The sequence below is a fragment of the Epinephelus fuscoguttatus genome, linkage group LG7, assembly GCF_011397635.1.
Source record: "Epinephelus fuscoguttatus linkage group LG7, E.fuscoguttatus.final_Chr_v1".
In the NCBI taxonomy this organism is placed as follows: Eukaryota; Metazoa; Chordata; class Actinopteri; order Perciformes; family Serranidae; genus Epinephelus; species Epinephelus fuscoguttatus.
The window spans coordinates 16,049,601-16,337,958 of record NC_064758.1 but is presented as its reverse complement, the minus strand read 5'-3'; the positions used below and the strand labels follow the sequence as shown (position 1 = coordinate 16,337,958).

Genomic DNA, 288,358 nt, shown 5'->3' with positions numbered 1-288,358 from the left:
GCCAATTAACAATTGTTCAGGATGTTTAAAATGATCCAAGTAGTAACTTCTTTTCATGTGACACCTCGCTGGTCTCATGTTGGTGCAGGTACACCCACCGACAGTTTGTCCTCTTCGGGCGCAACAACTGTGGATCAGTTCACATTATTGCATTTGTTTACTTAGTTTGTCTCAGCCCAGTTACACAAATATAAGCCAGCTGGGGTTGTTTTCAATGTGAAAATATTTTTGCAACAGCCTGTTTGCTCCCATTCAGTGGGTGTGAAAAACCAATACATCGATCTGTGAGATCTAACAGAGCAGTGATGTATGGAAACACTTCAGTGTTCCCAGCAGCAACTTATGCATGAAGCACATTTTACACTGGTAGGGCAAACATCGGAAACTTTCAAAGTTCTCGGAGAAGTTGAAGGTGTTGCACACACAACTGCATTAATCTGCAGGTACATCAACACTTTACACTTCATTCTAGTTTTTGTCTGAAATTCATGGTTATCATGATCATCATCATCTTAAATCATCGGCTTTCAGATGATGTGAAACATCCAGCTCCTGATCCTTGAATTTACTTGTTTTCTGGTGTTGTTCCTTATAGTTGGTTTGGCTTTCTTTCTCATTCCTAACAAACAGCACTGCAGACTTTGCCTCAGACAGAATTTGCTGAATCTTTACAGTTTGCTTAACAGCTTGCTATTATGGCATATTTGATGGATAAAGCTCCAGGCTGAGCATGATGTAATTAAGAGTTTAAAGTGTTTCATTTCCACTGGATACAACAGTAGGCACAGACAAGGTCAGGATGCTCTGACATGACATTGGTTTGTTGATGTACACTGACCAACAGAGGGCTTTAACAGCATTAGTGGCTGTGTTTAAATGGTCACATCACATTAAATAATGTTATGGTGTTGCTTTTGTGTGAATGACAGAAGCTGCTGCCTTTACTGGAACATTTTCCACAAGGATATTTTCGTGTAAATTTCCAGGATATAAGCATGAAAGAGCTTAAAGACTGGCATTTTATTTCAGTGGTTTCAGATATTTTTGTGTTGGATATTTGTGTTGAATACACTGATGGATGTGTGTATTTTTATGCATGATAGCAGCATGGTTATGGATGGCAATGTCTGTTGGTTGGACGGTTAAGCAGGATTTATACTTCTTCTTCGAATCGACACTGTACCCTACACCCTAGTCTGACGTGCACCTAACCAGAAATGTAACTACACATCACGGCAAGGCAGATCTCCTGTCTATTTTTATTTTAAAGCCTTTATTTACTTTTATTTCACAGATTAGAAACAATAAATTATGAAGACAATAAAGTTCCCCCAAAACTGCATTTTAAGTCTTGTGTGTGATTTATCCTGGCTTCATATGAGTAGAGGAAATTGTCGCTTGTCGCTGGGCTTATTTATACCATGTAAAATGCCACAAGCTTGTGCTAATAATGCTTTGTTAATGTTGCTTTTGTCCCAGACTTCATACGACTAAAGGAAAAGTCCACTAGCTGCTAGGCCAATTTATAACATGTAAAATGCCATAGGCTTGTGCTTAAAACATTAGCATGTTGTCTTTGTGTGAAAAATGTGTCCAGCAAAAGACAAATGCTTTGTCTGTGAATGCTGCAAGTCACAGTGAAGCCAATTTGTGTACTTGTGTTTGAAATTGTCTCTATCAAACCATGTTTAATGTGTGTTTTGAATCAACTGCACTTTACAGCACTTCACAGAAACCCTGCTGCCAACTAGTGTTTTGGACGTGTAACTGCAGAGTGACACAGACATGCAGCACACAAGTATAAATGCTCGCTATACGGCTTGGCCATATATGTAGGCTACGGTGTAGGCTCTGCATAGAGCTGACGCATAAGTATAAATCCTGCATTAGTCCACCATTTTGATCCAAATGGAGATGTGTCAACACCTTTTAAATTGACTGCCATGAAATTTTGTACATTCATGATCCCCAGAGGATGAATCCTACTGACTTTGGTGATCTACTAACTTTTCTTCTAGCATCACCAAGAGGTTGACATTTTTGGTTTTAAGTCAAATATCTCAACAGCTATTGGATGCACTGCCATGGAATCTGGTACAAATATTCATGTTCTCCACAGGATGAACTATAATCACACTGGTGATCCTGAGGTCAACATTTTTATTTGTCCAGTACTTTGGTTTATGACCAAATACCTTGAAAGTGCAGGTAAAGTAAAATTAGAGATTTCTTTCTAAACACATCCCATTTGGTAGAAAGTACTTGCTAAATAGGTGGTGTTTTTGGGTGGGTCAGAAATGGCTTAATGACACACTGGGGCCATCCTTAACATAACTCCTCCCCTACTAATAAAACTATGTATGCACCAACATTAGAGCAAACAGTGTCAGTGTCATTACTTAACTCATTCTTCAGCTCGGGTGGTGTTTACATTACTGTGCTGCTGGGTTAGCTGCTACCGAGAGTCTGTCGCTTCATAGTGGCGGTCACGCCCCCAGCATCTCAAAGCAGAGAATACCTCATTGGAAATTTTTTTAATCATTCAAATCTGGCTGGGTGGTTTCTGTGGTGTGACAAACTCAGAATATATTTATTTTTGCTTTACCCAGACTCTACAATTGATCCCATCAACCTCAGCTATGCTCATGGTGGTTGTCGTGTTAAAGAAGAGTGGAAACATGTCAGAAAAAGTATTTTGTTATCCTTGACATTATAAAGTGTATCTGTGACAGTGGCACTTTTCTGATTGGATTGAATAAACTAAACCACAACTAAATTTGTCAGGTTCAAACTGCATTGTTCTCGCTTGGTTTAATGAATTAAAGTGATGACAGTCTAAAGTTGAAATAAACCACTTCACATTCACACAACACGGGCTCAGTCTATCCAGCGTTAATCCTTTTGCATTTTTTCTCTCTCTTTCTGTCTGTGTCTCTCTCTCTCTCTGTCACATTCTCAATTTAATTTCTCAGCTTGAATCGCTGCGCTGGCATGACTGTTAACCAGACGAAACACTGCCAAAGTGGTTAACGAAATGTAGAATTTCTGCCAGCCTTCCTTTCTCTCCCTCTCCCGTCTTTCCTCCTCTCCCTCCTGTTTACCCCCTGCCAGCTAGCCCCCCCCTTCCTCCTCACCCCCCGTCGTCCCGTCTTGAAGACAGTGTTGCGTTGCGGCTCTGTGCTCCTAAAGAGCTGAAACTGTCGGCCGGGGAAGCGGTGAAATGGAAAAATTTAATCGCATTAAGAGAAAAACCTTCTCTTTTCATTTGTAAATTCCTGGGACACGCTTTTTTTCCACCCTATTTTTTTCCCCTTTTACACCTACCTCTCTCTCCCTCTGTCCTTACCCCGACACGGCTGCTGAGCTCAGAAAACATCCGCCTAGGCCTCAACACACCCGCACCCACACGCACACACACATACAGTACATGTAAGAACACACACACTCAAACACTCAACTCCTCACTTTACTTCAGACTAGGATTTGACAAACTAGGATGGAGGCCTGTTGGATGGGCGCACACACACACACACACACACACACACACACACATTGTAATTCCTTTCCTTTTCCCCCCATAAACGAGACAGAGATCAAAGACCATTTCTCTGACTCCTCCTCTGTTACCTCCCTCCATCTTGCTTTCCCTCCCCCAAATCAGTCAATGTGCCTCAACGGTTTTTCCTCCCTCCTCTTCCTCCTTCCTTCCTCTTTTTCTTCCACTTCTACTTCTTTTCTCCTTCGTGTCTTCCTGTAATCGCTCTCTGTCCTCTCTTGAAATCTTTCCCTCGTTTTCTTTTTTCCTCTTCTTTTTGAAGGGCCATGTTCCGGTTTCATGTCGTGTCCACATCCGCCTCCATTGTCATTCGGCTCCACAGCAGCCCTACCTCCGTGACAGGGACACACACACACACACACACACTCACTCCCCACCTCTCTGCAGTTATTGACCTCTTTCCCCTAAACACACACACAGAAATACACACACTGCTTCCATGGGGACGAGCCACCTGAAGAGTTGAGGATTAACGGACCAGTTCAAACAGTGTCAAGAGCTTTTTCTCTCTAACTCCCCTGTAGAAACCCCCTAAACACACACACACACACACACACACACACACACACACACGATACACAATTCACAAAGTGCATCTTAGGAGTTCACTTCCAAAATGAGACATAACAGAAGTGACTTGTGCTGTTATAAAATTATCTCCAGCAGAAAATTAAACTCATCTGGGATTAAGAGTTTAAGAAATTTGCCTTCGAACTATCACCTTTAAGGCTACAATCAGTAATGTTAATCTTCTACTTGCAATTATGATTTGCAGCTTTAATTCTGGTTAGATTAAAAAGCAAAGCTTCCCCTTCCCCTTCAAACCAACCTTGAATTATTAATTCAAGGTCTGTATTTGAAAACACTGGATTTTACCAGATGCATCCTTAAAGCTGAATAAATTCAGCAGTTGTCTCATTCTGAAGCAAAACATGTTGCCACTGAACTGTTGTTGGTACAAGTTGTGATTTTTTTTCTTGCTAGTTTGAGATGACAATACACAAGCTGCAGTTTCCCCCCTCCGGTTTCTCTCTTTTCTCGTTTTTTTTTTTTTTTTTTTGTACGTCAGCTCTAAACTCTGCGGCTGGTGTCCCCGCTGAACTCGATGGTATCTATTGTGTGTAAAAAAGACCAGTTAGCTTCACATTCCTACTGGATACTGTCACACTAAAAAGCACAATAGAGGTGCTTTCACACTGCAAATCTTTTAGTTCAGAGCCGCAACGTCAGCCAAACTGTAATACCACTCACTCTGGTGTGTGCGTGTATGTGTGTGTGTGTGTGTGTGTGTGTGTGTGCCTGCTCTTTCATTTGCTCTCTCTGTCCCCCTCTCTCTCTTTCTCTGGCCATCAGAGGGAGCTCTCATGCAGCCAGATCACTCCGTACGACTCCACCTAAGTGTTATTTCTGTCACCATCAACTTGGCGGTGAAATAAATCAAACCATGTGTGTCTGTATTGTCAGTTCTGCATGATGTATGTACTGTATGTACTGGCTAAAAATGCTCAAGAGTGACATTAATTGACTGTAAAGCAGATTTTTATAGACTGATCTGACATCTGCATCTCCTCTACCATGTGGAGCCTGTGCCTTATTTTACACACTGTAGGAAGGGAAGTGTTGAGCCAATATTCAACACTGGCAGAGCCAAGAACTGAGGTCAAGCCCTGCAATCACCTCCCACAACCACGACAATTGAGGTACCTGCACATCATTGGACGAATGCAGACTGTTTGCACTTAGAATCTCGTCCGTGTGAAAGTTAGATACTGTAATGAACACGTGAAAATCACAGTCAAATCATTCAAAATGACAACATAAGACATGGTGCTTGGTGAACTGTAAGTGATCCAGTATACTGTACCATTCCTTTAAAAGCTGTTTGGATACTGTACGCCAGCATCTGTTGTCACAATCTACAACTACCCAGAAGAACTTTGATGAGACCATAGTGGAGGTTCAACAATCTCTCCATATTTCATAAATGCCTAACTGGCTTAAATGTTCAGGTTCCATGTGATAGCCATCGACTGTGATATGTGGTATGATGGGTTTATGATCTACAATGGTGATACAATGAATCAAGGCAAGATGCAAACCAGAATAATTGACAGCTGATAAATAAATGGACTGCACATGTGTAGCGCGTTTAGTCTGCCAACCATTCAAAGTGTTTTTTTCACTACGTTACATTCACACACACGATCACACACTGGTGGCCTAGTTTACCATACACGTTGCCACCTGCTCCTCAGTAATCATTCACACACACTCACACACCAATTGAACAGCCATCGGGAGCTATTTGGGATTCCGTATCTTGCCCAAGGATACTTCGGCATGCGGACATGCGGACTGGAGGAGCCAGGGGTGGAATCACTGATCTTCCGATTTGTGGACGACATGCTCTACCTCTGAGTCACAGCCACAGCCAGGTGGATGTAGTTTCAAAAGGCCAACATGGGAATGTGTCCACTGGTAAATAATATGTACAAAATACAATTTATGGTGCTGGGCTTTCAACAATCTAGGATGTGTTGGGAAGTAAACAGTATGACATTACCTCCATCCCTTGAATCTTCTTGCCTGTATCCAGCTTTTCTGAGTCTGAATGTCACATAAAGAAGCAAGGTGATCTCATCAGCACATCATATTGTGCCACTTGGGTAGAGGCCCTGGGCATTACCAAAATGATGCCAGGGCAAAGTTTTGGTCAGCAGTAACAAGGAGTCAGAGGTTACGTTTTGGCAACAATTCTACTTGGTTATGGAAAAGATTGGGGATGATGCTAAAACAACATACACAAAACTACTCAGTTATATTTAGGAAAATTGTGGTTGATGTGAGTCACACGAGGCGACTCATATAAGGGGATGGCAGTAGGATGTAGGTGCAAAACTCCTTGGTCATTGTTAGGAAAATATTGGGAATGTTGCCAAAAAACATCTGGCTTTTTGAGTGCTACAACACAGCGACTGATTTGTTGGTCTCAAACACTGCTCTCCTGGGTCAAAGCCCAGTGTCTGCTGGACACATTCACCTCCACTTCGGCCCATCCTAAACAGGCATTCACGCTCTTTAAACTACGTCAATTGCTCTGAGCATCTAATAATGACCCAGATGGGTTTACATTGGAGTTAATGACAAGCCTGGTGCGTCTCACATAGATGCTGAACGGTGACCCCACCAACCACTGCCCACATTGCGTATTTTGATGCTCTTAGAGTGGGACCAGACTCCATAAACAGTCTTGGCAAGCAGGCTGCAGCTCAGCAACTAACTGAGGCATCTGTGCAGCCTATATGTTACTATTAAACAGTAATAATCAGGATGTGATCCCAAACACTGCTATGTCATCATCTGGCAATACATGAATTGATTTAATAGTACAAAAACCTGCAAATCCTTCCTTCTAACTGTTCCATGAATCCTAGCTCCTTATCTACCGCCTCCCCTCTTATCTGTATCCTGCCTCCTTATCTGCTTCCTGTCTCCTATCTGTCCCCAGTGTATCCTATTTCTTTCCGTATACGTCTGCTTTTGAGATCACCATCATCATCACCATCATCATCCCCCTGCTGATCAGCTTCCAAGGTAACATGTCCTCAGAGAAAAGCAGATGACCTGAGGGTTTGAATACATATAATCTGACTGGCGTGTCAGTGTGTATGTGTGTCTTTGATGGTCCCAGTGTGTTTAACCTGAAGGTATTGTTGGTCACCTTTGTGTAATCCCTGTGCTCTGAGTGCCGTCTGCTCTATCTCAAAGAGGGCAGAAGACCTCCTCACGCCAACATGACACAGGTAAAACATGCTGTATGACTAAAATCATCTCTACGTTCAACACACACAACACAATTGAAGCAATATTAAGAGGGATAAACATGCAATAGACAGAGTCAGATGGACCTAAATGGATGGACCTTCAAGTGGAGCTGCTCAGTGGGCAAGAGATCAGAATGTGGTTTGACCAGGCAGCTTCCATATTGTGTGAATATGTAGCAGGCTGCATTTACACTCATCCACCCTCATTATTTTCCACAGAAACAGACATAGCTACAAATGAACCAGATGCACAGAGATAAGCAAAGAGTTAATGCAATATATCTGGAGAGCCGTGCAACAAATACAAAAACACTGATGCATATGGAGGGACGCATTGTATACAACAACTAGAGAACTGGAAATCATGCAAGCACACGGGCGCAACACAAATGCTGGAAACAAGATACACAGTATCCATGTATATCCTGCTGCTCAGCATGTGGTGGATGCTTTTATCCAGAATTCCCTGTGGTGCAATGCATGTATTTTTAGTGCAAGAAACCTCAGTGGGAATAAAATAAAAGGTTGGGAAATGTAAGCACCATGAGCATTAAGCTAGATGCAGACACTGTGAGGAATGCACTGAACTCAAACATAAATAGGCATTGAACGGTTGACACGCACACAGAACATATGACGGATGCTAATATTTAAAAGACTGTACATGCAACAATCATGAATCATTGTCACATTCATTCATATGTATGTTGATATAAACAAATGAGTGCGTCATAAAGAGGATCCCCAGCCTTTATATTGCATATTAAATTTTATTAACTACATTTCATGAATGTGCTGCAAAACGGAATAGTCCTAAATTTAATAAACATAAAATGCTGCAGGCAGCACCAAGAGAATCAGAGACAGAGACAGTTAACAGGGTAAAAATCTAAAGAAAAGACCAGCAGCGAGACGAGGGTGGGGGAAAAAAAAAGAGGAATTTATAGAAAAAGCATGAGAGCACAGGTGCGATTCTTTGACCAGGTTATTAGCTATTGTGTGCAGTGACAGCTCTAATGGAAAAAATGACAGGTAAGTTAGAAAGAAGGAGATGGAATGCGAAAAGTATGGAGCCTAAATAAAGGACCGGGATGGAAATATAAGAGGCAAAATGAAAAAAGACAAAAACAATGAAGGGAAAGATGATGTAGTGAGGAATAGAATATAGGCAGAAATGAGGCCGGTAGATGGAGAATATAAATATGTGATTTGTTGCACAAAAGCCAGACATGCTGGAGATGCATTTTTCTATATTTTGTGTACGTTTACCAGTCTACAACACAAATATAGCCCGTGTAAAATATGAACGATCAGCTCAGTCCTCCATTAGCACTGCAGCATGCATTATCCTGAGCCACAGTCAGCGACGTGCATGACAGGAGCAAATAACAACTTAATTATCGCGCCTGTTTGGCCTGACTTTACAAATAGCAAAGAACAACACACATACAGCCATTCTGTACTGTGGATCACGATGAAAGACACGTGAAGTAAAACACAGCCCTCATTCTCCAAATTCTAATCCTGTGCTCCAGTTGCCTTTTATATGCCAATTATATGGCAAAAACATGTGGGGTAGTTTTACAACAAAATCCCTCTCTTTTCTTTTCCTGTAAGACATTGAAATTTTTTTGATAGCTTATCATGAACTTGGGGGGTGTGTACATAAATGTATCCAATCAAATGTGATTGGATGACTCGCTAACACACCCATTATATACATTTATATAACTGGTTGGTTGTAGAGTCTATGGCATGTACGCTACTTTCTACCAACAATCCCACAATGCAATGGTTTGCATTTAAAAGATATAAACATAATCTTAGTGCGACTGCCGGTGGTGACAAAAAATGTCAATGGATAATAAGGTTTGAAATATCAATACTCAGTCTAAACTACGAGTAGGAGTGTACGAGTGTGTATTTAATAGTAAGTAGTGAATGACTCAGCACATTTTGCTCGCCAGCTCCATATTGTGCCGTATTTGTTGAGTCACACCTGCCTCGAGCTATCCAATCAAATTTTAATGATTTCATTTAAATCCATCCTCTGACTAATACTCTCTCACAAATTCCATTTCAATCAGAAATCATATTACAGATGCTAAATGGTGTTTCTCTTTGACAACATTGTCTAACTCTACATAATAAAGCCCCAGACTGTATATAAACAACGTGTCTAGCCACTGTGATGTCACCCATTGGTTTGTGGACCCCTGTTTTGAAACACTGAGTTCGGCATTTTGGTAATGTTGAATTTATCTACGGAGACCAAAACTGTTTTTGTACCAGGCTGTAAACATGTTTATTTCAGCTGTATAGTTCGGCATTTTAACATGGGGGTCTGTAGGGATGGACTCACTCTTGGAGCCAGCCTCAAGTGGCCATATGAGGAACTGCAGTTTTAAGCACTTGGCGTTGGCTTCATTTTTCAGCCCTGGACATTGCCGCTTGAATAGTGCATATAAAATACAAAAGCCTAACGTTACCACATGATGGAGAGGTCAAAGGTTCACATGAATAAAATCAAATCAAGTTTATTTATATAGCACATTTAAAAACAACTGTAGTTGACACCTTAAAAGAATGACACACAAATATATAGCAATATAACACAAAAATATAACAAAATAACACTGGTTAGATCAATTACATCTGTAAAAAGATTATAAAATACTAAAATATTCAAACTACTGAAGCAACCGAAGGCCATTTAAGCCATGTACATCTTTAGATTTGTCTTAAAAGTGTCAGTGGAGGGGGAGGATTTGATTGAGAGTGGAAGGCTATTCCAAAGCTTTGGAGCAGCTACTACAAAGGCATGATCTCCCTTACCTACTAGCTTCAATTGTGAGACAGTTAAAAGACATTCTTCTGAAGACTTGAAGCATGCTGGATAAAATCCAAACCATCTCTACAGTTTCATATAGCTACAACTTTTCAATGAGAATAACGTTCCACACATTCAGACTAACTTTTCATTTGAAGCATCCACCACCACTCTCAGATATTATCCTCACGCAGCGTTGCTCTACTGTGGCCGAAATTAGTTGGTGAGTCAGTTATTTCCTCTGTCCACCAGAGTCTTGAGTGAAATATCTTAAAATCTACTGCACAGACTGCCATGAAATGTGATACAGACATTGATGTTACTTCAAGAATTCATCCTGCCTTTGTAATCACCAACAGGTCAAAGTCACCACTCATTTAAATCCTCACGGGGGTGCTAGTGTGGCTCTAGTCTTTTAGTCTTGTGCAAACCAGAGTACCTTCTGAAGGCACATACAGGGTGAATACAAATGTGTTAGGCAACAAAGTGAAAGACAATAATGCAGTAGGACAGGGAACTAGGGAGGAAAAAGAAGATGTTAGTGATTCAGCAAAGAGCGAAAGTAAAGAGTAAAAGAGCAGAGGGAGGAAAGAGTAAAGAGAAAGAGGGAGCAGTGGTTTATTGCTGTGTCACTCCAACCCAGACAGTGCTTGTGTTTCTTTTCTTTTTTTGGCTGCTGAATCTCTGAAAGAAAAGTTCAATATAAAACAACAGAGAGTCAAGTGTGGAAGAAAAGAGATTAGGGATAGAGGGATTTGGGAGGCAGGAAAGGAGCTGGAGGGGGAGGAGAACGAAGAAGAGGAGGAGGGAAGTTAAAGGAAGTCTGAAATTAAAAAAATGCTGGTAATTGAAAAATAACGGAGGTGACAGAGTGGAGGAGAGTGACTGAGAGGTAGAGGAAGATGAGAAAAGACAAAAGATGAAGAAGAGGAGGGTAGGGAGTGAGGGGGAGGAGGAAGAGGAGGACAGGTGTGATCTTACAGCTTGGGTGTTTGTTTAGCCAAGAGCGGTAGCGGTAAAGCAGAGGATTATGGGATTACGGCCAGTGTCGGTGGTCATGTGAGTTGCTGTGGTGGACACTGACCCCGCTTACCTTCTCTTAGTAAGGAAGCTTAGCCTGGCTGTGAAGGTGAGGTCACACACACACACACACCTGCCCACCCATCATTCAATCTCCTGGTCAGACTCTCAACTCCTCCTCTACCTCTCTTTTCTTTATACATCTTTTCTGTCTTTTCCTTCCTCATTTCCTTCCTCTCTTCATCTCCTGACACTTTTATCTCTCTTGTTTAATTCTCTTGTCTATTTCTGTCTCTTTATCTCCCTCTCTCTCTTTCTCTATCTCTGTCTTCCAGATGTCAGGCTTCTTTTTGCTGCATGTTATACATGCACAGCTTATCCATGCCCTCACAAATCCAGCAGGATTCCTTGTTTTTTCTATCTGGAAGAGTAACGAATAAGAAAGAAAAAAGAGAAATCAAGTATTGCAGTGTCAGGAGCAGTAACCTGGAAGATGTCCAGACTGTGAGGAGTAAATACAGGAGCAACCTGGGCCTTGGTAAGTTTGTCTCGACTTGATATGGTGGTAGACATTAGAGCATGTATCTCATTTTAGTATTCTCTTTGGTCAGTTTAATTCAATTTGCATCATGATCAAATATTGAAATAAAGTAATAAAGTCACTGGTTTACAAAGAAACAAATATATTCAAATTTGTGGGGATATTCAGCAAAGTAAAGGGGATAAAATGGCAAATTAAAACGCATTAATAGATTCACAATTGAAAAAGATATTGGACTATACATGGCAACACAACACCACAGATCTTTTCAAATAAATCAGATGCAGTCCTTTTGTTTTATTCATGACATCTGGTCATGGACGAGCCTCATAATCAAACTGAATTATTGTTTTGTTTCACGTCATTATTCCATTTGAATCACTGAATACAAATCTGAGATGTACGCAGCCATTCAGAGGTCTGGATCCAACCTCATCAGGGAAGTCAAAATATTTTTTGTTGTTAGTTTTCTGCCTTTTGGGGGAAGTGGCACAAACTTTTATGCTGTTAAAAGTTTTATGTTGCTGTTTAATTAGTGGGAGGAAGAAAATATTCTGTCTGTCAAAAAGAAAAACAGAAGAAGTTTTCTGAGTTGAAGTTTTGTAGCCAAACTGAATGGAAATCTTTAAATACTAAATACTAAAACTGGTATCTGGATGAGCTGTTATGCCTTCAGAACAAAAGTTAAGTAAACAGAACAGTTTCTGTAGTTTTTTTTGCTCAGTACAAAATGATAACCATTGACTGTTAGCTCACAATTCAGTGCTCTAAGTTTTAGGGGCAGTGCACATTAGTCAACACTGACATGTAACAACACCAATGTAAATGTGCCAGGGTGAGCTCACCAGCTGATTCGTCCCAACAGTCGTTCCATAGTTCCAACAATCTGCATGGCTGTACATTAAACTATGGTTAAGAAAATAAAGCTGTCTGTCACTTTTAAAGAATTCCCCATAAATGCAAAGTCAAGATATTTGTTTTATGTTTCTTAAACAACAGGCCTAATATACATCACGAGGTTGACTTGCTACACAAACTTATTCTTTGTTAGGGATGTCCCGATCAATTTTTTCCCCGATCCCAGTTCGAGTCATTTAATGTCGAGTAAAAGCTCTGCAGTGCTTTCAAGAAAAAACCCTGCATCCAAGCTGTTCCTTAATGTTTAGTAATTTATTTATTTCAAAATAAGCAAAAAGTTCTGAAATAAATTCTCCTTTTATTCTTTTTGGCCTCGTTGCTGTCTCTAGGGAATGTGTCTGTCCCTTTAAGAGCGTAGCCCATTCTCGATTGTTTGTTGCTTCATTGCAGCCTTTGCCCGTGTTACCTGAATGAACGGCATTTCATTCAGTGTCCGTTTTCATCATCTGTACATCTTTTGCGCAGATTAGGCTACATTAATATAAAACTTCTAGGTGCTTTTCGTTCCTGGAGCTTTTGTTGCACTTTGCAGTGGAGAGTGTGGTCGTCATCGGCTCTGCATCACTGTCTGTCTCTCTTCCCCTTGCACTGAAACACTGTGTGCCATGAACACACAAGACTCTTACACTGAGCTGAAATGAAACAAGTGCTCTTACTTTTGGTAAAAACATTAATAAAAAGTCTCATACTGTGTTTTTGCTGGCGGGTATGGAGTGTTGTGTTTCGCTGCGGACGGGGCTCGGCTCCTGCTCTTAAACACACATGGGAGCTCAGCTAAGTGAAGGAGAACAGGAGAGTGGAGAGTTGAAAATGGCTGCTCTCTGTGTAGATACACAAAGAGTAGAAACACCTATGTGACAGCTGACATTAACCAAAGGATTGGATCCTTTACATACTGTAGCTTTATATACCCAATCACGATCAGTTAAAAAATGTCTTGGTCAGCCCAAGTACTGATCTTTGAGATCGGATCCGGACAACTCTACTCTTAGTGTTGTTGTATTTATCATTATTATATACTTGTCTGAAATGCACCAAAAAAATAGCTGCTGTTAAAAAATAGCATAAAATATAATTGGGGTTTTTTTTTTGTCATATATTTAATGTCACTATGTCAGATGTTCATACTGTATATGGTGTGACCAAAGTTTCAAACAATGAAGTTGACCTAGCCTGCGAGGAAAACCATCAGGCTTCAGACCGTCCTGAATACTCTCTCTTTATAATGGCTTTATTAAACACTGCTTTATATGGTCATCTGCTGCAGGCATCCTACTGCAAGTGTTTCCTATACATACACTGCTACATGTAGCTACACGCTAATGTCAGGGCAACATGTAATCTTGGTTGCAGATGTTAATTTTTTCCCTGATATTAGATCAGATTCCTGTTGGAACAGATTTTGGTTTAGAAGATTTTATTTATTTTTATTTATTTATTTAGCATATTACTCACAGTAGAAGGTGCTGCTATGCTCTGGTACAGTCATTTCCCAGCTGCAAGTAAACTGCTACATGTAGCTACATGCTAATGTCAGGGACACACATAATCTTGGTTGAAAATGGTGTACCCCATTAAAATAATTTCCCTGGCTGCAATTGTGCAGAGAGGCCAACAGCTCAGATGTGAAAGACCTGAACATTTTGACCAATCAGAGCAGAGTGACCTTTTTTGGAAGGGGAACCTAAAGAGAGAGGCGCTAAAACAGTCTCAGACAGAGAGTGAATGCAGGTATACTCAGTATGAGCAAAAATATTGAATTGATTGATTTAACCATGTAAATATGTTAGAAACCCAAAATAAAACATGAAAATGAGATATAACAGGTCCCCTCTAAAGGAGAAAAGTTATCATAGAATAGTGAATGTCATTGTGATTTATATTTAACATAAAAATTGAGTTTGTTGAAATTATTTTTGAAGAATTAAAACTAACTAACTGCACAACTTCAATGTGCCAGTACTGCTGAACATTTTGAAACCTTTGAACATATTATATCATTATATCAAAGATGTACACAACTATGCCAACACATCTGATTGAACACATTTTGTTGTAGCTATGACAAAACTGATATTAGAGGTGTAAATGAATGGGTGTACAGCATACTGTATGTCGGCTAATATGCACTTGGAGGCCTTGAGCTGATCCCAGCTGGCATTGTGTGTAATTTTATCTCTGGGGGCAACAAAGATTTGCAGCAAACTTTATGGAAATCTAAATTTTACTGTTTGTGGTACCACGCCAAACAAAACAGCTGGTTGAGGACAAATTATGACCTGACAGTGTCGGACTGACATCTCTATCCTTGAACTCTTCAGTGTAAAAATGTATTTTCAGTGAGCGAAACTGGCAACAGCTACTGTTTGAATCCTTCAAGATGTTTTAATAACCCGCCATAGATTTTTCTGAGCAAACAGAAGCAACTTTCACCAACAACTAACTAACATGAAAATACACTATGTATACTCTACAAATACTGCTTTGTCAAATCAACAACTTTGTCAGAAAATAGACAATATCTTGAGACTGTGAGAACATCTCGTCTAAAGTTAAACGTACTATAACTCTTAAAGCGATGTACTGTATGTGGAGTTGCTGTAGCATGGCTGCACTGGTTCTTTTCTGGGCATTAGATTGGAGTGACGCATGTATCGTCCTAATCTTAGCTGATTTCACGTCCTGATTGGATCCTACCGCTGTTTCCTCTCGCTTCATTGAACAGCAGCACAAACAGCACGAACAGTGCAGCCAGAGAACAGGGGAAAGTAGACCAGTATTTTACCCCCAATAAGGAAAACACACCCCTTCCCTTAAACACTCCGTATTTTAAATACAACATGACAGTGTTTCCCTAGTTTTTACTGAGAAGTTTTGAAAAAACAAACAGACAAAAGAACAGCAAAATCTTTTGATATACAGCATGAGAGTTTCACTAAATACCCGACAGAAGAAGAAAACCTGTCTGCCTGCAGTGTGGCCAGCGTCTGGTCGTTAGTGTCAAAAATAGAAAGCAGCAGCCAGTGTGGCTGTGAGCTCACAGCTTCTGTTTGCCAAGTTTTTAAACAAGATATCCAGGTCTAAATTTAACATAGTGAGCAGGGTCTTATCGTGTTAACAGATAACTTTCTTCTCAAAATCTGATTTTTATCTTTATATTTTTAAGTGTGATGATGGCACAATCAAATCAGGGTGCCAGCAGGATCAAATGACAGATTTCCTTGCCTTGTATTATTGGCACAGTGTGGCGGCTTTCACGGGAGAGGAGCAGACAAATGAACTGTGAGATAAAAACATTAGAAAATGAAATACCGTAACTAAAAATTTAAAATGCTGAATCCATATGCTCATTAATTTCTTCTTGGCTGAAGGACAAACCTAATAATGACATGAAAATTTGATTCGTTTAATAATTAAGTGTGTTATTATACCAATCAACTAAAAGTGATTTTTTTTTTTTTACACTTTTTCTTTGTAGTGTATGATTAAATGAACTGAGTTTTAAAATGAAACCCTTTGAAACAATGTATAATATATAAACTGACACCCTCCATAATGTATAACCGTTAAAGTTGAGGGTATTTACTTTGAGCTGCGGAGGCGGTGGGCTCAGGATCAGCCTCGGCCCAGACAGAAGAGTAAACACAGACCAGAGGCTTTGTCTGAACAGATTAGTGGCAGCTAGCACGTTTACCATTCACCGCTACCACTGATTGAGGGATTACATACAGTATGATGGGATTGCAGCTATTGGAATAAAACAGGAAGCAGTTTGAGACCAGATAACTGGCACATGATGATTGTAGAAACTTACAATCCTAACACTGAGCCTTAAAATCTCTCCTTAAAAACAATGGCAGATAGAGAAATACCTCATAAAGCATTATTAAATCAGGTTACTTCATATTCTGCAGATTTTGAATAAATAAAACAATAGAAAATAAATTCTTCTCTCATATTTTCCTTTTTTAATGCACATAGTTTCCATGATGGATTTAGAAACGCTGGGATACAAGCAGGACACAGTGTATTCTGTGAACTCTGACCTCCTTAGTATTAGTGGCTTATAATGTTGGTGATCTGGGAGCTTATTCAACTGTTCGTCGGAAGTCTGTGCAGATAAGAACATAAGTTAAATGCTTAAACAGGACTGAGGTGGCAATCTGGTGGATTACTCAAACCTTCAATTTACAACTGTGAACTTTTAAAAAAGGGTTTTATCAAAAATAAAACTTGAAATGTTGATGTTGAAAAGGTTATTTTCTTCTTTGAGTGTGTTTAACAGTCCCGTTAAGGTTGTTAAATGCTGACATTTAATGTAACGTGTGTTTAAATACCTCAAATTGAATGTCCATGCTCATTGACACAGGTATTTTCACTTTAGTCTGATTAGACCTTTTCTCAGGACTGCGTGGGCGTGTACAAGCACTTGACAAATCCCTCACACTCTGCTGGGACACCTTTACATTTCTTATTAGTCCATGGAGTTTGACATGACATAATTCCCACTATAGCACCACCTGTCCAATCAGCCAGGCTAACAGAAAACACCTGAGAGTGTTCACAGCCTTAACGGGGGAATGGCGTGCTGATATATTCTCTTCTTTTCCATTCTTTAAAGCTTGTGTGTTTATTTGCATGTCGCATATTTAATGTCACAAGAATGCCTTGGCATTTTGAGTTGCATTTTGTCTCCACCAAACATTTGTCACATAGTGTTAAATTTCCCTTTTTAATGGCTTGTTAGAGAGCATGCAGCTATCTGCGGTATGTAGAAAGGTTTCCACTGCTAACAAGCAATTGCCGGACCTTTTTCAACAAAATGTGACAAGAACCTGGTGAAGAAAAATAAGTTGGAGAACATGAAAATGCTACAGCCCTTTGTTAACACCAGAGTAATGGGACACAATGTGATACAGTGGTGTTCAGCATGACTGTAATCAAACCATAAACATAAACTGTATAGAAGATGAAATGTATGAAACAGGGAAAAAGCTGAATAAATGAGTGGAGAGAAATAACAAGCTGCTTCCAAACAGGGTACTAAGATCACTGTATAGTTTGATGTATATGAAACAATGTAAATTATATGCTATGGCCTTTGTAGTCACGTGGTTTCAACCCAATCAAACACCTACGGGACATTTAGAGGCTGAGTGTGACTGGGAGTCCCCAATGGAAGTGAGACATAAGCGAGACGTGAACGATGCGTAATGCTTGATGCATTTGTGAGGGTTGCGAGTGTCTATCAAAGTAACTTCACACCATCAGATATGTCCCTTTGCTGAGTTTTCAATACCCTGCCCCCATAGTTTGGAAGATTACAAGATACAAACATTTCTTCGTCACGATTCCATGTCAGCTCATGTTTGTGCATCCGTCTAACTATGGTGCAATTATCCTATCTTTCAGTCTACACTGGCTCCATCTTCCATGAATGTCTTAAGCCATAGAGACGTGTGTCTCACGCAGTCAGTGTGGATTGATAGATTTTAAAAAATGAATGCAGATCTGTTCCACGAGACACGCAAGTGAAGGATGTCGAAAACACTTTGAAAAATGCTCTTAGTGTGGATTGTCTGCAGGGTTGGAAATTAACATTTTTGTCTCCCAGCCACTGTGGCTGGTGGATTCTGAAATTTACCAGCCACTCAGTAGATTACCATTGTTTTTTTGGCTGGTTGGTGAAGAAAATCTAGCAGCCACCAGCATATTTTACCTGTATTTGGCAAGTGGCTGATGCTAATTTCCAATCCTGATTGGCTGTTACACAGCGCTCTTCGCCACCATCATCAGAGCACCAAATAAGGGAATTTCGTTAAGAGGAATAGTGTGAGTTTTGGAGAATCTAAAGCAGAGGTTTTGAAACTGTAAGGCCTCCCTAGTGAGATACAGGAGAGCTGTAGGGGGGATGCAGAGGGAAAGACATCGTGCAGTGATACTGTATGAAGTGAGAGGTACAGGTGCATTACAATGTTCTGAAAACAACAGGACGTCAGTTAGTATAAAAGTCAAACTGCACATTTTTAAATTCAGTGTGACTAAGATTTCCCAAGGATATCACTATCCCTTAGTCCATTGTGACTGAAAATGCATACATTAATTTAGAAATCAGAGCAAAAATATGCACCTAACAACAGAACTTGTTCATCTATGGGAACACTGCAAATAGGAAGTGCTAATTGCAAATTTCTGCATATTTTCAATGGTGCCAAGTTGACAAACTGTCAAATAATACAGGTTAAAACAAATTTGTAATAGACGCGACCATTTACGGCCTAGGTGAAAAACTGTGGCACCATAGGGTAGGGTACGAGGCTCAAGATGTGCCCCACCATGTACCTCATTGAATCCATGACAACAGTTCAGTATACTTCCTGTTTACATCCCCAGCCCACAACATTTGGATACTGTAGTCTTAAAACCCTGTTGTCTCAGTTCTGTCACGCATCTGTAGATTTGTCTCTGTATGTGTGAAACATGTACAGTGGGATTAGTTGCACATGCTGCACAGAGTCAGACGATTTTACAGCAAATAGTTTTTGGGAGATCTGTCTGTTAGTTAAATTTATATCTCTGCTGTTATTTTTCACACTTTGTCTTGATTATACCGCCTACGCTAAGCTGTCACTCAGCCGCACACCATTTAAAAAGAGCAACATTTAGTACTGCTTCCCGTTCTCATTATCTCATATCTTGTGCTGCCTGTTGAACGAGAGCAAGGTCTCTCAGTGTAACTGTGGAACAACACTGTACACGTCTCTCAGTTTGACATGTTTCACTTATCAGGCCCATTACTGACAACTACCTGTCTGTTACATGGAAGAGCTTCCTCATGTGCCTGCTGAACAGAACATTATTCACATAATACATCTTCTACTGCTGTATCTTTTATTTGACAGCATAGTATCAAGCCAAATCATGAGACAGGCAACAAAACTTCCCACCTGGAAACAAAAATTGTTTATCTGTCAAAAGTTTTTCCACTGAGCGATTTCTTCAGATTTAAGAAAAGGCTACAGGAGATGATGCTTTCGACCTCTTTTCTCCAAAAATGTCATGTCAAAAAGACACCTGGACGTCCAGTTTATTATTTGTCAGCACACTGCAGCCACTCTGCACTGGTTTTGTGCTCCTATCACTGCATTTGTATGTTCTCCATCAGCTCCTGACTTAAAGTTGTATGATCCACAGTGGGATAAACAATCTAAAAGCTTCATGAGCACACACTGGGAGGAAGCAGCTACCGTGCTCATCTTCAAAGTATTTGTCTGTCAATTTTCCTGCCTCTGCTGATGTGTGTGTTAAATTATTGATGTATTAACACGTAGGCAGTATTTTATTTTAAAATTGCAGGTGGTCTAACAAATTGTTGTTTTGTTTAAACTCCAGAAATACATATTTCATAAGTTTATTGCATGTTTTGCATGTAATATAATATGTGACTGTAGCTGTCAGGTAAATCAATAGAATTACAAATGTAGTGGATCTGAAACGATGAAGTCTTACAAAACAGGAACATTTCATTTTAAGTGGCAGGATATACTGGAGTAAAGTATTTTTGCTACTTGACATGTGCAGCTGATGTATATTAGCACTTCATTCATTATCATCTTTATTAGCTGAGTGAGTCACACGGTGTCATCAGTCTCCTGGCAATGAATGTAAATTATAATGTGACTCACGGGATTAATTGTAAGGAAACAGTGTCATAATGTGACAGTGTGTTAACTAACACTGAGTTCTCTAAGCAGCTCAAGCCAGTGCCTCACAGTGACACTGAGGTGTTTCATAATGTGAGACACAAGACAAATGCTATAAAAAGAGCACCAAGATACAAAGGTCCATAATGTATCTGCAGAGAGGAATGACATTATATGAACATTTTTATCCACTCCTTTAGAACAAAAAAATGTCCCTCAACTAATGCATTCTACTACTGACATTATTAATTCCTCAAGGATCATAAGTGAGGGAGAAACTGGCACTGCAACACATTTTGGGATTACATGCTTAATTTTTAATGCTTCATTTTTATTCCTGTGGCCTTTCTATGTGTGAATCAGTGCAAACTAGTGCTAAATATATATATATTTCGAGTGTGCACAAATATGCATGGTATGGGATGGGAATCATGTGAGGTTTGCTGGAAGACATGTGTACCTCATTTATGGTGTTGGCTACTTATGAAAACAGGTTGACTGGAAGGAGATTCATTTGGCATGAAACAAAAAATATTTCTGGGTCTTTTTTAATTATAAAAAGAACAATATTCAATTGCTAAAAGAATCTATGTTTGCTTAGAAACAACAAGCTATCAACATGTGGATTAAACAAAAACATTTAGGATGATAAAATATAACTATGGTGTGAAAAATTATGCTGTTTATAATTTATTTAAGAAGCACAGTTCATAATGCGCCCAATTGAGATCTGGTATTTTACAACTCACTGTTGAAACTGGATGTTATGTCAGACTGGAAGAAGAAGAAGAAAAGCAGATTTGTTCAGTATAACATCTCAATGGCACACATTAGATAATCATTTTGTTTTCTAATCTTAATTTTACTGAGAACCAGTCATCTTCAAGCATTTAAAGTTCCTGCACACCCACACAGGTGTTTTCAATCAGTCTGGCTGATCAGACTTCTTGTCAGGTGAAAGTTGGGTGGAGCTATGTTACAAATTAGGTGGAAAAAATGAAGGGTAACAACTATTTCCCGCAGATGCGAAACCAGAAAATGACACAATTTTACAACTTGACATAATGTGCTATTTCAGATTTCTCACACACTTAAACACAGGTGATAATGCACTTGGGTACATGTGCACTGTCAGTTTATGTTTCCCAACAACATCTCTGGTGGGCACTGAGGTGTTTAATCTTAGGTTTCTCCTCAACAGGCAGACTTTTGAATTTGTGATGCAGAAGATAATGCACATCGTTCATGGTGACACATTTCCCACACTTAAGGCACTTGACATTGTGAATTTGGTGCATTTCCCCGCATAGCAGTCTCTCAAGCCAAACGCCATAAAAACTCAATTTTAAAACTTTTCTATCAGCCACTCACTTTAAATTGTAGAATGATGAGGATACTGAGGATGTTTTTATGTTGTGCATTAACTACAAACTTATAATCATTCCACATTAATTAGTAAAACCACACATTTCATTATCTGAAAGTATATAGGAAGATATATTTATAGATCAGCTGTTTTTCTTGTGGTTATGTTCTATAATCACATGTAGGACAGGCCAGATGATTGAAATGATTTTTCATCATTGACACTTAAAAAGCTTTAGTCTCTTACAATTTCAGTAGGTGCATGTTTTTACACTGTGTTTTATGTGAATGGAGATTTGCTATTTATACTTTGAACAATAAAACCTGTTTGAGGTTAAGAAGACATTTACATGTTTTTTCAGTTGGACAATGAATTTGTATCTTGACTTAATAAACTCAAATATAGGTAATGTACCAGTGGCTCAGCATTTCATAATTAGGATTTTTTTCTTCTGTTACACTTTTCTGTTTTATCACTCCTAGTTGGGGTCACAAACTTATTCCCCATGACCTTGCTATGACTCTGGTTTTGGGCAACATGGAAAACTGTCAGGTAGTCACTGGTGTCACAGCAGATTAGTGTAAGAAAAAGCGAGGTGGGGAATGTAGATGAGTTCCTTTAGGAAGTTTTCGTTCTTTGGCAATGTATTGCATGGAACTGTGTATTTGCCTTAGGTGTAAAGACAGCATTATCCCTCTTTTGCATTTTAAAGCCTGGACCTCATCGACAGTCTATTGTATCCAACAAAACTAAGTGTATAAAATTATAACTGCACCATTTTCTTCATGAGAAATCTATAATCTGTCACAGATTTTATTACACCCACTTAAAATGAAGGTGATGATGGATGGTAGAAAGATAAGAACAGTTTGAGGGAGGATTATAAGCCTTTAAAATAAGACACAGAAGAGACAAAATAAAGGGCAGCTCAGAAAAGAGTAGAACGAATCATGAAATTCTTTTAGATAAGAGTACAGTAAAAAAAATGTTTGACAAAATCCTGAAGATTGCGGCAGTCTTTCAACACACAGTGTCTGACTTACTCAGGATAAATTGTATTTTTTGTGATTTTTATGTGCTGACCAGTTAATGTTAGTTTTGTTAAATGTATCAGCAACAAATGATGCAGGGCAATGATTCTGCTGACCTTCACTGCTTGCTGCTCTTTATGTGAACATGACTATATATCACACAACAGACTGAAGAAGGTTTGACTTCTCTGTGTTCTACAGGGACATGATTGGCTGCGAGGGCCTGAACGGGTGACAGCCTGAGCGGTGGCCGCTCCAATGGCGTGGACCGAGCCACGGTCGCGTCCAGACCCAAAGCCAGAGCCCAAAGTGACATCAAATAATTTCAGGACTCACACTTTTTCTTCAACCTTTCATCAAGTCCAACCTCTAGTTTTCTTGCCCCTCCTTCTCCTGCTCACTGCCTTCGCTGACCTGGGTCTTGCCGGTCCACCCCAGCCAGCTCGCCCCCCTCTCCTGTCTGGACAGCCTTTTATCATCTTCTGGGGCATCCCTGACTCTTCCTGCTCTGGTCGGCCAGATCTGAGATCTTTTGGGATGGAACCAGAGGGTCGTGTGGCCGTCTTTTATGAGGACACGCTGGGGAAATACCCTTATTTTATAGACAAAGACACACCAGTCAATGGGGGGCTACCACAGCACACACGGCTGGATGACCATCTCCGGAAGACACAGCAGGACTTGGAGGCAGCTTTACCTGCTCCGAGGTACCTCGGACTGGGGGTGCTGCGCTGGGCCGAGTGGGTCCCCCAGTGGTCAAGGAACCGAGAAAAGCAAGCAATGTATCCAGGGGCATCGAGAAAACTGATGAAGACTTTCTTTCCTAACTGGACCCCGGAGGAGGTGGAGAAGTGGTCACAGGTAAGAGGGAGAAAACAAGTTTGCAGGAAATAAAAAGAAGGAAGATAAGTGAACATGAAAAGGAGAGAGGGATAAGAAAGAGGTTGAGGGATCACGGGTGGAAGTGGAGAGGAAACTTTCAAAGATGTTGGCAGATGGTGGCGAGTACAAGATGCCGATGGGGGAAAAAAAGCACTTCCAAAAGTGTTTGTTCTTTAGTCAAGAGAAAGTCTTTGATGCAAAAATCCGGTGGGGCTTGGTCACTAATAACACCACTATGGTACCATTTGCTTCTGGTCATTACACTAAAGTGTCCTCATAATGTTGGCAATGATATTTCATTATGATGTTAAGATGTGAGCACCTTTTAAAGAGGTACCAAAAGAAGAAATGTGAGGAGGGAAAATGGAAAAGTGTGGCAGGCCCATGAGGGCACCGCAGCAGTCAGTGAGAAACAGAAGGACTCCAACTCGGTGGAGTGGGCGGATTAAAAAGTCTGGTCCCAGCCAAGGACGGAATCAAAGTCAAGTTGTTTGTTGTAACTTTGACGCCATGTTTCTGGTGAGTACAAGGCCCACATTGTCAGGGTGAGTCGTCACATTAGTGAAACATCTGTCCTTTGTGTTTCTCCCTCACAGCTGTGGTGCCCTCATGTGCCTGCCATACTTCCCCACTTTCCTTCCGCCCATTTCTTCTGATATCAGGCAAATTCCCTCCAGTAAATTCAGTCCATTTGGAAAGGTTTCATAAACATAAAGTTTTGTTAACAGGGGAAGTGACAGTGACAATCTGCATAATACTATGCAAACAAAGCTACTGGTTGATGTGAATAAAGCTGAACTAGAAAGCCAGTTAGAAGACAGCCAAAGAAGACAAAGGCTGTTGATTTCTGCTTGGACTGAACCGTTTTGTGATGAGTTAGGGGTCACCAGCCTGTTCTTATTCCAAACTTGTCAAATACCACCACTTTGTCAGTGATTTCAATGTCAGACACTGATGGAGAAAGACGCTTTTAGCAACGGTTTGTTACGCCATCGAGCAGTGTCGGTTTGAAAAGCCAGTGGTAACAACATAATATAAGGAGCTGGAAAGTCTGTATAGAGTGGGCGGGTCCAACAAACCCTGGACTTTCACCCAGGAGAGTAAAAGTGTTAGGTTCCCATGTGAATGCTGAGCCAAACTATGATGGGTTTTTTTCTACACCTAACCATGTGCTTTTGTTGACTAAACTTAACAACATACGTTTGTTGTGCAAGCAAATAAATGGAAATGTATGCATGGACTGTATGCATCTAACCAGCAGAAACTGTAAATTTCTTGTGAAAACCGAAGTGTATTTTGAGAGGACACAATGCACGTAACAAGCATGAATTGACATGCCATCTCAGAACATCAACAACAGAGACAGGAGGGTAGCTAGCGCTTCATATTTAGACTTGAAAGTCCACTGACAAAGCAGCCATATTTTGAGTTTTAAAGCCAATTTAATATATCATCCCAACAGTGGAATTACAACTTCCTGGTCTGTCCTGTGATGTCATAGGGCCCAAAAAGACTTTTTCCCATGGATTTACATTGTGAAAGAGACATCTGCAAATCGAAAGATACTTTTTTTTTTAGGTACATCAGCTTCCCAGTGCGACCACTTAAATGGCCCTTATTCAAATTATTGTGCCCTAGAAGTTGTAAAAAGTCACTGATATCCTCTTTGAGCCCATGGATGCAGACGATCTTGGTAATTTTATACCTGGAGGTCAATCCAATACTGCCATAAAGCTGTCCTGCTCACTGATTTCCAACATTGTCCAGAGCTATTAAAATGATATATACCTCACAGCAGAAACTGTGAGACAAAATCCTCAACAAACACACGACAAATTTGATGATCTGGTCATTTCCTATTCACAAAAATCTTGGAAAAGTTTTTAGATCCCAAAAGAGAAAATGTCTGGAGGGGACTAAAACAGAATCTGTTATCTTTTATCACAGGTGGACTTCGAGGCAGCAGCACAGTCAGTAATGATGGAGACTCTACGGGAGGTCAAAAGGTTAAGGCCCAAAGCATTATGGGGCGTCTCCCCTTTTCCCAGCTGCTACAATGGCAGTCCTGCCCAAACCATGTTAGCCAATTACACCGGCCAGTGCCCTGCTACGGAGCTGGCCCTTAACGACGAGCTTCTGTGGCTATGGAAACGATGCACCGCCCTCTACCCTCTCCTCACCCTGGAGAAGCGGCAGGTGGGTAACACTGTTGTGCTGTTCATTTGTGTAACTTTTCTAATTTTTGTTTTGGGTTAAGACAGTCTATATTGCTGGAAAATTATATCTCAGAGAGAAAAAATTATTTTTAAAGCCTACGTCCTCTTACAAGCTTAAACTTGGCTGGATACAAACAGGAACAAAAAAGTGTGGAGGAGAGTTAGACATCAAGTCACAAAAAGTTGTGAAACCTACTGTCTAACTGAAGCTTGTTCCCTGAGCAGTTAACAACATCTACTCATCTGCAAACAACTCCCGGTGTGACAATGCACACCGAGTGAAATGAAAAATGCCATGTCTGGTTCATCAGGGAGGGTTCATAAAAAGTTACAAAACTTCTTCTTGTCAAAACCAGAGTACACAAACCTCTCTTTGAGCTCAGAGATGCACATCACTGTAAACCAAACTGAGTATTATTACAATGCCAATAACGAATAGCGTGCACAACCTGTCTTCTGTTTTACAGAGTGGGGCCCCTGGAGCCAGGCTTTATTTGTCCAGTCAAATCAGAGAAGCACTGCGAGTATCATCTCTGACTGGGACTGCGTTTGATCTTCCTGTATTCCCACTGGTCAAGAGTTTCTACGCCTCAACTAACACTTTCCTGTCACAGGTGAGATATCAGTGATATAGCAGAACAAATGGAGATGAAACAGAGGCAGGTTCATGTTGTATCATAGCTCTCATTATTCCTGTTTGTTTGGAAAAGAGAATAATGAGAAAGACAAAAAGTCTTTTTGGTTCACACTTTCATCACCAGGTGTTGGATTTAGGGTGAAATAAACAGAGGCCTGATATGACAAATGTAATGGTGTTTACACTGTATCAAACGAGTACAAAGAGACCAGCTGGAAAAGAGCATGCTGTGCTGTGACTTTTATAGCTGCTTTGTATAATTTATTTTTTGCAGGCAGACCTGGTCAGCACCATAGGAGAGAGTGCTGCCATGGGAACAGCCGGAGTTGTCATCTGGGAGAGAAGTGAGACTAAGACGGAGGTACACGACTATACATTCACATACAATGCACACACCAACGAATAATAACTGCATGTTTATATAAGTGATCATTAAATTGTTTGTTTTCTTAGATTTCAGTTTATTAACACATAGTTTAACCACTTTACTTTTTATTATCTCTCTGATGAAATGTCCACAGATTGCTTTGTGTTGGCAAACATCTTCTTTTTCAACATAAAAAGTGCTTCATGACATGTCTTAAGAAAAGTTTATTTACTGAGTCTCTGTCTATTTCCCAGAGAGAGTGTCAGGACTTGGCAGAGTTCGTCCGTAAGGTCTTGGGACCCTACTCCGTGAACGTAACCGCGGCGACTCGACTCTGCTCAGCCTCTCTGTGCCAGGGAAAGGGTCGATGCGTCCGTCAAAACCCAGACAGCTCTGCCTATCTTCACCTCCCAACCCCATCTGAAGTGGTGGAGAAGGTGACAGAAAAGGTGAGCAAATGTAATTTCAAATGGATTTCAAGATTCATTTGTGCTGGATTTATAAATCCTTGTTTATGTACTGTTTCACAGACATCATTAATCCTGTGCACAAGTATAAGCCCGATGCCCCCTCCTACAGTAAGCCATAAATAGATGTTGACAGACTGTTGCTGAGACATCAACGATATCCTAAGACTTTTATGACAGAAGAAACTTTTTAAGTTTCAGTCAATTAGCTACACAAAGCTACGTGAAGTTACTACACAACTGCTCAGTAATAAATCCCAAATTCTTTAAGAATATAGTGCTCAGTTTACGTTGAAATTGTTTGTTTGTGGTACTTTTAATATTTACTCTCATCTCTTTGGTAGAAATTTGGTGGACGTAATAAACAACTGAGTGTGTATCACTGTGTTGTAGCGTTAACGTTCCTACATTATTTGAGGAGCCAACTGTGCGGCAACCACTGTGAAATCACGCTTGTACAAAGGTTTACAAACACACATGATGGTGAGATATAAGATGCTAATGCAATGTGCTGAAAAGAAGAAATCTCCATAAGAAAAGCCCTGTTCGCCTCTTCGACTTTTCCCCTTTTCTGCAACTGAAGAGTTGATTTACAAAAGCCTGTGCTCGCATGGTGAAAGACGTGTGTAAAAAGAGACACCAGTTCTCAACTTATGTTCTTTCTGTGTGGAGAGTTGGAAACAGAACTACCCGTTTTGAGTCACGACTGATAAAGTTAACCAAGACAACAGCAGGGAGTCCAGTTGCCTGAGGATCTTCTGTGTTCAGACAGTGAAAGAACAGAGAGTTAAACAGTAGCGCAGACACATTAGAAAAAGATCCGCTGGAACATTGTGTTCTCTGCAAACACTCATCACTTTTTTGAAATCTGCGCCTGGGTAATATTCAGTTGTCATAAAAGATACAACACGATAAAGAATGAATGCTGCTGAAAGTACAGAACACTATGAGAAGTTTATTTCCTTTTGATTTGAGGCACGCTGTTTAATCTTCAGCTTTCAGACTGATATTCCCAACGAAAATTACAGCAGTTACATTTGCTATTGTTAACATTATTTTCTATCTGACGTCTCAGGCCGAGGCAGCAAAAGCTACAGATCAGCCGGACACAAGCACTAAACCAGCTGAACCAGACCCAGCTGAGATGTGGAAGAAGGACTTCCAGTGCCAGTGGTACAAGACCGCAGATGGGGACGTCTCAGACCAGCAGTCCCCCAAAGACGGAGTCTCTGTTGGGGTTACCGTAAAAGAAAATACTGGAGATGTAATGGAGACTACAATCGCATCTACCATAGCTTCTACAACAACAACAGGTGCCTCTGTGACTGAGCTAAGTGAGACCAGTTCACCTAGTACTGGAAGTCGGACGCCTTTACTGGAAGTGACTGCAGACAGTGGGACAAATCCACTGAGTGCCCCAGACCTGACTGTTCTGTTGCTGCTGCTGGCTGGATGTCTATGCCTCGAACCTTAAAATGTGAACAAACCAGCCTTCACCTGGAAGGTCTGGGCTGTAACTGCAATATGAGCCCTTCTCAAGTGCCCTTGAGCAAGACACTGAATCCCTGCTAGCAGCAGGTGTGCTGCTTTGTAGAGTATCATTTAAAAAAGAAAACAGTGTTTAGAGCTGGAACTCCAAACCTATCACTGAATGTGCCAAGAGACAGTAGTGATACGAACACTTGTCACTTTTTCCAATTTCCACCAGCTGTGTTTAAACCTTTAAAGAGAAAGGAGATGTGACACACAAGATAGACTTACTGTCATGTCGAATAAACCAGACAGTCACGATACGGTGAACACAGAAACATGAAAGCAGTCTGTAAAACCTGCACTCAGGTTTTATTCTATTTGCACATTTTGTTTATGCATTTACCTGTCAGTCCTTTGTTATATGGAAATTAATTCATACTTTTAAGGCCTAATGTACCCATTAAATTCCAGATATGTTGAGCTAAAGGGTCGGTTCACACAAAAAAGAAAACAAAACAAACATAAAACTATTTTTTCAGAAGTAAGTAGAGCCAATGAAAACTGTTGACAGTGAGGTTTGTAGATTATCCAAAGTAATGGGAAAATCTTTTTTTGTTAAGATATGTTGTAATTCTTCAAGTCTCTGAGAAAAAAAAATCCATTCACCTTTATTGTATTGGGGTGGCAGCAGAAATGTTGAAGGCAAATATATTTAAACCAAAAAACCGGGAAAATACCAGAGCAATAAGGAAGACCTTAAGTTTATACGTAATTTGTGTGAACCAGCCTTTTAATCTGCTGAAAAGGGATAGTTCGGAATTTTTTTTTTCCAAGTGGGGTTTTATGACACACTTATCCACAATCAGTGTATTACCCAAACTAAATGGCGGTCAACACGCCCCCAGTTTGGAGAAGCAGGAAGGAGTATCGCTACAGAAGCTAAATTGCTATGGACGGGGGCACCAGCTAATCGCACTTTTGCCACCTAAAAACATTAATATCAGTTTAGGTGTGCACTATTTTGTATATTTTTACAGATTCACAGCCCTTACCAACAGGGAACTGAAGCTGTTGTATTCATCTTTGTCTTCAACACTACCAGACTCCTTTGACAAAAAAATTTACCTTGAAGAACACAGTCGTTGCTGGTCTACCGCTGCCTCAATCAGTTATTTAGTGTAACTGTGTGACCCTTGGTGTTTTAAAGAGTTAGTACAGATTCACCGAAGTCACACAATAACACAAACTCACTGACTGAGGCGGCGGTAGGTCGACCAGCAACTCCTGCATTCTGCGAGGTAAAATTACTGTTTTTGTGGGCTTTGAAGGAAGCACATATAAGAGCTTCAGTTCCTCGACAGAGAGGGCTGTCTGAGGGCAAGGTAAAGCTGTTAAAATGTTCTAAATATAATATACACTTAAACTGATGTTGATATTTGTTTAAGTGGTTAGAATATGTTTTGCTGCTGCTTCTGTCCACAACAGTAAATTGCTTATCTAACTTTGCAGTACACTGTCTGCTTCTCCAAACCTGGGGCATGCCAACCACCAGGAAAAGAATACACTGACTCTAGATAAGTACCTCATACAACCACATTTAAAATGAATTAGACCGATCCATTTCAAGAGCTTTTAGTTTTTACTGATTAGTTTTTCAGTTGTTAGTTTGAGTCATATTTAAATGCAATTTCAGACAAACGGAATATATGTCAACTTTGGCCTTCAAATGTTGCATATTGTCCGAAACATCCAGGCTTTACACTGTGGCTCATAACACAAATACTGTCTTCTAAAGGCCTATCGCCTGAACTGCATCCTCTGCCTGAGCTCTGTCAAAACCATGCAATATTCAACACAGTCCTTTTTGAAATGTCACAGTAGGAAAAGGCGTAAATAATAAAGTGAATGATGGTTGAATTCCATTTAGCTGCTTCAGTTCCTGGGTCCCGGTGTTGTGAATGCTGGCTCATTGTCACACTGTCATGGCTTATTGGGACACTTGAATAAAACGGAGCCATTGTTAATGTTATTAGTAACACCTGTGCTCTTCCTACTGCAACAAGTCAAAATATCTGCTGTGAAAAATAACAACTGGTCTCACCAGCATTCAATTAAACCTCCTTCAACTATTATTGTGTTTACAATGCCTGTCATTAATGCAGTATCTGTTAATTCAAAGGACATACCTTCACATAAGAAAACAGCTCTTCAGTCCATAATAAGACACCTGAATATATATGCATATATTTTTGTAGATCGGTGTGGTTTATGTCTTCTCCTTCCCCACCCTTCAGTGCTCCTTGAGGCAGTACAATGTGAAAAAAAGACTGAAAGGTTTGTTTGCAGCTCATGTAAATTTATTTGTTATTTTTCATTAAAATATACACTCAAGACGAAGGGTATCTAAATCATTTTAGTTACAGAAAGAGATCATATCTACACAGGTGCACTGATTGTACAACAGAAAATCAACAATCATACAATTATGTTATGAAGAATGACATTTGCTCCCATATCTCCCATCTCAAGGGTCCTTTCTCACCTCGAAAATCTACTAAGACTCCCAAATGTCCACTCTCTGGACATTTATCTTCATCTGCAAAAGAGCATTTACATCTTTACAACCACGGACATGTCAATTTCAGTATAATCATGGTAACCAGGATCAATATATTCTTTAGAGTAAGCTTGTAAAGATGCTCCCCTTCCCCTTTGATATTTTCCCCGACAATTTTCACAAACTTTTGCCAACGAGGTTGAGGAAAGAGATGAGGAGACAAAGAGTAGAATTTACACAGAACATGATCAGAGCTTTTTGTGAAGCCAATAACATGATCTTTTCCCACAGAGGGTGAAAACGCATTAACAGGTGCATGTAGACAGTTCAGACAACAATACAGAGCCTAGATTAAAATGTGTACCTAATTTTCTCGCAGTATTGCTATTTTGTAGATGAATTATCCCCAAATACATCAGTAATAGGTGCATGTACGAGTAATAGTATGAAAATCTAGTACGCGTACAATGATCTACTACAAGGCTACTCACCAGTGCAATGACAGACATACCACAGTCTCCTCATTAGATCAAGTATAATGCTCCATGTGAGCACATGGCATTAGGTTGGTAAAGCAACAGCCAAGAGACCTTGCAGTCTCCAGTGGCTTTTATCATCGAGTAAATTAATAAATACTCACTTCAATTAAATGTGATACGAGTCCATGTTAGTTCACATGCGAAGGCTGTATCCCGACTCAAGCGATGTTATCCAGATTTAATCCTCCTTTGTTGAAACAAAGCGTCCAATCTTTTCAGTGTTGAGGAAAACAAAAGCAAAGACATGCTGCACAGAAATGCAACTGTTGTTTCTTTGTGACTGTTCAGTACAATCAGAAGCAAACCAGAACTGATTTTAATTTCATTTACAGGATTTTTACCCTCAACACTCACATATGAATGTAATCAATGCAAAATAAATACAGAGTTTTGTTTCAAATGAAGGTTTCCACCATTTGACAAGAGTAAAATTTACAGTTATATCCAAATCTAAAACTAATTCATATACAATTGAAAACTGCCCTCTATTTAATGGATTCAAATGTGTTTTGAAACTGACCTTTTCTAATACATATACTGTATAATTTCTTTAAAGTGCCAGAATCAAAACTAAAACAGCACGATTCAGTTAGTGACACTGAACCATTTCTTTGCTACTTTCATGCCTGAAAATTGAAGGACTTTCAATAACTTTAAATTTCATGAAAAATCTTTAAGTTGGCTAAATTCATTAGCATTGGTTTTCAAATATTTCAAGCCACTGCTTGGGCTACATGAGATATTTTTACATGTTCCCAAACATCCTAGATTGCATTGACACAGAGATGGAAAGTGAGGTTTTAGACCTAATGACACATGGCTGGTAGCTTTAAAAGCACAGTGTGTAGTTCTGGAGAAAGATAGTTGATTGTTAAGTCTCCTTACCAAGTTGTCAAAAAGCAACACTTTTGGTTGGTGGTTTGTTCCAACCACCAAATCAAGACTGGCGGTATTTGAAGACCGTGTAGTAAGACTCGACAGTCAAGAATCTTTCTCAATAATTACTAACTGAACCTTGAAATTAGAGAAGCAGACAATTGGTTTAAAGGTTGCCAGTCTGAGTGAATCTGAGTAGAGGAAGTAAAACTCTTTCATTATCTTCAACAACTACCTTTGAGCAACATTTGAGCTTAAAATCCAGATGCTCCAATGGAGCTGTTCAGTGGCCACCAGTGGAAAAAACCTTGCTGCACTAGTCAGTTCCCAGTGGCACAGAGTAGCAGTGTAGTTGAAAAACCAAGCATGCTGAGAGAACTGAATAAATAAACATTTAAAATAAAGACAAACGGACATACAGACATGATGCTTCCCTCCCCTCGTTTCGCCTGCAGTGAAAGATTCTGATCTTTGTTGCATAAGATTAAAAAATAGACTTTCTGTTCCTGTGCAAGAGTCACTGTCGTCTGAGCAGTTCATACTGGCCTCTCCATGAGCAGGGAGAGAGACAGAGAGAGAAACATCGCCCCCATGTGAGCAGGAAAGGTTAGTGCAATCTGAACAAAGCGGGCTGGACGGAAATGACACGCAGTTTCTCCTCAGACTGGGAAAAGGCGCCATCTACCCACACATCTTCAAGGATCCTTCTGTACTGTGTATGTCTGTGTGTGTACACATGTTTGTGTATACAGGGCACTTGGCCAAGTGTCTCCAAGATGGGTTACTTTGTGAGATTTTGTTTCACGACAACTTCATTAGAGGAAGTGAGAGTGCTTCAACAAAAAAACAAAAACAAAGAGAGAGCGAGAAAGAAAGCTCAGCCCCAAGAGCAAATCAAGCCCAATTCAGCTGAAATCTCACAACACAAACATGGTCATCTTCAAATGATGAACAAGCGGAGGGACTATGAGCGGCAATCATCCAGCATGCCTAGTAGCAATGGTTCCAGGAATCCAGAGGTGCACCTAATCTTCGCTGCAGTGTGTGTGTGCTACCTGCAGAAAGGTGGGTTTACTTGCAGACAGCCTCGTTCAGGATGTGCTTGATGTTGGGTCTCTGCAGCCGGGGTATGTATTCCTACCAGACAGGTGGGGTTACTTGCAGATTGCCTCCAGAGCGTCCAGGGTGCGTTTGATGTCACGGATCTGTGCAGCCAGGGTGTGTATGGGCTGCATGGAACGGTCCAACTCCTCACAGCGAGCCATCAGTGTGTACATGCCCTACGGGTGCAAAAATCAAAAGCAGGCAGTAAAAAGCTGATGCTTTGATATACAGCTCATCCAAATCAGATGTGGATAAATAATGGGAACATGATGAGAATAAAACCCAAAATGATAGGGTTGGTTATTCTTCTACAAAGCTGGACCCTCACATTGCTCTATAGGTTTTGCAATACTCTACATTCTTTTAGAAATACTACCAACAACCCCAGAGAGCAGCTTTTTTTTGTCAAAGGAGCACACACACGCATGCACATAAATTGTTACCTTTATACTCATGTCCACAGATTCTCCCAGGCTGTCAACAGAGTCTCTGTAAGTCTGGATGTAGCCCACACTCAGAGCAGTCATCTGGGTGAACAGACATATAGACAAATGTCAATTACCCAAACAGATATACAGTATGTGAGAGTGAGAGACATGACATGACATGACATGACAGCATAAAAGAAAACTAGAATTACCACCTTGCCGTTGTATGGCTTCATGCACGAGTCAAGTTTCTCTTATAGTTTACATCCATGTCTGTGAAAAGAGGGATGCTTCACACACATCTTTAACCCGACAGTACAGAAGATCTGTACAATCAGCACAATTTCAAGGTGGTCATCCAACATTGGAGTCACCAATTCAGTATCTGACCAGAGTTTTAATGCTGAGTCATAGCCAGATGACTGTTTCTACAGAACATTATGATTCACAATGAAGCTGAACTTTGACCTTTTGGATATCAAATACCATCACATCATCATTACAGCCTATCAGACATCTTCTTTGTCATATATAAGCAATATCCCAAGGACTTCCTGAGATACTGTGTTCACAATAATAAGATGGATGCAAGGTCCTTGACCTTTGACATTCGACCACCAATTTCCTATCAGTTCATCCTTGAGTCCAAGTGGATGTTTGTGCCAAATGTTAACTGCATTCATGAGAATGGGATGGATGGGATAGATTGATGGACATACAGATGGATGGACGGATGGACAGAAAAAACGTAATGCCTCCGGCCATGACTATCACCAGCACAGAGGCATAATGATGAGGCTTAAGTTTGAGCTTCAGACTCACATTCTGGATGGTTCCATTAAGACTCCGCATCATCATCTCTACACTGTGCGCCACTTCCTGGGTGTGTCTCTGAAGATCCAATAGGACAGCAGGATCAATGGGAGGGATGTCTGCTGGTCTCCGTGACAACCCACGGCTTCGGTAGATGGGACCCGAACAGTCAGCTGACAAGAAATCATCATGAATTTGGATGAATAATATACACAAGTAGGTCTGCAACTTAAGTTTATTTTCCACTGATTGTTTGGTTAGTAAAATAGTAAAATAATGAAAAATGCCTATCACAGGTTTCTCTTGAAGAGCCTGGTTTTGTTCAAAGACCCAAATCTGTCATGATTTAAACAGATAAAATCATCAAATCCTCACATTTGAGAAGCTGGAACCAGCTACTGCTTACATTTTATTGCTTGATTAATGACAAATGATTAACTCATTGTCAGATTGTTGAGTTCTTTTCTGTTGATTGACTAATAAATAATGATCATGATGACTCATTTAAGCATGAACACATGCAAACCATGAACAGGCACAACATGTGTGTAGGCACAAACTAAAATTATCTCCTCGCAGAAGTTTTGCTTAAGGAGAAAAACAGACAAAACGGCACACACACACACAAGTAACTGAAGAATTAGCCTATTCCCATTTAAAGAAACAGCTGCTCTCACAAAAAGACTGCCAGCACCAATCTAAACTAATTATGGCACTTAATTAAAAGAAGACTTATGCCTTGAATTGTTAAATCTTGGAGTACACAAAAGACAGAATAGAAGAAGAAGCAGGTTTCCATCCCTGAAAATGACTCCTGTCAAGCTGCAGCAGGACCTCAGTTATAAATCCCTGCAGTCTAAACAAAGTCTGAGTCATCCATCCTAATTGAATCAGCAGGTAGAGGGAATGAGCTGCCACAGAGGGCATATTGACTGTGTTCCTGTGTTTAAATTGAGTGGCCAGTTTAGCCGATGCTTGAATCCAGAGGGGTTTTTCTCTGAGTGAAGGGCGGAGGTTCAGTGTCTCTCTCCTGGAAAATCTGACAAGACAGATGACTGCTAATGGAAAGGCCGGACTAGGTCAACCTGCTGAACTTACAGAGATGATTTAATTTCTGAAATTGCAGTATATGTGTGACCTTTTCCAAAACTGTCTCTGTTTCTATTTCTGTGGGGCTGAGTCTCTGCTGCTCGCTAAAACACAGACTGGGACTAATTTAATCCACCAGGGATATGTAGGAAGATGGAGTAAGCCAGGGCAAAGTGAGTGTTCGTCACAATTTAATTATTCATCTAAAAAAATCTCAGAGAGGGAGAACTCTAAAAATGATAAGCCTGGTTGTGACTAAATGAATAAAACTGAGATTTTCTTGTTTGAGAGAAGGTTTCTCTAACCAAGAGTTGAGCTTTTAACGTCCTTCAAATCGTACCACAGTACACAGGACAACCAGCTGATTAAAAAGTTATCATTATAATGCAGCATTGTACAAACAGTGGTTCTTAACCCAGCCTTTGCCGAACTAGCCTCAAAACTAAAACCTGTTGAACAAGAGAAAGACTCAGAGACAGTCCGAGTACAACGATAAGCTGTGAGATAGCACCAGGGTCTGATAGCTATCAACAAAGTTGCAACATTCTGATGCTGTTTGTTTGTTGTGTCCCTCATGTGGAGCAGATGTCTGAGCAGACAGGGGAAGGTTGTTTTCATACCATGTATGTTCTATAACCACCAGGGTGGGAAATTAGCTCCAGCTTCCAGCCAAATGCTGCTAAAATATTAAAGTGGCTGCTAGATTTGCTTTACTCAGCAGCCAAAAAACAATGGCAGTCTATTAAGGGGATGGTAGATTTTGGAATCCAACAGCCACAGTGGCAGGTGGACAATTTCCAATACTTTCCAACCCTGATACTCACTGTGTGCTATTGTTAAAATTATTGGTTGTATAACATTAGCACTGTCATTAAAAAACCCATTTCACAACTGTGATCATTTTTCATTCAGTCTAACCAACAGACTTCTCTCTAAGGAAGAAACCTTAGATTTTGACTGCAATGAATATGAGTTTAATACCTGTATAGTTTTTGTTACGTCAAAAGAGAGGTGATGCAAAAAGTACTGCAAATACCCACAGTCGTCACATTAAAATCTACTGTATGATCAAAAACATACGTTGTGAAATAAAACAAAAATGTAACTGATAACTACAAAATAAGACACATCAGTTTTAAATCACTAAATCTGGTACAATTCACCCAGACTAGCTTAACTGAACAAAGCTGCTGCATTGTGAACACTGCAGGGTGGTGGATGACTCATGTAAGCAGACATAACAATTCATTTGCTTAAGATAGTGCATTGATTCTCCATTACTTCTTATGGTTTAGACATGACCAAAGTTATGCATAAATGATGAGTAGCGGCTGACTGGGACTGTTTTCCTCTGCAGGGGGAAAACTGGCTGTAGATCTGTCTGCAAGTCAGACAGCCTGCACTGCAGTTTCAGCACCGCTGCCTGTGAAAATGCTATTAACCCACTGATATGCCATTTCTGACACCTCCCTCTGCAGAGGAAAATACAAACAGTTCATCTGGTGGAGCCTCCTGACCCTCAATATAACGCAGTTAGAAAGCAAGCTACATTTATACACTAAACACATCCTCTACATCTGCACATATACTGCACGCACATGTTCCTTCAGCACTAGTCAAAACCAACACAACAAAAAACATGTCATGTCAACATAGATAAACACATACGTATATACAGCACATGAAATTTATGCACACTTTCTCTGACGTAAACAAAACTAAAAAAAACTACCTCTTTGTGTGCACACATACCTAGAGTTCACTTCAAATTATTAAGTTGAACTTCTCCTAATTGGGTTATGAATTACAATAATAGAAGACCAACAAAATCACTTTATTTGTTTAAATAAAATTTCTTGAAAATTAGTACTGTACTGTACTTACAGTCACTGCAGTCCAGACTGGGCTTGGAGCTCATCTTGATTTTCTGCTCCAGATTCTTGGTAATGAAGTTAGTCAGGTCACCCTCATGGCTAACCGTTCCCTCTAGCTCCAGAGCCGAGGAAATTGTGGCCCGTCGGCCCTCTGACTGACCACCTCTGCCCCCACCCCGGGCCCCTGAGCCACCTGTGGAGAATACACCAACATAAGCTGAACAAAGCTGTAAAACATTTATGATTGAAGCCTCACTCAGTATAATTACAATTTTCACTATTTTCTCTGTTAACATGTTGCTTTACGTGCTCTTATCAAAGGAAAAGAAGACAGAGATAAGGAATGAGTGAAACTGCAGCAAACAAAATCGAACAACTATTTACCTCCACACGCTTGGCTTATTTCATCCAGGCTCTTGCTGTCCTGCATTCCTCGCACGTTGCGAACCCAGACCTGGGCCATGACGTGGGGAGGGCAGGGGATGTCATCTGAGGGAAGAAGAGGAGGTGGGGGAGAGGAAGAGGACGAGGTGCTTGGACCAGGGGCTGAGGAGGAGTAGTGTCGTGAGGACTAAAAAGGAGGTGGGGTGAGGAGGTGAACAGAGAATGGAGTCGAAGAGGAAGTGAAGAAGAGAAGTTACATTATGGCTTATGAAATGACGCTGCCACATCCTTATGAAACTAGACCAAGAGGTACACATTTTTGCTGTTGCTCATAACCCCTCTCTTCTCTTTGATGAACTGCTTCCTGTCTCACCTTCGAGTTTAGCCATCTGGCAAATTTATGAAAAATTTACTGTTGAATGTAGTTGGTCAGTGTGTTGTAGTTTACTTGAAGCGCACTAAAGTCTCAATATTGAGTCTATTCAAAAGCAAGCAATCTACAATTAGGGCCTGCCCCCTGACAGTTAACCAAATGTTAGTTGACCAGGAACATCATTAGTCGGCAAGATTTCATTGGTCGCTTAGTCACAGATAGGGTTGGGTTGGTTCTCGGTAATACCAATTCGGTTCAGTACTCCGTCTTGGACCGGGGTTTTTTTTCGAGATCGACCGGACCGCATACTCCAGGCGGACCTCAGCAGAGTCCGCCCAGTAAAAGCGGACGTCCGCAAGCCCTGTGCGCGCAAAGCACGACCGTGTGGACTCCGCTCCGCGCACCAAAAGACTGCTCGGCATTTATTTTTCACATCGCGGGGATTTTTCACGGACATTTTTACACGGAATCCGCTCCGCTTATCGTACGCCCAAGTCTGTGGGCACCTGTGTCTGCCTCTTCGCCAAGCGCACAGTGAGCAGGAGAGAGAGGGGGGTGGGGGTGGGGCGGGGACTGAGCTAGGGGGTGCAAGAGCGCATGTGCCGAGGCCTCTACCATAGCCTGGAGTTTGTTAAAATAGTGACGGGGAGTCGATAATGGCGGATAATTTAGTCTCAAAGAAATCAAAGAATGCGCCACTATGGCAACACTTTGGCTTTGAGCCAGACGAAGGAGGCAACCCTTGTTTGCACTGAGTAAACTGCAAAATGTATTTGTAAGGAATAAAAGAAACAACTTGTTACTGCCACTCTGTTGTCCTAAGGTCGTTTTTTATTTTAAATGAGTCAACTGTGCCCCCAAGTGGCAAAAATCCGGTATTACCGACTTGATGCGTTTTTTTTGTTTGTTTGGTTTTTTTTTACAAAAACCGGACTGTTTTTTTTTTTTTTTTTTCCTCATACCTACCCAACCCTAGTCACAGAAAGAAAACAACAACAACAACAACAAACAAACGTGAAACCCTATTAGGTGTCTTGAAAGGACAGACACAGGAAGTGGCCATGCTCGGCAGTCAGACAGGAGCCACATTAATTTCCAGGGCTGGTACCTGCGGTTATTCCACAGGCTAGTTAATAACGTGTCGAGCAGGAAACCCAAAGTGTGGGGTCATTTTGAGAAGGTGAAGGACAAACCCAAGGTGATATGTAAACTCATCCTCATCGGTCGACTACAAACATGACGCATCATCTGAAACATGGAAGTAGCTGCATGCCCATTAGCCACTTAGCACAATCATTACTGCTTCACCAACAGTGTAACAGGCGGCTCCCTCAGTGTGTGACGTGCACTTGTAGATAAAATATAGGCCTATATTAATGAAGGTTCATTAGTACGGTTTTGTATTTCTCTGTAATGTGGCACAGTGTTAACAATGTTACTGATACTATTTTTTCGCACACCTTCAGCTCAAACCATTGTGTTGCCCCACCTAAAATATATAATTAAATAATTAAATAAATATGGTAAACATGTGGGCAACTAGTCGACTAATGACCCTAAATGACGACTACTGGTCGACTAGGAAAATTCTTAGTCAGGGACAGTCCTATCTACAACATTTACTTGCACTGACCTCAGTTCAGATTGTGCTCATTATATCCTTTGACTGTTATTCTCTTTTAGTCCCACCATGCCCTCCACTCTCTCTGAATCTTTCTCACATAACCCAATAAAGATGAATATAATCCCACAGTCCACTCACCTCCACCTCTTTTCTCCCTCCTGCACGCTGATGAATCCACTTCTTTTCATTTTTCTCATCATCCTCCTCATCCTGTTTCTCCTTCTCTCCATCTTCCTCCTCATCTCTGCTGTCAGTGTCTCCATCTACAGTTTCTGTCTCCGTCTGATGTGTGTCTGTGGTGTCAGGGCCTCCTCGCTGAGACAACTCTTTGGAGTGTGCTTGCTGTGATGAGTCCCGTAGCAGTGCTGCACCAGGAGGCTCAACAGTGTTAGAGGCCTCATGAATGTCTGTGTCTTTGGAGCCTGAATCTGAGTCTTCAGAGTCTCCTGTGCATGTGGCAGCAGGGAGGGAGGGGTCTGTCACATTAGAGGTGTGTAACGGTAAACTGGATGTTCTTCCATTATTGTATGTCTCTGTGTCCAAGCGGCCTTCGCCATCGTAAACTCTGTTTTCCACATCTACGTGGTTCTCTGTGTATCCAGGGTCACTGTCCTCTGATGACTCCACTTGACAGGGCACTCTGCTCCCCCCACATTTCACCGAGACTGGAATGTGAGGGCCGTTCTCTGAAGAGATGGGGGTCACAACCCCGTTAGCTGTTTCTGGCACTTCTGTGCCAATCACAGGGGAGAGACTCATCCCTCCACCTGCTGGTGGAGAAAAAAAGAATATTATAGGTTTTTAAATCTGTATTTGAGCCATAATTCAGAGACTGTCAAAAGGGTTTTACCATGTACCACAGCTTACTAGGGCTGGGTATCATTATAGCTGACCTGTGTCAATAGTGAGTTTTGCAACCAAAACAATGCTTGTGTCATAACTTTATTTGGGGACTACAGACATATTTTAACCGCTTTTCCTTACTGGATAGGTGTTAAAATAAAGGACTTCGCCCAAGTTAAATATAGTCTGATCAGGAAATATCTGAGTGTTTTTATTCAATGGTACAGACACATTTCTGTTGGTACTCATTTGTTTATGGGCTTAATACCCAGCCATGGCAGTGGGCAATATGGGTTAAATCTTCTATTATGGTACACATCATTTTGTGCAAATGGTAAAGTAGATTTTCTGGAATTTACGGAGAACAATAACAAGATAGAAATGTCTGCTAAGTTAATTACGCATATGTAAAATCGAAGTAAATAATCACATTGAAGTTCTCCAAACTCAAGTTTGCGATAGGGCAGTCCTGCTCGCTGATTTGTAACATTGTCAGCAATTGTCTATTAATGCAATCTCAGAAAGGGAGAACTGCCATGGTAACCTCTATGGCACAACATCTGACTACTGACAAATATATATTACCTCACAGTATATATCATATTGGTAGTTTGTCTCTGAAATGAAGTGGGGGAAGTGTTGGTGTAAACAATAAAATGCAGCCTATATTCTGAGGAGGGTCTGTGGTGCTGACTGATCTACACAGATGTACAACATTTCAATGCCGCAGTTTGATATTTGATATTTCACTGGTTCATCCTCAGCATCCAGCTCTGAACGTCACATCTTAACCCTGGGTCTGTTGACATGAAGTCTGTAACTAAAGCTTACAATTCAAAATAAATAAAACGTTTCTGTATAGTATGATTTTCATCGTCCCCAGGCTTATAACAGCAGGTGTTGTATGGGACAGCTGTGCCACTTATGGGTTATTTTCAGTTAGGAGTGAAATGACGTAATGTAAGATTGATTAGCTTAGCATTAGCTTACACACCAAACTAACTTAGTGCTAACACTAGCTTGCATTGCCTCCTTCAGTCTTCACGCAAACAACGCCCGAGTTGAGTTGACGTCCGTGGACAAAGACTACGATGCATAACAGACACACACAGGAACAAAGAAATGAAGAAGACATTAGTAACTGCCGGTCAGCGTTGAGGAAGTTCATACACTGCTGTCATTAGCCGCCTAGCTACCTTACTGTTAACGTTAATGTTGCTGAACGGCGTTAGCGCAGTACGGCTAACGTTAGCTGTCCAGGCCTTTAAATCACTATGTTTCCGTATCTCGCTCGTTGTTGTCTCACACCGTCGCATGACAAAGGGTAATTAATTGTACGAAATGATACCTATCTATCGGAAAGGTCATACAACGGTGCAACAGAGCTTAATTTATTAAAGAAAACACTCACCAGTTCAGTTCCTGTTCAGAAAAATGTAAGCAACAACCGTGTCCGGTGTGAAAATCCTTCCCCACAAGCATCAACACAACAGTTCCGCCTCGCAAAATATAAGCGTTCATACTAAATAGGCTTCTTTAAAATGTTAATGATATTAACACAACAATATATCACTGAGTAACAGATTTATTTCAATAAGTATATCAAATTTTACCCTAACCTACAGGTCATTGTAGTCAGGGACCGCTCTTTACTTGTCAGAGGAGGGTGGGGCTGGGGTGTGACCCACCCTGAGTGACTGACAGAAAATGCATGACCCTCCCTCCACCATGAATTCGTTATTAGACTTTTAAAGTTGTCTTTTAAAATCAGTGGTGAAATAATACAAAAGAGAAACAATGAAGTTTGTGCATCCCTCCCCTAAGCCAAAATAAAAAACAGAAGTCCCTCCCCAGTGCTTAAACAATTATTTGACATGCCTCCTCCTTTCTGCACCACCCCCTCATAAACAACAAACAGTCCCTTAATTCGTATTTAAAACAGACCTAAATGTTTCCAGAGCAGTGTTGCTTCGTGCTGAGCAACATTTAACTCCTGAACCACATATTATAGCTGTGTGAGCTGTGTTGTTTTTCTCTATCCATCCACACCATCACGGTTCATCCTGCATGTCTCTCTGTTCTCCCACAGATGGAGACAAACACCACAGCCCCTCAGGCAATAACTTACCCAAGCATACAAGTTGCATATTGGTGATTTCATAATGAAAAATGAAAAGGAGAAGAGCTTTCTGATGGTCTGACCTCCTGGTCAGGGCAGTTAACAAGTGGCACATGAATTTCCTCAAACTAAATGTGAAATACTGAATGCCTGTCAACCTTAAGGATATCATGTGTCTGTAAGGATGCTGTCTAGGATATGTGTCATGCTGGACAATGTCTCCATGCTGTGCTGGTCAAACACAGAAGTATATTCAGTGACAGACTCATTCCTCTGAGGAGCACCACAGAGCGCCACAGGAAGTCATTCCTGCATGTGGCCGTCAAACCTAACAACTCCCTCAGCGTGTCAGACACTCTGAGTCAACAGACTGGCACTTGGACTTAAGTCACCCGTCAGCAGTTATAATTCCTAATTTCTTTATTATATTTCAATTGTGCAATAAAGACTTAAAGAAACAATAATTATTTAATTGGTGAAATAATTCACCTGTAGCAAAATGCTGTCCATTTATTTAACTGTTCAATATTCTTCCCACTCTTGAAAGTATATTTAACATATGTTGCATGTGTTGTATATTTACACATTTCATCTTATTTGTACTTATGTGTATAATTGGGGCAAATGTCACACAGTTGTGTCAATTCTAGTTAGCTGCAAAACGGCTGCTCTTGTTTTGCCTCATAAACCATTGATAGATTTGAGAAATGTGTTTGAAATTATTTAAATTGATGGTGAAAAGACTGGAGAGGAGGTTTAAATAATGAGAAGGTTGGTTGGTTTCGCCTGTTTGCCTCGAGAGCGGAAGCAGCGTCTGTGGCTTTTTTAAACCTTTGACTGTGGCCAGAAATGACAAACACTGCTGCAGAGGAGCAGAGAGGATTCAAAACCACACTGTCACCACATCTGAAGATTCTGTAAAATTTCTAATCCACTCCATCCACCCAGGCCAGCTGCTCCGTCTCTCTCGGTGTGGATTTGGCAGTTTCACCCCATTTGTTTCTTCTTTGTGCCAAACATCAAAGCATTAGACGTTTACCTAAAGATAATTAAACCTCTGAAATAAGCCTATGGTTTCCAGGGTTTCCCAATAGAACACCCAATAACCACTATGACCTTCACCAGATATTTTTTCTTTTGTGAGGAGATTACTGTCAGCTTTCCTAACAGAGAAAATAGCTGCCACAAGAAAGGCAACATTTAGGGAAAATGGTAGATACAAAGCAAATTGAAAGCACGTGCCTTCAAACAGATGTGGTTTTCTGCAATAAAAGCTGGAGACTGCATGTTGCACATTGGCAACTGAAATGACAGTGAGGGCCCATAAATCATAATCCTATAAATTGTAATTATTAATTGCATCCCAGTTCAGAGACAGGTCAGACCTGGGATGAAACTGCCCCTCCCCAGATAATCCAGTTTATCCTCACTGAGAACAAAACTCATCAACTAGCAAATCCAGGAGGGCGCCCTCAAAAGGCAGACATGGGTATAAAACAGAGAGAAGGGGCACACACTCTGAAGTCCAACGCAGTCTTTTTGTTTCAAATGCTACAGATCAACATTTCAGCAGATTTTTTTTCCTCCAACAAAAAGGCATGTATCAGTGGTAAACTCAATTCAAGGAGTAGTGTGTAAGATTTGCAGGGATTTAGGGGCATCTATCGGTGAGGATTGCAGTTTGCAACCGGCTGAAGCCTCTCCCAGTTAGGATTCCTTCAGTTTACATCATTTAGAAGATTTTAACTGGGAGCTTAATTATCCACAGAGGTCTCTTCCCCTCCAACACAAATAGACTGGGTGATTAAAACTGGTAAAAACACTGAATAAAACAGTTTCACATTAAAAATCAGTGTTTCTCCTCTGCTGTTTGGCTCATCATCGCAGACCGACTGTTAGCCTGGCACCTGCTCATGTGTACTCGCCTTTTTTCTCACATAACATATTGTGTGCTCACCTTTTTCTGATCCAGATGTTTAGGAGGTTTTTACCATGAGCTGAATTATCTTCTCCAAAAAAGAAAAAGGACAATGTAATTTAAACGTGCAAAAACACAGAATAAAAGAGTTTCACATTACAAATTAGTGTTTCTCAAACACTGTTTGACTTGTCTGAGACAGGCCACTAGCCTAGCTGCTAATGTGTGCTCAACTTTTTTCTCTGATAACTTAAGATCCAGAAACAAACAGACACAGTGATTTAAACCAGTAGAAACACTGATCAAGGCAGTTTGACATGAAACAATCCGGGTTTTTTGACACTGCTTGTCATGGAGAGGCTGCTAACCATAGTGGCCAATGCAAAAAAGCAAATGGTCCTATCTAGAGCCAGCGTTTAGTTTGTCCGCCCTGGGCTACTGTAGAAAAATGGCTGTGCATCATGGTGATCCCTGTAGACCAGGACCCACTCCCTATGTAGATACAAACGGCCCATTCTAAAGTCACAAAAACACTATGATACTTATCTTTGGGTGATTATATACTAAAGAAAACATACTTAATATTATTATATTCCATCTCGGCCGGTATATCCCCCTAACTCCAACACACTGGACCTTTAATTTAAAATGGCACTCTGTTTTATAAGAATATATTTGGCATAAGAAGGTTGCCACAGATGTTTTACAAAACCAAGATAATCTTCAGCATCTGTATATTTTGGATATTCTCATTATATTATTGTTACATCCTGGGGAAAAATGCCAGGCTTTAAAAGGAAATGTGAATGACTTTTTCAAAGGCTGTCGTGGCTGGTGTAGAAGAAAATGTATTCATCAAGAATGCTCAACCGGAAGATCTAGCGGTTACAAGTCAGAAGAAAGGACAGCATCAAAGAGAGACGTCTGTGGAAATGTGTGCATATTCAGCAGCCATGTCGTTAAATGTCCGGTGGAATTAGTTTGATATTCAGAGAAAACCGTCAGAGGCACTTAGCTGTAAAATTAAATCTTAAGCCTGAGCAGACAGTTTCATCCAGCATGAGAACTTCACTGAAAGGGATACCGCGGTGAAGTGCACAAACCTCTTATTACACCTAAAAGGCACTTTTATGGGCAATATGGTGAAAAGAAGAATTTCTGGCAGACTGAGCACTGGGAAAAAAGTTAAATGGGTGTATGAGTCACTACTGTGTGGCAAATGCCACAAGCATCTCCTCCTGACTGCTTGTTTCCCTCACTGAAGTGCTGTTTGGTGCATATTCCAAACATGCTGTATGTTTTTATTGAGTCCTTTTGTGGGAATGGAAAATGCCAATGAACATAAATCCTTTCTGAGTCACCACTCTTGTAAAAATCTAGCTGCTGTGACAACTTGTCATCGTGATGATAGTAAATGTCCTTTATTTTGGTAGTCACCTGGAGCTGATCAGCAACTCCAGGTGCTGCTCCAGGTGGTTTGGCAAAGTGAATCTATCATTTTGTAACAGGGATACATGTCTGAGACAACTGTTGAAATTGTGGTTGTGGATCGCTGTGAAATTGTCATTGACAATGCCAGGCCTCTCTGGGATTTATCCCAGATCTGCTGCAGATTGTGTCATTGTCTCATCATCTTCATGAGGTGCAAGATTGGTGTAAAAAAGTTTAACTAGCTTTGTTGTTTAATTGTTCCCAGCTACACTGATCCCAAAACCCACCACAGCTCTCCAGATTTCTACCATACGGTACACGACTGCAGGATTTGTAATAAAGTAGATAGGATTTATTCTGTTTAAGGATATATATTGCAATCAAACACTTTCTGCCCAGTTCTACCTTAATTGTTATAAAAACGACAGAGATGCTATTTTTTTTTTTGTCAAATTAGTCACTAAAATCATTTATGAGTACCCTGCTGATATTTCACTCCCATGCTCCATGATAACTCTGCTTTTGTCAAGTAATACAGCCACTCTCACAGCTTTGTGAGGCCTTACTTTGGCACAGCAGTGCTTTGAGCCAAATGGTAATAGCAACATGATCACATGCTTACATTGACAAGTAAATACGTTGTTTAGTAAGTGATGTTTACCATGTTCACCATCTTAGCTTAGTGTGTTAGCATGCTAACATTTGCTTAGTAGCATTAAACACAAAGTACAGCTGAGGCTGATGGGAGTGTCATTATAGTCTTCCAGGTATTAAGTGAAAAGCCAAAGTGAAGGACACGAACAATTTGACCTGGTGATGGTGATGGATGAAAAGTTAAAGGTCCAGTCTGTAGGATGTGGGGGCCTCTATTGGCAAAAACAGTACAGAATATTCATAACTATGTTTTCAATAGTTTAGAATCACCTGGAAATAAGAACTGTTGTGTTTTCGCTAGCTTAGAATGAGCTATTTGAGTGTAGTAGTAGTGGCCAAACAGTGGAATTATATCTGTCTATATCTGTCTGATGCCATGTGGCCAAAATGGATTTTTTCCCATAGACCTACATGGCAAAAAAAAGTCTGGATATCAGTGGATGCATTTTTTTTGAGTGTCACAGCCCCCACAAAGTGAATCAGAATTTTATCCTTTTGGTCCAATAACAGTCTAGAAGAGCTGCAAGATGAAATCATTTTATCTCAATTCAAGTTAACGGAGCGCTAAACTGGAAGAGGTCAGCTTGGTCGATGGAAGTCTATTGTGCACCTGATCTATGAGTCACACAGTGCAGAGAGAGTCCTGATACCAGGCAGGCTAATTTTATATGTGGCAGTTGTACTGTTTTGTCTTCATGTGCCACTAAGCAACTTTCAATGCTGTGTCCACTTTGCTTTACACATGAATTATCTACATACAGAGCAGTTCCTCTTTCATGGAGTCCGCCATGTTGTTTCTACTGCAGCCCAGAATGGACAAATGAAACACTGGCTGTAGATGAGGCCCTTCTTGTTTTCACATTTTCGCGTTGGCCACCATAGTTCTCCGACATGCTTGGCACACAGGGGAATTTTCAGCTCTTAGATGCCTCTAGATCCTACACATTAGACCTTAAGGTATAACCAGTGCTGTTAGGATTCATCCTCTGGAGACCATGAATGTCTGTACCAAATGTCACAGCAATCCATCCAGTATTTGTTGAGACATTTCAGTCCGGACCAAAGTGGTGAACTAACCGACCAAGAAAACATGAATCACCTTTGAAGGTTGATACTGTATGTGGTCAGAGTGGTGAAGAGAAACCAAAACTACCCTGTGCTCTCGGAGGATTTTGATATCTGTGTTCTCATTACTAACTTATGAGGTACAGACATTTCGAAACTATACTTAATTTCTCAGTTTCTCTCTGGATTTTCAAGGACATCAACATTTTTCTGTTGAAAAGTGTGTGTATGATGAGAATGTGAAAGATAAATAACTAATCTGTGGACAAGTTATCACTGCTCACATGCCAAAACAAAAACAGTATTTTCTAGAAATTCCCCTCCACACTGGTCATTAAGGTCTCAACAGGTAAAAAGGCAATAATTATTTAAAAAGTGGGTGTATTTATTGAAATGGAGTCTTGTTTGCACAGCTATGTTACCCTTTGGCTATTATTAGTATAATGAGAAAGTCTATACGAGATAATTTTGGTATCACATTAGACAGTAGAGGCTTGTAGGATACACAGGAGAAGGAATGTCTCTTTCCTAACAAAATGCAGCACAGCAATGCACTGATTTATTTTTAATGCATGGTTTTATGTTTTGCTGCGATATCCTGTTTCTCTAACTGGAACACCATCAGTCCAATTATTTCCTGAAGGAGACTCTTGTCCATGATTATGCTTACATAGTCGAGCTCAGCAGTAAAATCAATGTAAAGCCACAGCTGCACACAGCTGGCCAGAGCCTGTTGAGTTTCAAAAGTAGCGTGCACACATAACATTATAAATAAACAGCAGAAAACAACAAAGTCCTGCTGACCCCGTCGTTACCACATAGTTTTGGAAACACTAATGCAAGTGAAGTGAAGGCTGCTGGGTATCCGGCTCGATTGGAACGCAGCTTTCACTGGCAGATTGCTCAGCAGAACACACCAGTTGTTGGACATGAAATGAGACAGTGCTGCATGTGGTCGGTTTGGCAGGGATGGATGGTGGTTTGGTATTGAATGGTATGTTACTGATTTGGAGTGAGGACAGTGATGGACAGTGTGCCTGAGAAATAACGAGGCTGGAATGGAATGAATCCCTGTAAAATATCTGCGTGCATAAAATAGATGTTGAGTATGTGAGCTGGTCTACTTCACTGAAAGACATGTATTTAAAAAATGTGGCCTTTTCATAAACAGAGAGAAGCAGCCTTGGGGCCTGAATGTGGTTTAGGAAAGGGTTTACTTTATCTGGGGTTGTGTCAAGGTTGAATGAATCTTCACTTCACAAATGTTACATTGTTTAAAAGCACAAAGCCTCCTGACCCTGCCTTTGTGAGGCATTTGATCCGGACATCACTGCACCATCAGCTGCTGAGTTTGTAAAACACAACAGTACAAAAAAGGAAAGAAAAATGTTTGTATCATTGTGAATTTGGTTCAGTATCTGATAGTAAGCTCCAAAGAGTTACCTTTCAGATGAGAAGAGGATCGTGGTCAAGTGATGTCTGTTAATGGTGTTTCAATCTTGATGAAAACACATTTTTAAGCTAATCCGATGCGGTTTAAAGGGTTTTATAAGCTAAAAAGTAGGAGAACTAACAATACATAAAAATGATAATGATAGGTGTTCACTTACTAACATCAGTAGCCTATAAATAATGGACTGTATAAGATAGATGGACGACATGACAGCTCACCAACCTAAACCCCGCCCCCTCCATGTTAGTAAATGAGACATGGGCCAAACTAAAAACTCAAAATGCATGTCAAATAAATTTTTCTAAAGATAGTTTCTGTCATGTTATGTAGTTCTTAGCACGCCAATGCATGTTTAAGTGTCCTTTTTTCATAAGTTAGGGTTATCAACCAATCACTGTGCTCATCATCAATGCTGCTGCTCATGATTGGAACAACAGGAACTCGATACTGCAGACTCTGGCTCCAAATTACTTCACTACAGCAGGATCTCAACAGCATTATTCTGGATATTTTGGTTTCATTTTTTTTTACAGTGGGAGGAATTGGAGATGCATTGTCCATCTTTGTTATTGGGATAAACAGAAAAAAGGGGGTTTCTTTAAGATAATTATCGTTCTGTTTTGGCTCAAATCAATCATGACTTACTCAAATGGTTTTCTTTACATATGACCCTCTGTGGCTGTATCTCAGTTATCAAAATGATCAGTCTCCCTTGTATAAATTTTCTATATTCAATGCTCCCTGTGTCTCCGCCCTGTACCTTTTTAAGGTATTAGTTTTCTACTTTAACACATCCCAAGTCACTGGGTGGGCTCTCTCTGCCCAATTTTAAATTCTGTTTCTGGTCTTTCCAGTTGAGACTATTGATGATTTGGCTTGACCCCTCCTCACGTGTTCCATGGCTTCCTCATGAAAAGGCTTTATGCCATGAGCATTTTTTAGTTACTATTATATAGGCTATTGTGTGAACAGAAAGATTACGTTGTTTTTTTTTTGTTTTTTTTTTTTACTTTGACGTGGCACTGCAGTGCAGTTCTGAAGACCTTCACTTTCAGATGAACCTAAAATTGGAGGAAAACCTTAGCATTTCTGTGCTCTAGACTGTTGCCATTTGATGTATTCTACATCCTACATCTGGAGACATGCAGTATCTTCCATGGACCAAACTTCCCACGTCTTGTGTCCTTGCAAGCATTACAGGTCGATGTGGTTTTGTCTGTTTTTTCAAGCAAAGCAAACCTGGAGCACTTTGTGTTCACAATAAACACATTAAGTGAACTGCACTGCAGACTTTAAGGGAACCCAACTCAATTCTCTCGGAGTGTTCGCATATGTGCAAAACATGTTGAGTCACTGCTCTGGAGTCTGTTTAGAGGGCTGAAAAGGACCAAGTGTGAAAACACCCTTATACTTCATGCTGCCTTAAAAACCTATGTAGTACCTTGGGACTCTCCCATAGTTTCCCGTTCCCTTGTGAAATGTATGTATGTGGCTCAGTCGTTTGGATTTGAATCTTCAATGTATGATAAATTACTGAAACATAACCTTAACCTCCTATCTATCACATCAGTTTGGGACAGAGATCCTAACAACCTTGGATTTGACCTGGACTGACCTAGGATATGGAATAATGTTGTTTCCTCTTCCAAGAATCTTGAGCATCAGTTGAGTCACTCAGACTGAATTTTATTGACAGTGATCTATGTGACAAGTGCTGCTGCTCTAAACTTGGTAGCTTTAATGTTATGTTTATGAGAAAAAGTCAATAAACATACTTGGGGAAAAAAAAAGTGAAGCCACCACCCTCCTCCAGGCACGACCCCCTCTCCCCAGAGAGACAGCAACAGACCAGGCACCAGGATCATCTTCTTGCACTGGCAGCAAAACGCTCACACACAGGCTTCATGGCTCTCTGGTCTCCTCCACAGTGGCACTAGTCGTGCGTAAAAGCACAGTGCGCCTTTATCGACAAATGCTGTAAGAGGTAGGGAGCGCCCAGTACAACCCCAAATTAATAATTTTATTTCTATATCATGATTTTAGCAAATTTGTTGTTTTCACTCAGTTGCACTAAGCTGACGAGAAAGCGTTTAATGAATACACCTTAATTAATTCACATGATGATATCCACATCAAGAAGAACCAACAGCTGGCCGAGTAAACCGATTCTCAGTAAGGTTGCTGATTGAGAAAAACTGTCAACGCGAAGACAGAGAACACACATTAAAAATAAAATACAATAAAATAAATAAAAGCAAACACAATTTTTATTGTCACAAACTAACAGATGGTATTGTTTCTGCAGTGGAGGACTGGTTGATATGGATGTAATGACAACTCTGAGGTCAGACGTGTTGTTAGGACGGACCTGATGGTTCCATGGTTGCTATGTTGACTCTAAGTGCATCTTTTCACGCATTTCATCATTTCAATCAGAACAAACTTTCTGTCGGAGAGACAAGCAGCAACTCAACTGTCACTCAACGTTTTTTTCTGGAAAACACACCACAAACTGAGAACTTTTGCTCCTGGGCCTCATCTTAAGACCTGCTGTCACAGACAAACAGACTGATTTAAGGTAGACGTGAGATTCTGACACTTATTAACTAAGGATAGACCGATACATCGGCCGGCCGATATATCGGGCCGATATTTGAGTTTTTTACTTGTATCGGCATCGGCCGATACACACGTGGGTTCGCGGATTTATTTTTCCCTGGCACTTTTTTTCATTTGAAAGTATGTGGTTAAGTTGAACAAAGCTGTTGAATCCTACTGTGTACAGTAGTTGTTGTTTTATTTATGCTTCAGCTTAAATATTTGTTTATTTTATAAAGACATTACTGGAAGATTTAAGAGCACTGAACTCTTTTTTTTATTTGAATGTATAATAATAATAATAATAATATTCTACCTGTTCTACCTCAACTTTCCATCTTTTTTTAGTATTTTTTACTGTTCAATAAATGTTTCTTATTTTAAACTTGAGACCTGTAATATTTGTTATCATTGTGTCATTTTTTTGATGTAAATTGAGGGAGCAAAAGCAGTATCGGCCCCAAATATCGGCTCAAGAAAATCGGCAGTCCATAATCGGTCATCGGCTAAGGGTGATGGAAAAAAATCGGTATCGGCATCGGCCCTAAAAAATCCATATCGGTCTATCCCTATTATTAACACCCATGTTGTTTTCGGTGTGTTTACCGTTGAGACTTTACAACAAATGTCCCAACGTAGGCCAAATATTACCAATACTGGCAATATTTTGCCAACATCAGTACTATTTTAGTGTAAATTAATCAAATTGGACTGATGTTTGACTGTTACTAAGTTTGAGGTTTAGGTTTACCAACTGTTTGTTTTATCTGTCCAACAAATAGCCTAACATAAGTGCTAATAAAAATACAGCCTAGCTTATACATTATTTAACTTCTTGGTGATATAGGCCAACAGTGATGCAAACAGTGATACAAGCATTGAAGCCTTATTATTTGATAATGCTCATAATTCAACCATTTTCTCAATATTTAGGATATTGTTCAATTATGAGTATTTGACACAAATCCTCATTTAAATAGGTTATTATGTCTGTGAGAGCAACAGAGAGGTGTTAACTGCAGACAGAGATTTTTTTTCATATTGTTGAATATCTGGCAAAAATGTCACTATGTAAAAGACAGATATGTCTACTGTATGCACGGGCAGATTATGAGACAATGGGCCCCTGGGCACAGATATGCAAAAGGCCCCACCCCCTCTCCTACACAGTAGCAAGACATACAGAGTTTGTTGTGGTTTTGCCTGTTTTTGTTGTTTGCGTCTCTCTAAGATAAATCTTGTGTCTCTCTGAGGTCATTTAGTGTCACTTTGAGATAATTTTGCATCTGTTTTGGCCATTTTGTGTCCCTTTGCAGTAATATTGTGTCTCTCTGAGGTCATGTTGTGTCTCTCAGAGGTACTTTTCTCCTCAAAATCATTTTGTGACTTTTTAAGTCATTTTGTCTTATTTGAGGTCATTTTGTGTCTCTCTGAGTTATTTTTTGTCTCTTCGAGATAATTTTCAGTCTGCAGTAAGCCTAATTATGTGTCTCTTTAAAGTCATGTTGTGTTTCTCTGAGGTACATTTGTGCCGTTTCAATAATTGTGTGTCTCTGAGGTGACAGAGAGTAGCTTACTTAGTGTAAAATGCTGCATTAGGGGCTTTTTCACCCTGACCAGTGTTGGACTAAGAGTCTCATCCTACTCTCTAATGTGCTATGTGTGAGCTCAGTCCTGCGTGTTCTTTATTGAAGCAATAGGAGAAGATATTCGGTCTCAGTTAATGTAGTTTATTAAGCAGTAAAGGAATAAAATTACAGAGCTCTGGATCTCAACTTCACGTCCCTGGCGAACAACAAAGGTGTGTCAGTTCACGAAGTCTGACCTCCTGTCCTTTCCCTGACCCAGTATATTTGAGCGTAACAGAGTGTCATTGTGCACGCAAGGCGTTGTCCTCTTCTCATTGGCAGTTCCACTTCCTCCTTCACCACACCACGCCCCTGCCTCGTGTTAATCTGACTCCTCCCCGCTGGCGGTGGGGGCGTGGTTCCTGTTTTGAAAGACAAGAGAACAACACAACTCCCTACACGTGCTGTACCTTACTATCTGTACATCACTTTCTATTCTTTTTACCATATATGAAACTAATTATCTAAGCATTGCGATATGTGCTCCTCAGACTTCATGTCTCTTCCTCTCCTGTACTTCTCCGCTTCTGCAAAGCAAACACATTCAGATAGCTGAAATCATCTCAGTATTCTCATTGTTCACATATCTAAAACTTATATAGTGAAACACAACTGATAGTAAAACACATAAAATCATTCTATTCCCAACACCAGATAAACACTGTGCAAAATATTGTGAGTCTGAAGCTTAAGTACAACAGAATCTATATCTGTGCTCTACTTACTGACAGTCACTGTCAGTCAGTTGTTTTTACAAGCCATGTTAGAGTCACATTATTGAAACAGTAGAAATCAAATGTTACGTCTGCCCCCACGTGCAGGGGCGACTGTAACAACAAACTTAATAATTGATATAAATACCAAAGACAGCAATGAGCATCCAAGAGTGTAGATTTCATTAGAACAATTTAATATCCATAGAACAATTAATTCTTTTTTTTTTTCCATTTTGAGGTCAGGTGTACACTATTATGCTATTTCATTATTTCAAATGTATTAAAAAGTGGAAAACAGAGTGTAATGTGAGTGTTTCGTGGACTACATCACTGTGATAATTTTTGTTAAGTGTTGATACGTCATTAAAAAAAGTCATCAAAAGTTATAACAAATTCATAAATAAAGCATATTTCAGATGACATAAAAAAGTCACCGTGTGCACTTTTCCTGTGTGTCCCTCAATCATATTCTGACTCCTTATTAAAATGGCACTCAGCCGTCTAAACTCTGTAAACTCCTGATCCAAGATTTGTCTTTCAAATTGCTGTAAAATGGTCAACTTAGCTGTAAAGTTTCTAAAAAAATGTTGTTCTGGCAAAAATGTCACTCTGTAAAAGATAGATATGTCTACTGTATGCATGGGCAGATTATGAGACAATGGGCCCCCGGGCACAGATATGCAACAGTCCCTACACAGGAGCAAAACACACAGAGTCTGTGGTGGTTTTGCCTGTTTTTTGTTGTTTGCATCTCTCTGAGGTCATTTAGTGTCTCTTTGAGGTAATTTTGCATCTGTTTTGGCCATTTTGTGTCCCTTCAAGGTAATTTTGTGTTTCTCTGAGGTCATGTTGTGTCTCGTTGAAGTCAATTTATGTCATTTTAGTCACGTTGTGTCTCTCTGAGGTCATTAAGTGTCTCTGAAAGGTCATTTTGACTCTCTGAGTTCAGTTTGTGTCATTGTATTATTTTTTTTGTCTCTGAGGCTATTTTGTGTCTCCTAGGTAATGCTGTGTCTCTTGAGGGTCATTGTGTGTCTTGTTAAAGTCAATTTATGTCATTTTAGTCATGTTGTGTCTCTCTGAGGTAATTAAGTGTCTCTCTGAGGTCATTTTGAGTCTTTTAGGGGTCAATTATTTGTGTCTATTTTGGTTGTTTTGTGTCTGTTGTCTCTTTTGTAGTTTTTGTGTCTCTTCACAGTTCCTTAGCATCTTTTTGGTGAAGGCCAGAGGGGCCTAGACACTTGTGCCCATTAGGTCCATTCAGTCATCCATCAGTGACTATAAGTGTGCTGTCAGAAAGTTTCCAGACTCTTAGACAAACTGAGTTTAGAAATAACCTAATTATTGTGACTTAAAGAAAGGCTATAAGTTGAATTAGTTTTCAAAAGAAGATTCTGACTAAATTTTCTGAGTGTGGCATTAACATACAGTCAGAGATGTTACATTTAATTGTACTCTGTATACTCAATTTTTAGCAGTGCTGAATGTGTGCTAACGGAACAATTCAGTATGTGATGTGATGAATTTTCTAGAAGGACAAGTGGTCTCAGAGTTGGATTTGTTTTTCCCTCCAGGCTCCAATCCCGTGGAGCTCCCCCAATTAGGGTTAGAGTCCCGGTACACTTTTTTTTTTTATTTATTTTTTTTATTGCTTTTAAACATAGACAATACAAAATATAGAAACAAAACCCCCCACCCCGACCCATCAGACAGCACATGCAAGTTACAGGTTTATACAGACAAATAAAAGGTGAAAGTAGTCATAATGACAATACAATACAATAAAATAATAATAATAATAGAAAAACAGTTCTAGTTTGTTTCCAGTCTATACGTAATACATACAATGTATGTAATCATGAGTTGAGGGTAACCAGTCATCAGCAGCCCATTATACCCTGTGTCTTACAATTTGAGGGTTGCAAGGGGAGGTCATCTTCCATTCAGAAAACTGTCTGGCCATCAATAGCAGATTTTTCAGATCTGCAGGTATATAATCTAGTAAGGGTGTCCAAACTTTTAAAAATAACTCGTCCTTACCCATTACAACAGCTTGTAACCTTTCATGAGGGAGGGTATTAAAGATCTCCCTGTACCAAAGGGTGACACTAGGAGGAAGAGTTTTGATCCAGTTTTGCAGTATGCACTTTCGAGCAGCTAGAAGGAGTTTATCAAAAAGCTTATAATGTGATGTAGTGAGATGTAAGTCCCTAGAGGGAAGGCCTGGAGGAAAACTCCAGGGTCTTTCTTAATTTTTATTTATTTTTTTTATTTAAATATCCCACTGACCACCTTTGAGGTAAGTGACCAAAATCTGGAAATCAGTTTACATTCCCAAAAGTAATGGATATACGTCCCCCTTTGTAAGTTGCACTTGGTACACAGAGGAGAGATGGAGTGATCAATTTTGTTTAAAATAACTGGAGTAATATGTAGCCTGTGAAGTATCTTGTACTGAGTTTCTCTTAGCCGGTTACAGGTAGGTGTGGACCTGATCAGGCGTATAGTTTCCTGCCAATCATCCTCAATATGTTCATTGTTCAGGTCTTTTTTCCCATCTATGAGAGATGTCTGGTAAGTGGTATGTGACAGAAGAACCAAGAAGTGAATAAAATGATGCTATAAAATGTTGTCTGTTTTTGCGCTCTAGAAGAAATCTCTCAGCCCCACTGTAAGAGATGTTAGTAGAGAAAGAGGTGGTCTGTGAAGACACAAAATGTCTAATCTGTAAATACCCAAAAAATGGTGCTTGGGAATATTGAATGTCTCCTGTAACTGTTGGAAGGACAGTAAGGTATTATCTCTCAATGAATCGCCGATTACATGAATGCCCATGTAATGCAAGGAATGTGGGTGAGCTAACACCTGCAGGAAAATCAGGATTTTGGGTTATGGGAGATAGTAAAGACTTCACATTTTTTCTTCCCAGGTATTTAGATATATCATGCCATATCCTGATACTGTTATAAATGATAGGATTACGTTTTACTTCCGGATTTATCTACTTTGCCTCATATGTGATTAAGCTCCATGGGGAATAAGGGTGGCAGGCCCAGGAATCAATACAGGTCTCTTTCTTAACATATGAATGTAACCAAAGCCAGAAGTGGCGTGCATGACAAGCCCAGTTATAAAACAACATATTAGGCATAGAAAGACCACCCATGTCTGTAGGTAATTGTAATATCTTAAGCCTCTGCCTAGGTTTTCTGCCTTGCCAGATCAATTTGGAAAATGCCCTCTCTAAGTCTAGGTTGATTTTCTTGGATAGATATAAAGGGAGCATTTGCAAAAGGTATAAGAGTCGAGGGAGCACATTCATCTTAATGAGACTAATTCGACCAAACAGAGAAAGGGGTAAGTTCTGCCATCGCTCCAGGTCTCTTTTGACTGAAGTACAGATTGGGGCAAAATTTAATTTTCGCAGATCCCTTGGGTCTGAGGACACTTTTATCCCCAAATAAGTAAAGCCAGATCTCGAGCATCTAAAAGGGAAACTCTCCCGAACATCTGTAGTATTTAGGGTCCCCAGTGGCATGGCTTCAGATTTATTAAAATTTATTTTATAGCCTGATATGTTACTAAACTTATTGAAAACATCCATAATTGCAGAGATTGACAGCTGAGGGGAGGACAAAAACACAAGGATATCATCTGCGTACAAGGCAATTTTGTGTTCCTTATGTCCTGTTGTTATTCCCTTTACATCAGCATGCAGTGGAAGTTTTGGCTAACGGTTCCAATGCTAAGGCAAAGAGGAGGGGACTGAGAGGGCACCCCTGGTGGACACCCCTTGCTATTGGGAAGGGTTCAGAACGCTGCCCATTAGTTATGACAACAGCTGTAGGCGAATGATAAATGGTTTGGATCCATTTAAGGAAGTCCCCCCCGAAGCCAAATCTCCCCAAAACATCAAACAGATAGCCCCACTCAAACCTATCGAAGGACTTTTCTGCATCTAGAGAGACGGTCAGTGCCTTCTGTTTGCATTGTGAGGTAAATTGTATAATATTCAAGAGCCCTCTCACATTACTGGTTGAATAGCGTCCATAAACAAAGCCTGTCTGATCTGAATTTATAAGTGTGGGAAGCAATTTCTCCAGGCACCTGGCCAGGAGTTTTGACAGCAGTTTGCCGTCAACAGAAATCAGACTGCTCGGTCTATAGGAACCACATGTCAGGAGGTTTATCCCTCTTCAGAATAACCAAGATATTAGCAGTACTTAGTGTAGGGGGGAGGAAACCCCTATTAAAGGAGTCTAAATACATGTCTGTAAGGGGACCAACTTGTTCCTGACTGAGAGTTTTATAAAATTCAGGGCCGAAACCGTCAGGTCCTGGAGCCTTACCTCCCTTAAGAGTGCATATGGCTTGTAAGACTTCCTCTTTACTAATTGGCTTGCATAAATCTGCTTTTTGTACATCTGAAAGAGATGGTAATTTTATCTTGTTAAGAAATTTTGCTCTAGTCTTGGAAGAAGATGTGCATTCAGAGCTATAGAGGTCTTTATAAAACAATTTCATTATTTCATTAATATCAGATGAAGTGAGGCGCCTCCCTCCATTTCTGTTTATGAGAGAAGGGATTACATTGGGCTCAGTTTTATCATGAGCAAGGCGAGCTAGTAACCGGCCGGGTTTATTGCCTGATTCAAATAGTCTATGTTTAGCAAAAAAAAATCTGTGTCTCTGCTTTCCTGGTTAGGAGCTGATTTAAGGCAGAGCGAGCTGCATCTAGCTGTTTCTCCAGAGAGCTGCTGTGAGATTTCTTAAACTGAGCTTCCAAATTATCTATTGTCTTCTCTAAATCCAACTGTCTTTTAAGGGCATCTTTCCTCTGTGCTGACATATAAGATATAATAGTCCCACGTATATAGGCTTTGCCGGCTTCCCACTGTGTAGAAGGACTAATATCTGGAGTTTTATTCATAGTAGTCTCGCCACCAGACAATCAGAGATCTCCGCCTTCTGACAGTCTGGGGACACTCCTTTCTAAAGTGTGTTTAACACACTGGTGAAAACAGCCGGCAACAAAGCAACGCCTCTTGCATTTTTGAAAAGGACACGCCTTCTCGGAAATGTGCGCTCCCCCTTTTCACGTCTGCAAGGAAACAAGCACACAGAGAGCTTGAAAGTGGATGCCGAGAGATTTAACTCTGTTTTATCAAACGTGTGCTCATCCGTGAAGAAAATATTTTTTCCAGCGGATGTCTTAGTTTAAAACATGATTGAGCTAACTGGAGTAGTTTCATGTCATATCTGACAACGGGAGGCTTTTAACAGATGACGTCCTGTTATTAGCTTTGCTGCTGCTGTTAGCTGTCCCTGTCAGCTGCAGCCACTGATGCTTTCTAGACATTGTGATTTCCTAAAACTGAATAAATACCACACACAGCAACACAAAACTGCTTTACTAGCTCAATCATGTTGTAACTAAGATATCTGCTGGACAAGATATTTTTTTCATGGACCATTTAATGAGTTATCACCTATTACAGACACTGCTAACGGCTAACAGGGCTAACAGCTAACGGTTAGCCCAGCTAAACATGCACACAGAAATAGTAATGTTTGTTCAATCATTGTGTTTATAAACTTTACAAACATCAGATTAGTCTAAATGGTGATACAGTGATGAATGAAAAATGTGATATATAGGCTATATATATAGCTAAAAGCTCTGCTGGTTTTCTACCCGGAAGTATTTGTAAACAACAAGGCGATTCCCTCTATAGTCCGGCCAGACGGATGAGTCATGGCCTTGTAAAAGATTATGTTTTTTTCTTATAGTTGGCGAGAATGTGTCGCCACAAACGCGACAAACATCCACTAACTTTGACGGCGTTTTCTGTGAGTGCAGCTGAGCCATTTTGTACCGCTACACGTGTTTCTAGTGGGACCATGTTTACAAGCACAAGAGTTCAGCGAGCCACCGTTGGTTCTGCAACGTAGGGAGTTTTTTTAAACTCTGAAATTGTATCTGCCCATCGAAACACAAAATCAGGGAGAAAGTCATCAGTCTTTAGTTAAGCAAAGCGTCTAAAGACTGACTTGTGAGTCTATATTTATAGAAATGAACTGCCGCCACTCCGATGTAATATACTCAGTAAAAGAGCAGTTACTTAGTAGGGTAGGGTCAAGCCTCCAGTGCCTGCAGTCTGGCTCTCTATAAGGGGGAGAGACAGTTACACTGATAGGTGAGTGATCAGAAAGAAACTTAGTACCAATTGTACAGTTCAGTATTCTGCCCAGAACTGTCCTTGAAGACAAAGAGTAGTCTATTCTGGAAAACACCTGGTGGGGGATTGAGAAAAATGTGTAGTCTTTATGCAGGGGGTGTAGCACCCTCCAAACATCATATAAATCTAAATCTTTATAAAATTTGTCCATTTTTGCACTTTTCTTGGAGAGAGTAGATTGGGGGGGAGACATATCAATATTCGGGTCAGATGTACAATTAAAGTCACTCCTAGAAGTAAATATGGAGAAGAAAACGTTGCCAAATCTGAAATAAGCTGTGGAATAAAAGAGGCTTCATATATTGTTGGGGCATATACACCCAAAAACGACATGTCCTCCATAAAGGTAGCCAGACAGAAGTACATAACGTCCCTCCTTATCTGATATTGTTTTATCAATTGTAAAAGGCAGGGAGCAATGTAGGAGAATTGCAACCCCTCTACTTTTCGAATTATAAGAAGAGTAGAATACCTGGCCCACCCAGTTTCTCCTCAGTTTTATATGTTCCAGGTCTGAAAGGTGGGTTTCTTGGAGAAAGGCAATTTGGCATCTCTCTTTTTTAAGGAAGGACAAGATTTTCTGGCGTTTGATGACATGGTTAATGCCCTTCACATTAAGTGAAACAACCTTAAGGTCACTCATGCAAAACTAAGCCCTTCATATAATTGGAGGTATTCTCTGCAGCCTGTGTGAAACACAGAAGAGAAAAGGCAGCATCTGATCTGGTAATCAATCCAAGACTGGAGCTAAACATACACTGTAAAAACGAAAATAACACAATAAATAAGGCTGTCTGTGAAAACTCCTCCCCAAATGGTGGCTCAGAACCCTGAATGAAATAGAGCCCCGCAAACGAGAAAACAAGAACAAAGAACAACCTTATAAAGGCGTTAAGAGTCTTAGGGCAGGTGAGGCAGAGAGGTATCCTCCCACCTGTGAGAGAAAAAACTGCACCAGCTGCAGGAGTATCCACCTGCATCCCACTGCTGATGCTCGTTCTCCACAAAACTCCCGCTCCCCAGCCAAACAGCCGATGTGATTATTAAACCATAACATAGACTGTATGGTAATTAAGTATCATTGAGAGAGAAAAAAATGTAGGCATATTATCTCAGCATGTGTCTATCACAGAAAAATAAAAAAGTAAGCATGTAAACAGATTTAAAAAAAAAAAAAAAAGAGAGCAAACACTGCACTGGCAGCCGTAGCAGGTGCCGATCAGAGCCAAAATATCAGTAAACTGTGTAGATCCAGAATTTCTCCCGAGAAATGAGGTCCATCACTGACTGGTCCATGTAAGTGGCGGGGGTATCAGTCCAATTACAATACGAAAAATAATCGCCCGGTACCATCTCCTGAGGTGTTGTCCCCGTGTCAAACACAGACTGCAGACCTCTATTCCTCATCTTCCATTCAGCAAAAGTTCAGTCACTGTGTCTGCTGTGTGAACCGTGTAAAGAAGAAAGAGAGAAAAAAAACACTTAAAGTTATCCTTATTCCGCGCTCGATATTAACCGTTCTTGCTCAAAAAGTCCTCCGCTTCCCGTGGGCTTTTGAAGGAGCATTCTTCCCCATTGAAGGCGAAGCACAAGCTGACCGGATAGCGCACCATCAGGAACCGTAGTCCTCTCTGGATGAGGCGTTCACATACCCCGTTGAACTGATGCCGGGCTTCCATCACCTGGGCTGACAGGTCCTGTTGGATGTAAATCTTGTCGCCCTGGTAGGTGACCTCGCCGTTCTCTCGGACAGCGGCAAGGATCCATGGGTGCAGATCTGATGACAAGTTTGGGGGGGGGACACAATCAGTTGTGATTTTTTTAATTGCAGGCGTGCAAATCATGTCCACAGAGCGCTTGAGATTGCCAGCATATTTCACGATTTCATAGAGGCTCATCACCATCACCAAGTCATTCAAAAAGCACTACAAAGAGAAACATATGCTTACCTTTACTGTTTATTTCTCTTAAACAGCCAGTAGTACATGGAACCAGCCATCACCCTCCTTTTCACTGCTTCGCTGCTAGTTAATGCTACTTCTAGTTTCAGGGTCTCAGGCATGTTATGTCCACTCACGTTCTCATCTCTTGCCTCTCACGGATTCCCATTTCTCCTCATCATCTTCCCTTTCTCCCAGTATATAGGACTACTGTATACATTTGCTCGATTTCAATCATTTAGGCTATTTAGAATTGGGGGGACAATTTGTGTTTTTCAGAATTTGGGGTGGACATGTCCCCCCGTCCCCCCTGGGATCTGCACCCATGCAAGGATCCATTGTTTGTCACTAAAATTGTGCAACTTGATTATAACAGGTCGGTTATAATTTTTCTTCGGCGGGCCTAAGGCTCTGTGTGCCCGGTGAATTTTAATCGAGCCTCGCTTCGTCTCCAGACCCAGCGTGTCTGGAAGCCAGGTCCCAAAAAACCTGACAGCCTGATTCCCCTCTGCTCCTTCCTTTGCTTTGTGTTGTCTTCGACGCAGCTGCTTAGTTTGTCCAGAATAGAGTGCAGCATGGAAAACTTCTGCTCCATGAGAGCACCAATCTTTTCAGTAACAGTTTTGGAAACCATGTCAGCCATGCTTTCATCAAATGACATGCTGTCGCCATCATCCATGCTAGCCTTTGTGTTAGCTGCGAGCGGCTTTTTTGCTTCGGGGCGAGCTCTACGCGATGTCTCTTGTGGATTAGTATTCCCTTTAGTGCCGGACATGTTCCCCAGCAAAAGTAGCCAAAATAATTCAGGTTTAGCCCGTCAAAAATAAAATTTATCAGCTGAGGAAGCGGGAAGTCGGCAAAAGCGATCCTCTCAGTCCGAATGCATCACGTGACCTGTCAGGGTCCCGGTACACTTACCCTTTGGCAGACTGGCTGGCCAGACCTCCATCTACAGCACCCTCCAGCAACCCCAGCTGCTTTCTCCACCGCAGAGTCGGGCAGACAGTTGTGGCCAGACCTGCACCTAATGCCTCTGCCACCAACCTGCAGCCTCCACCTGCAGAATCTGGCAGACACCTTGGCAAAACCTCCAACTAGATCCTCTGACAGCAGCCTGCAGCTGCCGCCTCCACCTGTCACTTGTCGAGTGAAAACAGGGATCCTATTTTTCTGTCTTATAGTACATCTAAGAATTATGTCTAATGCGAAAACTCTCTGTGGTTTTTCTGCAGGTCCTGTTGGACTTCACAGACTTCCAGGTCAACCAGGAGCTCTTAAAGAGCTGGGAGGACAATTCCATCTACCAGAAGTTTGGACCTCTGTCAACCTCCACCTTAAGCTTCTGCCAGCAACATGCAGCTCTTGCCTGCAGATTGTGGCCGCTCCATCTCCAGCCTCCATCAGGAACCTCCAGCTGCCTGACAGCAGCCTGCAACTGCTGCCTCCACCTGTCACTTGTCAAGTATCAAGTGAAAACAGGGATTCTATTTTTCTGTGATAAAATACATCTAAGAATAGTGTGGAAACTCTCTGTGTTTTTCTGCAGGCTCTGTTGGACTTGACAGACTTCCATGTCAACCAGGAGCTCTTTAAACATATTTTGGGGGGTTGTGTTACTGTGAAATCACTCTGGGCTAATGTTGTTGACATTTCAGCTGAATTACTTGATAATTGCTTTCACTCTGCCCAGCTTTCTGTTTCTTTGGTTATAACCCAAACGTTACATTGCCATCTGTAGTGAAACAAATAATCCTCGCACCTTTCACAGCTGCAAAGAGGACAATTCTTAAAAACTGGTTGAAACCAAGCATTGTGCTGAATAGAGCCTGTGCTGTATTGTTTTATATTAGTCTTGTAGAAAAATCTACAGCCAGGGTTAATGATGCAAAAACTGAGACACACAATGAAGTTAATAGTTGAGTCTACTTAAGGCCTGTACGTGTATTTCTGTGTCGCTCCGTTTTTGGATATGTGTATTTCTAATTGGCACAACAAACCACACAACACAGACATACTCATTTGAAAGCAGACCTTTATACATATTTACAAAAAGAAAAACAAAGTCTCCGCACATGAGAGATCAGTTGAAGACATATCATTCCGTCTGCAAAGAAATCGTTCTGGAAAAATCACAAGAGACGAATATTGACACTGAGATGTAAACACAGCAAAACAGAGTGAAACACAAGAGGCCGTTGTAATGAACGAGGAGCAGCTCTGCACCAATGTGTTTGAGGAGGAAACACTAAATGTTTAAAACCATCCGCCATAAAAATGTCTCGTAGGAGTTTCGCCTCCTACTCGTGTGGTGTTTGGATCTGACACAAATATACACACATTACACACTCATATACACACTACATCCACAAGCCAGAGACCATGCAAGCTTTATTATTTTCATATTTTTCAGGCTGTTGGATTTGATGCATACTTAAATGAGAGTACCCAGCAAGCAATCATCATGACTTAAACGTATTGGCTATATTTAGCTCCAATTTAGTCTAGCTACACGTAACCCAAATCTAGACGATTTCATTTTGAAATTGATTAAATGTAATTTTCACCATTGCAGATGGCGTGCGTTATGAAATTCAATCACGTATGGAGAGTCAACAGTAATTAAAATATGTTTATCTCCATTTTTTTGGACATGGTCTCTACATAGCCGTATAATTGATGACGTCTACACCCAAATTCAGCCGTGATTTAGCCTAGACGTCAGGTCTTCATGTAGACGGCTATTAGACGTTTTTTAAACCAAAAAATGCTTGCTGGGTAGAGACAAAACAGAAACTCTTACACTGGCAGCATGCTCAAAGTGAAATCAAAGTTTGTGTCTTCTCACGAGCAAAATGGAGGGTACGAGCCTGAAAACAAGCGTCACATTTGGCTTTGTTTGCCTGAGGGTGTGCGTCCTGGCTCGCAGAACGTGTTAACATTTCTGCACAGCCTGCTTTTTTAATTTGCCAACATTTCAGTCTTGGTGCCAAGCTAAGCTAACCAGCTAATGGCGGTAGCTAAACTCAGCAAGAAAGCAACAGATTTCCCAAAATGTAGAAGTATTCCTTGAAGCTACTGTATTTTCAACTGAACTGGTTGGTAGAGTACACCATTTAGACTAATATATAACAATGATTATTTTGTTGGCATTAACTGTTAGCAGCTTCCGTGAGGATTTGTCAATTTGCTAATGGCTAATACTCATAGCGTGGGTTGTTTTGAATGACATTTTATCTTGCCTAAAGTATAAAGGTGTTAACATTTTATTACACTAAATGACAGCCGTATATCTAGAACAAAAAACGCCAGTACCATGTTCTTTAGAAAGGCCTCCATTTAGAAATTCATTGAGTTTGAGGCGCTAGCTCATGTGCAGCCGTTAGCTAGAAACTTTGATTCTCTATACTTTCATGTTTTTGGTGTATGCTTAATACTTTGAGGAAAAAGATACGACAACAAAAATACACCAATTATTATACTGTTAGCATTCAATGGCCCCCACAAGACTCACAAGCAGTAGCCTACGTTAGTGGCTACGTTTCATAAGATGTTTGCAACTGCTCACAGCGTAACTATTTTTACTTGTCGTACCCTGAACATTACATTTGACAGCAATCTGAGAACACACCAAACCCTGATTTCACTTGGAGCATACTGCCAGCTTCACATTTTTAAGAAATGGCTGTACCTGACACTTGTACACAACATTCAACAGTGACTCAAACAAACACACTCTCATATAAACTCCCTCTCTCTCTCTCTCTCTCTCTCTCTCTCTCTCTTTCTTTACTCAAACACACACATTCAGGCGTAGCTCAGTGCGGGTTCACTCTTTAATGCGGCCAAAGCCGAGGAGCCAAGCCCATGTTAATTTTCTGCGGGCTCTCTCTGCTCCGAGTCGGTTCGGTTTATTTTTCTTGCAGCATCAAAAGTGTCTCCGATCCGTTGCTGAGCTCCTGTTTGGCAGATTTACTGGCTTGGCCTCTGAACCTTTGTTTCAGCTCCTCTCGGTCTGATCCCACTCATGTCAAACACACAGACGCAAACTGTACAAGCACACACACACACAGACACACGGACACACAGACACACACACACGCACACACACACACACACACTCTCACTCACTCACTCACTCACTCACAGACACACACAAAACTAGCAGTGCAAAGGGACTGGAAACCTGCAGGACCCAGCATGGATATATTTACTCTAATAGACTGTAGGCAGACTTGCATGCTCAGCATCATCATTGCGGGATGAAATTAAATATATGAAAAGACCAGAGGCTGTTATTATTGAACTAAACCATGCATGTAAATGCATCGTCTCCCAGTAAACCATACAAAATAAATCTAAGTTTTAATTTAGTGAGTCTGTCTGGCTTCCTGCTTCTCCCACTCCATTTTTTCTGTAAACTACAGATTTTAGTTCCTGCTGCCTCAAGCCGAAGCAGTTTTTACTTTTAAATGATTGTGGGATGAGCCAGATTCTCAAAAAATATAACCATTAACTTTTTGATCCCATTGAAATGGTGCCAGGAGTTACACATATGTTAATCAATTTAAAAAAATAATTTCACAACTCAACAGGGTTCGTTGTAGGTTTGTCACAGTACCATTTCGTTTTGTGTGAAACCGCTCAGGGAACTACGTCTTTCGTCTTGCACGATATACGTCACCTACACCAGCTAGCTAGGTACCATAGCTCTGTTCCACGCACAGATATAAATTCATCTCACCTGATGTGTTTAATCCAGGGACTCCTGGTCTTTTTATTAGCTTGGTAGCAAAACACAAGCGAGACCTGTTGCTCATGTGAGTGTATTTTCATTCGAAATGCACAGGCTTTGTAGCTTCAGTGAGAGAGAAAGCTATGACATCACTAATGCGATGTGGGTTGTCTTTCAAATTAGAGTCTTACAACAATTTGCAGCTTTCTTGAGTTGCAAATCATCTTTTAATTTGACAAAATCATGGCACAATTCAAATGGGAAACAAAAGGTTTTTCGTCTCTCGTCTTATATTTTTTTCCGAAACACGATTCAATGGTGGGCCACCGGAAGGGGAGGGACTATGCCTCTTTATTTCCACAAGTAGGAGTGGGAATGTGCAGCAACAGAAGCAGATGGCAAGAATTACAAATGTTATAAAAGAAAAAAGAATACTGTGCAGACTTGCGGGCACACAAACATACTGTACAGGCATAAATACACACAAAGACAGACCAACACAAATGTGGAATGAGCGTCCAGTTTGTGAGACATTGTGGTTGAACTGATCGATTTGGGAGCTTGATGTATTCCCCCAAAAATCTGATCTCAACTTCTGACACAAGCAGTTTCACTCCAGACTACAGAAATAAATACCACTAAAAAGAAAGTTAAATAGAGGTGGAACAAAGTTGTGTTGGTTTAACATTTTAACATTAAGAACAAATCACAATTTACTGCCTTGTAAAGTCACTTAAGTCGATCAAATCCCACACGCCAGAGTCCGTTTGACGCCAGTCCTGTTTAGCACTTTCTCAAGTTCCAACTTCGTATAATAAGGGCTTCTTTATAATACATCGGGCCTGCTTCATGATTTACAGCCAGATGTCATTAGCAGCTGGAGCTACAGGACCAGCAATATATTACTTTTTTAGTTGAGCTGGAACCCACTCAAAGTCACTGATGGCCCACGTTGGGTCCTGAGCCATAGGTTGAAAACATGCATATTCTGTACAGTCTTTTGGAAGTTCAGTTCATACGTCGGTCCTCTTCGAAACGTGTTTTCTTGTCCATGTTATATCAAACACTACTGAAAAAATCTTTCTAAAAGCATCTTGATATTCTACACAGCTCAGTATGCTGAGACAACTGACCTCACCAAAGTTACAATAAAAACAGTTTCAGTATCTACGTGCTAGAAATATGATTTTGGATGCTAGCAATTAAAATATCCCTCTTTTGCCAAAAATGTCTGGTAGTAGTGGCTCTGGTTATGACACTTTAGACCCATTAAAACCATTTAAAACAGATTCAATCATGAATGTCAGGAGGAACATTTTTTGACTTAGATGAGAGGCTTCATTGTGCCTCATCTAATAGCAGCTAAACTGTTCTTTTCCCAGCAACTTACAAAGGAAAGAAAAATGTGTAGATTTGTCAGCAAACTGGAGTTGATGTGCAGATGTTACTTTTGTCCTACGTCACATTAAACATCTTTCCTAAATCTGTACACTGTCCTTGTGGGATTCCAGACAAACTAAACCAACACTAAGAATAGGATTTTTCCTGATGTTATAAAACACACCAGATCCAGCGTCTTCATCTCTGCTCACTTTTTCCCACACCTACACTAAGCTCTCTGCTGCGTGGCAGTGCCCAATATATGCGTAGGATCTCTGAACCTTGAGGGGAACATAATGGAAACATCTCCTGCAGTGTGTCTGTATGGCTGCAACGTCCTGGGAAAGCAGATCTGTAACCTCATCAAAGCAGTCGCCCTGCTTTTTTTCGGCCTTTCATCTTTATGGTCACAGTCCGTCATCTTGTGGTCAGACCCCACCTATCTGAAGAAACCAGCCAAACTCTCACTGTAGGTGAACTGTTGGTGAACATCCAGGAAAAGATGCTCAACAGTGCTATTTACTGCCAAGTAATTACCTGCTTAAAGCCCTCGCTATAACTGCTCATTAATTTCCAAACAAATACCCACATCACAGAGAATATTTGGACACTTTTCTTGTACCATCTCCTTTTTGTCTAAGTTTAGCTGTTGTTAGGCTGACAACAAACAGTTGTAAGAACTGTCTCTATTGATGTGTTCAATGATGCTCAGACATTTGAGTGAAGAGCAGCCAAATCCTTTTCGCCACATGTATGTTTGTTTGTTTGTCCTCTTGCTCCCATTTTCAGACAAGAGCCCGTTGACCAAAATCTTTCGAGCATCTGACCCCCAATTCTATGAAGGACGGCCAAGGATGGAGTGTCCTTGAAATCTGAACTCAACACATAGTAAAGTTTGGAAAATGCTGCTTGCATCAAAAAACCTTTGAAATCTTGGGCATTCTGCATGTTTGTGTCAGATGCTTTCAAAGCGTACTGACTTTAATAGAAAGCAGGGTCTGCCTGGAAGGTACAAAATCAATCTAAACACATCTGTTCTGCTTTGGAAAATAATTGGCAGTGTGTATGTCATTTATAATCAATGGGCAAAAACATGCAAAGCCACCAGTATGGTCTTTTAAGGCAGCGCTAATTTAAGAGGGGTTGGATGATTTTTTAAATGCTGAATATCTAATTTTTTTTTTCTCTTTGGAGGCTCCAGATCCTAAACATCCTCTCCCATGTCCTCTTCACAGCACAGAGTCAGTTAAACTGAGTGATCTGGACGTGCTGTTCATCCTTCATTCGACATGCTACGCAGCCTATGCTATTCTACTTTTTCTTTTTTATTCACAAGTCTTTTGTCACGATGCAACAGTCTTTGTTGTTCACATCCTTCTGTACATACTTCAGTTTGTTTTTGTGTAGCTTAGTTTGAGTTCGTCACTATAATGAAAGGATGCCTCTTTTGTTTGTAGATAAGTGCATGCACATGTCATAGTCTCTGTACATACAGTATGTGTGTGTCTCAGTGTATAAGTTAAGTGTGTGTGTGGGTGTACATGTGTGTGTCTTAGTGTGGACGTTAACATAAATGTGTGTGTGTTTGTGTGTGTGTTTAAGTCACTGAAAATACGCCCTCCTTTTCTGCGACACATTCAAGCGCTCCTCGGTGCCCTCTGCTGCAGCTTGCTCCTGCTCTTCCTCCCCACTGCTCTTCCTCCCCCTCCTCCTCCTCCTCCGCCTCCTCCTCTTCCTCCCCCATGCTTGTGCCTCTCCGCCCTCTCTTTCTCCTTGATCGGGGCCAACATGATGTCACCGTGGCGACGGTGGTTGCGTGGGGGTCGGTATCCTAGTGCCCGGCAGTGCTGGCCGATGTTTCCAGGGTGAATCAGTGCCATCACGTCCTCGTACCAGGGCTGGGTCCCTGCGCTCTGGTAAGATGAGGCGGACCAGGAAGCGAGGAGGCGATTGGCTGAGGGGCTCCAGACGGTGAGGCGGACAGTGACGGCGGTCCAGTGGTAGCCATGCTCTTCCACCTGGCAGTGGTAGACACCGCCGTGAGACAGCTCCGCTTGACGAATCAGGACGCCCCGCTCTATCACCACCAGCTGGTCACCTGTGACCACCTGGTGTGTGAGAGACAGAGAGAGCAGGAGATCAGAGGAGGTTCAAGTTTAAGTTCAAGTTCTTTATTTATCATATGCAGAAAGGTGAAAGGAAATTGGTGCTACATGCATCATTAAAGTAGAAGGCTGGTGGACAAGTATTGGACAGTGTTTATATCCACCAATATTAATGTTCTTGAACACTAAAGGACAGCATTACAGTAAAACGTGTGTGTGTGTGTGTGTGTGTGTGTGTACCTGGTTTAGTTCAGGACTGTTCTCTCCAGCCTGTTTGTACCAGGTAACAGCAGCGTGTCTGGATCGGGGAAGACACTCCAGGTAGGTGCTGTTGCCCTCAGCAACCACCATCATCCTCTGCTCCGCCTCCACCTGCAGCCCGGCTTCATGAAATTGAAGCAAAGACGTAACTGGTTAGAGAACTGGTTTTTGTTTGGTTTTAATTTTGTTTCCTTTTTTGCGGAGAACTCAGTCCCTGGTTCTGTCTTTATTAGCTGCAACCAGCAGCTCTGAGGCTCGTAGAGCTGTCGCAGTGAAGGAGTTTCCTTTGCGGTGATAAAGGGTGGCTCAACAGCGTGATATACAGTAAAACTGCAATTTTTTGTTGTTTTTGCACATTACTTCATTTATCCTGACTGGAGTGCTTTGTAAGTAAGCTTTACTGTTAGCCAATTGTTTGGTATATTGCTGCTTTTCAAATGACGAAGACGACAGTTTTTAAACAAATTAAATACTTGTTGATCGTTAAATGTAGAACACAGAGACAGTAAAAACGCAATAAGGGGCACAGCGTTTTTTCAGCTGACACACTTCAGTTGCATCTGGTTGCTCTGATATGAAATATCCATAGGAGTAAAAATGGCAGCACAAAGTGGAGTGCTTGCTCTGGATGGAGGGAAGTTTGAAGCATGTAAAGAGAGAGGACGGACCTGCTGGACTATGTGGGCTCATAATTAATTTCTCCTCCATTGTTGTTCAATTGGTCTTTGTGGTATTTGCCACGCCCCTGCTCCACTGTGAGTGGACATCTGGGTAAAAAGTGACAATGACCAGCACAGCATTTTACCCAAAGGTGAATGTTTTCCAACTGTCAGCCACCAGAAAAAGAAAAGGCCAATGTGCAGTGCTCAGTTTTGCAGCTCGAAACGCTGCTCGTCATTTGTTGCAGAGTGCACATATACAGATCTTCCATGAGAGAAGGAGAAGAACATGGATATAGCAGTAGTGGCAGTTGCTTGCCATCCCATGTGGATGGCTTGTCAAAGGCGTGGCATTGTGATATTGCGGTTATTGTAAAAGCCCTATTGGCTCCCTCTGTTTGTCCGCAAATATTTCTAACACAGTCTATAACACAGTTTTTGCCCTAGGACATTGAAATTTGGCATGGAGGTCAAGTGTTTGTGAGGTTGTTTGTGAGTAAATGCATGCATGTGCACATGTGGTCACAGCTATTATGAATTTGCACTTACCACTAATTTTATGTTTTTGCCTATTTAGAAAATACATTTACTTTACTTTATTGTCAGTGTTTTTTACTCATCTGTAGAGTTCATCTGGATCGAGGGTAGATGGGGGTCATATGTTGTGCAGATTATAAAGCTTCTTAATCACATATTCAATCATGTATTTGTTATTTGGGGTCATATAATTAAAACTGATGAAACACTAGTTTCATCTAAATGTATCTTACTGTTGCTGAGGCACTGTTAAAGCTGTTGTTACTGCGACTGCCTGCCAAACGTTACACCATTATAACTGTGTCAAGCACTGGTCTATTGCTGAGTGAACCAATACACTACAGTAAATTAGCTCCTCACCTCCCTGTCTGACACACTGAGTTAGCGGATCCTCATCTTCCCCTAAGTGACGAGCATTCCTCCTGTAGAGAGAAAAACAGGATATTAGGCCTACATTAAATGAAGAATTACAACTCACTTTAAGAGGCTGCAATGTTCGTTACACCCTGTAATATGCAAGTGTTTAACTTAACCATCAACACACTGACAATGAGGACATGGTAATAATTCAGTTTAATCCACCTGGGAGCTTCACTTTGCTCAGCAAATTTCACACCAATTGGCCTTTTATATTATTGGATTTTGTGTGTGCAAAGTGGAGATTTTAGCTGATGGTAATGATGGTAGTGCTAGAGAAAAGGTCCGGGTGTCACCAAAAACATTATAATTTGCAAGTTTCATGGAATATATCCATTTGTCATAGTCTGTAATGGGACCAAGTGTGGGTCAAGTGGAAAAAATGCTTAAAATTTAATCAGAAAGATTTGAGTTCAGATGTAATTTGAGCCACATTTCGAACTATCAACAAATGTGGTTTAGATCTGATTTGAGAAGATCAAATCCATGTGTTTGTACTTTGCTGTTCAGACTTTAGAGAACAAAATCAACTTGTGGGAGATATGCTGCATAGTCAGATCAGTACTGTTTGGAAAAACACATCTAATCCGATGTCCCTACCTGCGCACTGTGGGCATGTAGGGGCTGCAGGCGTGTCCATCCCAGGTGCAGTAGGGATCTCTGGCCAGGCAGCACTCAGCGCAGGCCTGACCGTACAGCTCACACTGGTACAGAGCCAGCTGGGACACACCCTCCTTGGAGCCCACAAACAACCACTGCTGGAGGAGGAGAGGAGGAGGAGGGGGTGAAAGATAGAAATAGAGATGGAGGAGAAAACAATGGACAAGCAGGGGGAGGGAGGAGGCAGAGGGAGGGATGGTCGAGGAAGAAGGAGGGAGGAATGGAAGTAGGAAGGGGAAAGAGGAAGTAGGAAAGAGAAGGAGAGTAATAAATGAAGAGGAGCCAAGAGAGAAAGAAGGCATTCAGTTTGCACCCGTAAAACATAGAGACGCATTGACAATCAACAGCTAAACCAGATCCATCTTCACTATGAGTCACACATCCAACTCACACTGTAACGATGTCAGTGCGTGGCCATGGGAAGAGTGTGTGTGTGTGTGTGTGTGTGTGTGTGTGTGTGTGTGTGTGTGTGTGAAAGAGAAAGAGAAACATGGTTATGCTTGCTTTTTATAATCCTGATGTGTGTATGTGTGTGCGAACCAGCTTTAGATTTCTATTTCATGAAACCCAGACTGTTTTAATAATACAAAGTGTGTGTGTGTGTGTGTGTGTGTGTGTGCGCGCGTATGTGTGGCATCTCTTCATTACTGCACCGACTGAGGTAGGGTAACCATAGAAACTGGTGATGAAGCTGTCCTTGGAGACACAAGGTGGAGAGATGAGTGATAAGTGTGATGTTGTGCATGTTTGTGTGTGTGTGTGTGTGTGTGTGTGTGTGTGTGTGTGTGTGTGTGAGTGTGTGTGTGTGTAGGGGAGTTTGGAAGTTTGAAAGTGAGTTTCTGTCTCTGTCTCTCATCTGTTACCTTTTTCTTTGAGAGTGCCATGGCTGTCACTGGTGATTTGTGCTGTGAGGAAGAGAGACAAGAAATTGAGTTTAAATTGAGACAAAAAATGAAATCATTGCGCTAGACAGACAGATAGATAGATAGATAGATAGATAGATAGACAGATAGACAGAAACAGAGACAGTTAAAAGAGAGGGTCAACACATGTTGAATCAATTTCTAAGAATAAATAAGACAGTAAGGAAAATAAATAATTTGTCTGAACATCTTTGGGTGCGGCTGCAAACCCAATATCAGTTTTCAATCATCCACATCACTTTCAATGGGTTTCACAAAGCACATACAGAAAAAAACAAGCTCAGACCTTGCTCAGACAAAGAAGTCTTAACCACATCAGTCAATACAGAGTTCTTATGAATTTGAGCCTGGAGTGGAATACACACTGAGCTGAACTGTGAATACTGTGAACTGTGGTTTTAGGAAAAATAGTCTTCATAATGACGTGCAGCTGTAGAATTTTTTGCAAAGTATGTTATAAAATGGTGTACAATAAATGTGTTGTTTCATGCCTTGGAAAACACAATATACAGTATAATTGTATCCTTTAAAAGCAAGTACATAAAGGAAATGGTTTTATCCAACATGATGAAATCTGTCATTATAGAATAGAATAGAAATTTATTGTCACTGTTTAATTGTTTTTAAAAGTGACAATAAATTTCTATTCTATTCTATAATGACAGATTTCATCATGTTGGATAAAACCATTTCCTTTATGTACTCGCTATTAAAGGAGCATACCACTGTGTTTGCCAGTTGTATCTTCTTAAATCATGCTTTACAATATTGCTGACTATCTGCAATGTCAGCCATTCATACCGTAGTGTTTCACGATGTATAAGTCATTGGTTTTTACTGATTTCCGTACTGTATGAACAGTACAGTAGGTCGACAGCTGAAACTCTTTATAGAAAGGTAATTCATCACAGTGAACACCATTTTTGTTGCACGGCAGTAGTCTTATATGCAGACTAAGGTTATCGTGATATTGCTGTTTTGATGATAGCCATTTAAAAAATGAAATATTTAGTTCATGTTATTAATTCACATATGATAATATTGTGTAAATAATCCACCACTTCCTTCCCCCTTCCCAAACATCATCTGGCTGCCTTTACACTTTCCATTAAGTGTAATCGCTCTTTTTGTACACTTTTGTACAGTTATGGTTTCAGACTCTCTCCATCTCCCAGAACTCATATTTTGAGTGCAATTCGTTTCTCAAAAAAATTGATAAAACAGACAAAGTTAAAGACATATTTGACTGATAGCATTATTTTTTTTCCTACCCAAATTTTCTATAAATATCACAATAATATTGTTATCCTGAACTCAACTGGCCATAGTAAATGAAGTGAAAATCTGATGCTGTTGAAAATTCAGTGTTGCACGACGTCTTGTCAATAATGTTACTCTAAGGTTGAAGAGTCTGATATTTGATTTTCATACCACAAGTAAATGAATGGACACAAATGGCTGCGTGAAAGGCAGCAACATACATTCAAAAATCTGAAACACAACAACTAAATCTGCAGAATAATGCTGTTGTGCCAAGTACACAGATGTAAAGTTCATAAAAAATACCGTGAAACATGCTGGTGTAGAGAGTACACTATGTTTTTCTATACCTGAAAGACCTGCAGCTGTTCCAGAGTTACCTCCTGACTCTGACCGTGTTCTCTGTGCAGATGGATGGCCTTCAGCACGAGGCCCGAGTCTGCAGAAGTTAAAAACATGTATAAATATATAGTCATTGTGAAAAAAACATCCATGTAGGGGCTAAAATGCCAAGCACACAAATCTACACTATCAAAAACTTCAAAGAGAACGTCCTCTCCATACACTCTACCTGTGCCGATGAACAGGACATCGTAGGTGCCGTCCACGGCCTCGACTCTATCCACCAGCAGTTTGCTGAATTTGTAGTGGACACCCACTCTGACCAGGAGGGGGCGCTCTCCCAGTGGCAGCACATTTTCCTAAAACAGTGTGACAAAATGCAATACATTAGATGTGATGTACAATTGATTTATTGCATTTCTGTTAAATCATATTTGTCAGTGTTGGACTGCACGGTGTCCCTCTGGTGAGGACTGTCACTTTCATTTTTTAATCTCACTTAAGTATTTGGATGGAAATCGAGGGATAGTATGCTGACCTCACTGTAAAATAGGCCACAGTCTAATTAAATTAGATTGGTGTAATTTTAAAAAATGACATATCAGCTGAACCTGCAGCAGTGGGTGAGTCCTGCTGAAGAAGATGACGTCGTCTGGATACTCTCTGGTCGAGCTGTAACTTCCATACGTGCTGCTGGGACACTGAGAGAGAGAAGGGAGGGAAAGGAAAAGGATAAATACGTCTTGAAGACATTGAGACATTTTTATTCAATACATGTTCACCTTAAAAGCAGTTGCCTGAAGGAGTTTTGGGTAACTTACAGTCCCTGGCCGTGGGTAGGGCACCTTGCCTGTAAACTCTGCCCACTTGTACTGAGGTCCCTCCTTGTGAAGAAAGTTTCCCTTGAAAGCCCGAACCACGTCCTCCATTCGATAAACGCACACTGCTGAACCATTCAGGATGTCACTGCGGATAGACAAGAAAGAAATGAGAACAGTCATTCATCACAGTCAGACTCATATAATCTTTCCATCCATTATTCCTCCAGCACGCATGAATAAAAACATGATCTGAGCTGAATGTCTTTAAAGGATTCACTTGATGAGCTGAGGTGGTCTTAAAGCAGTAAATTAAATAAGAAAGTAATGTACTGTATGTACTGTATGAATAGCTGTGAGTCATTGTGGCTTTTCAGCTTGAACGCAACAGTTGACTGAATGCGCTCCAAACCAAAGTCCAACTTAGATGAATGCGCTGCTTTTAGCACGAGTCCCCACCACAACACACCCCATCCACTGCAGTTAAGCTCATGGTTAACATTTGGCTAAGTGTACGTGAGTTACAGATTCCAGCTGAATTTGAGGGGCAGAGCTGCTTCGAACAGAACACTGTTGTGATGGATCAGGGTGGTTTCCTTCAGCTCAGACGGCTGACACATACAGGGCCCTGTGTTACACCCGGCACACAGCTGTCAATGCTAATTTCAGACTGATGGAGTGTCGATTTTTACGGCCAGCGCCCACGTTCGTAAGTAGCAAATGTTCTTCTGCCCATCTGTGCATCCATGGGTGTGCAGGTTTTCTGAGGTGTGGTTGGGCACATTGTTGGCATACTGATATTCCGAGGCAGCAGAAAGCGACAGCGCCAACGACCAACAAAAACCCCCAAACTTATTTGGCTGAGCATTTTCTTGCTCTTTAAAGGGCACATTATTCAGATAGTCAGATGTGCTACATAGGCGGGTTCACAACACGCTTGCACTCAGTTTGTTACACACACAGGGATTGTTTATAGGTTGCATGTGGGTAAAATGCTACATCATTAATGATGAAAATATTAAATGAAGCTCGGCGCAAGTTCAATCGGAAGACTTTCTGCTTTATCCATTCACAATTTTCTCTTTATCCAACTCCCCAATCAGCTGACTATGGGTGTTCCCTCTGCTGTCAAACTTGATCAGACATGATCTCCTTCAGCCATTCATGTTGCTGCTGCCAAACTTTAAACCTGTTCTCCTCTCTGCTCCTATCAGCTGCCATTTTAGGCTGAATCGTCGCACCCTCCTCCACCCCATTCACCAAGTCAGCCAAGGACAAGCTCAATAAAAGCCCACTCCTCTTAACATCCAGATCCTCAGCTCCCTCTTCATCTCATCTCATCACCACCACCAGCTTCTAGACTCCACAGTGAGGGGATCCCTAATCTACTGCGTCTTTACCAATCTCCTGGAATAGATGACGTCACGATGTCTTACTTATGCGCACATGCAAATGAATATTCTTTTCTCTCAGAGCAAGTCTCTCCTGACTGAACTACATTCTCTAAAATGTGAACATAGCAGAGAGCAGAGCAGAGCTGCAAAGCTGCTGTCTGACTTTTTTTTACGAGAGAAACTGTATGCAGTTATTCATGTGGACCAGAAAACTTCATTGAGTATTTCAAAAGCTAAAAGTTTAGCTCTGTTTTCTTTGTCAAGTCCCACAACATGCGCTACAATGACATTACTGCTCTTACTGCATTACGCTCAGCAGAAAACTGCTCGCTTCTCCAATTTGCCGAATCCACTACGTAAATAACAGTGCTCCATGTGCAGGCACATCTGGCTTATAAAGGGAATAGGAGATTAATGTTACCCTCAAAACACTCCTATGATTATGGGACAAAATCAACCCCTTTTGCCCTTGCACTTTACTTTGTGCCCAGTTTATGGACCATTTAACTAGCAAAGGTTGAGTTGGACACGCCCTAAATGCACTTGCACAGTATGTGAGTCTAATTTTTCTATGGGGGGGAAACTATTTCTTCTCCCCTTTACAGAAAGGTCAGAGGTCGCACTCCATAGGTCAGAGGTCCTGTGGCTGGTCTGGATTTAGTGTGTTGCTCAGTGGTACTTCAGAAAGGAAAAAGTCTTTCAACGTGAGCTTAAAACCCTGGTACTGTCTGTGAATTTGAATGTAAACTGAGATGCCTTTTTCTCCCAAGTTTTCTAGTATGTATTGTCTTGTAATATGGAGTAATATGAGATGGGTGGTTGATGGTGATGATGGATGCTTCATTTTTTTGTAGAAATACTTTATAACTATTAATGAGTGAGGATCCAAACAAGTGGACAGGAGAGGTTAAAGAATTTAGCAGCTAAACTGTATCAGTTCCTGACAAATTTGCAATTATTTGATCAGTTATGTCTATTTTAGATAAACTCCCTGAACAAACAAAAAATGAAGGGATGTATTAATGAGGAAAAAGCAGATAAGTTAATAAATGAACATAAATATGAACGAGGAGGAAATTAATGAATGAAAAACACAAACAAGCAAACCAACAAATGAATGAACACGAACTTCTCCAAAACATCCATGCAAACTCCCTCTATATGTACTGCGTGTGATAAATGAAGAGATGATCTAATGAAAAACAAAATGAAACATGCAAATAACAGAGGACAGCTCCACAGCCTGCACTCTCCACTTCATCACAGGGGACAAAAACCTCAGTGTGTGCAATCATGAGTGAGCCAGAGGGAGAAGTTTCCATTCAGAGGGAATGACCTTCCTGCACTCTGCAGTTCTGTGGTTGGGACCCCACCCTGGGTGATGCTTTGGATTTCTGTCCGTTCCCCGCTGAGATTCCAGACACTTTCCAAAACCCAGAAAAAGAACCAACTCCCTGCTCTGCCATGCCAAATGTCGTCATACCTCTGCAGCTACTGTGGAGCTCCGGCGTCCACTTCAGAAACCGGGTTATTCTCAGAGCATGCAGTATCGTCGTTAAGTTCAGTGGAAATTGTTGCTCACTTGCTCATTTGATTGGGCTTTTCCTCACTTTATATTTCCCTCCACTTAATTTCACCCAGCGCCTGGGTCTTGTATCCGTGCACCTGTTCTCTGTCTTTCAGAATGTCGGTGTTAATGAGAGCATCTTTTTTTTTTTGAGTATCAGACTTTTTCCGTCCGTCTGTCTGTCTTCCATCTATCGTGTAGTTTTCTGTGTTGGTGTCATGGCCCTGTCCCTGAAGGGGCAAAAAAATGCCTTTCTCCTCCTCCCTATAATGATTGTCTCTTAACATGCGAACAAATAGCCATTTTGTATTCTAACAGAAAGCATATTGTTTATGGACTCTAATCAAACCCATTTCAGGGCTGCTTCATATTTTCCATGTTTTGACATGTTTTTTAATCAAGTTTTTAGTTGCACAGTTTGTTGTTGTTCAGATTTGACCTCTGGAAGATGCATACTGTATTCTGCAATCTGCCCTAAAGTTTTTCTTTCTGTGGTCTCCTTAAAAAGACATCTCAGTGAGAAAATGATTAAAAGGAAAATGAGTGGAGAAAAAAACGGTAATTTGATGGCTGAAAAAACAGTTGAAAGCTGCAGCTTCTGTTTGATTCACTGCAGCAATTGTGCAATTGGAGAAACACCATGATGGTCACATGTCGTGTGGAAGTAACACGCACACAATTAACCTCATAGGCTGGCATGAGTGTTGCTATATTTCCATAAATCATCCTGATGAATCTCTGTTTGTGTGAGGAAAATACGACATGGCTCAAACTCGAGCCTCTCCCATCCCACACCCACACTCACATAAACACACACACAGTCTCTTCCTGTATCACAGTCAGAGCACTCATGATGATGATGATGATGATGATGATGATGATGATTTGATGGTAAAGGCTCACATGAGCTCCATTTTGTTAACATGAATGTGTTTTATTCATGAGTCAAAGTGTGAGGGAGGGCTCTGCGGCCTGTGTGTATCTGTCAGTATGTGACATCATCTCCGTGTCACACATTACATTGTGACATCATGTGACAGATTCTGTCTCAACTGCATTATTGTGTTATTGACAAGTTTTTTCTAACTGCTAACTTTTTTAGGTACTGTAATTCTTAATATAATGATAATAATAACCTCTTGAAAATAGCATGTATTTAAGTCATCATTTCATGAAGCACTAGAATTTATCCTTAGAAATGACATGTCTCTGTGGTGTATTGATGAACAGGTGTCATGTCAGTGGTGAGAAATCTTCTCCTTATGAATCATCATGAACTAAAACATCATAATCACCTCCACTGTCATCTGCAGTCTAATTAAATGCTTAGACTTTTATCTATCATGCTAAATTTCTTTTTAAACAGCGACCGTGCCTGATGCTGCCACATGGTTGCCTGATGTAGCTGCTTTGACCAAGAAGTTTGATTTTCAGCCAGCATGATTAATGTTTGACTTTATTTCCAAATAAACTCTTTTTTTTCCATCTTTGTTTTTTTAACTGAGTATTTATTTTCAGGAAATCATATTTACACCTATAAGGCTTCCAGTCCTTCTCTTATCGTCCACTCTTCTGAACTCTAGAGGTCTTTCTTTTACACTCAGAGAGAAGAAGATTTTTGCTGTCCTGCACTTTATCACAAAACAGCTGAGCCTATATATATCTGTAGGGGTTGTTAATCAATACCAATGACTCAATGCAGTTTTTTTTTTTTTACTATGAGCAATCTCAAACTCTCCACCCTGTGGAAATTCAAGACACTCCCAGTGCGTCCCACCCACCATCATACTGGTTCTTTCAACCCTCAAACAAGGATACAAAGAGTACAAAGTGCCATTTAAAGTTACTCAAGTGTATTCCCTTGTTTTTATCTTTACAGAGGTACACACCTGGAGGTGGTAAACAGGCCGTAGATGAGAGGGTTCTTCTTGTCTTTCCCCTGGAGGATAAAGATGTCTTCTAAATTGAGGGAACAAGGAAAGGAGGGAGAGATCAGGAAAAGAGGGGGGAAGGAGACAAAGAGGTAAAACATTAGTTAAGCCAGAAATCACAACAGTGTCTGAACAACTGGAGGAGTTTGATTAGTGTTGCACCTGTGTGTGTGTGGGTATCTATCACTCTGACTGTGTGACTAATAGCATTGGGCGTGCTGGCAGCATGGCTGGCTGGCTGCTTGTAATGAATCTGTAGCCATTAATAACCAGCCACAGTGGGAGAGCTAAGTGCCGAGTCCTCCACAGGAGAACAACACCTGCTGTCACACACACACTAACACCACGCCTCGGTCTTCACTCTCCATCTCAAACGCAGCAAATCACAACATCTGATACGTATTTCTCACTCCGATGGCGGCCCCTCACACAGCGCAATCAGGTGGAGTGTGGATTATCGCTCTCTCCATCTGTCTGTCTTTAAAACCTCAGACACCACTGGCATTATGGATTTTTAAATGGTCTTCTAGCTTTGAAGAAATTACAATGATTGGCTCCTTGGTGATGTTTATATTCATATATAACATGGTATATCAAACACCAAATGTCTGATCTTGACAGATTTTAAAGAGATGATAATTTTTTGCACCGCAACTTTGATTCATGACATCAAAGCTCTATGTACTGATGGCACTGGACAGTAGATCAGAATGAATCAGCTACAACACCGATAAAAATGAATTTACTATAAAAAAAAATGCATTTATTTCATTCAATGTTCATGGAATAATGTTCCAGTGAGTGTGTCCCCATTTTGTTTGTATCTTGAAATACATGTAAGTCCATCAAAATTAAACAGGTTATATTTATTTTGGTAGACTTGGATAAAAACAAACATGGTGCCTGAGATACTGTGTGAAACAAATAAAACAAACCGCTGTTCTATAAAATCCATATCCTGTTGTTTCTCTCTTTGGGGTAATCACTGTCATTTTCCCAAATTACAGTGGTAATGAAGCATGTCACAAATAGATGAAAGTATTAATGAACAGATGACAGGATACAAAAAACAAAACAAAAAAGATGGCAGGAGTCAGGAGACAAAAATTGTCTTCTAAAAGTCTCTCATTTACAGACTTTCTATCAAACACATCATGTATGTATCAGCATGTTTACAATAAAACTCCATGGGGTGTAAGTGCAAAACTAGTCCATGAATCCAGACATCCGCAAAATACTCACTGAGTGGGCAAATAGACGCCCTGTCATAATAAGTACAGATTAGTGTAGTCTGACTCAGGGCTGCCCACAGAAATGGCTTGGCGCTAGAAAAGGTCCAGTGAATGGGCCTTTCTGAATTTGCTTTACTCATGTCAAGGTATAAATGTAAACTGACTGAGAGAGACGGGGCTACACAGGCACTATCTTTCTTTTCCTCATAGGAAGTGATGGTGCTTGATGGCTCCTTCACTGACGCTAGCTACCTCTTGGCTAGAAACGTTAGCTCTAATGATAGTCTTCTGGCTGTCATCTGCCCCTTCAGCCTGTTTGGGAGCTGCCCACTGAGCTGACTGAAAAAAAGTTGGCCTTTACTTTCCAGCTGCCACTTTCTCTTCACTTTTCTTTCCTTGCATCCCAGTTTATGTGCAGGTCCTGGCATGGCAAGGAAATTCACTTAAACATTAGCTAATGTTTAGTTTAGATCAGCAAACTTCTTAGATCACGTGGCCAGACGACTTTTTTTTTTTTTTAACCTGCAAAACATACTCATACCTCCTAGTGGCTGGGCCCCAGAAGGCTTCCCCCCTTAACCCCCTTATAGGTGGCCCTGGTCTGATCACAGGATATAGACATGTAAGATTGGCACTGGTCGCCTATTTCAGACTCAGTTCACCTCCTCTTCTGCTGTCACCTGACACTAATTTACAAGGGCACGGTCACTGCATCCTGGGCTTAGTGCCACTCAAAAAGATAGTGATTTGTTTAAAAAATACAAACAACCCAGAGCATTTCTTTCCCATGTTGAATTTTGAAGGGCACAGGCAGACCTGTCTCTAGCGCTGGCAGAGCACTTAAACAAAGTGTGGTGTCAAGTCTGGCCATGTGAGACTACGGTTAGTGTGACAAACATTATAACACAACACTTCGACAAACTGTGATTAATTCTGGAGCTACGTTCTTGTGTTTTAAAACACTGATCCACAGTCTTGATATTTTCCTATTTCCAGTGTTGCTCATCGTTGTTTAATTCAGATGTCTGCTGTCACAGCAGAGACAAGACCTTGATTTTTGGTTATTTAAATCACAGTAAATCACAGTTTTTTTTTGTTTTGCACTTTTGCCTCAGATAAGAGTTGGGAATGTTTTCATCATCATATCACAACGGTGAAGAACAGAGCCCTTTGTTTTCTGTGTGGCATGCTGTGATAATCTATAAATACATGACTTGACTTGGCTCCTTGGGTAAGCTGAGACAAGTAACTTTAAAAGTCTTAGAAACTCTATAAAAAGGTTTCACCCGGAAAGTACTCAGGTTGATGTTAAGATACAAAGACTTTGTCAACCTTTGCTGCAATAAAGGTTGAAAAAGGATGTTCAAAACAGGGTCTGGATGTGCTCTGCCCTTATTCTCTTCTCCTTGTCTCCTCTCCTCATTTCCTCTCCTCTCCCACGATGAGGCAGAGATGTTGTTGTGGTGATGGAGACAGCGAAGCGTATCGCTGTTCCCACATTCCCGACGTTCCTGCTACTTCAGATGGCCTCCATGGAACTACAACCCCGCAGGAAGTCTAATCTCATCTTATCACACACACACACACACACACACACACGCTCTTGCCACACATAGTGAAAGATTCGGGAGCGCATCGCATCAAACAAAAGAAATGAAAGCCTGTATGGCCACATGCATGCACCCACACACACACCAACTGTGGGGACCAAAGCACACAGTTGAACACACGCTGATACTGTACGTATAGACACACACAGAATCAGCAGGCCCCTCGGGGCAGAGCAGAGAGGACTGTGGGTAGTCTGCAGCCTGCAGCGTACACATTGCTCACACCCGCCATCCTTTATTTAATGTATCACTCCATTATTAAGTTTTCTTTAGCGCTTCTCCTGCTTTGCTTTGGCTCATTTGTGCAGTTATCTTTCTTTACTCGTGTTCCTGTCCTCTATCGCTCCTTACCGCATTTTATTCATACTGTATATCAATTTTTTTCACCTCCTCTCCATTAAAAAAACCCCAAACATTTATAGCAAGTTTTCTTTCCTGCTCACATCTTCCCAAAAATGCCCCTCTCTCTTCAACTCCTTTCATCAATCAAAACCTTTATCATCTCTTCATTTTCTTTTTTTCCTCCTACTTGTCTTGACGTTTTTTATGGCAGTTTTGCTTTATTACTCCAGATGATATATATGCTGTTTGGTGAACCCTTTCATCCAAAGCACCTCAAACTTTTTTCAAGGAAGGGATGAGCCAGAGTCAAAAGAAGGGCATCGGAAGATTTACATCTAAACCTGCAGCGCTGAGTTTTATAGCTGCACAGCCAGCCTGGTGCAAGACATTTCTGTACAGATGAAAGACAGACTCCCTCTAACCCTGGCGGGAACATGTTGACTGAATGATTCGACTGGAGTCTGATAGAGCGAATAAACAGATAAAATCCATTTGTAGGTGCATCCAAATATGCAATCAAAATCTAATCATCCAGTCACATCCACAGAGGTGGTCGGAGCCATATTTGGTCACACTGACGACAAAGTGTTGATACAGTTTGTCTGCAGGACACATGTTTGAGTTGTGGAGTCATAAATAAACGTAGATGTGCAGAGGTTAAGAACAAGGAAGCAAGAAAAGATGTAGCAGCCAGTTTATACAGATACTTGTGGCAGTAAACTGGAACTCAAACTCTCATCAGGATTCAAGCAGGACAGATGTGTTTATCATCAAACTAAAAGAAAAGTTATTTCCCAGAAAGCCAAGTGAGTCCTGACTTGGTTATTTGCAAGTTAAAAGATTTCTAGACACGTAGGTTAAAACTGTTACATAATGTTTAGCAGATGGCCTTATGCAGAGCAACTGACATCAAGACAAAACTACTAAATCAAACCATTGTAGTGATCAGCTGAAGTGAATTTAGGACAAATAATAATGGATTCACTGGAATGGACCAAAAAGTTAGTCACAGTAGCCCTTGAGTGGACTCACATTTTTTCAGTTGTACTACTGCACCTTTTTTTTTTGCTGCATCATTATAGACAAAGCACTGCAGAATATGGCAGGCTATAAACTATTACAAACCAAGATGGAAACAAAGGGAAGCACTACACAGAATACCACGACTCATTTCAGTTTGCTGCTCCCATGCTAACTGTTAATGACGTCTGCTAAACTACTTTTGAACAAACTGCTGGCACAACCTGATCTACTGATGGGAACATCATCAGATTTTCAAATCTTAGACTAAGGGAATTTTGACCCATTAGTAGTGCTTAAAGATCACCAAAGTGATTACAATTCATCCTGAGGCGGACATGAATGCCTGTACCAAATAGCAGCAAAACATGTTGAAATATTTCAGTCTGGAATAAAGTGACCAACCAACTGATCAAGGGACTGATGCTGCCATGCATGCCGCTCACATGGCTAAAAATACTCCAAAAACCAAGAGCAAAACTGTACACCACTTGCTGGCAATGGAAAGATAATGAGGTGTTTTAAAGCCAGGTAGAAAGGAGGCCACAAAGCATGTAAAAGAAAATATACCACTATAAATATTGAAAAAGTACTGCGTAAACTTAATACAAACTTTGGTTAAGCCTTTAGGGAAAAGCTCTGAATCCCTGCCTTCTGCTTGAAAGTTAGTCAGTCTCTCTTTCTTCTCAGCACCTCAGTGTGCATTCAGCTTCACATGAAAACAAAGTTAAACTTTGGAAGACGCAGCCAGAACAACATTTTTCTTTTCCAGACTTTGAAGAAGACGTCTCGGGTTATTTACAGCTCAGCTTGGCAAAAATTCGCTCTTATCTCTCAGTGACAAGTTTAAATCGCACCTGATTTAGTGCCGTTCCACCTTGCCTCTACATCTCCCGTCAGTTTGATTTATTAAACTGTACTGACTTTAATGTCATTAATCTTTAACGGGGGAGGAAAAACACGCACACATTCATCACAAACACTGAGTGCTAGAACTATGAAGCCAATCTGCTTCTGTGTGCAAAGTTATCTGACCAGGTGAGTCAAGGTGAACCTTTGATCGTTTTTCACGTTGCAGCAGAAAGGAATGCAAAATTGAAGTCATAAAATATGTACAGTGCAGCATTTTCATCATGTTGAAGTTAGAGGAAACATCCTCTCTCTCTGTTTTATCTTTTTAACCACATCTTTCTCTTTCACTGTCAGACAGCTGGCCACCATCTTAACAGTAATCCCTTGCTCTGAGCTGCTTCCCTTTCTCTGCCTTTCTCCTGCTCAATCTCCTTCTCGCTTTTTCTCTCTGTCTCTTTATCTTTTTTATCAGGTGCTCATCCCTCGTCCCTTTCTGCTCAAATCCACCTGGACTTCCCAGGATCCCTCTGGGCGTCTCTCAATCTCTTTGTTTCTCACTTTCCCCGTTCCTCCTAGTCTCCCTCCCTCCCTCCTGCTATCTCTCCATCCCTCCATCTCCCCGTCCATCTGTCTGTCTGGCCTATTTTCTCCGGAGGATTTCTCTTGTGTCTTCTTCTCTAAACAAAAAGCGGCTGTGTTCCCCTGAGGGAAGATAGTCTTGTCTAGCCCGTAGACCTGCAGCCTCAGCCCCTATCTTCCTCCTCCTCCTCCTAATTGTCTGGCCATCACGCCCCAGGCAAACACCCCTATCCTCTTCATTTCTCTGCTCTTCCCCTCCCTGCCCAGCCACCCTGAATGCCAACATCCACCTCCTCCCTCCTCTTACTTGTCACTTTTCTGACCACACTCCCTGTCTTTGTTTCCTCCTCGCCATCTTACAGTAATTTGCCAATAACAGCCCTGCCTCCATCTTGTCTGGTTCTTTAACCCCCACAGCTATTGGCCCTATTCCTCCTGCCACTGAACCTTTTTTTCTGTGACACATTTTCCCCCTCCAGGCACTGCTGTTATCCCCACCCTGATGTCTCTTTCAGTTTCAGCATTAATGTCCAGACGGAGAAATTCATTTGGAAGATGCCTACACTTCCAAGGTGGCAATGAAGGACAATTTTCACCTGATGGTAAATGTCACGGTCTGGATACCTTTTGCCTCTGAAAATGCTTGGATTGTGTTCTTCAGAGTTACTGACCAGCAAATCTATATGAGGAATATATCAGTGTTTCATTGTGATTGCTATGATTGAACTGCTATGGGGTAGTGGTTGATGGGCTGTGGTGTGTGGGGGTTGCTAACCCAGTTAATTACTAGGGGTGTAAATCACAAGTTTCATCACAATATTATTATTGTTATTATTATTATTATTATTATTATTATTATTATTACTGATTAAATTGACTCCACTAACACACATGAAACATGGTCACCCCTTGAAGGCAATGGCAGAGGAAACACTGTATAAATCAGGTCTTTCAAATTCATGATATTCATTAGAGAATGCTCTCTACGTCCATTTAAAAAAAATTATCTGAAATTCTTCCTTTAATTCCTTTAAAAGACTGGGAATCTGGCCAACATTAAAATGGCACTTGGCTGAACTAATAATTTACATTAAATAGATTAAGGCCTTCAAATCCTCCTAATTTAGAATCCAAGCTTTACATTCAGACTCCTGTCTGTGGTTATGTTTAGGCAACAAAAGCACTTTGGTTAAGGTTGGGAAAGATCAGGATTTTGGTTAAATGTTCATTAAAAAAAGGCAATTATTAATTGTCAACATTTTGCTGATACATTTAGTTTCATGCTTTTGTGACTCGTCAGGTATGTTGATTAGCAACATTTTTTCATTAGGTTTATAGAAAAGGTAATTTGCTTGGCATGTTGTTTCCCTCAAAAACCTATACGTATACAGACATAATTTCTAAGAGACAGGGCTAGGAGAGGAGGATGATGTAAAAAGTGTTGTGCATCATGGAAAACACCTCACACCCTCTTTCCGTCCTCCTGGTCAAACAGCAGAGCACTTTCAGTGAGAGACTGATCCAGCTCTGATGTGACTAGGACCGCTAAAGGAGGTCTGTCCAGCTGCCATCTCCCTGTACAACCAGTCCCCTGTGTCAGGGAACATGGGTCGTGACAGACTTAAACTTAATACAAACGCTGGACTCACCCTGGACTCATACACCTTTCATTCTCTTTTAAACTATCTCATCCATCACTGCACTCCAAGTTTACAGTGTATGTTGCATTTGAATTTTGCAGTACTTGCACTTTGTCCACCACACATGGATATGCGTACAGTTAAAATCCTTGTGAATTGCTAAATACTGTATTGTTTTTTGCACGTTATCTGTGCTTGTCTTTATTGCTAAGCTGCAGTTAATATTACAATGTCCCACTGTGATTAATAATTTACTCTGTCTAAATGTGTAAAAATCTTCCAACCGCAGCATCTTCTAAAGAAACCCTACATTTCCTCTACATCTCCTCTTTGTTTTCTCCTCCCTCTTCTTTCCTCCACCTCACTATCTGCTCGATCCTTTGCTATTAACCCCATTCCCCCTCCTTCCCTCCCACCAGCCCTCACACCTTTTTAGCTTCACTTCACCTCACTCACCCCCTCCATATCCTTCAAGGAAAGATGCCTTTTGTCTGGGCTGTAGTATTTTCTGGTTTTGTCCTTCCTCTTCTGTCTGTCCATTGCACCATTTTTTATTCCACACTCCTTGGTTGCATCAGCACTTTTCTAATTTTCTAGACTGTAGAGAGATGTAAGAAAAAAAAGTACTGCCAACGATCAGTAAGAACCTTTCTTGCTTTCAAAACTTTGTTCATGCCCTCTCTCTCTCAGCACTAATTAGCCATCTTATTCCCCTTTAAGTAGTGGAGATGTGACTTCCCTGGTGTCACTTTCAGGCCACTGTAGCTCAAGGGGAATACGAAACTGGTGGCAGAGGGGAGGCTGTACCAGACACATGCGTAACTGGAGGCAAATTCTGCCACAATTTCCACTTTAGGAGTCTTGAATAACCTTTAAATACCAGACACATCTGAAATGATCTCTTAATTTTTCCATTTTCGTTTCCTTCCCAGGGAACAACATCTTTCTGTAGGCCAGAGCTCCTCTCTTCTTTTCCCCTCTTTTCTTCATCATCCACTTTCTTTACTTTTCCTGCCCTGAAGCCAAATGTATTTCCAGTCCTCTTCCTAATCAGCTATTCCTTCTCTTCACCTCTCTACTCCTCCTCTACCTTCTCCCTCACAGTGTTGGAGAAATAATGCTTTGATAACCTTTCTACTCTCCTCATCTGCTTTCCTCTGCCTCTATTTTCCTCTTATCCTCCTCCATTCCCTCCTCTTTCTTTCTTCTCTTGTCTGGTCAACACCTCATGCTGTAACCTCTACCCTCTTCCTCCTTGTCCTACTTCATCTTTTCTCTCTCACCATCTTCCTAAGCCTTCCTCCTCTGGCCAGCAGCTCCCCTCCTCCCTCCTCTCCCCCTCTATCTTTCTCCTCTGGTTCTCCTTCTGATAAACTGGGCTTCCATTCAAGTATTTTCACACAAGTCATGATGGATTAGAAAGGCTGAATGGAGGCGTCAAAACATGATTAATTTCCTTCAGTATCACAAAACATGTTTTCATACCCCCTTTAAACGGAAAGTGTTTTTGTTGATGAGGTAATTAAGCAGTAAATAGCAGAAATGCATTTGTCAGTTTAATCTGACAGGACGCGGCGTCCTGGTGGCTCAGTAGTACATGGTACTGCTCTGTCCTCAGCTCATATATGGACTGAGATATTATCTCTCCCTCCTCTCTCTGTTTTGACCTTTTTTAGTCTTAGAAGATACAATCAATCCAAAGAAAGATTTATTTGCAGAGTTACACAGTACGAACATGGCTTTGGATGACTGAATGTTGCCAATAAATTGTACAAAAGCCTTAAGGTGAAGTAGTTTGCATTAAGTCATTTTCTGACTTAACATACCAACTGACTTTTTGAGATCAGTATTTTTTCTATGATGAAAAACACTGTGGTTGATGTATTTGTTGTGGCATCTAAAACTAGCTTTCAGTTTATATTTACAACTTTATATACCAATTATTTAACGGTTTGCTTTGCATCCAAACATCCTGAGAGCTAAAATAACAACTGCATGTTGGTCTCTCCATCCTCCCTCCATTTCCACCGCGCCCTCTTTTCTTTCTACATTTTGTTGAATCCACCAAACTCTTTCTTTCTGGCCTTTCACAGACTTCACCTCATCATACCGAAGCGTGGTAAAGACGACAGCCCTCATTTTCTTTATCTTCCTTCCCTCCATTCTTATTTATCCTTCAAACTACAAAACACAGTTTATATTCTTCCTCTTCTTTCTCCCCACCTCTTTTTTATTCAAATGTGACACTGATTCCTCAGTGCAGTCCCAGACTGCTCCAAACAAAATACTCCTCTTTCTCTACACTTTCCTGTTTGTTCCTCTCCCTCCCTCTATTCCCTGCCAGCATCAGTGGGTGATGTAGTGACAAAGATATGGGTGCTGTCTTATGTCTGGAAAACTGAATCTCTCACACACACAGTCAAAAATAGATGACGAAAATGCCTGAAAATACCTCAGTACCATGACACTGAGTCCGGCCACAGAGGGCTGTCTGTCTCCAGCACGAAAAACCTCATAGCATGACTCTCCGCCACAACAACTACAACCACAACAACAGCAGTAAACAACAGAAAATGCTCTTCCTGTGAGACTCTGAGTACCTTCACTCTGAATGGGCAACAGGAGGAACATCTGTCCTTCATGAGAGAGAACACACTAAACGTGAACCACTTCCACTCAAATGTTTGGTTTTTAAATAATTATGGTGAGGCTTGACATAGAATTTAACACAATAAGCGACACTGACGACATGTGCAGTGCGCCTCATAAAAGTTATCCTCTACAACTCCAGACACTAAAACAACTGAACAATAAACTCTTAGCGATCCTGGTCCATGAGTCAGTCCACGTGGCAGTCACGGACCAGATGCTGTGTTCAAAACAAAGCCAAATGTGAGGGTGTCCAAGATCTGAAATGTGAGAGTCAACAACTGAAAAAATACACTTAAGGAAAGAGAGGTGAATATTACAAGTTCTACAATTAAAGTTCAAGTTCAAGTTCCCTTTTGATCAACATGGAAGCATTTTCTGATCAATAATCCCTATTGACAGTTCATCATTTGTAATTTGTCTGGCTACCTCCACATAGCAATAGCCCCCAAGCCTCATGGGTGTTCTAGTATTAAGATCTGAATATGTTAACTCCAGAAAGACTCTAGTCGACTAACAGATTTGAACCCAAAACCTTCTTCTCACTTATTGTGTGAACAGAAAACAAAATGTAAGTATAGAATGGATTTAACGGGCATGGTATTGAATGGTTTTCGCTTGTAAAAACAGTGTCACAGCACACACTGCCTTTTTGCATGTGCAAGTTGTGTGCAGCTAATATTTTCTTGTGATTTCTGTGACCCAGCACCCTCAAAATGTTCAACAAATGTTAATGATAACTTTCTCACACACACACACACACACACACACACACACACACACACATCCCCAGGTGGGATCCACTGCTCTGCTGCTATGGGGGACCCGCAGACCGTCAAGGGTTTATGGGATTTGTAGTGTTTCTGTGTGGCAGAGCATGGCATAAACACAACACTGACAGCATTCTTTACCTGATAGGTTAATCTCCTGTATAAGGGTTTGTGGTTTTGTGTGTGTCCTGCTGAAGTGTATTCACAAACAAATTTGTATGCACCCTTATCAGATTTGTAAAACATGGCCGCAGTCATGTTGGGTGGAAATGTTTATGTTTCTGACAAGTCAGATCTGCCTTGTGTACACAGACAGGCTGACGCTTAAGTGTGTAATGGCTCAAAAGCTGTGTGTGTGTGTGCATGTGCATGTGCATGCACGTGCACCCATCTAAATGTTGCTTGATCTTGCGTGTGTCTGCATAACTTTTAGTGAAAGAAAAAGAGTGTAAGTTTTACTGTACGTGTTAATGTTCTGTATATGTTCACATAAATGGTAATTCTGTCTGAGTGTATGAGTCATGAGGTTTACTCTGTTTACAAAGACAGCTAGATAAGGACTCAGTCCTGTCTCCACAATGCTTTCACCGTTTCCATGTTCTCTATCCGCATGTGTCAGATGTTTTATTTTTTTATTTCACCAAAAGGTGAAGCCAGAGTGGCACATCAGAAGCATGCTAGGCTCCTAACCCAGAGGTTGTTGGACTGAAATCATCCTCTGCTAAAGTTTTCATGGCTCTGTAGCAAACATTACATTTACTCTGTGAGTTCTTGGACAAGTAGTAAGCCTATAGTCACTGCATTGGCTAGTATTGGTGATGAAGCCAATACTATAATACCGGACCTCAGGGTCAAATGTTGTTCTATGTTGTAAATCTTGCATTTTGACAAGCCCCAGTGGCCTAATGGATAAGGCACTGGCCTCCTAAGCCAGGGATTGTGGGTTCAAGTCCCATCTGGGGTGACTAATTGCCATGTGGTTTAACTGAAGCATTGTGGGCTCATACCCCAGCGGCTCATGGATCAACACCATCTCCTGCTACAAGTACTACCAAGAAGGTATTACAGTTATTTAGTGTTGCACTTCCATAAAGTTGGAAGTTCATGTTCAAGGTAACCTCTATTCCATGTCATCATCACAAGTGTCCACACACACTTTATCTGTCAAATGTGCACACTGACCAGATGAGTGAATATGCCCACCCACCAAAAAACCCGATAAAGTATATCCAGCCATTATTGCAACCGGACAGCATCATCAGACTCTCCCTGCCTAGTAGACACGTCCTTCAGATGCATGTCCCCAGTTCATAACACAGGCTTTCTGTTAAAAATTTGTAGTCTCCAGCCCGAGCCGATATCCATATGATGTACTTTATCTCTTTATTGTTGAGTCACCACTGCCATGGTGACTTCAGGGAAAACTGGTGACTAAAGCCAATGTTTGCACTACCCCTATTCTTGCTTTATAGTGGAGCTCAGTTTTCATCAATAAAACAGGTCATCTTGTACACCGTGAAGCCCCAGTGGCCTAATGGATAAGAAACAAGCCGTCTAATATTGCGTTCACATGGAATCAAGCAGACAGTAGACAGCAGACAGAAAACACCACCTGGACAGCATGGGAAAAACAAACAAACAATTCGACAGAATGGCAGGACGGTAGAACTAGACATGCATGAAGATACTTTGAGATGGTGATACTGTATTGTTTACAAAGAATGGAATAAAATGATTTATTTTTTATGTAATTTTTCATTCCTGTTCTCGTCCACTAAAATGATCCAGTCGAGTTTACTGTCCAGTTTACTGATTCAATATGAACGCAGCGTAAGCCAGGGATTGTAGCTTTGAGTCCCACCCAAAAGATCTGAGAGCAGAGTGGCGCAGCGGAAGCGTGCTGGGCCCATAACCCAGAGGTCGATGGATCGAAACCATCCTCTGCTATGCTTTATGCTTTCAAAGACTTTAACCTCAATTTCACTGACGACAATAACCCTACTAGAAACAAAGCTGTCTTTGTAGTACAGAGCAGAACAGAGGGAAAAAAACACGAACAGCCGTTCATTCATTTTGCTGCAGAGAGAGAAAGAAATACTGCATTCAGGAGAGAATATTCTGTCTGTGCCTGCACCTTCCAGACTGCTCTAGTAATCAAAATGTCTGTAAAGTCTGAGTCCGTTAATGCTGGGTCTCCATCTAAAGAAATAGAAATCTTCAGTGGATCTTCATTTGTAAAAGTGAACCTATCTGGATGAGCAGCTGCAACACTGACAGACACAAAGCAACACCCTCAGGCAGCCAGCTGTGGTGCCACCTTGATCAGAATCTTGAAGCTCACGACACGGCAATCTGCAGTGTCATTTTAAATGGTACCAGAAGTTGGGCAAACTCACTTAATTCCCAGCACTCAGCAACTGAAGATGCCTGTGTTGGTGTGCAGTGCCTTTCAAGTTCTGCACTACACTGAAAGGCAGGTGATTGCCCTTCGTACATTAACAGCATTGCGTCCATCAACATTGAAAACCAGAGACTTGTACATCTGCAGTGACGAGTTCAGACAGAGAGCGAAGGGAGGCGAACATCTTAATTCACTCAAAATACACATGAAAGACACACACACACACACACACACACACACACACACACACATATACACACACACACACACACACACACACAGCCAACTGGAGACAAATCCTTAATAATGAATAAACCCACAGCAACTGAGTGTTGAGGCCAGTTTCCGTGGTTACCAAGGCTGAGGCACGAAGACGAACCCAAGGTGACCGACAGGGCTGTTGATCACCGTGGTAACAGTGGAGCCACGCAGACACACACATACACTCACACACAAAAACACACACACTGAAGCTGTGGTTGAGCGCTTCTAAATTTCTTTAGTCCTGTCCTTCGTCATTTCAAAATATTTGAGGAAGAAGTTCCAGCTCTTCATTTATCATGCTCATAAAGACAAACACACACACACACTGGCTGACTATCTGAACTCAATTCCTCCTTTATGAAGCATTCAGTGGCAGAGCTCCAGCTGCTGATGTGACCCAGTGGTTGAGGCCTGTCTGATGTGATTAGCTTTACTGTGCATGTAATGTGCTCGTCATTTGATGCTCGTGTGTACTCACGCAGCTGGTCAAAGTGTGTCTGTAGGCCGTCTGGTCCTGGGACTGAGCACACCATACGGGCCTTCTGGAAAGTGCTCCACTTATTGACTAAACTCCTCTGGCCTCCGATGTCATTCTACAAACACAGAAAAGAGTAATTTGATGAAAATATTTCTACTGTCTGTCTACCGTAGGTCAGCCACTACTCATCATTCTCTCTTACCATCGCAAACACAATCTACTTCAGATTCAAAAACACAAACATCAATGGTTTATTTTTATTTCTAAGAATATTCTATGTGAACCCTGAAATAACTAGTCTAATGGGGATCCAAATAAAGAATACATTATAATAGCCTATTATAAAGAAACTAAACTATACTTAGCAGTGGTTATTACCTAAGATTACTTTAGATTTACCTGCTTTAAAACATGACACAGTGACGAGTCGGCCCTAAATCGAGAGAAAGAGATCATGCCGGTGACGAAGCACGTATGATTTGTGAACAGGCATGTGCCCCGGCCAACAGTCAGCATCTTGTAATGTGCAATCCGTTAACTGCCTTTCAAACATGTGCATGAATCAGGTGTGAAGAGGACAGTTTTTCTTACCAATTGTACAAAAGCTCCCCACACATCACACAGACACAGTCTGCTGAGCACTATGCTATTACTATTGCTTCACCACCTCACTGCTATTGTCTCATTTTCCCTGTAGTGCCAGTGCTTTGCTTTGTCATCCTGGATCCCTGCTTTTTGTTCCATTTTGTACATTGTCTAATTTTGTCAATGAAGCCCCAGTGGCCTAATGGATAAGGCACTGGCCTCCTAAGCCAGGGATTGTGGGTTCGAGTCCCATCTGGGGTGATTTACACCTTTTAAAGAGTGATGCTGCAGTAGCATGCTGGGCACATGCTCTGCTAATGGAGGTTTTACTGGCGGCTGATTGTGCTTGGGGCGTTGACACACCAAGCCAATGGTCAGCCGTCGGTCAATGGTGGGGTGTCAGTAAGCCTCTGTCGCCCTGTTTATTTATGGTGTGTCCCGCACCACTGGCACTAGTTGGCCCTTGTCAGCCCTTTTCGGCTGTTTGTCTGGCAATTCAGCATGTTGAATGAGTTCTTTGAGCTCCTAAGCAGAAATGGTTTGTAATTGTTTGTGTTATTGTTCAGTACAGCACATTAAATATCATATGTTCTTCCAACATCTAGATGTGTTATCAATGTGCTAGGCGGGTAATCAGGGTCTTGAAACTGTCCTGTTGGTCCGATGGTTTCCCTTTAAATGACGAATACAGACTACTGCTGCCTGCCGGTATGGATAGTTATTATCAATCACGCAGGTGCAAAAGGTACATGCTAGTAGGCTGATGGCTGTAGGCTTTGCAGTGTGTTCAACGGGTGATGTGAGGCAATGAAACAGTTGGTAGGTTAATAATGTTAGCTCTGTCAGCACTGTTGCACCATCATTTTTTTGGATATACTGCTTGAAAATGGAATTAAACTAATAACTATTTCTATAAATAGTTGTTAATTAAAATTCTATCGATCAACTAAATGATTAATCTTTGCAAATTGTGATTACTGATTGATTTTCAAAACATTTTCCATATTTTGTATTACATATGAACACACAGATGGGCACATATAAGCAGGATAAAACATCCATGCAAACACCCGAATGCAGCCATGCATGTTAACACACATCCTCGTCAAAAGGCAAATCGTATAAACATTCGCAGTTTGTCACAGTGGAGCAGAAGTGACAGTGACAAACATAAACAGTCCCCTAGACACAGACTTCGAAAGGCGTATCTGTACGAGCTGGCAGGAACATCCAATCAAACATAGCTGCTCCTTTTTACGTAAACACTCTTCAGCAGGCGCAGACACACGGACTGACCAGCACGTACATACTCTACCTGTTCGGGCAAACACATGTTTACATAAACTACATACAGACAGTTTCTGATATGAGCACACAGACACACAAACCTGGTCTCTATCTTTCTCCAACAAACACTCAGTACCTTGCAAACCCGTGCCACTCTGGAGTAGAGCACCTTCCCAGCGGCCCCTTCTGCCTCCTGAGCGCGCTCAGTGAAGAACACATAAACCTTATCATCTTCTGGGTTATCAGTTTCAGACAGCGGCGCTACCCGCACAAACTGGGCATCTGGGGAGAGAGAAAGACAGGTACAACTGAGTTTACAAACTGCAGAAAGAGTCAACATGTATCTTGTTGTTATCAGCAGTAGACGTCGACACACTGGATTGATAAAACACCAACCGGGCGTGCAGGAGATGATTTTAGAGATGCTTTTTTAGAGCAAAAGTAATTCAGTTCAGAGTATTCAGTTTACAGAGCAAGAAGTGAAAGATGGTTGTTACATGTATTCATTTATATCAATCTAATGACTTGACAAACAGATGTCTATTGAAGGCATGACTGATACGGATTCAAATGTTAATGTTAATATATCATTATTGGATGATTTGATTGCTCTTAACTTGAAAACTTGTAACTTTGCACTTACCCTGTAGCCAGGTGGAGTCGTACTGTTCAGTTCGGATGACGTGACGGCTCCCAAGACTACGGAAGAAGGCAGAGTCCCGGCTCATGAAATCTGAGGTGATCCCAGCATACAGCTCTCCATCTACACAGAAATTAAAAGGTTAGGGTATTTTCAGGTAAGACAGAATGGATTTGAAAAACACAACCACAAACAGAAGTGATACCAGACTATTTCTAAAATAAAACAGAAAGATACAGACCAGATAGACTAAAACTATCGGCGCTTTAGAAATAGTATGGTTCCCTGGGAAGCCAACGATCTCTGTCACCGGCTCCCCAGCCTCAGAGCACTTTGCAGTGCTTCCGTCTCCTGACTGAACCCACTAGCTCCACAGAGCTCTGTTGTCTCCACCACAAAGTGCCCCAAATCTGAAAAGCTGGCCGTGGGCATATTTCCAGCTTCGGACCATTTTGTGGTGCTTTTGTCCTTGTCTGAACCCTACATTCTCACCAAGGTGTGCTCTTAAGAATGATTGATTTAAGTCAACCCTATTTCCAACATATTCTCAAAATGGGTAATGCAACCAGTTAGCATCTTTCCATTAGATATTTGCAATGACTTTCACAAGCCATGCCTATAGTTAGTGACGCTGGCTTTCTGTTATGAATTTTTAGTCTCCAACCCAAGCTGATATCACTGACTTACTTTATGACTATTGTTGTGCCCCCTTTGCCACTGCAGTGACCTCAGGGGCCATTGATGTGTTATTGAAAGCCATTGTTTGTTTTACCACTGTTATGCTTTTGCAGCGGAACTCACATTATCAAGCCCCAGTGGCCTAATGGATAAGGCACTGGCCTCCTAAGCCAGGGAACCTCTAATTTGTGCTGAACTCACTGCTACATATAATGAGCAGCTAAAATGTTATAACCACTGACAATTGTCATCATGTTACAATTCAACCTTGAGGCCTGACACACCCCAAGCACTCTCCCTATGAAACTCCCCAACTGCAGTGGCCCCCCAGTAGGACAAGCACCCCAACAGCATTGGGTAAATGAAGTGTGTAAAGCGGAATCTGCATGAATGCCAGGACACAAAGTCTTCCAGCAATACGTTGCATTGTAACAAGACCATCAATATTATTTGCTTTCTTCTGTCAGTGGTTTTACCGTTGGAGCTGAACAATGTATCTAAATAGAGATCTTCATATTTCTTCCAAGTAAAACTCAGAATACTTTTGTTGCAGGCATAGTGTAACTGATTTGCACTAATATCCAGTGACAGTGTGCTTGGCTCCGAGACTTGCCAAAACTCAATACTGGGCCTGAGCACATCCTGTGTAGACGCAGACGGAGCACAGAAGCTGCTGCTCTGCTAACATGTGTCTCCTGTGTAGACACGTTGTAAGTATGTTTCACTCCTCCTGCAATCCACCCACACTGACAACTAAAATATTTTGCGGCCTAAAATTAATGAAGACATTATATTGAGATGGAGTAGTGGAAAAAAACATCCAATCACTCAAATGAATCATTGTATTAACAAAGTCAGACGTGAGCTGATTTTTCTGCAGAGGCTGCAACAACAAAGCCGTATGTTTTGCTTAGTCCTTTGTTTGAGACAGATGTCTTTTCCTCAGGTATAAGTGAACCAGACAAATTATAGCTGTTCCTATGACAAGTTATAAGTCATAGATTATTTGAGCCGTGGTTTGAGGAAAAGACAACTTACCAACGACGGCGGAGGCTGTTTTCTGGAACGGATCATAGGGACATTTCCCTTTTCCACACTCTGTCTGGCTGTAGGAGAGAGTCTGGTGCTCTGACTAGCAAAGAAAACAGAGACACAGGTCACTCAGACAGAGTAGGAGAAATCAGCTAGACGCAAGAAAACAGGCAAGAAATAAGTTGTTTTTTGAGCCCGCTGAACTGGCCTGCCACACACACACACACACACACACACACACACAGTGAGCAGCTAATTGAGGGTAATCAGGCTAAGTGGAGGGATTTTAAAATGTGTGAAGTCCAGTCTGAAACCAGTCAGCACCACCAGCTCCTCTAAGCACCACATTTGAACCTCTCTGATCTCACACAGCCTTTCATGGGATTAGCTGTTCCCTGACACACACTCTCACACTCTTTAATACAAATGCTAAAGTGCACATACCTACACACACACACACACACACACACACACACACACACACAAAATCACACCACGTCTCTGATCCTACATTCAAACAACTTGCACAAGTTTAAACCTCACATACATAGACACACAGACACACAGACACACCTACACCCATAACTGAGGGAATATAGACCCATTAACCTACTTCTGACAAAGTGATAACCCACATGTGTCTATATCATGAGAAATTACCACCTAATCAGGGTGGAATAAAGGAGACCCACTTGGGCTCTAGAATTACATTCACATTATATTTGACATAAAAATGTCAAACTAAAAACCTACAGTGTCCGGTGGCCCTCAGAGTGCAGCCTCAATGACAAAGGGTACATTGTAGAAAGACTGCACAAGGTGGACCCTAGTAGAAATATGGGCATAGGGGCAGACACCACACGTATGATATTTAAGCTGCTGATAGGCCTGTGAATAGGGGCTGGGGCTGGGAGGCAGAACACACACACAGGACAGTGGGTGGCAGGAACAGCACTGCTTCATTGTGAAAAAGGGTCAACTCTTTTTGTTCTGTCATGTTATTTATTTATATTTTGTTTAGATATATATTATATTGTATGATCAAATATCTTAACAAACTTGACATTAGCTTGTAGGCTAGCAAACTAAGGAGCTACAGCAGATGTTCAACGACCCAGTACTCCGAAACCCCAATACTTTGAAACTTTCCACTGGACCAAAAGCCAATAGTCTGATGGCCCATTATCCTGAAAACAAAAGTCCACCTTTGTTTATTAACTTAGTTTACAGAAGGACTGTTGAAGTTAAATGTCAGCTGAATTGAAAAGTCTTTCTCTATAAGTCATACAAAGGCATATGTTATGATTTATATCTTATCTGTTAAATTGAGCAATATCTTAACGTAGTCTGCAAAATAGTAACAGCAGCAGTCACTGTACTCCAACTCCAGAGTGTGTGTTTTCTGAGCAACGGGCCTTTGGAAAAGTGGACACTGCTTACAGGATAACAGGCCATTGGTCAGTGGGCTTTTGGTCCAATAGGACATTCTCACACCATTGGGGTTTCGTAATAATGGGCCTTCAGAACAATGGGCGGCTCTCTGGATGTGATGGGGTGGAAACGGCCAGTAACACATCAGTTACATCCACTGGAAAATCCTGCTCTAATGTAATGTTTGAAGCTGCAGTGAGGGAGATAAAAGGTATGGATGTTCTGATCAAGTTGTTTTTGGCCCTGATCCCGAACAGAGTCCTTTAATATTGAGTATCTGCTGACACAGAGTCCAATCTGATACTTAAATACATTTACATAACTGCTGATTAAGTATCTGACACATTGAAATAACAGCTGTAGCCTTGTGAGCTGTAAGCCTTTAGTCTAACTTTGGAATAGGTGAAATCACTGACTTACTTTATGACTGCTGTTGTGCCACCTCTGCCACTGCTGCGGTGACCTCATGGACCATTGTTGTGCTATTGAAAGCCAGTGTTTGTACTACCACTGTTGCGCTTTTGCAGTGGAACACTCATTATCAAGCCCCAGTGGCCTAATGGATAAGGCGCTGGCCTCCTAAGCCAGGGATTGTGGGTTCGAGTCCCATCTGGGGTGGCTTTCAGCAGAGTGGCGCAGCGGAAGCGTGCTGGGCCCATAACCCAGAGGTCGATGGATCGAAACCATCCTCTGCTAATGATATTTTAGTGGCAAATTGGCATTGAAAACATTTCAGTTATACTCACTTACTGTCTAACTTTGGAATATCTTATTTTCACAAACTACTTGATCTAAACCCTCACTGTCCTGATTCAAAAATAAATTTAGGAGCTTAAATTATTAACATGATATGAATGAGAGACTAACTGGCAGAATGTGACTCCTGAAACTGATGACGCAATCAGCTGGAGAGAAAAAGTATCCCTCTGTTGTATTTATTGAAAGCACAGAAACCCTCAGCCCATATGTGGTTGTACAGCAACATGACAGAGAAGAGCTTCTTTCTGTACAAAAGATCTACTTTGGTACAGTCAGTACGCAACCAGTCATTGTGACAGAGGGACCACTTTCTAGCTGGTGAAGAGGCTACAGAAAAACATTATTTGTGTGCTTGCAGTAATACCTGTTGGAAGACGCTGGTAGCTATGAAAGCACAGCGGGGGTTGAAGGCTCCAGTGCCACAAATGTACAGGTGAGTCTGATTAAAAGGCTGCAGAACTCTCAGGAAGTTAGCACACTCCAACTGGACAGAGACACACAAACACAGAGGGACCACAATGTGAGACACAATGGAGACTGTAGAGTGTTTTTTATTACATATAAAAGGTTATCTTATATTTACTGGTTGCACTTCTATCACCTAGTAACGATATTGGAAAAGAAATAAGAAAAGGAGCCACGTTGAATTTTATTGAAGTATCATCAAAAACATAAACTGAATGTTTCTCATTAGGATCTATTGCACATGTGAAAAATGCAAGTTAAACTTTGCCCAAGAGTACACACAAAAGGCATGAAGGTCTCTGGCTACACTGAAGATAAAAGTAAGGCACGTTTGCTTGATTAGCATCACCTGTTTTACTTTTCTTCCCTGTCAAAATCTTTCCATTTTATCCTGTACACGTCATCTGAATAAATCTAGCTGACCTCCATCTTGATATCCTCGCCAGCATCGGCGCTCTCGTTTGTTTGTTGTTCCCAAATGAATCAGATTCATTCAACTTTAGTTCCGCTCTAGATTGTAATCTATCGACTTACTTATCTGCGACTGTCTTGTTTTACTGCTGCAGAACTCGTTGGACAGTTTGTGGTGGTGTAACACTGCAGCAGGCGGCAAAGAAGCCTGATATGACCTTGCCTGTGAGCCACTGATCCATATCTGTGTAAAATTCTGTGTAAATGAATTTTCTTCCCTGTGTGACTTTAAAACCAATCACCCGCATTCATGGTATTAGACTTGGTGTGGCACATGTTGCTTTGCTTATGCAATCTAGTGTGTTTGTGAGTATCTGTGTGAGTGTGTGTTGAATCACCTCTGGATCCTTCCCAGCCATGAGACATTCTTGGACACGGTCCGGACTGGCTGGCCAGTACAGCTACAGAGAGTGAGAGAGATGCAGAAAACAAAGAGGGAGAGAAAGTAGTTTTTATTACTCACCACAAATTTCCGATAAAAAGGCTTTTGGCACTGGCAGGTGCCTGACGAGGAAGTGAGGCCGGGAGAGTCAGCAAAACATGACTAATCTAGATGATAACGGGGAGAGGGGGGAAAGAGGGATATTTTATTACCTCTTGTGAGGCAGCTTAAGGGAGGAGACAATAAAAACCAAGTGGCAACACTGCTGAGTCCTAATGATGAGTCAAGCTGTCAGAGCAGCAGTGATGGTGGCAACATGACTAATTAATCTACTGTTTGACTGTGAATAGTCTTTAGCTACATGTGCACGATAATGCAACTGTTGTCATTAGTTTGGATAAAGCAATCAGTTATTTTTTATTGCCTGAATTAGCATGCCCCTGGCTACATGTGTTGTAAATGTACACCATAATCATTTTGTCATTTATAGTCAGCTGCTTAGTGTGGCACTGTTGAAGACTTCTTAGTTAGGGTGCTACTTAATCCTGGTTTAAGACGCTTGAGAGCAACTGTTATAAATCCAAGGATCCAACCTGACCCAAACAATGTAATATCTCCTCTAACTTGGTTCTATGTCATGTCAGATTTGTTTTCATTTGTTACAGGTTTCCAGTCTGCCTTACGTACATTCAGTTTTATAGGATATGACAGGGTATAAGAAGAATCAGATTTTGTGCCTATAATGTTAAAAGAACAGCACTCTGGCAAGGAGGCAAAAACATTGGCTGATTTGTTCTGGTTTGACAGTTCACCCACACAGAAGCTAACGTACAAGCCTCATGTCTTTTTCTGATCATCATCCAGCCCACAGACCAGTTCATTATACTTTACATTTATTTTCTTCATAATGTATGTAGGCTATTTGTCATGTGCACCACTGCCAAATAAGAAAAGACTTTTCCAGAAGTAAAAGTAAGAAAAACTTCTGTGATGCAGAAATGAGACAGGCAATGGAACCTGTCAAATGTATGGCTTAAGGGCAGATATGGAGACGTTAAGTCTTTTATGGTGCATGAGACAGTGTTTATCCACTTTTTTTAAACTGTCTAAATCACTATGTCTGAAAAAAAATCCACGGTTATTTAACAATCAGGTTGCATTTTCTTTGAGCCTGTTTCATTATGATAGCGTGTGGGGTTTGTAGCTGTGAACAGCAGCTCTATAGTTAGTTGTGTTGGTTGGTCCACAGAAATTTCCCCAGCGGTGGCAACAGTTTTTTGCCCTCGGAGGCAGTAATTTGGCATGGAGGTCAAGTGTGTGTGTGAGTGTGAAAGTGTTTGTGTTCATGCCAACTGGCTAAAAACGGGGCATGGCAATGGGGGAATGCATGGGTGTACATGGTCTCAGCTATTGCGAATTCACACTTGTGGATTGGTTTATCTTCAGTACAAGTAAGATAATCACCCATGAAAAGTCCTCTTAACAGAAAATGGATGACTTCACCAGTGGACTAACTTCTCATAAACTACAAAGCCTGATGGAACTAATGTAATCAACATGCGCCCTGCATGGTTGTCATATTAAACTGCATCATTTGTGTGCCTGTAAACATAATCAGTACATAATAACAAAAACATTCAGAAAATGAGGTTTATTCCACTGCTTTCATGTTGAGCCAATAGTACAAGAAAAATATGAGGTATAGATAACGAGAGAGAAGTGCGGCTTAGTGTCAAATGGCAGCTACATGACTAATCTAAATATTTCCCTGAGTCATCCCCTCAGAGACCAGAGCAGTAAAGGAGAGACTGAATTGATATGCTCAATGATCACCCTCTATTATCTCTACATTCCATACAAACTGCAGTTTACGTAAGAAATGCAGAAACTTTACTTTTGTTTTAGTCCGTATCACTTTAAAAATTATCACCCAAGTGAAAACTCTGATCTCCCAGGTGTCATCACCAAAGGTAAAAGAAAAAAGACATGGACAAAAAACTCTTCAGCTGCTGCGGGTTTTTAGGGGTTTTTTTGCACCGCAAGTCAATTTTCTCCACTCCATAAAATGTGACACCATTCAAGAGTGATTAATCACAAATGATGGTGCTTTCAGGAAACAATTTCTTCTGGATGTCCAGTAATTGTTCCCTGATGCAGTCATTCCCGCAGAGCCCGGTGCGGAGCCGAGATGATCAGATAAGATTAGAGAGCACGTTCCCCCCTTATCTCCAAATACCACACGCTGACAGGAACATGGACCACCACTAAAAGATTCTCACCAGGTAAAGACTTTGGTTAATGGAAATTTACCCGTCTGTGAAGAGCGTGCTGGTTGTCAGTTTATACAACACACAGGAATGTGGGTTTGTCCGAAGTATAGAATTCATTGGTAGAAGAAAAGGAATTATGCAAATCAAACAAATAAAAAATTGATGCTAAGAAATGATGACACATTTCTTCACTTTGGTAGAGAACAGTGCCGAAAAGGGCAGTCATGAAATGGAAACAAAAGAAGTAGTGAGACTGCATAAGGACCAAATATGCAACAGAAAGCCACAAACACACTCAAACCCTTGGTGACCCTTTGGTATAATGTGGGTTACCAGCTGCAGACTCACACAGAAGGAATGCCTTGAGGTTTTTTGGCCTGATCAAAGAAAAATGTGACTGAAGGCAACAGCATCACGTTTGGCACTCTGCCCTGAGCTGGGATGGACTGAACGAACTGGTTATGTGTCCCTCTCCCTGCGCCAAATTCAGTTTTATTGAGCCAGTAAGACTGCGTATATCAGTATGTGTTAGGTTAACAGTCATGAAGAAAAAAGAAACCAAAAAGTCTGAATAACTTGGTCTCAACCTGCACTGAGCTCTGGATGTCAGTAGCAGAGAAACTAAACAGAAGTGTAGAGAAAATGGCACCGCGAGCGATTTTAACACCACCAGGGAAAAAACTGCACTCGAGGTGGAACAGTATAAACAGACTATAAATACTGTATGTACAAATATATAACTTTACAGCCAGCACAGAGCTGAGTTATGAGTTGACTATGACTATCTATCCTTTTGTTGGCTGACTGCCTGGCTGAGTGGGTGGCTGGCCAGCTTGACTGCTGTCTGTCTGTCTGTTTCGCTGGTTGTTTGTCTGCTTGCCTACCTGTTTGGCTCCCTGATAGCCTGCATGTACGTCTGACAGATGAGGGTATTGATTTGATCCGGCAGGGCAGACTTATGAAAAGGCAGCACTGTCACTGTCCTTGCTGTGACCCTGAACTTAAGCAGACTCGTTGGCAAAGCATCAACGTGTCTGTCTGGATATCATTTAGAGTTAAAGCTGCAGCATGAATCCAGATACTGCAGCAAACCTGTAACTTATATCTGATGGTCATTGTTGATGTTTTTTGAGAGAAGCAGATTGGTTTAAACTGATTTCCACACAGATTTTATGTCCCTGTCCATCTTAAAGTTGCTATGTCTTCTGATGCAAATCTGTTTGGGCTCCTGTGAGTTTGAAAACTGTTTACACTGAGGTTGGATATGTTTTATCATTTCCACCACTGGTAACTATTGCAGGAATTACACAAGGCATTTCAGAGATGGTGAGAAACTGCTAATAGTTAAGCCTTCTGCCAACCGCTGCTCCAGGCTCATCACAGTGTGTCTTCTGCCTCACCATCGCTACTGACCACCTCATCAGAAGGAAAGCAGGCAGCAACTCCAGAAACAGACCCCCATTCACAGGCTACAGCAACCTGAAGCCAGCTAGCACAAACCTCAGCTCCAGCCCAAACTCCATGTCAGATCAACAAACTTTCTGCTGCTGACATTGGTTAGACCAGACGCTGCTGCTGGCCGCCAGCCCACTGTGACTACCGGGGCTGGGGGGATTGTGTTGGCTAAATTTGAACCGCTATGTTCTCCTGGGGAAGCAGTACACGGCAGTGTGGAGCAAGGTGGAGGGACTGTGAGGTGCTGGCTAGCTAGTTTTGTCTCATTTGTGTGTCTGATAAACAGAGAGAGAGAGAACACAGGGCAAAGACGGGCTGGGTGAATGCACTGCATGCAACTCTACCTTGAAATAAGATAAAGTAAATCAATGTATGGGAAACACTGCTCTGTGGTCATCTGGTGGGAGGAGCTTCGGACAGAAAGGGGAGAGCTGCAGAAGGATGGTGTTTTTTCAAATTCTGCCTTTTTTGACTTTTCTAGATTTCTGCCTACCCCAGCTGTAAGTATGTACACAGCCTCATTAGGATGAGTGACATGTGTCAGGGTGGGAACTTGCCCAGCTGAATCAAGACATAGCAGAGCTGTTAGAGCAGAGGAGGGGGTCTGCCTCAGGGTTTTAGGCTTCATATGATGAAGCTATATATTATTGATGCCATGTGAAAATCCTAGTCCTTAAAATTTTAATACACACTTAAAAAGAACTCGACTAAAGCACTTCATCAGAAAATGTACAAAAGCAGAAGCTTAATATATAATTTATCAATAAATTGTCTACAGGAAGTAAAATACTTCATTAACAGGCTGCACACAGGTTGCCGTGTTTCCTGATGGTTTTGAAAATATGTGTCGTTGATCTGTCTTTGCCTGTGTTTAAACTTGATTCAAATTTCAGCTGTTCCGCTCTAACAGCGAAATAGTTCTTCAGTGCCAACAAGAGCTCTGCTGCTCATCAGTGAACATGGACAGTGGAAAAGGTAGGAATGTGAGAAATGTGCAGAAAATAGAGCCTGACTGGAAGCCATTATGGTGGTATCTGTCTTTGGAAAATTTGAAAAATTAGACAACAAAGGAGCTTTACACCTCATTTAGGGTGTCCGAGTAGTTGTTAAGCCATTTAGAGTCCAAGCTATGAAACACATCAGAAAGGAAATACATGTACACAAATGCAGGATACACAAAATGGGTTTTGGTGAGTGAAACTGAATGCAAGCTTTGCATAGCGTTTGTTTGCTCACAAGAAAACTCCAATGGGCTCTGTTAAGTTTTACAGCTAACATGGGCTTGTCAGGCTTGTGAAATCTTTCCAAATATCCATTGGAGACGTTTTGTCAAATAGTGACAGCACAGCAGCTTTAACGGAGTAGCCAAATTGGATCGAGGTGGAAAGATGAAACAGGGGGAGATACTGTAATTCTATGGTTAAAGCAGTGTTTCTGTCCATGTGGGAAGTTTTTATTTTGATTTAATAAAGAAAAATGAAACAGAACACACAGGCTGAGGAGGGCAAGATGTGCATTTCTGTAATAAGAGTAAGGATCAGGGAAAGACAGGCGATCAGAGAGGATATTAGTCAGAGGGGTGTGACTTTCCTCTTCCTCATATCATAGTAATTAGTCCCATCAAAGTGCTGACACATAAGTTATCTGTATCTGCTGTCATTTGGCTGTGTGTTTATGTGTATATGATGTGTTTATCTCCAAGCATTCATCAACAATCCACTTGTCTGCTGTATGTTTGGTATGTGAGTGAGTGTGTTTGTCCCACAGCTCTAACCTTGCGTGGGTTCTGCGTTATGTCGTCCAGACTGGTAGACAGCAGGTTATCTTTCATGGCCACATACAGGCGCCTCCCATCTTCATCAGGCAGCAGGGACTGCAGGTCACCGGCCACCAGGGGCAACGTCAGCAGGCGGCCATTCTGGATCAGCTCTGAGGCAGAAGAAAGGAAAACAAGATCAAGGTTTTTAATCAGTGAGGACTGGCTTGCACCTTGTTTAATTTTGAAAATGTGCAAGGCAATCTGGAAGAAATTAACACCAAATACACCACTTGTGATTTCTTGCAAAGAGTTAGATGAGAAGATTGATTTCTCTGTCAGTTTGTGCATTAACTATGGAGCTTGAGGAGCCACGAGTTGTTGTCTTAGCTTAGCATAAAGACTTAAAGAAGGGGAAAGAGCTAGACTGGCTTTCTACAAGTTTCAAAATACACCCTCCAGCACTTTAAAGCCTACTCATGAAACATATTATCTTGTTGGTTTTAATCTGTACACAAGCGGGAATGTAAAAATGACAAGTTGTGGTTTCACTGGCAGTAACGACACCCAGTCTAGCTGCTTCCAGTCTTTAAGCTAAGTTAAAGTAAACTAATCAACTCCTGACTCCAGCTCCACAGAGGGGAGTAGAGCCAGTTTTTAAGTTCCCCCTGGAAAATTGGTGGTCGGAGTTTATGAGGCCACTTATGAAGCAAACAATTTTTTCAATAGACAATCAGATAAAGTGACATGTTGGTCAAAGACACAAACTTTCCCACACCTGCATCATCTATCAAACGCACTATTGTTTGTCTTGCAGCTTCATTTCTCTTATCACGCTGGACACTTTGTCAAACAAAAGAAACTGCAACATATCTTTGGTGAATAAACAAACACAGACACAGTGTACCTGATCTGCATCTCCAGACAGATTGTGTGATAACAAGCAATCTGGAAGCCCAGATAACAAGTGCGCAGATTAAATGTTTCTTAAATGATTACACTGATAGACCGTGTAAACTATGAGAACTATGAGAACATCGCACGTCCGTCTCTCTTGTGTTAACTTTCGTATTTCAACTGCCAAGTGTTCTTCAGAGGATTGGACTTGGCATCAGCTCACATAGCTAAAAGCATATAAACATATAGGCTTTAAAGCAACACCAGGCATGGCTTCACACATTGGCAGCTCTAAATAGCACCGAGAGGCAGAAAGCGCTTATAAAACACTGTTTGAACTTCAGAACCCAAAAAAGTTTGGCCCATAATGTTAGTAAAATGCACACAGCATACTCTTGTTTGGCAACCTGGCCGCTCTGCAACGCTTTATACCAAATGATACCAAAGGGACGAGAAGCAGAAGAGTTCATTTTCCAATCTAAGTGTATAAACCAGGCCCTAAGGAGAAATACGTGATAATAACACAGCCTGTAATTAGCATACATTATTGCCCGGTGTAGCTATAGCACACAATATTGGTTCACTCAGGGGAAGATTTATGGGAGATATTAATGATTTATCATCTTTCACTGCGGCAGAGAGCTCAGTTCTCTCTTATTAAAAGAGAGAACATGTATAGTTTTGGATCCTTCAAGTGGTGAGCATTCATGTGCTGCTTCTTCCTCTGCAGTGATGGATAACTCTCTCAAACTCAGTGTGTTTCCTCAAGCAGCTGAATCTGAACTGACACAAAGACCATTCAGAATATAATCTGGTCGATATTCCTTACAGTATCAACGCGGTTTTAACTTCCAGCATGGTCGGCCTGTACTGAGAATCAATTACTCAAACCTAGCAGCTCTACCTCACTGAATCACACAGGAGGCGCTGGATGTTGACAAACCAACTGCCAGAATAAATGGCGACATCGTATGTTTCTGCAATCCACGGGTAAGTTAAATTGTATGTTGTGTATGTAGAAAGTATGTTAAAACTTAGGGTTAGGAAAAGATCATGTTTTGGCTTAAAATACCCGGTTTTGTCACCACAACTATGAACGGAAATGTCCCGGATATCTCCTTATCACCACAAACACCACTAGCCTCAAAAAGTGGTCTGCAGTGGTTTGCCGTCTTGCCTTGGTCTCACGCCATCTACCAACCCTCCTTCAGATGAGAAACTCTGCTCATATATATGTAATCTGAACTCCGTCTCTTTAGAAGCGCTGATATGATAATATGAAACATACAAATCTAATGTATCCATGGTTTGCCGAAATTTACATTGCCAACATTTTCTTCTGGCATCTGGGCTGATGTTGAAGTATAGAGTGTACTACAAATTCACTTTTACAAGGATCAACAGCGAATGTAAACCTGCAACAGAAAGCTAACTAATGTAGTTTGTGTTTGCACAGACATGGCTGTCTCCATCAGATTTCAGTGCAATCTGATAAAGTTAAAACCTGTTTAACTTCTTCCCCACTGATGAAACAAAAAGATGTTGAAATTAGCCAGCACTATCCTGTTGTCAAAGTCGAGTTATCAAATAGTTATGAAACGCAAAGATAAAACTTCTTCCCACGGTACCTCTGCTTTGCCACATTTGCAACCCCACAAACAGAAATCTATCCATCAAAAATCTGTTTGCTGACACATCACTGTGGCTGCCTCTTATTCTATAAATTTTGCCCACACAGCCGTGCCTCTCCAAACACATAGCAATTACCCGAACTGCAGCAGTCTGAAGCAGATGTGGGATCTAAGAAAAAAGTAATGAATGACTTTGAATACCTTTAACACTCTGCTGTATCTGTTCTTTATATGCTACATATCACGTTAGTTGACATGTGGGTTTGATATAAAAAAAGAAAAAACACATGGTTTGAAAAGAGTACAGAAAAGAATAGAGTCTTATACTGTAGATGAATGAAATGTGTTGAGGAGTGAACACTGAGAGGAAGGGAAGGAGAACAGTTAAATGCAGAGCTTGACGGACGTGGTGAGAAGTGGGTCACTGCTGAGGTGCTGGAAATCGATCTGAAAGACTGAGAAAGAAATGAGAGAAGACTGCTGAGAAGGGCCATGAAATGGTGACAGACTGAATAAAAAATACAAGGACTGATGCAGGGATGGTAAGAGGCAGACTGGGGTGAGAGAAAGGGTAAACTCTCTGTCAGCATACCACATGCATACATATTACTGGTGCATACAGCATATCGGGTTCTTCAAATTAATACTGAGGTCAAGACCATTCAAACTCTGGCAGGACCAAATATCCACACTGGACTGCTAAAAAAAGCAGGCGTCTGTCCCCTTGTGAAAAAACTGTGGTAGTCTTTGTTAAGATTTAGAATAACCTATGGCCAAAAAGACGAGTCTATTAAAGTCTTAAATAGTACGAGTGTCCTGCAGGCCAAACAGTGACAGCAGCACTCTGTTAAAAGATAACTTAAAGGTCCACCATGTACGATTTAGTGGCATCTAGTGGTGCAGACTGCAACCAACTCAAAACCCCTCTGCTCACCCCTCCCTTTTCAAGCATGCAGGAGAAACTATGGTGACGTTGTAGTGATATTACTTTGGTTTGTCTGTTCTGGGCTACTGTAGGAACACGGCGGTGCAGCATGGTGGACTCCATGGAAGAGGACCTGCTCCATATGTAGACAGAAATGGCTCATTCTACACCAGGGGTCGGCAACCTTTTTGACATGGAGTGCCAGTGTGAAATTCTCTTGTCAATGAATGTGCCATAATCAACAGTAGGCTAAAACAAAGTTAAATTACGGTATGACACAAAATACAAAAACATTTCCAACACACCTGGAATTTTATTCCATACAGGCCACATGCAAGCATATTTTAAAGATTTTTTTTCTGTTATTCACAACAGGGGCTTACAAATTATGCATTGATCCCATTTCAAAACACTGCTTTCAGTAACTCATTTAAAACATATTGCACTGGGAGAGTAACAAAACAAAGACTACAGTGCATCAAAAAATCTGTAAACAGCCACATATTTAGACTACAACCAAGTGTAGGCTGAGGCAACTACAAATAGATATTTTCCTGTTATTCACAACAGGGGCTTGGGATAAAGTCAGTACAAATTAAAGCTGCTTTCAGTCGCCTACCTCCTTTAAAACATATTACACTGGGAGGAAATGTCAAAAACAGAGACTACAGTGCATCAAAAAACTGCATTATATCATAATAAAACATCCACATCAACATTTTAAGGATGTGGGCAAACAGCCACATATTTAGACTACAACCAAGTGTAGGCTGAGGCAACTACAAATAGATATTTTCCTGTTATTCACAACAGGGGCTTGGGATAAAGTCAGTACAAATTAAAGCTGCTTTCAGTAGCCTAACTCCTTTAAAACATATTACACTGGGAGGAAATGTCAGAAACAGAGACTACAGTGCATCAAAAAACTGCATTATATCATAATAAAACATCCACATCAACATTTTAAGGACGTGGGCAAACAGCCACATATTTAGACTACAACCAAGTGTAGGCTGAGGCTACTACACATAAACAGGTGCCTACCAGTCAGTGTGATCCTTGGCCCTGCTTTGCTTGGCTGAGCTCCATTATCTGGGGCTTGTAGTTCGTCACTTTAAGCTGCAAACATGCCTCAGAGTGGTCCGTCGTTAAACGACTGCGGAGGGCTGAGCACATTTTTCATGTGTGAGAATATCTGCTCACAGAGGTATGTTGAACCGAAGACTGACAACAGAGCCAGTGCAACGTTCTGTAGACAGCTGAACTTCTCTGGTACAGATGTCCAGCAGGTGAGGATGCAGGCTCCGTGATCATGCACTGCTGTGGTTTCTAACTGTTTTCGGAGTTCTGCAAACTTCTGCACCCACAGTGTTGAGCTCTTCAGCTCGATCAGCTGCATTTCCATGTCCTGTACATCCATCCAGTCCATCAGAGATACATCCAAATCATGTCCATCAAAGCTGTCGGGCTTGATCAAGAAGGAAAACATTGGTCCGTACACTCTTAAAATCCCCAAATCGCGTTGTGAACTCCGACTCAAGCTCACGCATGTATGCGGCTATTAGAGCGGTGCTGATGTTGCGCTGGGAGGACAGCTCTCTCAAGTGTCTGAAGTAGCGGAAAGTGGAGGTAGCAATATCCTTTGAGAACACTCCCAGCTTACCGACAAAAGCCGTCCATGTGTCAAACATGTCCAAAACAGTTTGTCCTGCACCTTGCAGTCTGAGGTTGAGTTCACTGAGGTGTCCCGTAATGTCCGTGAGAAACATAAGTTTCACAATCCACGTCTCCTCCAGTTCTGGGTAGTTTTGGCCTTTTTCCGCCAGAAAGGCCTTGATAGCATCCAAACAGCTGACAAATCGCTCCAAAACTTTACCGCTGCTCAGCCATCTGACTGCAGAGTGGAGAGGGAGATCTTTGTATGCGCTGTCCATCTCTTCGAGCAGGGACTGAAACTGTCGGTGTGTCAGCGCAGATCGTTTAACTATGAAGTTAACAACCTTTGCCACCGTAGCCATAACTTCACCAAGATCTGAATTTGACATTTTTGCACACAGATTTTCTTGGTGTATTATGCAGTGGAGTTTCATGATGGGGTGGCCGACTTTTTCTTCAATCAATTTGACAGCTCCCTTTTGTCTCCCAACCATGGCGGGGGCGCCATCTGTTGTCACCGCAAACACTTTGCTCATGTCAATCCCCCGATCCTCAAAATGTTCAATTGATGCCTTGGCTATGTCTTCGCCTTTTGTTGTGTCAGGCATTGGCTTTAAGCAGCAGAGTTCCTCTCTTACAGATGAATCACAGTACCTTGCCATGACTGCCAAACGCGGGATGTCGTTTACGTCCACGCTCTCATCAAGTGCAATGCTGAATACCGTAGCATCTTTTAACCCCGCTGTTTGCTGATCTCTGACATTTTCTGCCATTTCATCGACACGTCGCTGAACACTTCTAGCTGACGCAGGAATGTCCTTGATTCTTGACTTGATTGTTTCTTTGTTTGGCAAGTTTTCAAAAAGCACATCTGAGCAACTGAGAAAAGCCTCCTTAATATATTCTCCATCGGTGAACGGCTTTCCATGCGTAGCAATGCAATGAGCAATGCGATAACTGGCTTCAGTGGCGTGATTTTTAGCAGTGGCAAAGTCTTTGAGGGTGCTGGCTTGTTTCCCATACCTGGACACGCGCGTTTAATCGACTCTGCTTTATCTGCTTGGTCTTTGAAAGCCGTCTCGTGCTTCGTCTCAAAATGTCTCTTAACACTTGACGTTCGGCACACAACATTCTCAAAACATAAAGTGCACACGGCACGGTCCTTCTGAGTCACAAAACCAAACTCCTCTGTCCAAGAGGGCTGGAATGCCCTAACTTTAGCTTTTTTAGCAGGCGGCCTTGCCATCAGCAAGCTAACGTTACGGTTACCACATCTGAAGCGTGGGTCTCTGTGGTAAATGTGGGCAGGGCAGCAGGACAGCGGCTGCACCTGCAAGCTGTGTTCTGTGGGCGGGAGTTTGCGCTGTCACTCAAACTCACGCTGTCACTCATGAGCTGCTACCATGGTCCTTGAGGGGTGATTTTAAACGATAGGCCTACCGAGAGGGTCTTTGCCAGTGTGCCAATGATTATGCTGCCGCGTGCCAACCGTGGCACGAGTGCCTGAGGTTGCCGACCCCTGTTCTACACTAACAAAATCACAAAGATTCTTAGTTCCAGGTGATTATACACCAATGGAAACATAATTATGAATATTATATTACAATAATGTCAATAGATCCCCAAGATCCCCAACCACGCGGCGGCGGAGCCCCGGGGGTGGACGAGATTCACCCTGGATATCTCAAGGCTCTGGTTGTTGTAGGGCTGTCCTGGCTGACACGCCTCTGCAACATTGTGTGGACATCGGGGGCAGTGCCTCTGGAGTGGCAGACCGGGGTGGTGGTCCCCATCCAGACCAGAGGGTGTGTTCCAACTACAGGGGATCACACTCCTCAGCCTACCCGGTAAGGTCTACGCCAGGGTGCTGGAGAAGAGGGTCCGGTCGATAGTTGAACCTTGGATTGAGGAGGAGCAATGTGGTTTTCGTCCCGGATGCAGAACCGTGGACCAGTTCTTTACCCTCGCCAGGGTGCTGGAGGGGGAATGGGAGTTCGCCCAACCAGTCCACATGTGTTTTGTGGATTTGGAGAAGGCTTACGACTGTGTCCCCAGGGGCATCCTGTGGGGGGTGCTCCGGGAGTATGGGGTTGGTGGCCCTTTGCTAAGGGCCATCCAGTCCCTGTACCGAAGGAGCACGAGTCTGGTTCACGTGGCCGGCAGTAAGTCGGAACTGTTCCCGGTGAGGGTTGGACTCCGCCAGGGCTGCCCTTTGTCACCGGTTCTGTTCATAACTTTTATGGACAGAATTTCTAGGCGCAGCCGAGTGTTGGAGGGTGTCAGGTTCAGTGACGGGAGGATCCCGTCCCTGCTCTTTGCGGATGACGTGGTCCTCCTAGCTCCATCGAACAGTGACCTCCAGCTCTCGCTGGGGCGGTTCGCAGCCGAGTGTGAAGCGGCTGGGATGAGAATCAGCACCTCCAAGTCTGAGGCCATGGTCCTCAGCCGGAAAAGGGTGGATTGCCCACTCCAGGTCGGGGTGGAGGTCCTGCCTCAGGTGGAGGAGTTTAAGTATCTTGGGATCTTGTTCACGAGTGGGGGTAGGATGGAGCGGGAGATTGACAGGCGGATTGGGGCAGCGTCAGCAGTGATGCAGGCGCTTAACTGGTCCGTTGTGGTGAAGAGGGAGCTTAGCCAGAAAGCGAAGCTCTTGATTTACCGGTCAATCTACGTTCCAACCCTTACCTATGGTCACGAGCTCTGGGTAGTGACTGAAAGAACGAGATCGCGAGTGCAAGCAGCCGAAATGAGTTTCCTCCGCAGGGTGGCTGGGCTCAGCCTTAGGGATAGGGTGAGGAGCTCAGACATCCGGGAGGGACTCGGAGTAGAGCCGCTGCTCCTCCAAATCGAGAGGAGCCAGTTGAGGTTGTTCGGGCATCTGGTAAGGATGCCTCCCGGACGCCTCCCTTGGGAGATGTTTCGGGCATGTGCAACCGGGAGGAGACCTCGGGACCGCCCCAGGACACGCTGGAGGGATTACATCACCCGGCTGGCCTGGGAACACCTCGGGGTTCCTTTGGAAGAGCTAACGAAAAAGGCTGGGGAGAGGACTGTCTGGGCTTCTTTGCTGAGGCTGCTGCCCCCGCGACCCGGACCCGGATAAGCGGAGGACAACAACGACGAAGACGAAGATCCCCAAGATCCTACATACTGGACCTTGGAGGGACACTTCACCCACAAAATGACCATTTCTAAATCAGTTAGTCATGCCCTGTTACCTTGGATTCATGAAAACTTTTTCTTGCTTCCACAGAAAACAAACATAATCCAAGTCTCATTTATCCAGTTGTATGCTCAGTAGTTCCCAAACACATGGATTATTGCTAAAAACCTTAGTTTTGGAGTTTGGCTTTGAAAAGAGCACAGATAAGTTTCACTTTCGTTCAGTTTTAAGGAGTAAGGTTGTGGCAAAAATGCATGTGTTTGGAGAGTACTGAGGATACGATTGGATAAATGAGACTTGGATTATACAGCATGAGTTAATGTTAGTTTTGATATAGTTTTCCTGTTGTTAAACATGGTCCCCAATCAATCAAGCAATCAATCAATATGTTCACTGTTCTCTTTGGAGGCATGAGAGAAAAACAAAGTTTTCCTCACAAAGTCAAGGTAGCACGACATGACTAACTGATATACAAATGGTCAATTTGTGGTAGACGTATTCCTTCAAGCTTCAACACTCAGACAATGCAGATGTTGCATATGGATTTTCTCACTGAGGTAACTAAAGATGCCACCAAGAGGTAAACCCCAGGTTTCAGACATGTCTTCATAAACCTAAAGCTACAGGTGCTATGTTCATGTGTTTTGCAGCTTAAAAGTCATTTTCAGCCATTTCCTTGAGCAACAGACAAAGAGAGCATGGAAGAATCAGTCATGCTTAAATAAATGTACAGGAACTTGAATCTGATTTTTTTCAGACCCTGTCCAAATTCATCAAAATGACAGGTTTCCACAACTCTGCCCAATTAACAAGCTACATGCTGTGAGCCCCTGTGACTTTTGTCCACAGTGTCTGGCTGGTATGTAATTATGTGATCAGAACAGAGCAGAACTAAATATTGCAAGTCCTTTTCTTTTGGACCAAAGAAAACTTTGTTGACTCTGATGATTGCATTGCTGTTTTTTTTTCCGTCTGTATTTTTCACTGTGCACACAAACCACATGGTAAATATGAGAGGGTAAAATAGGAAAGGTTGGTAAAGTCAAAAAGAGGAAAAAGAGGGAGAGAGGATGGAATAAATGACACGACAAAGTGACAAGAAGATGAAAACAGTCTGATGGGTGAAGACAGTTACGAGATGAGAATAGGGGAAAAATGTCAAAACATGACACGATGACAGACAGATGAGGAGGAAGAGAAGAGGAGGGGGAGGGGGGGAATAAATCCTGATGCAAGAAATGAATGAATATTGATGGATGATGATGAGGATGAGCAGGAAGGAGAAGAATGGGGAAAGACAGGTGGGGATTAGGCAGGAAAGGTCGACGCTGGTGGAAGAGAGAGCTCCTGTAAAAATCATGTTGCGATGACAGGGCTGGGGGGATGATAGACATATGAGGGGATTGATGAGGAGGTGGAACCAAGTGAGAATGGAGGATGAAGGGGAAGAGTAGCCGAGAGCGTGAGGGAAAAATGTAGTGTAATAACAGAGTGAAAAATGATGGATAGATTTGTGGATTGAGGAGGAGGAAGAGAGGGGTGAGAGAGGCAGATGAAAAAAGAGGCAAAAGTGAGAGGAAAAATAATATGATGACAGGGTGAGTAATGATGATTGGAGGGGTGATGGGTGAGGGGAAAAAGCAAGGAAGACAGAGCAGCTGCAGGAGAAGAAAGGAGTAGAAAAAATGTCAGAGAGGAAGGTAAAAAATAAAAGGCAGTCAGTCATGGAGGCAGAGAAATATGGAGGAAGAGGAAGAAAGAAAGAGTGATGCTAGAGACAGCAATGAGGAACCACAACATGCTGACAGTCAGGAGAAAACACAAGAGATGGATGAGCAGACGGGAAACAATGGGAGAAATAAGAGAGAGGCAGGCATGACTCAATGGAAATGGAGACATAATCTGAAACAGAGAGACAGACGCAGTAGGAGAGGAGAGCTCTGCAGACTAAAGGCAGATATTAGAAACCTCTACTTTAGCTCAGCAGGAAATCTCTGCTTATTAGCCGCTGGGTACTTTGTTAATATTCAACAAACGGTCAGAGAGGTAAATTATTTCGCCTCACGCTGATCTCGGCTTTATTAATCGCAGTGGGTGCATCAGCAACACATTGAATTGAACAGAACTGTGACGTTTGTTTGCTTTGTTCAATATTTGTTTGTTTGTTCACGCAGAATCCTCACACCCCCCACCACATCTTAGCAATGAATTCTAACAGCAAAACCTTTTGATAGCCAATTGGAATGATGACGAAACTATGGTTACTAATCAAAGGCTGTAAACATTGTGCCTTTTTGTATGACCCTGAGCTGTGAAACCTACTTTCAAAAAGCACTGGGTGTTTTCAGACCGGAGGAACTTTTACACTGTTTTAAGTTTTTTTAGCTTTTTGTTGTGTCTGCACTGTAAGAACTAGGAATGATCACAGTTCTTAGATTGTTTAGAGGGACTTTTTTAGCTCCTATTTCAGAGTAGGTAACATGCATCATGTTTACATTCTTACATTATGTTTCACCACCCCATTCGTTTAGTCATCAAAGAAGATATGACTCGCCGTTTTGTAAATGGGAAAAGAATTCTGATAGCTTTAAGTTTGCGGGTTGTGACATGCACTGATGTTTTTATAGACATAGCCATTTTCTGTAAAAATAATGAATGTAGCTACCGTGATGGGCAGGCTGTCAACATGTTTATTTTTGCTATAAAGTTTTGGAGCCAGCCTTAAGTGGCCATTCAAAGGACTGCAGTTTTTGACACTTCCATCTTGGCTTCATTTTTCATTCACTGAGGCTGCTGCTTGGTTGTCAGTCACTTGATAATGTTTTCAAAGGTTCAACTATTTGAATTCCAAGCATATCCTGCACTCCACCTCTTAATTTGAAACTATAACCTCCCGACTTCATTTGAAGATAAGACGTTTCTGCTACTTTTTCCACAGGTAATCTAACCCTGGTGGAATTCATGCTTTGCTCAGCCAACTTAAGCATAAGGTACTTCATCTGAATTATAGTCTGGGTGCCACAAGAGCGCTATGACCTTGCTTAATTCAATATAAAGGCTCAGCTTAATTGAATATGAAACCAAGACTGCAGTGGAAACACCAGTGACATTCAGCATCTGTGAGCATCACGAGATCCTATTGGGTCAGACAGGCTGAAATCCAGCTCACATCCTCACTTTAGAGTGCATTAAATCAGCAATACAGCAAAGAGGGCTGGTGACACTCGGATCTGCAAGAGGGAACTGAGAGTGGCTTTGTAAACACACACATACACACACACACACACACACACACACACATACATTTGCAAAGATTCAGTGTGTAACTGAAAAGTGTAACTGTGAGTCAGCAGCACATGTTCAAGAGAAACAAATTTAGATTTAGCTCTCTCTCTCACACACACACACACACACACACACACACACACACACACACATTACACACACAATATTAAATACAACAATATTAAATACAACTTCTTTATCCTGCACACACCATCACACATGCACATGCACATGAGTTTTTGGAAATTTTTTGTCTCCCAGCTTGACCTCAGAACGATGAATGGCTCTTATTCAGTATAAAAAAAACCCACATTCTTTACCCCACCATACACACACACACACACACACACACACACACACACTCGCCCCTGACTCAGTCGAGAAACACCAGCTGCACCCACCCCACCCTTACTCTTGGGACAGTTGCCATAGAAACAGCAACCATGCCGACATAATTTGCGAGGGGGTGTTTGTGGTGTGTCGAGGGGTGTTTCTTGGCCTTGCCTCCTCACCCACTCCACACACACCCCTAATATCTCTCTCTCTCTCTCTCTCTCTCTCTCACACACACACACACACACACACACACACACACATACAGATGAATGATTTGGCCCACATCTCTCATCAACACTTTGGCTAAAACACAGAGGGCAGTTTGGAATAATGGGAGTGTTTTTCCAAGACATCAAAGCTATTTAGTTAATGGAAGGGCGTGCGCGCGCCCACACACACACACACACACACACACACACACACACACACACACACATTCAAGCATACCATGTTCAGGATATAAAAAGCCGTCATCTGTGCCACAAAGCCTGGAAATCAGTCACCACCAACATTCAACAGGATATTAACACACACACCGGCCAACTCTAAATTAAACTCTTCAGCCATTATTAACCACATACGGTCAGGAGAGGTCAACCAATTCACCTCGCGGTCTACAATAACTTGTGAATGAGTGCTTGTAAGTGGCGGTGAAAGTGGCAGTGAAATTTTCAGCATTCGTCTGTGTGGGTTTGATGATTTTATCGACCCAGAGGCAATCTTGTTCTCCAACTCTGCAGCCTTTTCAGAAACTCTGAATTACAGTAAAATTGATTTTTTTTAACAATGAGTCTCGGCTCTCAAATGCCTTCAAATCACACTGAAAACTGGAAGAACAATCTGATACCAAAATAGCAAGTTGTCATGTGGCAGAGAGAGGAGAACTTAAAGCAGAGAATATCAGAAAAATATCAGAAGTCACTCTATATTGTGGGAAAGCTGGTTTAAAAAAGTAGCGTGACTATAATTACATTCTGTGAAAAGGTTGGGTAATACATGGTTACTTCTCTGTGCAATATTTCTTCAGGACTGATTTTTGCATCCTCAAATGATCCTGTAGCTTGTATCTATCCTGTAACTTCACAAATGTCTCCTGAGTGCTCTTTATCATGAGTTTCATAGCAAAAATATTGACTTTTAACTTTTACCATTGTTTTTAGCTTAAAGTTGAGACTGTTTGGAAATGCCAATTATCATTTTTGGTGACAGATAGTGGATTTGATAGTAGTGTGGTGCTAAATTCTGGGGCTGTCATATTCTAGTCAATTGGTCGATGGGTTGGTCTATATGCTACTGTCCAACTACATTCTCATTGGCTGGACAATCGCTGATGTTACTTTAATAAGACCGTGTGTCCACCAAAAGCATTTCTTTTCCCAGCTGGAAACGGCAATTGTCATTGTTAAGCACTTGTATTTGTCCTCTGATACGGCGGGTTATGTGGTATTTGTCCCACCTTTTTCTACTATAATTGGATGGCTGGAGACAGTGACGAGCGCAGTGTTTTAGGCAGAGGTAGAATTTCAGTTGACAATGTCATAAAGGATTTTGCTTGAATGTTTTAAGCACATTTTCATTGTCTAACATCGTCAAAAGTTCAACAGACCACAGGTACGAGTTCTGGCCTTCTGTCAAAGGTGCCAGTATTGTAAGTTATAGCATATAACTTTAATCATAAAAGCCAATCAAGATAAGATAAAGATGTAGAAATGTGTATAATATAGGTAATTATAATAGCAAAAACAGCCTTTATGTTTATTGAAAGCAGCACAATTTGCTCATTCTGCACACACATACACACATGCAAACACATGCACAAACACGCGCCTGCTGAGTGCAGCCAGTCTTAGCAGCATTCAGTTGACAGCGAGGTCAACGAGGGTCGTGACCTCTGATCTGGGCCAATTGGCCTCTGACTCCTGTCACTGGGAATCAAAGGCGGAGAAGGTTAAGACGTAAAAGAACAGAGACGCTAAGACATAATCCTACTGGTGCATGCACGCACACATGCACACACACACACACACACTGAAACGTCTGTGCGTGAAAGGCTCCTTTATAGTGGTGCAAGTGTCTGCCTGTCTGTATTTGCCTCCATCAGTGTCTGTTTTTGTTTATTTACTGTTTGTGTGCTTACATGTATGTGTGGGCTAGCGGTAGGTATTTTTATCCATGGTGAACATTAGATTAAAGGCTTCTGGTCATGGGAGCTCTGATAGACCTCAATGTGATTAGAGAAAATGTGTGGCGTGTGATACAGCTAAGAACATTCCTGCACTGCTCGACACACAGACGCACACACACAGCAATGTATATGTGTTCTAGCATGCTTGTGAATGACCACACCTGTGCATGAGCAGAAAGACTGCAAAAGACTTCATACAACGTGCAGGTAAATACTCCTGGACCTAAAGCAGAAGAATGAAGCTTGTGTTGTGCTGATCCAGCTGTCTTTCAAATGTTGTTTAGACTGAAACTGTTTTTTTTAGTTAACCCATAATTAAGTGTCTTTTAGTAGTGAGTATTTTTTTTAATTTACTGCCTGTTATTCAAAGGACGCTTTTTACAGCATACTTGTCAATAAGATGTACAAAAGGGAAAAGTTACGGCAAGCTTGTCTCGGATTAAACCTAGATGAGGCAAACTGCAAGCGATTTAAATCAATGATCAGCTCTCTGTGCATCATCTTTTTTTACAACATGACATGCAGTGCAGACATTAAAGGGATTTTCAACCAGCTTCGTATAATAACATTGTGGGCAGTATGTGTAAATAGACTGTGGTAAACTTCCCTCCATCTTACCAGCAACCAGATCTCCCTGTTCATCTCCCATAACAAATCCGATGAATAATGCGAAACATATCATCAGGCAGTTTTTTGCTGGCTCTAGGTCTGTTGCTCAAACTACAGATTGTGCATCCTCATTCTCATATGTACACAAACACAGACACAGAGTATAGAAGCAGATCAAGAGAGACTCAGATCAAACTCAGATTAACCTCCAACACTAAGCAGTGCTGATTTAATATGGACCTAGAGTCTGTTACTGTGTTGCCAATTTCTCCTCTCAAATGTTTTCATAAACATATTTTAGTGAACGGTTTAACCATAATTTGAGATTGTTTGTCATATTTTCTGCTGTGTCAACATGGACAAGTTCACATCACATCGCCTGCCAGTGGGAGCTTTTATTGGTCTGGTGTGGTGCAGTGCATTCTGGTGGTCAAAAGCCACTGCCACAGCCCTTTGTCTCTGATCATGTAGTAACAAATCCAAAGTATTAGCATCTTTCTACTGCGTAAAGTAGAAAGTGTAGCCCCAGTGGCCTAATGGATAGGGCACTGGCCTCCTAACCCAGGGATTGTGGGTTCAAGTCCCATCTGGGGTGTCTTGCAGCGATGGGATGGGTGTGATGCTCTGATGACATGCTGTGTGTGCAACCCACCACCAGGAGATTTAAAAGCAGTTTGCAACTAACTCAAAAAAAATAACATCAAGAGTCAAAGATTTGGGAGACAATGAGGTTTGGGAGCTCCTTACCCTGCAAGAATGAGATTAACCCCCACATAATAGGAATGGTAATGATTGCTAATGTCATTTATATGCTGGATATAGATATGTCACAGTAGATACTGACGCTGTTGTGTTACACATCACATCCTCTTCTGCTTACTGAATGCCAGCATGCTACCTGTTTGGTTTTGTATAGTGAAAGAACTTTGTAGCAGCCCTCTAGTGCCATTGCTTTGTAAAAAGGGCTACTGTGTCTTAACAAAACTGGTCATCTTGTGTTCTATGAGGCCCCCATGGCCTACTGGATAAAGCACTCTCTAGCCCAAGCCAGTATCACTGTGAGTTACATTATCTCTTGTTGTGCCACCTCTGCCACTGCCATGGTGACCTCGGGAGCCACCGTCGTATTGTTTAAAGACAATGTTTCTGCTAAACCTATTGTTAACAGCTTCACATCAAGCCCCAGTGGCCTAATGGATAAGGCACTGGCCTCCTAAGCCAGGGATTGTGGGTTCAAGTCCCATCTGGGGTGATCTACAGCAGAGTGGCGCAGCGGAAGCGTGCTGGGCCCATAACCCAGAGGGCGATGGATCGAAACCATCCTCTGCTAACAGTCTTATACTGGGAGAATTACGCAATTACAATCTATATGAATAGTTCAGTAGCAGCTATGGGTGCCATCATGGCTACACTGAAAAGATAGATTCAGACACAATGCAGTGAACCTCAGATGGTACACCAGTTCTAACCTGCTGTCCACCAGTCTTCAGAAGAATCTCAGATGGAAAAGGCGCTGACGACAAAGAGGTATTCCTCTTGATAAATTTGTTAAACATATTTCCTAATTAAAAGTAAAGGTAACTCATGGCCTGACAACATGCTCAATTCTCTTGGCTGGCTGGTATCTGCTAAAACTATTTGTCAAGAAACCTCAAACATACAGCAGTTCTGGTCAAAAGTTTAATATCAGTGCTCAACCTACAGTATATTGGTTTTCAAGTAACCATAGCAACAGTACTAAAGAGGTAAAGCCAGAGATTCTCATAAGATGGTCACTGGCTGTGGGATGCCTCAATTATCGAATACTGAGAGTGCACTCTTTTGTACAGTGAGAGCTGCACTACTTCCATAAGTTACAGCATGCTTTCCATGCTGGCCTCACAACACATCAGTTCTGAGATGATGACCAGATATGTTCACTGCTGAACAGGTGGGATGTTTGATAATTTTATGTTCTCGCAGGCAGTGCTAGTTATTCCACAGTGTATGAGCAATAACAAGTTTTAGGGAGGAAACTTTCCCAAATGAGTGCAGGACTTGCAACACGTATCAAGTAAAATATAAAAATAGTTCTGTAAGCCTTGCAGGAGTTTGCAATGGCACAGTGAAATATGAGTGACACACACTATAAGATACAAATGAAAAAAAGGATGATGAAAGAATCAAGTCTTTCTTTCAGTCGTTATCTCACTCATGGGAGTCCAACTTTGTTATTTTCCTGGTGTTTTACAGCGAGTTCTCCTTGTTGTACATCCAGACACACCATTTTTTGCTGCATGCACACACACAAGCGACACTTTAATCTCTCCAATTATTCCCCCACAGCCTGCAGCATCGACTATGTCCAAGTGAGTGTGTTTGTGAGCTGCACATGTGTGTAGTTTTGCTTCTGTGACTGTCTTTGTCCGTCTGTTCGTATACTCTCCGAGCCCCAGGGAACTTTAGCTGTCTGGTGCAATGTTCCCAGGGGGAGGACTTTGTTGGCTGCGCCACCAGAGGGGGATAATGGGGGCGGGGGGTGAGGAAACCGGGGCACATTTCCTGTGGAAATGGGGTTATCACTTCACCAATTACTGTTGCAATTACAGCAGGAGGCCTGCAGAAGCCTGGGAACAAAGCCTATAGGCACACAGATGGGCACTCATGTGGAGACATGCACAAGCATGTGCACCCACACCCAAAAGTCATTTTTAACACACGTCTACATCGATACAGTAGTTATAAAATCTCACAAGGTGCCTTTCCATCCATTTGTTTTTCTGTGCATTTTTAATTTGAGAGGAAAAAAACGTGATAATCTCAAAATATTGCAAAAAAAGGTTTTACTCATCGGTGAGGTGGAAAAGTTGGCATATAATTAATATGGAACATGTGACTAAGTGCAATGGAAAAATATTCAGTGAATAAATAATGATACAGTCACAATGTATCATCATTGTACAGGCCACTGCAAGCTCTCTTAATCATCTCTTGAAGCTTTTAACATGCTTATGTACACAGGGTTGTTACCAGAACTCCTCCCACAGCACATAGCGGTAATATTAGTGGTTCAAAACTCTATTTCTGACTGGCGCTCTTTTAATTACCTCATTTTGTCACACCCTTTTCTGCAGTGACACCTGACAGGAGAATTAGCACCACCTGCTGCTTCTCATGATGAACCAACTTCCAATATAGGCATAAAAATAGTGGATGGAAAAACGAAAAATTCACATTTTATGTTGCCATCTTTCTTAAAATTCCATTGATATCGGGTGTTCTTGGTGGCTTAAATTCTGCCATGACTGGCCAAGTCCCAATCAATCATAGCTTGTGGTCTCTCACAACTTTAATAATGTGTAAAGTTGACCAGGCAAAAGAGATAATTTTCGAGAATCAGTAAAATCAAAAACAATGACATTGAAAGGTCTAACATGCCTTTCTTTCAATTGGGGTCTTGTGAAGTATCGTAGATGCAGAGTAAGGTGCCTAACGAAGGATAACATGACAGTGTGTCAAGCCCAATGCTCAGTTTTTAGTCCTGATGCCTCACATCATCAGATCTGACCAGCATTAGGCTGACATCTTGTAAGCTGATGCTAGCATCACTCATTACATCATTTTACATGATGTTAATCATCTCGCCACCTGTCAGATTTATCCTCTAATTGGCATCATGCCTCTGCATTGGGCACCGTTGTTCTATGGTTATGTATCTGTTCCTACAAAGTAAAAAAAAATCAACATTGTTCATCATTCACATGCACCAATTCTCTGCGTATTGCTTCTTCCTTTTTCACATGGATTCAAATTCTCACACATTCAAACATACATATGTGCCCACGCACACACACACACACACACACCCACACACACACAACCCACACCACAGAAACATTATAGCCAAACACACAGACGCACCACATCTGGACTGTGTCTCAGACAGACCAGACCCACGTGGACGGCTTGACCTCCGACCTCGGCGTGTATGATTATTCATCATCATCAGACTGCTTGGCCTGGGTCGCCGTGCTGCTGCATACACACATCAGAGTCCATTTACTGTTTGCTTTTTATCTTTTTCATCTTTATTTATCTAAGAGCGGGTTCACTGAGAACACTCATTGTTTTCTCTGCTTCACATTCACACAGTTGCGTACAGTCTCACGTGGGAGGCGCGCGGCGCAGAACAATGTTGGTGGTTAAATGGTTTGCTCAGTGCTACATGCAGACGTTTTTGATTAGCAGCTATAACAAGTCATTTTTTTTCTCATTCTAATATTTTGAATTAATTTGGGGATTTGAAAACACAATATTTATTTCTCATTCTGATGAAAAAGACCAAGAGAATAGACTGCAGATGATCTCAGTCAACGTTGCGTCTCCTGCCAGCATTCAACTGTGGTTTCCTTAAACGATGATGAAGCTGATCCACTCTGACTTTGACAAAGCAGCATGGCGTGTTTTCATCTTATCAATATGGTTATAAGCTTTTTAGGTATGAGGACTTGCAAAATCCTCCCAAAACAATAGCCTCATTTGCAACAACAAACCATCACACGCCTGAGTTAAATTATTATTTTTTCCCCTGCACGCACACTTTTAGGATTTTAGGATTTGAATAGGGTAAAAGCTGTCCCTATTCCTAAAAAAGCTTGACTTTAAAGCTTTAAAGTACATGAATAAGTACCACTTCATGCTGGTGAGGCTGAGATTTGAGGTCTACAACTCAAATTGTCTTATCCCAAGAGGACACAATCACCCTTAGTGGCCTGGACTGGCGACAGATACTCAAGAAAATCACTAGTGTGGACTCACAGATTAGTGAGTACTCTGTGTAGCAAAATCATCAGCATCTATTAAACTGCATGAGACTTAAGATGACACTTTGTTAGGGTTTCTGTATGTCCGCACCCATCAGAGTGAAAAATCACTGCAGTCTCTAAACTCTGGCTTCTATTTCTTGGCTCAGCATCAAACCATGTGAGACATTCGGTATGCTATGTGGACATTTGCTCCGGCAAATGGGCGATAACAATATCTCTACATCAGAAAAATGGGCTACCATAAAAAAGTAGCTGCCCTTTGATGGTTATTGATAGTCATGATGACTACAGTGAGTTCAGATTTATATTTACAATCCGCTTTAAGGGTCAAATTTATGACAAATCTCCACTTTAATGCCCAGCCAGATGATAAAAACCATTATCTGTTGTTGTACATCCTCCCTATTTTCTGATAAGTCCTGGTTCTATTTAAACAGGAAAAGGAAGTCTGACTTCCAACCTTTTGTGGCACTTGTCTGATGTTTCCATCACTGACAAAATAGACAGAGACCACAAGAATCTGATTCTCGATTCTTGTGGTTTCATCTTGTTTACGTAGCCATGGGAATGTCTGATAGCTAACACAGAGGGTTAAACATCTTGTGCGCTAATCTGAGGCTTGACTGGAGTCTGTAAGCTGCCATTTTCCTTTAAAGGTATAACAGGCAGGGTTGTTGGTTACAGTTTGTAAACACGCTCACCAGTGAAAGTTAAAGTAAAAGCCAACCCCAGATTCATCCTTGTTTGGGAATTTTGCCTCACCATATTTGGGTTTCTTCTGAGCTTTGTCTCTTGGATGCCTGCTGCTTATCGTCTGGCAGCTGGTTGCTACCTTTTTTTTTTAACAAAGCGCCAACCTCATCTGAGTGCTGTGGGGTTACATGCCTATCTCAAACACGGAAAATAAGAAGAACATGAGAAAAAAGAAAAAACAGGGCAGAGTCTCTGCAGAAAAATACACCATCACACACTTCAGGTGGGTACTAAGTGATGATTGAGAGGGACTACCTTTGTATAGGTCTTGACACTGATTTTAAGGAAAATCCTGCGTAGTGTCTTTAAGTTATCTTACACTCAATCGATCAAATTCTCCGCAATCATTGTAGAAATGGTGACAGCTTGATATTTCCTTTGGGAATGAACCTCTGAGTGTCTGCTACGTGTCTACGTGCCTTCATATCCTGCATCTCTCCAGCCTGCCCATAATCTACAGCTAATGAGGTAAAGTGCTGGTTAGAGCTGGTCTTAGCACTACTGATCCTGACTACTTCTGGCTTCCAGCTGGCCCACCAGTCAAGTGTGTCTTTGTGGATTATATTCTCTCATGCAGCTAAAGTGAAAGGAATGCAGTGTAGAATATATACGTCTGTACACAGTTTAAAAGACCAACAACCCATGTCATCCACATCAGGTTCACTAAAACTTTTTCCAGCCAATATCAGTAAAATGATTGATTTATTTTGCCTTAGCCCATAAACAATTTAATCCCCTGACCACTTGTGTACAGCACCTGAGTAATAGGAGTGAAAACTTTTCTCATGGCTCTTGAAAGTTGTATAGGAAAGAAATGCTGACACACAGTAAGAACCCCTGAGGAGAAGTGAGAAACTCTAGATTACTGAGAGCAGGGCCGATTGGAGCAAATTAATACTTCAGGGAAATAGAGGAAATATGAAGCTGGTGGGGTTTTTGCTTAATTACAGGCTTCAGGCTAAAGATAACCTCTTATATTAACACCAGAAACCTCTCGAGGGTAAATTTACAGTTTGTCCACTGTTGTCAGGGGCTGTTGTTGCCAAAGCAAGGGTGTAATTAGACTCCTTTCACTGTCTCTGTCCAGAGAGAGGAGAAAACCCTCAAGCTCCGAGCCCCTTAATCAGGGTTTTTTATGCCTTAATAAGAGCCTAAAGTTTGGCTGCAAGAACATTTTATTAGACCCTCCAAATATTCTGGGAAAGTCATATTACACACAAGTGGAGGCTAAAGTCTTTTAAGAATCTCAGTTACAGCTATACTTTATATTTTGCCAAATTAGTATTCCCACCACCTGCAAAATAAAGTCCTCTAGAAAAGAAAGCTGCTGCCTGACTTGACTCTTTTCTGAGGTGTGGGACGAGCAAACAGCTGCCATTTGACTTCAATAGTGACAAGCAATGGTAGCGCCACCGTTAGGGACTGCCTCCATTAAAATTAATAATGGAGAATAGCCTGATTCTGTGCCAGATAACCGTCCCAGTGAAATCCACATCTCAGCAACATCCCCAGCCCTGAGCCTGGAAAGCACTGGCCTAGATAGAAACAGATCTGAAAGAATAAATGAATAATGAAATATCTCTTGATTTTTAATATCACTCTGAAGGCTTTTGTGCTTTATTAGTACACAGAGAGACGAGAAAGGTGATGTTGGGGGAAAGTGGAGGAAGATGTACAACATACACTACGAACCTCAACACCACAAAATAAATTTATAAACATACAACAGATCATATAAAACTGGGGCCAAACATATCCTGGTACATGTCATCTGTTGAGAGTTGTAACAAAGATTATAGTTTCATCAAAGTGTAGGATTCCTGAGAAGAAGAAAATAAGCTCAGTCGGTCATAAATCCTAAATACCGTATGATTACAACTGCCAAATTACATAGATGCTTGAGAGATGATTTCTAATTACAGCCTAGAAAAATTAGAGGAAACAACCTGCCAAGTCAGAACTGCTTTCACTTTTAATCCACAAAGTGCATTTTAAGTAATTTCAGCACTACACTGCCAAAAACCTCCCGTATTTCATAGTGATGTTGTAGTTAGAGGGATACTTCACCGATTTTCAACCAGCCTTGTATCATAACAATGTGGGCAGTACGTGTAAACAAAATATAGGGAAACTTCCCTCCATCTTACCAGCACCCGGATCTGCCTGCTCATTTGCATCATCTAGCAGATTTTTGCTGGCGTATGTCACAAGTCCTTTTTCTCTTTTAATACTTTTAACAGACGACTTAAAAGCAATAAACCATCATTTATATGTTGAGGATATTTGATGTAGCCTTTTACAATTTCATTAAAAACAGCTGGTATGTATTTAGATACTATGAGTGAGTTCATATTGAATCCCCTTTCTAGTGAAGGAGATATTAAAGTTTTACCAGCATTTACTCTGAATCTGGTTTAGATGGGAGTCCAACAGTGGCCAAATCTGCTGCTGTTTTGTGTGTCTGTGGGCTCCTTTCTCTCCCAGACAACACAGCCACACTGCGTCCTTCCACTTTATTAAAAACAGACAGTTCATCTGAGTTTTGTCTGCAAGCAGCTGTTTATGGCTCCTTAAATTTCCTCAACAGTATTGTCTCTGGGGATGGCTGGGCAGCACCTGGGCTTTATCTTCATAAAGTCACACAGATAAAAATGAGTAAAGTAAGTATTTGAATATATATTCAAAACTGCAGCTTTTATTTTTAGCAACGTTTTTTTTCCCCTCTGAAATCTAAATTGAATTTTATAAACATGCACATGGGCAAACATGCATTTGGACACTGATGAACTAATCTAACGTTTAGTATAACCAAGCAATTTGCATGCTAATGGCATGAAATTGAAAAGGACTCATTTGCATTTACATTATGAGTTGGGCATTTCTCCAGAAAGATACCGGGGGACACAGCAGGATAAGTGTAAACGCCTGACTCACAACCATCACAAGTAATCAGCAGTATAGAGGTCAAAGGTCAAAGCCAAAGTCTCCACTCATGCCAAACAAACTCATATGATTCAAATGAAATACTCTCCGGTGACTGATTAACATTAAATGTCGATGGCGAACCAATTTGCTCAGCGAATGCTGTATGAATAAAACATGACTCTCTCCATGTGGGAAAATAGATTCACAGTGACTTAATAAACCATCCAAACCTCCTCTGAGGCGTTTATGGAGCCTTACTCTGTGGTTGTGATGATGAATCTTTATATTCTTATGTGACAATTATGAGTTTGAAAGCAGCTGCAGGTGGAACTGTGACAGCAGTTCAGGTTGTGTGTGTGTGTATGTGTGTGTCTCTTTATACAAGTATGTATAAGACCTTTCCATTGATACATTTTGTTCACAGACCTGCTTGTCTATTAGGGCTGCAACTTTAGTTTTCATGATTTATCTATTACTTGTTCGGTCTATAAAATGTTGCTAAAAGGTAAAAAATGTCAACCAGTGTTTCCTAAAGTCCAAGATGACGCCCTCAAATGTCTTATTTATGTCACAAACAAAAGATATTGAGTTTACTGTCAGAGGAGCAAAGAAACCTGAAAATATTCACTTTTAGGAAGCTGGAATCAATTACCTTTGACCTTTTTTTTCATTTACCCACACTGATTACTTTGTTATCAATTTAGTTGGCTATTAAAATAGTAGTTGATAACTAACTGATTACTCGTTGCAGCTCTAGAGTGTATGTGTGCAAAATGGTATATATGATCCTATAGTGTGTATGTGTGTGTCTTGAATGTTTTTGTGCATGTTCTTTAAAATGGTGTGTTCAATATAATTCGTTCAATAGTTTAACCCTTAAACAACTTAAAACTGTAACTTATTAACACACTAACTTCACTTCTGGGGTGAAACATTATTTTCAGAGGATTTATATGTATGAAATAAATGTGATTTAAAAAATATTTTGATTTGCTTTCATTTTTATTACTTCTAAACTTGCCCTGTGCCAGACAACAGCCTTGTCTCAGACAAGAGTTCACAACTTCAGTCAAGTTTTTTTAAATATATTTTCATGAAAATGTTGAAGATGTTCCCCAGACTTCTGTCAACTTTGTCAGATTTCAACAAAAACATCATTTACTTGGGCATAAAAGGAGTAAGCTATATTCAAAGGAGTCCTGTATCACTTCCTGGTTTCCAAAAAGGCAGGAATGCTAGTTAAGTACTGGTAAGCTTTCTGTTTTTTGGTAAATTCATTAAATATTATCATTATCAGGGGTAGGTGTGAATGTGAGCGTGAGTGGTTGTCTGCCTCTATGTGTCAGCCCTGCAATAGTCTGGTGACCTGTCCAGGGTGTACCCTGCCCCTCGCCCAATGTCAGCTGGGATAGGCTCCAGCCCCCCCGCGACCCTCAAGAGCATGAAGCGGTTAGAAGATGAATGAATGAATGAATTACCACTATCAGGTGTGTCTCAATTATGACAACTCCGTAGCCCGTCTAAATCAACAATAAATAAAAGTTATGGTTTAAAAAACAAGTAGAGTGATTGGCATTAAGAAAACTCTAAGTGACTTTAATAAATAAAATGGCTACTCACTACATCCACTGTGAAATTAATAATATCTAACTTTTTGTCAACTCCATAAGACGTCAGCTCCGTCAGATCTTACCTCCAACATCAATCATGTATGTATGTTGTAAGAAAAAAGTAAATCACTGGGAGGTTGGCCCGTTACGAAGTTTAATAGTTTAGACTTTGATCTTTAAAATATATTTTACCAGCCTGATTAAAGTGTAAAAATCAAAACCTCCAAAAAGGTAAGGTTTTGTCCCAATTGTTAAGAATGAGTAAAGGAAGGAAAATGTCCCTTTTCTGCCTATGTGTGTGTGGTACAGAGACGCTATCTCTAACTGCCATCTATCATTAAGAAAATCACACTACCGTCCACTGAATGGCTGGAATAATGGACTCATTACACTCAAGTGTGTGTGTGTGTGTGTGTGTGTGTGTGTGTGTGTGTGTGTGTGTGTGTGTGTGTGTGTGTCAGTCCTGCATATGTGCGACATGAAATTTGAGTGAATAACTGGGATAATTTGGTAATTAAGAGAGAGATGGGGGTTTAGGAGGTAATCAGGCATGTATTTAAGTATTTAAAGCTGTTTTTTTTCTCCAGACACATGAAGCTGTCTGGTCAGTCAGTCTGATTACACTTCGCCAAACAGGACCTCTCTTTTCCTCTCTGTCAGACTAACAGCTCTGACTGTTTAACTGGTGGGTTTGTCTGATTCTGTATCATCTCTACTGCAACCTCTGTTATGACCTAAGTTTACAATAGCTTAAAGGAAATATTCAATTTCCCATTCAGTCGTACGAAAATTACACAGACTGTATGATCTACAACGATCTACTAATTTGTATGCACTGTTTAAACAGTTTTGTAATGACATAATTATACAATTTGACAGATGTCATTTAAACTACAATTTTGCAAAGCTACTTTCAATGTAGTCATTGAGCTAGTGTTGCACTCATGGGAGACTTGCAGAGATTACACAGATTTTAAAAAGTGGCCAAAATCGACACAGCAGAGCCTCAGATATCCTGACTTTTAGTTTCTATTACGAGTCAAGCTCCAGTAACACTCAATCCTACAATACAACTCCCACAATGCAATTCAATGGCATCTTTCACCAGAACCCTCCCTGTCTTATTAATGCCTATGTTTTTCACACTCCACAGCCTCAGTTTGTTATTGTAGTCCCCTGCTTGGGTAACGTCCCCACAGAGCCACAGAGTCATTAAAGCCATTTTCCTGGGCCAGAACAAGAAAACTTATTGCCATGAATGAAATTTTTGGACTGCCTTTCTAAAGACAGAAATGTCAGTAATGTACTTGTGGTGGAAAGCAACCACAGTTAAGCTACCTTGGGGATTACAACCTCTGTATGTTTTGCAGTTTTACATTTTCCTCCTTCTCTTTGTGTTTGTCTTTATCCTTGTTGTTGTCTCTGTTACTGCCACAGCAGAATCAGGGGCCATTGTTATGTCATGAAGAGCCTCTCATATAGTCACTCTGTAGTGGAAGCCATCAAAAACTGGTGTTTTTGTATTTGTGCAGCCCCAGTGGCCTAATGGATAAGGCACTGGCCTCCTAAGCCAGGGATTGTGGGTTCGAGTCCCATCTGGGGTGATTGACAGCCAGGCTTGGATAACAAATTTGGTACTTTTAGGAGTACCCATCTACTGGTCACCAGAAAGCACTACCTGCTTCCCCCCAGGTGCCCATATTATCAAATGGGACTATTCAGACAGAATGAACTCTGCAGCAGGTGTCCAGTCTGCCCTCTCTGCACGCCAGAAGCCTATTAGGCAAGCAAACAGACAGTGGCTACGGTTACATGATGGCTTCTCATTCGGAATGAAATAAATCTGAAAGAAATCATTCGGAATTAAAGTGTTTCCAGGTAGTTTACATGGGAAATATTCATTCCAAATGAGGGTTTAATGGGAGATCAGTTTAAAAGCCTTTATTCAGGTCTGTGATTGGTTAGGGGGCGGGGCGGATGTTACGTGTTTACATTTACCGGAAGAAAACACTGTAGTCCTCGCTCTGGATAACGAGATGCTTGACGCCGCTGTTCTTAGTGCCTTTTTCGGGCGTGTTTTGCTTATATTCTTGAAGCAGCAGTACGACAACAACCTTGTTCTGCTAATTCTTTGTCTGCTGAGCAGGAGAAGGGAGGTAGAAGACCGTGCTGTGGCGAATGGAAACCGGTGAGTGCAACGAGTCCGACTGCTCTATCTCAGCCCATTGCTATGCAGCTCGTTGCTAGGCGCACTATATACGTCTGGTATAACTGGTGCAGCATAATCAAAGACTCATTTATCCAGTCGTATACTCAATGCTTGGCAAACACATGCATTTTTCCCACTATACAGACAGCAGAGTGGCGCAGCGGAAGCGTGCTGGGCCCATAACCCAGAGGTCGATGGATCGAAACCATCCTCTGCTAACAGTGTTTTACTGGGAGGTCTCTTACACTGCTTTCTGACTGACACAACAAATCATTACACCCAGATGTGTAGGCACTCTGTATGGGTCAATGGTGTAATTCAACTAGAGGTAAGGATCTGAAATCTCAAAGATATACCAAGTTAGTCTGGCTGTCTTTGGGTTATCTGGCATCACTGATACCAACATCTGGAAGCCTGGATAACTGGTATCATGAAGCTCTGGTAACTCAGGGTTTTCCAATCCATTTAGGGGACTTTGTAGCAGCCCTCTTGTGCCATTGCTTTGTAAAAAGGGCTACTGTGTCTTAACAAAACTGGTCAGCTTATGATCTATGAGGCCCCCATGGCCTATTGGATAAGGGACTCTGTCTCCAATGCAAGCCAATATCACTGTGAGCTACATTATCTCTTGTTGTGTCACCTCTGCCACTGCCATGGTGACCTCAGGGGCCACTATGTGTATTGTTTAAAGCCAATGTTTCTGCTAAACCTATTGTTAATAGTGTTCCATCAAGCCCCAGTGGCCTAATGGATAAGGCACTGGCCTCCTAAGCCAGGGATTGTGGGTTCAAGTCCCATCTGGGGTGGTTTACAGCAGAGTGGCGCAGCGGAAGCGTGCTGGGCCCATAACCCAGAGGTCGATGGATCGAAACCATCCTCTGCTAATAACATTTTACAAGCAGCTGGTAGACTTTGAGGGCATTTCATGTTTAGTAGCTTGTAGTCCTCTTCAACATCCCCCTCTCCCAGCACTTTGCAGAGTATCTTGGTGTGTTACCACCTGTTGATCAGTGAAGTATTGTGACACAATTCGTAGTACTGTATTGCGTCACATAGCTCTCACATGGGTGTGCATCATTGTGCACAAGATAAACAAAACAGGAACTCCATAGCACTGCTAGAGTCGAAAAAGGGATGGATCCTTGGATCCTTCTTCTTTAATCAATTTTAACACCACCCCACTATTACTGGCTGAATATATACATATATACAGTTTTGTCATTTCTTCCTGAGTAAACGCAGTACATATTTAAAGCCCCATTAGAATCAGACATTTTCTCACACTTGGGACACAACTTCAGTTTGACGTTTCTGCTGGTAAGTTAAATAAAATAGTTCATGGCTGCTGGCAGGTGAAACCTTTCTATGTCAAAAAAGCCCAATTTTCTGCTTGATGGATTTCAGTGTGGTTTGAACATGTTTCAAAAGTACAGTGGTTGGAGCAGTTTCTCAGCCAGTAGAGGAAATTAGAATATGAAAATCAACTTAATTATAAGGTTTATAGTTTTCAGAAGTATACAGTGCAGTTTTATTTCAATATCATGCATTACAAAATGGTCTCACACTTACAGAATTTGCTGGCAGTGGAGTGAAACAGCACTATTATAGTGTCAGATTAACACCCGTTTTTGCTGAACTGATGTGTTAATAAAATATTAAGCGGTAATTTCTCTGCAGTTTCATGTTTAGTTTTTCTTTATATTCTATGTTTTCATATAATTTGTTATATTGTATATTATACAGTTTAATAACAGGTTTATCAAATTAGTGATCTCAAACTGCACATACCCCATATCATTTGGTTAATATTCTCATGTTGTATTTTTTTAAGCGCTTGTCAGCAATGAGTTCAACAGATGCAGGAAAATGTACAGTGTCTCTAAAATGCCAACAAAAAAAAAACTCAGAGTCAAAGTGTTTAAGTGGAGCTGAAATCCTTTTCTAATTACAGCGATTCCCTGACAAAAAATGTCCTCCCTCTGTCTGAGAAAAACCTCCGTGGAGATGGGAAGGGAAATGACCACAGCATGGAGCTCCCACAGAGAGAGAGAAAGAGCACACACACACACACACACATCACAATCCCTACACACATCACATCACACATTTCTTTTTGTTGTCTTTCCAAAGCTTAATATACTGCAGCTATAAAACACACACAGTCAAACAAACACAAACCTCTGTTGTTCAAAGTCATGAGTGGAATACTCAACAGAGACTGAGGTGGGCAGAGATCCTGGAACTAAAACAGCTCGATGTAAGTACACACACACACACACACACACACACACACAAGCTCATGTCTTCAAAGTGACTTAAGCAGAACTACATACATACATGCACTGACTTTCATACACTCCATACACACATCCAAGCATATGCAACCACACACACATACTCAAGGACATCCAGGCGTATAATTCATGTATGCCCACAAAGACACACACACACACACACACACACACACACACACACACACGCACACACGCACACAGCTACTTTAGCAGCTCTTCACATTCAGATTTCATTAGAGCTAAATTCCCACCTGGGAGAATCCAACAAGGTTTCCCTTCTCCCTCTCTCTGTACTTTCTAGGTCACGACTGGTCGACTTCAGCCTTATCACATCCACTTCACAGACCCTTTGTGTTTTGGCTCATGTAAGAACGTGTAATCAGTTGGTTTCTTACTCGACAGTGTCTCTGGTAAACATGATTAAAGGCAGATGAGTTTATCTTACCGTAACTAAAGGCCTGGACGCCTCAAAGAAGCTTTTAATTTGAAGGTGATTTATGGTAAATATGGGCTGAGAGGTCAAAAGATCGAACCCCAAATCCTCTTAATTAGAAGATGTAGGTCTTAGCTTTGACATTACTTTTGACCGTCACGTTTGTTATACCCAACACTGGTCAAAGTGTTGAATCTAGCCTGATTGGAAGAGCAGACTGATGCTCCAGGGCATCTCAGTGTCCACCAAACCTCTCTCCTATGCTCCAGTGAGTCAAACCCCACCCAACTGCTGCTTTCACAATCCTAAAACAAACGGCAACAACTACTAGAAGCTGCACACTTTTAACCCATCGTCTCCAATTCAACCATGCATAAACGTACTGACAGGAGAGACTGTGCTCCTGTGCAACACTGGCATTGTGATTCAACAACATGTGTTTTCGCTGCGCACTGCAGAGTGGCGACTAACAAGTGCACGAAGAAAAAGACTGAGACACTGAGAAAAAAGGGTGATACACATCAGAATACCAGTGCACAAATCAGTTCTCCACCACAGTGTGTGTTAAATAAACAGCTGAAATTTCATATCTTAGTAAAAATGAATCATGGCTTCCCTTTCCCGTCGTTCTGTTGTGTGCGTCTGCAGGTTTTTTCAGCAACCTCTGCCTGGACAGATCGGCCCGGGGCCAAGAAATAATTAATTTGGTGGTGATCTGGATCTGGGACTTCTGCCATCAGATTATTATTTCTTTGTTAGCCATAACTGAAACTAACAGACATAGACACTTGATTTCAGATCCTGAGGGGTGTTGTCTATCCTGTCAAGGATGACAGGGACAATGTCTTTGGGGTTTGAAGCTTAATTGCAAAAGTGTTTCAAAGATGTTGCCATAAGATTTTATTTCCACTGAAAATAAATCTCAAGGCAATAAAATAGCCTTTCTGCAGCCTTGTTGATATACCAGGGTAACTCATATTTCAAAGGCGCTGTAAGAAAAAGTCTGAAAGGATGATCTCAGTTCTTATTTTCATAGTTTTCTCCATTATTCCCACCAGTAACAGTAACATTGTACTCACCAAATTCCTTAGATGTGGGAACACGTCTGCATCGCTAAAAAAAAGTTCAGTGGGGCAAGGGACACAAAAAGTCAGGCATCCAGACAGGTTTTAAACAATCTCCCTGCTTAACCAAACTTTGGATCAAAATTTTGGAGGGGAAAACATAGGGGGATGGTGAAACTATAATCCAAACTGTAGTTTGTAAACATTCATCACAGATTAAAGACCGACTTCACCGTTCAACTTTGACCCACTCTTCCAGGTTGCAGACAGTTTTCCAGCTTATTAAGAGAATAAAAGCAACATTTCAGGTCAGTTTTACTTACATATAATGTGGTTTAGACAATCTGGCTACACTATTGTCTTTGTTACAACCTGTCTTCTTGTCTGACTTATGTTTCTTATCCCGTCTGACTTTGTTGTAGTGATGTGATTGTGTCTCCAGATCTACACAATTACTTTACAATCTTATTGTAACTGGAAGAAGTGATGGATAAAGTGATGGTCTGTGAAAATCAGACCCAAGTTAGAATGAGGTAGAATTTTTCCTGTAAGGTGTTGACAGCTGCTCTCACTGTAATATGCTGTAACCAATTTTAATGCTGAATATTTGAGGGGGGGGGGGGGCACTCCATTCCCAACATTTCTCCATGATGAGTGTGTTAAAGAGACAAAATGAGTACTTAAATAATGCCTCATCTGGCCAGACTTCATGGTGAGAGTAGAAAGTGTGGTGGGCTAAAAATGAGGCTTTCACAACCCAACTTGACTGCTGGAGGAAGATGTATTTAGCACAGGTGATTACAGAGATGGAAGAAGTGAGACAGTGTGGGAAAGAAACCAAATGGGTAGAGAGACGGAAAGGCATATCGTTATCAATTGCATTCAACATATCGCATAAAAGTGTGTGGGCAGTAATAGAACTGGAAAGGAAGAAGAGAGAGAAATGAGAAGAAGGTGCACGATTCCCATCACCTGCATGTGTGTGTGTGAATGAGAAGCAGATCAGGACAGATGTATTAGACAGTAAGAGCAGAAAAAAAGACTTGAACCACTAAAAACAAAAAGCCTCTTACCAGAGTGTGTGAACTGCAGTCTTGGTTGAGATGCTCTCCACGCCCCCGTTAAGGTAGCCCCGAGGTGGGCAAGCAGGACGGCTGTCACCGGCCAACACATCCTCCTCCTCTCACACACAAACGCACACTGAGTCCAAGTGTGAGCACAATCTCACAAAGTCAGGCAACTAACAAAGTGTCAAGATCTCAGTGTTGCATTCAAGTGAAGTGCTGAATCCAAACACACACACACACACACACAGGGATGCACGCTCTTAGTCCGAAGTGTTGCACTGTTAAAAACACAAGTCCAAGTCACAGAGATGCTGAATCCAAACAGTCTTGAGTCATGCTGGAGTAAGTCCAGATCCTGAAAATAATTCACCGCTCCTAACAGCAGCACTCACACACACACTTTACCATATGTGTGTTTGTGTGTTTATATTTTCTGAGTGTGTGTGTGTGTGGGCTTCAGAGATGGAGGGAAAATGTATTCCAAGAAAAAACTAAGTCGTCTCTCCGCTGCCTCCTCGCAGCTTGACAGCTCTCTTCTGTTCTGTCTCTCGTCCCGGCTCCTCTCTGCATGTGACACACTCTCTCTCTCTCTCTCTCTCTCTCTCTCTCTCTCTCTCTCTCTCTGGGAGGCGGAGGGAGCAGGATCCCAGATCATTGTGGCCACCCTGCACACACACAAACGCAGGCACGCACGCCTATTCACTGCTCAGGGAAAACCTAGTTAAAGTGGAAATGAGAGAGACAAATCAGCTTTCATATAACACCTATCAGCACCAGTGATTACTCTGAGCTTTATAGAGGGCACACAAACAATGAAACCATAACAACAATAAGAAAATTAACTAAACTTTACGAACAAAGATCAAAAAAGCAACCATACGAAAAGTAGCCTGAACCTACATACACAGATGGACATGTATTAGAGTTGGACGTGTTCGCAATTAAAATAAAATAATAAAAAAGGCTTTCAATGAAAGTTGGTTTTCGGAAATACAAGAATAAAGTTTGTCCGGCAGATTAAAGTTGAGGTGCCCAACAGCAAACCCTTTATTCTTATATCAAAGTGCTTCACACACCGGGAGCATTTTTTCCCCTTACGATTAAGTCTCACGTCTAGAGCTTTTGCACTGTGAATAAAGGCATCAACCAATCATATTGTGCCAAACGGATGTCACGTTACACCTCACAATAATGGCAGACCTGTTGCAACTGTCATCAATTTGCATTGCTGGCAGTGTTACACTAAATTCTATAACCACTCAGAGTCTGTGACCTAACCCCTCAACGCAAATCCTAATCACTCAAAAACTCACAAAACACTGATTTCTTAAAAGGGTCTGGTGCTAGGTCACAGAATCTAACACACCATAGAGTATGGTGTTACATTGATACCAATACCTTTGATGCAGCGAAGTATTTCGCATTTTTGTGTCGTTTAGTTGTCACACCCCCGTGTGTGAAAGCCTTGAGTCTTGCCATGAGAAAACCAACATGCTCCTGTCTCAGGACCTCAGACTGTGTGCAGGTTGATAAGAGGGTGCTGACACAAAAGATATTATCTGAGGCCAAGCCATAAAGTGCATTAAAAGTACACAGTGGAAAATAATGGGGCAATTTTAATCCAATTTGGGTCAGTCATGGTACCCAGTCTAGCACTGACCCAGTACTGGGGAAAGTTTAACCAGTGCCAATAAGCAGAGAAACCACTGGGAAACAAATCACACCAAGTAAATGAGTTATTGTGACCCACTTTTGTGTTATTACTTTCTATTGGGTTATTGAGCCATACAAATATGGGGTTGTTTTGACCCACTAACAATGACATATTTACATTTCTACTGGGTCATAAAGTAAACCCAAAAACTGTGGTAACTTTTATCCAGTGTATATTTTTTCTAGTCTTTATATTGGGTCATCAATTAAACAAAAAAAAGTGTAATATTTTGACCCAGGTTTGTAGTTATTTTTGTATTCATGAGTACAATCATAAAATCAATTCTAAAACAAACCTTCTCCTTCACTTTCTCTGTACCAAAGTCTCTTCTTGAGTCTCTTTCCTCTTTCTCATTATTTTCTCAGTTTCCACTCCCAACCCAAATGCAATCATTAAAGCCTGTGCTTTGGTTCTTGCTCAGTTATTTTCATTAGATAGTGGCTCACTGGGGTACGGCAGCACAGGCTGAATTTTTCACCAGCTTCAAGTTCAATCACAGGCTAACGGGGACAATTTATTCATTCTCTGGGATAAATAATGAATTTAGGTTGCGTGCAAATGAACACGTATAGACTCTAAGGATTTCTGATTTGTAAATGATTTATTCTTCACACTTGTTTGCTATTGTGTAATTAGTAGAGTTTTTTTTTAAATATGACCCAGCAGTTTATAATTAGAAGTACTGTAACCTGATGTTTACACAACCTTACACTGCTTTTAATTGGATCAGGGCAAATCTGGTGAAACCCGCTCGTTCATTAAGTTACCTAATTATTGAACAGACGAAGAGGAAGAAGTCGCCTCGTGGTTATACAGACTGACTAGCCCTCCTCCAATGATGGCACGGTGCCCAGCTGGAGTGACCTTGAGCGAGATGCTAATGGCGCTTCATGTTTTAATAATTAACATTAAATGCTTCTGTTGTACACAAGTGCTGTTCTGTAGCTCAGTACAACTCCATCATTCCCTATAGAGTTTCATGACTGAACCATCATTAGTAGTGATATTTCTCTTTACTGCTTACCTGTCATTGCTGCAGTGTTTCTATTGTGGCCCTCCAGATTTCAGGATCACCTGTCAATCAAACAATGTGCATAGTATTGTGACTTTGCTCATTTTAATTTTCTGTAGAGGATGTTGCTTTGGGTTTTATTTGTTAATTTAATCACTGTCTATGCCATCAAGGACAGCTCTTTTACATATCTTAAACAAACTGGTGACAAAATTCACCCATCCTGTGCAACAGATCATTTTTAACAGAAAGACCTACAAAATACTTTATGTTTAAAACTGCAAATGTAACAGTTGGAATGGGCTGAGGAAATATATCATTACTATATTGATGTGGTGATGAGAGACTAGACATTGTCTTAGATTTTGAGTATATAATATCACGTGTTCCTGGTTTTAAAGGCTGTATTACAATAAAATTATGTAAGTTTCTGAACTTTCCAGACTGTTGTAGCTGTTCTATTATTTGCTTTGACCCACTTAGTCATTATATCCACATTAACAAAAAAATCTAATTGCATAAATATTTTGTGAAAGAACCAATAGTCAATCCTATGATTTTGTCGCAATATCAATATGGAGAAATTTAGTCAAAAAAAGTGTAATATTTGAATTTCTCCAGTCAGTCCAGCCCAGTCTGAATGACCTGTGTGTTTAATCAGTCGGTGATAAGACAGTTACAAAATCTAAGCTATTTTAATGCAGATTACTCTGAGGCATTACGCAGAGGGTGTGCTGCTCTTTCCATCGAAAAGATCCAGAAAACTCAGTAGGCCTATAAGGGAACAAGAAATGTTTGAGTTCCTTTATGTTCATGTTTGCTTTTCTGTTGAGATTCTGAATGTTGAGAAAACCTGACTAGTAAAAGGTTAAAAGTGCAAAAGTTTGGTTTGACATTTTGGCATTTTGCAATAACTGTAATAGCAAAGCAGGAAACACCGGATGCTGAAGTCATCATTTGAACATGTGAGTCAATAAGTCACCATTACTGACTCTTGTGGGGTGTTTTGTAATCATGTCATTGCTATTATCAAGAAATGATCACCACTCAATAGTACTACCTCAGATGCAGATTCTTCTTGGCAGTTTGATCTATATGGGGCTCCTTTTGCTGAAATCGCCATGTGCATCACATCTCTGAGGAGAAGACAAGGAAAAGACAGACACGAAGCAGTGTTGTCACTTTAAAACCCCAAATGACACTTTAATCTTCCTCCCTTTAGCCATGAAACTGACTTACAAGAACCTCTTAAACTCTCGGGTAATGAAGACAGGATAATTAAAAGCTCTTCCCCAATCTCACCTGATCAGTCAGCTTGTTAATTACAACTAACGACCTCCCAGCTAGCCTGAACAAGAAGCCTCTGATTTCTGTCTGACAAGTGACGTCAATTAGTCAATTAGTGCGTGAGCTCTGGCTGCTGGGATCATTACTGGTCTCAGATCCTACCGCTGCTATTCTCTGCAAACCACACACAGACATCCATTTACTCATGCACATTCCCTGTGTTTCGTGGGTTGAGTATAAATGGATCATTTAATGAGCGCTCATTGTCGTCTTGTTGTTGGGTTTGTTTAGTTTCATGAGGTCCGTGCCCCCCTTTTGAGGCTGATATGAACCCTAATGTCACTAATTCACAGTGTGTGTGTATGATAGTCTTGGTTGATATCAGTATTAAGGAGACAAAAGATGAGAGAGATTATTCTTTGTCATTAAGCTTGAGTTTTTCTTAAGTTTTATGTAACAGGCCCATACCATAACAGTGGAATTTATAAGTTGTTGAACCCCACATCCTGGCGACTTAAAATGTCGAAATGACACAGGTGTTATGTTATTAGAGATGAGTGACAGCAACTTGCAATGATTAGACAGCTTAAGTTGTAATATTTCCTATACATATTTTCTTACCCTGGTTAATTAAGAGTTAACTACCTGCCACAATAGCACTTTGCAGCACATAAACAACAGTCCTTTCAAAAAACATATGAACCTGTCATCATTTGGGGCAGGTAGTAGACCTCTGTTAGGCTAATACTGTAGCTGTTAGCTAGCACACCGCTGTCTGAGAGTTAATTGAACAGGTTAATCATGGTAATTTCAATGTCAATGGCTGAAATGGAGAGATTTGGGTTACCAAAAAATAGTCCAACATAACAAACTGGGACAACCAAACCCTTACCAAACTGTGGTTATGGTCCGTGGCCTCTGTGTCTACTAAATAAACTGTCTGGTGTACAAATTCCGTCATACAGGTGAGACTGTGCTGCCATCTTACGTTTCTTCCCGCCGCTCACCTGATTGAGAGCTCGCCTCGGCATCTCGCGATAATCTCAGAGACTATAAACTTCCAGCGAGACTTGGTTCGTTGCTGTGTAAATTTGTCTCTTTGCTAAAGTTAGCAGTCTTTCTGCTTGCACAAACTGGACAAAATATTTTGGGACAACAACCTTCTGTGTCTGTGAGTGTTGTAGCGTCAAAGTAGAGGAGAAGCAACTGTTAAAAACTCTGACTGACTGACTGAGTGGTACACCTAAGATGTAATAACAGCCTTACACCACGAGAGGCCAGTGTAAGATTGTGTAAATTCACCATACTGTTGCTCATGACTGCAGGAGAGGGAAGACATAAAGGCTATATTAGATATATTCAAGATATTTCAAATAAATGAATAGCTGTTGAATGTGGAGATGGCTTTTACCTGTCTTGATTATTTTTATTTTGCTCTGGAAAAACTAAGATAAAATACTGATCTAAATCTCAATGCTGCTGCTCAGCCTGCAGTGGCTTTTGCAGATGAAACAAGGCCTGAAAAGACACTTTGGATAGCAGCTTCTCCTGAATTAATTCTAGGTCCTAATTCATTTTACCTGCTGTGAACCACACAAGCCAAAATTGAGATTTTAAGAGACTGTCCTCCATTAAATGGATGGTGGGAAATACATAGATGACACATTTTTAGGCCTATACACCCTTATCGTCATCTAATTATTTATATACTGTGTTATATTTTTGCCTCAAAAATGTAACATGGAATATGCAAAAATGACAGGCACCAGCACACAAAGGATTTTCCTTTTCCATCAGCCCTCTGTGATTTCAGAAATGATCTCTAATGACAAATCATCTTAATCCACCCACTGCAGCCTAATGTGGTCATGCGGCTCAGTGACAGTAATTCTTATTTTCTGATGGGCTATATTTTTAATCTCCTGTGCTAAGTATTTCAGTGGTAACAGAGAAGAATACATAACCTAGTTATTCTGTAGTAGCCTATCACTCCTGTAAACTAGCTGTGATATTTGATGTCATTATATTTTCCATACTGGCCAATCAGGTTTAATCCAAAAGAGCCGTTTGTGTTTAAAGTCTTTAGCAGCTGTGATGGAGTTTATGACAGGGTGGAGTGTGTGTTTTGGAGGGAGTGGGTCTGACCGTCCTGCGCGCTCCCGTTATGATGTGTTGGAACCTTTTGTGTGGGGGCGCGGCTGACGGGAGCGCGCTTGGTGCCAAACGGTAGCCAGTTGAGAAGCTACAGTAAAGTATGAGCATTAGCACAGATCTCAATAAGCCCGAGAAGTTAAATAATAGGTGATTTTTGCAGACGACAGTGGGAAACACAAACCAGTGTTTTGTTTTAGTTTTGTTTGTTTGTTTTTCTTTCTCTTTTTTTCAAGTAAAATGAGTCATGGTGAGAATAAACTCCTGTCCCACCAGAAGAACAGGACACATGGGTCACTGGGCGTTATGTTTCGGTGTGGACAGCCTAAAAATAAAACTCTGGGAAACAACAGAATAGGTGGGTGTATGGATGACTCACAGTCATGGGGCAATCCTTGTCATAGCCTTACTCCAAAGTCATAACAAAAAACACACCTTAGACAGAGCAGCCAGTCCGACCCAAAGTCATTGCCTAAGATCGTCTATTTTAAAGATGAATAACAGCCATCACTGTCACTTTACTCTCAGTAAAATTCTTTTTTTTTTCATGACAGGAAGTGATGCTTTTTGCTCAGCCTTTATTGAAACAAATGGGAATGTATTCTGGGGTGCATCCACCTCAAAGGCAAATGTGGGCTTACCTTCAGCATCATCTTAAATCAGCACTGACTGATGGTGCATAATGTTTTTTTGGGAAAATGAAGACGACAAACACACAGTTTTGCCCTGCAAATCCAGGCCAAATATAGCCACATTTATAGAAGCCTCTAGACTTGTCACCCGCCATGACACACTCAGCCTTATGGTGCAGACTTCAAAGGGGAGAGATCTGAAAAAGGGACCAGGCCAGCTTTGAAACACAGACACCCACAGGGAATGGCCACAGCCTGGCTTTGGCACACTGTGGCATTTGTTGTGTTGAATGCTAACAAAATAGCTGTTTATTATTATTGAAATAAACATGTCCATCACTCTTCATATCATCAGAAAGCCTTAATGCCTTTTGCTTGTTAAATGAAACCCTGTGTGAGAAATTTAGTTTTCTTGTGGAAAAATTACCTTGAAAATTGCCAGGATTCTGTGTCTCTAATATCAAAGGTTTATGTGGCCTTGGAAAAGCAGCAGAGTGAGACGTCTTTTCTGTTTTCCTTCCTCGCTCCGCTGTCTGTTTCAATGCACATGATAGGCTCTCGTGTAACCCGCCCCCTCTCCCCTCTCGCTTCCTCCCATTGGACGGCCCCCTTCTTCTTTCTCTCATCCCATTGGACAAGCTAGCCGGGTGATGAGCTCATATTGGTTAAATATAGTTGGGCTCGCGAGGGGCTAAAAATAGAGCGGTATATAAAGCCGGCAGTTGAGCAGTGCTGCGCGCTACTCCTCTCCGGCCGGCAGCCGGAGGAGCGAGGAGCGAGGAGAGAAGGGGACACAGCAAGAGGAAGAAACAGGGAGTTGTGTCGTCGCCCTCAGCTGCTTCCCTCCAGCTCATTCCTCCACAAGTGTTGCACCAGAGGCAGCGGTGTGTCTTACATGATGCCCGGCCACCAGTTTTGGGTGGAGTAGGCAGTGACGAACTTCCTTCCTTCCCCTTTGACTCTGGTTTCGCTCTTAATGTCTCTCCAGAGAGCCTCAGTCTTTCCCTCTCAGCAGAGCAGAGAGTAGACGCTGTTAATAAGTAATGAATAACCATAATACTAAAGCTGTGATTGAGGTGAACGACTGTGGTTCCAACAAGTTGCCTCGTGTTTCAGTGTCACATTCAAACCCCAGTGATGTGTTTGTGTGTCCAACATGTCTGCACATTGTGTTGCAGTCTTTGTGCCATTAACTGTCCAAACAGATGTAGCTGGTGTGTAGCATCTGTTCATGACGTGTTATGACACCATTTGGGTGTAGCCCTGTCAGAGTGCAGCAACGTGGATAACAGCAGTTTCAGTCAGCATGCTCTGCTCCTCAAGTGGCTGATGAAAACACTGAAATGTACCAAGCACCAGTACTGGAATGTAACTGGAGTAGCTACATTACTCAAATACTGTGTTTAAGTACACATTTTGGTGCACTTGTAGTTTACCTTTTTTCTATTTTATGCAACTTTTTACTTCTTCACGCCATCTCAAAAGCCCATTTTACTTTTTACTCCACTACATTTATCTGACAGCTGTGGTTACTTCTCAGATTGTAATTTTTCATGCCCTACCTGTCCAGTTTTCCATTCAATTTTTTTACATTTTTTTATAGACTGAAGGATTGGAGAGAAAATTCTACCTCTTAACCCAAGTAAACCATAAAAAAAGCACGAAAATGAATTGTCAGAAAGCTGAAAATGACTTATTACAGATACATGGTTCTCACAGGACACTGTATAGAATATGATGCATTGCTGTACATAAAGCTACATTATAATTAGCACAACCTCAAAGATCCAGTGTGTAGGATTGAAGGGCAACTATTGGCAGAAATGGTAAATAATATTCATAACAATGTTTTCATTAGTTTATAATGACCTGACAATATAACTTGTTGTGTTTTCATTACGTTAGAATGAGCTGTTTATATCTACATACAGAGCAGGACCTCTCCTTGGATGTATGAAAAGAACTGAACAGTTATAGGTGGAGCCCCATTCACGTCTATAAAACTTGCTCAGTAGCACACAAAGCCCAAAAAAACCATTTAACTGCCGCATATCATATTACCCTGATGATCGGCACTGCTTCGGCACTGTACGGCCCATTGAGCAAGTGCACCAAAACAGTGGTTCATGGTGGGTCGCAGGTCCATTCTAAATGGGCTGCAAGTGACCCGCAAACATGTCAAGTTTGTCAACAACACACTTTATTTTTAAAGGGGCAAAAAGCGAAATCGTTTCACCACTAGGTTCGCTGTTGTGCACTGCCTGTAGACCAAAACAAAGTGTGTCATGAGCCACACCTCCCTCTACCTCTGCTCTCCACCCCCTACCCCACTCGCCTCGTCTGTGCAGCCGAGGACTGCAGAAGTTTGGCTTAGTTTAGCAGTTAGCGATGACTTTCACTCACTCTCAGTCTCTGCTGTGTTTAGCTATTTCCCTGCTTTCCTGTTAGCGTTAGCACTAGTTGGCTGCCATGCTAACGTCCCTACTCTTCTCCGTGAGGCGGGCTCACCTAACACAACCTTAACGCCTGACCCATTGCTGGGACAGAGCGCTAATAACTCAAGCTCCGGACATTAACCCATGCTACGATTGTAACATTAAATTTAATTGAATCGACATAGTGACATGTGCCTAACATTACTGTAACACTAATTAAAACAGACATTTGACTCCGCCATTTCACTTCAAAAATACGCGCTGCCATTGCTCACTGGCTGTAGCCTTTTATAGGGAGGGAGGGCCAAGGGCTCTTGTAAACAAGGGGCTGGAGATCAACACAGAGACAGGGTATGTGAGGTCATGCCATACTCCAGATGAAATTACACCTGTAGTTCTTCACATAGCAATTTTTTATTTCCTTCAATCTAGAAATGATGAATTTCGCTTATTGCCCCTTTAAGTACAGTGAATTTCCAGCACAGAGCTTTTATTTTGAGGTGCTGTTTCCTGCTGTCGAGTGAGAGGTAATGGACAGTTTATTGACAGAGACAGCAAACTAGCTTGACGACATGTCCAAACAGAAGTATGGTGCGAATGTATTAGACTTTGTGGACCTTGACCTAATAATGACTAAAGAGAAATTTCGACCCCATGGCTGGACCAGCTGGGAACCACTGCACTAAAGACGTATGCCAGATGAAAGGCTAACTTCTGGTTTAGCACTACGCTAATGTGAATGGGGATAAAATCTTTTAATTGTACAGCTCTTCTGGACCCTCCAAATGTTACCAGACAGAATGAATCAAATTCTTTCAGGAAGCTGAGTCATTTTTCAGGGCTTGTGGTGCTCAAAAAAATGTAGCCACTGATTCACAGATGTCTCATTCATCATGTAAGTCTATGGAAAAAATTATTTTTGGGCCCAGTGGCATCAAGTGATGTACATGGAAGGCGTCATTCCACCGTTTGGCCACTATGAAAACTGGCTTCAAAGCTCGGCAGACTTGGAGGGGAACTGGGGTCTCATATGGAAAACAATGTGTAGGATCCATACAAAAAATCTATGTAGGGACAAAAATCAAAAATGGCCAAAAAATATTCAACAATTTCTACAATCGGGCTTCCACCTCACCATCTGCATCGCCAATTTCCTGTCTCCAAAATGTCTGTAAGCATGCATCAAAGTTTCTCCCATCAAGTCTGTTTTTACAGATCAAAACTTTTGCGTGGAAGTGGTGTACGCCATTTTCAGGCCTCGCTATGTGCGTGTGCAATGTTTATAAATGAGACCTGTGGTTTTCTCCCACAGAGTCCGCCATGTTGTTTCTACAATAGCCCAGAATGTACAAATCAAACATTGCTTTAAATAGGGCCATTCATGTTTCATGTCGGCCATCGTAGTTCTCCTACATGTGTGGTACATGGGAGAAACTACAGCTGCAACCTCATCTCTAGATGCCACTACATCCTGAGCCATTATTCATCCATGGCACTAAAATACCTCACAGCAATAGGGTTCCAGGTTTGAACCCAGGGTGGGTGGGGTTTGAACCTTGGGGTGGGGGAGTGCTTCTTTCTTTATGGAGTCTGCATGTTCTCCCCATGTCAGTATAGGTTTTCTCAGGGTACTCCGGCTTTCTCCCACCATCCAAAGACATGCAGGTTAATTGGTGACTCTAAATTGGCCGTAAGTGTGAATGCGAATGGTTGTCTGTCTCCATGTGTCAGCCCTCTGATAGTGTGGCAATCTGTCCAGGGTGTACCCTGCCTCTCACCCAAGGTCAGCTGGGATAGGCTCCAGACCCCCTCGACCCCTAACAGGATAAGCGGTTACGGAAAATGAATGAATATAGGATACAAAAGTCTGACAGGGACCAGTTTTCTGCACATTGAGTTCTGAATCCTTCTCCCACCATGCTTGCTGTTATCTCTTTGTCTTTACTTAAGAAGAAAAATACACTGGAATGTAGAAGTTGCTTTTCCATGATCTGTCACTGGGGAAACAAGTTACCAATGTCCTGTTTTGTGTTGTAAAACGATCTGACCAATTTCCCTTTGAATCCACCTGAGGGTTAACAGCTTACAGTGAAATGCAGCTCAGTAGCGACTGACAGCGTTCTGGCTGATACTGTAGTGTTTTACAGTACGGGGTAAAAAGCGCTCTCTTCTCATTCGCACGGAGTCATTCTCACTCAGAGATGCACAAGCTGACTTCTCGTTTCCTCTCACATCCACCCACTACTCCTCTTGTGATCCATCATTGAAGGCCTCCTCCTACTATATATCCTCCCATTTTCTATACCTGTTTATCCTCCTCCGCCTCCTCCTACTATACCGCAAGAGTCTCCTGTATAACCGGAGGCCACTCCGAGCACCTTCCTTATGTAATAGAGTGGAAACTACAGCTTGACCTGTGATCTGAATGGTATGCAATGGAAGGAATAACAGCAGGAAGGCCAGGAATGTAGGAAACGTAGCTTCTAAGTCGTCCAAACACATCTCGTAAACCACCTCCTTGCACCTTTTACTTGGACTACTGCTCCGTAGTTTCAGTTCTAAAAGACTCCCTATAGCTGGTGCTTGCACAGCGACAATGAAGGAGACGTGTTTTTTGTTTTGTGTCTGTATGCCCCTTAGAAATCCCTGTGCCACAGTATTTGCTTTGAGGTTTGGTTATGTCCAATACCAATCAAATTTGCTCTTCTACTTACTCCCTATTATTGTGTCCTCTTATCATCCATGTTCACAGTAGCCTCTGCCTCTGTGTCTGAATCAAACACAGAGAGACTTATGCCACCATTTGGTCCACATCAGTTGTAAAAATGTGATGTGTGCAGCACGTGAGGCTATACATATATGCGTCCATATGAAAAGGTTACAGTAGTTGCGTGCACCTTTGTGAGCACCATCTGGCTCATACGTCCATTTTATTCCTGGATTTCAACTCCTCCGCGCTGCCTTACACAACTGCTGTGTTTTATTGTTGGTCACAGAGCAGTTCCACACTCTCCGCACACACTCGCAGCTCCTCAGTATTACTCCACAACATCCAGCATCATCCCACACAGGCTGAAACCGCCTCACCTCGGCATCCCACACACTCGGTTCTCTCTGCAGCACGGGCCTCAGTGTGAAGCTGCTGGAACATCTACGAGGGGTGTCACTTTCTGCTCTTCAACCAGCAGATATCCTAGTGGCTTTAATGTCTTTAAAGACACTGACACACAGACACTGCAGAGACAGGACTACATATTGAATTTCCATTAATTTCTGGCGAGGTTATATGTTTATCTCATTGTAATTTTTGTGATGAGACTAGTGCAGTGTTAATTTGTGGCTCCCTAAAACACAGAGGAGGAGCTCCACTCTCACAGAGCAGTGGTATTAATAAAAGCCTGTTGTTGTGATGCTTTGATATTTAGCCGAAATCTTGAGCGCTCAGATGACATTGAGTGTGTCATTGTGTTCGCTGTCCCTGGTTTATGATCAGATGAGGCTCTGCGTGAGTGTTTCATGCAATCAGAATGAGCTGCTGTGGGATTTTATTGTTGCAATGATCTGTGGCTCTGCACCAGAAAGATTTAAACCCCAATACTGCACGCATCACTGCTAAACTATTATCTTTATTTACTGCTATATAGTTTCCAACAGAACCCATGATCACAATTGTATTGTCTTGAAATGCAACTGTGACCCTTTAGCAGTGATGGAGGAAGGACTTAGTTCTTTTACTTAAGTCATGCATCAGGCTTACTTAAGTAACATCCAAAGTACCCAAAGTTAAATTACTCGTGATGCATAATGGCCCATTTCAGAAAAAAATGTATTTTATAATTGGATTATAATTACTGATGTATTAATGTACACATCATTTTAATGCTGTAGCTGGTAACAGTGGAGGTAATTGTAATTACTTTTTATACTGCTGGGTAGTTTAATTTGTAATAGTACATCATAATTTATTAGTTGATTTACACCATGTATTAATATTCAGGATTTGTACCTGGTAACTTAAGTTATGAAATAAATGTAATGGTGTAAAAAGTTCAATATTTGCCTCTGAGATGTAGTAGAAGTATGAAGTACCATAAAATGAAAATACTCAAGTAAAGTATAAGTACCTCAAAACTGTACTTAAGTACCTCAAAACTGTACTTAAGTGCAACACTTGAGTAAATGGGCTTAGTTACTTCCTACCACTGCCATTTTGTAATGAAGCGAATGTTTCTTACATACACTCACTGGCCTCTTTCTTAGACCTATATTACACCTGTTCAACTGCTCGGTTATGCAAATAGCCAATTAGCCAATCACATGGCAGCAACTAAACACATTTAGGCATGTAGACATGGTCAAGACAACCTGCTATAGTTCAAACCGAGCATCAGAATGGGGAAGAAAGGTGATTTAAGTGACTTTGAACATGGCATGGTTGCTGGTGCCGGACATAACCATGTCTAGGTTTTACAGAGGATGGTCTGAAAAAGAGAAAGTCAGTGAGCGGCAGTTCTCTGGATGAAAAAGCCTTGTTGATGCCAGAGGTCAGAGGAGAATGGCCACACTGGTTTAAGATGATAGAAAGGCATCAGGAACTCAAATAACCACTCGTTACAACCAAGGTATGCAGAAGACCATCTCTGAACGAACAACATGTTGAACCTTGAAGCAGATGGGCTACAGCAGCAGAAGACCACATTGGGTGCCACTCCTGTCAGCTAACAACAGGAAACTGAGGCTACAATTCGCACGGGCTCACCAAAACTGGACAATAGAAGATTGGAAAAACGTTGCCTGTTCTAATTAGACTTGACTTCTGCTGCGACATTCAGATGGTAGGGTCAGAATTTGGTCCACATGGATCCATCCTGCCTTGTATCAACAGTTCAGGCTGCTGCTGGTGGTGTAATGGTGTGGGGGATATTTTCTTGGCACACTTTGGGCCCCTTAGTACCAACTGAGCATGATTTAAACACCACAGTCTACCTGAGTATTGTTGCTGACCGTGTCCATCCCTTTATGACCACAGTATACTCATCTTCTGATGGCTACTTCCAGCAGGATAACGCACCATGTCACAAAGCTCATCTCAAACTGGTTTCTTGAACATGACGGACATGTACTCCAATGGCCTCCACAGTCACTAGATCTCTATCCAATAGAGTACCTTTGGGATGTGGTGGAACGGGAGATTCCCATCATGGATGTGCAGCTGACAAATAAGCAGCAACTGTGTGATGCTATCATGTCAATAAGGATTGAAATCTCTGAAGTCAAGCCCAGTACTAGCAAGGTGTACCTAATAAAGTGGCTGGTGAGCATACATATGCAGTTTATGCGACTCCCTCCGTTATATGCTTCTGCTTTGGGCCTCAAACGTGACCAATAAGTAAACAACCCACACTCACTGATAATTTCCAATTTTAAGTGTAAAGCATAGCGGGTTTTAAGGTGGTAAGACTTCAAATGTTTCACAATTTGTGATTTAAAAAGTAATGTGATCCACTTGAATCTCTAAAATGTCACTCTTTTTCCTCTCAAGTGTTTTTTAATTCTTCATGTTGCATGATGTGTTTATTTGTGACACGTTTAGTCCAGAGACACAAATAAACCCACCAGTTGATGAGAGACATATCCATCACTCCATCCATACTTCATGTGTATCGACTGAACTTAAGAGCTCTTCACCATCCCCCCTGAGACCACAATGAATAGAAGCTGGGTGTTATAGAAAGTAATTTATTACACAAACCAAAGCTAGTTTACAAATACAGTTTCCAGTCCTGTGCGTGTGTATAGTCTAGTATGAACAAACCCACGTTTTATATTTACAGACTTTGCATACAGCTTTGTTTTCCTGTTCCTTTGTTTACGTCACTGCTTCAGCATCCAAAAATTAGGATTTTTAAAATACAATAAAAAGTAGAAATAAAACTGATTTGTACATATTAAGGAGACATACATTGTTTTTTCCTTTTGTCTTTTCAGCCAAGTTTGTGCTCCAAAACAAAGAACAGAAAAAGAGCTGGCGATGCTCTAGACAGGCAGCCGAGGGGCCAGCCTTTCTCCTGACTGCCTAACAACAGCATTTGGCAGGGATGATTGACGGGTTGTTACAACCAATTGTAAATCATCAGAAAAAAACTCAGGTAAAGCACAAAAAGAAGAATAAACTAAAGCGACGACACATAAGCAGTCCCATAGTCTTCCACCTCCTATTTTAAATACTGATAGACAACATATTTAGGATTCTTTTTAAGCAGGAAATAAAGTATAAAAACAACACAAGACAAAGTTTCTGGAACAGACTCCTCCCTGTAGGCCAGGAAGAAGAACAGGAGGGTCCAACACTGTCAAGAGATCCTGAATCTGCCAGTAGATTGCACAGAAGAGTCAGGAAAGGCTGGTGGCTGATAAATCCTGAATATGACTGGCCTCTTATTTATTTATTTTTTTTTTTTTAGAATGGAAAGACCTTAAAAAAAAAACCTAAAATGAAACATTGCCAACACACAGCAGGTGGTTAATTCTCACTCTGCTATGTAATAATGTAGATTATATGAGCATGTTTTACCCAAAAATCTATCCAGCTGCCAAACCTGACAATTCTGTCTCTTCCATGCACAGTATTCTGGATAAAAAGGTCACGTCACGTGTCATGTTTGTCTTGAAACTGTTAAAGCAGATGGCAGGTACCAACAGTTAACCAGTAAAAGGCAGACATGTGTACAGTGGATAACATGGTACATCCCAGGCACCTTTCTTTTTTTAAACCTCAAACATGAACTAGCTCTGGTTATTGTACATTTGACCTTTATACATGCCTACACAAACAAAATTAATAGTTGTTCTTCCCGAATAAGGAGATCAATGGTGTGCATGTAAACACGATACTCTCCTCTCCTTGTTCTTTGTCCTGGTCTGAAACCAGGGGAAGATGAGCACCAGCAGTCAGCTATGTGGAACAGGAAGGGATGGGAGCTGAGCCATGGCGGTGTTTGCTCAGGTTGTACTATGTAGGGCAGGACGCTACCTCTGTCATCCAGTGGGCCCACCATTCACCTGCCACTTCCACTGATTCAGTCCCAACAAATGTTTTATGTTACAGAATGGTCACGTTTTAAAGCACACAAACCAACCTCAGTAAAGATTCACCAGCACGTGGGTGCTTTTAACGTCCAGCCCTGACACTGAGGGCTCACAATGCTGCTCCTTTGGAAGCGAGTGAACGTTACACTGTCCTCTACAACACTACTATGGTATGATGCCTAATATTCAAAGCAGCAACTGGAATACAGGTAGTGATGAGAGCCACTTTGACTTACACACCAGAGGATGATGCACAGGAAACCAGCGCTTTTCTTTCTTTAAAAATTCAAACTGCACTAACTCCAGATTGTCTGCAAATAGCAGCACCATCAGCTGGCTGTAACAGATCATCTCATTGAGAGCGACTCAGTGTTTGTCTGTGAGCGCAGGATTAGCCACAGTGGGAGACTAAATGGCACTGAGCTGGACATGTGAGCGTGTAGCTCCACGCTGCTCGGATAATACGACACATAAGGCCCAAGCACCTGACAGCACGTGACCGCCTGTTTACCACCGTGGATACAGCAACCTAATCAGGACAAACTTTTCTAAATGCCTTATTTTACAATATAGTTTTTTTGTTCAAACTGCAAGCTAATCTACCTCAAACCTGTTTAAAGCACCACTCTGAGTTCTTGATTCATACAGTTTACTGGTGATCTGTCTACTTGTGGGGCTGTTTAAATGACCTGCCCATGTAACCACAGCATGTAACAAGTAGGCTGAGTGTGCAAGGCTATGAAAACTGCAAGGTTTGCCCTGGTTTGGTGCATGCAGTTTTATCACACCCACTCTAACCCTACTTCCAGGTACAACCGCCACAGGTGAATAGTCCACTGGTGGCTGTTTACAGTGGTACTCATTTACTGTGCTGTCTGTTTGTCCCCATCCATCTGTCAAATCATCCAGGCAGGTCACTATTCACCTGCAGCTTCATGAGTTTTACCAGTCAGATAGATTTTAAAAAGGACCAGGATCTCCTGATGATCTCCATCAGTGTAAGTGGCTTGTTGAACAGACTGAATGTACTGGTGGCTGGTGTAAATTTCCCAACTTGATGGTAAACAGGTAAAGAGCCCAATGGTTTACAGCGGTAGTCCCCCCCCCCCCCCCCAACCCCATCCCCACCCACCAGTCCCTCTCCATCAGTCTTCCCAAAGTCCCAGGATAAGTTCAGTCCAACAAACAGCCATTTTACAGCGGTAGTCATTTACTGCACTCTTTTCGTCCCCTCCCTCCCTCTCCCATCTAGTAATCCCTCTGTCCCTCCCGAGCCCTAGCCCCTGGGTACAATGACCCAAGGTGAAAACAGTCCAAATATGTCGGCCATTTTACAGCACGACACATTTATTGCTCTTCTTTCCGCGGCGGGCCTGCAGTGCCGCCCTGGTGGCCATCTCGAACACCTCCCGCACACCGTCCTTGGTCTTAGCAGAGCACTCCATGTAACCAAATGCTGCAATCCGGCTAGACATTTCCCGACCATCTTCCCCCTTGACTGGCTCCTATTGGATGGAGAGAAAACCAAAAATTTGCATTAGGAAAACATTCATTTTAACTTTAAAAATCCAAGTCTATGATATACTGGCTAATAAAGCTAACTACTTCTATAAATCACCAATTTCTTGAAAACTGGGATAAATCTTGTCTTACCCAAAAAACAAAATATTATTAACACACAAATTTCATTTCTGGGGTGAAACAATTTAAAAAGAAAAAAAAAAAAAAAAAAAAAAAAAAAAATATTTACATTTATGAAATAAATGTAAGTCATAAAATATTCTGATCTGCTTGATTTTTTTTTTTAACTTATAAACTTACCCTGTGCCAGAAAACAGCCTTGTGCCACACAAGAATTCACAACACACAAAATAAATCAAAATCTAAAACTAACTGTTAACATCGGCTTACGGTCACATAAATCTTTTTTTTTTTTAAAGTTTTTTTTTTTAGAAAAATGTTGGCCCTTTAAAGAGATTTCTGTCAACTCAGATTTCTACAAAAACATAATTTAATTACGTACAAAAGGGGTAAGCTATATCCCAAGGACTCCTTCATTACCCTCTGGTTTTCAAAAAGACAGCAATGCTGCTTAAGTACTGGAACACTTTCTATTTTTTTTTTTTTTTTTAAATCATTTTTATTAAATAATTTTGCAATTGGGTGCGCCCTAACCACAACATGTCAACTCTGTAGCCCATATAAATCAGAACTAAATAAAGTTTAAAAATGAGCGCTCTGATTAGCATTAAGCGAACTCAGCAACTTCGAAAAATAAAATGGCTACTCACTACAACTAACTATGAAATTAATAAATATATAATGTTCTCTCGACTCCATAAGACGTCAACTCTGTCAGATCTTACCTCTGAAATCTTTCATGTTTGCTATTCAAGGATAAATCCAATCACTGGGAGGCTAGCCCGCTACAAGTTTTAATAAAGACCTAGATGTTTTGAAATATGATTTCCCAGCTTTATAGAGGAGTAAAAATTAAAGACACCAAAAATGAATGGGTGAAACACCAGTGAAAACTGATCTATACACGTTTCACTAACTGCTCTGTACTTCGGTCATCTACTAAAGATAAACTCAGGGTTCCTACATCTCCATAAACATCAACCAAATTTCCTCAAATTCAAGGACACAACGTGGCATAGTTTGAGACACAAATTAATCCAATTCAAGGCTAATTACTGCAACAATGCTGAGAAATTTTATAATGAGAACTAGTAGGCTTTACAGAGGCTGACAGACAATTTAACACCTCTCAATGGTGCAGTGATGGCAGAGTTAGCAGACAATATCAAAAGAACTTTAAATGATATTCTTAAACAAAATACATTTATTGAAGCACTTCCAATGCTTTCTATGTCTGCTTACAAATATTTCACAAACACTCACTGACTACAAGGACATGTGGGAACCCTGTTTACTCTAGTTGAGCAGAAGGAGAAGTATGTCTAAGCCAAAATGCATGCATGAAATGCTAGATGGTAATACTATTATTCATGCCCACCTTTGTGCATGACTGAGACATGCATTGGCCTGTTTGGTCTTGATAAACACAGAAATTGTGTTAATATAGAAACTGTTTAATATGCACAAAATATACCTCCAAGCCATGCTATTTCTCTTAGTCTGTTGACATAAGTCACACACAATACCCTTATAGGTAATAGATCTCAGTTTTTAAAAACTGAGCCAGACAGAATAACTATTAAAGTACCTGCTTCATCTTGGCCAGCTCTCGGCGTGTGTGCTCATCATTGCGCAGGTCCTTCTTGTTTCCTACCAGGATGATGGGAACATTGGGACAGAAGTGTTTGACCTCTGGGGTCCACTTCTCTGGAATGTTTTCTGTGAAAGAATGAACAAACAGATCAATAATCACTGGCCATTTAAATTTGTGAGGCAGGTATGAAGTAATTTGGTTGTCAGACTTAAAATCACTGCAGAGCCTATTACAGTAGATGTGATACATAAATTTTTCAAGTGGTGGGATAAACTTTCCATCAACAAGGGGCCCCAGCAGCTCAATACAGGAAAAAGAGACTGAATTATAAAACATGTATTTACATATTTTCTGGTGCTACGTGTACTGAACTAAGCCCATTCTTGCCCAGTGACAGTGGAGAGACGTATCCTTTTGTGCCTCTCTGTGTATGTCTCATTTAAAAAACAGAAAATGCTAATAACTGCATAAATAATCTCACAGACTCACAGGAAATGTTGGTGCCATTTTGTCTTGCTACAATTGAAAACCCGCATTGAAAAGCAGACAATGGAAAGCTTGCATAAAAGCTATTGGGTGGTGCAGCAGTTAGCCTTATCTTTAAATTAGTTAACAGAGTTAAATCACAGGATGCTAGCATTTTGATTAGACCAACATTTACAAAGTAATTTAATTTAAAATGTGAGTCACTGCAAAGATAAATCTGCTTCTGAAGACGAGGAAAAAAAAACATACAAAGAAGAGCCTCCATATCTCAACTGAGCATCAAGTGTGGAAAAAAATCGGTTTAACTTGGTCAGCAAAAACACTGCTTTAAACAGAGATGTAAAGTCTGACGAATGGTAATGTAAAACAATTTGAAATTACAAGCTTTAGAACAATAAGCCTTTGTTTTATTATAATTTTAACTTCCTCTCATTTAATCCTGTTTAATTCATGCCTGGCACTTTAATTATCTGCTGCTTTTATCAGCTTTGTTTTATGCAAATCCATTTCCATATGATCACAGAAGTGCTGCTCATAATCACTGTGACAGAAAAGGCATGACTTGTTGTTTTACAGCATGTGGCAGCACGCCACTGCATGACAAATGATTTTTCTCAGTGAGTGTGCACGCGCAAATGTAAGCAGTTCCTCTATGAGTGGTATTAAGAGTCACAACAGGATGAACACACAATCTACAGACCCCAGAAATAACCTCTTATGAAAACGGAAAGATGGGGGTGTGCAGAGGAAAGACGGAGATGTGGTACTTAATGTCATGCATGAATGTGTGTAGGTGTGTGTCTGTCCGTTTGTGAGTGTGTGCCTGTGGCTTGTACTCACCCAAGCTGTCAGGGCTGTCTATGGAGAAGCACATGAGGATGACGTCAGTGTCTGGATAGGAGAGAGGTCTCAGCCTGTCATAGTCCTCCTGACCCGCAGTATCCCAGAGAGCCAACTCCACCTGACACGCACACACACAGAGGGTAGACAGAAGGACAAAGGAACGCGGAGAAAAGGGGAACGAGAGAGAGAAGAGGAAGAACAAAAGGGAGGGAGAGAAGTTAATACACCATGTCCATCTTGATCAGCGCAACTTTCACACTGAAGACAGCAAATAAATGAGATAATAAACACGGGCTGTGGTGAACCTCATCCTGTCTTGGAACTATAACAAGGACAGATTTATTTTCTTATTCCACAAGAGGAAATTAAGGCATCATAATAGCAAAAGAACTGTAATTATAAAAAGAAAGCAAATAATAAACGAGTACCTCTGTAATGCTGGTAAAATGTTCTGAAAAAATGGTCTCAGCCGTGTCAAATTGGCAAAAGAAAAACACCAACATGTAAACCAACTCTGTATTTATTCCAAATAAACACTCTGGCATATGGCTCCTAAGCCCTGACAATATAAAATGTGACACATATTAAAACCTCTCTGAGCAGGCAGACTGCAAAGCTGGATCAGGATTGGAAACCAGATCTAGACATTTGGAAAAATTGTGACACTTGACAAGAAGTAGCCCGAGTTTTCAGCAACACCAGGGGTTAGAAATCAAACAGCCAATAAAGACTCAACGTCCCAGAATCCCATTATCCCAGAATGAGGTCAGGACATTTGGGTTTATGACTGATGGGTTGGGCCGGGTGCAGCAGTTATCCAGAGTGGCACATATACAGTACATCATGAACCTGGAAGTCACATGGAGTCTCACTCCAGAGGAAAATACATTCTTCCTACTTCTGAGTTATGGTGATTTTTTTTTTTTTTAGAAGTATCACACACGGTCCTAACTCTACAATGTGCTTATGTTATTCTGGTGGATATAAAAGGTGTATCGAAATCACACATGAACACTTCCATCAATATGTCATATAAGCATTGCTGTAAAACCAAATCAATTACAAGACCCATGTTAGGTTTGAGTTAGCACAGCAGCTGACTGCACTTTACATATTCACACCTTAAAGACGACCCAGAAACATCTACAAATATTTTGACAAATTAATCTGAAGGCCTGTGACTAAGCCTAAACAATGCAGTCTGCAGGAACAGACCAGACTTAGCAGATGACTGCTGCAATGTGAGGGAAGATGTGAAAATGGAACAGTGCAGTTTTATCAACACTCACTTGGCCCTGAAGGTAGAATTAAAGCGTTGAGCATGATTAAGCATCCGGAGAACAAAATGAGCCCTGATACCAGAACAAAAAAACGAAGAAACTAAGAGGCAGGGATGTGTTGTGACAGTGCTGAAACTCAAGTAGATTACTCAACAGTCTCAGAAAAAGGTGCAAATTCACTGTGTTGTTTATTTATTTAAAATATTCATCTTAAAGACATTAAATGGCATTTGTTCACCAAGCAAAGCAGTCACTTCACAAGAATGTGTCTCAGATTTAGATCTACCCCGAGGCACCACTCTGACATGACAAATGTATGGGAAAGACTGACTGTAGTGACAAAGAATCGCTGCAGCGGTCTCACCTGTTTGCCGTCCACCTCTATGTCAGCAACGTAGTTCTCAAACACGGTGGGGACGTAGACCTCAGGGAACTGGTCCTTGCTGAAGACAATCAGAAGGCAGGTCTTCCCACAAGCTCCATCCCCCACTATTACCAGCTTCTTACGGATGGCTGCCATCCCTGGAGGGAGACACAGAAGGAGGAGGAGATAGAGGTTATGATCAAGGAGCTACAGGAAAAGCATGACATTCAGTAGAATCAGAAGTTCAGCTGTTACAGCAGAGCATTTGACTATCCAAAACCATCTTTACTTGTGATTTTTTTGGGGAAATACACAACAAACTAGCATGTGTACAAATGCCAGGACCTGTCTAACGGTCCATTTTATACATCGAGACAAAAGTTAACATGCAAATAAGGTGCAACATATGTGGCATGAAAGTAAGACTGCATCAGGTAGTGCTGAAAAGTGTAGGTGCACCATGCAACACTATACTTGACACATTTAACCACAGAGCTGGAAAAAAGAGGTTCTCAGGCTCAGTCTCTCAGGGGGTTGTGAGATGATTAAAAGAACCTGAATAAAAAAATGGACAGAGGAAATGGCAGAGGAAATGGCCTTTACATTTATGAATAATGCTTTATTCTTTAAGTATGGAAGGCTTGCAAAGTGGCCTGACAAGGGCAGGGGTCAAAAAGGCAGAGGGCAGTATGAGCATGAGTACATAAACATCCAACAGGCTAGCTGCATTAGCTAAATACTGACTGTGGCAGTGACAGGTACAGGTAGCTCGGTAAAAACAGCACGTCCAGTTTGTCACGATGGAACTGCTGTCCTGCGTCATTCAATATATCACTTCTATTATCAACGGTCTGATCATGATTTCTGATGATTAAGAATGAAACTATCAGGACAGACCACAATGGGGAGATGGTTCTATGTTAATACTGCTCAACATACAGGTGTCATTACAGCAAGGCGCAACAAGGGCTACTGTGAGCGCCAAGGAAGTAAAAGTTAGCCAGGGTTCCAGTAATTCATGTTAGTAAAAGACCCGACAGATGTGTCAGTGTGGGTGTGAGAGAACGAGCTTGCCCAACCAAATTAAGGGAAGTTGGGGCAAATGAGTGTCGTGCAGTCTCGTGTCATTGGCTGAGAGCAGCCTGGATCACTCCATATTGGGAAATGTCATTCTTCAGAAAGCCACAAACACAGGAACTAACTTCAAATGTTGTGGATTTTCTATTGAAAACCTTTGAATTATTCAATTCTTGCTGACGCATAATAACAAGAATTATGGCCACATTTTTACCAACAACAGAGTGTGATCAGAACATATAACAGGAAACAGCAATTTCCCTTCATACTTGAAAAGGAACTGTGTCCAAAAGGCACAGCCACTTTATTCACTAGGTACACATCAAACACACCTCATTTGTCATGGTGGCGCTGCTGCAGAGACAACTTTCACACTAACACAGTATATGCACTGTGTACGTACTAACCGCACAAGGACAATCGGACCCCACATAAAGTGGGTGATAAATCATATCCCTGACAGGTTATTTCCTCCTTGATCTGAAAAGGTGCAGCACTGTGCGGTGTCAATCACGTTTCTTCAACCTGCTATCTCCATCACAGTGAGTCAGCAGGAGGTGTGATGGAGAGCACACTCCCCAACACCTCTCCCGTTCTCTCTGAATCCATCAGTTGAGCTGCAGTTTTAATCTGCAGCATTTCTGAAGCTGTAACATGGCGCTACCACAGCCCAGTTAGAGGTTGAATTCCCTGTGTGACTTTCACTCCTCTGATCACAGACGTGTGGGACCGCCGGTTAAATGTTGGCATGCTACTGTAAAAAAGATTGTACTGCTAAAATCTGTATAAATATTGCATAGGCCTTGCATAAGAAGATGGTCTCTGGCCCCAAACAGTCTGTCTTCCTTCCCCTTGAGTTTTTTGTTAGGTTATTTTTTTTGTCCATGCAGCAATTTGTATTCAACTGGCATATTCAGCTACTGTAAACTGTATGCTGCCTACATTTTCTTCTGCTTCTGTCTGCATATTTAATCCTAGACCCCAGCACATTTAGAAACACTTCCTGTTACATTCACATAAGAAGTAAAATTCTAGTGTGATTACTAGTTGATTAAATACAAACAAAACTATTCTAGTGCTTCTTGTCGATTATTGTTCCCTAATAAAAACTGTCTTTCAATTTCATGGCCTTCTTTGCCCTCTGTCCCATTAGTTTCTGACCCTAAAATGCACCAAAGCACTGTGAGGTGCTGCAAGCTTTCTATAAATGGTAGATGAATACTCTAAGTAGGACAGCGGTGTCAAAAAAGATTAGACCATTCCCTCCATGACTTGAGGAAAAAGGAAAAGACAAAAACGGGGGCAGCTGTAGCCTCGAGGCAGGTGTATGGTCAATGCTCGAAACGTCTGACCAGCGGGTAGGCTGGGTAAATAACAATGTGCCCTCCTTTCAACAAATGCTGCCTAGGTGCCTATAAGAAAGTCATTAAGTCACTAAATATTCCCTTAGAGGCTCACCAGACAACAGGAGTCTTAAAACCGGTAATAATACAATGCAGCATCTAGGTATCAATGTCAGTATCAGACTATAAATTTCCAAGTTAGTATGCAAACCTTTTCCTGGCCAAAAAAAGATGCAGGAAAACACTTAACAGGGACATAATGAAAGAAAAAACACACAACAGGAAGGGCACAATGTGCATAAAACAGGCAACACAACAGGAAAATCTCCATTAGCAGTGGAGACTGTTGTGTCTGAACACTGAACTGCTTGAACTTTGGTTTCAAAAGAGCGGGGCCAACATAAAATAGTGGAAACACAGAACATAATCTAATGTGTGTTACGGTGCAATAATAATGATTAACAAAGTGATCAACAGGCAGTTGCTCCACTTTAAGACAGGATATTCTCACACTGATGCAATGCTAACGAGTAGCTTAAAGACTACCTAAAACTGCTTGACTCTTGTCTCTATTAAATGTGTAGCAGGAATTCATTGACACCATTTCACAGAACAAGAGTTATTACAACACGACTACATAAGAATTACATCAATAATGGGAACACAATGTTCACACGTACTTTCTCAAACATCAGCAGTACTAGAAGCTGTGTCAATCATTTTTTTTGTTTTGCATTTTGATTAAAAAATTGGAAAACAGAGAGGGGCTACAAGTGGGGTGGCCTAAATGTTGTTAACATGTGAAATGATGACAGCTGTGCAGGTCTGTTATTATTCTTACTCCGCTATCATGCACAAGAATTCTGAAAAACATATGTCAGTCAATCATGATTAAGTTTTTCTATTTGTTACAGAAAAACAGAAAAATAAGAAAAATGTGGGAGCCGTAATTTTGCTTTGATGCCACAAATGTCTTAAGGTGGGCATGCCCTGTACAATTTGAGCCTGTATCAGAGATGTTTTTTGATTCAATTTTCTTTTTGAGAAAATCGTCTGTGATGTACAGCCAAAGCTTTTGATTTATGTGCTCACACTGTACAGTCTGACTGTCAAGCCATGACCTGAGTGCTCACACTGTACATATAAAATAGACAATAAAAAGTCCTGTTGGCCCCTGGGGCCGTTGTGGCTATTGAATATTGTCAAAGATTTGTATGGAAGCTCTGGGGCAGGAAGAAGGTTGTTCGTAGCATCACACCAGTATGGTTCACAATAATGCATTATTGCCAGTGTCTCTCTCTTCATATTGGTCATGACAGGAGGAGGAAACATCATGGAGGCACATATGCAGTTGCCACAGCTTAACCAACCGAGCCTCCATATTTTCTGTCCAGATGCCACATTGTGTCACCATGGCACTTTCAGATGCTCTGTTTGCCCCTTTGCACAGGCGCCATGAGGAAAAAAGGCACTCATTCTGGGGGAACAACCCGTGGCTCTGCTTCAATGCTTCCAATGTGAAAGCCTGATGATGACCAACCAAAATTTTTGACATTGGTTATTCATCTTAACATCAGACAATTGATAAGGAGCAGTTGATCAGGTATAAACATGTTCTTACTCCTCCTGTACACTGCATGCCAGACGAAGCTGAATTTTGGTCTGACACTAAATTTAACTGTGCAGCAAAAAAATTGGGTCAGAAACAGGCTCAAATCGAACAGTATGTGCCCAGCTCTAAGTTCCTGTCATGGTTCCTTCTGTCTTGTTGCTTTAAATGGGCTTTTAGAAAAAGACAGGAAAAAAAGAGGATTTTCTCCTTGGGCCAAATCACACAGCCTTACACCTGCCCAATATGAGCTGAATATGTAAATTACTGACTCAGTGCTAAACGCGCCTGCAAGCTTCAGGCTTGTGAGAGTCAAGAGAGAGCATGCCATTTTTAAAGAGTGTATGAACAGGAGCTAATTCAAACATCTGGATGAAAACGGGTTGGATTTAGCTAGTGTTGATTCACGGCCCAGTATTTTTGACCACATACATCAATATTGATTTGGAACAATGTTGTCGTTGTTGGGTCACTATTGGTGTTTTCACAAAATATTCAAACAGTGAAACTTACACCACTTTACTGTAATACAGCCTTTCAACCCAGAAAAAGACAACACTTACAATATTATGATATCTGGATCCTTAGGCAATATCTAGTCTCATATCACAGTATCTATATAATATTCGTATATTATCCAGCCCTATATGGAAATACAGAATCTGGGACAATCTTAACCATTCATTTCCTAAAAACCAGATATTTTCCAGTTAAAGCTAATTTACAAGTGGGACCATGAGCTGCGGCTACACAGCACCAACACGCCGAGTGTGAAACTACCACCAACCACACACAACATCATCTTGGGCTGTTGCTAATATATTAGTCATATCTGCCAAACAGCCAGCCCAAAAAATTTAACAGGCTTGTCAGGCACAGAAGTGGTGCATGTGTGAAGCGGTGGAAGTGATGTAATGCCAACTAAGCTACAGCCTGCAGACAACCACATTAAAGCTGATGTCCAAACTGTCATCTGCGGGTGCATTAGAGATTTGAAATGTTTATGTACGCAAAGGAAAGAAAAGCTTGGTTATGCAGGCAATGCTGATGGTCACAGTCACAATAAACTGAGTGCATGTCAAATGCACTCCCCTGAGCAGTTATAATCCTGATAGGTAATAAGAACCAGGCTACATGTGCAAATCTCCACCTCCATCTGCATGTCAGCCGAGAAGAGACCATGAGATTAAATTTGGAGCCAGACAAACAATGGATAAGGAGAGAGATTGGGATAGACCCAACAGGACTGAATTAGCAGAGTAGGATATATACAGAGAGAGAGCATCTGGGAGCTCTCCTGTGATAAACACAGCCAGTGAAAATTGAAGGATGACAACTGGCAGCAGGGGTAAGCCTTCTTGTCAATTTTGCGATTCACTTCATCAACTGACTTTCCAAACAGAAATGTCTGATTAATGCTTCACACACACTGAGAGCCAGCACTGATTGTGCTCCTTTTGAAAAACTGCTCTTGTATTAATTTGACAACGCAGCGCATCCAACTCTCCTTAGCTACTTGACTGAAGAAGCTATCAGTGTATCAAACAAACACAATGTCTGATAGGTCTTGCTTTTCAATCTAGTCTCCACCTTTGCTATGGTTAAATATCCTGTGTGCTGTCAGCCAATCAAACTATAACAGCCAATATTTTTGACAGCAGGCCTGCCAGTCAAACCCACTCATGCATCCACACAACCAGTTTTCTTCAAACATAAAACTATTCTGTGGCTTTTTCACTGGTGGATGATGTGGCGTTAAGTGAAACACTATTCATCCTGCATTGTTTCCCTGTATGACACAGCGTTAAATGTATTATTAAAATGGTTACTGTGCGCTTGATGATTCATCACCCTGTCCTTTAGAAAACCCCACACAGGCAGCAGTTGCATCAAAAGGCTTGTGTGTTTACGCCAGGAAATACCCCACGCAGTCTTCAGCGTGGAAAATTAGCCCCAGCTTAGTGATGGTTAACTGACTGCCGGATGATGAATATGGCAGTTTCTGACAGAAACTTGGCAGGTATTTTTCTTCTGCCACCTGACATGTATTTCTGTGGGCGGTGAAATTTTAAATTGATCCATTACTGTGAAACAGTAAATAATTATTTTTAGCATAGTGTGCACTGAACAGCACACACATAAGAAAAAACACACTCTAAAAAACATCTATCTTGTGGATTCTGGTAGTGATTTGTCCCCCCCTGAATTAGGCCAGCTCAGTGCAACAATTTGCCTAACCTACATGATGAAGATGACAGCTACAACATGCGTGTGCTCAAGCACAGGGATCTTGACTGATAAACCAGATTAATCATGTTGCTAATTGAAACACTGAATCTTCTGACCTTAAGACAAATTGTCACTAGGATACATTCAAACCACCTGGATAATCATTGACGCCAATTTTGGAGCCTTAAACATATCCACGATAATAAGCACAATCACTCATAATGCGCACTCTAATCCTTAAGATCAAAACAAAACTTGAATATCTTAAAAGTGGGCCATTAATACGATAATGAGCTTCTGCTGCACAGCAAAACACCGCTAATACAAACTGCTGATAAACATTTAAAATGACCCGTTAGAGAAAGGAGACATAATGCTTTGGGGACACAATTAAATTGTATTTTCAAGAGGATTAGCAGATGCTTAGTTCCACAATTACAAAGAAAGAATCACACCACATCCTTAGCACAAACCCCCAGAGAAGTGATATGTATTGGAGAGAAGCCTTGACCAATAATAAAAACGTGACCAGATTTATGAATTAACAATATAATGAAACTAATACTAGTCAGTCACAGTAATCTTCCTCTATTACAGTGGAGGAGAGGATATGATTTTAGTTAACGACTTCAAGGGTGACAGAATGAAAACCTGCAATAAAACTCGTCTCACTGCCTCCCCGGCACTAGGTGCTGCAAAAGGAGCTATGGTATCTTTTGATGGACTAAATGCTATTCCAAAGGCATTTCTATAGTTGCCAGGAATAATGAAATGAATCAATGAATGAAATGAATCACAAAAAGGTTTCATTTCATCAAACCCACATCCAAAAATGTTAAATTTGCAACAGTATCTATCGGTATCTGCTTGTAAAAGTCCTTTTTCAGAGCTAGGTATGGATGTCATATATCATGCCACTGTGCTGCTAGATTACATTATTGAGATTTTACTTATCATTGTATATCTTCAAGAATGCCTTCGCCTTCGTTACACAGTTAAATGATAATTTTCTTATTTTGAGTCAGGCTAAAACTGACAAAAATTGCAGCTACTAACTTAAAGATAATGGACATTTTAGCTTTGATTTACAACTGTATGACGGTAGATCACAACCATTACACTGTCCCATCAATGACTGTGGTCAATCAAAATATAGTATAGATCCTTTCATCAGTATCACCCATCCCTAAGTGGTCAATTATATTACACTTATATCGCTGGTTGGGAAATTGACTCGTGCCTCTTGAGGTCTACTAGCCACCATAGCCAGCGCACAGACAAAGTTGTGTTTCTTGCCTGTGAGAGCTCCCAGTGTTTAGTCAAACATTGTTTTTAAAACCAGCTAGCCACTGGGTGGGTCACCAGAAAGATGGCGTCATCACAGAGGCAACAGATGGCTAGTGTGTCCGCAGTGGAAGAATGGGTGGGTGGCCCCGCTCCAAACTAAACACCAAGACCCACATATACATTACATATATGACTCCTCGCAGACGAACACTGCTCATGACAAAACCTCATTATAGAAAAACGGAAACTTAAAATCCCCTATTAATTACAGAGAGTGTTCTCTATGGTCACTGACATGTTGTAAAACCTTCAAAACGAGAGAATAGGATTTGGGTGTTGAAAGAAAGTACAGAGGCTGTGTTCCGTATAGTGTTTGACATATTGGAAATAACGTTAACGCCTAACGTTAACATTTAACGCTTACTACAACTAGCAGCCGTTAAAGAAGTGCCGGAGAGCCGTTGTGAAGCCGCCTGGTCAGCCGGGGCAAGTCAGGAAAAGAGACTCATTGTTTGGCTACGACTGGATTGCCAATCTAGGCCAGTCTTAAAGGTTCAATTTATAGGTAACACACAAGTTTTCGCAGTTTACCAACAGCCCTCGGTACAGTCTGACCAAGGCGTTTCAACCACAGGAGCTCATATACTCAGAATACAGCAGTTTTCTCCTCAGCACAAGTGTGTGGCAAGTGCGGAAGCGGCATTGAAATTGAGGTCGGTTAGGGGGAAAAGCTAACGGCAGCTAACCTCGCTAGCTACCGTTAGCTTTGCTAGCACGGCCTCTCAAAGCTCCGGACAACTTTTAAAATAACCCTGTCCGCTTTTAAACTCAACAATACGAGAGAAGTAGCACTTCGTAATGACCTGGTGTTACAGAAAGTAGTTTACCTGTAGTTTATGTGCCTAGCAGTCGGAGTTTTCAGTGTTTCCCGGAGCAGAGTCGCTTTTCCGACCAGTCGAGTCGCTCGCTGCTTCCTCCCGTCTCAATCTGATACAATGAATTACTTCACGGGAGCGCGCCGCCAGGGTTTGTAGTTTGTAGCTGGGGGGAGGGGTGACGGGCACGAGCCTGAGAGCCACACCTGCGCGGGCACGTGGTGCACGAGCGCTCGGAGCAGAGTTACCGGCTCGTTACCTGTATGTAAAGGTTACACCGAGCTGTAAACACTATTTTCAGATTGACATTTTCATAAATTCAAATTGTTAACATGTGTTTAATAGTTGAACATATGAGGCAGAGCTTTGTTAAGGTTTTATAATTACAGGCAGTCTACATTAGTGATTTTTATTATCAACTAGGGTCCAAAATGAGTCACTGTTTCCTTATATCTGAAGTACCACAGGTGTTTTTCAGGAGGTTGTGTCCCTTTATTAACACTTTATTTCCTAGCTAATCTAATGACATATAACATTTCATGGGCACTAACGTTACAGGTCCAGCACAAAATAAATGTTGGAGTTATATCCCAACGGAGAGACAGTTAGCTTTAAATTAATTGTGTTACTCCTCTTAATTGAGCCCATTACAGCTTTGCCAACACTCAAAATGTAACTTTCTGTAATTGGAAATGCCTGTAAGCCAGGAGTGAGGTGTCCAAACAGAAGTCTGTGCTTACTGCCCCACCTGGCGGACACTTAAGGTAACTAAACAAATTCAGAGAGACGAGGGACAAATATTGTAACATATTAAAGGAACACTTCACCCATAAAATGACCATTTGTAAATGAGTTAGTCAGGCCTTGTTACCTTGAATTCCTGAAGAAAACTTTTTCCTCCCATGCCTCCATGAAGAAAATTAACATGTCGATTTACTGAGTGATTGGGGACCACCTTTAACAACAGCATCCATTTACATACTTTCACACAACTTGTGCAGTATAATCCAAGTCACATTTATCCTGACTGAAGGAGAAGCTGCTGGTGGCCTTCTACCGCTCCACCATCAAGAGCATGCTGGTGTACTGCATCACAGTGTGGTATGGCTCTCGCACAGCGGCTGACAGGAGAGCTCTTCAGAGGGTCATAAATACATTCATCACGTACCCTCTGCCCTCCCTGGAAGACATCTTCAGCTCACAGTGCCTCTGCAGAGCCAGGAAAATCATCAGAGATTGTTTTCACCCTGGACACCACCTATTCAACGTGCTGCCCTCTGGGAGGCGTTCAGGTGCATCAAGAGCTGGACTAACAGGCTCAAGGTCCAGGCTCCAGTGTCTTTCCCTGGACCATCACAACTCCAAACTCCAACAATACACACACACCATAGATGATTACCATCATCTGCTGAGCACTTTAACCTTTAACTCTCTAAATGTATATGCAGTATATTTTGAAGAGCAATACACGTGTTTGTATGTGCAAAGTACATCCTTTTTATAGTGTTTATTTTAGTTTAATATTTATTGAATGAATGAGTGCTCTTTAATTTGTCTTATTACTTGCATGAATTGCACTGACCAGGAGTAGCACTCAATACCATTGTAAAAAAAAGGGGGGAACTTAGTATTAGAGTCTGGCTTGGAAGAAAACAGTTAAGTTTCACTTTCAGTTCAGTTTTAAATAATTTTTCTTCACACTAAGGTGTACTTTGAGTTGAGTGGGATATTCCAGTACTCTTTCCAACCCTCTTAATTATTTGGTGTCATCCCATAATACTGTGGCAGTCTCAGGCGCTGCGCAGCATCCTGTATTTTATAAAGTTTATGAGTGCAAGGATAAAAGGGAACTCTCTATGGAGACTGATTCCTTATGAACCTTGTAATTCCACTTGTAAACACCAGAAAATGTATGTAAAGCCTACCCACTTTAAAAAAAAAGTCTTAGCATGCTAATTTTACAAATATTCAGGATCTGATAGAACACCCAGATTTACTTTCACAGATAATCCAATAGGATTCATGGTTGCTGTGGGATGTTACACGTCAAACTACTGAGCCACACTGCCACCACCATCTATCCCATCCTTTCTGCATAATCACATTTATATCCACAGCAGTACAGCAAACATAACAGTAACTTGACAAAGACTGACACACATTTTCATTTCATACAATCGTATTTTATTTCATACAGAGATAAAGAAATATATCTGAAAACTAAAACAGAAAAGTCTGTGCAACAGCCACAGTGCAGAGAAGAGATAGAGAGAGACTGCCATTAGTATGACCAGGATCTGTTGGTGCAAAAGGAGGGACAGAAAACTATTTAAAGAAAAGGAAAACATTGCCATGAAGGACCACCTTTGCCAACAGGATACAAAAACAGAGCAGTCTCATATGTAATCTGTCATTTGTTTTAGGGCAGGAAAACTGCTTTCATCCACAAATCTGGGACACAGGTGTTACCCCAAAGTCAGGTTTTAACCAATTAGATTTTAAGGTTGCTTACCTGGCTATGAGATGAGTCAAACTTTTAGAATACATGAATTCACCTTACAGCTTATGATCAAACCATACCAAATGATTATTGATGTGATGTCATGCTGATGTAGACATGTTACCAAATTCTTGACTTGACGATGCACTCCAGTAACTGCTAATAACCAATGTGTACCTGTGAATGAAAGCTGGCAAATAAACACCTTTAAAATATGAATTTATTTTGTCAAAGATGCTTCCCCCCCTTGTAACGTTAAAATTTGCTAACTGATATTTTAACATAACAAGGGGAAATAAAGACTGTATAGAGAAACTAAAAAAATCTAATTGTGGGTAAAACAGAGGAAGCTACTTGAGACAAAAAAATCTGCTCGTTTTGTGAATCAAAAAGATAACTTTCTCAGAATAGAGAAAAAAGTTTTCATAGGAAAAAAAATTCTCGCAAATTTTCTGGATTTACGAGATTATCTCATAATTCACAAAAACAAGAATTCATGAGTTTATCATCTTTTTGATTAAAAAAAGAGCAGATTTTTTTTACCTTTTGAATTTTTTTCTCAGAAGTCTGAGATAATAAATAATAATTTTGTATATTAGAGAAGCAAAGCAGAATTTAATTCTCATGTAAATGCAGGTTGCTTTCATTTAGAGCACCTGCTGAGGTTTAAAAATAGTCAACCTGCCTGTGGTGTGTCTTTAATAATGACAAGATACTAACGCAAGGACAAACCACACTTGTGTATCCACTTTGCAATTCTAGCCATTAAGTGCTGGCTATTGACTCAAAGGCTGTGTCCATTGTTAAACCCAGTGACAACAGTCATTATCCTTGCCTGTGGCCTTCCTAGTTTGTCAACACCTACTGTAAACCGACATTATTCACAAAGACAGTATGTGATTGCATCCCTTTCTTCTCTTGGAGGATGTTTACAGATGTAAGTACAGAAAAACAAAAGTGAACAGGGATGGATAGAGGAGGTTTGGCTGAAAGTAAGAGTGGCCGGGCCTCAATCTGAAACCTCAGACTGCCAACTACAACATTCCTACGCGTTCTCACTGGTGAAATTACACAACGTCACTGGATTACACAACTTCACAGTTATCTTCAGGCATCCATGATGGAACGTGTTTTGCCGCATTGCTGATACTGTCGGATGCAAGCTGAGTTGTGTCAGCAGCTAAGCTAAAAAAGATATCATGCTATTTCCAGAGTTACAAATAAAAGTTACAAATTAAATGGTTTGAAAATGACATCATTAAACTGTCACCATCTGTAATTACTGTATGTATTAGTTTGTTTAAACACTTTGCCTCAGTTGCTAGTGTGAATACTTGTGATGGCAGCATGCGGTTCGAGATTTCAGATTTTTGACTGCAGCACAACCTCTCTGCACTCTGGAGCTGGATTTGACACGGCCTCTTGTTCCTGTCCAGCCAGTTATGTAAATACCACAGGTCATTCATATTTAACTAAAGAATGGACCCCTCATCCAACGTAAACATCTTCTTGCCAAAATAAGAGCACAGTGAAATGAGCAGAAGGAACACGGAGAAACACAGGACAGAACACACAGAAGTTCATCACTCTAATATGGCTTATCACTTCCCGTACGCAACACCTTTCCACCAGGTGAAAAGCAACTGCTTCTCATTGCTTGGACGTCAGAGTCCAAACTCTACATATTCAAACTGTATCTGCCATACTTCATAGTGTTAATCTGAAACACACTGTCAGATTCAAACATAAGTATGGGATGGAGACCAGGGAAACGAGATGAAACTGTTGAAGTTTGAATATCAGTCTGCTAATGTGACCTTTGTTCTGATTGATCAGGTCGGTCAGTGTATTCCCAGGAGCAAATGTTCCCAAACTGCCAACATTATCGCTTATCCCACTTACCCCCGCTTTACACATCAGGTCACATGCCGCTATTTGTCAAAAAGCAAATCTTGTGATCTTCTTCCTCAAAACTATACTATCAAATGTGTCAGTCATGTTGAGTCCAGACTATGGGACTGAGCCTGCGGGCTGATGGTTTCCACAGAACCTCTCAGAGCAAACTGCAAACTGATCAGCAATCAGACTTATATAACTGCATTTTTTTCTTTCTTCCCACACATGTTGTTCATAAACTGTAAACATCTCAGATTCAGGACATATCCAGTCCCAAAATCACATTGATAAACCACAGGCCGCTACTTCTAGGTGGACACAGGAGGAGGACATTTCTTCTACTAGAGAGCAATAGATGACACAACACCCAAGTCGCCAGAGGAAAACAGGGACAGTACATTTCTGCAAACCACAGATATGTTACATTTGTGTGTTTCATATGTACAATATCAACGTTTCTAAAGTGATTACATGTTACATGTTTACGAGCTTAGTTTCTCGCCAGGAGGCGGAGGGGACATCAGCGGCATTACCAGCCATTGTTGTGCCACTGAAGCCAAGTAGTTTAAGCCAAAAAATGATCTTTTCCTAACAATAACTAAGTGGTTATTGTATCTAAACATAACCACAGTGTTGCTGAAATGTAAAAAAGTGCATTATTTTAATATATCTGCTACATGATAACATAGAAATATGACGTGATCTGTGGTTTGCAGACATGTACAGTGCCAACATCTACTCTGGTGATTTTGCTGATCATAAATAACCCGCTGTCTCTTCTGTTATGTTTGTTTTCAGTTTGATTTACACCAGCTCAGTCTGTGACAAATAAAATGATCAGTAAGGCCACTGCAAGGTTATTCCTCACAAAACAATTATTAGATTATTAAATATGAAAAACAGATCTACTTTGTCTATGAATTAAACATGTAACAACACGTTTCTGTACTTAATGCTAACATTTTGTGTAGTTTCCAGCAACTTAATCTACTGGGCCTGTTGTCCCATGACGACTCTCACAGAGGGATGAAGTGAACATGATGTTTTGTACTAAATGCTCTTTGTTAAGTATGTTCAGCAGGAGTGCATGTGTCATCCTCTTAGTCATGTGGAAATTCTCTTTTCATTTGGAAATATTTTCAGCCTCATGTTTGCAAGTCATTAAGTAAAAAAAATCTGACTTTGTCATCACTGTGATTGCAACGTCTGAAATAATTTATTGGCTGCAACTGACGTTAATCAACAAGGACAGCTGGGAAATGTGGAATTCAATGCTTTGATCACTACCATAATAAACTGTGACATCCACAGTGATGACTGTCTACAAAATGAATGAATCACTGACCTTTGGGTCTGCATAGGATTTATGAGGCGTTTTATATGAAACAATTTCGCTGCCCATCAACCTGCCTGGAAATGTATCCACCACTGGCCCTGTTTGGTATTGTGTGTTTAGAAACAAAAGATGTTACAAGTGCAAAGGATGTGACTGGGAAACCCTGACCAGGCCGATTACTGATCAATGCAGGCGACTTCTGTCTGTGGAGTCAGTTTTCCTCACGAGTCTGAGACGCAGCAAACCAGAGCGGAGTTTGACACAGCACAGATACAAACTCTGACTCTCAACTCTGACAACACCTGCACAGTCTATGCATAAGCATCACACACATTCCCTACCCTTCTCCTGCACCTCTCTGCATTTATAATGATGCCAAAGGACTAACAGCCATGACAGACAGTGACCACTTCTCTGCATCACATGCTCCCAGGTCCTTGTATCATTTCAGATCCTCACAGGTGGAAGTGTAAAATGGTACAGGACGATGCTCCAGGCTTTATATTGAGCTAAAAAATATAACCAAGTCATAACTCGTAAAACAAGAACCATAATCATCATGTAACGCCGTTAACTTGTCTTGTTAGTGCACAGAAACAAAAGGTGTTTTTTTGATTTTGTTTAGTTATGAACCGACCCAGAAGAAGAGGAAAAAAACAACAGTTCTCCACCGAACGACAAATAGGGGATAAAAAAAACAAATTGGGTACGCTGCCCATTTTTCTGCCTGTTGTTCCAGAGAGACACCAGGCGGCAAATGAACCTGGTCCACAAAATTCTTCTCATCTGGCACCTCTTTAGATGTTGAAGTTTTGTATCATAGTTCATCAGCAGGACAGACCTGCAGCAGCTTCTTTCCTCTGGTCCAGCACCTCTGCTGAGTACGTGCTTTTCATCCCTCCTCCGTTACACACCTGGTTACATATCTTAACCAGTGAACCAAAAAGCTAATGTCACTTGCAGCCATTTTTCAGAGCTTAGCTGTGCGCAGAGTCGGCCTTTCATTCGAGAATTCGGCGTGAGTCTCTGTCACTGGTGGCTTTCTCGTGGCAGGCAATCAGAGAACAACCACAGCTGCTCTGAAAAAGACTTAAAAAAGAATATTGTACACCCATTTTGTTATTTATTTAGAAAGCAAGAGAGAGAGAGACACATGAAGCAGTGAACTGAGCTCTGCGAGTTGGGATCAAGTCCGGAAATGACAGAATTTCTGGTTGACTTTCGGTCGTATGTGAGAAGGAAGAGAAGAATGAAGTGTCCAGTTTGCCCAACTATACTGAGCATTTACAACCAACATGTCTGAACTGAAAGCACTGTACAGTTACCACCCCACTGGGCTTCATGATGACATTGACAAGTGTGTTTGTGAGCGCACAGTTGTGTGTATGAACTGGTCGAAGATGTTGTGTGTGTTGGCGTGTGTGATATCGAGCGTATACCTACTCACTGTCACTGAACATATTCGTATACTAGTCAGGGACGCTGAATACACGAGCATACCTGCCAGTGACACCGAACAGAGCGTGCGTATCTTTACACATGTGTTCTATTTGTTACGATCTAGAAGGTGCATCCTCAAAGCTGATAATGCTGGACTCTGGGTGTTGCGCTCCGCCTGTGGGTGGCCCTCCACTGCTCTGTGACATCGAAGATGAGGATGTGGAGGAGAGAGAGCTGCCGACGGGTCCTCCTGCTGGTCTCGGTGTGGAGGAGGAGGGGTCACGCCCACCTGGGAGGAGCGGCTGCGTGTCGGTTCTGACTTCGTCCTCATCATCGTCTTCCTCGTCGTCCATGCTGGGCCAGGCAGACTGGTCCTCCACGCGCTTTAGACGCTCGTTGAGAGCCTTGAGGGCCAGTTGTCTGGAAGAAAAAGGGAATGAGAGATGTTCTTCATTAATACCAGATGTAAGTACAGCTGTACAACGAGGACACCATGTTAGTAATAGATTTAGTGCTCCCATTTAAATGTCATCTAATGCTTCCATAGTATCGCTGTGCTCCAGTAATGATATGAAACACGTACCGTAAAGTGAGCTGTATGTTAAAAAAGACAAGAACTCCCTACACATGTAGAGCACAGAGTAAGCAAAATGCAGCACCATTGGAGCAGTTCGGAGGGCCTTGGATAAACAGACAGTTAACCCCAAAATCTGAAACACATATTTTTCCTCTTACCTGTTGTGCTTTATCAGTCCAGATTGTTTTGATGCTCCTACATAAAACTGCTCACAGCAAGGTCTGTGGATTATCTTGAGTAACTGGGTCATGATTTCTGGAAAGACATTGCTGTTGAGTTTTCAGCACCACAAGCTGAGCGCCATCTAGTTCCATTATACTGAAGACAAGGCAAACATCTATACAGCCTATATCTCCAACACTCAGCAACTAGCACCATAACAATCTAGATTGATATATAGCACTACAGGTAAGAGGAAAATATGTATTTTTGATTTTGAGGTGGACTGTCCCTTTAAGAGCACCTGACCCAGATGATGGGTATAGATTTTACTACAATTGATTCTCATGTTAATGTTCTGTCTCTTATCTTTCAAACATGTCCTTCATACAGATTCCTCTCTGATACCTGTGGCATCGTAGCTGCAACATGCTGACAATGACAATGTTTACATGGACCATGATAGCCTAATCTGCTGACCTACCATCTACTGACCTTTTTGGAACTGAGGTGCTTAAGCTCTTCTCAAAAAAAATTAGCAAGAGAAATTCCCATTCCCTGCCTTGTTAAGTGAACTCACAATAAGGGTATCCTACTGGTTAGTTGCTAGTAAAAATGGTATAATGTTTTGTTTTTTTTTAAAAAGCAACAGAAATGTAACACACTTTTTGCTGATAATGTCCTTAACGGCAATCAGAGAAGAATGGGCAATTTATCAGATGAATTATGTCATTTTTGTAATGAAAGTCATTCTTTGTTGATTAAATCTTTCCACTTATCCTGGAGAAGTACCACTTACTTTTAATCTCATCACCATGAGGTTAATTTTCCATTCCACAGATGTCAGAATACTCAATCACCAGCTTATCAAAATCAAACATTTACAGAGGCCCTGGCTTCGTTCAAGTAGTAGCCGTATTTCATGTGTGTCATGCTGATGGAAGGAAACACTTCCCTGAGGGAAGAGTGGTGATGTAGACTCATGAAGTTCAACCAGTTTCTGGCTAAAAATGCAATAATACTTGTTCAGCAAACCTACCCTGGATGGAAGTTGATTAGTCTTTTAATGTTTTTTTAAGATTCCTTTTTTGGCTTTACTCAACAGTCAGTGTTGATAGACAGGAGCAGACAGAGCGTGTTTACACCTGGTATTAACATGTGCCTCAGGTGATCCGATCACAAGTGAAAAGCGCTAAATACAAGTGTAAATGACCAACAAGATGCACTGTGATCTGATCACTCAAACCACTTTCAGAAGTGGTCTGGAATGTATTTGAGCGCTTATCTTTTGTAGTGTAAATGCAAATGCAGCCTGATGTGTCACTGACGAGGGCTAATTCTTCAATGTGGGGCATGGGGTTTGCTTTGGCGACAGCAAACTAATGCTCTATACCTGACTATTTTACAACGAGTTGGCCCAATTGTTGCATGACTGTCCATCGCTGCCCTATGGATGGGGGTGTGTTGAATTCTGCTCACAGCTGTATCACAAGCTCTACCAACACAACTGCTAACATGGCTAGCGAACATGCTAATGAGCAGCAAGCGAGACTTTGGATGTAATGACGGTGCAGGAGCCTTTTGACCTTCTGACTTAAGTGGCATAACGAAATCTGAACACAAGTGGTCAGATGGAGACACATGATAGACACAGGTGTGAACGGCAAAGCGTCTTGGCTGTCCACTTATGTTCGGATCACCAAGACGCATGTTAACATCAGGTGTAAACAGGATCAGAGAGAGGGGTACACCACGAAACAAAGGCACCCAAGCCTGAAGTCAAACTGTGGACTTTGTGGTTATGCGATATGGGACTTAACCATGTGGCTACCAGGGCTCCCCAGACATTTTTCCCCCATTAAGATATAATAAAAAGTATAAAATTACCCTTTGACAATTACAGGAGCACATGCCTGTGTGTGCTTGTGTGTGAGAGAGACAGACAGACAGCAATGAAACCTTTCTGTAACTGAATATGTATGACAGCTTGGAAGTGTGTGTGCTAGACAATAGAGCAGGAGAAAAGACAACCCTCTGACAGCTTGAGAGTGTTACTGAGTGTGTGCTGCAGAGCTCAGACATGATGAACATGCATGAACTGTTTGAGGAGTACGACTGAAAAAGAGCTCAGAGGCTCAGCAAACCTTGCTTGAGTCAATAAAACTAAAATAACAGTGTTTCCTGTCTCCAACTGGAGTATTTAAATCACTATATGGGTATGTCGTGTATATCTTATTTCACTCATAGATACTTGGGTGCATTCTGGACATTCTAATGTCAATGATTTCATACAACTGAACAACATTTTGCTGCTAAACAAGTGAGCAATGAATTTACGGATTACACTGACCATTACATTAAATTAATTTAACAAAAAATGAAATGTAAAGGGTCTTAGAGGAACCATGACAACACTGGACTCTAATGTGCCAACAGAAATTTAATAACTAGGCACCTTATACCAACCTTTGCATGAGATCTGTCTATGAGCATGCAGATGTAAATGTTAAATTCTTTTTTGCTCTGACTCACCTCCTCCTCTCAGCATCTTGTGGGTCAGTCCCTGGCAGGCTGATAGTGATGGAGGACGGCGCCCCCACATCATATCTCTTCACCATCTTCCTGCACACCTTCATCTTCACCAGGGCGGAGTGCACCAGCCCCGCCAGCAGCCCCACGGCTGGCTGCAGCGCCTCGGGGAAGAAGCTAGCAAAGGCAAAGTGGTCCGACATGTCCCCGCGGCCCCGGCTGTGCCTCTGGTAGAAGCGGAGGTAGACCCATCCAGACAGGGCGCCATAGCTGTACGTAGCCAGCGGGGCAGAGCTGTCAAGCAGCCCAGACAGACGCAGTAAGGCCAGGAGAAGGAGGACCAAAGCCGGTGCTGCTTTGAGTCTCACCTAGGATGGGAGGGGGGGACACAGATTTTAGTTCCTGCAAGCTAAAATAATCAGGCAAAAGGACAGTTACCATTTTATCTACAGATCACCGTAGCTGCCAGTTCACACAATTTACTCAAGTCAGCTAGATTTAGGAACTGCAACAGCAAACAATAGCTGGTTACATGCCAGGGTGGCAGGGCGAGAGTCATAGTCAACATGGAGCAGCATTTTGATGGAGCACATTTTCTGACCTGCTCAACTGAGATGAGGGAGATTAGAGTAAAGTAACCCCGCTTTATACAAACTCATAACAAGCTAAAAAAAAAAAGGGAAATAAATAAAGTAGGTAAAGCAGAGCGGCCTGATAGCGTAACAGACACATTAGGAATGTGTAGCTAATGTGTGCTTAAGCAAAAAAACACTAAAACCTTATCTGGACACTCAGTGTAAGCTGCTCTGCAAAAGAGCATCAGATTAAATCTTAAAATATAAATTAACAGATCACACTGTAGCCCAAATTTGGAGGAGAGTCACATGCCTAAACCACATAGCACGAACACAAACCAAGCAAACAGTTTATAAACCACTGGCTTATATGTCTTTAATACAACAGCATGTATTTGACAATAATTTGACTGCCTGATATGTGCGTTTTCACAAAACGATTACAGCTACTAGCATAGGCCAGTGCTATAAAAAAACTAAATGGAGGAAGTGCAACATCGATGTAACAAGTGGTCTGTTACTCCCCCAGCATAAAAGTAATCCCACTGAAAAGGCACAGTGTGCACAGAACACATGTTTCTATGCAAGAGTCCTGGATATAATTTTGTTTGGTGCCTTTTTACAGCTGTATTTTGTAGTGTTTTCATGCCAACAGTATATTAGGTGTTAGTCAGGTGCAAGGAACACAACTGGATGCTTTCATGCAAAACCACAAACTACAGCCTCAAAGGTGACTGGAGGCAACACCCTGGTACATCAAACAAAAAAGAAAACATCATGGGCTGTACCACATGTGGATTTAAAGCACCGATATAGTATTGCACTGGAAGAAGTTTTGGGTATTTTGAGAAAACCTTGTATATACTTCTGTCAAGTATAAATAATCCAGCTGTTCCCCAATCTAAAAGCACACAAGTATGCATGCTGGAGGTAAGTGTGCAAATTTGCGTATTTTACACTATACCACTCTGTTAATGTCTTTTTAAAAGCTACACTTCAAACTTACTAAGCTGCCTTTATAGCTAAAAGCATACATTATATATTAAGAGCTTATAAGACTGCCACACAAATGGTTTCCGTAGTTATGTAGAGTTACATGTGGTGCGTAAATCAAGGCAAAGGATATGGTTCTTTGCCTTTACAGCTTGTTGTCCTTACTCAGTTTATACATGATGACATCTTATGTTAATTTAAGATAAAAACAAAGCAAAGCACATTTTATGCTATTCTGTAATACAGCTGGGGGCATCCTTGATGTGTGATGGTCATAATCTGACACAGGCCTGTTTATGTACACATCTGAAGGACTAGTGGTTAAGTTTCCAGTGCTGTTTACATTCTTGTTGGGTTACACTTTAAATTTAAATTTGCTGTCCCACTCATCACTGGTCTGGTATTATTTACAGGCTCAAAAGAGGAGCATACCTCTGCCAATAAGCATCAACCCAGAGCAGAAATTACTTCCAGTATTTGTTTGCCTCACCTGTGGCACTCTGAGCACTGTGGTGTCCCCCATGGTCTGCTTCAGCGCCACCAGGACACCTCCCAGGAACCCAGCTGCTCCGTAGGCACGGACAGCAAACAGGTAGTCCAGGTCAAAGGTGGCAACATAGGTGAGGAGGTAGGAGAGGCCTGCCAGGAGGCCTGCAGATACATTAACCACTGCGAAAAAGATCAGGAGCTCCAGAGCGCCCCACAGAGGCTCCAGCAGTCGTCCGCAGGCCATAACTGTCCCAACGTTGGCCGCCACACCCCAAACGTGCTGCTCCACCACCCCGTGGGTCACAAGTGTCCACACCCAGAAGTTGGGCGGAAAGAGGTAGCCTGGGGTCACCCCCAGTGCGTATGGAGTGTCGATGGCCCATGACAACAGATAGAGGAGAACCACCACGGCACTTATACTTTTCACCACCACACTCGTGCTGGCAAGGGCAGCCAGAAAGTGCTGTCGTGCCACCGGCAGGTAACGATTCATTGTGGTCTGTTTTGAAGAGGATCCTTCTTGAGCAAATGAGCTCAAGAGAGCGACACAGCAGATGAGGTGTTTCTGGTGCAGCAGATGTTGGGTGCCGGTGTGAGATTAATAATGCCGAGAAGAACAGGTGACACCTGTAAGTCCTGACAGCATCAAAATCCACACCTCTCTGTGAGTCTTCATCCGGGATACTGTCTTTCAGCTGGTCACAGATAGCTTTGATAATCGACTCATGAAAGTCTGATTCTTCTACACAAACAAATAAACTTTGTGCAGCAGTAGATAAGCTCGAAGATGCGATAACCTTAGCTCAGGGGACCTTTTGATCTAGCTGCCTGGCTGGCGACCTTCAGTCGGCGGAGACTGAATAAGAACAAGGTTGCAAATCACCGCCAGCTAGCAGGCAGTTGGTGGCACCCAAATATGCAAATCTTAACTGAAACAAAGACACCTGAGTGCCAACTTCTTCACACAATCTGGCTAAGTTAGCTTGTAAACACAGGTGAGCTAATGTTAGCTAGCTGTCAAACACACAGCGTCTTGAGTTACGCTGATTTATATCCGCCTCGGAGGAGCAGGAGACGTTACGTCTTCGTTTGATTATAAGATAGGGCAGCCAGCGTCAGTCAAACCTGGTCGATAAAACCAGCCCACGGAGCTCCTGTCCAGGTCCCCTGCGCTCTCTCGGCCCGGTGTCTACCGGGCTAGCCCGAGGATTCCCCGAAGCTAGCAACAGGCCTTCAAAACAATGTAGGAGACGTCCCTGAACCAGCCTCAGTCCGCGTACAGTTCACCGGTTTCTCACACTACCTTCGCTTCATTCGTTTAATGTGTTGTTCTTCCGTCTTTTGAGAGCAGGTCGCCGGAGAAAATTATTTTATCTAGGCAGGCACTCCTCCTCCCAGTTACACCACTCAGTTACTGACCTGCGCTGTCTGCCATCGTCATCAACAATCGGTGAAAAAACGTCAAGTCACGTAACGTTTAAAGACCAGAGCATTCTGGGAAACAGAGTTCTCAACAAATATGACGCATCTAGGTACACGAACAGTCCTCCACGTTGGCAAACAGTGGTGAGGGAAGTATTCAGATACTTTAATAAAGTAAAAGTACCAATAGCATAAAAAGTACCAGTAGTATTAAAAGTAAAAGAACTTAATGCCAAAAATATGTAAATAAAATTGATAAATTAATAAGTAATAAAATAAATAAAATGAAAAGCAGCAAATTCTCATATTTGAGGAGCTGGAACCATGAAATATGTCATATATATATGTCAACTAATCGTTTCAGCTGCACTTACATATTTTCATATGGTTTGTGTGAAAAAAAACACTGTTTGTAAAGTAGCTATTAACTATGAACTTATCAAATAATTGACTGTAGTAACTGTAGTGTATCAATAGAGAGTGGCATGAGATTAATAATAGGCTACTCAAGTAAAGTAAAGTACCTCAAACAGTACAGTACTTGAGTAAATGTACTTAGTTACATCCCACCACTGTTGACAGCACAAAGTTTAGCTGGGTTAGAAAATAGTCAGTAGATTACTTTTTTAGTATTTAGACCTTGTGTTAGTTTGTTGCCTGTAACGGAAAACAGCCAAATACATTTACTCAAGTATTTTACTTAACTTCAAGTCTGAGGTTTGTACTTCATCTATGTAATTTTCTGGTTCTGTATACTTCAGCGCCACTGGAGTTCAGAGGAAAATACTGCACATTTTACTGCAGTGCATTTGTTGAAAGCTAGAGTCAGTAACTTGCAGATAAATATTCTGGATAATAACCTAATGACATTTTTTCGCAACTTTGTTTCACATTGTTTCATTAACGGCTTTAAAATTAAAAAGGCTATTTACTTGTAAATGCAAATGCAAATAATAGATGGCTATAACATTTTTAAAAGAGCCACTCTGCTTAATTGGCAGCTTACTTTTCATACTTAAATTTACATTTAGATAATACTTATATACTTATTTCAGGACTTTTGATGGCTTTATTTTAATACCATGATATCCTTCTGTCACCACTGTTAGCTACATTGCCAGCTTCTTGAAAACTGGATGGAGTTCCTCATGTCGGTGGTTAGTGATTTGATTGAAATGACCTTGTTCTACACTAGCACCTCTTTCACCTGTGGAAATACTGCGGCCTATTATTTTTATGGGATATAAGGTCACACATGCCCTTTAGTTTAGTTTTGATATCATCAAGGTATGTAGTAGCCTATAGCAATATTATGTTCACTTTAAAATGGGTCAGTGCACATTTAACTTCTAAACAAGCCGTTCCGTGACAATATTGTAATAAAAGACACAAAAATAATACGGATGCATTTCATTCATTTTTCATTTTATTCTGACAAATAAGAACTCACATCACATTTAGGCTACAAAAAAAGACAAACCATGTACAAATAGGCTGTAACAAGGAAACATGGAACAAGGACACAGACTGCACAGCAACCTTCACTCAGAGTTTACAGAAACACAAAGCTTAAGATCACAGGCATCTATGAAAATAAAAACAAAACAATCCAGGAGACGAATGTGATGATATTCAGTGTGCTTTATGGTACATGCTGCACAGTTTCACCAAATTAAGCACTCACACACAACACCTTTACACTTAACTTTAAGACCCATGTGCACTAAAAATGAAGTTACAAAGTCTTTTCAGGCTGAGATATACAACCACTGATTTATCTCTGATTATGGCCTTTTGGCTTATAAATTTGATCTGGAAGTACAATTTTGTTTTAAAATCCAGTTCTCTGGTGAAAGTGGGTGTGAATTTGCAAGTCATAGTCACTGTGAACGGTAAACTGGAACATAATAGTTATGGATCAAATGTAATCGAATGAAAGCGCAGGTGTACATACAAAATCAAAACAGGTAGTCGGGCTCTGCGATTTAATAACCATACAAATTAGCCAGTGAGCTGTGTTAGCTCAGCCGTTTGTCTCTGCAAAGCCATCACCCTCTGACATTAATCAAATGAAACAAGATACTCCTTGTTTTCATTCATGCATTTTACACCTCTCACTGGAAATGGAGGTGGATGCATCTGTTATATTTATCTATTTATTTAACCTGCAGGATAAACCTGCAGGATAAAGCCTGAATTTGGGGACTGACACAATGGTCTGGAGGCAAATTTGTGTATTTCTTGCCCTAATTCTATTTTGAAGATTTCAATTTGACAGCTCAAATGTCTATATAAATGAGCATCTGCTTGTATGGAGGTATCACACACACACACACACACACACACACACACACACACACACACACACACACACACAGAATCTCCACTATGTGAGTGACCATTTATTCAAGTAGGACGTGGAAAGTGGGTCGTACAAACCAAACCCAGATTTCACCCTCAGTGGTACATTCCATCGATCTTACCACTAGAACAGGATAAGAAAAATATGCTGCCAAAAGCAATGACACTGAATGTACTTTGCCTGCACGAGTGCAAATGAACAGAAGACACCAAGAAAGTTCTTTTTAAAATGTTGGCAAATCATTCTACCATTTGTCTCACTTTGTCACACACTTTTTCAACAACATTGTTAAAATAGGTATCATATATTTAAAGTAGAGAATTTGCCTATAAGGACTTGGTCCGTGTAGTGTCCTCATTTATCTTTTTAAGGGATGAAAATGTGAAACATTATTACTCTGTGCCAAAGTAGGTTTTCATGTCTTATCTGCAATGTGGTTTTAAAAACCAATTAACGGAATAAAATGTTGTCTGGAGCTGATATCTGATTCTGACGAGTGTTTCATTATTTATCTTAAGGAAAGAGAAAAACACACCACCAAATACTAAAACTGACCAATGGAGATTAGACTTACAGTACAGTTGCTGTTTTCTGAAAGTGTTTTGGGACATCTGGGTAGTTTTTTTTCTTCCTTAAACAGAGCCCAAGTGATTCTGCATACTCAAAGTCTATTAATTGACAATAGGCATGCCAACTCTTGTTACTTCAAGACAAATATAATGGCGTAAGTATGCAATTGTTTATATTGTATAGAGATGTGACTGAGAGTAAATTATGATGTGGTCATGTGACTGTAAAACTGTATAAGTGGTTCATATTCTTGGAAAGAGGAGTTAACTTTACATGTGCTTGGTTGCCTATGTGTGTGTGCGTGTGTGTGTGAGGGAGAGACAAAGGGGGCTAGGCACTACATCTGCTACTACTACTGATGTAAAGAAATTAGGAAAAGTATTATTTGGAACATGTTTCTTTTTATTTACAAACTTCAAAAAGAAAAAAAAAAAAAGGATCTAAAAGTAATCCAAGGTCATACACATTATCCATCAATAAACTACACAACAGGCTTTGACTAGAGCCAATCCTCAAAGACAGCAGCTTTAATCTTCTCCTCGGCTAAAAATGGAATTCAGACAGTTGGCTCGGCTTATCCGACCGAATCGACTCGTATAAATAAATATGTAAATTCAAGTAGAAAGCTGCGAAATAAAAAGAGCAGTCAGTCAGCGCGGCAAATGCAGGGCTGACGACCCAAAACAGTTCAACACAGAGGAAACTCGCTGTTTGGCCATCGTGGGGATGACACAGATGGACACTTCTGATGATATGGTAATGAACCACAGGAAAGAAAAGGAAAGAAAAGCACTCAATATTATATTTTCTTTCTTTTCAGCGGATGAGTGGTTGGACTGCTTCGACTTCTGACCCATTACTTGTGAATGAGCTTCATTTACACGCACACAAATGGCTCATATGGTTAGATACTTAAGATTTGTTTCCCAGTTGTGAAGAAACTTGTGAACAGGAAGGATATTTTGATGAAGGAGTCTGAGACAAAAAGGTTTTACCACAGCTCACGTTAATATCAGTGTATCCCCAATGTCCTTTTTCGGGTGTTTCTCGTAATCAAGAGCTGATGAGAGTTATCACTAATGGGATATGATGATTAATCAATCCTTCTTAAAGATGCTACCCTTAATGTGCACAGTAACACACTCATCAGTTGGTCCACATGCAAGTTCTGCACAAGTTCACATGTGCTGGGTCAGACTTGCAAATCACCATTTTTTTTTTTTTTTTTTACAAAAAAAACCCAAAATAAAAATCACCAAACACAAGAAACCAAAGCGTTTTTTCCATCTGTAGTAACAACAACAGTAATATGACCATAAACATCTTACAAACAAAATAAAGAAAAGCAACAAAAAAAAGGAAAACTGAGAAAAAAATTGTACAAAAATAAAAATGAATAAATATGCACTGTCATAAATAAATTAAATTTGGTAAATTCAAACATTGTAAAAAGAGGACAAAAATAAAACATGAGTAAACTAACAATTTCAGTATGAAGAACAAATACATGGAAGAGAGAGAACAGGAAATGCTCAGTCTTTACATGATGATGTTTTTCAACAAAAGAGCTGGTGGAGTTTTAAAGCTCTCGCTGCAGCCATTTTTTTTGGAGGAGAAGATCTTCCACACAGGGACAGTGCAGACCGTAGCAGATCGGTATGTGTGATCAGAGGGGATCGATCGGAACAGCAGAACTGATGGGTGATCTAAAGGGAACTTGGTCACGTGATGAAGTTTTCCCAGCTTTCAACCAGTCTACAGACGTATACAGATTTGTGTCTCTTTTACAGTGCAGTACAGTGTACAGTGTTACCTGCAAGGTCATACAGAGAGATGGATATGTACGTCTCCACTGTGGCTGTGAGGACTTTTCAATTCTGCTCTACATAGTTGACATTATTTGGTCTCTTAAGACACAATCCTCTTCGATCGATAGAGGGCTCTGATGTGCTTGTGTATGTCTTGTTTTTGGCAGAGCTACACCATCTCTCGTTAAAAAAAAAAAAAAAAAGTTTGGTTTCACAATGACCTCTGTTCACAAAATGAGATGAGACAGAGAGAGGGGAATAAAAACAGCAGAGAAGAGGTGGAATCCGTGCTGTCGTCAGAACGAGTTACCAAACCGAGTAACATGAGTTTCTTTTTCTTTCTTTTCTTTTTTCTTTTTTTTTTTTTAAAAGATTCCTTTTGTAACCCTTGCGAACACAACACACAGACACGAACACAGTAACCGACACAAGCGTAACCAAAACTCTGGGGGTTGCGGGGGGGGGGTCGTACGAATACATATATAGGCTTGAGTGAGTGCTTTGCATCGCTTTTCTCTAGGCTACAGTAAGACTGTGGGTGAGATTCAGAGAGCCGCAGTGACCGCCCGTCTCTCTTTACCTCTCCTCTCTCACAGTTAACATTCAGAAAGATGGAGGCAAAAAGGCATTTTCTGTTGGTTGTTTCTCCGCTACGAGGACGACACCTCACAAGAACACAGTTTTTTTTTCTCTTTTTCACCTGGCTGTTTTTAGGCATTTTTTTTCTTTTTCTTTTAAAAAGTAAAAGAGATTACATAAATATAAAATGCACCAAAAAAAAAAAAAAAAATCAGATCTTCCCACGTCTGATGCCTAAATAGAAGGAGTCTTTTTCAAAAAGGCCTGGTTTAAAGGCATTTGATTAAGCATACATTCTTTCATTAGAGTTTTAAGGTTTCAGTAATTGCCTTTAACCTCAACCTCGATAAGCCTCAAACGCCTCTTTGATAATTCAAGATGATCTCGCTTCTTTCTTGTTGTTTTTTCTTCAAGAACAAAACGTACAATACCCCTGTCCTGGCAGTGAATTATTGGGTTCAATCAAAATGCTTTTATGAAGTTCTGTTGATCTTTTACCATTTGAAGAAATATTCAGTAGCATTATTCGATGACTGACAAACAATACCATTTCAGTTACTGATATTTAACAAATGTTACTACCAGCTAACTTAATTATCAAACCATTTTTTTTATAAGCAACTCCACCCAACTGTCGTTTTTTTAATTAGCTGAAAAAAGCAAAAGAGTCTTGACATTTAGCAAAGCTGCAGAACTAGAATCTCTAAAGTCAACACTACAACTAGTGGCCATTTGTGGTCACTGCAGGCCCACACTCAGCAGTTCTAAGTCCAGTGATTAGTATTTCAATGCCAGTATTGGACAAAAACTTGGAAGCCCGAAGTCCTCTCATCTTCATTTTCTTCTTCTTCTTCTTCTTATTCTTCTTCCCTCTGGAGCTTTTATTCTTCCTTGGGTTTAATCTTCTGATATTCAGCATTAAGATTTGTCGCTCTGTGTTCAGTCTGCGTTCAATCCCCTTTCAGACTGTTTCTCCAAGACAGTGGAGACGAACAGAGGAAACACTTTAGCAGGGGCTCAGTTGTCATTACATCAACTGTCTTTCATTTTTTTTGTCCATTTCCCTCACGGCCTCGGGCACAGGCCCTTTGATGCCTTCCTCCCGGCAAACAGGATGTCATCCTATTTTGATGACTTTTAAATTGAATCAAGCTCGCTCAAACAAACACATCATTTGTCTGTCACTGTCCCCTCACCTCAATTACATCGTCATCATCCGAGCTGCTGGCGCTGCTGACATTCCCGCCGTTCATCAGCACCGGGCCCCGGTGGCCCTCAGACCGTGCTGACGGGGAAAAAGAGGAAGGAGAAGATGAGGAGGAACCGGAGGCAGCAGTGGGAGGGTACTGGGAGAGAAAGCTGGCTCCAGCTGGCCCAGGAGTGGCGGCTGGGCCGGGCAGCCCGCCCGGGAGCATGGACCCAGTGTAGAGGCTAGCCAGAGACTGACTGTAAGACAGAGGGAAGCCTGGTGGGAGCATCCCAGCCATGCCCACCATGCTGGGGCTCAGCATGAATGGCGGCAGGGCTCCTGGAACTGAATTGGCAGCTTTGACCGATGCAGAAGATGATGAGGAAGATGAGACGGCAGCCGCAGTGGTTGTCGTCGAGCAGGAGGAGGATGAGGAAGTGGGGACTGTGCTGGCCCCACTGAAGCCGAACAGATCTGGGTACATGTAACTGGGGTCACCAAGTTGAGTGTGGGGGGGCTGGAAGTAAGGCGAGCCTGCCCCCATGAAGAGTGGGTGCCCCAGTGACCCACCTAACATGGCGGGGTTGAGACCCAGAGGGGGGAGACCGTAGGCCCCGGTGAAGGGGAAGCCTTGAGTGGCCAGAGGGGCTGAGGAGTGTTTATCCGCAGAGGACTGCTTACTGGGCCGCTCCTCCAGAGACGGGGTGGAGGCTTTACGCTTGGAGCCTGTTCTCAGGTCCTGGGCTGCAGTGGCGTCCATGTTGGGCTGGATCACGTTTGTCACAGAGGCATCATGGTGGCTCATATTTCCACTGGCAAAACTGCTCCCACTGCTGCCATTTGTCTGAGCCAGTTTGGCGTTTGGCAGGTTGTTCATGTTGCTCTCTGGCTGAGCTCCAGAGCCAGCGGTGGTGCCAGCTCCTGTGCCACCCGTGTAGCGCTGCAGCTCGCTGATTATCTCTGGGCTGTCCGGTGAGAGAGGGCGGGGCACAGGCTTGGAGGGTACCTGCTGCTTCCTGTCAGGTGACAGGCAACCGTTGCTGCCATTGGTTGACGCTTCCTCTGGTAGGGCCTGGGAGTCTGAGAAGACAAACAAGGGGTTGGATATTAGCTTTTGAAGGCTATTTAAACCCCGAGCAAACATGGGCTGGGTTAGCTTAAAATAATACTATAACGTCTGTCATATTTTGTGTGTCAAAGTGTGTTCTTGTAATACATCATCCTACCTTTGGGTGGTGCTGTAGTACTTTCCTCTGCAGTCTTGGCCTTATTAGCTGCTCTGATGGCAAAGATGCGACCATCAGATGACCTGATGTAAGTCCCTAAAACAGACAAAGGGGAAAGAAATGATCAGTACACACAAAGTCTACTCTGACCTACTTCATTCAAGATATATTATGCAGGATTTTCTTAAAAAACAAAAAACAAAAAAAAACTATTAATTAAAAATTAATTTATTGTTTTGTCTGAACAACAGTCCAGCCCTACTGATATTCAGTTTAGTATCAGGTAGGGTGGGGAAAATTAGAGTTATTGTACCTTTGGTGCCCCTGATGATGTGGATGCTCTCTCCAGCAGTGATCCTGGCCTGTACATCTGTTGAGCTGTGGGTACCTGGAATCACTATGTCTGAAAGAGACACCAAGAAAGATAAATTACAAAGAGTATAACTTCAATTCAACTTCATGACGAGTGGCTGATTCTTGGTATAAAAGGGATAACTGAATCAAGATTAAATAAAAATAGTGTGGAAACAGAGAATTTAACAATAATAATAATAACAATAAGGCAAAAATAAGATCCAGAACATGTACAGTTTGCCTACCAGTAGTGGTGACGATCCTCTGTACAAAAACCCCGGCTTTCTGCAGGCAGTTGACAGGAAAACCTCCGAGGCTGGATCCTGATGAGTCGGTGCCTGGTGCAGAGCCTGCAGATGCCTGTCGGGGCATCATGGGAACTGGAGTTGACTGGACTGGCCGGACACTGGCCACTGGTTTCTCTTCAGTGCGAGGAGGAGGACGCCTGAGCAGAGAGTTTATTTTTTTATTAGTTCATGACTTGTGTTCATTTTTAAAACCTGGTTTGGGAATTGTTCATCAGTTCTTAATAAAATTCAAAAGTATCTTTTTTTTGTTGCTGCTGTGAGTCACTGACCAGTTTCTCTGACTGAAGGCAGGGATGTTAGTGAGGCTCTGATCACTGGCAGGGTAGTAGTGAGCGTAGGAAGGGCGGGTGTATGGCACAGATGCCCTCTTCTCCTCTTCGTAACCTTTCTTTGCTGCCTTCTTTTCAGCCTTGCTCAGCTTCAGCTCCCTGCGGTCTATCAGCAGGGACTCGTGGGGGAATGGTTGCTGGAAGGAAGAAAAAGAAAAGATGTTAAATAGGCATCATTCTCCTCAGGCATCATCATTTTTTTCCACTTTCAAAGAAGCATAGGGGCACAATGCCATCTTCGTGCTTCAATGTGGTGGAAGCCTTCACATGCTTAAATCCTTTAAACTGCAATCAAGTGAAAACAAGTGAGAATTTGAATTCCTACAAGCTGACACAAATGAATTAGCCACAGTAAAACACATGAATGTGCCAAATGAGAAAAATTCTTTGCCTCACACAGCCAGCTTTAAATCCTGTGAGCTCTGTTTTTGCTACGACAGTTTAGTCTGGAAAACATCCGCTGAGAATCCAGCAGGTTTAATTACGAGCTGACTCACCGCCTCTCAAACTCCAGAACCTCATGAGCTATTTAAAACAGTGTTATAAATATAGAGCAGAGCCTGACTGTATCTGCTTGACGTAGTTCTCACCTCAGATTTATTCAACAAATGGATTTAGATGGAAAAAGAAATGAGAAGTTTGACAATCCCAAGCAGCCAGTGAATTATTGAATTAGTAGAGGACTGTCAATCATCTTTTCTGCAGCCTACTTAAAAATGGCACCTGTCCTGTATACATGTTGAGCCTCATAAGACCACAATGAATGATGCAGAATTTTTAAGGCAAGGCAACACACACATGTCCTACATCTAAACACCTATAGGGGGCGAATTGCAGTAGTTTCCAACCTTTTCTTTACCCCTGCACCTCCATCAGATGACCTCAAGCACCCTTTCATCAGCACCACCCGTCAGTCTAAATGCGTTCATTTGAATTTATCGTCAAGTGGGTAATAATATTTAACACTATTCATAATATTTTAATACAATTTTAGATTACTGTTTTTTTTCATACACTTAGAGTGTCAATGTTTAGGTTGGTTTGTTCAAGTTTGCATTTATACTGCTAATGGCAAAAGCTTGATGTTTGCCATTACTTGTAGCTCCCCTAATTCAACTACATATTCATTACTTTTGGTTAGTCAACTATTTGAACTGTAAATTCATAATTTTTAGCTACTTTTTTTTTTAGCATTTACACATCACTAGCTAGCTGTGTAGACTTCTCTGCTTGCTTGCTAAATGCTTCTCATACACTCTCAACTGCAACACACTGTATTCAAATTACAGCTGACTCAGTCTATGGATATATTAATCAATTTGTTGTTTTATTTTTTAATTAGTTGAGCTAAAACCACAATATTTCCATGTGCCCTCTGGTATCTGGTATATGGTTGGGAAGCACTGGCATATAAAGACAGTGTTTGTCCCTCAGTCTCCTACCTTAGTAATCAGGTGAGGATAAAGGTGCAGAGCCCTCATGAGGACACTCTCCAAGCTGTCCTGGGGCTGCAGCTGGACCTGAGAGGGGTCTGGCTCCTCCTCTACAAAGTGAAGAAGGGACTCCACTTCCCTCCTGGTGAAGGTCAGCACAGGGTTCAGGTCGTCCACCACCCGGTCTAATGGAGGGACGGAATGAGAAGGACAGAAGAGAGAGAAAAAGGAAGGGTTTAAGGGAGGGGGATGTTTGGATGGGGAGGAGGATAAATGAAATGATGACGGCAAAAGAGAGAAAATTGTATAAAAAAAAAAATATATCCTGCAGCTCTCCGAAGCATAAGCGGCCTCAATGTGTCTGTCTCGCCAGTCAAAGCTTAAAGCAAACACTTGAGACCGTTTACTCTGTCAGACAAGAGCCTCTTGGCAGAAGAACTCTGGTTTCAACACAAAGCTGATTATTTAGTTTCTGAGGGGGGGTCTGTCTGTCTGCTGGGTGCTCACACAGAAGAGCCTAGACTGGGATTTTCAGTGAGTCTGATTACTGACAGTTGTTTGACAGATTTGTCAGCCAAAGGCAGTGATATACACAATACAGCATATTCATGAGAGGAAGACAGAGTGCTCTATGTTTGTATATTCAAGAAGAAATTTACATGAACTGAGCTTATTGTGTTTTAATACGACTTAGATTTTACATTCTGATCATTATATGTAGTTCAGTTTCTTTTTCATTCTCTAGTGTTTTGCTTCTTCCTCCCTTTGTTTATTTCTGTGTTGGTTTGTGTAATACGATTGTGCTGCTATTTCAGCCAGGACTCTCAGGGTGTCACATAAAATGTTCAAAAACATACCCAAAACCTTGTTTATGTACCAAGAAGAAATGATTGAAATTGGATAACACTCTCATTTATCACTCATCAGTAAGGAATAACACTATTTTGCAAACATCCACAAACTCCCCACTCTATCTTTAGTATGAATGACAGGAAATGAAAAACAACTGCACATTTAGATCACTTCTTTCCTACAGGAATATTCAAACATTAGGTCATCAATGCATTTTCTGACTCACCTGACATGCCCTGTTTGGAGATCTGCCGGTCATAGATCTTCTTCTCCAGCGTGAAGTCGCACACCAGCCGGTAGATGTGACAAGGCTTCCTTTGACCGTAGCGGTACACGCGGCACACAGCCTGGGCGTCATGGCACGGGTTCCAGGAGGCATCAAACACCACCACACGGTTCGCTCCAATCAGGTTTACACCCAGACAGCCAGCCCTGAGGCCAAGAGAGGTCAGAAATTTGGGTTATGTTTGCTATTTCTATGTAATGCCTTGACCTTAAAATGATCATTTGTATATAAATCACTCATCCCATGTCACGTTGAATTTGTAGGGAAAAAAAACCCAGTGTTACACGGGGTGAGTAACTGATACACAAATGACCGTTTTGTGGATGGAATATTCCTTAAATTTTACTGTTACTGTTTGTTGTACCTGGTTGACAACAGAAAGACCCACGCTGAGGTGTTGGACGGATCATTGAACTGGTTGATCAGTCTCTCTCTCTCTGAGGCTGTTGTACTTCCATCCAATCCTTCAAGACATCACACAACCAAAGGAGAGTTAGAACAGTCCTGACTAACAGGGTGGCTTCACTATACAGAGCAACTGTATTCCTGTGGATTTGATTCTCCTCCTACTTTATGTAATCTACAGTTCAAAGTTCTTAATAAAGATAATAATGTGTAAAATAAGGTAACCATGGACCTAATTAAGCTCAGTTCACTTTTATTTGATTGACATATTGACTTTGTGGATACAGCTGATATTTTCCAGTTATTTAAATATCCCTGTAATACACAAACACCAGCTATACAAAAGCTGAGAATCCCTCTCTGCCCCTGTGGAGGACTATAAACCAAAGTCTGGCTGTTATCAAGAAACACCAGCAGGTGGCAGCACTCATTGTAGGTCAATGAGGAGCAGAACCACTGCACAACCAAACTACTGTAGTCAGAGAGCCTCAAGAAAAAACAACAGATTTCTCAGTATGTACCATCAGTTATGCACGGTAGATAGAAAAACTGTGGTAATAAACTGAACAGAACATTCAACCATCTTCCACTGAACTACACCATGAGTCACCTGTCATTGAGCTTAACATATATACTGAACAAGGAACATTACTGATCACTTACTGTAGTAGTTGAGGTTGCGGACCCAGTTCTGGTTGGGTCTGTCTCTGCTGGCTGTGTTGGGTGAGGGAGGCACAGGTCTCTTAGCCAGGAAATCCTCAATAACTGTCAGGGTAGACAGACTCTGACTGCAGGAGAAAGAAAGACAGGCAAAATTAGGGACTGGATAACACGCCAAAAACCTTTAGTAATGTAAATGTAATGCAAAGTAGAATTATGACCAAGTTTTTAGTTGGTGTTTATTTGGTATATCACGTCTTGTGTTTTGTACCTGAAAACGAGGATTTTATCTCCGTTCCTGACGCTCTCCTCTATCAGATGGAACAGCAGCACCATTTTGGCAGAGTTCTCCAGCATGCCGGGCTTGTAGTCATACATGATATCCTTTGCCTGGACATGTGAAGAGGGAGACCATTAAATGTACTGAACTACTTAACATCACCTTTACCTTTATAGTTCAGCTGAATAGATGTTGTCTTTATTTAAGTGACCCAGAATGACTTAAAAGAAGTGAGGGTGCACTGCTGATTTATAAACCTTATTAGAAAAGACAGGTAACGACTAGCACCATAACCTTTACTTAAATGGTTAGCTTCACACAATTCAACACAACATATATTGCATGATTAAACCTATTCTAAGTGTTTTAAGACGCAAAAAGTCTCATGATGTCTTCATGAAGCAAACGTTTACAGTGACTCCTAAAAGAATGTAAAATCACACATTGCTGCAAGGCAAAAGACTCCAGCCAATGAGTGTAACGAGGCTTATGGACAAAATTTCAGTGGCCCTAAATGTGAGGAAAAGGTAAATGTTAAAATTTTGCAGACTAAAATGGCTGGATATAATCTACTGTGGTATACATTAGTGAGTCCAGCCTTATTTGATCTGAATTATTGTGGATAAATGGACATTTCATAATTCTCTTTGTATTTCTCTTTATTCCACTGTGGGTGGCAGCACTGCACCGACTGCAGCATCTCAGTTAGGGGGAACACAATGTTCTGCTCACGATCTGACTGAGATTTAGGTTGAGAGCACTAATGGTGTTTTTAAAAAAGTGCATAGTGCAGCTTTGTGTTACAGAAAGCAAAAATATGAAGTTAGTTCCAAAACAACGTACCCATTCATAAGTGATGACCTGGTTGGCTTTCTCCTGCAGCTGGTTGAGACTCAGTCCACCAATGGGGTTAGGGTTCTCCAGGGGCTTGGACTTTTGATTGGGTGCGGTTGGACATCGGGCGGGGCCTGTGGAGGTGATGTCATCAAGGTCTAAGTCTTGGTCACTGGCCATGTTTTCCTTCTGTAAGGCCTCGTACAGCACGTCTGGATGGTTCCAAATCTGATGGGAGATCAGGGTTATGAAAGCACTGTCAAGTATGATAAATATATCCTGGTGCGAAAACATGTTGACATGGATGGTTACTTGTGTAATAGTATTATAATGACTGCAGAAACTCAAACAGAGCAAGAAGACATTTGTAGAAGTAATTTATGCTATGATTATCAAGTAATTAATCATGGAATTTTACATAAAGGCTTTGGTAACTCTGTCTGTGACACTGCTTTAAAAAAATCTCAAACAGAATTCCTTTTGTATCCAGGTAGTATCTCACACACAAGCCCTCCTCCTCCTCACCTTGCAGCAGACACAGAAAGCCTTCAGTGGGTTGAGGCTGAGCCAGCCGGTGTTCCCTGCCTCTCTGAAGCGGTTCATGAACTCTGTGTAGAGCGCCCTCTGCAGCGGAGACAGACGCACCAAGATCACATGTTCCTCTTTAGAGGGCAGCTGGTCCTTCAGGACGTCATGACCTCGTCTGGAATAAAGGCAAGTTACATTCAATGTTTGGAAAATGTTATTAAAACTGAAGAGCAGGTGGGAAAGTGTCAGATATATGAGAGCCAAAGTCAGTGGAACCTTTGTAATCTCTATTAAAGCTTTAAAAGTAGGTCAAGTTATTTTTCTGGGCAGTAGTTTTGGGTTTATAAAGGCAGGTGTCTCACCTCTGTACGAAGCCCTCCAGCAGGCTGTGCAGGACGTGGCTCCTGTACCTCATCAGCTGGACGTCCTGAGGCGTGCTGTCCACACACTGCCCGTTCAGAATGGGACGCTCAAACATGTTGCTGAACTCTTGCCGCGTACCTGAAATACATACAGGATGTAAAAACTGTAGTTAGAGGACTGACAGAAAACAAACAACCAAAATCAGTCTATTGATCTTAAAAAAGATCTGGAGCGATTAATCCCCTAAAACCAAACGCTGACTTTTCCCCATACCTAGGAAGTCTGGTCGCACAAAGTCAACCATGCACCAGTACTCAATCAGGTTGTTCTGTAGCGGATAGCCGGTCAGGACCACGCGGCGACGGGTTCGGATGTTCTTCAGAGCCTGTGACGTGCTGGCGTGGCAGTTCTTGATGCGATGGCCTTCGTCACAGATCACCACGTCTGGACCAGGCCGGGCCAAGGCTCTCTCGATACCTGGAGGAGGAGAACAGGCAAAATGTCTTCAATGATATTCTACACTGATGCTTTAAAAAGTAGCAGATATCAATTTTTGTCCATATGTCCATTTCCCACTCCTCTTTGTTCTTCCTCATCCCTCGCACCTTTGAGCAGTTCCTGCTGCCTGTCCTCTTCATCCAGGTCAATGACCACAGGTCCCGTTGTTTTTTTGCTCTTCTTCTTCCTCCCCGCAACAAAGCTCTTCTTCAGTGACAGGAGGCGGTACATCTCGTAGCCCATCAGCAGCACCCCTCCGTCCCGTGCCCAGTCCTCCACCACCTTGGCCCTGGTCGTTGTGTTCCTGGGTAACGTAAGAAAAGGCAAGTTCAGTTATTGTCGTCTTTCTTAAAACTGAAACCTCAATTCATTCCTGTCACAGAGAGAATTTTACACATTTTTATGTTACTTTTACTTTACTTTGAATCTGTGATATCATCTGCTTCATTTGTACAGACTGAACACCACCCTCTCCCTCTCTGTGGTGCCCCAAAGCAAAACAGAACTTTGTACGAAGGCACTGTAAACTTAAAGTACCTAAAGTTTATTATGCTGTAATAAATGTCCTAAAATATGTTTTTTTAGCACGTTGACATAGAATGAAAAGTATGAAATATTTGAATGAAAGCAAAATAAAAAAAAAAGCTCAGCAGATCATTTTTTTATCAAAGACAGAGAAACAAATATGATAATGCATTCAATCATCTAATTGTAAGAAATTACCATTTACTTATGAATGAATAACAATGATTTCAGCAGTGCTTCAACAGCAGGAACAAATGCCTGTTAATTTTTAATGCTGTTAAAATAGAATGAGGTTACTGTGTCACGAAACTGTGCACTCATTTTGCAGCATTCCTTCTTTCCCCTCTAATCCCCAACACACACACACACACACACACACACACACACACACACACACACACACACACACACACAACGCACGAGAGTTTGAAAATCTTTCCAACTGAGGCAGATGTCGAGAAAGAGGATGATGGAGAGACAGATGGGGATATAGTGAAGAGGCAGGCTGGATCAGAGGGTCAGCGTTGGCTTTTTTTAAAGCGATAAGAAAAGTCTCTTCACTGCTTTGCATGAATGTAACTGTATCCAGCCTCCTGAGATGGCTTTAAATTAACCAATGGCCCTGCTGCATGTGTGTGTGTCTTTCTTGCTTCTTGTTATTTTAAGAAATCAAAACTCCTTATCTACTTTCAAGAACAATGTCATGATATGTGTTTCTCTTAAAGTGACTGTGTTCAATTTTCCTATGTATAAAGTAAGCAGGTGGGAGCTAAAAAGAAAATGATTTCATTACTCACTTGTGTTCATCGTTGAGAATGTGAACCTTGAAGGCACGAGGCGTCAGCAGTCCTGGGTCGGTATCTGGAGGTATCGCCTCCGGGGGCGGGACCCACGTGTTGAACTCTGACAGCCAGTTCTGCAGCGTGTTCACCTGGAAGTAATGGATAAATACTCTGAGTCAATCTTCAGTCCTCATCGTTCCCATATTGATTCTCTTCATGTGTAATCTCGTGCTGAAATGATCCACTGACTGATAGAAAATTTTACAGTTTAAACTTGGATCACTCATTTTAGACATTTTAGAAGTAAAAGCACCAGAGATATGGTATGTTATAGCTTATAGCTTTTTTTTTTAGCAACTGTGATTTTTAAGACATAATTGTGGGCTGGGGTACATCTTGTGATGGGCATTTTTTGTCTTTCTGACAATCTACAGGTTACAAAGTTTATCCTAAATTATCAATGAATTAATTAATGATGAATTTCATTGTAAACCGCAGAACATTTTAAGCTTCTTGTGATAACTTAATCACACATCCATTTACTTTGTCACCAAAATATTAATTCACATGTTTATTAGCATAAATTTGAGGTTTGTAATTTTTTTGATTGAATCAGTATTGTTATTCATTATCATATCGTCTCCATCTGAGCACTTATCGATCCACTCCTCCATATTTCTTTGTATTACAGCATCAAGTCCACAGGTGCTTACAGGTACAATGGCGAGCACGGTGTGAGCCTGGGTGTTCCTGAACAGGACGTCAATGAAGGAGATGACCTGCAGCGTTTTGCCCAAGCCCATGCTGTGAGCGAGGATGCAGCCGAATCCGCTGCTGCTGCTGAACCGCTCCACAGACTCCACCAAGTTGTCGTACAGGAAGCGGATTCCACCGATCTGAGGAGGAGACGGAAAAGAGAAGAGAAGGAGAATTTAGTGATGGAACCAAAGCAGAAAGAGAGGGACGATGGTGACGAGACAAAGTTGAAGCTGTGGCCATGGCGTTAAGAAAAGACAGCGAGGTGGTGAATTGGAGCGTGGGAGGAAGTGAGAGACAGGTGAACAGTGTAGAAGGTTGGTGGTGAAAAAGTAGAGATGATCTCATTAAAAGTGAAGGAAAGATCACACATTGCTGTCCCTGACTTAGAAAAGGTCAAGAAATCTGAATTATGAAGGAAGTAATTTTCGCAGTATGAAAGGAAGATATGGACACAGCAGTGAAACACACTTTAAAATACTCAGAAACTTATTTGGACCAGACAACCAGACAAAAGGGACCAAGCATTTGTTTTTGCTTGCAGCAGTAACAATAACAATACCTGGTGAGGTTTGACTGCTCGCGCCAGCTGAGGCGACAAGAAAATGTCCTTCTCCGTAGATGGATGGTTCACGTTGACTAGCACCCTGCCCTGGGTGTCTGGTCGGTTGAGGACGTCATTAGCATGCGCGCCGCTCGGCTCGCTCTCTTCTTCCTCGATGGCGGATTCGCTGCTGACGTGAACGATGGCGTCATCCTCGCCTGAGCTCAGATCGATCACATCTGCACAGGAGGAAGCAGACAATGTTTCACAAAAATTACACAGCAAGTCCTGCAAACTGTTTCTTCTACATTAAAGTTCACAAAGCAACTCAACAAGGATTTGAATTTGCTCTCACATATGCATTTAGATGAAAAATACTTCCACACAAACTAACAGGAAGTAATGGACAAACATTAGAGGAAATTCCAAAAATTCCATTGGAGGTCCATTTTAGGAGGGGTGTTTATTTCTCTCTGATAGCGCCTTCTGATGAAGAACCGTGTAAACTTTTTCAGAGGAAACTAAAAAGCTGAACACAAGACAACATTTGGAAGTCTTGAACAAGGAACTCAGTACATGTTCTCACTGAATGACTGCAAAAGATGAAAACAATTCTTAACAATCATTGGCCATCATCACTGACCTTCATCTCAAGTGATGTGGTGAACAGTGGCTCCGTCATGAGCGTGATGTTACATCAAACACAGACGTCACTGAGTGTGTGTGTGTGTGAAGCAGACAGATTGAAATCCATATCTGATAAAAAGGACTTCAACGTCAACGGTATCAAGTGGTGAAAGTTACACAAGCTGGCGGGGCACGACAGGGAGAGGAGGTGTGTGTGTCAGTATGTTAGTGTGTGTGTGTGTGTGTGTGTGTGTGTGTGTTTGTGTGCTAGAGAGAGAGCTTATATAACTGCAGTGAATGGCTGGTTATACAAGTAGGATTAGAGTGGAGGGGGAGACTGGTTATGCAACCCCAACTAGAAATGTCACTGTGCCATTGCGAGTGTGTATGTGTGTGTTCATTATGTGTGTTTGTGTGTGTGTATATGTGTGTGTTCTGGCTCATAACCAGGATTAGCCAGCTTTATTGCTCCATAGACCCGCTCTGATCTGCCCCACAGACACTCTCTCCCTTCATCTCTCTTCCTCCCCTCCCTCCATTTGTTTTTTCTCTCTTTCACTCTTGTCCGTCTCTGCTCCCAAATCGACACATTATCTGTGTTCATCTCACCTCTCGCTCTTATTTGTGTGTGTGTTTGTGTTGTAGGTGTGTGTGCCTTCAGTTTGCCTATGTCTTCTTTCAATACAGAACCTATGTGTGTTTATCCCCAAATGAGTGTGTGTTAAAAGTGTGTGTTTATCCTTGACTGTTTGAGTGGCTCTGTGAATGTGTGTCCATGTGTGTGTGTTTGTGTGACTACTTGGGCAATAAGGGAACAGTACATGATGTACCCTGAGGAGGTTTTAAATATTCTGATGCACATGGCAGCTAATCTACGAAAACTACACACACACACACACACACACACACACACACACACTCTTCACAGGAACAGAAGAGATTTTTGACCTCGGCCGTTTAAATGTGTAGGCAGACTTTCACTAATTGGGTTAAAATGTTTCCACAGAGGTTGTGGAGTCCGTTAGCCCCTGAAAGAATTCAAAGCAATCTGCAACAGTGCCAGGGTTTGAAATAAAGTTAAACTTCCTTCATATTGTCTTTGCCGAAGGCTAAGATGACCGTAGAAGTCACTCACTCTGACTGATGTAGCGGTTGGTGTTTTCTTTGGACGTGTTTTTGAACATTATCACTAACATTCATTCCGACAAATCATCCCGAGGTTTCAGACGAACACTGGCCCACATGTCTGCTGTTTTGTGGCTTTCTGAATAAAAACCTCATTCAAAATTCGGGTTGTTTTTCAATCCTCCGTTTTATTTCCTGGAAATTGAAGCTGATGCGGCCTTTTAATGTACCAACTTTCCAGACCCCTGGGCTCAGAAAGCAATTTGAAACAGTGTGTAATTTAATAAACGCATGGCTGTCATGAGGCTATTAGGGCTGCTTTGCTTAATCTCTGAAAGACTGATGCTTTAGAGATGTGATGTTTCCACCAGACATAAAAACTACCAGAACTGTGTATTCAAGTGATATTTTCCTTTGATAGATCCCTCCCTCAGTGACTGCTAGATATGCCTTGGAGCAAGGTAGTGGACCTCAAACTGCAGCAATGGATTGGCTTCACGGTCTGTGGCTGAACTGGGCAGCTGAAGGGTCTAATTGTGATGACATGAAAGTCAAGAGAATAAACCTTTAAAAAAAATCCCATTTATCATCAGAGCATCAGTCTGACCTCTCTGTCTGAACATTCAACTTTCATTCATTCTTATTGTGATTGTAGCTCTTTTCATAACGGTGCTTTCACTAACACCTATGATAGAAAACTGTAAATCCATTACTTTAACAGCAATGTTACACATTCTATGTTTGAAAGAGGCTTATGTCTTTTTCTTCACACCTCTTTATATGCTGTACTGAAAGAGGGATCATAAAACATATAAGGTCTTTATTTTAAACAACCGCCTGCTTCTGACCTGTGAACTTCTGCTTTTTAACACGGTATCTGACCATTTAAATGGAATGTCAGGTTTTTAGGGAACAGAAACTATCGTCAAAGCCATGTTAAAGGGTCAGTTCACCCCAAAATAAAAAACAATCTAGACTGTTTTAGTGTGAATTGCCAGGTGTTGTAGATATCAGCCGAAGAGATGTCTGCCTACTTTCTTTGGAACAAGATAGCACTCAACTTGTGGTATTCAAGGCACCAAAAAATAAATACATCTGAAAGTTCAACAGCAATGTCTCTTTCCAAAAATCCTGACCTGGTTACTCAAGATAATCCACAGACCTTGTTGTAAGCAGTTTCATGTAGGGGCTATTTTCTTTCTTCCAAACTGCACTTACCAACCGCATCACAGCACAGGCGAAAGTGTGAATCTACTGCTAGTAAAGGTAGCTAGCTTAGAGATGCTAGGTGAGTCCTAGCATCTCTACAGTTCAGCAGAGGAGGACGCCTTCAATGTTTACATCTTGCACTGTGAAGTGCACAAGCCTCTCACTCATGAGTAGATGCACACTTCCTTCTGTGCAGTGATGCGATTGATGGGTGCAGTTTGGTAGAAAGAAAAAATGTTCTCACGTGAAACTGCTCACGACAAGGTCTGTGGATTATCTTGTTGAGTTTTTCAAATATATGAAAAAAAGGGCAGACATTTCTACGGCTGATAAACAGCACCACAGGTAAGAGGAAAAATATGTATTTTTGATTTTTGGGGGGTGAACTGTCCCTTTAAAAATGATAATAAATAATGGAAGTCAGTTGAAAATCTGTGAATCTATCCATCGTTTTATAAAAGTGGACTTCAATGTTGGTGTAACTTGCACACTTGACATGTGAAATACAAACTCTTCACACATTGTACCAATGCTCACACTGGGCTGTTAAGGCATTTTAAGAATTAGCATCTGGCCTATTTAAGGCTCTGCCAAGCTATGCGGACAGCTCAGAATATACAACTGGATGATGGGTTTTCACAGCTCTGTGTCGCTATCTGCTTTCATGACTGACCTACTAGCCCACTTATGCAATCAGAAGTTCAAGGGTTATCTGGGTCAGAGACCTTCGATGTGTGGGGCACTAATTCAGGCATCTGAATTCCTCTGTCATTATTTTATGATAGAAATACAGCCTGGTTAAGATTAAAAGGGGTTGTACTTTATATGAAATGCATTTTCTCTAGAAAATTTAGATTTTTATTGTTAATACACCAGACATGAGCCACAGATTTAAGGAGTTTATCCTGATCCTGATTTCCAAAAGTGTTTTTACACACATGTGATAGAAAGCTGTTCTGCACTTCTGCCCGTCAGTCTGCTTTTGTCCTACGTATTACCTCACTCTTTTATCTCAGCTAATGAAAAGGAAGAATGCTAGCAAACAGTAACAAAACAATCCACTGAAATTTAACTCAAAATAAAACACCTCATTTCTTTCAAGGAAAAGACACTCAAGTCATAATACTTGTAGAAAAAAGTTATAAACATTCCTCTTATCTAAAGTATTTGTTTCAGACAATTAGGAATAAATTATGAAATATTAAAACAACTTCTTTGAGCAGTTTTTATGATCTAAACTGCTCCAAGACAACTGTGTGAGTCTGTCTCACCTGTTTTGTGTGTGCTCTCTGTGGTGGCGGAGGTGGGCACATTAGTCTTGCTGTCATCCTCGCTGACGCCAGTGCTGCTGGAGTCCAGGCAGATCACTCCCTGCCTGACCGACTTCACTTCTTGCTGCGATGCCGTCGATGCTGACGACGATGACACGTGCTTTGTCACATCGCCTGGAGAGAAGGATAGGAATGATACAGCAGATGAAGAGAGTAAAATAAAGTAAAGAGAGGAAAGAAGACATTATGTTGTATGCAGACAGGTTATTAGTCCCCAGTTAAAGAAGATGTGAGACATAGTTGAACCCCACAGCTTAAATGATTTGGTTAATAGTTGGGATTAGGGATTTATCTCTATGTACATGTTGGAAAATTGGCATTTGATGGACCAGTGGGTGTTGTTAGTATTTATGTAAGTTTTTTTGAGGGGTACATGCTCTCACCAGTTGTGTATTCAGGCAGCAGTGGTACGGGGAAATCCTGTTTGCTCTGCTGCTCCAGACGTCGCCTCCTCTCCAGCTCATCCTGCTGGGCAGCTTTGGTCACGGCCTCTAACTGATGCTCCCTCAGTAACTTCCTACACAAACAAACAGAGAAAAATAACATCTGTATAAATGTGGTTTCACAAACTGACAATTGTCAGTGTATTTGTTAACTGTAGGTTGACATGTGGTTTCATTGTATACAAAAGTCACCAGCGTAAAATTTTGGAATTGTACATTCATGCAAACCAAAGATTATGCAACATTTGTAGATTTCATAATGTTTCTAAAGTGACATAGCTATAGTGACATGTATATGAGCAGAGTTTCTCCTCAGGCGAGTCTGTTGACAAGCAGCAAACAGCAGCAAACCAATGTTAGAGACTAACAAATAACAAATATTTTTACCGAGATGTTGGACATTTCCAACCATGTTGAACCAAGATATGTTTTCCTCACCCTAACCAAGTGGTTTTTGTGCTTAAACCTACCCACAAGTTAAAAAACATAACGTAAAATGTACAAATTTAACATATGACACATACAAATTTAACATACCCATGGTTTGAGGAAACGCAAAATGTCAGTATTTATTCTTGTGATTAGTTTAGTAGTCATAGCACTGGAGTTACAACCAGGTATCAACTATTTCTTTACAGCTACATTAACCACTATAAATTAAATATTAGCATGAAATCAAATTATTCTTTTAGCTAATAGTTTTGGTGTAATAGTTGGTTAGTTTTTACAGTTTGGTTCAATCTCATATCAATTTTGTTTCTAGCCATTTCCAACTGGTAGGGCAGTAACGGTACATGTATTTGTGTCGAACCGTTCGGTACGCAACTTTTGGTTCGGCATGACCCTGTACCGAATTATTGGGTGCAGGATATTATTTTATTTTGTTTTATTTTAATTCCGTTTTTGCGAGCCGAACCATTTAAAATATCTAGTTCCCTGACGGACATAATTGAGTGACGGACCGAGTCCCGTAAATCTCCGCTTTCACTTTGTGCAGCGCATTCTCACATTTTGACAACATGGCAAGTGAGCCTGACGAACCTGAAGACCCACCCGCAAACCTTAAGTCCTCCGTTTGGGAACACTTTGGTTTCAGGGTAAAATACGAAGATGGAAATAAACAAGTGGACAAGACAAAAGCAGTGTGCTGACACTGCAGAACAGCGGTCGGGTATGTACTTGGAAACACGTCTAACATGCTAACGCATCTAAAGTGACACCACCCGAGTTTGAACGTTAACCGGCACAACTAGAAAAAGCAATCTGGTGCAAACTACGATATCATCGTCGTTTAAAAAGAAAGAGCGTTTCTCTGACCATTGCGCTAAAGAAATAACCAACGCCAGTGGAGCTGAGTAAAATTGTTTAAGCTACACTTCAGATATAAGCATGTTTTGTTTACTGCACTTTAACAAAGTGGGAAAGCTAAGTAAGTTCCTAGTAAAACTGAATCTGAGCAGGCTTTAAAGCTGACCAGCTGCACTATACTTTTTATTTTAATTGAGTAAAACTGTTTAAGCAGAAATGTATATTTATATTTTTCATTCAAAAAATGTGTTAAAAAAACAGCAGGATTTTATATATATTTGTTTCATTCAAAAATTGTGTAAAAATAGTTAACTGCTGTGGTGGTATGTTTTAATAAGGTTACCAGTAAGTAAAAGATATTTAATAGTTGTCTATTTTTTCATTACTGTACCAAAAAAAACCGAACCGATTTTTGTGTACCGTTACACCCCTACCAACTGGATACAAAAGCTCTGATAAATCCACCGCAAGCCAATGTTAACTGCCTGCGGACAACGTTAGCAACTAGCTAGTGAATGTAGCCTAGCATTAAATATTAAGCTGTTTAACAGCCAGGAGTTTTCTCAGGAGTCGGTGGAAACAAACCACAACTGAAATTAGAGTTAACAGTGGACTTACATGTCCTAGTGGACAGAAACATGACTCCAAATGAATGCTAATGTTGCTAAGTGTCTGCTGGAGGCGTGAAAGCGTTAGCTATTAGACAAGTTAGCTACAAGGACTTTAACAGGGCAGCATGTCCGTTAGCATGTTTTTGACTTTGTCTGCCCCTCAGTGGTCAAAAAAGTGAGGAGTCCAGCATGAAATCCAGAATAAAATTTAGCCTATTTTGTTTCTAAAGTACACAGTAAAAGACGATTAACAATACAGTGTGTGTTTGCTGTTGTTCAGGATTGTTTTTTAGGATGTACGAAGAAATTAGGCTCACTACAATTTAAATAAATCTAAGATATCATGTGTTAATGCACCTGCAGTGCATCATATATTATATATTTATTTTTCAACTATCAGAATAGGGTTTGCCAAATAGGTTTTCAACTTCGGTGCACACAATAAAAATATTGATGAAATGAAGGCGGAGTACTGCAAAAGTCAAGAACAAAAATATATAATAGACAAACTACATTAAGAATATCAAAAATATACCATAAATATACTGTAATAAATACCTATCATGGTTTAGAATGAGAGTTACGTGTGCCTCTCATATTATTATTATTATGATGATTATTATTATCATTGTGGGTTGCATTCTGCCACTGCCTCCTACACACACTCCCTCAGTATATCTCTACAGAAGCAGAAAGTTGCCAATACTTTGACAGCATCATAATTTCATTTCAGGAGAGAGAGAGCAATATGAGGTAAATGATGAACCTCTGGGGAAATAATACATAAGTTCAGCACAGTCTGATCAGAGGAAATGTAACTGATGTAATGTAATACATAGCAACATGTAACTAACAGAAATGACTCCACTCATTAACACTTATATACACAAACAGATGTTTGCATCTGTGTCTGAGGTTGTTGTAAAGATGCTGTTACGTAAAGCAACAGCATACTTGTGGCTGAGCTATATTATGGTTTCTGGCAGCCGCAGGAAATGAAGTTGCAGACTGAGCATGCGGCTGCATAATCACTGACAGATTTCATCAGTAATTGTGTACTTTTGTTCTTCAAATGAGAGTGAAATCGGAGATGAGGATGAAGGAATCCAGAGACAAACTAGAGAGATGATAAATCCTATTATCCAGCCAGCAATGAATGTTATTATAAAGACAATATGAGTCGAATAAGCTGAGTGAGTTAGTTTACTCTGCACCTCAGCAGAAACATACTCAGGGGATTTCGTCATAATCCCTTTCATCTCGAGGTTGACTGGTTGCTCCTTGCCAAGCATTGAGTCAATTTCTAAAATCTAGTCAAAAAATGATTGAAAGAAACTCAGCCCTGTAGTCTGATTTGATTTGTTATTGTGTTTAATGTATATCATCAATGCTGTGTTCCCTTTTTTTTTTTTTACTCTGTTTGCTACTGCATTGAACTGCATGTCACAGGTGACTCCAGATGTCCGTGGACTGCAGATAAATCCAGCTTTTAGCTACATGTGGGCATATACTGTGTATTGATCCCCACACAGGGAGCATGTGGGCGTCCATTTGAACCCTTTAACTGAGACAGTCTTTCAAGTTAAAGCGAGGACGTTGAATTCAGTACCTGATGTTGCGTCTCATGTGTGCCGGTTTGGAGCTTCTCTTCTTGGGTCCCATCAGGGCGGAGGGAGGGGAGGGGCTTTGGCTGGCCGACCTGGATCGTGGTCTAGAAGCGGGCTGGGAGGGAGGAGGGTGGGCCGGCGTCTCCCCTGAAGGTGAGGTAGATGGGGGAGGGGTACACTGCCATGCAGCCGAGTCGCCTCCCTGAGCCTCATTCTCTGAGCTGAAGGGGGCGCTGTGGGACTGGTCTGTGTGGGGAAGACAGGTGGAAAATTAGTGATCGTTATTTAAAGCAAAATAAAAAAACGACAAACTGTGACAGGGCATGATTATCAGTTTATAATCTTATCGTCCATGATTCTAAAGAAATTTACAAACAGGCCAACATTACTAGCAGTATTCTGCAAAGAATGAGACTGCCCTAAGACAAATAGTAAAATTTCAACATACAAAAATAAAGCCAAGATTAAGGAATAATTTCTGAATCAAATCTCAAAACATTCAGACCTGTAGTATTTTCACTGTTCTATAGTGCACACCTGACTTTGATTCTGAAGCATGAATTCCGCTGTTTTACTATGTCTATGAAATACTGTACATACTACGTTAAAGTTTTTCATAAAAAATCCACTATTTTGTGATTAATTTCCCATCATTTCACAAATAACCAAACTCAGAAAAGCTTCATGGCTTGTATAACAGTTAGTGACTCAGTGGAAATGGCATGAAACCGCTTGTTAGCATGACGGCTTCACAACTCAAAAACATTTAAACCATGAAAAACTAAGAATGGTCACATCCAGGACACCCCTCTCTTGAAGACAAGGACGGTGTCTGCTTATAACTGATCTCAGCGCTGGCTTCATCTGAAGTCACACACCTATTAATTATAACTGTCAGTTAACAGGACAATGTAAATCATTTTAATGAATCATTAGGTGATGTCAACAATGCAAAATCAAACATGTGCATCATCTCAGTAAAGCACGTAACCAATCTTTGCATGATATGTTCACTGTGCTGGTAAACATATTGTTTAAATATGCTCAGATGGGTTTGTCACAGGTGTGGATGACACTACTACTGTAGTCAGATATACAAGATCAAATGGTTAAATGTCACTCTATACACAGACCCGTACAGGTATTCTTATATCCAACAGGACTTGTTTTGTCGAGCTGCTGAAATTTTTCTAAACATGCATGTTTACTGTGTTTGAAATGGAAACTCCCAACAACCTGCTCTGACTCACTGGAACTGCTGTTGCCAGCCGGAGCCTGTGAGGATTTAAGTTTTCAAATGTATTCAAATTGACATTAAACTAAACTACATATGCAAAACAGCATGAAGAAGATTTCTCTCATCCTGAGCCAAAGCACACTCCAATAAAAACACATCATGAAAATGGCACCGTATGGCACCTTTAACTCTGTTTGTCTTATTTCTATTCCTCGATCTTTTCCTAAACTCGTCTTTATTTCTAGTTTTCTCCATGTCTTCTTCTGCCTGTGTTTCCATTTCACCTTTCTTCTTCTTCTCTCCTCCTCCTCTCTCTAAGTTGTTCTGGCAGAGACACACTGAACTAGATCTGAGGCTTATGTAAGAGCTGGATCATAAATATGGACGGCTTATGAAACACAAGACAGGACACAAACACTGACACACACACACACACACACACACACAAATGTGTAGTTCAGCCAAGAATCTGCCTGGGATGACGGGACAAACAAGGACACACTGCCACCACACACATGATTTTCAGTTAAAACCACACACACACACACACACACACACACACACACACACACACGCACCCATAGAAATACATTCAAGACATGTTCACTGCATGACGCCTGGCAAACCCAAATTTCAGCACATGCATGCGCACACACACACAGACACACAAACACACACACAAATAGACAACACACACTCAACATAATGGAGCATGGACGCTGGTGATGAGCTCACTGCGTGTTGAAAAACAACTTACATAAAACGCCCCTTCAGTCCATCTACGTGATAACAAACTTCTTGATCTGGCTGCTAATGACAGCAGCCTGTCTTTGTGTGTGTGTGTTTGTGAGTGTGTGTGCGTGTGTGTGTGTGTGTGTGTGTGGTATGCTTATGTGTCTCAGGGTGGCATTTCAAAAAACAGTTTACTTGCAATCCTTGATTATTGTGATATCACATTAGTTACTGCCTGAGAGATATAAAAATGTTTCATTAAATCACAGATGTAATAAAAGACATTTAAAAATACATTTAGAGTCCTAGTACCTCCACCCATAAAAATTTTGTGGCAGACGTGCTACACCAGAGGTCTTCACAACTCGGGTTCACTCACAAACAGTGCTGACTCTGGACTCACATTGGGCTAGTTCCAAATTATGAATACACATATCAGTCTAATTGTACTTTTATGTTAAAATAAATTCATGCACGTCAGATTTAGGTAGATTTTTCACACAGACTGGGTCCAAAAGACTTTTTTGAATACCCTGCTAACACTCAAACAAACAGGACTGGAGACACAAACAACTTTGGCTAAGCTAAACATAAGAACAGATGAATATTTCTAATATGTTTCTTTAGGCTACAAATACTATTCCTCTTCAGATAATAATGTAAAGTGGCTATTTTAAAACCATGTTCTTGTTCAAGTTATTTCAATCAAAGAAAAAAAAGAAAAGGAAAAACAGGAAACATAATTTCCTGTACGCCACATTTCCAGGAATGAGCTGCTAAACATTGTGTGTCTGGAACAGTAAATGTAAAAGCTTTAATGACACTGGACACAAGTTTATAGTTATTATGTCCTATAGAGATAAGAGCAACAAAACACATGAAGATGTCCCAGACTGGATTTACACATCCCCTTTTTACCCTCTCCTCCCTCCAACTCAACCTTACAGAACAGTTATATAACGATTCCTGAAATGCACAGAGCCTCAACATCAACACACACACACACACACACACTGTGAGCACTCTGAAGAGACACTCAGGGGGCAGACAGGAAAGGAAAGAGGAGAGGGGAGTGAGATGAAAGCGAGGTCATCATTCAAAGAGAGAGAGATGCACTTCAGAGTGAGAGGGGGTGACACACACATACACACAAACACAGACGTAGATTATGGGAAGCAGGACTGTTTCCTCTGCTCGGGTCAAGAGGACAACAAGTTCTGGAATTATTCACCAGAGAGAGAGAGAGAGTGTGTGTGTGTGTGTGTGTGTGTGTGTGTGTGTGTAAATAAGTAAGAGTCAGCTCATGTCTCTGCCATTTTTGGTGTTTATATTCAGCCTACAGGGGTGCACTGAACAGGGGTGCACTGATAGGCAAACCAGGCAAATGTTTGGTGTTTGGCCCCCCACAGTCTAGGATTGCCTCCGTTAACCTACAACTAAAGCCCCATTTCCTCCAAGCAGTACAGCATGGTTCAGTTGAGTTCGATACGCTTTATTTTTTTTTCTCCTCTCAGTATGCTTGTTTCCACTGTGAAAAGTTGTAGATGGTACCAATGGCACCGCTCTGTACTGTCCCCATTTTTGGTGACCCCTCTGTTGGGGTACCTAGCACACAGATCTGGTGTTAAGAGGTGGACCTGTGAACACTGCAGTCTACTGATTGGTCAATAGCAGACGGTCACTCTGCTCAGGGCCGAGTTGTGTGTCAGGGTTTTTTTTTGTTTCTTTTTAAGATATTTTGTGGGCATTTTTAAGCCTTTAATCGATAGGACAGATGAGCGTGAAGGGGGGAGAGAGAGAGAGGTAGTGACATGCAGCAAAGGGCCACAGGCTGAAGTTGAACCCGGACCGCTGCGGCAACAGCCTTGTACATAGGGCGCCTACTCCACCACTAAGCCACCGACGCCCTGTGTGTGTTAGTTTTATTAGCAGACTGTAAATATAAATGAAAGGATGACTCGGTGCCTCTTGCAGCAGCTGTTGTCGGAATAAAAAATAACTTAATTCACTGGTGCACTCACTTTAAGCAAGGTGCAGACTTCTATCTGTGTCACCTGTAATGAGGAAATAACCCCGCCCACATTTAAGAGTACTGTTTGTGGTGTTGCGGTACCTAGGGTCTAGGTACCATGTGTGAAGGGTTACTTTTGGTTCCAAAGGTACCACGCCGAAAGTGTTTGGTGGAAATGGGGCTTAATAGACTGACTTTTGTTGTGGCATGAGACCTTTATGAGAACGTATATGAACATACAATACTAAAGAAACAATAACAAAAATGAGAACAAATAAGAGAAACAGTAGTAATGTAGTGCAGGAGAAGCACACCTGTTTCCTAATAACTCCACCTGTTTCTGATTTCTGTTACCAGTGAAGATTTATAGGAGTAGGATGTGGTGGAGCAGGCCATTAGCAGACTGGCTGACAGAGTCCAAACATTTAACAACCACTTTAATGGTTTTACCAGATAAATTTATCTGTTTCAGAAGAGATAAGGACCTCCGGTCGGCTGTGAGAGCAGCTGAAGAGGAGACTCAGTATCAGCATCAGGACAACTTTATGTTGTTTGGCTTGTGTTCATGTATCCGTCTCCAGCACTAAAATGATTAGTTGAGTTATGACATTAATAGTTAATCAAGAGAAAATGATCTGCCCCTTTCAAGTGATTGTTGTCTACAGCAAAGTCAATTAAAGAACATAATATACATGTGTACATCATCATTGCAGGAAACTAGATGTTTTTAAGTATGAAATATTTACAATTAGCAGCACTGTCACAAATTGGTCTAATTATGGAAAAAGAAATGAAGCAAACAAATAAAAAATAGATGCAATTGGAAGATGTTGAGCTCAGGGACTGCGGTGGGCATTTTTCTGTATTTTCTGCCATTACAAAACAATTAAAAAATAAAAAGATGAATTGAAAATGAAAATAATTGTTATGTGTATAGTTACAAAATACTGCCAAGGTAATGTCCTTACCTTTGAGGTTGGTTTTTTATATCAAAGCGAGGACACTTATGTAACATTTGTCACTCTGAAAAACAAGCTGGCACTCAGCCGACCACTTGTTTCTGTTTCACAGTACAAAAAGTTCTACGTAAGAACTACATTTTAAGAGAAATCCAGCAGAAGAAAATGCAGGAAAACAAGTTTCATAACCTCTGGGTACTAACACTTTTCTGTACCTCTATACCCTCTCATCCTGTCACTGCTATATTAATGTGTCTCTTTCCAGGTGCTCACAGGAATAAACTCAACTTCTGAAAAATTAGAGGAGACGCCAAGACGGTGAAGGATCGGAGGTTTGAACAGAAACTGGTACATTTATAACTGAGCAGCTGTGAGCAGTTTGGAAGCTGTCAAGGTGAAGTGCCCCACACACACACACACACACACACACACAGTCACATAGATAAAGATAGACATACAGATTCATACACAAAAACCTGCAAACACACACACCTTGGGGAGACTTATCACAATATGACCAGACAGTAGGGACAGGTTATACAACAAAAACACTCTCACACACACTAATGCACATAATTTGTTACATAACTAATGAATCATTCCATACTCGCCACTAAGGACCCAAGAAACCGAGACTTGAATCATGCTAAACAAGCAAACACACACGTTTTGGGTGCTGTGGAAATGATAACTGCATTCTGAACATACCGGCCAGTGCAGTGGGATCCTTCTAGCCTAGATCTGTGGCACTGATAATCACTAAACATGCCCAATTTAATCAAGTGATAACATTCTAACTGCGTGTTATGACACAAGAATAGTGGCCTTCGAAACCAAAATGGCCACTCTGATAACAAGTACGTCAAACACATTACATAACGCTTTAAAAAAATCACAACTGCTGATTGTATGAACAAACAGTGAAAAAGTGTTTGAGAGGTTTGCGTGAACTTCTTGTAAACATGAGACGGAGCATTTCTCAGTGAAAAGGGCACAAAACAAACCTCCTTTCAAGCCTGCAGAAGAAGAATGTTTGCTATTTAAATGATAGTAGCACTTTCAACTAATGAAGTGAGTAACATCGCCCAGCTCATCATAGTGCAATGTTGTGCTGGGGAACCTTTGGTCCTGGCTTTCATATAGATGCAACTTGATGCATACCACCCACCTTAACACTGTTGCAGACCAAGTACCCCACCCCCTCTTGACAACAGCACTCCCTGAAAGCAGTGACCCCCCAGCAGGACAATGTGCCATGCCACACTTCAAAAGCTGTTCAGGAATGGTCTGAGGAGGAACTTGACAAAAAGCTCAAGGTGTCGACCCGGCCTCTTTACTTCCCAGATCGCAATCTGATCAAGCATCCAAGGGACATGCTGCTCCCCCACCTCGCAACCCACTGGACTCAAAGGAACCACCACCAATGCCCTGGTGCCAGACATCACAGGTCATCCCCAAAGGTGTCTACGCCTTGACATGTCAAAGCCAAGTCCGATCAAAAGAGGTCCCACTCTGGATGGGAATTGGTTCTGGGGTCCCATGGATGCTTGATGGGATTGAAAACTGGGGAATTTGGAGGCCAGGTCAACACCTTGAGCTCTTTGTAACATTTCTTGGGCCATTCCTGAACAGTTTTTACATGGTGGTAAGGTGCATTGTCCTGCTGGGGGAGCACCACCATTCAGGAGTGCCATTACCATTAAGGCGGTGTACTTGGTCTGTAACAGTGTTTGGGTGAGTGGAGTGTGTCAAGTGGCATCCACATGAGTGTCCGAACCCAAGGTCTCCCTGCAGTACATTGCACTGTAACGAGATGATCAATGTTGTTCACTTCACTTGTCAGTGGTTTTGATGTGATGGTCAAATTAAGATTTTCTTTCCTTAATTAGCTGGACGGATAACAAGTCCACAAACAATCTGCTTGTTGTTAAGCTGATTACAATGACTTCATGTGTTCTGTGAAAATGCAGACTTGCACCAAAGCCTTTTTGTTTTACTGTGACTTGGGGAAATTTGGAATCACTGAGTTTTGTTTGGCTGACAACTGAGAAAAGCTTTGTAACTCTAATGTCTGTCATCTCTGCATTTTAACTCCAGCTGAAAAAAAAAATGGTTGGAAGGAAAACTGCTTGGATTTATCAGAATTCAGAGTAATTTATTGCTAATTTGGCAACAGCTCACACTTCAACTGCAGTAACTAGTTGCTGGTTTTAATTCTGGTCTTAACTCAGCTTCAGAGGCCTGCCCGCCTCATTAAGAAACACTCCCTTGTGCATAAGTCCAATGAAGGTGTTATCTTAAGGTGACAATTGGATTTGGGGAGCCAATTGTTGCTAAGAGACTGAGTCAAACTCAAGTATTCTGCTGCAAGTGATAAGCAGAAGTAGAAAGCAAAACAATCGTGACGAGGCGTAGGCAACATGAGATGATGATGAAGTATGAATGCAGTCGAGCCCTCAACCTCCATCACCACACACTGAGCAGAGAAAGTGAGAAAGTGTCTTGATGCAATGCTGAATCATCGGCAGTCAGCGAGTGTCACAGAGTAAATAAGCACCCGCAGCAAATTTTCTAAGCCATTAATTTGCTCAGTTGGACACTCCCTGTGGGCTTGAGACTTGCTGCTCTGCACAAAAAAGCAACACAACATGTACTTGAGAGATATGTGGCTCTGAAGAATGCGAGGCCATTGGCAACAAAATCATGGTTACTGTGTGTTTGTGTGCGTGTGTGTCTGTCTCAGAGGGGGGTTGCAGTGGGGAAATGTCTTCTGTAACCACGAGGTTATGTAACCGCATCTACGTATATGTTAGGTGTTTATATAACTGCTTGCACTGTGCTGACGAACACAACACTGCATCGGCGTGTGTTGGTGGCTTTCCCTCAAGTGTGTCAGTGATTTGAAGAGCGGAAAAAGAGAGACCACAGAAAAGATTAAAAAACTACAGGAAGAAAAAGAGAAACCAAACATTGTGTCCACAGAGTGGATGCCTACAGTATCTAAAAGCAGCAATATACCATATACGAAAACCTCGCAATGTGTTTTCCCATCAACTCCTCTGTGGTCCGACAAATTTGTGTTACTCTTAGGTGTGAAAACCCTTTAAACCCTCACTGGATAAATTCAGGCTGTTTTCTTGGCTCTGTAAAAAAACTGTTAGTGATAGAAAGTGTTCACCCAACAGCGATGAAAACAGCTTGTGCTGAATAAGGTTTTCTTCTTGCTCTTCAGAGAAAACAGAAAAAACTTCTTAGGAACAGATGGATAAACGACTGCCCTCGAGCTCCAAACACCAGTAAAGATTATAATCTGTAAAAGTCTTCAGATGAAACATTTTCTGAGCTGCTCCATTAATAATTACTACAAACTGTGACAGAGCTGAGAGTGATCTCTCCGTGAGGATCTAGTTTCTTAGAAAACTGTAAACCACAACCCCGAACCCCTGAACTAAGGTGCCACTGTTTTCAGGTGTGTGTGTGTTTTCCAGTGGCTTCTTTAACAAACAAATCCATATTTTAATGTCTCAACTCTCCTGCCTCTGCTTCTCTTCGCTGTGAGTCACTGACCTGCATACTGCAATAAATGAAAGGACATAAGTGGACAGGCTGTCTGTGTCTCGCCCTCTGACTGTCTACGCAAGCAGATTATAGATGACGGCAGTTATTTACTACAGCACGGTGGAGAATCCTCCACGTCACACACGTCTCACAGACACACACACACACATACAGAGGACAAACTGTCTGGTTATCCAACACAGACGGGGATTCCAGGAAGTAGACAGGAAATGGAGGGATACAGAATTCGTTGTAGCAGCATTTTCTGTGGTTTCCAGGGAGAAAAGTGATGAATGAATTCTTTGCCCTGTCTATTAGGAACTATAAATATATGTATTCTCTCATAGTTATTCAACATGTTTTGGAAAACTTCAGTGGAGATTGTGTAACGGCTGACGTTTGAAATGCCATTGAGAGGGGCAGCTTTTGTTGCAAAGAGTCTGAGGCAAAATGCCAGATTTGAAATGAGAGTTCTTGTTGAGGGAATCATTGATTAATGATTCCATTAAACCCCTCTTATGTAATTAGCATGGACACACTGATATCTCTTAAAGGAAGAGATTTAATAAATGTGAAATCTGCTAAGGAGATTGCAAGTGGCAGCCTCTGGCTGAAACTGAAGCCAACATTTAAGTGCCAAAAACTGCAGTTTCTGTAATGGCCACTTGAGGCTGGCTCCAAAAATGAGTCAATCCCCACAGACCCCCATGTCAAAAGTCACAACTTAACAGCAGCAATCAACATGTTTACAGTCTGGTACAAAAGGCGGTTTGGTCTCTAAAGCTAATCTTAACATTCATGACAACTGGACAGGGAGTGACTTTTACATAACTCACCAGTTTACATTTTATTAAGGCCTAAAGTTATGCATATTTAAGGGTGAGTATGCTTGAGTGACAGGCTCTCTCTGAGGCATCACTAAAGTCTATGAGTCAGATCCACCCCTCACTCCTCTACCCTCTCGTCCAAATATGGTCACTTCTGGCTCCAGAAAAGCAAGATGGCAACAGCCAAAATGCCAAACTCCAAGCTTTTAAACAGGACTCCATTAACCAATGAGCGACATCGCGGTACTAGGTCCATTATTTTATACGGTCTACAGGAGATGCCATCGACATCTCAGGCATTATCAGTTTGGATTTTTTTTAAATATAAAGACATTTCTTATCTGTATTTATTCAGAGGGTTTTGATATGGATTTTTAAAATTGGAATTTGAATAAATCATGCCAAATTAAAAAAAAACCCAAAACTGTCTGGAAAAGGAGGTTTTAAAATACAATTTGCAACTAAATCAGAGTTTGTATTATATTTCAAAGTAAGAGGAGGACCTTGTTCCAGTTAACTATGGTGGTCAGCATCATCTTGCAGCAGGAAACCACACCTTAACCAACCTTTAAGGTAAGGTTAAGGTGTGGTGGACATTAAATTGAGGTAAGAAAATCAGCTTAAACTGATATTATCATTTTTCAAAAACATCAGTCTCTTTCTATGATAGTTGGTAAAAAAGAGCGTCTACTATGAGGTAACCAGAATATACGTATCACTACCTCTCTAATCTACATGGACCTATTCATGCACATATTTCTATCACAGTTGTATCACTCTGCTCCAATCTTCATACGTGAAATCAAATATGGCAGAATTACAGTTTTTTATGGTCTTATCTGACCCGTTCCTCCTCTTCACATCTATCTATTTCTCATTTTCTCACCTCTCACTTGTCCTCCTTTCTTTCCTCATCTGTCTGATTCTACCTGCCGACACCTCCTTCTCCTCCTCCTTAATTACCCAGCTGCACTTGTCTGAATTAAATCTACTTTCATTTCTCCCTCACACCTTTCCTCTCTATTCACCTGCCACTTCTTCTCCCAACCTTTACCCATCGAGAGGAGCAGAGTGTTCTCTTGCCATATTACGTGTTATTTCTTCTCATTTTTCTTTGCGTCTCATCTCCCACCTTGCCTTTCTTCCCCCTCTCCTCTCGTCCAGGTACATGTTTGAGCGTGCTTATTGGGCTGCTGCGTCCTCTTTGTTACATAAGCTTCCCCCCGATCGGTTATAAAACACAGAATAATGCCTCACAGGGCAGGAAGATGTTGGAGACATTCGGCATGCTGCTCTCTTTACAAGGTGTAATTACATCTGTCTAACTGGCTGTGCTAATTTTGACAGGCTGACATTACTTCACAATAAAGTACGTTCTTTGGTAGTGTCATACTGCAAAGGTTTGGAACATTCTGTATGTTCTTAGCTTCTTGATCATGGATATGTACAGAAATACATGATAGGCTATGCACCTGTATTTCAATGTGGTTCATAATAGAAAATCATGGGGTCACGTCATTCAGGTTAATAGTTAATGAAAATAAGGGCAATGACCAAAAAGGTTTTTTTTCGAACAATGTTAAGACAAAATGGGGCACATGAGCGTGGTTCGTGCCTTGTTCCTACCAAATTTCACCACAAACTGATATGACTTTAAGATATCCAGCTAATTACAATGAAGTGAAACCAGGAAATCAGGAGTTTCCTTAATTTTAGAAAAAAACGTATGTCTGTCTCCATTTCAAAAGGCAGAATGGGGAGAAAAAAAAATCAGTTGATTGAGTTTAACATTACGTACTTTAGTCGTGATCCACCAAAACCACAAGACACTCCCAGCCAAATAAAATCAATTCTCCGATTTGCTCTAGTACATCATTCCCTTTCATTTTAGGCCAAACTGATTTCTGGATCTCCCTGAAAACATACTTGGTAACATCTAGGGTTGAGTCCAGCTCTTGACAAGTCCAACAGAATGACAGACATGCAAGCTAACAAAGTTAAAGCACATGTACACTCACTTTGTTGGGGATGAGGACAAGACAGTAAAATGTCCGTGCAAACTGAAATGTGATGGAAAAACACAGATCACAGATGGAAAAAAACAGGAAGCCTGATTTTATCTGACTGTAACCTGCCACATCCGATTCAACAAGGTGTTTGTGTTACTTGTCAGAAGGGGGTCAAAATGTCAACATGACAAAAATGGAGACAGGTCATGGATGAAGGTGTTATCGAGGTCAGTAGGTTGTGTTGAGTCAAGTTTAACATGCAACACTCAAAACTTCTCTTATTCTCTTTCATATTACCACCTCAAGGCGCCTCAAGAGGATGCTGCACACAGTAAAACGACCTGCTTTATTAAGAGCCCCATTTGCTTCTACACACACACACACACACACACACACACACACACACACACACACACACACACACACACAGAGCCTGAGTCTCACTCAGACAGAAAGTTGCTCTCTAACAGACAGACAGGCCACAGACGCTGAGGCTGGTCGGACGAGGGGGGACGCTTATGTAACTGCTGCCTCTGGCTGTTACACAACCAGCGTGTTCACAAGAACCTCACGTCCTGTACGCGCACACACAAAGATGTACGGCGTCACAGACTCGCAGAACACACTCGAAAGAGCTGGCAGACGAACAGTGACATTTAAAGAACACCTAGACTTACAAACACATACATTCAAATGCACAACGGCAGATATGTTGTGATGTGTGTGTCCATCCTGTGTGTGTGCAAGCATACGCGATACAGCGTGTGTGTGTGTGTGTGTGTGTGTGTGTGTGTGTTGTCAGTGTTAGGATTTTTTCGCCTCGCCCCTGCTGTTACGGAGAGCTCATACTGTTCTTTTACTTTTACGACTGCTTTCCAGACTACAGCAACAAGAAAAATGTTGGAGATGATTTCAGGTGGACAGATCGAGTACGCAGACGGACTGGTGACCAGACAAATAAGAAGATAAACAGATCAAAAAATCAATCAAGGACAAGACAGACTGAAGAAGTCTGAAAACCTGACAGTCGCAATTAATGTGTTAAGTGTGGTTAGAGTGATATATGAGCAAGAATTATCCATTTAGCAACAGATATTCCAGATAAAAGTCTCTTTTTCTACTCGTTTCATGAATGTTTGTTGCTCTAAACTTTGTTGCTCTGTCCACACATTCTTGTTTCACCTCATCACAGTGTCCACAGGGGTGAAGTGAGGAGAAATATCACACAGATCAGACATAGAGAAACAAACCACAGGTCTGAAAAAAAAGAGAAAGAAAAAGCCGAAACCAAAGAAAAAATACTTGTGGAAAAACAGTTGTGGTTTCCTTCTGAAGACAAACCGAGATTTAACTGGGTTATGTAACTTGCCTTGACAAAGACAAAAAAAAAAAAAAAAAATTCGAAAGACTAATACAGCTCTCAACATGACAACACCACACACACACACACACACACACACACACACACACACACACACAAATCTGACTGACACACACACCTCTCTTATATAACAGACTGCCCTGAATGAGTTATTAAGGCTGCATTATTAGAGCGAGGCAGGTGAGTTATGAAACCCTCCCACTGTGTGCGTGTGTGTGTGTGTGTGTGTGTGTGTGTGTGTGTGTGTGTGTGTATCAGAGAGACGATGAGGCGGTGAGACAAACACGACAAAGAATGCAGAGAGAGGCAGAGGAAAGAAGTAGAGAGACAATGACTGTGTGGTAGAGAGAGCAGCACAGGGGTGAGGCGAGGTAGAACACTCTGTTTGTAGGCCAGTGTGTCACTGCTGCCGAGGAGGAGGAGGAGGAGGAGGAGGAGGAGGAGGAGGAAGAGTAGGGAGTATGAGGAGGACACACACGCACACGGCTGGAGGCTGCCATCCATTATCACAGTGCTGGTCATACTATAGCCTGTTATATAAACCCTGGCAGCATTCAGGACACTGTGCATACTTTCAGCTTCTGAGAAATCTGACCTACTCAAACACAAACCACGAAAATCTTTACAGCGCCGCAAAAATGTCTGTCTTCACTCTTTAACAGGCATTTTACTCTGTCTGAATCTGTTGGGGTAGCATCAGAGTCACAGCTTGTCATTACTGCATTCTGGCTTTAAATTAGTGTACTGTAAAGCTGAAATGCAATATATGTTCTTCTTCTAAAGCAATGATCAGGTGTTTTAAGACTGGCATATGCGCTTGGTGCTTCCAACAGGGGCGCTCCCAAATTTTTTTCCATGGGGCCAGACGGGGCCACTGGAAATCTTGGAGTGGCACACCAAAACCAAAAGCCATAACTGAATTTTAGAAATTCTAGTATGCTGTTGAAGTCGAGGCTAGTGGAAAGCTATGTATATTTGGAGCGGCAGTAGCTCAGTCCATAGGGACCTGGGCTGGGAACCGGAGGGTCGCCTGTTCAAGTCCCCGTCCGGACCAAAATATGAAGCGTGGACTGGTAGCTGGAGAGGTGCCAGTTCACCTCCTGGGCAATGCCGAGGTGCCCCTGTGCAAGGCACCAAACCCCCCAACCGCTCAGAGCGCCTGTCATGGGTAGCCCACTCTGACATCTCTCCACTTAGTGCATGTATAGGTCCTGTTTGTGCATGTGTGTGTTCGTACCTGTGTGTAATTGACAACAGAGTGAAAAATTGAATTTCCCCTCGGGGATTAATAAAGTATATAAAATTTAAAAAAATTAAAAATGTCAATATATGAGTAAGGAATCAAATACTGATAGTTTATTTTACAGTTGAAAATTCTTTATACACCATTCAGAACATTAACAAAACAGCAAACCGCTATTAGCTATGTAAGTATTAAATGGAGTAATCATGTCCTGTGCAGTAAATGAAGTCACGCTCCCTCAGTGTGTGTTGTAATTCAAGCTTCTCTGTTCTTTGTTGTGGTAGACGGCCCGGCTGCGAGTGCATGTTAGTGCATGTGAGGCCCTGACTGTGTATCCCAGTGGCTAGCTAATCGACGCTGTGCTGCAATGTGCTCATGTGATGGTTACTGCTGATAACTGCAATAGCGTTGTCGCAAAAGTGTAACGCACACCCTCTGGCTGCGGCCCCACATTACTAACATTAGCTATGTCAGCACTGTTGTTGTTGCACTGACTGCACTGTTATCACTGTTAGCTGCTAGCCACCAACTCAGGTACCTCCATGTTGAGAGCTGTGTGCAGACAATCCTGGCTCAGACTCTGAATCACAGATATGCTCTGAATGTTGTTACTATTATCTGATGTGCATTGACTAATACAGGTACAGTTAACATATTACGTTCCACTACAATCCTGTTTTATTGTGTCATGTATCTGTACATGTTAGACCATTCATTGTTCTTCAATAGTGGTCCTTTTCTTAAAAAATATAAAAATATACTTCTATATACAGCTTCAATTTGAAGGAGCATGTTGGTTTTAAAGAGTGAAACCTTTACTGAGAACAGGTCTACTCAAGTTGAAGAACTCCACATAGAAGCCTCCAATCATTTTTGATTGTTTTCATGAGGGATGAAGCGATGATTATCTGGGAGCTGTGGTCCCCTGGCCACCCCTTTGAGGCGCCACGCTCTCCCGTGCTCTAGTTTTGTATTGAATGAACCGCACTGTACTTTCTTACTGTACTTCAAGGCGTCATGACTGAGATGTGATCACAATCATTGGATACTATGAATTTCTTTAACTGAATGAAATTATTCAAATTAGCGAAGAGATTTGTAGGGTTTTTTCACCTCTACTTGCTTCCTTTGTGAGAAAACCTACGCACAGCTTTCATATGTATGTTTCAAAAAACTGAAAGTGGCTACCCAGAACACCCTTTTCTGTCAGCCTGTAGGTAAGTGGTTGATCGTAGCCAATGTCATTCAGCTGTTTGTGCACATCAGTAACAACAGATGTTAATCATGACTAGACATCCTGCCATCGCTGATGTATTTTCAACATATTTTCAGTTTAGTAACTTCTTCAGCTTGTGGCGAGTTACATATTTCAACTTTAAATTCAAATAATGAACCATTCAGGTGAACACAGAACAACTGTATCAATCTCTATTCAGGTTTTAAAAGGAATAAAGGCTCTACAGGTTTTATAAATAGGTGCCATTTTAATCAGGTAGTATTTGGTTGCAATGTGAAATAATGTGACTGCTGTACTGTAACACTATACAGCACTGCAGCCATTTAATGAGAGAGAAAGACAGACAGACAGACAGACAGACAGACAGACAGACAGGGTTGAATAAGGTAAGACAGAGGAGTTTTTTCATCTGCAGGAACAAGAGACCAGTGTAGCAAAGAGAAAAAAAAACAACAGACTTAGAGATAAAATCTGCACTTATGGGGATTACATCTATAATCTATAAGACTAAAAAGCCCGAGGAGTGAGAGACAAACAGAAGAAAAAAGAAGCAGAGACGGGAGGGGAGCAGAGAACAGAGTGAACAGCATCGTGCAGCACTGAGAGATGAAAAAAAACGGGACATCGTCCAACAAAGACAACTTTAAAAAGCAGGAAATTTACATTGAGGGAGAACAAAGAGCAGCTATATGATCTGACAGGAGGACACAGAGAGATCAAAAACCCCAGACATTTGACAAAGACGACATCGGAAGAGTGGGAATTAGAGCCATGTGGCCGAACCAGCGAAGCCTACATCCTCTGAGCTGTGGTGTTATGAAAGCAGCCAGACTACACGTGTTCCCGGCATTTGGCCCGACCCGGCGCTGGTCTGGACAGGTTGTTCCTGCCCGGCGTGCTGAGGTCAATTACAACCGAACAGAGTGTGCCGAAAGGAGGAAAAAAAAGAATCGGTACATCAAGCTCCTTCCTGTTTTATTGTGCCACAGAGGTGTTGCTGCTGTTTAACTGTTTCACTTTTTCCGTTTCCCAATAAGCTGTTCGTCACTGATGGACAGATTGTACTCACAGGAAGATGTGCCAAAACACACACACACACACACACACACACACACACACACACACACACACACCCAACACAATAGGTTTGAGGGAGAACAGTGTGTTCTTTTAGCCTTTATCACTACGCACCATGCCACGTTTGCAGCAATGACAAGGCATCTAGTGTCCCTTTTCACAACGAGCCAAACACTCTGAGCAATCCCAGGAATTACGAACATGCAGACATTGGCTATTTCTTTATAAAAGCATCCCTGTGAATGATCCTCATGCCAACACAGTGAAAGGCATACGCATCGGAACACCGTGCACCCTGAGCAAAACCAGAACAAACTAGAAGGGCACTCAGACACAAAGCTCCACCAAGGCCTAATGCCCTGATTTGCAATGTTAATTAAAGGGAAAAACTATTTGTGTATCAGCCCTGTGATTCAGATCTGCTCCAATATGTAATGGACCATCCTTGACCCATGATACACCCTGACAACAAGTTTCATGAAAATCAGGCGAGTAGTTTTTCTGTAATCCTGCCGACAGACAAACAAACCAAACCAAAAACGCAACGTCGTTGGCGGAGGTAATGATGGCTGGTTTTTGTCAGGATAAAAAGTCAAGAGTTGTGTTCACACTCTGAGTGATGATGCAACAGCGTGACCAACTACATTATCGCTGAGTTGCAGCTGAAGTGTTCATTACCTAGATACCTAGATCACCTCGACTCAACGTAATCTAAGTTTGTAATCGGTTAACAAAATATCTATGCTTTTGATCTGTGTCTGACCTCCATTTAAACGTCACATTTCGCTTCCCTGTGTGCATCGCAATGCACAGAAAGCTAGCATAGCATCAGCTAACTGAATAAACTAAATAACACGTTACCACAGCTAGAAACAAAAACATGTATTTGTAGAACGTCACGCCCGTCCGCAGCGACAAGTGTAAGGCAACAGTTTGTAGTTTCATGTTACTGGCTTCCATTTAAAATGACTTGTCGCCCGTTGCTGTGTTGTTTATAGTGTGAACACAGTGTCAAGTGTCGACTAAGACACTCTTTTGTTCGAACTATTCAACAATTCAGCCCCAGTTGTCATTTATAGTCCAGGGATATATGAGCTATAAATGCTTTGTAACCTTCAGTGATGCATTTTTCATTGTTTCGCCTCTGTACTTTGAACCCACCGCGATTTAAAATAAAACAATGGCTGTAAGTGTTGGCCTATAGCTTTGATTCAAGTGTTCCCATCTATATTGGGTGAACGCCAAAGGACATTTAGTACAATGCAACAGGAAAAGGATACTTAACATACAGATGAGGTAACCCAAGAGTTTTTTTAGGGTCAAACTTTAGTCTCATGACCTTAATCCACCTCATCATAGGCTCACCCTCTGAGGGTCTGCGTCTGTGAGGCAGAGACACTGGATGGTCAATTTATATCTGTCGAAGTTTATATTAACTTGCCCATTTACTTGAGTGCCCTAAAACTGGGAGACAATGTAATTGTAATTCTTGCACTGTTTGTACTGGATGTAAACACCCTTAAATTAAAGCTGTTTAAGCAGACTTTAACTTTAAATCTAAAGTGCAGAGACAGCATAAGAAATATCAGCGCACTACCATTTACAGACGGCACTTCACTGCAGATAAAAACCTGAAGAGTCACAAAAAGATGCGCAAAACAACTACGAGATCCTTTGAAAGTAATTTAAGACCTTCTGTGGCACAGATCTTTGAAAATATCTATGAAATAGTCACAGGATTTTGTGCATACGGGATCGTCAATGAGGTCTTAAAGGATTTGTTTGATGAGAAGGAAGCAGGGATTTCATTTATTAATATTACTGACCTGAAATAAGTTTACACATGAGCCTTTATGGTGTAAATTCATGGCACAAATCACTGCAAATAGCATTAAAATATTCTATTAAAGGGAAAAAGAAACAAATAATGATATACATTTACTGCATTATGCATACATATGTGAACTCTCTCATATGGCTGTATGTAAAACACAAGACTCCAAAATAACAATACTAGGAATAAAATCCAAGCAATGATCCAAAGTGCCTATGTGTGTATTGCACTTACTCTTCAAATATTTTACTTCCATTCATGAAGATAAACTGCAGACTGCGGCGGCACTCTGTCCCTGCCTGCCTCCTCACGCGCTTACCCCCCTAACCCACTGGTCTGATGAACCATTTGTTTTCCTGCCTCCACATGCTCACACTTCCAGCGTGGCCCAATCCTGCCCAGTTCCACCAATCACGCACTGGCATTGGTTTAGGTAACCGTAGAAACAGCCAATGGGAGATGCAGACCTGAGACAACAACGCGAGAGGGAGAGGCAGCCGGGCACGCGTGGGAGAGACCGGCTAAAAGATGGAGGGAGGGCTGACCGAAAAAATAAAGAAAATGGGACAAAGCCAACACAGGGATTGAGGAATGGATGAATATGACAGAGGGGAGAAAACACGAAGAGGTGGAAATGCAGAGAGAGAAAACAGAGAGAAAAGAAGATAGATGAACCATGCATGCTTTAGTAGGCATGGATCCAGTGTTACACAACAACGTTAAGTAACTTAACAAGCGTCAATCAACTGCTGCTGCACCTTCTAGACGCTTCAGTGATGGTTATAAAATATCAAAGTTCCTCTTTCTCATCATGTTATCATTTTTCCATATTCATCTCCTCTCTGGTTGCATTTCTTTAAACAGGATGCTGCTGGGAGTGCTCATTATCTCATGAGATGAATTACTGATTTCTGCAGCTTTCTGCGCAGCGTTTCTTCCTGTTCTCACAGCATCGCCTCATCTCAAACCCTCCTGCAACCCCTTCTTTTTCCTCTCTTTTCTACTTCCAGATTTCCCCTCCATCTCCCTTATTTCTCACAAACTTTCTACCCCTTTCCTCGAAGTCAGGGATCGATCCCTTCCCCAACCCTGCATCAGGGGTCAGGGTGATGATGTCACCTACCTGCAAATGACTCTGATTCGTCCAGGAGCAGCATGGTTATCGATAAAAGAGAAGAGCTGGTCTTCTCTGCTTTCCTTCGTCCTCTCCTGTTTTATCTCTTGCTCACAAACTCCCTGTCAAACTCACAAAACCGCCTCCTCTTTCAGCGGGGAAAAACTTTAAAAAGAAGTAAACAGGAGGTATTTTCTCTTCTTCTCAGCCTCGTTTTACACTCGGCTGGACTTTAATCTACTGCCTCAGTGACTGACTGACTCACTGTCTATGAGCCAACCACTCTGTGTGCTCCTCTCTGCTCAATAGCAATGTGAATGTGAGGCTGAGGCAGCCAGCAGGGCTGGCAGCTGAAAAACTTACATAACCCTTCATGCTGGAGCTGGGGCCCCGCCGAGGGGGGACTCCTACAGCTGATCACCACTCATCCCCCCTCCCCTTTCCACAAAAGAAAAAAAAAAACAACACACACTCCTCCATAACACACTGAGGAATACAGAGCATGTGCGGAAGCAACCGCCCACACATTCACGCTGCGTGTTTGTGCGGTCAGTTTAAAAAAAAGGTGATTCTGTCAAGACATTCAGATTTAAACACCTCAACAATGTTTATCATCGCTTGGTCTACACGATCATTTAAACTGAAAACTGCTTAAAAAGTACTACATTTGAAAAACTGATATTCAGTTCAACCAGGTTGGATTTCACACAAACACACATGGCCGGATGTTATTAGAATTATATTGTTTCAAACAGCATGTGAAACTAGTACTTCCTCTCACACATGAACGCTCACATAGACAGAGCTGGCACCCTGTTGACCCAGACAGACAGCTTGTATGTGTTGCCTATATGTGTGTGTGTGTGTGTGTAGCAGAATGAAGGGCACAGAGGGGGAATGTGGTCGCAAAAAACTGTGTCAAGGTCACTGAAACACCTGCACACTGACTCCCACTAACTCTCAAACATTACATGATCCATGTAGCATCTTTATTTTTGAAACAAAGTATATGGTAACGCTTGGTGGTGAGACATTTATTTAATAAGCAAACGCTGTATTTTAGAAGTTATTAACAGTGAACTGTGTCTCGGATCTAGTGTGTGAAACAATGGCTTTAAAAAAGCAAAATCCTCACAGCTGTTCCCTCCACTTGTTACAAAATGAGATCTGCTCCCACTTACCAATATGTACAACTCAGGAGATATAAACAGTCATCATATCAGTAACTGAAACCAGATTAAAAAAAACAACAACAATAAAACTCCCGTACCATTTCCACTGTTTCATCAGAAGTTACTTTAGCACCAGACTACCCTGTCTTCTAGAGCAATGGTTGCACTGGTGGTCCTTTCTGAATGGATGGCAAGTGACTCACAATGTGTCAGATTTGTAAAAAAAACACATTTTATTTTGAAGTACAGTGTATTTCCAGCACAGAACTTTCATTGTGAAGTGCTGCTTCCTGCTGTAGAGTGAGTGACTAACAAACAGCTACTTAACGGAGACAGCAAACTGGCTCAACAACATGGCCAAATGCAAGTATGACACTGAAAACGTGTGCACCTTGAACTGATGACTAAGGAGAAATCTGGACCCTGTGGCTGGACCAGTTGGGAACCACTGTCCTAGAGATTATGATTGTATATTACTAAACTGTTTTTATAATTACATTGTGGTGACAATGTAATCACTGCCTTGATTATGTCCAGAGACAACTCTTTGAGTAAATCAAACACTGCATTTATGTACCACAGTGGATTCACATGGAGGTGATCGGGGTGGATGACAGAAATACCAAGAGCAGAATTGTAATGGCAGAAATCCTGGGTTCATGTCCAGACTCCTGTCTGTGGTTACGGTTAGGCAACAAAAGCACTTTGGTCAAGGTAAGGGAAAGATAGTTATTGCTGTTAAAAGTTAAGAAAACAGGTAATAACAAAACTCATGCTGTAGACACTGCGAGAGGATAGTGTACATTGCAAGGTTGCCGATTTTGGAAGAAAACAAATCAAATACCTTGTCAGAGAACATTTTGTAGATATCTTCAGTTATAACATTTTTGCAACCTACCAGATATGTTGTCACTTGGCATAACATTTCCCAAAAAAATGTGTTTGCTGTCTTTTTCTTAGCTGCTCACCATTGTCTGCATGGTGCTTGGCTGCTAGCTTGGCTGCTAGCATTTGGTTTGTTTAGGAAGGAGGTGCACTTGAAAAGCAATGGTGATGCAAACGTGCAATAAAGACGTAGCTTGAAGATGACAATATGTACCTATGTTTTAACTTTGCACCAGTGATACTGGATCATTGCTCACTGAACTCATATCAATCAATATCAATTCTATATGCAACATTCACAACATCAATATGCTAGCCCACTGTCGCTGCCTTGCACTGCACTCATATGGCTGTTACCACTGATATCCCCACCTTTCTGCCTCAGGTTAACAATTGTAGCTCTTTCAGCAATGTTGCTATTGTTAGCACTGCTTATGGAGTTAGCACTGTTAGCTGCTAGGCACCGGCTCAGCCACCTCCATGCTGAGAACAATCCCGCCCTAGACTCTGAATCATTGATATGCTCCTCATGTCACATACAGCTCCCTTAACATAAATGCTGCAGAAGTAGTACAGCACACTGGAAACTGTACAACTGAGAGTACAACATGTCCAGAAACAAATTAGTCTGATTTCTTCAGTAAACTGATTTGTTACAGTTACCCGCAGACCTGAGGGAACACTGTTATGAGAGCTTTTTAAGAAAAAACGTCACCCTGGATTTAACGGCTCATTGCTCCAACACTAGAGGCTACTTTTATTCCAAAAACTTGATTCTTAGTTAAGCAAAAGATGAAACTAAATTCAGGCTTTTTCTAGCAACAGAAATGAAAGTATTTATGCCAATTTCTACTTGAAAAGATTTACCCATGAAAATGTTATTTTATTATTTAAGTAAAGTGACATTAAAGTCCTTGCGATTCAAAACAAGGATACATTTTTTGGGGGAACAAGGACAACTACTGCATCTATTTCATAACATGCCTTATGAAACCTCTTAGCTCTGCTCTGCCTCAGTGGCCCAGGCCAAAGACTTGGCACTGCACCACATGTAGGTCAGTGTGATAGTTGTGCCTGCATATATGCACTGATAAGAAGACAGACAGCAGAGGAGGTATTAGTATTGAGGAGGATGAGAAGAAACAAATGTGTGAAAAAAAACTGCCAACTAACCAGAAAATGAGTCACACACTGAACAAGCAAGTCAAAAAGGATTTAGGCTACTCACCCATGTCATGTGCTTGAAAGTAGTTTTTTGTCTCCTAGTCCAGTGAGAGATCCATGCCTCCTCTACACTTTCTAGAAAGTTATTCCAGCTGTTGCCTGTTTCTCCTTCATGCTGCTAACACACTTCCTTAGTGTCCCGTCCGAACGGAGTGTGTCAAAGTGTGTGTATGTGAGAGAGAGAGAGAGAGAGAGAGAGAGAGAGAGAGAGAGAGAGAGAGAGAGTGTGTGTGCGAGGCTCTCAACATCTAGCTCTAGACTCGTCTCGCAGCTGTACCGGCACACCAGCGAGGACAGAAGGCCATTGGGACAATTACAAAACAATGAGTCGCTTCTAAGCTGCCCCGGCCTGCCGTGTGTAGAAAACCCCCCACTTGTGCTGGTTTTCCTGTCTACTTCCTCCTCCTCTTCCCTCTCTTTCTCCCCTCCCCCTCGGCCAACTGACACAGGAGTGAGTGTGATGTCAGCAAGGCACGCCCCTTCTGGAGAGGCTGCCTTAGGTAACAAGGGTAATAGAGTTCAACAAGGAAGAGATGGACAGACAAACACAAAAAGGAAAAGAAAATGAAAGAAGGGGGAAAGAGAAAAAAGTCTTTACTTCAACTTCTGGTCTTGTTGACACGTGGTCATTTTGCTGGAATCGTATCAAGGTCATGACTTAATTTGAAACACTAACTGACATTCAAAATTATGTTTAATCCTTCGGGACTGTCTGAAATTTGAGAGTATGGAGATAAAACTGTGGGAATGAGGAGAAAGAAACAAGAATATGCCTGAAAGAGAAAAGGACGGTTTTAACCAGCCAAAGTCATCATTCTTTTTCTTAACTTTGTTATTAAAATATGATTCCCAACATTAATCACTTTCATTAGCCTGGTGTCTGACCAGGCTAATGAAAGTGATTAATGTTGGGAATCATATTCTGAGGCATACAATAACATACAAGCTCTCTGGGTCTCTCATATCAAGTCTCGTCCATTTTAAACTGTAATAAATTCTACAGGAAAAATAAATTTGACTGTATCTTTGTGACACTTTAAATGTTAAATCAATTACTACTGAGAGTCAGATTTAACATTTAGGTATCATTTTGTGGTGGTGATGGACTGTAAATGCTGTGAGTATTGTAAGATGTCCCTGTTATTTTGTCCACACCTTACATTTTGCAAAAATATAAAAAAATAAATTTAGTTGGTTTAGTTTCCCTGGGTGTGACAAACACAAATTCTCACCAAAAATAAAAAGATTAAAAGTCTTAAATGTAAAAAAAAAAGGGGGAAAAAATCTCAGAAACTAAAATGGCAACATATGACTGCAAACCTTGCAATTATCACTTAGACGTTTCTATCGTCCCTTTAACACTGCCTCAAGAGCGACAGTTCATGCCGTTATGCTGCCTCACCACTGTATAAAAAATTCAGTCATGAAATGGGGGGACAAACTTAGACAAACAATAAGGTCTGGGTGCTCCTTACCCTTCAAGCAGAAGACAACATCAGTTGCCAAATAACAAGGATGTTTTTGCCATGCTATGCCATCGTTACAGTTTACAAAGCGCTGCCGATGTGTATAATACATGTCACTCTAGTCACACTAGTGGCTGACGCAGTTGTGCTACACGTATGTCTGTCACACCTCGTTTGCTTCCACAGTGCCGGCATCTTATCTAAAATCACACACTGGAGCGGCAAGATGATGTTGCCATTGTTTGGTTCTGTGTAAAAATGCAAAGGTGGCATAAAGGTGGGACTTCATAGTGGCCCTAAAGTGGGATCATTTTGCAAATAGGACTTATAGCTGTGCTGAGGGGCATGAGGCAATCATACAGAAAAGGAGAGAAAACCCAGAAAATGAAATGAAGAGGGAGAAGAGGTCAAAAAAGAGGGGAAAAGGGAGCAGGGACGAATAAAGTCATGTGCTACTACTTTCTGGTCAGGGCATGCCTTGGAAAGTTCTTGTTTGGCTTCACAGGACGGTATTGCACATCGTAAACACCAATAAACACATCATAAACACCCCATTTGCCACAGACAGTAAATTTCAGCAACATGTTAATACGAAAATCGTCAATGCTGAGGATGGAGAGGAATTACCAAGACTTATGTAGAGTATAGCCTATCGTAAAAAAATGAAAGGCGGAGGTGATCAAGGTGAGAGAGAGTCGGAGAAAATACATAAAAGATGAGAGGAAGTCTGAAAAGAAGAGTTGGAGAACAAGACAGTCAATGAGTGACAAAAGAAGATAAGGAAAGACAGAAAAGTCCATGATAATAAGGGGAGGGGGCTGTTTCACTGTTTCAAAACAATCCCATGAACTCCAGAACCTGTTAAAACCCTTGTTCGTGGTGTGGGATTACACACACACTTACACACACGCATATGCATGCACACACACAGGGTGGAAGGTGAGAGCCCAGTCTCACATGGCTACATACACTAACCCACATTGCTCTGGAGCCTGGGGGAGGGGCAGCAAAGTGAGAAACACTGAGGTGGGGGAGGAGATAGGAGGAGGCGGTGACAGCAGCAATGTGAGGCGGAGGACTGCCGGGCAAAGCATGAACACACACTCACACACACTCACATTCACCTTTGCCACACTACCACAGTTCTGGTATCCAGTCACGCCTCCTCCTGTGAGGAAGCAAAGCTCGCATTTCACTGTTTACATAACCTACATTGACCAATAGAGAGAAAATGAGAGAGACAGAAGGATGGCATGTAGAGTCACAATATTTTGTATTTTTGTGCACTGCTTCTGAAGAAGAATTCAGATCTTCGCTTGACTCACAGTAACTAAATATACTTGACCACAACAAAAAATGCCTGCCATAGGAAATTTCAGTTTACGGTCAATATGTTTCATTACTTGACAGTCACGTCACATAAACAAAGCTAATTTTAACCAATCATGTCACAGTCTGTTGTGAACAGAAAGCTCACTTCCTTCTTGGTTAGCTAGACAGACCAAATGCTATAATTATCAAAGGGAAGAAAGTTTTACAGAAGAGCTATTTCATGTTGGCACAGAAACAACAACTCAACAGTCACTAAAACCTTACATGTAAAGAGCCATTGTGGATAAGTGTAGTGATGTAGCAAACTTACACTACTTAAAGTCCAATTCAGCCACAAAGTGGATGAGACCATTTAAGAGACTATTTGAGGTCCAACACAAAACAGATAAGCCCCGTTTCCACTTAACACTTTCGGTATGGTAACGTTGGAACCAAAAGTACCCTTCACACATGGTACCTACACCCTAGGTCCATTTAGCGTTTCCACCCCAAACTGTACCCTTAAATATGGGCGGGTTGTTCTCACTTACAGTTCCGTCCAGCACTCACTGTATGTCCTCATTACTGGTGACACAGATGAAAGTCTGCACCTCGTTTATTGTCCACAAAACAGGGTTACACGCGACATTTTTAGAACCCAATGAATTGAGGTTTTTTTTTCAGACTCTAGCTGCTGTGAGAGGCAGCAAAACATTTTATAGTTACAATTTACTGATGTAAAACTCTCTGCGGTATGAACCATGGTTACATGAGCCTCAAAACCAGCCACAACTCAGCCCTGAGCAGAGTGACCGTCCACTATTGACCAATCAACGGCCTGCATGTGCCTGTGTTCACAGCTCCAACTTTTAGTACCAGATCTGTGTGTTAGGTACCCCAACAGACCAAAAATGGGGACGGTATGGAACGGATCCATTGGTACCATCCACAACTTTTCACAGTGGAAACTGAAAAAATGCGCACCGAACTGAACTGAACTGTACCGGTTGGAGGAAACAAGGAAAATAGTGAACAGTTCTCACCTAAGCCTGTGCCAATATACACATAAAATATCAACAATTAAGTTAATCACATGAAGCAACAGATAGCAGCGTGCAAGTCCACGGTCTTGAACACCAGCAATTAGATCCATCCCCTTTAATTAGGGGCGTATAGTGACCAAGTACACTGACTCGAGTACTGTAGCTACTTAAGTACTTTTTTGTAATTCTTTAGAAAACTTATGACCTTTTACTCTACTACATTTTAAGGACAACTATTGTAGTTTTGATTTCACTACATTCTTATGAAAGTTCTGGTTACCTGTTGCTTTGAAGCATAGCTTTGAAGTTGGCAAACTAAATTTATTTTTTTTCTAAAATGCTCTGAGTCAAGTTCAGTATGCTTTCTGCATGTATTGAACAGTTTATTTTGAACTTGGTAGTGGTAATGATGGCTACAGCAGATAAAGATGATGACTCCTCACCACCAGAGCACCCACGGCCACATCCGAATTCCATGTTTGAGATTTTTGAAATGAAGACAGATTGACAGATGGTTGTCAAATGACTTTTTCTGGGTTTTTATGGATTTGCCTGCCAAGTTATTATATTGGGTCTGGTTCCTGTCAACAATACAACAATGTTTTGACATTAAAGTATTTTATCAATACTTAAGTATTTTTAAAAGCAGACTGCAACATCCCCATATGCTGCTTTTTTAAATGATGAAACACACACTACCGGCAGAGCAACATTGGATCAGACTGTGATTGTACTGGGCAGCTGTCAGGTATAAATGTGTGTACAGGGTGTTCCTCACTGCACATAGCATGAGACAATACTATTGCATCTATTAAACACAAGTCAAATGTCTGTTTATTGTTACAGGAAGTTTAACCAAAGCTTTCACCAGGAGGTGGGACCCATATGACTGAGGCAGACAGCAATGAGAGAATCAGTTGTCCCTTATACACCGCCTGTTCAAGGCAGGAATGTCATGCCGTCTTTCTGCCTTGCTGTTTCCTAAAAAAAGGTACAATCACAGAGTGGGGGGACAGAGTTGTCTCAGCTTTAAGCTGGCAGTGGTGGTGGTAACGGTGCTGAATTGACATCTGTTTAAAAGGGACAGCCAGAAGGACGGGACCATGGATGGGACGGGTGTGACATTTTGACAACATGTTATGTGTGCAACCCACCACAGGAGATTTAAAAGCAGCTAGAAGCAATTAGCAGCTACCTCAAAAAAAAGAACAGCAACTGAAAATGTCCGCAAACTGGGGAGACAATGAGGTCAGGGAGGTCCTTACCCTCGAAGCAGAGGGCAAGATCAGCCACCATATAACAGAGATGATAAATGATTGTATTTGCCATAGCACACCATTGTTGTTGTTTAGAAATCGCTGCCAACGCATCACAACGTCTGTGTAAAAAGGGCAAGTGAAATGCTGAGAAGGACGCTGAAGGTGTGAAGTATAGAGTGACTGGGTGACCTAACCTCAGAGGCAAAGTTTTTTGTTGTCTTCACAATACATAAGTAGTTTTATAACAGCTAGAGGACAGACAAGAGCTCTGGTTTACATTGACCAATGAAGTCCTCAAAACCAAGATAACACCTAGAATTACCGCCCCGCAGTGGTATGCCTCAGTTCACAACCATGGCTGTGAAAACGTGGATGCTTCACACACATTTTCCCCCCAGCAGTACAAAAGATCTATAAAATCAGCAGTTTCAAGGTGGACACCCAAGATTAGTCACCAATTAATTCAGTATCTGAAAAACTCTCATCCTTTCTGTTCCTGTGTTTTAATGCTGAGTAATGGACAGACAAGTGCATTATGCAGAACATTATGATGTCACAGTGAAGCTGACCTTTGACCTTTTGGATATAAAATGTCATCACTTCAGCATTTCATCCTGTTAGACATTTGTATGAATTTTTGTCGTAATTTATGTGAGAATTCTTGAGCCATGGCCAAAAACATGTTTTGTGTGGTCACAGTGACCTTGACCTTTGACCTTCAACCACCAAAATCTAATCAGTTTATTCTTCAGTCCAGGTGGACATTTGTGTCAAATTATTGAGACATAACGTTCACAAGAACGCAACGAACTAGGTCACAGTGACCTTGACCTTTGACCACCAAAATCTTTCAGTTCATAGTTGAGTCCAAGTGAACAACTTGGATGGACAGACGAGCAACTGGAAAACATATTGCCTCTGGCCATCGCTGGCTCGGAGGCATGAAAATGCTCAAGATGAATGCATTATTAGATATAGTTGAATAAACAATAGTACTTTAGTTGATATTCTGTGGATATAATAATTGGAGGTGTAGTTTTTTTTTTCTGAGCACCTCAAGGATTTCTGTCCATACTTAAGAAAATCAGAGGTTTATTTTCTACCAGTGTTCACATTACATTTGTCTGTAATGCAGTAATGTAACACACCACTGTTCAAAATTCGATAATCACACTACAGTTACTAAGCAAACAATAGAAATGACTAGCATTACATAAGTTCCTCAATTATCTGCATAATTATCTGCATAATGGGCGAACAGAAAAAAACATCAAATGTGTCATGCCTCTGCGCCGGAGGCTCTTCAGCCTGGACAGCTTGTGCTGACTCCGAGGAAGAACAGGTTGTCTGACAAACAAATAGCAAGACTCCTCCTCACGAGGTAAAACTGCTGCTTTAGGGTTATAGATGTCAGATAAACTGGACTAGTCTGGTATAAATCCATGGTTTGGTGCACAACCAACTTGTGTAATTTTGAGTGTGTTTGGTCCGTTAAACGCAGCTCACATGCCATATAAACATGTTCCTTCCTTTTAAGTCCCTTTAAGTCTGTTGTTATCTAATTGTGTTGGATGGCTAATCTTTTATATTATTTAGGCCTATTAATATAATAATTTGAAGCAAATACCTGTATTGCTTTGTGTTATTTTATATATTCATATTATTTTGAAACATTTATAGTCTACTGCAGTGCGGTCATGATCTTCCTGAGCCTTTTATTGAATATGTGGGCGTATGTAAGGTTTAATGTTATATTATTGTTAACATGCAATAAGCTACGTCACAATGCTGAGGAGTAACACAAAAGTAACGCAAAGAGTGGTGTAACAAATTACTTTCTTCACCTTATTCATTCATCTTCTAACCGCTTCATCCTCTTGAGGGTCGCGGGGGGGCTGGAGCCTATCCCAGCTGACATTGGGCGAGAGGCAGGGTACACCCTGGACAGGTCGCCAGACTATCGCAGGTCTGACACATAGAGACAAACAACCATTCACGCTCACATTCACACCTACGGACAATTTAGAGTTATCAATTAACCTAGTCCCCAAATCTGCATGTCTTTGGACTGTGGGAGGAAGCCGGAGTGCCCGGAGAGAACCCACGCTGACACGGGGAGAACATGCAAACTCCGCACAGAGGGGCTCCCACACCCGGGATTGAACCGGGAACCCTCTTGCTGTGAGGCAGGGGGCTAACCACCAGACCACCGTGCGGCCAAATCACTTTCTCCAGGGAGTAATTGCATTACTTTTTAATAACAGTAACAAGTAACGTGTAATACATTACTTTTTTTTAAGTAACGACCACAACACATTTTCCTACCGACAAATATGGCAATTAATAAAAAATAAAGCAAAACCGACATTCAGAACCTCTAACTGACGTAATTGTGCCCCTGTCGGTAATTTTTTCATTTTGTTCAATTCTGTTAATACTTTCCCCACAGTGTGTGTTCATGTTCTTTATGTGAGAATTCACTACGCCCCATCAAGTCTGCAAACTGAAAGCAACATGGAGTAGAACTCAAACACTGAGCCAACTGAACAACTTGAGCAGCTTGTACCAAACAAAGTTGCCATGTCTCTTGTTTGGACACATTTTGGCTTTCGTTAAGGTGACACAGAACAGAAAGAAATCAAATGTAAACACTAACTGTGTTTACAAGGTCTTTAGTATCCCGGTTTTGATTGGGTTTTTTAAGTATCCTGTTTTTGTGTTTGTGCATGTAAACACCATATCCCGAATTCAGAAACCGGGTTATGCCCTTTTCCCGGTTTCAAGAAACCCGGTTTTGCCACCTGGAGTACTCCGATAGAAGCCGGGATACTGGAGCATGTATACGCCTTATCCCGGTTTCATGAATGGTTCAACTACGTCACACAGCCGGCTGAAGGATGCCCTACTCATTCTGAAGTTTTCTCTCCACTCTGAATCTGTACACTCCATGAGAACGATCCTATCCCACCAGTCACGGCTACGTATTTTCATCCACTGTTGCCTTGTACTGCGTGGTGGCAGTGACAGCCGAATACCTATCAAAGTTGGTAATCAAAGTATCAAATATTTGTTGTCGCTCTCTCCTCCCATTGCTGAAGATGAAGTGGATGAGCCATAGCTGTAATGCGACGTGAGTATTTACTAATGCTAAGCCCGCCAGAAGCCACAGAGGTCTCATTTTTGTCTTACTTCTGAATATAATAAATATATCACATTTCCCGCTCAATCTGTTGCAAACAAATGACGTAAAAGGCGTAACCCACGCCTGCGCAGATAGGATGCAGTGATCAGAAAACGGGTTACTGGTATTTATCATGTATACAGGGATGTGAAGAACCGGGTTTCTCTGTGTTCCATGTAAACATCATATCCCGGATATGCTCAAAGCCGGGATACTAAAGACCTTGTAAACACAGTCATTGAGGAAAAAACGTTTCAGTGACCAAAGGTATTACCACCAATCTGTTTCAGCACTTGGAGCATTACCGATTATGAACAGTGCATGGCTCAAAAAACAGAAAGAGACTGACAAGCGCCCAGCAACAAGTGCCTCCACAAAGTAGCTCTCGATATCAAGCATTTACAAAGACTACACAATATGATCACACAATCTTTCAAACTACCACAAGAATATCAAATAAAACTATAAAGTATGTGAGTTTGTGGGTTGATCAGTGTGATTCAGAACTAAAACTCTCACCCACCAGAGACTCAGATCAGGGATACTCCTCTCCTGGCTGTTTCTAAAAAGGGCCAACCACCATCTGATTATAAATGAACTCGTGTCAATCACATGAGTGTGACTCCACAGTGTGAGTGATGTGAACATGATGAGTTCAGATTATTAATGTCCACAGCTAACACATGACTCAAAACAAAGATGGCAGGTGGTTTCACTGATGAGTTATTCTGACGATTCTGACCCGCTTTGAATTCGAGTCAGAGTGTTACCTGATCTGAAGTCTGCTCACACACAAAACCTAATCTGTTTCTTTCTCTCTCTGTCTCTCTCTCACACACACACACACACACACACACACACACACACACACACACACACACACAGTGTGATCTGGCAGTCTGGTGTGTCAGTATGTGGACCAGCTGGTATTACTGTATCACCACCTACACTTCGCTCTGTGCAGCCCTTAATCAGGTCACACACACAAACACACAGACACACAGACACACACACAATATTATGAAAGGTCTTGTTTTTTTTATTGTTGTTTTACTTCACAACAATACCATCTGGGAAGGACTACAAAGAACTTGATCACTGTGATTCTCTTTATCAAACTTTATATTCAATTGTGGTCGAATTTTCAAACAATTTAAAACAAACTTCACTGCAGATAGAGATGACCCAAGCCAACCTAAATTTAAAATGAACTTTGCGGCACATGACTGAAAAACTAATTTTTTGGTTATACCACTGGCGACTTGATGCAGTGGTTAGCATTGCCGCCCCACAGCAAGAGGGTTCCTGGTTTGAACCCAAGGTGGGGATGAACCGGGTGGGTGAGCCCTTCTGTGTGGAGTTTGCATGTTCTCCATGTGTCACCGTGGTGACTCTAAATTGCCCGTATGTGTGAATATGAGTGTGAATGCTGTAATCTAATTATGTCGATAGTCTGTTAATTTCAAGAATCTACAGTAGGTCTATTCAATGACAATATTCAATTAGCCTGGATTTTAAAACCAGGACATGTAGATGGGCCTAGTGATGGGTATCCTTAAGATTTAATCAATACTAATACATTTATCGATACTCCTTATTGATCCTGTTCTTTATCGATACTCTTTTTGGTTCCTTTTAATTTCTAAATAATTGCTTTCAGAAAATAAATACATTTAAATAGAATAAGTTCAGAATAGGATTATCAAATATTTCAAATGTAACTAAATGCTGTTTCTAGAGCAGCAACAGTATTTTTTTTTACAACAGCAACGTCACTATATAATTATTTTTTCCAGTCACTGTAAGTCATTCCTCCTGTCCTCTGTCCTGCTCCCTCTCTGCTGATGTGACTCACAGTGTACAGGTGACATTAGTGCTGGTAGAGAGAGGAGGTTTGTCTCAGCCAGCAGCTAACTTTAAAAGTATCTGCCCAATTTTACAATAAGTGTCAAACCAAGTTAGTCTACATACAGACAGCTGTCATTTCAGCTTATTTGTAACAATTCACTATCAGCTAACTAGGGTGCTGTCCTTGTGCAAGACATAATGTTAGTGACGGTGGATGAGAGACCGTGGACAGAGCAGAATGAAATATTGCTGTTTACATGTTCATGCTTGCTGAACACGTGTATTGATAAATTACTGGCTTCTTACTCACTAAGGTTTAATTGCACTTACAGTAACGAGTGTAGCTGCCGTCAATTCGAGTCATTTTCGAGTTATCTTCACTTCGTTTCCACCGCGGCCTCTCTGCTCACTGACTTTACTCTGTGTCCTGTTGGTGTGTGTGTGTGTGTGTGTGTGTGTGTGTGTGTGTGCCCTGGCACAGAGCACATGTGAGAGGCTGCAGGATGATAATGAATTAAACCAAAATGTTAAAAAGTACGGATAAAAGAACCAATACCGTCAGAGCTTATAAATACTACAGTCTTTGATAATTTAGCCGTGGGGCTCATTTTATATGGGGTTTCAGTACCCATCCCTAGATGGGCCAGACATTTTCAGCAGGTAATGACACATTTTAAACAAATGCAAATAAATGTAGTGTAGCAGTGTTTATCATTTTACTTTTGAAACAATAATAAAAAATGAGCTGTTAATGCTATTGATGCGCAGAACCAAGTGGCAATAACAGTAACACTAACACACTCTATTGCTCTCTACCACTATCTCCCTCCCTCTCCCTCACACGCACCTCACCACACCACACCTCACCCCACCTTGCCTCATCTTGTTCAACCTTGCCTCACCTCACCTTATGATATTTTCCATTAAAGTCATGGAAAAATGTTTACAATAGACAGAGGACATCTTTTTTTGACTATCTAGATGTTTTGATAGAGCTATCAAGCGTGGTGTAAACTGCATCACATGAGAAACCGATTTATTAAAGATATGAATAGTGATGTTCTATGCTGATCCATCCTGCCTGAACAGTACTGCATATGTGTAACTCAACAGATATAAGAGGGAAGTGAGCTACTTCAGGACACTACACATAATTTACATATTTTGTCATACCGGTATATCCAATTTACGTATGCTGGGAGACTCGGAGGATGCTTCTGGCCCGAATGTGGCCTGCAGGCTGCCAAGTGAGTAGCTCGTTCAGACTTCGTTCCCACCTCATCTATTGTTGTATTGTTAAAGATTTTGTGGCAACTTTGTCAACACAAAGTTGCTCATTTACACATCCAGCTGACAAAAACCGACGTTAGTATTCTTTTGGACCTGGGTTTTCCATTTACTTTACAAATCTAAGTTCAATATATGCTTCCCTTTTAGTTAGTCCAAAGAAAACTCTCTGTGCCTCGCTGAGCATGTTTTAAAAGTGGACTGAGAAGACCCTGATGCAATTACTTTTTGTTCTTGAGGTGTTTTCTACCTGCTACCTTTGTTCATTTATGGTAGGATGTTGGAGGCGGATATGAAAAAAACAACAATGCTAACAATCCCCCTTTCAAAAGGAACCACCTGGTGTTCAACCAGTGAAGTTTTGGTGGCACTTGGCAAGTTGATGCATCTTGTCGCTGATTAAACCAACAGGTGTCAGTAACATTCGTGGGAGGAAACATGTTAACTTGTTTTTCTTCAGAGAGAGTGAGAGTGTACTGTGCTTATCCACGCCCACACGCACGCGGGGGAGCAACAGGCTAATTAACAGACTATTACCCTCCTGCTCTCTGGAGTCAGTGTGTGTGTCAGTGTACATATGTGCGTGTGTGTGTGTGTGTGTGTGTCTTATGAAAGACGTGACTAAACCTCATGACAGCCTCATCTGAGCTCAGAGAGGCAAGAAAATGCAGCACACACCTCAATCTGTTCACACAGATTTTCTCCTACACACACACACACACGACCCAGAACAGATATCCCAACAGTACCGTGTTGCTGAGGAGGATGATTTTATTTTAGGGTACCAGTACCACCTCCCCGAGTCCATTTCTCAATGTCACTTTTTGATGAATGGCCTCACTTCCACACACACACACACACACACACTCTTGTTTTTTTCCTACGGCACCTCAGAATAGGGATAGACGATATGGATAAATCTAACTAATACAACAAATTTTAAATCATGATCGATATACAATATATAACAATATATTTACTGTAGTCTTCATCAGTGTATTGGTTATCTGATACAGCCTTGCGGTGGTTTTCATCACATTTATCCGATTGTAGGATTTTTGTTTTAATTTGTGACACTGTTTCCTCCCCATTACATGCGGAGTGCCCCAGGGTTCAATCCTAGGACCATTCTTATTTACCTTGTGCTTTATGTCTTCCCTCATCATTGAAAACAAAGACACGGTGTTGTATTAAACTGCATTTCACTATTCACTGTAGGTGTATTTTTTTTTTGGTCTAATTTTTGTCATTATATTGGTGAGCTTGGCCATTCCAGTCTCTTACATTCAATCAGTTTTGAATTTTAAAGATGTAGACGTGACAAATATTTTTGGTTTGTTCCCTTATGATGGAACTACTGACATGATTTTAACTGGGGAAAAAAAACTCAAAATGCTACTACTTACTACTACTTGCTAAAAAATGGTACTAAACCCGAAAGGAAACACATCACTCAGCTTTTGGCATGACTATACTGTTTACTTGTTTTAGGATTGATTTTAAGATTCTATATCTTACTTATAAGGCCCTTCATTTTAAAACTTCAAATAATTTTTCAGTTAGTTATTGTGTGTGTTGTCAGGACAATTGTGCTCAAATTCCCATCTTCCATTGCATCACTTACTAAAACATAAACCATAAAAACATTTATTGATAAGCTCAGTGGTTCCCAAACTAGGGGGCGGGCCTGGTGTTGCGAAAAAGGCCAAATATAAATTATACGTGGTTCTGGAAAGCATGGAGAAGTTTGTGACAGGACTGCCAGGTAAACTTAAAGCAGACCATGAATCTTCATCAAGGGGAACCACTGGATGAGCCTATGTATGAGGTAAGATCTACATTAGTATGCTGAACATCTTATCTTCATCTTTTGTTTGTTTGACTCTTAAAGTCTTGTTAACTTACCCCTGCATCTCTCTCTCACACACACACAATCACGCACATGGCTCCCACAACCATAGTCAGAAACCAGCGTTTTATACATGTTTGGAAATACTAAGGTGTTGACTTCTAAAAATACCTCCAAGAAGCAACTCGACGTGTCATTTCTAACATGAAAATGTGTTGTGTGATGCTAGTGATCACCATGACAACCTCAAACGTCTCTAAAGAGAAAACATACACTGAGTAGCAAACTAAAGATTCAGCTTTTTAGAAACTGCCCCGACCTTCTGCAACTGAAAAAAAAGCAAACCAAAAAATGTAAAAAGCCTAATTTCCTGTGCATCAGCCTAATTTCTTAAAAGGATTTAGGTGCCATATGCAAAGTGTTTGGGACGACAAACGTGAGAGCTGTCAAGAAACAGACTGAAACACAGTGAATAACTTCTGAAATAAACTGTAAACAATATGACAGATTATCATGCATGTTAGTGATATTAATCCTGTATTTTTTCATAATCCAAAAAGTAATTATGTTCTGTTATTGTTGCAAAGCCTCATAAAACTTCAAGCCATACTTTTACACTTTTCCATATTCTATTTCTGATGATGTCACGTGAATATTAAACTCCCACTCACTTTATTATTAATGTCTTTGTTTTCCTTTCCTACTTTTTTCTTCTCTATAGGCTATACTGCTGAAAGATGCATTCTTTGTCTTTACAATGTTGCCTATTTATGGGTTGGCAAGTTGGCATGAGTTGTTTAAATAGGAGGTGGAGAACACAGAGGAGAAAGAATATGCAGATGCTTTAAAGACAAACAGAGGAAGAAATGATAAACTTTAAAGCAGGTGGTCGAAAGTGCATCTATCAAAGTTCCCTACAGGAAAGGATACTGATGTCCGTAAAGACATAAAAATGAAAATAAAGCAGTAAGAAAATGAAGGAATAAAAACGTATTAACAAAGAGTGCATTAAATGGAGAGGGATGATGGTAAATCAATGAAGACCAGGAGGTAGAAAAGGCAAAAAGAATGAGACGATATAAAAATGTGAGAAAAGAAAATGGGGAGATGGAAAAAGAAAGAAGTGTTGAACCATGAGCAGGAGAGGGATGGTGTCCTGGTGACAGTTGTTATGGCAACCGCGGGACAGACGCAGGACACTGCGGGTGGTGATGATGTCACAAGAGGAAAATAGACTTGCAAAGTGGAGGATAAACATGTGACCGTGTTTTTCTCCATCGGACCTTTCACTCCTTCCACCACCCACCAAGACAACAAACAGCTCTTGAAAAGCGGCCCCCTCTTTATCTGTGCTTTAAATCAATCCAGCGTAAGATGTCACCCCAGTCTGACCCAGTGGCTCATACAGGACCTTCAAGTTTATTTTAAGGGTGCTTTCACACCTGTAGTTTTGTTCCTTTGGTCTGCACCATGGGGGGAAAATGATGCATTGTTGCATTTATTTCTGGTTCACTTCCTGTTCACACTGAGATTTTGCAAACAAACCAGGAGGAGTAAACATGATGTTCTACCGACTGACAGGTAACACGTTGAGTGGATATATTTGGTGTTTGTTGTCCTGCATCATCAGGACCCACGTGGGGAAATCAAATTCTGGTTACTGATGGATGTTTATGTAACAGCACTTTAATGCTTTCAAGTATTTATATTTATGTTCTTTGAAGTCACATAGAGCTCATAGAGATAACATTGATCGTAGGCATTATTAGTAGGCTATTAATAGACTGCAAATCAACTGCATGTTATGAATAATGACTAACAGAGACAGGATGGAGAAGACGTCTTGCACAGCAATGATTCGGGGCTTAATACTGTGGGATCACTGTCACACACTTTTTAATGGACTGACCTAATGAACAGACAAAGTGTAACAGACAAAGTACACAGAGTCGGATACACTGATGGCAGCTTCAACAGCTTTTTGATCACTGATGTGCATATGTGTTAACAGGGTTACATGTGTGCATTAGCATACATAGGTTATGGGATATACATGGCCTTTTTTGGGATCAATGACAAGATTGCGAACAAATTTAATGATCAGCAGATGGATTTATTTTGGTTTAGCTGTTGAAATACTGCTAAAATCACATATCTGTTATCATAAGATGTGGTTGGTTTGTTTTCTCTCATACCACAAATGAACCGCAGAGTCCTTTAGAAGCGGACCGAGACCCCTCTTTTCGAGCAGTCTCAGTTTGCTTGCTTGACTGAGTTCATTTTAACCGAATCAAACAGGTTAGTTGTGAAAGCACCTGAAGTGTAATAACTGCAATGAATGCAGGACCAGCATTTGCTTTTTTAAGGCCCTAATCCTGCTTTCAAATTTAAAATGCATCTGCGAGTAACTTCAGGAAAATGCTGTTTAATATTAATGATACTAAAATCAATCAATCAATTAACTGTTTGTTTGTTAAATGAAATCACACAAGGTACAACTGCTCCTCCAAACTTGCAATTTCATTAATTTTTGTCCCTTCTTACATTGATGGCTGCTGCTTCATAACTGTTCATGTTCCCAGATGGTTCTGGTAATCCATGGTTTCTGGTTGTGAAATTATTTTACTGTAGTTTTGGGATCAGCTGCTTCTGTTGTTGTTCAAATTAAATCCATCACAGACTCAGTGAGTTCATTGATGTCATCTGTGACGCTGACGATGGGGAACCATGCCAACATATCACAGGCGGGTTGGGCGGGTGGGACAAAGAAAATGACGAAGCAGTATTCAAAGGAAGTTATTACAGACACAGTGTGGGAAACTCTCCGCCTTCACCTTCTCTCCCCCTCTCTCTGTCTCCCCCTGAACACAAACACGCACGCTTTGTAGAGCGCTGTGGCACTTGTTCCTGTCCACAGTCGTGACAGTTGTGCTACTGCAATTCGGAAAGTTTGCAGGTCGGGTGGTTGATTACCACATATTTTTTAGCATCCTCAGCACTTTTATATCCACCCCTGATGCTACTAGATATGACAGCTTGTTTGGTGTTCACTCTCTGCATAAGTACCTCCACTCCATTTGGAGTCTGGTGCTCCACCCCCTCTGACTTTCAGCTGGGTATTCTTGACTTAATGCTCTCAACTTCTACTTCTTCTTCAGTCTCCCTGTGTGCACACGGCCCGGCAGTCTCATGCCCCATAATAGGGATTTGTAGGGCATTTACCTATGCTCATTGGGGTCAACTGTCGTGCGCTTTCAAGTTATGAGGACAATGGGATTCATCATTGTAAGAATTCTGCTGCCTGACGTAGACTTGTCTTAGGACCTTTCTTAAGGACAAATTTAAGAAAAAACTTAATGGTGACCCACTCCTGCAGCCTTTAGGCTTCTGCCACCTCCGCTGCTATGCTGGGTCGGTTATACAAAGTGTTACACAACTGTTGTGGTAAAAATGTTTATAAGCCGAGCAGTAAGCAGGAAGGCATGGACCTGAACCCCTTTTTGTTGGATGATTAATGGTACTTCATCGTCATCAGCATCATTTCTCCCTCTCTCTCTGTGACACACTCTGAGAGCCTACATAACCACATAGCCAGCATTACTGGTATATGGCACCATACAGGGTACTGCTGCTGTAATTAGGACAACATGTACAGGGTGTGTGAGTGTGAGTGTGAGTTCTTAACAGGTTCACAGGCTTCTGCTGCCTGGGCCCAACATAATGAGCAATCTGCCACATTAAAAGGGTTATCCAACAGTGATTCACGGCTCTCTATAGGCTGAATACTTAACGCATATTTTGTTTCAGGTCACTCTCCAATCAGTGATGTCACAGGAAGCATTTGGTTTATCCATGGATTTATTAAAAAAACAGAAGAGCTAGCTCGCTGTTTTCCCCCTGCTTGCAGTCTTAATGCTAAGCTAGACGAATGCATAGGTAGGAAATCTCTTTCTGTCAGAAAGACAGCAAACAAATGTATTTCCCAAAATGCTGAACAATTTCCTTCAGTGATCACTGCCATAGTTACTATATTAATCCACATGGAGTGATTGGCTATTTGACAGTAAGAATCCCTTGCTTCCAGTCTTTTTACCAAGATCAATGTCACACCCCTGTAATGGTTTGTTCAATGCTTTTTTTGCTTGTAATTGTTTGAAAGAGCCACACATTTGTACTTCTGAGGACCCCCATTTACATACCAATAATAATATTACCTTGGCCCTTACCCTAACTTACCTAATTCCTCCTTTAAAACATGATCTCAGCCTTCAAACAGCCCACTGAAGTGCAGACAAAATGTCCTCTGTGTCATGGTCTAACACTCAAGTGTGTGCTCACAAAGACAGAAGTACAAAAGAACACGAGTGGAGGATTGAAAGCACTAATAACAAAAAAAGGAAAGAAGCAGATTTTAAATTTAAGGCCAATTGTTATTCCTGCAGTTAATCTCACTCTTTGTCCCTCTCATTTAGTCTACACTTAAATACTTCAGAATCTGAGATGTTAATTTTACTGCAAATTAACTGAAGAAGCACTCAAAGCGTGGGAGGAACGTTACTACAGTACGTTCAGTTTATGAAATGTAAGACGACAACTTAACAAGGTGCTCTCTGATCGCACTGCTGTTAAAAACTGAAAATATTAAAAACCACAGGCTCTTCTCTCTCTGTTTGGATAACTAAAGTGGCGTCAGTCTTTGGAGGACTTTGTCCTCATTACAAAGTTTAAATCTTACCTCCTACACACAAACACACACTGCTGGAGATACATCTCCACACACACACACAAACACACACAGACACACACATGGACAAGTCAGCATCTAATAGAACTAATGATGATTCATTGGGTTATGTAACACATACTGGCAACAGAGGAAATAAGAGGAGACGAGGGAGTTTAGAGGAGCTTGTTTTCCTTGAGGGAGGACAGAAGGCCAAAGGCTGATGTGGAGAGCTTGTCTGGTCACACATGTGGACAACACAGCCGACCTGCTGATTCACTTCGCTCTAATAGCTCTACTTTAATAAAGAGTATGTAAATGCAATTTTATGTCAAGCAGATGAGAAACTAGAGAATTTAAAAGTTGTAGTTTATGTTGGAAATAGATGTAAGGGATGCAAAAACTATAGTAGTATATTGTTACCAAACTATGGCTGGTGTTGCTTTGTTCAATCATGTTTCTCAGTTGTCAACATCTATCTTCTTACCCATAAACCTTTGTGTTTAAGGTTGTTTGCTCTTGGTTGTACGGACATGATCAGTTCTCTCCAGTTCAATACTTTATGATAGGCGCAGATTCAGGCACTGAACATGTACATGTACATGTAGATGGGTATTTGGAGCCGCCTTATTACTGATGGGATTGTCCACAGCTGAAATAAAATATTACATGTATATACCTTTTTTTTAAAACGGGAAAACCTGCTAAAGATAGGCTATATACTCCTGAACCAATGCCAGTAGATTAGTACGCCTTTCTGTTTTGTTTTTCACTGGTGTGTCATGTTAGACATAACAAGCACACTGGAAAACAGGTTAGAAAACAGCAGAAAGCAGTATGGAGGCTAGGGGAAATGGTACTGTGGTTACTATATTTCTTACTTATTCAGTGTCTCGTTTAAACTTGTTGCAGACTAATTTGGAACGATGTTGAAACCAGCTTGAGCAAATATGGATGGAACTTTTGCCAGTGAGTTATTGCATGTTGCCGGAAAAGGGGCAAAATTAGCATGTCCACCAGGGTGTCATATTTTAGCCACTGCCAATGGAAGCCAATTGGAGGTGGAGCGGAAAAATACCCGTGACTACTGCAGAGCCACTTGATCCAGGTATGAATGTCGATTGTAACCTTTTCCACTAAAGACAAAGGTCAGATGTTGGTGGGGAAGGGGCTTTAAATAACCGATAGTGTTCAGGTCATAACTGACCATCTGACTCACCAGGTATCCACTCGTCCTCGTCATCTCCATCGTTGTCGTCATCAGTTATGTAGCAGATATCTCTCTCCCTCTTCTTTTCATTCAGCCGCTCATCCTCTTGATCAGACATCCTGACCTGCAGGCTGCTGCTACCTCAGCATGTCCACAATACACACCTGAAACAAAGAGTAGAGGTATGAATGAACAGATGAACAAGTACAGACATACAGAAAGACACACAAACTAAAGCACTTTTTGATGTACGGGAAATGACTTGTCTTGGTTTCCTCCTCTGCCATCTGTCTCCACACACAGACAGCTTGAAGCTTTTCCCATGAGAGGAAAGACAACAGGAAGCTGTTTGCCAGTTTTGGTTTATCCCTACTCCAAAGCCCTCTACACTGTATCATAGTGGAGGGTGATGCCACCTACCTTTTAAGTTTAGGAAGCATTTTTTTCTTAGGGAGGACTTGGGTATCAAACATACCCATGCATAAAATACTCACCACAACAGGTATTAGCCACACTGTTTTGTCACTTGGAGAAACTTGAGGACATTTACATTATTTCCTGGAACCTATACTGCCTCATCCCAAACACTTATCCCGACCTTAACATAAGTTTATTTCTTTATTTTTTTATGTTTATTTACTTCTGTTTGACATCAACAAAAGCTGGTGGTTTCTTATGAGAGTTTAGGACACTGCCAGCTCTGACTGCAGTGACAAAACCAGGTGTTTTAATACAAAACAGGGTGTTTTTCTAACCCTGACCAAGTGGTTTTGTGCCTAAACCTAACCACACATCAACCACACATAAAATTGAAAAGTGAAATGTAAAGAAACACAACTGCTATGTATAAAACGTAGAAATTTAACATGTCGGTGGTTTACAGAAACGTCAAATGCCACTATTAAGTGTAGTGATTGTGTTGTTCTGTCCCCCGATGAAGGATGAGTCTCCACAATGTATGTGTAAGTTTCCACATACCAGGACCATTAATACAAATACACACACACCCTACTTCTATTAGTGTTATCATTAATCATACCAAGTTTTTTAGAATATATTTAAAGACGTAAGTCTTGCATTTAATTTGTAGCGTTAAGAATTCCTCTCGCCCTTATGCCCCAGTCCACCTCATACACATACACTATTTAAAATTAGAATTAGCATCTTGTGGATGTATGCCTTCAAAAAGCTGTCAAAATGCAGCAACAGTTTAGATCCATGTCTGTGAAAACATGGATGTTCACACACAACTTCCCCTCAGAAGTGCGTAAGCACAGTTACAAGGTGGGCACCAAGATTAGTGTCACCAGTTCAGTATCTGACCAAATGTTAATTATTAAGTGGAGTACTGGGCAAACAAGTCTGTCTCATTGCACTCACAAAATGAGATGGACACAAGGTCACAAAATCTAATCAGTTTATCCTTAAAGGGAAATTTCGGTTTATTTCAACCTGTCTCCTACTGTCCTACATTTGTTTCAAGTGACTAGTGATATTAGCATGTTAGCCGTTAGCCTAGATACAGCCAGGGCGCATAGTAGCGTCAGACCTGTTAAAACGTAAGTGAACGGGCATCCTTTCAAGTGCAAAGTTAGTCCACTAAACAAGCTTTTTTACCACAAAGACCAGTGATCTCATAGCGTGCCTGAAATCGTGGACTAACTTTGCACTTGAAGTATGCCCGTTCACTTAAGTTTTAACAGGTCTGACGCTACTATGCGCCCCGGCTGTATCTAGGCTAACGGCTGACATGCTAACTATTATTTTTATGTCACTAGTCACTTGAAACAAATTTAGAACGATAGGAGACAGGTTGAAATAAACCGAAATTTCCCTAGATATTTGTGCCAAATTTGAAGAAATTCCCTCTGGATGTTCTTCAGGTACTGCATTCAAGAGAATGCAACGGACAAGATCACAGTGACCTTGATCCTTGGCCATCGAATTCAAATTATTTTAACCTTACATCAATGTTAATGTTTATGCCAAATTTGAAGAAATTCCCTCAAGTTGTTCTTGAGATATCGCGTTCACAAGAATGAGAGGTATGCAAGGTCACAATGACCCTTGACCACCAAAATCTAATCAGATCATCCTTAAGTCTAAGTAAATGTCTGTGCCAAATTTGGAAAAACTACCTCAAAGTATTCTTGAGGAATACCGTTCACAAAATGAGACATATGCAAGGTCAAAGTGGATGTTTGTGCCAAAGTTGAAGAAATTCCCTTGAGGTGTTCTTGAAATTTTGCATTCACAAGAATGAGACAGATGGGGTAACAGTGATCTTGACTTTTGACCTATGATCACCAAAATCTAACAGCAAGTTCCTTGTTGAGTCCAAGTAAACTTTTGTGCCAAATTTGAGGAAATTCACTCAAGGCGTTCTTGAGATATCACATCCACAAGACTGGTACAGACGGACGGATGGATAGACAACCTGGAAACATAATGTTTGCAGCCATGACGATTGGCGGGCCAAAGGCATAAAAAAACTGAAACTAAATTAAACTAGACAAGAAGTAATTGCTGCGACACTGCACAGGTGCTGTTGCATTCAAACTATCGATGGCATGTGAACCAAACATTTAAAGGCACAATGCAAAAGTGACAGTGCTGCAAAATGCAAAAGTTATTTTGAAGTGGACACAGAGAACAGCACTTGCCATTTGGGAAATTTGGGATTTAAACATATTTTAAGTTTAGTTTTAGCCACAAAACTGAGTATTTGAGTCCATTCTCACATTTATATAATTTGTGTTTTTTCCTGAGAAAAACTAATGGATCATATCCTTTGTTTCAGCTGCACTATCTAAGTAAAGAAAGGACAGGAGGATGGTAAGAGGTCTGTTGCGAGAGATGTAACAAAGATCATGACCTGCAGATGAAAGACAGAGATGCAGAGCAGATGGACAGATGGAAATGTACCACCAAGAGACACACACACACAATGAGAGAGCTCTCAAGAGTGACTGGGATGCTTTTAAAGCTCCATCTCTCAGCAGCAGGAAAATTATGCTTGCATTACTCACAAGCTTTTCTCTGTGCCAGAGTGTAACAATCATAAACTGAAACCACAGACGGCTGCCATGCCCTTCATTATCAGCTGTGGTTGGGTAAAAGCAAGTTTTTTTTGCACCTTTTTTGTTTTATAGAGCTAGAATTCTGTTGTGTACAACAAACATCATAATCATTCTTTAAATTCTCAGAGGAACACAAAAATATCATTACCAATGTCGCAATCCACAGAACCACTGAGGAAACCTTGACATTACAGAAATTCAAACAATTTCAAAAATGACTTTCTCAATGCATTTTCCAACGACAAATACATGAATCACATGAATTCACCAAGGCCTCTGAGTTATAGTCAAACGTTTCCTTCCCCTACATCTACCGCTGTAAACAAGAATTATCGCCTTAGCTGTCTGGCTTGGATAAAAACAAAGGCTTTAAATAATATGCACTCCCACTCAGATGAGCCCAGACACACAGTATCAAAGCAAGGTTTACTCTTGATCACCTGCCAGCTCACCTTGCATAACATTACACAGCAGATTACACAACAGGTAGCTCTGGCCAAGTTGACTTACTGGCCTGACAGGGCGGTTTTATAAGCCTCATAAATTCTACCAAGCTGGCCTTTATGGACTTGTTGCTGGGCTGAGGACCAGTAACCAAGGACCTGGTCAACTCGCTTTTACTCTGATGTCCTGGTTTCGCCCAAAACACGTGTACATGATCACAGAGCCTATTTGAATAAATGGATTGTAGATTTTTTCCTATTAAGAATTAGAATTACCATCTGTTGCCTCTGCACACCCGTCAGGCTGCAGGTACAGTTTACAGTTTCCATGTTTTCACAGACATGGATGCTTCACACACTTCTTCAACCTGGCAGCACAGAGGATCTATACAATCAGCACATTCAGTATCGGACCAAATGTCTCCTCTGTTCATGAGCTATGGGATTAATAATGGCCAGAAGTGTATTTGCAGAACATTATGTCACAGTGAAGTTGCCCTTTTGCATATAAAATATCAACACTTGATCCTCGAGTTGTGACCACTGAAACCTAATCAATTCGTTTTTAATTCCAACTGGACGTTTGAGCCAAACTTTAAGAAAGTGCCGTTACGGCAATTTTGAAATATCACGTTCATGAAAATGGGACGGACGGACGGACAACCCCAAGACATATTGCCATAGTGCAGGTGATGGCAACGGCTATCACCTGCACTGAAGCATAAAAGTGTCCAAAGGAAAACGTACAGACTTGTGAAAGATTTCTTAAAGAACACTTACGACAGCACTGTGGAACTGGAATTCTGCAGTGCAGTTCAGATGATGGCAGCAAGTTTGAGAGCAAGGTAATCATGCTCTCATTGCATCGCATTTTATTCCACTCATGTTTGAGGGAGTGAAATAAAAATATCCCTCATTTTCCTGTGAAACCTCCTCAAATCAGCTCAAGGACTGTGTGGAGGGGCCCCTGACTCACGCACTGGCAATCACTGCTGCAGCACTGATCCTCGTCAAGACAAACTTGTTTCTTACCATGGGTTATGGAAAGATAACCCCTTCAGCTAGAGGAAACCAATATTTACTGTTGGCAGATGACTGGTCGTAGCCCTAGGTTTTAGCTGCTTTATGCGACCCAAACGTCCTACACAACTTGCTCCCAAAAACTTTTTTTGTGGCGACACAACTATGTCAATATTTCTACCAACACTTCTATATATAAACATAAGCTGCTTTAACTAGAGACCATCTTGTGATGGAACCACACCAGTCATGATACAGTGATCTGTGAGGTAAAATGAATGTGGACAAGGGCCATAGAGTGGATGGGTCAATGGCCCCTACCTACTCACTACCCCTAAGGCCAAAACACACCGGTGGCGTCATATGACAGCAGCGTCACTGACACAAGTCAAGTGCCGCCCCCAACACACACAAAAAGCGTCACGCTGCAGGGCGTCAACCGGATTTCTATTGCACACTCCAGTCCACTAGGCTGGGAAGTACAAAATAGCACTTTTTCCAAGGGTGGCGACGCTGGAAAAATAGGACAATAGCGTAAAGTGCCGTGACGCGGCACAACGATACACATCGAGCCGCCACCGGTATGGGTTTGTAAATAGAAAATAATGGGGGCGGCTGTTTTGACGCGCGTCGTACGCTACCGGTGTGTTTTGGCCTCTATACTTCTGGCACTCTTGCTAGGACCACACCCATGTTCAAACTCGGCCTTCAATATGACTTCTGGTGACCTTCGTGAATGGTAAATGGAGTGCATTTCTATAGCACTTTTCTAGCCTTGGTGACTACTCAATCGTCATTCACACACACATTCATACACTGATGACAAAACCTACCATACAAGGTGCAACCTGCTCATCACTCACAAACATAGCATAGCCATCAGGAGCAATGTGGCTATCCTTCCCAAGGACACTTTGACATTTAGATCAACCACTGACCTTCCAATCGGTAAACAGCCACACTTCCTCCTGAGCCACAGCCACCATTGCTTTAACCATACCCACCTTCAAACTGGGCCTTCATTATGATTTCTGCTCCACAACTATTAAGTGTTGTAATGGCATCTTGGATGGTAGTGATGCTGTCCTGGTGACAAAATCAGTCCACAGACAGACATATATACACCTCGCAAAGTACTCAAGAACTCTGGTGGGAGTTCAAACTACAATAGCTGTCTCCAGGACAAACACACATAGACTCACAATGCTATAAACAACACATACCCCACTGTTGCTGCTGGTAATAAATTACTCTGTTTTCCCTTTAAAGACTCTACAATTAAAGGGACTTACACCAGGATGTAAAATACTTCTGAAAGGTTTATGTGAGCATAAAAAAGAAAATGACATTAAAACAAGACTAAGAATCTACAGCTATGCTAGGAGCTCTGTGAAGCTGTACTCAGGCACAGTGGCGCTTTGAAGTAAATGCTAATGTTACCATGCTAAAATGCTGATGTTAAACAAGTTTAGTGTTTAACACATTCACCATCTTAGTTGAGTGTGCTGATTCTGCTAATTGGCACAAAACACAAAGTACAGTTTTGCAGAAATTCGGTCCAAAAAACAAAGTTTTGGATTTTCTTTAAATTTGACCTCATGGTGGCAAGAGACAAAAAATTATGGGGTCTTATTGTCTTGCATAGCCAGATCTATCTTGCACTGTGCTTGCGCTGGAGAATGCTCTGGCAGAACCCATCATAAGTCCCCACAAAGGGTGAAAAAAAATGCTATGAGTTGTTTTTATTTCTCAAAACCATTCACAATGATCTTGGATGGCACTAAACCAAGAATGGAGCTATGGTGCACTTGCAAAATTGTGTTGAGAAGAAACCTGTTTTGGCAGAATTGCAAGATGCTGGCTGACAAAAGGCCTCATAAAACACTGAAAAAACATGTTAGCATGTAGCTTGCTAGCTTGGAGTTTGGTGTTTTATGCACAGCGCTAACACACTGTGGCTACAGGCCTTGCTATGTGAGACCAGTTTCACACAGCAACAGGGATTTTGAAAACAGCTAATAGGCAGCTAATAGCAGGCTTAGTATAGGCACAGTCTAGACCCTGTGATCCAAACCACCAATGTTTTTACAATTTCCAAACCCATTGGCTGTCAGTCTAACAACGATATTGCCTCTGGGAGCAAGGGCCAGTATTTTGGGGGTTCCAGACGGCAGGCGGGTATCTGGGCCAAGACTTTGTCCCTATTGTTTTATTTCTTCGCAATTAGCAAATAACAACAGACTAAAATGAACTGTCATGTTCAATCTTTATTTAAGCAAATGAATCAGAACAAGCACACAGTGGTTCATAGATGCAGAGCAACAAACATTCTTGTATATTGAAAATGGCATGATAATCCTCCTTCCTTCTCCCTAAGGATGGATTCACTCCTCGCTAACAGGCATTCTCTAACAATACCCACTCCACTTTTAAAGATAACTGAAATGCTCTCTTGCGCTCAGCTCATAAACTTTATCTTTACCTGCCACCATTTTCTCCTGGTACTGTACATAATCAACTCTTCTGAAATGAAGATGAAGTAAGATAGCTACTTTCATCATCAGCTCCGAAAACAAAAAGATCCTTTTCACGTCTTGCTCAACTGTGTAAGTGAGCTGTTAGATTTAGTAGTCTACTGGCCCTTTACTCGCTGTGGGCAATTGCGCAATCCTTACTGCTGAGCCTTGCGATAGCTGCCGGGTATCAAGATTGCATTTCGGCCAATAAATTCCACCTCTCCAAACAAACTGTCTACCTGCCGCTCAAACGCCATTGGTCGATACTACTCGCACTACAAGACAGAGATCATTAATGTCCAAAAGGTTGTGGCAATTTATAACTGTTGAGATATTTCAGTCAAAACACGAGCATCACAAAGGGCAATGCTGTTATCACCTTATCAAGCAGAGAAACACACTGTTGGGAAAGTGCACCACATTAAATTGGGAACAAGCACATACAGTACTTGGATCATTCTTATGCAACATTACATGCCAGGGAAGTGTTGGCTGCAGATTTTGGCTGGGAGGCCTTTATGTGTGCCTCTTACTTGTGAACATACTGTTTGTGCATCTATGTCTACAGTTGCCACTCGAAGCCAAACAGAGTAACTATCTTAGTACTGACATGGAAAAAGCTGTTGACAGGATGTCACACTGCCAGGAACGTTACTGGCACCAAAGTAGATTGTACTTCACCAGTAAATTCAGTTAATTATAAACTCTGCTTGCAATATTCTTACCCTCAAATTGCACAAAAACATGTTGCAGTTGTAGTGCAGAGTGCATTACCATGTATTTTATGCCGAAAAAGGATACTGTGAGGAATCTTGTTTAACAAACATTCCCTTAAAGTTATCTGACATGACTTCTACATAGTCAAATGCTAGTCACATGAAACTGCCAAAGACATACTGTACAGCTTGTTATTAGCCCACATAACTTGGGAGTCACAGCCAAAAACCGCTTGATTCCTTGCCATTGGGCTTTATGTAACTTTATATACCAGAGGAAAGTAGGCCAAACTGTTCAGTTCATGTCAGGCTTTAAAGCTGTTGCATAACACACAGTATATGTTTGCTACTTTGAGCAGCTCCATGTTGGTCCAACTTGTAGGTTAGACTTTTCTTAACTGACACAAGCTCTTACATGATTTATTAACACTTGTTCAACATCAGGCATTCCAATGCAACCAGCCTGCAATAACTTTGTGAGGATTATGTTCAATGTTTCTGCAGAGTGTGTATTGATTCAGTTTTATGAAGGATGTCCACTGGGTGTTCAAAATTATACAAACACATTAAAATGTAATGAAACCATCCAGGTGTGTATAAATCCTTGGCACAGTTTCAAAATGAGGTTTCATAAAGGTTGGACTTATTGCGGGGTTGTTGCAGTGCATTGCATTATACTGTTCTGTGCAGGTGTTTGTCTTGCTGTGTCCATAAAAGCTAACTTCTCTTCAAATGTCACAATGTGATGCTTTCGGCTCTGCACTGATCTGACATTCTCCACAGGGTGTATCATGGTCGAGTCTTGTTGTTTTGGCACTGAACTAGACAGTTTACACGTGGAGCAGTCAAAGCCCTGACAATACAGCAGGGTGATGTTACAGTATCTGTTTGTTCACAGGGTTGCTGAAGTTATATTCTGCACATTGAAAAGTGAATGATGGCACTTTTTGGCTTTGAATGCAACTGTTTTCCACACTACAACATAAAAGCACCTGACATTGGATCAAAGAACTCATTTGATTGCCGATACCTTGCGACAGTGAGTGGTAGTAAATATCTGTGCTGTACTGAAATGGCTTAATTAAAAAAATGGCTTATTTGTCAAACACATTTTAATATGACACAACATATAATCCTTCAAGTTTTCATTATACCAAATACCATTTTTTAATACTATGGTCTGCATTTTTTCAGCGACGGCTATTCAGAGTATTTGCATTCTGTAATCACCTCTAGTAGCTGTCGTTGTTACTGGCGGGGTCCGCCTTTACAGAGCGGAAATTAAATTGCCTTCACACTCATAAGGGAATCACAGTAATAGATGCAATGGACGGACGTAATGTGGTAAAGCAAAGCTGGTGCATATGTGCATTTGATGTAAACATTTAATCACAAGTTCTGTATCACTGTCAGATGACACTGTTGACTGTCTGTACCACAAAAAAACTTAAAAATTAAATATGCACAGAAGGGAAACTTCATCTGCGCTACAGCTGCTACCACAAACTTACATTCAAACATTAAAAAACTTGTAAACGGAAAGTTGAAATCTTAACAGGGAAGAAGAAACCATCCGTGTTTCACACCCTATCTTACCTTACATAACCTCACGCAGCGGGCCAAGGGGGTGTTCCAAGGACGTCTGATTCAGCCAACATGGCATTGTGGAGTACGATATTGCTTTTGGCTGGGCCAGACGGAGTGAGAAGCAATTTAAATTCAGTGAATATGGAAATGCTGATGAGGGCAAAATATAAAAAGCACAGAGGGGGGAATAAAAATAAAAAGAGGGAGGCATGAGGGATGATGGTAGAGATGGACAAAGACAGGAAGAGATGTGGGAGTGGGGGTGTGTGTATGGAGAAGCAGGGGGGAGGGGAGCAGTCTGCTCTGTCTGGTGTCCTAAAATCACCCCCCATGACCGAAAAGGGGAGGGGGTGGGATAACCTAAATTTCTCTGGTAAAAAATAGGACAACACTGTAGGCTGAACCAGCGTGAGGTGATAAACACGTGGGATCTCCTCCCAAAATGAGTAATCCACCAATCTGAATATCTCAAGGCACATGGACACAAAAGCTGGAGCTGATGTGAATGATACTGAGGTCTTGTGACATAATAATCATTTAGAAACATAATTTCTGGGCAATGACCAAAACTGTCTGTGTTTTTTGTTATTAAAGTGAAACTATTCGAGATTTGATTTTTTTTTCCAATCAATGATGTTTGCACAATTAATCTCAAGTAGTTTTTCAAAATTTGCATTTTTTACAAACATTTATCAGAACTTTGCTTGTTTTTTATATCAGTTACTCTATTACTTTTTTGATTCTCTGGTTAAGTGTTTGGTCTATGGAATATCCCAAAAAAACAGTAAAGCACTCAAGATGATGTCTTAACATAACAGCAGCAAATTTTCACATCTGTGTATCTGGAACCAGGGAATGTTTTGTCTCAGTTAAACAACCATAACTATTAATTAACTATGAAAACTGTTCTTTTCATCGACTAATTGTATCAACTTCTTAACCAGGTCTTAGTAAAATGTCAATTTCAATATTGACAATGAATACATCCCCTTTTACAGGATATGAAATAATAATCTAATAAGTCTTTAAATATTACAAAGAAATTATTTTCATAAGTTTGAGGTCTATTTTGCACTTTTATTAATCAGTTGGCTACAGTAGTGCAGTCCATTTACTTTCATTACCTGCGACCAACAGCTCAACTGTTTGCTCTATACATCCGGCAGTCTACAAATTTTCCCACCCCTTGGCAGCTACAGTTTTCACGCTAGGAGGCTGAAACCTGAGTGTGTCACAATGAGGTCATAACTATTGTAAATTGGCGTTCGTTTCCTATTTATGCTGCAAAAATGTTTTGGTTTGTTTGCATGAATGACGGGTACTTTGAGGTCCCTTTGTGAGAAGGTAGCTCCAGGTGAATAACAGAGGGAATAGATCATGCTACAGTGTGGGGTTTCACTGCATCCACAGTATGGTTCAGTTTAGTTTAGTGCGCTTTTACTTGTAATGTTATTCAGTGACGTTGACGATGGGAATCCATCAGCACACCAACTTTGACCATTATTTAAGTATTTGTTGTCTTTCTTGGATGACACAGACTTTTAGTAATGAGTGCATCTTCAAGAGTTTAAAAATATATATTATTTCGACCGGATCATGTGACTTGCCTGAGCACAAATCAACTATTTTTAAATATCTCATTGAGAGAGACTCTCACTGCCGCCTGTTCTATTTTGTTCTGAAAATGTAGGTGTGCAACGTCATTTAGTGGACAATAAACGAGGTGCAGATGTTCCAGGTACGTCACCAGCGACGAGAAAATATTACCTTACCCTGTTTCGTTAGCATTTTTTTTTTTTTTTTATCTTAACAGAGCCGTACTACTGTATGGTAAACATCTACTCCTTCTAAAGATGATTTCTGATTTCTTACGACTCAAAAAACACACACTAACACAATGGCCAAACATTAACATAACTCAGTATTAACTCCAGCTCCATGTAAAGCGATTAAGAGGATGATTCCCAACTAATGCTCCACTTACATCTTTATAACTGCTGATTTATTAAATCGGGGTTCTACTGTGAAACATAACACCAAATTTAGCAGAAGACCTCAGTAATGTCAGTATTATTAAGCAGTAGTAAAAAATAACTTCATATGAGAGAAGTGCAGCAAATCAGCAAAATATTCTCAGACTAAATGACTAAACCCAGAATTCAAAGTATGTTGCTGAGTGTATTAAATAACAGGAATTTCCTAATGTGGGTTGAGAATGCAGTCAGACAGGGGAAAACAGGGGACATCATGTACTGATGTTGGGTGACACACCTGCTATTCGTCACAATGTCTTGTGAAACTCTTTCAGTTAATATTTCTGATGTCCTTCCAAGCATGTGAAAACAGCGTATGCAATAAGAGCAGGGTGTGCACGAATCATGTCCCATCGTAATTCAGTAAGGGAGAGTGGATATCATTTTTCAATACCGTACAATACCTGGTTAAACGGGACAGGTGGCAACCTATTCCTCTCTGTTGGCAGCCAAAATCAAACTGCAACAGTGGTTACAGGGACAATCCTTTTTATTCTGGATACATGTTTATGCTGTTGTTGAAGACACAAATTGAACTTTGGGTGTGTTCCAAATCGCTTACTTTTTCTTTTTACTTTTAATAGGCACTGCAGCTGCCCCTAAAAAGTACGCACTGCTGCGAGCAGTATGCACTCAGGACTTACTACTTTCTTATGGCCTGAACTTTGACCCTCTTGCTTTTATATCTGTTATCTTGAAGAGAAACAAACACCAGAGTTCACAAAAGACAGATCAACCTGAAGAGATCTACTGTTATTACCTCGCAGTGTATAAAGTTTAACTTTAAAGTTAGAACTGCAGATTGTAATTCTAACATATTATATTGACGACAGTGAAATTACATCTGCAGTTCTCTGTTGTTGTCATTTTCATAGTTATGTCCTGTTGTTTGTGATATTTATTATTATTTTGTTCACTTAAACAATTAATATTCAATCAATTCAATTGAGTCAATGTGACATACCGTCTGCTGTGCAGAGGATTGTGGGTCACAATAGCCAGAAAAGCATGCTGGCTTACATACAGCTAAATCTGACTGGATGTAGTAGAACACAGGGCTGTTTTAAGACACTCTCGGGGCCCCAGGCAAGAGGCACCTTGGAGGTCACCTTGGTCGTTGTTGCAGTGTCTATAGGGGTTCCATCATATTGTCATTGATATGGACCAATGTTAGCCGTCTCTGGGGGCCCCCTTCTAGCTCGGGGCCCTAGGCAATTGCCAAGTTTGCCTGTCCGGTTGCGACGGCCCTGGTAGAACATCCTGGTATTTTTGGCATACTGCATTCTAGGGCATTAACAGAAAAGTCGATTTGTTGATGTGTCGACGTCAGTGGCACAAGTCGACACCCCCCCGGGAGGAGTCGACAAGTCGTGTGTTTTTTCCCTCTCTCCCTCTGTGTGTGCTTGTGTACGGAATGCAATCGCTGCCTCTGATTGGCTTACAATGATACTTTATCCTTGACTTAGTGAACATACTCGGGCGTACTGTAAGCGGAGCAGACTCCAGTCATTCGGGCTTTCATAGTCAAGCGCACTTCCGCGTTGCAGTTTCCTGTAAAAATGTCTGTGAAAAATCCCCACAATGTGAAAAATACATGCCGAGCAGTCACTGGTGCGCGGAGTCCGCGCGGTTGTAAAATCTGAGCTTTGCACGCACAGGGCTTGCGGACCTCCGCAGAGTCCGTTCCACGTACGTTCCGCCCGAGTATGTTCGGGCCTTGACAGACACACATCACATGTGTGGAGATACTTCACTTTCCTCCGCCGTGTCAATGTGATGACGTCATCAAATGACTTGTCGACTCGACTTCGACTTTATTGACAGATAAGTCGACCTGAAAAAAATCAAAGTCGTTAATGCCCTACTGCATTCGACATACTATGTATAGGGACATAATGAATCTTTTCTGGCATACTATACAGTATAGTTATATGGGTATTGGAACACACAGTTAGTCTGGTTGTTAGTATGGCGGCAAACAGCACAACAGGTAACCTACCAAGGCTCTGCAAAGACACTTATAAAATACATATTTAACGTCTTAAATATCTGTTAAAAAAAAGGAAAAGAAAAGAAAAGAAAAGCAGTATTTTCTAAACTGTAAGCAAATTACTTTCATAAAGAACCACTGCTGGTGGTTGGCCACCCTGATTAGCCACTGGAACTAACCATAGACAGGACCAGCTTATTGCTACTTTTGCTATCTCACAGTAAGTTGCGCCCATCATCATTTCTATAGTAGCGAGAATAAGGTGGACAGGGACTGCCCAACCAAACAGAACTGCTTACTGTATTTATTATTTCTTTGTTTAAATATTGTACAATCTGTAATAGAATACCCAGACTGGCAGGAACAACGCAGATTGTGAAACTGTACGCAAAACTGAACCCTTCCTGATCAGACATAGTATAGTCGTACATAAAGGCCGAGGCTTGTGACTGCATTGTTGTTTTCCAGCATCCTTTAACCTTCCCTTCAACCCACCCGCTCCAACCATAACTAATTATGCGCCTATGGGAGGCTCTGATATTAAGTATCAGTCAGTCATGTGCTCTGCTGTCAGTGTGATGGAGGCTCTTCCCACAGAACAGCTACAAATATCCAAAGCTAAACAACAAAAGTCCAAAAATATGACATGATATTATCATTTACACACACCTTAGACCTTATCTTCTGGTACATTTTGATTTTATGGGGTGAACATACAGACTCTATACTTTCTATTACATCACTGCCCCAGTTTGATAACGCAGGTGCATTCTTACACGGATGTGTGTCCTACTGAGGGTTTGTTGGAAAAAATGTTTCACATACGCACTCAAAGAGAAACATACCATGTAATTACTCCTTTACCTCTTGAAAGCCCCCTGAAGGAGAGAGGGAAAGAGAGGGAGAGAGAAATAAAAACGAATGATAAAGGAGGGGGGCAGTGAGAAGACAGCTGCTTGCATAAGCTGCCTTACATAAGATCTGGCTAATAATGCCACTGTTCAGCTTACGAGAAAAAAAAAAGTTGTACAAGATGTATGCCAAGATGCAAGGACATTGTACACACACACACACACACACACACACACACACACACACACACACACACTCTCTAATTTCACCACTTCTTCTCCCTCTCTCTCCTTCACAGAGCTTGAAAGTCAGCTTGAAAATCACCACACACTCTTTTTATAACACACACACACACACACACACACATCTGCATTTATAAAGGACCTTCGCTGACATAATGCGTTCCCCTGCTCCTTACCTTTACTTTAGCCTAAAAATAATATCAGACCTTAACCCTCAGGTTAGAATGAATTTCCCTTAATATCCCAAAACGTCCTTACTCTCAAGGTCTGAAAACCCAAAGTGGTTTTCAGACCTTACCAAACGCGCGCGCGCACACACACACACACACACACACACACACACACACACACACACACACACTGGCCTCGTACTCGTACCCTGGGTTCATACGTCAGCAGCGTTGAACAGTGTGTACCAGGGCCTCATTATAAACCCTGCAGGAGCTCAAGGCAGATTTAAACGAGGGTGGAGACAAAAGAAAGAGAGTGGAAGGGGGGGTGGGGGCAATAAAGAACCAAGAAAATGAACTGCATCAAGTCAAACTTGTCTTATTCGGCACGATCTGTTCAGATTAAATCACTCTCAGATTTGCTTAGAGTTACAGGCTATTTTTTAAAACGAGCTCTTTAGAAATGACAGCATGAAAGACTGAACAGAGGCTTTGGTTCATAATTTGAATTAAAGAGGACTGACCATGGCTGTTGCATTTTAAAATGCCTTTCCCTTGCACCTCACCTTCTGCTGAAGGTGTCAACACATTACTTCACAAATGGATGTGATCCGGAGATTAAACAAAAGCAGGAAAATTAAAAGGCAACCCTGCCAGAAAGTGAACAAAAAACCAATTGAGTAGAAACAATTTGCTTGAGACGGATATTTTCATTAAATTCTCAGCCACTAACAACAGACTAGACTCCTCCTTTGATAAACTCACTAACAGACCAACAGTCTGATGATGCACTACACCGAGGTGAACTGACCGAGTGCCGGCTGCTGTTTTCCAAATGTACGTCATTTGCAAGAATAATAATGCTCCAATTTGTGGCTCTGAAAATGGATATTGTGTAACACCTTGCTTTTATACTGGACTGGCTTACAGACTTAGAAGATCTGCATCACATCCCCTCGCTTGTGTAACAGAATTACACAATACTGGATGCTGGTGGGGAGGGAGGGGGTTAACCTATCAAGTCTTTCATGCTTTCATTCAAAGGCACCAGGACACACAGATACTGTTCAAATACACACTGTGTTTGCAAAATCCTCTACCTTTAGTCCGTGTGTGTCAGTGCAGCTTGCTCTCTTAGGTTTACGTCTCTTCATTATCCCATGCAGAGGCTTAATACCGAATGGTGTGGTGGAGCGAGGAAAAAAAAGATTCTGCTGATGTGGACAGTATTGATGATTCATGACTGGATTTACTGACTGGACATCAGATCAGGACAGGGACCTGATTACCACAAGTAGGCTAATGATTATTTGTCCCAAATCCTACATACTGACCCTATACAGTACATTCTACATGATACTTGTTATGATAAACTGTTTTAGCAGTTTGTAGTGCTCCCTGTATTGCTTCATTGATACATATTGATCCTGAATAATAACACTTTTAAAGATCATCACTATCTTTTTGGCATTTTTCCTTTATTGAACAGGACAGCTATTAGAGTGAAAGGGTGAGGGAGTGAGGGGATGACATGCAGCAGAAGGCCGTGGGTTAAAATTGAATCTGCAGCCGCTGCGGTAAAGACATAGCCTTTGTATATGGGGTACCTGCTCTACCAGGTGAGCTAGTTTACGCCCCTGAAATACTTTTAATACTAATATTCTGCAGTATCGACACACACGCTTTGTCACTCTCTGTTGTTGTTATTGTTTACTACAGTCATATGCTGTTCTCTGCTACTAGTCAAGAAAAGAAAAATCATCTTTGTACTTTTATAGCCTTCTTATATTTATCTTTTAATTAAAATGTCACATTTCAATCCTGAAATGTCTGTTTTTGGCCCATGGTAAACAGAAAATAGTATCAAATATTGATATTGTTCAAGGTACTGTAATAAAGTTAGAAATTCCAGTATCGTTATAACACTAACAGCCACAATTTATTTTGAGGTTTTCCAGGTGTGAGCATGAACGTATAAAGAAAACTGGATACAGCGTCGGGGGAGGGAGGGGGGGGGGGGGGGGCTGTTCATTCCTCTGGAAATTATTCAGTGGTGCATGAAGCCAAGAAAGTTTGATTGTAAAATTATCCGAATATTCCACTGTGCTTCTGCATTGTTGGGCCAATACAGCAGGTGAACTCGAGACTTCCACCATCCGAGCAGCTTACTTCCGGATAAGCACTCCACTGCCTTGAAGCGGGATAAAATGATTTTATCATGCCACTCTTTTAAACTTGCAAAAAGTTATAGGATAGAATGCATCAAATCCTTACAGTGAAACAGGTCATTTCACAAGGGTTGTGACACTCAAAAAAAAAGGTTATTCACTGATTAACAGACATCTCTTTACAATTTGAGTCTACAGGGAAGAGTCCTTTTGGGCCCAATGGCATCACATGACAAATGAAAATAGTAATGCCACAGTTTGGCTGACACAAAAATTGAAATCCAAGTTGGGCGCTGTTTCAGGGGGCTTGGGTGAGTAGTTTTCTTTGTGCAGTGGATTGTGAGAGAATCCTGCTCATCAACAGCACACTCAAATATAAACCGTATTTAGTTTGCATGCTGTTTGCTGGAGAAGATTTAATTTATCACTTCTAAAGTGTGAACACACTACATGAAAAAAAAAATCTGCTCCAGCAAACCAATCCAAATAATCATGTCTCAGAGTTCATATACACTTGGCCTCAACCAAGCTAATATTATCTGATGTGTAACATGTTCTTCTAACACCTGCAGCCTGCTGATTCTAATCTGGTCCTGCAGATCGCTCAGATCCAAAACATGTTTTCCTAATTCTGTCTTTAAACCTGTAAATACCTACAACACGGACAAGTTCATTCTGGATTAGCCTGCATTTAATACTTTGGCCTAAAGGTCTCGCACAAATTAGTGACCTGGATCAGTGAACAACGCTGACCTGCGGCAACTCGCTTCAGAGGATATTTTTAAACAGGTAAACCCTCGAGCCAATCCCACCCTCCCTGGGTGTCATCTCTAATCCCCGCCCACCTGTGTTCCCTTTGGCCTGCAGCATCTCAGCACAGTTTAACAATGAAAACAAGAAGAAAAACAGAAACCACACCCAACAGTGATCATATCTCTTGTTGTGGAGCTTTTAGAAGCCACACGGGGAAAACAAAGGGAATTCTTCGAAATTCCTACTGACAGCTGAAGTCAAAACACTGTGTTCATTTTTGTTCTGACATCTGCACAGCATCAAACCAAGAGCATGAGCACGTAACTAATGCAGGAGGTCACACACTTAATCGATACCTTCTGAGCCCATGGTTGAACTGGGAAGGGGTCGCGAGGCAGCGAGGGAGGGATCAGAAATCACTGCCGTGCCTGGACGATCTCTAATTGGATGCTACTGGCTCTTCTACAGCCAATCAGTGAGGGTTTAGAGGGTTCACTGGGTTGCTTTAGGTTCACATGAGGACACTGGAGGGGAAGGGTCTCCTCTGCGCAACCCATCTGACCCTCAGCTACAATAGGAAGCGCCTTATCCTACAGGCAGCCTATACAAAACTGCTGTAAAAAACCTTGAAGAATTTAGAGAAGAAGACTGCACAGACACTGAAGAGTTAAGTAAAAAAATTCAAGATAAAATTAAAAGCAAAACAGTTTATGTCACCTGTGCCCTGATGGTGTAACAACACAAGTTTGTAGTTGGAAAACAGCAATCAATTATATGTTGTTTTTCTGAGTCATGATATCATTTTTCGTTACAGGAATCAATTTCCTTCCACTATCAACATCTTAGACAGATTCTTTTTTAAAACCATGTTGGCGAGCCAGCAAATGTTTATCAGAAGAAATCCAATCTCAGATTTTCCCATCTGTTTCTGCCAACCTTATCTCCCCTCACAGGTTTATCAGATACACTAAACATCTAAAAAAGGAATGTGATCCAACAGGGAAAACCAGGTGTGGATGACAGACTGTTCATCAAAAATATGGTGTAGAATAGATTGTGTCAAAAGATGGATTGATTGCTGAACCACAAAACAACAAACTGTGATCAAAGACTTAAGTCTGCAGTTGAGTTTAAGGTGTGTTCGTTTACAAATGAGATGAATTTTCCATTAGCCTAAATAGTCATTTTTAGGTATCTTATGATCCCTTGTTACTGCCTCTTTATAGACTTTTACATCTTTTAGAAAGCTCTGAAATGATCAGTCAATTGGTGGATCAACAGACAATTTAATCAATGACATTACTCTGAGAAAAGTTTGTCATTTAAACTACTAATTTAACAAATACCACACACTCACTGCTTCCTGCTTCCCTAATGTAAAGATTTTTGAACCGTTGTTTGAACAAAACAAGAAATGAAGACAGCACCTTAATCAACAGATTAATTAATTAACAGATTACTAATTAGTTTCCACACAGACTTGAAAATAATCATTAAAAACAGTCCTTCTCTTACACACACACACACACACACACACACACACATATATATATCAGGGCTTGACGCTAACTTTTTTCCCATGGAGCACATGTGCTCCTAAGTTGAAAAAGTAAGGAGCGCACAAAGAACTTTAGGGGCACAATGTAAATTGATCAAATAATGTGTTTTCCGTAATAAATGTGATGCAAATGGGTCCATGTAATTGGTTCGACATCCCATTAGTCCGACTGTCCGCGGTGCTGAACGGCTCGTGGCGGGCGTATGGTGCGCCGCGACCGGCTTGAGGCAGAGCACGCTCACGGCTTATGTGTTTGTCACTTTCTTTTTCATTTTAACCCACACCATGATCTTTTCCTGACCCTAACCAAGTGGTCTTTGTGCCTGAACCTAACCAGACCTTAACCACAGGGCATCATGATGATTTCGGAACAGACTTCGGGACAATGAGTTTAATATGGTCGGAACAATGGGATGTCGAACTAATGGGCAGTTCCCATGCAAATAGACATTTACAAGCAAAATTATTTAATGAATTTGTATACAAAATGTACAGAAAGATAAAATCATCAAGTTTTGAAAAAGTATTGCAATTTAATTTTGTCTTTAATGTTATTATCTTATATATATTATCTTTGCAATATGATTATCTTATATAATCTTATTACTATCCTAAAACATTCTCCAGGTCCTCTGTAACTCTGCAGGACTTATTTCCACCCTGCCCAGCAGCGGTAACATGGCGAACGGACCCTAACTACAGGGAGAACGGAGCAGGCTTCCCCGGAGGTCCGCCGCTTTTCCCGGTCCCTCGTCTCCGCCACAGTTTGACTTATTCCCACCCAGCCGACAGCCTGGCTGTGGAGAACGGTCCCTAACTGCGGGGAGAACGGAGCAGGCTTCCCCGGAGGTCCGCCGCTTAACCCAGTCCATCTCCTCTGCCACACTTTGACTTATTTCCACCCAGCCAACAGCCTGGCCGTGGAGAACGGTCCCTAACTGCATCAATATGTGATTAACATAGGGTGGATCAAAATAAAATAAATAAATAAAATAAAAATCAACCAGCCACCCTCCTCCCCTGACAAGTAAAGAACAGTCCCTAAAGTGGGGTGAGGTTTGTGGGCGTAGATAGACATAGACATAGATAGCGCCCTGGGCGGTTGCCCACATTGCCCATAGCAAAAACCGTCCCTGCCTCTGACACACTTTGACTTATTTCCACCCTGCCGACAGTAGGACTAAGTCTTGACTTCATTTTCCCATGCAAACCCAATATTGGCAAAACTATTAGCTACCTCATTAGTGAAATAGTGTTTTGTGTATCCACACTGACCCTTTCTGACCTCTGAGCTTAATCATTAATGGGACAAAAAACACACTCTGCAGAGTTAAATAACCAAGACTCAACAGTTATCTAAGTTGCTCATATGGATGCAAGAAAGAAGCAAAAAGCTTCAAGGCCCATCCCTTTGTTAATACATTTCTGTGTCATCACTTGCAGGAGCCACAGATGTGTCCCTGGACTGTGGCATTGGAGCTACCTGTAATTATTACAATGCAAACTCCAGCACTGTGGTGCAGCTGCAGCTCTACTGCTTTAGCCACGGGAAAATAGAAAAGTCTGGCATCAATCAGTGGTTTGGATTCCTATTTGTTACAATTCATTGCAGGCGACTTAATTTAGATATCCAACATGTTAGATAAAGGCCCGTCTTTCTGAGGCTACCAAGTGACCCACAAAAAAAACAAACACATGCTGTTATTTAAACTGGGACAAACATGACACTCACTCACTCTGAACAGACGTTACTGACCAACCAGTGAGTTCAAATAGGAACAGTGTGCAAACACACACATACACACACAGTGCCGTAATTTAGATGGGACATAGAGCCTAAAATGAACAAGATGACAGATGAGCACGAGGTGTAGCCATGGACACTGGTCAACAACTGACTCATGTCAACAATAACAGGTGCGTCTACATGGGCAAACACACCGAGACACACACACACAAACTGAGAAATACCCATGTAAAAGGAGAGAGCTTATCACAGGGTACTGATCATGACAGGAAACACACACACACACACACACACACACACACACACACACACACACACACACGAAGCCCAGTTAAGCACAGACAGAGCTGCTCCATAGTGACCCATGCTCCTACAGACAAAGAGTGCCATTAGGGTCAAGTGGCAGACGAACACAGACACACAAATGTAACGACAAAAACATGGACACACACACGCACAATTTCTCTTCTATACTCAAGGGGACATCACTAACTAAATGCAGTAGTACCTTGCAGCTGATCCAAACATAAAACTACATGCCTTACCCAACCCCTTCAAGTGTGTTCAAACCTAATTGTCCACTGGTATCAGACACTTAAATTAAATGCTTTTTAAGATAATTTTTTACTAAATTTAAAATTGATTTTGATTAAAAAAAAAAAAAAAAAACCCCTCTTTTACTTAGTCAAGCGTTACAGGTAATTATAAAGGTAAATAGTATATATGTAGTCCAGTCCAGAGGTAGGTTTTAAGTAGGTATATGGATATTAGAGTGAGTGAGGTTGATCTAGGTCGGTGCAAGTACCAAATAAAAAGACAGTATTATGTTCAGTAGCTTGACTCATTTTGATAAATAAGTACATAAATAAATAAATAAATAAACTTAGGACAATTTAATGACTTTTGAGGCCTAATATATATATATATATATATATATATATATATATATATAATTGAATTTAAGACATTTTAAGATTTTCTAAGGATGCGAAAAGACCATGGTTCAAACTAAACTGTCAATCAATCTATTTATCAATTGAAAGAAAAAAAAATCAGCAACTATTTTGAAAATCAACTGACCATTTCAGTCATTTTTTAAGCAAACCTGCCCAACATTTACTGGTTCCAGATTTGCTGCTTTTGTCATATATGAGAGTAAATTTTGTCCCTGTGGGTTTTGGACTTTTGGTCACACAAGACATCTGAAGACATCACCTTGGACTCAGAGCAAATGGCATTTCATTACTTTTTATTTTACATTTCACAATGAGTCAAGAGGGCAGACTAATCAATAATAAAAACGATCATTAGTTGCAGTAAATGTGACAAAAGGTGCTGTGTTTTGGTTCCAATATCAATGACAAAGTGTGCCGAATTGTCAAAATGGCTCATGTGATTGGCTTCTTCGTATCATTGCAACGCTGACTGAGACTCATGGGTATTTGGCGCCATTTCCAAGACAAAACTGAAGGAAAAAAAACTGTTTCTCAGAAACAAAGTTGAAAAAATTGCCGATATAACTGATGGCCGTAACTTAAACCTGAAGTGTAGTATTCTAATGCGATCTAGGTGATGTTTGTGTTTCTATGTTGAGGAAAGATGAGGATTTCATTAAGTTTCCGGTTTAAATGGGAATTTGGACTGGTAAAAACAGAGCCTCCCATGTAACAACTCTGTTGGCCTTCACAAAGACAGAAGTACAGGAACAAACTGGTTTATGAAGGCCCAAAGAAAGACACACACTCCTTCTTCTCAGAGAGATCTAGCACTAAAAATCTGACAAATCCAAACAGGCTCGCACTCATCAATAACAGCCTTGACTCTCAGAGAATAACTTACGAGCACACACGTCTTGAGAAAGACGCTAAATCATTAAAAGTTTAGATATTCTCCGCAGGATGAGGCCCTGAAGGGAGTGTATCAGCAGTATGGGGAATTTTCCACAACATCAGCTTGGTACAATCATTCCATTAAAGGACAAAAAAGGCAACCGTATGGTCAGTCATTTACCTCACTACAGCTAACAGCCCACACACAGCTTTGAGGTGTAACACTCATCTGTGTATACGTGCCCTTTAGAACTTATAAACACCCTTATTTATTTTAGTGTTATACCAAAGGAACAGCACACACACTACAAGAACTCACAACTGCTTCTACTTATGATACTTGAAATACTACTATGACTGCTTTCCAAGGAAAGGCTTACTGATCATACGTTTCACTTTCATCTGCTAATGCTGAAAACAAATGATCAAATGACTTGTCAACAGAAATATGAAGATCCATAGTTTTGATTTAACATTTAAGATGGAAAGGAAACACAAACTTTGATAATGAAAAGACAGCAAAAGTGAGGTTCCCACTTGGTTTGATTACCTTGAGCTACTGAAGCATCATATTAACTCCAAATAACCTACATTATTTTAATAAAATATAGTCAGTGGACGCCTTGTTGTCAACATGAGCAGTTACTGATCATAAAAATGACCTGACAATGTAAAAATGCCTCTGTAGAACATACACCACGTTGTCATTTTATGAGGTCCACCTGTACAATGTAAAGCACTCAATAATAACAATACAACAGTGCTGCAACAAATCCTCTTTATGAGGATGATTCAGTTTTCATTGAGTGTCACAGTGGAGCTGGTTTCCCCCTACAGGTGGTGTTGTATTAAACTGCCTCATATTGTGGTGTTTTTACTGTAATAAACAACAAACCAAATGTCACAGTTAGGGACAGTTTGTCAGGAACATGAACCGAGTCTGTGACCTTTCACTTGTGAGACCGTTCCCCTGACAACTGAGCCACCCTGCTGCTGTGATGACGGCTTACATCCCTTTATTCAACTTTCCCTTCATTGCTTATGGTTTGAGGATATGGACAAGAGAAAGAGAGCCAATTAGACAGATCTATGCTTCAAACTCCATTGTTAAATAGGTTTTTACATTTAAAATGATAAATGTGAGCAGGTTAAATGCTGAAAGTCAGACAGCTATCCCGGTCTTATCCTTTATCCCCTATACACTGAACAAAAATAGAAATGCAACACTTTTGTTACCTGTCAACTGAATGTTAATTTCACCACCATCTCCAATGTCATTTCCTAGAATTTGGCAATACATCCAACCGGTCTAGTGAGCCAGCCAAGGACTTTCATAACTGGTTTCTTCACCTGCAAGATGAAAACAGCTACTGATAAGTATCCCGGAGACAGTTTCAAACAGTTGTGCAGAAAAATCAGAAGTTGTGCAAACTAGGGCTGTGCCCGACTCAGTCAAATGAATCAGTTTTGGCCTTCTACTATGAATATTCTAGGGCTGCCCCCAACTACGAATTTTCCTAGCCGGCCAAAAGTCATCATATATTTTGGGTGGGACAACACGATTGTTTGAGTTCATGGTCTGAGAATAGAGTTAGTAGAGTTTCATGTTTTTTTTCTGCAACTAAGCAACCAATGAAATCTTGCCTACTAATGACCTTTCTGGTCAACTAACATTTGGTTGACTATTACGGGGCAGCCCTAGAGTATTCGACGATTCTTTTTTTCCATAGAAAGTTTTTAAGTTTGAACAGGGCTCAGCGGCAGTGTGACATCGGCACATTGACATTTTGCACACTAAATATCACACTAAAGCCAGAGACTGTGTTGCATTAAGTATCTATGAGCTGTAAATTCACCACTTCCAAGCAGAAGAGAGAAGATAATGTCATCTACAAGCCTTACAGTGGAAAGTTTCTCCTTCTCTGTGCTGCTGCATCACATCCACAGCTGTCTGTACCAAAGAGAAGCAAGAAAGTCAAGAGCACTCACTCCACAGCAAAATCTGGGGACCACTAAGTCCTAAAAGGAACACTGCACAGCACATTGACTAGAAAAAAAACACCCAGACTGCCTGACTTCAAGCAATCTCAGTCGACTGAGGGATCTCCCACTGATGATTTGAATCTCCCAGGTCCTGGATTGGTGTGATTACACATGGTCTGTGGTTATGAGGTTGGTTGGATGTACTGCCAAATTCTCGGAAGACAGTGAAGGCAGTTTAAGGAAGTTGAATGAACATTCAATTCATAAACACATGATGAACATTCCACATGCCAGTAGCACACTCCCTTACAAACTTACTTAAATTAAACTACAAGGCAGACTTTAATAATAATGCTGTCAAATCAATATCTTCATATGCCACACCTGTCAGGTGGATGGATTATGAATAATGAAGGTAAAGTGCTCACACTGACACAGATTTTAACAAATTTGTAAACATAATTTGAATAAGTAAGCCTTCTGTTTGCATGAAGAGGTCTTAGATCCTTTATTTAAACTAATAAAAACTGTGAGCAAAAACTAAAGTGTTGTGTTTATATTTTTATTCAGTGTTGTTTCACATCAACAAGAATCAGGGAATCAGGGAGTCATCTTTTCCCTGACTCCTAGCTTCTCTCGATGAAAGAGGAGAACTATAAAGTGCTGACCAGGTCCTGACACATTCTTTTCCCATCAAAGATTAAAAAGTTATAGTATGCTAACTAGGGTAGTATTAGTAGGTCACACACACACAGCGATCCATCCACTCCCTACATGTTGTTTTAAAGAATTACTAAAACATGAGAAACAGAGGAGGTCAGAGTCTCACTTGCCCTACATTCCTTCCTCCCTTTCTGCTTCACTGATTTAAATGTTGGCCATAAGGAGAGAGTGTAAAGCTGTTTCTAAATCTTAAACCTACACTCCCCGGTGTGATGTTTCAGTCCTCTGTGAATATGATCAGCGGAGGTCAGGCAGACCGCTCTGCTCAACATCCATCATTCTCCCTCTCGCTGCTTTTCAAGGAGTTTAGGTCAAAGAGATGCTGGAGCTTCCATCCCTCCATCACCGTTGTAGGGTTCAGCGAGCTCGGGAAGCAGCGTGGGTCAGGGACACCCACACTGGTCTAACCTCCCTTTCTGTCCTCATCTACATTGTAGCTCTGAGACACATACACTTTCTGGTTTCTACTTAATGTCTGGATCTGATAACACTGATCTGATGAGAGTTTTAGATTTCCCCTAGTATTTTCACTGTTACATAAGATACAAAGTCTTGTTCTACACTTAACTGTTTGGTCTGATTGTAACCCTTGTGTACAAACTTTCGCTAAATAATTTATATTCCTTAACTGAAGACGCAGCTACAACCCCAAGGCAAATCTTTCATGTTATCTGCAACACAGGGCTGATCTGTTCTTCTTAGCTGTGTTCAGTGCTTAACATTTCAAAATGCTTTTCATTTGGTTTTACAAAAAATAACACATAGCAAAATATCCCATTATCTTTAAAGATAATAATGGGATATTTTGCTATTTGATATTCTAAGGGTCTCATGCTTGGGTGCCAAAAAATGGCTCAGAAGCGCCCCCTATAAACTTTCTACGAAACATCCCCGAAGCTACTTTCATCTACATGTAGGTCGGCGCATGTGATGTCCCAAGACGTACAAAAAAAAGTCTCTTGGGCCCGTGCTCTAAACCCGACAGGAAGCTGGCCATTTGAATTTACTGTGCCACTTTTGTGGATTTTTGGCCATTTCCAGGTGTCGTACTTTAACAAACTCCTCCTAGAGATTAAATCCGGTCGACTTCAAAGTTGGTCTGTCCCATTGAAAGGCCTTAAAGATGAAAAGTTATTACAAGCCTGAGTTTTTATCAATCGGTGTGACCGTGGCAAGGCGTCAAACTTAAAAACAACCATTTAAAAAATCTGACTGATAGATCATCTGAGACAAGCATCTGCAGAAATTTGTTTCAACACAAACTATTTTCTATCTTCTATTTTCCATCATTCTTGATTCACTTTAGTCTCTATTTTAACAAAATGGAATCATGTTATAACCTTTTTATACATCTGAAAAGCCACTGAAAATATCATTGAATTTTTTCTAACTATTCTAAGCTACTCAACTACATTGCTACAACTATTTGGAAGTAATGTGAGGTTTATGACAGCAAGCTAACTGCTGTCATCATGTGTTTACAATGACACGCTTTAAGCTTGAGGATTTCCCTTCATGATTTTGTAGGTCTAATGCTGAGTGACAAGACTAAATAATTCTCCATCTTCCATTTAAAGTCAAACTAGGAATAGTTAATTATTCAGGGAACTAACTTTGAAGTTATGTGAAAACTACATATTGTCCTCTACTTACTAGGTGCAACTTTTGCCCATCACACCGCAGGTCTGATTGACCAATCATGCGGTCAGGCTGTGCACACACAGTTCTTCCCCTCTCTTATACTAACAGATGAAATCTCGTCTGCCATTAACGTGCATAACTGTAAAGCAGGCCAGCAGTAGCCACCCTCTTCCTTCCCTCCATCCCTCCATCACTCCTATGCTGTTCTGAGCGCTCTGTTCCTGTACTCAGCCGCCCGCTGAGCTCGGTAGCAGGAACACAGTGAAGCAGTGATGAAAGGATGAAGGGAGGGATGAAAAGGAAAGTGCCACAGAAGCACCCCAGATCATCATTACAGTATTAAACAGAAAATGTGACTCTAACAGGACTGAAATCAAACAAACTAACCCAGGCCCGGGTTCGAACGAGCCAGGAGTCAGCAAATGTAGAATTTTTTTCAGCATTGTGACCCAACACAAACTAGAAACAGTATGTGAATAGTGTTTTAATAGCTTAAACATACCACAAGTGCAAAGTATCCATTCTAGACAGTGTGATGTAAGCAAACTTTAACCTTCACACCAACACAATGACTCCACTACAAGTCTGGGTCCACACACACAGACACACACAGACACAGCCAGTCACTGCAGGTTTAAGATTTTCTAAGATCGACTGACCTTCACTAAAGAAAGCACACAATCAGACAACTCTTTAACAATGACAACAATAAACACAATTTACACTTTATGCAACATCTTTTTTTTCCTCTGCTCTGTCTGAGGATGTCTGAAAGACTGAACAAAAGTTAAAAAAAAAAAAAAAAAGAAAGCGAGAGGGTTTCATCGGCTAAGGTTGCGTCTGGCAGAAGTGCTTCACTGGATACCTGATCCAAGGTCAGATTAAAAGAACAAAGTCTCTGAATCAACACTGACAGCCAAGGCAGACAGAAAAGCCCCAGAATCAGACTATTAGAACATAATCTTCCTGCCACGGGTCGATCAGCCCGATACAGGATGTAACTCGGAGGCAAAGTGCCCGGTCAGCATTACAAAACTACCCCCAAAAAAGACTTGAAAGGCAACATTGAAAGCTGCACTGTTTGATACAGCGTGACCAAATCAGAGACAGTAATTCGAGGAAAACACACTGAAAGACTTTTAGAAGATGACATGGCCAAAGATTACAGATGATGTGTTTCCTTTGCAGCAGGAAAATCAAACTCAGCACAAAGCTAAATGTTTTTCTCACAGATCGCTCAAAATCAAACAAAGGCTTCTATCTGCCATTTCACACACATATTCTACAGCCATACAGTCAGAAATCCATCATTGACACAGCACCCACAGTAACATCGACTGACCAGAATGCACTGCAACTAGAAGACATGTTGGATATTGATTAAAGGGCATGACTCTCACTTTTTTCTCTGCTCCCCGGCCCTTCAGATCTCAGCATCAAACTCTCCTCCATATAACAAGCTAACACTTGTCTCTGGGGGTTTTGAAAAGACATTCTGGGAATGGAAATCACTGAAGTACATAGAGGGAAAGTGGATACATCACAGAGAGAAAAGCCAGAGGAATTCTAAGCCAGCATTAAATCAAACTGTGGAGTTATACCACTAATATTCACCTGATACACCTTTTCTTACAGCAGATATTGTGGCTATTTCTAAACCAGGTAAAGCATAGCCTTAAGTAATAACATTAAGAATGGCTCGGCACCATTTACAACAAGTGTCCCAGCATGCACAACACCAGGGCTGTGGACACACAAAACTAAGCTTATTATTAGTGACACCTGTGCTTTCCCTGCTATGACCTGTCAACTTTTTACCAGGTCACTTGATGCTTCTCAACTTCTGATTAGTCCTCTAACTCAGTTTTTGTTGAACTGGTACAAGTAAATGTTTTTAAGTCTCACGAGCAACTAACATGCACTTTTGTTCTGATAGCCTAAAAGCACGCTTGCTCCGGTTTCAACTTCCTTTGTCACACCGTAAATTAATACTGCATAGTTAAGACCCTATGCCACTGGGTTGAAAATAGGCAAAACTACAGTTTAAATGACTTATATGGCTCACAGTGTTTACATGCTACGACTTTGTATTTTTTAAAACAGAGTGGCATATGTGAAAAGAAAGTTGTATAAAGCCTTTTGAGTCAGCATCAGTTGGGGCCTTGGGTGTATAAAGAGACCTGGATACAGCATTCGAGGCGGGGACCTGTTAAGTCCTATGAAAGTAGCTCAGAAGCACATGAAGCCAGAAAAGTTTGCCTTACCCGTTTTAAAATTACCTGGATCTTCCGAATCATAGGGCCCAGAGAGAAAGTGCACGACACACTTTCGACAGCTGAGCAACTAACTTCTGGTACAGTGCTCCGCTTACTTGAGTGTCGATAAATTATTTCTTAAGGGTCTTTTAGACTTTTGATATGTTATCAAAATGGGTGGATCAAATCTTGATAGTAAAAAGAGTCATATTACGGAGGTTGTGATGTTTAAAAAAATGTATCCACTGATTAACAGATGTCTCTTTTACCAAAGTCTATGGGAAAAGTGTTTTTGGGCCCCATGGCATCACGTGATGGACCTTTAAATTATAATTCCACTGTCTGGCCAGTGAAAAAATTGGCTTTAAAGCTTGCCGCACTTCCTGGGGGACTGGTTGGGCTGAAGACTGCACTTGTGGAGTTTGAAAGCAAAGATACTGAACCTTTGTAGGTCACTCCTCAGCTCTGCTTGAGGATACATTAGCCACTACTAGCATGACACATCTGAATCAGTGGGTCCACTACATTTCACTGCACACTGTCACTTCATACATAACTGCAAGGGCCAGGGAAAGCTGTTTAAATGGAGTGTAATCTGTCAGCCAGCAGCAGCAACCACGCAACTGTCAGCTGACAAAACACACAACGAAGGCCTACAGGGCAAAAGCCACGGCTGCATTCCAAATTAACAAATAATTGCCTCCATTGACAGTAAAGTTCACTTTATTATTTATGGAAGCCGGAGACACTTTCATCTGTTTTCTGTCTTATCAATTTCCCTCAACTTTTGTGTTTTTATGGTCCATGTGGTCGTGATGACACTAATGCTGAAATTTAGCAGCAGATCCGTGGCATCTACTGGCTCTGATACCAATCTGATGGCGTGTAGACTTGGCACACTGCAGGCGTATGCCGGCGTACTAATGGTGCTGACCCTGTGACCAGAGTGTCAGTGGTGGAGTTGCATTGTAGGTGACGTAGGCGTCAAGTTTTGACAGAAGCCCCACACTGCCAGATTTTCGGCGAATGTTGGGGCGTTTTGCCGGCAAGCTGCAAGTGTTTAGACACAGTTGATCGGAGGTTCCCAATTTTCTGCCTCATAGGGTAGTCATATTAGCGGAAACCTTTTAGTTTAAACAGACCGAGACGGCCTTCCACAATGGGAGGGGCTGTTGAAGACTTGTGCGCGGAGCTGTTGAGACGCCGCATGTGTGACCCACTGGTGGTAGATAAACAGGAAACAGCTGATAGCAGGAATTAGCGAGCAGCTAGTAGCAAGAGGGAATGCAAACCTGACAGACACTGTAAAGATGAGCAACTGGGGAGACAAGGAATTGCACGCCCTCCTTGCCCTTGCAAACGAAGAGGTCATTAATTGTCAAGTGACGGGAACGGTGAAGAACAAGCCGACTTGCGAGAGAATTGGCGAAGGACTGACTCCCTCCCACGTCACTGTTTACGTCACACGCTGAGCTACATGTTTTGTTACTTGCTCATGCCCCCCATTGCCCCGAAAAAGGTGCATTCTGTATAAACAAAAGTAGGTAGGCGGCATTTTGCCGCACTCCCCGATTTTGTTTTTATACTGCCAATGCTGAAAGAAGACTGACTGGGCTTTGCTGCAAATTTGCACCATTCCTATCTGAAAAGGGCTTAAGACAAACACGTAGAAAAAAAGTTATCTGTGGTTTTGCTGCATCGTTTTTGCTCCTTTTCTAACTTATCTTTTACTAAAATATCCACCCTGAGTGAAACGCTGAATCAGTGACTTTACTTAGGTCTCATTCTGTCACTTCCCTCAGATCTTTGTGATCACAGCTGATTCAAACAGTGAGCGTGAGTGTTGAAGGTGGTTGCCTCAAATACAGAAGTGCTACATTGAGCTAGGAGCCACCCTGGAGCTCACTGTCTGCTCTTTAACCTCTGAACCCCTTCACCCTTGGGCTCGGTATGACTGTCCCTGGTGCATAGACTTTCCTAAATTAATCTGACAACTAGAAACTACTTTAGGGGTTCAACAACAAACTAATTTAGGCGATTATGGAAATCTAAACCACCTAACTTGACATTTAAGCCTCAATTTACATAACTCTTTACATAAGCCACTTCCATTTATGGTTTGCCCTTATAGCCTAACTGGCTGTTAGGTAACACTGCCTCAAATTAGGCGCTCATTGACTTCAGTGAGGCTGTTTAACCCCGCAGATGTGTCAGCTGTGTCGGCTGATGGTGTGCCCCGCTGGCTGCATCCCCACCACGGTCACGGCTTGTTCCGAGCAGGGCTTGTTATGGAAAAAATAAAAAGAGAAAGCAGCGTGCTTGCTTGTTTCATAACACGGAAGGAGGCTGCAACAGCAATGCAGACGGGAGGAAGCGGAGGTGCAGAAGTGCAGCGTGCTCCTCTATTGTCTGGAGCCTAATTGACGCCCCGCAAAATGCACACAGAGGGAGGAAAAATGGTTTAACAGAAAGAAAACATGTTCAAGCGGACATTAAAGCCGGTGTGTGTGTCTCACCTTCCGTCCCCCGTTTGTGCCGTGAGTCCCTCCGAGAGAAAAGCTTTTATTTGTGAAATGGTAATGAGATGCAGGGCAGGCTTGGCCGCTTCCACTCATTCATCAGTTTCTTGCTAAAAGAGGGGGGTCGGTCCTGATGGTCCCTGCATGCGCTCTGCACAAAAAAGCCATTACGAAAGTTCCGGAAGTGCACGAGCATCCAAACTGTTGGGGGTTACTAAAGGCACAAAAGCTCCACAGCTCACATGACAACAGTGACACACTGCAAGTTGTGTGTTTAATAACTGACGGTGCTTTTTAATTAAATAAATTTATATGTGTATTTATCAATATTTGTATTTAAATAATAATTGTTATTACTGTTTTGCCTTTACAAATGATGATTATTTTCACATTTATTAAGTAGTTTTTACTTGGGTCAAAACCTTGCCTGGCAGGTTGTCCAATTTATTTACTTTATTGACAGAAAAAAAAAATCTTATTTTGTAAAATAAAGACTACAGTTTTAATTTTTAATGTCTCCTTTCTGTGTGGAGTTTGTATGTTCCCTCTGTGTCAGCATGGGTTTTCTCTGGGTACTCCAGCTTCCTCCCACAGTCCAAAGACATGCAGATTAATTGGTGACTCTAAATTGGCACTAGGTGTGAATGTGAGTGTGAATGGTTGTCTGTCTCTGTATCAGCCCTGTGATTGTCTGGCGACCTGTCCAGGGTGTAGCCCGCTTCTCGCCCAATGTCAGCTGGGATAGGCTCCAGCGACCCCGTGACCCTCAAGAGGATAAGCTGCTATGGAAATGGATGGATGTATAGATGTCTGAAAGGTGCGCTACACAGCCACACACACTGGTGTGGAGAACAAGGGCACCAGATGCATTTGGTGGGGCACCAACATGCAGAAAGTTATCTAGCATGAAGGGCAGCCTATATGGCGCTGCATCACATCTGAGTTCACCAGTACCCAGGTATTTCCAGTACTCTGGCTCAGGTCAAAGCTGGGTGGAGTTATACTGGAAAGTACAACATGTCACCAATTTCTGTGTACTCATAACGGTGCATGCCCACTATACACAACTATATGTGACCAAAAATTCACTTGGAAGTTACCATTTCGCTGCACAAAGCATGCTGGGATACCTGCAAAATGGACCAAGCTGGTGGTACAATGGGAGGATGTGACATTTGACTAATTCAGATGGTGCTCACATCAAGACAGCTAATCAAGCTGTAGCCACAAGCGACTGGCGGAGAAGGGTGGATGCAAGTTTAAGCAAATTAGTAGCGTGTAGTGGGCAAGTACTGTAAGAATGTGACAAAGTGTTTGTCCGAAACAAGTTTAACAAAAACTAACAGACATGTGAGACAGAAGCACAGTCCTGAGATGTGCTCTAAACACAGCTTTGACTTTGAGTGTCCTCAAATCTTAAACATGGACTGATACTATTCAAAGACCTTGTTTGCATTTTTACTCATTATCCAAAGAATTCACTTGAATAGATGGCTGATGTGATACGTGAGCTCCTGTACAGCAGGCCCACTCACACAGCTGTTTACAATTTCACTTCCACTTTACATTGTGCGCTGTCTGAGTATGTAAAGACTGTGCTACACACACATTTCCACTCCCATGTGAGTTTTGTTGCACCTGAAAGGGAAGTAAAACATCTGTGTTTATTCTTCCATCAGGAGAGAACTTCATCTAGCTGCCACTTAATGCAGCACTCAGACCAAAACCCTCTCTCATGGGGGTCAGTTAAATTCGGCAAACGCAGCTGAGACTAATGATAAATACTGGGTATATTCCATTCAATTTAAGCAACATTTTAGAATGAAAGCAAAAGGAAATTTCACACTGCTCTTAATAGCATAAAAGAAGGAAATCTGGTATGACTACAACTTAATCAGAGGTCTATCAGGCAAAAGCTACTCATTACCAAATTGGAGTGTATCACTTTAATCAATTATCAGCAACCAAATCGCTTTTTTCCCTGGGCTAATCTTCAGTGGTGAGTGTTCTCCACTGAAGAGACGGCAGTGTCTTTGTTCCACCCTGATGAATCACATGAATAAAAAGCATGTTTGATATTGTTTTAGTGCAATGTGTGTTCACAAAACTTTCATAAATAGGGGCTTAAAAACAACTTAAATTGTAAATGATCCCCTGATATGGTTTGATTTAAGAAATGTTTAGGGAATTATATCTTGATCTTTACTTCCGATTAAAATGAGTGAACACATTCCTCCTCTGGTATTTAATCTGACTATAAAATCTTATTTCCTTACATATGAATAATGTCATCAAGCTGTTCGTCTGCTTCAATATACTTTATTCAATACTTTTTGTTGTTCATATTAGATCAACTTAATTGTTATTGCACAGAGTACCGAGACAACAAGATGTACACATGCAGAATGTGTCCTTCATGCAACAAAACTGATGCACTGTGTTATGAAACCGATCTGCAAGTGGACTGCAACACACCTGATGACATAAACATGCAGTAGCATTCTTTACCTAACCTCCTTATACTGCACTGTACTTTCTCTTTGTCTCATTCAGACACTGCCCCCTATTGGCCTACAGCCCACAGTGCTTCACACAACTCAGGATTATGCAACTTAGATAGAGGGGTGAGGCTGAGGAGGGTGAGATGGACACCTGCTCGGGAATGCGTCTGAAATTCATTGTGTTTTTGATTTCAGCAGAGGAATAATTGTCAATAGATGTTTTTTTCACAGCAGACATTTTGATATTTCATAGTAGGTGTGTTAGTCATGACTAACAGCATGGTAAATGGTCAGTGCACAAAATCACAAGGCTCAAGCTTATCAAGATTTCCAACAAGAGACATACTGACCGTACCCATAACTTAAGAGATCTGATCTCCAGTCAGTAGCTGTGTGTTGCCCTCTATTGCATAGTGTTTTCATATGGCAACAATTATTTGATCTCGTTTTACTAAAAGACAGTAATATAAGATCCATGTTTTACTGTTTAGTTGCAAAAAGGGGGTCTGCTTGTACACAAAAATGCAGGAAGTCCTGTTTGCACTTTGTTTTTCCATGGACCTGTGACAGCTCCTTCAGTTGACTTATTGTTCACTATTTAGACAAAATTACCTCAAGAAAAAACTGAAGTATCTGTGAAAGTTTACTTTTATATTTCATCATTAAAAAGTTTAGATGTGATCATTTTTTTTTTGTATAATATTAAAATGAATTTGTTGCCATATGGCACCTATACACAAATATGGAAGTGTCCTTTGTGTATTCAACCAGTTAGACTGTAA

At 41.3% G+C, this 288,358-nt stretch overlaps 6 protein-coding genes and 12 non-coding genes across 21 annotated transcripts; 13 read left to right on the top strand and 5 right to left on the bottom strand.

Annotated features, from left to right (window-relative positions):
* Nucleotides 1–23,032: 23,032 nt before the first annotated feature.
* On the top strand, nucleotides 23,033–29,072 carry si:dkey-72l14.3 (Glyco_hydro_56 domain-containing protein). The gene is made up of 6 exons (XM_049580118.1): nucleotides 23,033–23,650; nucleotides 25,619–25,867; nucleotides 26,355–26,501; nucleotides 26,799–26,885; nucleotides 27,146–27,340; nucleotides 28,434–29,072. The coding sequence occupies exons 1-6, from the start codon at nucleotides 23,048–23,050 to the stop codon at nucleotides 28,830–28,832; spliced, it is 1,680 nt and encodes a 559-aa protein (XP_049436075.1). The 5' UTR covers nucleotides 23,033–23,047; the 3' UTR covers nucleotides 28,833–29,072.
* Nucleotides 29,073–31,150: 2,078 nt separating this feature from the next.
* Nucleotides 31,151–42,859, bottom strand: borcs6 (BLOC-1 related complex subunit 6). The gene is made up of 7 exons (XM_049580127.1): nucleotides 42,747–42,859; nucleotides 40,631–41,262; nucleotides 38,496–38,682; nucleotides 38,122–38,304; nucleotides 35,158–35,321; nucleotides 34,351–34,434; nucleotides 31,151–34,083 (listed from the first exon to the last, which is right to left on the bottom strand). Exons 2-7 carry the CDS (start codon nucleotides 41,249–41,251, stop codon nucleotides 33,958–33,960), a joined length of 1,365 nt encoding a protein of 454 aa, XP_049436084.1. The 5' UTR covers nucleotides 41,252–41,262; nucleotides 42,747–42,859; the 3' UTR covers nucleotides 31,151–33,957.
* A 25,280-nt stretch (nucleotides 42,860–68,139) lies between these two features.
* Nucleotides 68,140–141,608, bottom strand: sema3h (sema domain, immunoglobulin domain (Ig), short basic domain, secreted, (semaphorin) 3H). Of its 2 annotated transcripts, none has more exons than XM_049580107.1 (18): nucleotides 140,984–141,608; nucleotides 109,149–109,303; nucleotides 103,606–103,668; nucleotides 102,696–102,815; nucleotides 100,148–100,241; nucleotides 98,435–98,554; nucleotides 97,928–98,073; nucleotides 95,920–96,034; nucleotides 82,041–82,110; nucleotides 77,194–77,338; nucleotides 76,984–77,073; nucleotides 76,602–76,731; nucleotides 76,381–76,469; nucleotides 74,711–74,752; nucleotides 73,788–73,945; nucleotides 73,131–73,192; nucleotides 71,554–71,696; nucleotides 68,140–71,316 (listed from the first exon to the last, which is right to left on the bottom strand). In XM_049580107.1, the coding sequence occupies exons 1-18, from the start codon at nucleotides 141,081–141,083 to the stop codon at nucleotides 70,846–70,848; spliced, it is 2,313 nt and encodes a 770-aa protein (XP_049436064.1). In that variant the 5' UTR covers nucleotides 141,084–141,608; the 3' UTR covers nucleotides 68,140–70,845. The 2 variants fall into 2 exon arrangements, with proteins under 2 accessions (XP_049436064.1, XP_049436065.1); XM_049580108.1 differs by having other exon boundaries at nucleotides 73,788–73,942; nucleotides 140,984–141,594.
* On the top strand, nucleotides 93,668–93,740 carry trnar-ccu (transfer RNA arginine (anticodon CCU)). The gene has a single exon. It is a non-coding gene; the product is annotated as a tRNA-Arg (tRNA).
* trnam-cau (transfer RNA methionine (anticodon CAU)) lies at nucleotides 94,652–94,723 on the top strand. Its single transcript has one exon. It is a non-coding gene; the product is annotated as a tRNA-Met (tRNA).
* Nucleotides 96,693–96,765, top strand: trnar-ccu (transfer RNA arginine (anticodon CCU)). The gene has a single exon. It is a non-coding gene; the product is annotated as a tRNA-Arg (tRNA).
* trnar-ccu (transfer RNA arginine (anticodon CCU)) lies at nucleotides 102,118–102,190 on the top strand. The gene has a single exon. It is a non-coding gene; the product is annotated as a tRNA-Arg (tRNA).
* Nucleotides 102,197–102,268, top strand: trnam-cau (transfer RNA methionine (anticodon CAU)). Its single transcript has one exon. It is a non-coding gene; the product is annotated as a tRNA-Met (tRNA).
* Nucleotides 124,340–124,412, top strand: trnar-ccu (transfer RNA arginine (anticodon CCU)). Its single transcript has one exon. It is a non-coding gene; the product is annotated as a tRNA-Arg (tRNA).
* On the top strand, nucleotides 124,997–125,069 carry trnar-ccu (transfer RNA arginine (anticodon CCU)). Its single transcript has one exon. It is a non-coding gene; the product is annotated as a tRNA-Arg (tRNA).
* Nucleotides 125,076–125,147, top strand: trnam-cau (transfer RNA methionine (anticodon CAU)). Its single transcript has one exon. It is a non-coding gene; the product is annotated as a tRNA-Met (tRNA).
* trnar-ccu (transfer RNA arginine (anticodon CCU)) lies at nucleotides 135,442–135,514 on the top strand. Its single transcript has one exon. It is a non-coding gene; the product is annotated as a tRNA-Arg (tRNA).
* trnam-cau (transfer RNA methionine (anticodon CAU)) lies at nucleotides 136,266–136,337 on the top strand. The gene has a single exon. It is a non-coding gene; the product is annotated as a tRNA-Met (tRNA).
* Nucleotides 136,853–136,925, top strand: trnar-ccu (transfer RNA arginine (anticodon CCU)). The gene has a single exon. It is a non-coding gene; the product is annotated as a tRNA-Arg (tRNA).
* trnam-cau (transfer RNA methionine (anticodon CAU)) lies at nucleotides 136,932–137,003 on the top strand. Its single transcript has one exon. It is a non-coding gene; the product is annotated as a tRNA-Met (tRNA).
* A 14,323-nt stretch (nucleotides 141,609–155,931) lies between the features above and the next one.
* Nucleotides 155,932–172,051, bottom strand: rhoab (ras homolog gene family, member Ab). The gene is made up of 5 exons (XM_049580139.1): nucleotides 171,938–172,051; nucleotides 163,506–163,663; nucleotides 161,859–161,979; nucleotides 160,527–160,657; nucleotides 155,932–158,802 (listed from the first exon to the last, which is right to left on the bottom strand). Exons 2-5 carry the CDS (start codon nucleotides 163,659–163,661, stop codon nucleotides 158,629–158,631), a joined length of 582 nt encoding a protein of 193 aa, XP_049436096.1. The 5' UTR covers nucleotides 163,662–163,663; nucleotides 171,938–172,051; the 3' UTR covers nucleotides 155,932–158,628.
* A 2,035-nt stretch (nucleotides 172,052–174,086) lies between these two features.
* tmem115 (transmembrane protein 115) lies at nucleotides 174,087–185,856 on the bottom strand. Its single transcript, XM_049580132.1, has 3 exons — nucleotides 184,421–185,856; nucleotides 182,366–182,730; nucleotides 174,087–179,517 (listed from the first exon to the last, which is right to left on the bottom strand). Exons 1-3 carry the CDS (start codon nucleotides 184,910–184,912, stop codon nucleotides 179,211–179,213), a joined length of 1,164 nt encoding a protein of 387 aa, XP_049436089.1. The 5' UTR covers nucleotides 184,913–185,856; the 3' UTR covers nucleotides 174,087–179,210.
* A 3,334-nt stretch (nucleotides 185,857–189,190) lies between these two features.
* Nucleotides 189,191–285,223, bottom strand: LOC125891112 (helicase ARIP4-like). Of its 3 annotated transcripts, XM_049580101.1 has the most exons (23): nucleotides 285,073–285,223; nucleotides 253,260–253,414; nucleotides 211,576–211,819; nucleotides 207,988–208,121; nucleotides 207,545–207,718; nucleotides 203,331–203,551; nucleotides 202,726–202,908; nucleotides 202,028–202,161; nucleotides 200,813–201,009; nucleotides 200,481–200,684; nucleotides 200,207–200,345; nucleotides 199,842–200,019; nucleotides 199,326–199,544; nucleotides 198,474–198,592; nucleotides 198,206–198,330; nucleotides 197,502–197,601; nucleotides 197,078–197,283; nucleotides 196,009–196,184; nucleotides 194,507–194,703; nucleotides 194,175–194,374; nucleotides 193,889–193,978; nucleotides 193,576–193,671; nucleotides 189,191–193,429 (listed from the first exon to the last, which is right to left on the bottom strand). In XM_049580101.1, the coding sequence occupies exons 2-23, from the start codon at nucleotides 253,366–253,368 to the stop codon at nucleotides 192,342–192,344; spliced, it is 4,533 nt and encodes a 1,510-aa protein (XP_049436058.1). In that variant the 5' UTR covers nucleotides 253,369–253,414; nucleotides 285,073–285,223; the 3' UTR covers nucleotides 189,191–192,341. The 3 variants fall into 3 exon arrangements, with proteins under 3 accessions (XP_049436058.1, XP_049436061.1, XP_049436060.1); XM_049580104.1 differs by lacking the exons at nucleotides 253,260–253,414; nucleotides 285,073–285,223 and adding an exon at nucleotides 234,078–234,234; XM_049580103.1 differs by lacking the exons at nucleotides 253,260–253,414; nucleotides 285,073–285,223 and adding an exon at nucleotides 230,802–231,114.
* Nucleotides 285,224–288,358: the final 3,135 nt, after the last annotated feature.

What these genes read in the sequence shown, in the direction of transcription:
- si:dkey-72l14.3 (XM_049580118.1), top strand. Translation starts at nt 23,048, where the DNA reads ATGGCGTGGACCGAGCCACGGTCGCGTCCAGACCCAAAGCCAGAGCCC. An exon ending in AGGTGGAGAAGTGGTCACAG is followed by an intron (nt 23,651 to 25,618) that starts GTAAGAGGGAGA and finishes CTTTTATCACAG; the next exon opens with GTGGACTTCGAGGCAGCAGC. An exon ending in TGGAGAAGGTGACAGAAAAG is followed by an intron (nt 27,341 to 28,433) that starts GTGAGCAAATGT and finishes CTGACGTCTCAG; the next exon opens with GCCGAGGCAGCAAAAGCTAC.
- borcs6 (XM_049580127.1), bottom strand. Translation starts at nt 41,251, where the DNA reads ATGAGTCTCTCCCCTGTGATTGGCACAGAAGTGCCAGAAACAGCTAAC. An exon ending in AATAAGCCAAGCGTGTGGAG is followed by an intron (nt 38,305 to 38,495) that starts GTAAATAGTTGT and finishes TATTCTCCACAG; the next exon opens with GTGGCTCAGGGGCCCGGGGT. An exon ending in CAGTCTGGACTGCAGTGACT is followed by an intron (nt 35,322 to 38,121) that starts GTAAGTACAGTA and finishes ATTTCTTGTCAG; the next exon opens with CTGACTGTTCGGGTCCCATC.
- sema3h (XM_049580107.1), bottom strand. Translation starts at nt 141,083, where the DNA reads ATGTGTTGGCCGGTGACAGCCGTCCTGCTTGCCCACCTCGGGGCTACC. An exon ending in TGGCTGGGAAGGATCCAGAG is followed by an intron (nt 102,816 to 103,605) that starts GTGATTCAACAC and finishes GTCTCTGTCCAG; the next exon opens with TTGGAGTGTGCTAACTTCCT. An exon ending in CGACTCCACCTGGCTACAGG is followed by an intron (nt 98,074 to 98,434) that starts GTAAGTGCAAAG and finishes CTCTCTCCCCAG; the next exon opens with ATGCCCAGTTTGTGCGGGTA.
- rhoab (XM_049580139.1), bottom strand. Translation starts at nt 163,661, where the DNA reads ATGGCAGCCATCCGTAAGAAGCTGGTAATAGTGGGGGATGGAGCTTGT. An exon ending in TAGAGGTGGACGGCAAACAG is followed by an intron (nt 161,980 to 163,505) that starts GTGAGACCGCTG and finishes TGTGCGTGTCAG; the next exon opens with GTGGAGTTGGCTCTCTGGGA. An exon ending in AGACAGCCCTGACAGCTTGG is followed by an intron (nt 160,658 to 161,858) that starts GTGAGTACAAGC and finishes ATTCTTTCACAG; the next exon opens with AAAACATTCCAGAGAAGTGG.
- tmem115 (XM_049580132.1), bottom strand. Translation starts at nt 184,912, where the DNA reads ATGAATCGTTACCTGCCGGTGGCACGACAGCACTTTCTGGCTGCCCTT. An exon ending in CAGTGCTCAGAGTGCCACAG is followed by an intron (nt 182,731 to 184,420) that starts GTGAGGCAAACA and finishes CTCCCATCCTAG; the next exon opens with GTGAGACTCAAAGCAGCACC. An exon ending in CAAGATGCTGAGAGGAGGAG is followed by an intron (nt 179,518 to 182,365) that starts GTGAGTCAGAGC and finishes TTTTTCTTCCAG; the next exon opens with ACAACTGGCCCTCAAGGCTC.
- LOC125891112 (XM_049580101.1), bottom strand. Translation starts at nt 253,368, where the DNA reads ATGTCTGATCAAGAGGATGAGCGGCTGAATGAAAAGAAGAGGGAGAGA. An exon ending in AGAGAGCACACACAAAACAG is followed by an intron (nt 203,552 to 207,544) that starts GTGAGACAGACT and finishes CCTCCTGTGCAG; the next exon opens with ATGTGATCGATCTGAGCTCA. An exon ending in GCAGCAGGAACTGCTCAAAG is followed by an intron (nt 200,685 to 200,812) that starts GTGCGAGGGATG and finishes CTCCTCCTCCAG; the next exon opens with GTATCGAGAGAGCCTTGGCC.